Consider the following 245,934-nt stretch of genomic DNA (forward strand, 5'->3'; position numbering starts at 1 on the left):
GTTACCAGGTCATGCATGCCACTTGAGATCTAAACGATATTACTTCGAGTTCTCCCATCCCCACCCCCAGGCCATGACCCAGGCAAATCAAGAACCATGTCTAAGGTATTGGTCAATTTCTTAGGGTGGAAGAATAAAGAAGATATATATTCTCACAACCTCCTGTGCCACCCAGGTTCCTGGAGCTTTGGGCATGGTCTCCCTATTGACTTCCACCCTACTGACCAAGGCAAGAAACCTAGACCCTTCCCATCAAGAAAATAAGAGTAGAATTGACTGAAGGTCTTTGGTCGATGGACTCCCGGGGAAAGAGTCACCTCACACACAGTTCACAGACTTCCTCCAGCTCCCATCTCCTCGGCCCCTCTTCCTCTCTGCTCCTTACTCTTTCCCTCCAGGGTTCCTAAGGTTGCCCCAAGTACTCCCTCCACTCCCTGAAGCCTTTGGGACCCTTTTGTCTAAGTCTTTTTACCAACATAGTTAGTTCTTGCCCTGTGGATTCTTGTTAAGGAATAAAATTTTCTCCGCCTCATTATATGAGCAAGCTCCTTTCCCTCCCTGCGCCTCAGTCTCATGATATGTAAAATGGTCTAAAATCACTAGATCAGCCCTGTTCAATAGAAATATAATGAAAGTCATATATGTCATTTAAAATTTTCTAGTAGCGGCATCAAAAAAAGTAAACAGGTGAAATTAGTTCTTGTTTATCCTCTCGGGTAGCAGTGAGGAAGCTTTTAAAGTATGTTTAACAGCATCAGAGGCAAACTTGGTATGTAAGAAACTGCACAGATTTAAGTTGCACAGTCTAAGACCTTACATATGTGTATACTATGAAACCATCCTCAGAATAAAGGGAACTTGTGCCTCTTTGTAATTATATATGTTTAATAGTATACTTTATTTAAGTCAATTTATCAAAATAGTCCTTTTTACATGTATTCAATATGAAAATTATTAATGAGGTATTTAACATTTTTTGAAGACCAGGTTTTCAAATTCCAATGTGTCTTTTTCAAACTTTTTAAAAAGTGAAGTATGGTTGATTTCCAATGCTGTATTAGTTTCCTGTGTGCATCCCAATGATTCAGTTGTATATATACATACATGCATTCTTTCTCAGATTCTTTCCCATTTTAGGTTATTACAAGATATAGAGTAGTTTCCTGCGATACACAGTGAGTCCTTGTTGTTTATCTATTTTATGTATAATAGTGTGTATCTGCTAATCCCAAATTCCTAATTTATCCCTCCTCACCAAATTCCAGTGTGTTTTATACTAACGAGGTGTCTTCTTTCACACCAGTCACATATCGTGTGGCTGCTGGTGACTGTTTTGGACAACAGAGATCCATGGGATTTCTCAGCACCCTTCCCTTTCTCTCATTGAGGGGCTCTCTGTGTCTGTCTCTCTCCCAGGCATCGCCTGATGCATGCCCTCGTCTTTGGTCTTCAGACAGTACAGCATTCTGTCCCTAGATCCTTTACTTGGCCCTCTCTGAATGGGGTCCAGCTTGGTGGCTTATGCCTTGGGGGTGGTGAGCACGCTGCTTCCTGGGGTTCAATATGGCTTGAACCAAACTGTAGCCATGGTGTGTATGGTCTGGGTGCTTGCCACCTGGTGCAGCCCGCCATCTGGACTCATGGTCACCCCCACCCTGGTGGAGGCATTCAGGAAAGGGCCACTCACTGAAACCTCTCTTATGAAGTTCAATTCCAGAGAAGGTTCTGGTTGAAGCTACTTTCATCAACAACAGAGTTAAGGCAGATCAGCTGTGACGTGTGTGACTAATCATAGAAGAGCTAAGTGTGCAAACGAGTGAACTTTTATGATAAATAAGATTGGATTCAGAATCATTCTTATTTAAATAAAAGTAGAGTCAGAGTTCCCCACAGAGCAAGGTCACTTTCATCCCATCAGGGCTTCTTAAATGGTGGAGAAAGTGGATTATAGCTTCTGGGCTGGGAATCACGCATGACCCCCAGCGTGTCTTCCCACCCTAGAGCAACCATTGAGGATCATGAATAGGTGCAGCCATGATTACTACATATGTCTGTCTGTAGGTTGGTGGGGGGTTGGTTGTTGTCGCAACCCAAGTATGTCAACAGAAGCATACTGAGAGTGATTGTGTTCAGGTGCTTAGTCATGTCCAACTCTGTGACCCTATGGACAGTAGCCCACCAGGCTCCTCTGTCCATGAGATCCTCCAGGCAAGAATACTGGAGTGGGTTGCTATTTCTTCCTCCAGGGGATCTTCCCAATCCAGGGATCGAACCTACATCTCCTGAATCTCCTGCATTACAGGTGGATTCTTTACCACTGAGCCACCTGGGAAGCTTAGAGTGAGTTGCAATGTGTAAAAAAATTAAGGAGTCCTAGAACAGGGAAGTCAGGTGGGTTAGACTGTCCAGAGTGAGAGGCCTCCATTGGCCTGAGGCCTAGCGTTGTACACTGAGACACGGACATGAGGTGAAGACGTGAAGGCCAGCAGTGCCCAGCCAGAGCACACTAGGAGGGGCCCAGGGAAAGCATAAGAGGGCAAGCAATCTTCCAGACCCCGAAGCCCTCAGAAGCAGCCCTTCTTTTGGCAAAGCAGAGCAAATCCAGGGTCAGGCAGGCCCAGCTTTCCCTTAGGCCTATGGGGCGCCCTGAGGGTTGAGGGAACTACCTGCTCTCCTCAGGGACAGGGAGGGAGGCTGGGAGGGGGACCCGATAGCTCCCAACCTCTAGGACGGGCATTTGGAGCCAGAGGGAAGCGACATCTTTGCTTTTGCAGCTGCAGCGGCAGTGAAGAAAGCAGGAGGGCATCCTGAGGCGGGAAATGCCTATCAGTATCATCCCCAGCTGCTTCCGGCTTCCTCCTTCAAGGATTCCATGGCTCCTCTGTATCCCCGCCAGCCCCTGTCCCCTGCCCCGGGTTCTGGCCGGCAGCTGTGAGCTCCCCTCGAGACCCACGTCACGGGGCCACCGAGGGGCTGTTGGTTCCCCATTGTTCTTGAGGCTTCTCTGGCATTCCTTTGACTCAGGAGGGGAAATGCCTGAAGCTTCCCCTCCACCTCCTCAGAGATGCTTGGCCAAATAGTCACTACCAATGAGGATCCCTCAGAGGACACTGCAGGGAGGGTCTGGCCACACCACAAGTCCACCTGCTGGAGGCCAAGGACCAATCTGAGGCACTGACTTGCTCTCTGCTTCTTCGGCTGACCCTAAAGGCCCTTCTCTCCCTCCTGAGTGCAGTCACCCCAGTTACCACACACACACCTGCACCCCTTGTTCCCCATCCTACCCATTTCCACACAGTTCTGCACACACTGTTGTACACGCACCCCACCCAACCCATTCTCCCCAGAAAGCCGTCAGGGGTGGCAGGGCCAGAAGCTACTGCTGCTGTGGATGTGACTCGAGGCTATTTCAGAAGCCTTCCCTGACAATAGGTACAACTTCCTAGATGTAAGCTGCCCCCAACCCCACCTACTGTGTGCCAGGTTCATAGACACTGAGAATGCAGTGCAGAGCACCCCAGACCAAACCCCTGAGCTTTCCGCAGTTTATGTTCTAGTGAGAGGAGGTGGAGAACGATAAACAAACCAGTAAGATGGACAAGAAGGCGGTGACAGAGGACGAGATGATTGGATGGCATCACTGACTCAGTGGACATGAATTTGAGCAAACTCCAGGAGACAGTGAAGGACAGGGGAGCCTGGTGTGCTGCAGTCCATGGGGTCGCAGAGTCAGACACAACTTAGTGTCTGAAAAAAAAAAATGGATAATATGACACATGGTGCTAAGTGTTATTGGATAAAATAAAGGAAGAAAGAGGAATAGTGACAAGGAGAGGGTTTGCAGCTTTAAATACAGGGAGTAGGGAAGGTTGACCAAGAAGATGACATTTAAGCATATACTGAAGGAAAGGAGTAGACGGTGCTTATAGCCAGAAGAACATGATGGACATGGAAGTAGTACATGCAAAGTCCCTGTAGTAGGAATATGCTTGGAACAAGCAAAGACTAACAAAGAAGCCAGTATATTTGGAGTGGAGGACTGGAAGGAAGAGCAGCAGGAGGTGAGGCTGAAGATATAATGGAGGCCAGATCCTAAGGACCTTATTTGCCATTTTAATGAGGGAGATTAGGGCCACTGGAGGGTTCAGAACAGAGGCCCAACCTAATCTGATTTAGGTTGTAAAGGATTATTCCAGCTGCAGTGTAGAGAATAGAATGTAGGGGGAACAAGAGCAGAGACAGGGAGACCAGTTAAGAGCCTCTTCAAAATAATCCAGGTGAAAGGTGATGGTGTGCCCCAGAGGTAACGGTGGGTGAAACATGGCAGAATCTAGATGTATTCTGAAGGTAGAGTTGACAGGATTAGACAGGAGGCGCGTGATGTGAAAGAAAGAAAATAATCAAGGATGACTCAAAAGATTTCCACCTGATCCACTTTGGAGGTGTCATCTATTGCCATTTCCTGCACGGGGAGCAGGCTTGGGGGTTGGGGCAGAATCAGACAGGCGGTTGTGGCCATATTTGAGAAGCCTATAAGATGTCTAAATAGGGAGGACGTGTTGGCAGTAGGGTACATGAGTCTGAAACACATGAGAGGAACCTATATCTTCTCTGTGCACATTTTTAATGCTTTTATTATGCAGTGTGTATAAACAATTTCTATGATTGCTTTATGAGTTTAAATTTTATATAAATGATACCATGTTCCTGTTTGAGATTGATCATGTTGAAACATACCGTTCTTTCCAGTTAACCCTATAATATCGTTGTACCATTATGCCCCAATTTATGGACCCAGTCCCCTATTAATGGACTTAGGTTGTTTGAATTTCTAGATTTTCTTTGTTTCTCTGATTCCATGGAGTGTAATGCAATGCTTTCTGCTGCTGGGCACACAAAGTGATTAAGTGCTTCTGTTTACCTCCATCTGTGTGTCTGGGATCATTAATTCCAAGGTATTAGGAAATAAACCATATCTGTTGATTTCACTGTGCCCTGTTCTCTAAGCTGGGCCCAGCCAGATTTCTCCTTGATAACATTTGGTTAGCCGTGTTGTCCAAACTGCTGGAAAGTAACAGCAAGAATTTGAACTTCATAAGTTGCCCCCAAACTTCACAGCTTCAGACGACAGGCATTTTTTTCCAAACTTTTAAACTTCTTATTTTGCATTGGGTTATAGCTGATTAACAATGCTGTGATAGTTTCAGGTGAACAGTGAAGGGACTCAGCCATACATATCCATGTATCCATTCTCCCACAAACGCCCCTCACATCCAGGATGCCACATAACATTGAGCAGAGTTCCCTGTGCTAGACAGTAAGTCCTTGTTGGCTATCCATTTTGAACATAGCAGTGTGTACACGTCCATCTCAGTCTCCCTAACTATCCTTTCCCCTGGCAACCACAAATTCATTCTCTAAGTCTGTGAGTGTCTTTCTCTTTTGTAAGTCAGTTCATTTGTATCATTTCTTTTTAGATTCCGGTATAAGGGATATCATACAGTATTTCTCCTTCTCATGACAGGCATTTCTGTCTCATGGTTTGTGTGGGTCAGGAATGGGGTACACTGAGCTGGACTCCATCTCAGGTTCTCTCACAGGCAGTCGAGGTGATGGCCAGGTACAAGCACCTCAAGGTTCACCTGGAGGATGGTCACTTCCAGCTGTCTTATGAGGCTGTTGGAGGAGCCTTCAGGCACTCACTGGCTATTAAATTGAGAGCCTCTGTTTCTTTTTTTTTAAGTTTTATTTCTTAAAGTGAATGATAGGTACATGTATCACGTTCCGTATCCTTCTGTATTTTAAACATTGTGGACATGGAACAACAGACTGGTTCCAAATAGGAAAAGGAGTACGTCAAGGTTGTATATTGTCGCCCTGTTTATTTAACTTATATGCAGAGTACATCATGAGGAACGCTGGGCTGGAAGAAGCACAAGCTGGAATCAAGATTGCCGGGAGAAATATCAATAACCTCAGATATGCAGATGACACCACCCTTATGGCAGAAAGTGAAGAGGAACTCAAAGGCCTCTTGATGAAAGTGAAAGAGGAGAGTGAAAAGGTTGGCTTGAAGCTCAACATTCAGAAAACAAAGATCATGGCATCTGGTCCCATCTCTTCATGGGAAATAGATGGGGAAACAGTGGAAACAGTGTCAGACTTTATTTTTGGGGGCTCCAAAATCACTGCAGATGCTGATTGCAGCCATGAAATTAAAAGACGCTTACTCCTTGGAAGGAAAGTTATGACAACCTAGATAGCATATTATACACCAGAGACATTACTTTGCCAACAAAGGTCCGTCTAGTCAAGGCTATGGTTTTTCCGGTGGTCATGTATGGATGTGAGAGTTGGACTGTGAAGAAAGCTGATCGCCGAAGAATTGATGCTTTTGAACTGTGGTGCTGGAGAAGACTCTCGAGAGTCCCTTGGACTGCAAGGAGATCCAACCAGTCCATTCTAAAGGAGATCAATCCTGGGTGTTCATTGGAAGGACTGATGCTAAAGCTGAAACTGCAATACTTTGGCCACCTCATGCGACGAGTTGACTCACTGGAAAAGACTCTGATGCTAGGAGGGATTGGGGGTGGGAGGAGACGGGGCCGACAGAGAATGAGATGGCTGGATGGCATCACCGACTCTATGGACATGAGTTTGGGTGAACTCCGGGAGTTGGTGATAGACACGGAGGCCTGGCGTGCTGTGATTCATGGGGTCGCAAAGAGTCAGACACGACTGAGCGACTGAACTAAACTGAACTGAACTGAATGCAATTTTAATCTGAAGTACATTAAATTAAAATCAGTTCAGTTCAGTTCAGTCGCTCAGTCGTGTCCGACTCTCCGCGACCCCATGAATCACAGCACGCCAGGCCTCCCTGTCCATCACCAACTCCCGGAGTACACTCACACTCATGTCCACAGAGTCGGTGATGCCATCCAGCCATCTCATTCTCCGTCGTCCCTTCTCCTCCCGCCCCATTGCTAAAACATATAATACCTCCTATGCTAAATTTTATGAAAACTTTGTTTAAAAATGAATTGGAAAAAAATCCTAACACGGAACTTTAAAACTGAAAACTACTCAGAGATCCCCTAACTAGCTACTTCACAGAGCCAAAAATATAAAACCAGAGAGGTTAAGTAGTTGGCCTATTCATCACTATAGACTGGATCTACTAACTTACAGTCTTTTCATCACAGGAGTATGGGTTGAAAATAAACTGACAGCAAACATTATTTCTAACACATATTTGGAACAGAGAAAATTAATGTGCTATGGATCATAAAATACCTGCTTTGCTATGCTAAGCACTCCCTGTGCATAGTCTCAGTTGACCTTATAAGGTAGGTATCCTACTACCAGTATCCCCATTTTAAAGATCAGGAAACTGGTAAGCCTCTGTTTCTTGCCAGCTGTCAGCTTCCCTCACTATAGCACAGTTCATAACATGCTAGCTGGCTTCCATAGCACCGGCAAATGAGAGATGATGGGAGAGTGCAAGAAAGACAGGGGTTACAGTCCTACAATCTAACCTTGAACACAACAGCCCATCACCCTTCAGTTTAGCTCAGTCGCTCAGTCGTGTCCAACTCTGCAACCCCATGAACCACAGCACACCAGGCCTCCCTGTCCATCACCAACTCCCAGAGTCCACCCAAACCCATGTCCATTGAGTCAGTGATGCCATCCAACCATCTCATCTTGTCATCCCCTTCTCTTCCTGCCTTCAATCTTTCCCAGAATCAGGGTGTTTTCAAATGAGTCAGCTCTTTGCATCAGATGGCCAAGTATTGGAGTTTCAGCTTCAACATCGGTCCTTCCAATGAACACCCAGGACTGATCTCCTTTAGGATGGACTGGTTGGATCTCCTTGCAGTCCAAGGGACTTTCAAAAGTCTTCTCCAACACCACAGTTCAAAAGCATCAATTCTTCGGTGCTCAGCCCTCTTTATAGTCCAACTCTCACATCCATACATGACTACCGGAAAAACCATAGCCTTGACCAGACGGAACTTTGTTGACAAAGTAATGTCTCTGCTTTTTAATATGCTGTCTAGGTTGGTCATAACTTTCCTTCCAAGGAGTAAGCGTCTTTTAATTTCATGGCTGCAGTCACCATTTGCAGTGATTTTGGAGCCCAAAAGTAAAGTCAGCCACTGTTTTCACTGTTTCCCCATCTATTTGCCATGAAGTGATGGGACCAGATGCCATGATCTTAGTTTTCTGAATGTTGAGCTTTAAGCCAATTTTTCACTCTCCTCTTTCATCAAGAGGCTCTTTAGTTCTTCTTCACTTTCTGCCATAAGGGTGATGTCATCTGCATATCTGAGGTTATTGATATTTCTCCCAGCAATCTTGATTCCAGCTTGTGCTTCTTCCAGCCCAGTGTTCCTCATGATGTACTCTGCATATAAGTTAAATAAGCAGGGTGACAATATACAGCCTTGACGTACTCCTTTTCCTATTCAGAACCAGTCTGTTGTTCCATGTCCAGTTCTAACTGTTGCTTCCTGACCTGCCCTTGGCCGTATTCTATTTGTGAGAAGTGAGTCACTAGGTCCAGCCCGTACTCCAGGGAAGAAATAGACAAGGGTGGGAATCTCAGGAGGTGGGGATCACGGAGACCATCATAGAGGCTGCCTACCACAGAAACCAGAGGACTTAGGTGGAGAGGGGTCAATGAGACCAAGCTCCTGCAGAGACACACACTAAGAGGGATGAAGGGTGAGGTGGGGACAGGGGCAGAGCCTGAGAGCAGAGCTGGGGACGACTCTGAGTTGAGCCAGTGAAGGTATCCGGCAGAGACTCTTTTCTTCAGATTTGGCAGTGAGAGTGAAGTGCCTATCAGTGAAGGGACGGGAAGCTCCTAGCACATTTGAAGGTCAAGGGAAGGAGCCAGTGGAGAGGTGAACATTGCAGATGGTGGAAGGGGAAGGGGAAAGTGTGGAGCCAGATACCCCTAGGACAGGACAAAGGGAAACCTGTCAATTGCTGAGAGCATTTACATAGCGCGCTGTAGGTTACAGGTGCTTTTACATGTATGTTACTTATTTGATCCTCATACCAACCCAGAAACGTTAGCAGAGCAAGTTATAGCATCACCCCCTTTTTGCCTCTGAGGAAACAGGTGTAGAGAGGGCTGTCTGAACTGGGGCTAGAATTCAGGTATTCTACTTCCGACTGTTTCAAGTCCGTGTGGCTTCCTCACTGGGCCCCAGTGCTCTCAGGTGCTGCTCCACTGCTCAACAACCAGCCTTGGCTCCCTTGTGCCTGTGAAGTTGAGAAGCTTTTCTCACCCCGAGGGGACTGATGAAGGACAACAGTTTCACTTAAGGCAGGGTTGCAGATGGGAAAGAGTAAGAATTCCTCAACTGCCAAGGGGGCTGTAACTCAAATTGGGCAGCTTTGGGCTGGGAGAGCGGTGTGGGGAAGACCCTGAAGAGTGACCTGGTGACATATATGCCAGGTCCATGGGATTCTGATTAGACACCGTGAGGCAGTGTATGGGGCCAGTTGCCTGGTCAACGTCGGCCAACAAGGCCCCCGAGGCTGGCTCTCCCGGTGGAGGAGTGGTCCCCATGCACTCCTCTCTCAGCCACTCAGTGTGGCTGGCTCTCCTGACTTTGGCAACATTTGGAAACTCACTGGGGAGGTGTTGGCCTCCCTCTGGGAATGTCTGCCTCCAGCTCCAACCCCTCCCCGACCACGGCCTTAACCTTGCCCCAGAAGACCTGGTGCATCTTGGGACTGGGGGCTGTGTCTTGCCCAGCAGGCAGGGAAGCCAAGCCCTGCCCTTGGTGAGCTCCAGGATGCACATACAACACACACACAGCAACACAGACAACAACACACACAACTCACCCTGGTCCCAGGACAAGGAGCCAAGAACACCCGGCCGTCTGGAACCACCTCAGCTACAAGTGTCCTCAGAGCCTCATTTTTGAATAAGGAAAATAAGGCAAAGGAGAGGGAGCTACTGAGTGGCTGAGAGGGAGGGAGGCTGAATTGTCTGAGGGAGATGCGATGCTAAGGCGGGAGTACTGCTAAGGAGAGTGTGAAGGAGCTAATATAGGCAATGTCTGAGAAGGCCTGGGAGTGGCATACAGTAGGTGCTTAACAAATGCATCGTAAATAAATGAAAGAGATTCTTGTTGCAGGAGTGGGGGAAGGACCAGGCCACAGGGGTATTAAACTCAGTCCTGCTGGGTTCAGATCTGTGAGACTGGAATAGCCTGGCTGGGCTTTTCTTTTCATGGGACACAGCTCTGACAGGAAACTGGGGTGGGGACAATGGGGGGAGCGGAGTTAAAGGGAGGGAAGCCCCACCCTTAACTGGGGCACAGAGCTCCCTCCTTGCTTTCTCCTACAATTTTTATGGAGCATTTACTTAGTGCCAAGCAAACACGTGGGCACACACGTGCACACACACACACACAGCAGTGACACACACTATCAACACCTCCGTATTACAGATCAGGAAATTGGCCATGAGAAGTTCAGGACCTCGCCCATAGTCTCACAGCCGATAGTGGCCATCTGGTTTTAGTGCCTGCGCTCTTAACCCCTATACTACTGCCCTTCTGACTGTAGGGACAGCAGGGCCCTAAGGAGGCTGCCCCAGGGAGACCTGCAGTCACAGAGCTCCCAGTCTAGAGACAGAGAGCAGCTACCAGGAGTGACACCACCATGGGACCAGGGCCCACACAGGAGCAGTGAGAGGGCCACGGGCACCCCGAAGAAGGGCCAAACCTAGATCTAGTCCAAGCCTGGTCTAGCGTGCCAGAGAAGGTCTCCCTTGAGCACTTGACTCTTTCAGCTGAGATCTTGCTTGATTCTTGCCAAAGCCCAGTTTACAGAAAGGACAACTGAGGCCCAGAGAGGTCAGATGACTTGTCTGGGAACACAGAGTCAGTGAGTCACAGAGCTGGGACCCAGAGTCGAGTTTCAGACTCCCAGGCCCACCCCCACCCCGCAGTAGGAGCAAATGCAGACAAGCTCCAGTGAAGGAGGGAAGCTGTGCCATGAAGGAGGGTGTGAGGCAGCGATCCTTGGAAAGTCTCTGGCCGGAGCCTGCACACTCTGGCAGTTCCTGGGGGCAGACAAAGGGGGGCCACACCCACCAGGCCACCAGCTGGGAGCTAACTTCAGGTGCTTCTGCCCCAGACCTTCTGTGTAATGGACGCGGTGTTCACAATACCTTCCCCTGAGTTTCCATGGCAACTAGGAATCATCTCGCTCCCCAATCACAACTCACAAGATGTTTTGCCTGTTGTCGCCAGCAGCTGTGTCAGGTTGTGAAGAATAACAGATGCCTGCCCTTTGAGACTCGATTTGTTCTCCAGTCATCTCCGATGGGGCAGAGGTAGATGCGGTTTTAGTTGGGGGTAACAGGGTGGGGGAAGGTAGTAAGGGGTTTTTAATACTTCGAATGCATCCACCTGCCTCAGCTGAATGTCACTAGAGATAAACCATGATCAGCATTCATCCCACAATCCCCTGCTGGAGCTACTAAGGTAATGTCTCTGCTGAAGACATGCTCAAGATTCAATAGATCTAATCTTCAGTTACCCTCGAAGATTCCATTTTGTCACCTGCTAAATGAAGATAATTTATTTTCTTTTTGGCCGTGCCATGTGGCATGTCAGATCCTAGTTCCCTGACCAGTGATTGAACCCACATTGCCTGCATTTGAAAGTGTGGAGTCTTAACCACTGGACCACCAGGGAAGTCCTGGAAGAAAATTATACCTGTCTAAATAGATTATTATAAAGAAATAAGATGACATCTAGCACAGAAAGTATGTTTTAGTAAAATGTGTAGCACACAGCAGATGCTCAAAAATGTCAAATTTGGAAAGTCCATTCTAAACATTTTTGCCTGTCCCCACAGATCTTTATTAAAACCTCCACAAATAAGTAGAAAGACAGAAGCCCCAGGGGTCTTCGAGAATTCAAAGAGCCCAAGTTAGAGGTCAATCAGATGTGCATAACACACTGGCTTATTGACAGTGGGCCTACCAGCATGAGAGTCCTGGGTTTTAGTCCTGGCTTCCCTTGTAACTCAGCTGGTAAAGAATCCGCTTGCAATGCAGGAGACCTGTTTTCAATCCCTGGGTTGGGAAGATTCCCCTGGAGAAGGAAATGGCAACCCACTCCAGTATTTTGGCCTGGAGAATTCCATGGACTGTACTGTCCAAGGGGTCACAAAGAGTCGGATACGACTAAGCTACTTTCACAATGATTGGCTGTGGGGCCTTAGGCAAGTCACCCGCCCTCTTCGGTCCCCAGTTAGTCTTTCTATTTGGACTGGATTAAATTAAGCAGAGGTTTTTCAGACTATGTTCCACCGAAGATAAGTTTCCTCAGGGACACTGTGGTAGGGAGAAGGACAAGACTGAATGGGGAATCCCCGCCTCATCCAATTTTGATGGAATTCATATGTGCCACAGCTTTCAAAGTAGTTTGAAAACTCTGGCCTCATGCCTGCATTTGCTAGGCAGACATGGCATCTTGGCTGCTTCCTTAGCCCCAGAGGGTAGTGAGTCTAGTGGCCTGGCAGCAGACATACCAGGACATGTCCCCAACCCCAAAGGTATCCCAGACTTCATTTTCCCCCATGAAAAACCAGCCCGAGCCATCTTCCTGTCCTGGCACTTCCCCCTGACAGTCCCAATGGCCCAAGCCCTGGCTGCTTCAGCCAGACACCCCAGACCAGTATGGTGAGGGGCCTGGGCAGAGAGGGGGCCTCTGAGGGGGGACAAGGCCAGGCTGGCTGAGTCTTCCCCTGGGGGGAACAGCAGGAGCCAAGCCCCAGGACACTGGACCAGTGGCCTGCCTCCCAGGGTGTTCTTGCTAAGTGTGGTGGGTGGGGGCCTAATCTGCATTGGGGACAAAGCCTACCCGGTGCTTGAGTGTTGTTGCCATGGAGACTCAGAAAGGTGTTATTAGCATCTTTTCAACTCAGTGGCCCTGTGTGGTCTGGTCCCGTGCAATCTTAGCAGTAGCACACCATCACCCTGGCAACCCATTAGCCTAGTGTTGTTACCATGGAAACCCCAGCAAGGTCGATCAGCCCAGGAATTCCCTGGAGGAGATGTGCGCTGGGGGACCCGCCCATGGCAGTGCCCACTCCTCAAGCCTCCCAACTGACAGTGCCCCACTCCATGGGCACCAAAGGTAGTTCAGGATCTTTTTTGGATGAGCTCACAGTCAGTGTGACAGGAAAGAATTTGGCCCTGCAGAGTGGCAGATTTATATGCTTCGTTACCATGGAAATGGTGCTTTTTAAGGATCTCAAAGCACAATGCAAAACTAACTCTTCCAGGGGATTGAGGCTGGCAGGAAAGGAGGCTGTAAGCCTCATTCGTTTGTGCATTCACTCATTCATTGATTCAGCATTCACTGACTACCTATTAATACAGTGAAAGCTGTGTATGTCTTAGGTGCTTCCCTGGTGGCTCAGACAGTAAAGAAGCCACCTGCAATGCAGGAGACCCGGGTTTGATCCCTGGGTCGAGAAGATCCTCTGGAGAAGGGAATGGCAACCCACTCCCAGGTGGCACTAGTGGTAAAAAGCCTGCCTGCCAATCCAGGAGACATAAGAGATGCAGATTTGATCCCTGGATCAGGAAGATCCTCTGGAGGAGGGCATGGCAACGCACTCTGTTCTTTCAACCCACTAGTATTCTTTCCTAGAGAATCCCATAGACAGAGGAGCCTAGAGGGCTACAGTCCATAGGGTCACAAAGAGTCAGACACAACTAAAGCAACTTAGCATGCAAATGCATGTGTTGGCTTCTAACTGTAGAACAATCTTCTCACTCACTAACCCCAGTTGAAAGAGGACTAAAGAGATGGGGGTAACCATCCTACTTCCTGCTGCAGTCTCCATTTGAGGAGAAGGTATTGGCATGCCAAAGGGAATGGAATCACAGGGCCTCTGTGTGTCTAGGGATACAGGGAAAATTTTTGCCTTCTGTAGTCTCCTGTTTTAACTTACACCCTACTTGAGTCTTCAGGAAATTGGGATCTTTGTGTAGTCTGGATCACCAAAGGCTTGGCCAGACATGTGAGAAGATTCTAGCAGCCACAGTTGCATGAAGTAAGAATAGGCTATGCTGGTGAGTAGTGAGCTCTCTGTCGCTGGAGGTATGCATGCATAGACAAAACAGCTGCTCAGTGAAGACTATCTATAGGCCTTTGAGCACAATGATTAAGAGCACAGGTTCTGGGGGCCGACCGCCAGGCTTCAACTCTTGGCCCATTTGACTCGCTAGGTGACTTGGGGCCATTTTCCTAAGCTTATCAAGCTTTGGTTTCCTTGTCTATAAAATGAGAATGATGAGAGTTTCTACCTCAAGGGGCTGTTGTGGGGATTACATGAGTATAATATATGCAAAGCACTTAGAACAGTATATAATAAGTGTTCAATAAATAGTAGCTTCTATTATCTACTGATGGCTCAACTAAGGTCCCTGCAAACCCCAGGACTCTTAGTTACACCTTGGGGATAAAAAAGAGATTCTGGCAAGGCTAAGATTGCAAGCTCCCCTGTTGGGAATCTGCCTGAGGGAAGCTCTCACTCCTTACTTGCTTCTAGCAATGATTTCCGTCTCCAAGTGCTTTGGGAATCAGTGACTCCATTGAGCCTCAAGACAACTCAAGAGGTACAGTGATCATCAGCATGTTACAGACAAGAGGGGCCAAACTCGGAGAGGGGGGTGACACCGCTACCAAGGGGCAGAACAGGGATGGGAGCTTCCCTTCTATCACCTGCCTGGCAGTCCTCAGGGCCGCCATATGGGGAAGATGGCAGTTGGAAGGGGCATGTCATGGGGCAGGCAGAGGAGGAGCCCCGCCCGGGCAGTAGCTTGTGGAGAGCAGCTCCACACAGTTCGCATTTTTCCTAGGAGGAGCTGAGGCCCAGGGAGCAGAAGAGGGTGTTTCCTAGAAATGCTGTGGGTGTGGCTGGTGTGCACTACCCATGAGCAAAGGACAAGGCCAGGCCTGTCCATGTGTTCTTACTTGAACCTGAACTTGAATCATCCCGAGCATCCATCCCTTTGATCTCACTGAGAAAGCTGGGCCTTTGGGCAAGGTCCAAGGTAGTCATTAGACTCTGATCTGACATTTCTGTTCTCAACCTAATGGGGCAAGTATTTAACTGATGGCTGGTGGCCTGAGCAAGTAATTTTGTTTGCTGAGACTAGTAAGGTGGACTAATGTTTTCATGCCATTTGGAGATGTGAAGAAGAAGCTGCTGCTGCTGCTGTTAAGTCTCTTCAGTCGTGTCCGACTCTGTGTGACCCCATAGATGACAGCCCACCAGGCTCCCCCATCCCTGGGATTCTCCAGGCAAGAACACTGGAGTGGGTTGCCATTTCCTTCTCCAATGTGTGAAAGTGAAAAGTGAAAGTGAAGTCGCTCAGTCATGTCTGACTTGTAGCGACCCCACAGACTGCAGCCTACCAGGCTCCTCCATCCATGGGATTTTCTAGGCAAGAGTACTGGAGTGGCTTGCCATTGCCTTCTCCGGTGAAGAAGAAGGGGGCTGTTTAAATAGAAAAACCTGCTGTTAGGCTGGAGAATAAGAGTAATACCCATGGTCCCCTGAAGCTCCAGGTTAATATATATATATATATATATATATATATATATATATATATTACCTGGGAGTATAAGAAATGGAGAGGGGTGACCGATAATCTTTAATAACCAGCGTGGCATGGCCACTAACTGATCAGAATGTTCAGAAACACCCAGGAGGGCGGCACTAGAGCACACAGGGAAAGAGCAGCCCTGGACTGGGCCTTGCCAGGCAGTGGGATGCTCCTTTGGGCCTCTCCTGGGAGCACGTGCAGAAATCAGATTTGTTGTTGCCTCCAGAGGCTGTGAGATTACCACAGTAGCTGCGGGTGTGCAGGGGTGTGCCTGCTTGGGGAGAGCTGATGGAAATGCTCTTCGGGAAAGCCCGAGACCCAGACAGCCTAGGAAAAGTCTGGTATGGAGGCAAATAGGGCCCAGTATGGAGTCAGCCGAATGCTGTCTTTTGAAGCCACCAGCTGGAGAATTTTAGCCCGGCACCCTTGGGTGGCAATTTCTGTCCCCCTTTCAGGCACAAGCAGGAAGCATGCATGCATACAGTGCATGCTGTGGAGCAAATACACATACCTACCCAGACAGTGTTCACACACAGAGTCCACCTGTGCGCATGATCTGTAGATACCTTCTCAAGTCATGGGGCCTCCACACTCACACCCACAAAATCATTCACAGACTCAGAGTCCTGCAGCACAAGCAAACAAAACAGTCAGCTTTCAGTAACTCCAGTTGGTTGCCCTCCACATACACCTTGGTCTTTGCCCTTCCTCACACCTCCCGGTGAACCACAGAGTTGAGGTATCTCAGGAACTTTCCTTCAATGGCCAGTGAAAAGTCCCTGCCATTCCCAGGCTCAGCCAGCAGAGAGCAGCCTCTCACACCACACTGAATTTCACTGGAGGACTGAGGGGCTAGGAGGAGAAAGGGAGGCGGAGCGCAAGAAAAGTGGAACAACTGTGCCAAGTGTCCAGCCAGCCTGAGAACTGGCCCAGGCACAGCCAGCCACCCAGTCCTGTGGGTGTGGGGCCTCAGCCCCTCCTGCCCAGCTGATGAAATCAATAGAGCCTTGGGTAACCTAATGAGGAGATGATATTTTAGTTACCACAGCAGGGCCCTGCTGTCGCTCTGCCCAGCCGAGAGCTCAGAAGGGAATCATCTAGCACACACGACTTGAATGGAATCTCTCATTTTGTGAATCATAGCGCCTCTCAGGGCCCACTTTCTGGCTGTGAAATGGGTTTAAGGATAAATCACACACGTTCACTCCCTCCAAGCCGTGGGCTCCCTCTGCCAGGACTTCCTTTTTCTTGCTTTATCTCTATTCACCCTGACGTCTCCTGCCACGTACTTCTCCTCAAGGAAGCTTCTCAGACTCTCCTCCCCAACTGGACCCCGCCACTTTTCCGTGATAAACTTCCTCAAGTCCTGTGCTCGCCCACAGGGCCCTGACACCATCGTTGTCAGACCTGCTCTTGTGACTTTTGAATAACGCAGGTCCCCCTCACCAGGTTCTAAGGAATGTGGAACAGAGCAGGCACTCAAAAGCATTTGTTGGATGTTGAGAAATGAATTTCCACGGCCCTTTGCAGGAGACAAACTGGGCACCCTCTGAGGTAGGCATTGTTCACACCTGTGTCACCTCTGTAGTGTAGCAAACTTTTTCACTTCAGAAACTTCAGCCTCTCGACAAGCCTGTGAGGAAGCTAGGGATTATAATTTCCATTGTACAAGCAGTGAAACTGAGACCCAGAAAGGTGAAGTGTGACCCAGACTTAGTGCTTGGAGGAGCCAGGATTTTTAAACCTCCAGATCCCATGCTGATGCAGGTAGATGTAAGAGACATGGGTTTGATCCCTGGGTCAGAAAGAGTCCCTGGAGGAAGAAGTGACAACCCACTCCAGTATTCTTGCCTGGGAAATCCCATGGACAGAGGAGCCCAGTGGGCAACAATCCATAAGGTTGCACAGAGTCGGACATGACTGAAGTGACTTAGCACAGCACAGCATCCCGTGTGGAAAGGTGCTAGCATTAGATTTCCCTGTCAGTCATCACTTTGGGCATCATCACCTCCATTGGGGTAAAGGTCATGCTCAGTCTGACAAGAAATATGTATTTGGCAAGGACACAGGCTTTGGTGGAGGAACAAGCCTGGATTATCTGGGCATCGCCTGCCCGTGACCTTCAGGGCTGGAGGAGCATCTGGTCAGGCTTCATAGGGGAGGCAGCCTTAGCTGGCACTTGAAGGACTAGGAGAATTAGAGAAGGCAGAGAGCCGGGGAAGGGAAGGCTGGGGAGACTAGAGGTGCACCGAGAAATGGGGTTCGGGTGATGTAGGTCAGGTAGGTCTTTCCCAGCCTCTGCTTCCTGAAAGCTACAGGAGACGCTCACTCACACTACTGCTGGGACCACGGCAGCAGCCAGGTCCCACCCTTGCTAAAGGCAAGGCAAGGAAGCCTTCTCTGTGGCCACTCACCTACCATCCTGTACAGAGTAGGTGCTTTTTCTGTTGAGCTCATTGTCCAGGAGATTGATTCTTTTGAATCAGTCTTGGGTGGGGGCAGGCAGAACAGGTTTTTCTTGTGCTTTGGTTCTGAAAATGCTAGATTTGGTTGAGGCGAGTTGGAGCTACTTTTCCAACTTGCACAACGCATGGGACCCGAAACTTAACAGGCCATTCGGGAGCTGGGATGGGGGTAGAGAGGGCTATGGGCTGGGCTGCGGGGTAGCCCAGAGTTGCCTTGGGGTGGGGTAGGAGGGGAATCAGCTTGACACTCCTAGGGAAAGGAGCATCTGAGGTGATGGAGATAGAAGGGACCCAGAGGTGAGCCCTTCCTCCTGAGATGCCTCCTCCCCGCCTCCCCCATCCCTGTGTGCTCTCTTTCCTCCCTGCTTTGTTTTTCTTCTCTTATCATTCAGCTTCAGTTCAGTTCAGTTCAGTCGCTCAGTCATGTCCGACTCTCTGCGACCCCATGAATCACAGCACGCCAGGCCTCCCTGTCCATCACCAACTCCCGGAGTTCACTCAAACTCATGTCCACAGATGGTCAACACCGAAATCGGATTGATTATATTCTTTGCAGCCAAAGATGGAGAAGCTCTATACAGATAGCAAAAACAAGACCAGGAGCTGACTGTGGCTCAGATCATGAACTCCTTATTGCCAAATTCAGACTTAAATTGAAGAAAGTAGGGAAAACCACTAGACCATTCAGATATGACCTAAATCAAATCCCTTATGATTATACAGTGGAAGTGAGAAATAGATTTAAGGGACTAGATCTGATAGAGTGCCTGATGAACTCTGGATGGAGGTTCGTGACATTGTACAGGAGACAGGGACCAAGACCATCCCCATGGAAAAGAAATGCAAAAAAGCAAAATGGCTGTCTGAGGAGGCCTTACAAATAGCTGTGAAAAGAAGAGAAGCAAAAAGCAAGGAGAAAAGGAAAGATATAAGCATCTGAATGCAGAGTTCCAAAGAATAGCAAGGAGAGATAAGAAAGCCTTCCTCAGCGATCAATGCAAAGAAATGGAGGAAAACAACAGAAGAGGAAAAACAAGAGATCTCTTCAAGAAAATTAGAGATTCCAAGGGTACATTTCATGCAAAGATGGGCTTGATAAAGGACAGAAATTGTATGGACCTAACAGAAGCAGAAGATATTAAGAAGAGGTGGCAAGAATACACAGAAGAACTGTACAAAAGAGATCTTCATGACCAAGATAGTCACAATAACGTGATCACTGACCTAGAGCCAGACATCTTGGAATGTGAAGTCAAGTGGGCCTTAGAGAGCATCACTACGAACAAAGCTAATGGAGGTGATGGAATTCCAGTGGAGCTATTTCAAATCTTGAAAGATGATGCTGTGAAAGTGTTGCACTCAATATGCCAGCAAATTTGGAAAACTCAGCAGTGGCCACAGGACTGGAAAAGGTCAGTCTTCATTCCAATCCCAAAGAAAGGCAATGCCAAAGAATGCTCCAACTATTGCACAATTGCACTCATCTCACACGCTAGTAAAGTCATGCTCAAAATTCTCCAAGTCAGGCTTCAGCAATATGTGAACCGTGAACTCCCAGATGTTGAAGCAGGTTTTAGAAAAGGCAGAGGCACCAGAGATCAAATTGCCAACATCCGCTGGATCATGGAGAAAGCAAGAGAGTTCCAGAAAAACATCTATTTCTGCTTCATTGACTATGCCAAAGCCTTTGACTGTGTCGATCACAATAAACTGTGGAACATTCTGAAAGAGATGGGAATACCAGACCACCTGACCTGCCTCTTGAGAAACCTACATGCAGGTCAGGAAGCAACAGTCAGAACTTTACATGGAACAACAGACTGGTTCCAAATAGGAAAAGGAGTACGTCAAGGCTGTATATTGTCACCTTGCTTATTTAACTCATATGCAGAGTACATCATGAGGAACGCTGGGCTGGAAGAAGCACAAGCTGGAATCAAGATTGCTGGGAGAAATATCAATAACCTCAGATATGCAGATGACACCACCCTTATGGCAGAAAGTGAAGAGGAACTCAAAAGCCTCTTGATGAAAGTGAAAGAGGAGAGTGAAAAGGTTGGCTTGAAGCTCAACATTCAGAAAACAAAGATCATGGCATCTGGTCCCATCACTTCATGGGAAATAGATGGAAAAACAATGGAAACAGTGTCAGACTTTATTTTTGGGGGCTCCAAAATCACTGCGGATGCTGACTGCAGCCATGAAATTAAAAGACGCTTACTCCTTGAAAGGAAAATTATGACCAACCTAGATAGTATATTAAAAAGCAGAGACGTTACTTTGCCAACCAAGGTCCATCTAGTCAAGGCTATGGTTTTTCCCGTGGTCATGTATGGATGTGAGAGTTGGACTGTGAAGAAAGCTGATCGCCGAAGAATTGACGCTTTTGAACTGTGGTGTTGGAGAAGACTCTTCAGAGTCCCTTGGACTGCGAGGAGATCCAACTAGCCCATCCTAAAGGAGATCAGTCCTGAGTGTTCATTGGAAGGACTGATGCTGAGGCTGAAACTGCAATACTTTGGCCACCTCATGCGACGAGTTGACTCACTGGAAAAGACTCTGATGCTGGGAAAGGTTGGGGGCGGGAGGAGAAGGGGACGACAGAGAATGAGATGGCTTAGGAGTTCCCAAAAAGGTGAGAGGACTCTGCACACATGTGTGCTAAGTCACTTCAGTCATGTATGGACTGCAACCCACCAGGCTCCTCTGCCCATGGGATCTTCAGGCAAGAATACTGGAGTGTATTACTATGCCCTCCTCTGGGGGATCTTCCCAACCCAGGGATCGAACATGTGCTTCCTGTGTTTCCTGCATTGGCAGGCAGATTCTTTACCACTAGTACCACCTGGGGAGCCCCAAGAGGACTCTAGGCGATGAGAAAGTTTGGGAGTCTAGAAATAGGGGTAGGAAACCTTATGACAGTGCCAGGGTCACTGACTCTTGTCCCCACAGTTGCTGGGGAAGGAGCCAGAGACATCCCTGCCTAGATGGAAAGATGGCTTCTTCATCCAGGCCAGGCTAGTCTCCCAGATCCCACAGACACAAGTATTGCTGCTGCCGTCGGACTGAGGGAGCCAGAGTGAAGGCTTCCCCATCCTCAGAGAGTGACTGCTTGGCATTTCACTAGTGCCTTTGGCTTCCTTTAAAACAGTGTCACCTGGGCCCTCATTCCATTACATACCACAGAAGGTCCTCAGACGAACTTAGTCTCTTTGTGCCTCAGTTTCCTCAACTGTAAAATGGAGTTATGATGGGGACTAAATTAGCCAGGACAGGCGATGCACTCAGAACAGTGCTTGGCACCTGGGAAGCGCTGGCTCCCTACATGTCTGTTAGGATCAGCTTGGCATGTCCGTGTAAATGAGTCCCTTTCCTTTTCTGAGCCCAACTTTCTGTAAAAAGGAAGAGGCTCAGGAGACTGAATGGCCTCTCGAGGCTGCCAGCTTTGCCCTGCTAGGATTCTGTAAATCTGAGGGAGGGGGAGCTGCAATTCTTGTCCTGTGAAAATAGACGGGGGGTATCTGGGACCCCCAGAAGATGCAATGACTTGCCTAGGGTCACACAGCCAGTTACAGGCCAAGCTGGTATTAGGATCCCAAGTGCTGAGCCACTAGCTTCAGGCCACTGGGGTGCAACCTGCCAATTCTTTCACACTCAGGGAAGGTCAGAAAGCATTTGGCTTGCAAGATGGGAGAAGTATAACACGGAGGTTCCAGGGACTTCCCTGGTGGACCAGTGGTTAAGACTTTGCCTTCCAGTTCAAAGTGTGCAGGTTCGATCCCTGCTCAAGGAACTAGGATCCCACATGCCTTGTGGTCAAAAAACCAAAACATAAAACAGAAACAATATTGTAGCAAATTCAATAAAGACTTTTAAAAAATAAAATTAAATGAAGGTTCCAGTAGCCTCTGGGACCAAGGGAAGCTTAGACAGACCCACGGAACCCAGTCATGGACTTCCTCACTGGCCAGGAATCCTGTTTCCCACCATTTCTTCAGTTTCTTCTCCCAGAGCACTGATTCCCTCTGGAGAGTGGCCTGAAGCATCTTTGCTGTTTGCTGGGACCCCAACAAAGCCCTGTTCACAAGCAGGTGCTTCCTACCCACTCCCTCTTTCCAGGCAGCCAAGGCAGGTGAGGAGGCTGAGACCCAGAAAGAGCTGAGGGGAGACTTTGCCAACCTGCCCAGCCAGCCCTGAGCAAAAGCATATTCAGGACTGGAACTCAGGTTTCCAGGTCCCTGGCCTCTGGTAGAAAGGAACCTAGGGGCCAGGCAGTTTTTCTGGAGCAAGTGCCCAGCTCCAAAATTCCAGATAAGGTGCTGCCCAAAGTAACGCTGCCACAGGGGAGAGTGCTGAGGGCCATCAGTGCCCAGGTAGGCCCTGTGGATTGTCTGCGTGTGCGCATGTGAGTCAAATCGTTTCAGCCGTGTCTGACTCTTTGTGATCCTATGGACTGTAGCCCACCAGTCTCCTCTGCCCATGGGATTCTCCAGGCAAGAATACTAGAGTGGGTTGCCATTTCTTTCTCTAGGGGATCTTCCTGACCCAGGGATTGAACAGTGTCTCTTCTGTCTCCTGCATTGGTAGATTAGTTCTTTACCACTAGCGCCACTTGGGAATCCTGTGGGTTGTGTAGGCAGCTAACCTGAGCTGAGAAGCCAGCTTTGAGACTGAAGAGCCAACTTTGAGACTGCCCTGGCCAGTTAGTGGCTCTCTGAATCTGAACAAGTGACTTGACCTCCCTGAGCCTGTTATTCCGTCTATAAATTGGGGACAATGATGGCTGCCCAGTCCACTTCTCAAGGTTAGACTGAGGCTTAGTGAGGATAATATTACCTCCCACTAGGGAGCTCATACATGAGCCAGGCACAGTGCCCAACACTTGACCTGCATTGTGGCATTCCATCCTGGCCACAGCACTCAAAAGAAGCCAGAGGTTCCTGTCCTCAGAGGAAACGGGGCTCACTGTGACACCAGCTTTCAGGTCTCACAGAGAAGTGAGCAGTGGTGCTGGGAGTTGAGCCCTGATCTGACTTCAGACTTCCCCTTCCACAGACAGCCCTCTGTTAGTATATCTGTGGTCAGATAGCATGGCACAGGAGCCAGGTCATAACAAGTTGATTAACTGCTTTTAAATCTAGACCTTGCTGCAGAATGGGAGACCTCCCTTTGGGCCCCAGACAAGGGTTCAAGGGCTCTGGTGGAGGGCTTGCTGATGCTCCACGTGAGAAGGCTTCTATGGCCCACCATCTGTTTTTATAAATACAGTTTTGTAGCACAGCCACTGTGGTTCATTCACATTTTGTCCATGGCCACTTTTGCAGGGCAATGGCTGACTTGAAGACTGGGGACAGAGACCTCATGGCCTGCAAAGTCAATTTACAGGAAAAGTTCATTGATCCCTGATTTGAAACATTCAAGGAAATGTCCTAGATGCCCCTCTGGCCTTTGACCGAAGTCCAAGGCAGCAGTCAGGAGTGTCCTTCTCTGAGCACTGGCCAGTATGTAGGGAAAGTTGGTTTTTCAAAGGAATGCTGGAGAGACCTTCCATTTTGGGGGTTCCAGAAAAATGCTGGCTCAGTCAGCAGCCCCTTCTAGGATCAGAAAAGAAGGTAGTAAGTCTTCTCCACCATGCCCTTTGGCAGTCAGCTGAGAGAGATTCACTCTATTCAGAAATTTTAAGTTGAGAAATTTCAGTTGAATAAACTTCAGGCCTGAAAAATAGAATTCTATAAGCACCTCAGAATGACCAGCCCCAGTACCGAGTCAGCCAGGGCTTATGGGAGAATCTGAAATGTTACACTTCTAAGTGGCTATGGCTCATTTTATGCCACACCTGGGGGTCTGAGAAGCCTTGTGTAGCCTGAGTCTGTTTACCTCCCTAATCTCTGCCGGGACTGTCTGATTTCTAAGTGGATTTGAAGAACTGTTGTTTTTCAGGTTTATCTGCTGTCCTCCCCACTACGCCCTTCCATGTCTTGGTTCAGTAGTAATCAGTGAACAAAAAGTGAATTCCTTTTTCTTTTTTTCTTTTTCAAAAACAACCCCTACCCGGGGCGGATTCATGTCAATGTATGACAAAACCAACCAATATAATATTGTAAAATAATTAGCCTCCAATAAAAACAAAAATTAAAAAAAAAAAACCCTCTACTCTGATTCTATTGTATTTACTTGGTCAAGATATCTCCAAAGGGTGGCAACCCTTATGTCCCACTTTCTTTGGGTGTGATGTCTAATTATACTTACAGATGGCTTCTCAGGTAGATAAAAAGAACCTGTCTGCCAATGCAGGAGATGCAAGAGACACAGGTTCGATCCCTGGGTCGGGAAGATCCCAGGACATCCCAGGAGGAGGGCATAGCAACTCACTCCAGTATTCTTGCCTGGACAGTCCCATGGACAGAGGAGCCTGGCAGGTTACAGTCCATAGGGCTGCACAGACTGAAGTGACTTAGTACACATGCACTCCTATCTTTACAGAAAGCCACCAGCTTTACTTCTCTTAACCGTCTGGTCCAAGGAGATCAGACTTAGCTCCACCCACTAGCATCCAGGGACAACACATGCCTGGAGAACCCCGGTAGCTGCTCCCCTTCCTTGTCCCCACCTCCACTATCCACCATCCTCCTGCCAACCTTACCAAACGCAGCTGGGTCTTCTGGGGCCAGTGTTAGCTGGTCAGTCTCCATTAGCCTTTCTTTGACTCCACCAGTCCACACCACACCATCTATTTCAAGTGCACTTACTGGGGTTTAAGTACATTTTGTACTTAAGTCTTCTCTCTAATTAGGGGATCTTTCATAGCACTATAGAAAGAGTTTACATTCTAGAACTCAAAGTCCAGAATCTAGATTCACTTACTGGCTCTGAGCCTTTGGGCAAGTTCTCTTAGCCCGTTTTCTCATTTGTAAAACGGGGGATCTGTGTTGTCCAGTTGTTAGGATAACAAAAAGATTTGATATTTTTTCAAAGAGCTCTGTAAACTGTTAAAGGCCTACACACTTATGGGTCAGTATTAAGTTGTCCTGTCCTGCCACCGCCCACCCCCCCTTGGTTTCATGTGAAATTAGAGCTGTGGGGGTGATTAGGGAGGTAACAGACCAATCAGCATGAAGCCAGCCCACCCCAAACCTCCTTGCCTAAAACCAGTTCCTTTGACGACCAGTTTGCCTAAAAGTCAAAGTAGTAATTTTGAAAGAAGGCATTTTGCACCAATTTTCCTAAGAGGCACTTCCAACATAATGTCGTTTTTTAAAATCACTGTCACAATCTGCAACATTTTGTCAATGATAAGATTGCTGTGCATGCTGTTGGGTGGATTTTTCTATTTTACCTTTCATTGAGCAGCTTTACGACTTTTCAGCAAGTGTCTCAAGACCCTTTCTTCAAATTGCATATTTCTAGAACTGCTGCTGCCGCTGCTAAGTCACTTCAGTTGTGTCCGACTCTGTGCGACCCCATAGACGCCAGCCCGCCGGGCTCCCCCATCCCTGGGATTCTCCAGGCAAGAACACTGGAGTGGGTTGCCATCTCCTTCTCCAATGTGTGAAAGTGAAGTTGCTCAGTCGTGTCTGACTCGTAGCGACCCCATGGACTGCAGCCTACCAGGCTCCTCCGTCCATGGGATTTTCTAGGCAAGAGTACTGGAGTGGCTTGCCATTGCCTTCTCCATTTCTAGAACTAAATACCTGTCAAATCTGTAGAATTTCCCACAAAACTTGAAGGCCCTTTTGGATCAGTCCTGTCTCCTCTTCCCTGGGTTTTACTCTGGATTGTGTATGCCTGTGTGCACCTAATGAGCTGATTAACCAAATTAGCATGTACCCAACGTTCCTTTCTCTTCTCCAAGATATTGGCATTTTGACAACAAGCGTGAAGAAGTGAGACAGATGGAGCAGAATTGCATCGAACTCCTTGCATTTTATTTCTCGGGCTATCTTGTGCATCAAGCAACTCTACTTTGTGAGACATAAAATGATACATACAAAGTGATTATCAAATGTATTTATTGCAGGAAACAGAACATTTCTCAAGAAAGGCAAACTGGCTAAAAAGTCCCGGGAGTGTTCAAAAGTAGATAAAAATAGAAGAAGGCACGCACCAAGGATATAAAACAATTTTTAGTAGAAATCCCACATTTAATCAGAATGTTCTTAAATAAAATTTTTTTAAAGTCCTTTAAAGGACACTGCACACAACAATTAGGACACTCAAACAGATGGAAACACACTTAAAACTGGACTGCATGTTATGTGAACTGATCATTAAGCATAGCAATTCTTTTTGTGAGTTTTTGGCAAATTAGTTAGAAGCCATCAGACCTGGAACCAATATAGAAGGCAGGCACTTCCGTCCCTGTGCGTGAAGTTCATGGGCATGGGGGGGCGGACTGGGGATCTCAGGGGAGAGGTGTGCCCCTCCTGAACGTGACCTCCAAGAGTAAGGGCAAATTGTCAACTTTTCACTCTTTATTATAAAGACATATTTACACTGAACCATCTTTACAAACACAGTGAACACAACTAGGGAAAGGGGATGCTTTCTTAATGAAAAGGGCCTTAATAACTTTGTATAAATTAGTCTAAGAATCACACACAACCACTTTAAATAAGACAGCCCCTCAGCACCCGCACTGCTTATGTCCCCAGACTTTCCCAGCCATCCCTTTCCATCTCGTTCCCCACAGGGCTGGGCAACTGACGCGACAGGAGAAGCAGAGAGGAAGAGGAGAAAACGGCCCAGTCCCTGGTGGGGGCTTCCATGGCAGAAGAGGCTTTCTGGACACTGGTCAGCCCCCACTCCGGGCTGAGAGGCATTGGGGGGTCAGCAGGTGCCCAGCCTGGCTCCCCAGGGTGGGCCTTGAAGCAGCAGCAGCAGTAGCGTTAGCAGCAGCGGAGGGAAGGGGAAGGGTTTGGGTACAGGCGAAAGGGATTTGTTGTGGGACTCGGGGGGCCCTGACTCCCCCTGCTCCCACATATACATGGGTGGCCATCAGGCTCCTGTCTTCCCTTTTCTCCTTCCCAGGCCTCTCAGAAGAAAGCCTGCTGAGATCCACACTTCCTCCCATCTTTCCTTTCTCCCTCCCTCCCTTTCTTTCCTCCCTCCTTTCTGTCTCCCCCTTCCCCAAGGAAAGGCCACTGGGAGAGAAGGTCCTGTCAACATGAAGGGAAGGCTATTGAGTCCAGTTGGTTAAGGCCACCTCCTGGCTCCTGGGAGTCTCAGTGCCTGAGCTGCCGCTATGAAAATACCTGGGGTCTGTGAGTGTCACAGGAATGGGAGTGGCTGGCCAGTCACAGAACTTCCCAGGCCAGGTTGGGGAAGGGACCCAACGCTAGGGATGCTGGGACAGCTCCGTCCCACCATGGCGCAGCTCACAGCCAGCTCCCTCTCGCTTCCTAGGCACCCCGAGCCCCAACCCCGGGGGAAAGGCACTTCATGGCTTTGGAAAGCCTCATCAAGAAGGAAGAGGACGTCCTCGGTGGGAGCGGGAGACCTGAGCCTTCATTCTGGCTCTGGTGACACTGAGCAGGTCACCATCCCCCTCCAGGCCTCTGCTTTTTGCAGGAGTTTGCATAAGGAGGTGGAGCTAAGTGATCTCCAAGGTGCCTTTTGGCTCTGATAGTCTGTGATTCTTGGCAAAACCAAGTGTCCTGCTTGGCTTTAGTTTCTGGGAGGGTACAGAGCCACCGAAGGCCCATCTCCTCCCCTCCAAAGCTGGAGCTGGAACTAGCTGGGATAGGGGGAGAGGGATGGCCAGGCCGTGCAGCAAGGTGGTGAGAGAAGTGACCAAGTATCCATTACAGCTTTATGGAAAGCCCAAACGAACTTCTTGGCCAACCCAATACAGCATGGCCCCTCTCCTTCACCTCCTCCTTAACTGGGCCAAACTCGGGGAGGGGGAAGACACCACAGCAGCTATTCCTCTCTTTTCTGGTGCTTCACCTCCTCCCTGACCAGAGTGCCAAGGCCCCATTCCCATGCCCCCAAAGGCACCTTGTCTGCATGCCAACACCCCATCCCTCTCCCCTCTCATTAGAGTCTCTCATTGTCTCCCTGTGTCCCTCTGGCAGCCAGGGGAAGGCTGATGCCCTAGGTGAAGAAGGGAGGGTTCCACCCAGCCTGCAGGGCATACCTGAGGCAGGAAGGGCCAGAGAAGGGTTAGGCATTAGGGTATCAGACAGAAGAGGTAGGGCTTAGAGCAGGGGGAGGGCTGGCATTTCCAGCGCGAGGTCTCCCAAGTCAGGAATCGGGCTGAATGGATCCTTGATGGGAAGGCAGGTGGTGAAGGAGAGCCAGCCGGTGAGCAGCTAGAAGAGGGGCCAGGTGAGGCGAACGGCTGTGAGGGCTCCAGAGAAGCAGGCCGATCTATGGAGGAGTAGAGAGAAATCGCAGGGGGTGGGCGTGTGGTGGCCCCTTTGGTCCTAAAGAGACAAAAATGACCAGAGAGGAGTCACTGATGTGTCCTAGTTCAAAGGAACTGCCCGGGGCAGGACAGAAGACCACCTTCACCCTGCTCTGCGCAAGCTTGAACCTAAAGCCTCAGGCCCCTGAGCTGGTGCCCCTGTCCTGGAGACAGGGGCAAGGACAGCAGGTCACCACTAACCTCTCCTCCCATAGCTCTGGCGGCTCTCTTCCTGTCTTCTGCCTGCGGCTACCCCCAAAGCTCCCTGCCTCCTTCTCCGCCTCTGGTGAGGATCCACACCCACACACATACCCTGGGGCACCCTCCCCAGCTTATCAAAGTGCTCCCTCCCTGGGTCTTCCAGAACACTCCACCTGGGCCAGCCAGCCCAAGTCTAGGCAGCCGGTGGACGGGAGCCAGCCCCTGAATCCTGGGGGAGCGCCAAGCCCCTCTCCAGCCTCGGCCTCCTGTCTGTGAGCCCCAGGGTTCTGTGTGGGGCTGGGACTGCCTGGTGCAGGTCTCTGGCCGGCAATCAGCAGCAGGGCCACCCAGCTTCCAGACTGTTCCTCCCCTGCCCCTACTGTGCCACCCACTCACCAGAGGCTCAAGTACCTGCTTCAGAAAGGCATGGGGCCCTTGTGGGAGAGGCGTGGCCGCTGGCGCCGGAACTTCCTCCGGCCTCCCTGCCAGGGCCCTGGGCCGCTCCTCGGCCCCCTGGGCTGCACCAGGTAGCGGATGGTGCCTTCTTCCATCTCCTTCCCGTCAGAAGTCTGCAGCAGGGGTCCTGCAGGAAGAAGAAAGCCGGTCAAGCCAGTCATCCCCAAAGACTGATGCAGAGGGCTGGCACCCCAGGGGAGGGGCAGTTTCCTCATGAAGTGGTGCTCTCAGAGCTTGTCTTTCTTTTTCAATCCATGAAGCGATGAACTGTTCTGGGGCAAATGGAACCCATGACTCACATCTTGCAAATTAAACACCTGGCTTTATGTCCTTTTGAAAGTCTTATCATGTTTCTGATGGGCACAAATACATGTTCTGTGTTCAGAACGTCATCAAGAGGTGCAGTTTGGGGTATCAGGCCTGTTCTGAGGCTGGGGCATGGCAGACAGCATACCTTCCACTGCACCCTGGCAACTGATGCACTGAAAACATTTCAGACACACAGTATTTCAATGAAATTAAACCCCCCATCACATGGCCATCACCTAGATTCAACAGTGATCCAGATGGAGTTACATATGCTTTGGTTCTCCTGTTTCTTTCTTTGCGGAGGTATTCTAAAGCAAATCTGGAACATGATGTCATTGTACATCCTTTGATATGCAGGTGACCCACTTTTGAGTCCTAGAGCTCTCAGACCTCTCCCCTGGGCATCTCATGGGTGTATAGCCATCTTGGGGCTCACTTGCTCCCATGGCCTCCTAGTGGGTGACTGGGGGACTGCTGGGGGGGGCGGTCTCTGATTCTCTGTGTCGGGGGGGCAGGGCGGTCTCTGACTCTGCCTTATGCTGGATTCTATTCAGGCTGTGACCAGATTCAGAGGCCAATAAATATTGTACAAATGAATGAGTAAACAAATGAGTGAACGTCACCTGAAGCAACAAGTGCATCGGGAAGGGGGCTGGGCTGCTAGAGTTGCCCCCCACCACACCTCTTTTCATCCCCAGATCATACCCCCATCCTGTGTCTGATGCATATTCCTTCTATTCTGATCCCAGTTGGCTTCTTTTCTGCTCTAGGGGCTCCCCTCTACATCTGTGCACAGAGTAGAAACCTCCTGATGCCAGAGCAAGCCCTGCCAATAGAACTCAAGTGGTGCCGGGTGTTCCTGGGTGCAATGAGGGACAAGACCCATGGGCCACCTCTCATGGAGGCTGACGTCCAGCCAGGGCGGGCAAGCTGGCACGCCACAGACAAGCCAGCTACCAGAGGCCAGCAGAGCGGGGAGTGGTGACGGTGCTGGGCAACAGGCAGACTAGCAGAGTGTTGGGCAATGCCCAGGATGGGGCTGCTCCAGGCAAATACAGCTTCTGAGGCCAGCGATCGTGAATCCCAGTCTCCCTCTTCCCACACCAGCAGGTTCGCCTCCAGCTATATCCCTCTCTCTCGAGACCTGTTTCTATCCATCCAGGAGTCTCCACCACTAGCTCACAGTTTCCATATAACCGCCCCTTGGCTGCCAGTTCCCCCATTATACCCCTGGCGGCTCTTCCTTTCCTTCCTCCCTGCCTCCGGCATCCCCATGCTCCAGTTCCTTCCTTGGCTAGTTGGCTTTTGTGATTTCTCCTCCACTTGCACACAATTTCCAGGCATTTCTCCTCCTCTTAGGCCAGAAGCAGGCGAGGTCTATCCTTAGGGCCCTCCCTGCCCAGGCCCCTGGGGCCTGCTGCTCACCAGCTCTGGCCCAGAGACGCATGCGCACACTCTCTAGCCCTTCACCCTCCCTCCTGGAGAAGAGTCACAAGTCTCTGTTTACCAGCCACTCTTCATGCTTCTGGTTGGGGGTGGGTTAATGTGATCCCCTAAACCCAGCACCTAATGTAAATTCAAACACAAATTGTCTTTGCGCTTTGGGGCAGTAGGGGCCAGGAGGCCGCTCGCTCCTGTCATGGGACTACCTTCTGCAAAGGGGCTGGAATGTGTGTAGGGACAGGAGGGAAGCCCCTCCACTCAGCCCCCCACCCCAGCTGCTTCAGCTTCTGCCCTGTGTTTTGGAGCCCCCTCAAGGCTGCAAGAGGATAGGAATGATGCTAACGAAAAGTTAGTACCAGAGAAACTCTTGGGGCAAAAGGACTGTGCTGAGGGTGTGGCCAGGCACACAAAAACACCCTAAGGACCATAAAGGTCTCAATGAGGTCTTGATTCTTGCATCTGAAGGGTGACCAATGGCACAGGCTATGGTCCCAGGAACAGCAGGCATGAGAAGAGAGGCACAGTGCCCAGTTGGGAAGGGTATCATCTGCAAATGCTCAGACCCAGGGCTGTAAGTGGTGGTGGCAATCAGGGAGGGAGGCCTGGTGGGGGAGGCCCCTAAGAGGGAGGGAGGCCCAGAGCCAGGATGAGGAGCATGGCTGGTGGGCTCAGACTCTAGCCAGGGAGATGTCTAGACACTAGGGCTGCAGAGAAGAACTACCTAGGCTGACTGAGCTCTCAGCCGAACCCTGGAAAGCAGTCACCCAGAAGCCCCAGGCATCTTGCACCCCTGGGCGGGGGGCTCACTGTCCTCCTCACAGCCATAAGTTTGAAGTTCCCCTCCCACCCTGATCCCATCACCCACTTGTTTCCTACTTTTGATTCTGAGTCTGGTTCACCCTAAGATAAGCTGACACCTGAAACCCAGGCTTTGTCCTGTCTAAAGGGCCCAATCAGAGGCTTCTGATTCTCATCACTGCAGAGGTCCTGGCTACACAAAAGAATTCCCCTATAGAAACTGGGGCCATCCCCAGTGAACTTAAATATTTTCCTCTAACTCATCTGCTACTTAAAGGAAGCCTAGGGCAATTCAACCAACAGTCGCAAGCCTACAGGGACCGAAGTGCCAGCAGCATCTCCACTGTGAACCACAGTCAGGGGTAAACAGGGCTTGCTTTTCACACCACATGAACTCCAACTCTGCCAGCACACAATGAGGTGTGTGCCACTTTTCAGGAACATGTCATCCTCACTTAGAATGAAGTATCGCTTTTTTCTCTTCTTGCCACAGCCTGTCTTGCGATGGCTTTAAAAGCCCACACAAGTGGCACTGGCTGTGTCCCCTACACTGCTCTGGGGCCCTGCATGTGTCTCCAGGATGCGGTGTCCCTCCTCTGTCTGCCCAGCCCCATGCCCTGAGCCGTCTTCCCACGCCAGGCAAACCACTGAGGACACCTGCCCTGGCAGCCCTGCTCGTCTGCTTCACCTGCGTTAGTCCCTTATTGACTCGGATTACCTGGGGGCTTAGCTCTGAGGCATTGGGGATGGAGTGGAGATGCCCCCTCCCTGAGTCAGAGAGGTCAGAGTCTGTCCTCACGCTGTCGCTGTCACGGTGGCCAGGCCTCAGCTGGGGCTTGGGAGAGGCAGGAGGGGGCCGGAAAGAGAGAGAGGTGCTCAGACAAAGACCAAAGGCTGCTTGGCCCTGGCTCAGCAGTTTGCAGACTCAGAAGAGCAAAGTGTATCCCAGGTCAGGAGGCAGCAGAGGAGTCTGTGTGTATTAGTGGGGGTGCATTCCAAGTCAGGGCACAGTGTTGTGGAGGAAGCATGGATTTCAGGCCTGGAACTCTGACTGGGGACTCGGGCTGCGGACAGCATGTGAGTCTGCGCCAGGGGTGAGGTGCTTCAGAAAAGCTCTTTTTCTGACCCAGGACAGGAGGCATGAACAGCAGGACCTGTGTCCTTGGACCCTGGGCTGGTGGCCACCTGCATGGAGGTGGCCTCCTTGGCTCCAAGAGAGGCTGGGGGCGGTGGAGAGGCAGGGGGAGCCTGGGAAGTTTCCAGTGCTTGGCTTAAGCAAAACGTGAGGGCAACGAATTTACCCAAAGCAGGCTGTGGAGATAAGGCGACCTAATGGGAAAAGGTGAATTGAAGCAGGACACGGAAGGGTCTGAAACAGACAGCACCTTCCCTCCTGTTGAAACCGGCTCTGCCTTTCCCTCAGTGCTACCCCAACAGCTAGATACCTAAAGGGTCTGAGTGCTGGTCGGTCAGTGAAGGGTCTCCCTGGAAGCTCTGGGGGAGCCCCAAGCGTGCTGATCAGACAGGTCCAGCTTCCTCTGGGATGCCCTCTCTGCACCCACTCTCCCTGAAGGCGCCACCTGGGCCATTTGCCAGTGGTGGCGGCCCCTGGGAGTCTTGTCTTGACAAGTGCACTGGGCGGCAGGCTCCTGGAGGGCAGGTCCCTGCGGGGTCCTTCATTTGTACCTTTTGCTCACTTTCTGCCACTGCCCACCTGACAGGAGTTTGTCAGGAAAAAGCCTGCTCCCCTTCTTCTCAAGGAGGTGGTTGACCCAGGGCTCAGGCCCTGAAAAGAGAGACCACTGGATAGCTAGCTGAAGGCAGGTGGTGCCAGAGCCAACCAAGTCACCTTCCTGAGAAGCCAGGCAGGGCTCCCTGGGGCCAGAGCAGTGCCAAAGGCAAGAGCTGAGAAAGCAGGTGACCTACAAAGAGAGAGGTGGAGCCCCGCCAGGCCCCTCAGAGCCTCCAAGATTGCATTGTGTTCTGGAGGGCCTGGAACCAAGGAGGACCTGGAGCCTGCCTCTAGGAAAGGCGCTGCCTTGCTCTCTGCCTCCCTCAGCTCCCACCTCCCGGAAACTCCAACCCTGACACTGGCATTAGTCCACCTAGTCTTGGCTTTTCTATTCTGTGGTGCCAGTCAGGCAGCAGTGACAGCCAGATCACAGGACTGTGGCAGCTGGAGGTGGGAGCTGGCAGCCCCAGGAGACACTGACGCACAGGCAGCCTGCACAGGGAGGCTGGGCTGTGGGTGGGGACCGGGCTTGGGGACGACTGCCAGGTATGCCAGGTGGGGCTGTGGTGCAGGTGGGGGCCAGCTATCTGGAGGTATCTGCCGGGTCAGGCGCTCTTGCCTGGTTTGGTGCCTGGAGACAGGGGGACTGAAGCGAAGCACGACCATGCCTGGGGTGGAGGCGAGGCGGGAGGGAGCCAGGATCTCGAAGAACTGAGTCCCTGCGGTGGGACCGAGGCCTTGGGGAGAGCCTTCCCGTCTGGGAGCAGGAGAGCAGACCAAACAGGACTTGGGGGTAAGGGAGGAGACCAGCCCAGCCCGGCCCTGCCCGGCTGGGCCCAGGGGAGGCTGCCTCAGCTCACATGCAGGCTGCAAGGAGCAACAGCTGGGCTCCACACCGCCGCCCCCGCCGCGCGCTCCTGCCTATGCAACAAGTGTCACGTCTGCATCTTGGCACATCATCCCCAGTGGCCCGGGCTCCTGGACCGGCCGGCGGCCCCTAACTTTCCACGCGGGAGCCCTGCCCAACCGGCTCAGGTCAGTTCCCTCCAATGATCCACGAGGGGAGCGGGACGCACCTCCCCCCGATTCCCTGCAGCACGTGGGGTGCGGGACCCCGGGCGCACTCCTGCGGCCCTGAGCTGCTCAGACTGCGAGGGGCGACCGGGAGGGGCCAGGCTCCGGGCGGGTGAGGGCCCAGGCCGAGCCGAGACCCCCATTCCCCCGGAGGGAGCGGCGTCCGCGGCCGGCGGGCCCCTGTCCCCGGGCGCCCTGTCAGTGGGCGGCCCGGCGCGTGGCGGCTCCGGCACGGCTAGCGCGCGGCTCCCGGGAGGCGGAGAGGGAGCGAGCGTCTGGGCGGAGGGCGGGGAGCGCGGGGGCTGCGGCGCGGGCTGGCGGGAGGGCGCGCACTCACCTCCGCGCACCGCGCTCAGGCAGAGCCAGAGCAGCAGCAGCGCCTGCACGCAGAGCCGCAGATTCATGCTGCTCCGCCGGCCGCCGCCGCGCGGCCGGGGCCTGGGGCGGGGAGGCCGGGGGCCACGGGGGGCGCGAGCCGCGGCTCGGGCGGGCTGCAGGGCGCGGAGCTCGCGTGGCTCCGGGCCGCGAGACCGTGCGCCCCGAGCCGCGCCGCGGCTGCCCGGCCGCCGCCTCCTGTCTCCCGCCGCCTCCCTCTCCCACCGCCGGGCAGCGCCGCCCAGCTGGTCTCGGCGGCTCCGGGGGCGGCGGCGAGCCCGTTCCAAATGGCTGGCGGCTCGGCTGTGGCTCCAGCGGCCCGGGGCTCGGGCTGCCAGCGGGAATGCGCCCCGCTCACTCCAGGGGCTGCATTTTGTAGCCTGTGGCTTGGCCGCGAGCCCACTTGGTCATGTGGTCATCGGGAGGGCTGGAGGGGGGGGCCAGGAAGAGGGAGAGGCAGCGAGCCTCCCGCACCGCCCCCCTCCCGGCGCGCGCTCGGCAGCCCCAGCCCGGGCGCGAGAGGGAACCTCGAGGTGGCCCCACAACAAAGGCGGCGCGGCCGCTCCGACAGCCCACAAGCGGCTCCCCGGACAATGCCCGCCTGGCCGGGGGCCAGAGGGTTCTGGAGACCTGAAGGATTTCAAACACAGGAAGCGTTTGGGGCGGTGGAGGGGCACACTTAACCCTTTGTCGCCACGCTTCCTTAACAGCTGTCAAGGAACCAAGGCGCTGCCCCCAGTTGCCCCCTCTGCCCCTGACTCCCTGTACTACCTCTACTACATCCGCACGGCCACCCCGCAGCTGTAAGGACTCAGCCGAGACCCTCAGGCACTGGCCCGCCTCTCTCCTGTGTCTTCTGCTGCTGCTGCTGCTAAGTCACTTCAGTCGTGTCCGACTCTGTGCGACCCCATAGACGGAAGCCCACCAGGCTCCCCCGTCCCTGGGATTCTCCAGGCAAGAACACTGGAGTGGGCTGCCATTTCCTTCTCCAATATGTGAAAGTGAAAAGTGAAAGTGAAGTCTCTCAGTCGTGTCCGACCCTTAGCGACCCCACGGACTGCAGCCTACCAGGCTCCTCCATCCATGGGATTTTCTAGGCAATAGTACTGGAGTGGCTTGCCATTGCCTGTGTCTTCAGCTGGGTTTGAATTGTGCCCGGTGCCCCCATTTCTCCTCCTATCCCTCCAGGAGGCACCCTCTAACTGGAATGCCCCCACCCCATCCTTCCACTTGTCATTCAGAAGACTTGCCAGGATAAAGGATAATCCTGAAGAGGCTGCCCTGGTTCCTCCTCGTCCTTGGGACATGCGACAGCTCCTAAGAGAGGGCATCTGCTCTCTTGTTCCCCATTATCACAAGGGACCATTTACCAGTTCCAGACAGCCTCGGCTGGATTCATTTTGCATGTACTTGGGACTCCCCTCTGAAAGTGGCTCGCGAATTTGTTTGCCTTCCCAGTCTAGACTGTCCCTTCCTACAGCCTGGGAGCTCCCAAGACAAGGAACTGCCTTTCACCACCCTGGGAACTCCCTAAGATAGGACCTTGTCTTCTCATCCTTCTGCCTCTCTCCAAAGTCCCCAATATCGGGCTCTGCACATAGGTGGCACTCAACACATGTTAAAAGACTAAATTGAAAGGTGTTTCCACATTTCAGCAGGTCAAGCAGTTTGTTTGAAGGGCAAGTCCAGATTTACACAAAAAACACCTTCAACGGTGTGTGTGTATGTGTGATATTGAAGATGTAAGAGACCACCATAGATTTAACATATTTTTTGAAATGTTAAGAGAATCTAGTGTACGCCCAACGTTTTAGGAGTCTCCGTCCACGGTAATTGTCAACTCCGGAGTCTGGGTCTCTGCTTTGTTCACGGCTGAATCCCCAGGCTTAGAACAATGGCTGGGGCATGGTTGATGCTCCCTACATAATTTTGAATATATAAACGAACTTTTCAAAACGCTTTCTATTGCCTATATCAAGGTAGTGGGAAGGGGATAATATAGGGTTCTTGTTCATAGCCTATGGCCAGATTGGCCCCAGTCCAGTAGGAAAAAGGCAGAGGCAGGAGAGGTAGAGGTGTCTTCACCTCTTCATCCGTGAGGCCCAGGCGGTGAGCAGTGGGCATTAGCAACGTGAGATCATTCCCCTTGTGCTGCCCCCTGGAAAGAGTCTTCCCCCTCCAGGAGGAGAAACGGGACCTCTAGTTTTCACTCTCAACGCCTGCAGGGCCTTGCTGTTGTCACCTAAATTTACTGCATCTCGCGGGGATGATCATCTCCGTGCTAGCCCCTTCAGGGTTGTTAGGGGATTGAATGAGATAATGTACCTGAAGGCACCCGTGCAAATTGGAAATCAACCCTTGCGGGGTTCTTTTTAAGAACCGTGATCCTCTAACCGCTGATGGAACTAGCCCAGGCATTTGCGAATGAGCGCCCCCATAAGTCCGTGCATGGAAGCGTTCATATTTAACCTCCTTAACCAGGGCTATTTGCTAAGTGGTTAAGAGCTGCTCTCTCTAAAGCGATTGGTCCCAATGACATTTAAAATAAAATGAAAAATTCATTTCCCCGGTTGCACTGGCCACATGTCAATTGCTCAGTATCCACCTGTGGCTAGAGGCTACTGAATTGGACGGCACAGAATAGCACCTTTCAACTATTGCAGAAAGTTCTATTGGACAGTGTTGGGCTAAAGTAGCCCAATCATTCTTTCTTCTTCTTTCTTTCTTTATTTGGCTCTGCTGAGTGTTAATTGAGGTATGTGGGATCTACTTCCCTGCCCGGGATCGGACCTGGGCCCCCAGTGTTGGAAGCATGGAGTTCTAGCCACTGGACCACCAGGGAAGTCCCTCATTCTTTCTTCTATAATCCTTTTCCCCACCTTACTTTGTCTTCAAAATGCGCAAGGGAACAACATACAAAAGCAAAGCCAAATACAAATTTACAGCAAACAACTCTCAGTAAATAGAAGCTGCGCTGTGCAGCTTGTGGGATTTCAGTTCCCTTACTAGGGATTGATCTCAGACCATCAGCAGTGAAAGCTTGGAGTCCTAACCACTGGAGCACCAGGGAATTACTTCCTAAGGCATGCATTGAAAGGAAGATTTAAAGAACTGACCACGTGGGAGAATTATGTTTTAATCTAATTCTTCTCTCCACTTCACTGAACTGCATCCATTTTTCCAGTCCTGGATCCAAGATCACATCCTTTTCCTTTCTTAGTCCTCTAGATCTCATCTTTTTCCTTTCTCAGTCCACTCTTGCTGATGGTAACTTTACCTTCTTAACAGCTATGGCTATAACTCTCATTGGCAGTTATTTCGGCCTGCACTTTTGTATCTGCATGCCATGTTCTGTGGGCCTGTGGAGAGGGTCCACCGCCAAGATACCCATTCCAGCCCAAGGCCTGTGAGGTAAGGGGTGCAGCTTAGCTTAGTCACCCTGAAACCCCTGTGGGTTCCCATGTATCTCCGTAGCTTCTTCAAATAACTATTTTGCATGCTTGCCTCCACCCAGTAGACGTGAAGGTCTTCAGAATGATAGCAACTCACGCAGTGTGTGGCACAAAGTTGGCCCTTGGAGGCAACTCGTTGAAGAAATAACTGACTGTTGGTAGAACTATGCGCTGTCTTTTGTTTGGAAGAGGACACTATTGAGTTCATATTAGCAGAATAAATGTTTAAAAGTCTTTCTCCAAGGGTGGGGAGGAGGTGCAAGCTGCTGTCCCCACCTTCCTGCCCTGAGGCATCAGCATTCTTGCAACTGGGGCTCGGGCCTGTAAGGAGGGGCAAGAGTCAGTTTCCAATCAAGTTCAGGGGCAATTCTGAGGACCAGGGTAGAATCCAGTGTACTGTTGGAGACAGAGATGAGATAGCAGACCCCTGTGAAGCCAGCCTGTGACTCATTGCCTTCATGGGCACTGTGCACAAGCTGTTCCGTTCTGCTTGGTGCCCTCTGTATGCCTTCACTGCCAGCCTCTGCTGCTTGGCTGACTCCCTGTCCTCTGAGTTACAGTGAGCAGTGTGGTGTATCATAAAGAACTCAGTTTCTGGAATTTCAAATACCTGAATTCAAATCCTGATGCTCAGCCTCAACCCTTAGTTGTGTGACTTTGGGCAAGTTATTTAACCTCTCTGAGCCTAACTGTCTTCAGTTAGTAAATGGGGGTAATAATAGTACCTACCTTGTTATGTTGGGAGGTTAAACAAAATAATGCCTGTAAAGTACTTAGCACAGGCCCCAGCCACAGTAGTTGCTCAGTCAATGTTAGTTTTCTCCTTTTACTGATAAGATCCCCTCAACCACCCACCTGCCTTTAGGCTCTGGCCTCTGATCTCTTGGAACTGATCAGGAAAGAACAGCTCCATCTTTGCCCTATTCCATCCATACCTCTCTTCTTAGTAGCCATCAGAACTGTTCACTATCTTATTCCTCCAAAGCACCCATCTCTACTGGAGTTAATCTGATGAATACACCTGATCCAGGAAGTTAATGCTTGTAGGAATTTGAGGTTTGCCTCCCAGGTATGGTTTTATGACAGTAGTCCGATGAAGTATGTCCTATTCCCCAGAGTAGCATCAAGCTCCACCCTTTCAAGCAAGGAGATATTCTCGTGACTTTGGCACAAAAAAGACACTGCACTTCATTGCAGTGTGCGGGCTTCTCTCATTGCAGAGCGTGGCCTCTAGGCATGCAGGCTCGATAGTTGTGGCACATGGGCTTAGTTGCTTCATTTGACTGCTCTATACAGAGCTCCAGCTTCCCTCGTAGCTCAGTCGGTGAAGAATCTGCCTGCAGTGCAGGAGACCGGGTTTAATTCCTGGGTCGGGCAGATCCCCTGGAGAAGGAAATGGCAACCCACCCCAGTAATTTTTCCTGGAGACTCTCATGGATAGAGGAGCCTGGCAGGCTACAGTCCATGGGGCCATAACAGTCGGACTCGACTTAGTGACGGAACCACCACCACAGAAAGTTCCCCTTGCTTCAGAGTCACTCAAAAGGGACCCCCTCTGAGAACTCACAGCACAGCCTTCTTTTTTAAACAAGATTTTGTTGGGGTAGAGTTAATTTACAATATTATATTAGTTTCAGGTGTACAACATAGTGACTCAACATTTTCATAGACTATACTCCATATAAAGTGATAAAATACTGGCCCTATTCCCTGTGCTGTACAATATAACATATCCTTGTAGTCAGTTTATTATATGCTCAGTAGTTGGTGCCTCTTCATCCCCTACTCTCACCTTGCCGCTCCCCCCAATCTCCCCAATGGTAGCCACTAACTGTTCTCTGTGAGTCTGTTTCTGTTTTGTTATATTCACTAGTTTGTTTCATTTTTAGATTCCACGTATAAGTGATATCATACACCGTTTGTCTTTCTTTGTCTGACTTATTTCACTAAGTGTAAAACCCTCCAGCTCCATCCACATTGTTGCAAATGGCAAGATTTCACTCCTTTTATGGCTAAATAATATTCCACCGAATATATACCACAGCTTCTTTATCCATTCATCTGTTGATGGACACAGGTTACTTCCATCTTGGCATTTGGAAATAACACTGCTGTGAACAGTAGCGGGGTACATGTAATTCTTCAAAGTAGTGTTTTTGTAACAACCCAAGTTTCAACTCATAGGTTCATGCACTGAAACCTCAGAGTGCATTCCTGTTGTAGCCCATTCCTCTCTTCCTGTCCCTACAGAGGAGGAAGAGGAGGATGTAACTAAAATTTGTTGAGCATCTGCTGCATGCACTGTTCTAAATGCTTCATGTATGTTAACTCATTTAATCCTCATGCCCATGAAGTAGTCCTACTTCTTACCATTCCCATTTTACAGATGAGGCAACTGAAGCTAACAGAAGTTAAGAAAATTTCCCAGGTCTGCTTAACCTGGAAGACCACACACTTCCCTCACTGAACTTTGAGAAGCAAATTCTCACTTCTCTGAGCCTAATATATCACTTTATTTGCACTTCTTTTTTTAAAGATTAACTTATTTATGGCCGCATTGGGTGTTGGTGGCTGCGTATGGGCTTTCTCTAGCTGTGGTAAGCAGGGGCTGCTCTTCATTGCAGTGTGCAGGCTCTTCTCGTTGCAGAGAGCATGGGCTCTAGGCATGCAGGCTCAGTAGTTGTGGCACATGGGCTTGGTTGTTCCATGACATGTGGGATCTTCCCAGACCAGAGGTCAGCCCCGTGTCCCCTGCATTTGCAGGTGGATTCTTAACTCCTGAACCACCAAGAAGCCCTATTCGCACTTCTAACACTGCATTCCTACTGTCTTGAATCAAATTAGGAAGCAGTGAAGCATAGTGGTGAAGCTTCTAGGTTCTGAAATAACACCACTGTCCGAATAGGTAACTTAGAGCAGATTATTTAAGCTTTCTGAATTTTAGGTTCCTCATCTGAAAAAAAGGGAGGGCTTAGCTCCCTGGAAAATTGAAAGGATTAAACACAACAATACCTACGAAGTACTTGGTACACTGCTTGACTCTTCTAGTAAGGCAAGCATTATATAAATTTTATATATTCTCATAGGTATTTGTGTATATTAACAACCGTATGAGATAGTAAGGCAATGTCTTACTCATTTTTGTGTTCTTACCAGCAGTGCTAATGCCCAAAGCAAATACTCAATAAATATTCATTGAATGCAGGAAGGAACTGTATGTGTGTTAGTCACTCAGTCATGTCTGACTCTTTGCAACCCCATGGACTGTAGCCCATCAGGCTCCTCTGTCCATGGAATTCTCCAGGCAATACAGTCATGTTAATAATCAATCTGGGTTTATGATAAATATCAGGTATCCTTATTTGGGCAAAATCTTCACAACCTTGTCCAACAGGTTCTGAGATGGGTCAACAGCAAGAGTTAGCAGAAATCACACAAAGATGTGAACTTTTTTAACTACCCCCAGTTGGTAGTGGCTATTTTAACAGGAGTAATATAAAAAGTGGAGTGACAAGTGCACATCCGGAGAGTGATAAGCCTAGCCAGTACTCAGAGAAATCTCCCTAACAGAAAGAGTCCCAACCCCCTCATTATGCAGATAGAGAAACTGAGGTCCAGAAAGGAATAGTGACTTGCCCAAGGTTACACAGAAAGCGGGTGGCAAAGTCAGGATGGAGACCTAGATCTGATTAACTCCTGTCTCTTGCTTTTCCCTCGTTGCCTTCCCTGCATACAGCTGTCACTCACTCCCTGGCTGAGCAGTGCCCGGCTGACTGTGAAGCCACTCAGAACGGCTGTGGTTAGTCACAGACTCTCATTCACAGTCAGGCCTTCTGGAGCACATCATAATAATGAACCTTCCCAATATCACTCATCCAATTTGTTCCCTAAGACATAAGCTAAATTAATGATCAGAGAAGTTCAGTAGCAGCAACCTTGGTGAAAAGTCTTTAAGAAGAGCCTCAAAGCTTCTGCTGTCTCTGTAGCTACTTAACAGGAACTTGAAAAACAGCAGAAAAAGCCAGCTGCTGGTTGATGCCTCACTAACTAGCTCTTTGACAAATGATCTTTGCTTGGCTCAGCACCAGCAGAGAACATGAATTTTCACTGTCTCATTACTAAGTATTTGTCTTTCCAATTCTATTGGCTAGAATTGAGCTTTCTAACTCATCTATATGCCCCAGAGCAACCAACACAATGTTTGCCATACAGTAGAAACTTAATACATCTTCAGGGATTAACTTTCCCACTTTGAGTGTGAAACCATGATGTTAATTACATGGAAACTAGCCTGAAACGTACTCTATAAATCAAAAGATCCTAATGACCAACTGGGGGGAAAAACCCAGTTGTTGGGATCTTGGGACATTGCCAGGATTTCTTCTTCAGCTAGCTGTATGAGTCTCCCCTCGCCTTGGTATCCAATCCCTCCCAGTCTTTATCATCAACTGGATCCTAATCCTGGCAACAGATTAAGGTCTTGCCTCTCACACTTGCCCTTGCCCCAAGCATGCAGCTGCTGCTGCTGCTGCTGCTGAGTCACTTCAGTCGTGTCCGACTCTGTGTGACCCCTTAGACGGAAGCCCACCAGGCTCCCCCGCCCCTGGGATTCTCCAAGCAAGAACACTGGAGTGGGTTGCCATTTCCTTCTCCATGCAGCATCAAATACTAAACGTTACAAGTTATCGCTTTTGCAAAACTTAGAGAAGTGGCCATTTTGCAGCATAACCACCCTACCTCTATTCACATCCCTGGCTTTGATTCCATAACTCAGCCCCCTTGTGTGCTAAATCCTTTCACAGGGCATGTTTCTGCCACTTGCAAATGGGTTCCAAATGTCCCAGAAATGTTTATTCAATGTTTACATTTCTTCCAACTTCTTTGCAAACAACATGCATTCCCAGTTTCTCTTATATATTTAAGAGATCAGGAGTTCCCTCACAGATACACCTCACATGACACAACTGTGTTCCTGAAAGGTATTATGGCAATGGAGTTCAGATCACTGGCAATATATCAAATATCTTCAACAGACTGACTGCTCACTAGCGGGATCCAGTCCTAATAGGGAGCCTCCAAGAAGGTAAAGAACTGCTCTTCCACCCCCACCGCCACCGCAGAGTTGCCCCTTTTCCCTGCATCCTGCCCATTCCTTCTGATCCTTCAGCCTCGCCCAGAGCCACGCAGGTCACCGTTCCTCCCGTTGGTCTTTCAGAGCCGTTTCATTTCCTCTGCACATCCTCCATGACGTCTCCCAGGAGCCTTCATCCTTCCTCTCTTCTAGGGTCTATAAATACACTGGTCCCCGGGGGGGGGGGGCGGCCTATGAATTCCTTCCTCAGGCAGCAAGGCCCTGTGAACTAGGATGGCCACTCCCGAATGAGCAGGTTTATCTCCAAGGTCCAGTGGGCCATTGAACCTTTCTTCTTCTTGCTTTGCTGGCTAATCTTAACCAGGCTTACATAAGGTGGGGTATTATAGCACCTCAAATCTGGTACCCTTGTGTGCTGAGACAGAGCAAAGATGGATGGGGACCAGGTGTTAAGTCTATGACCAGTTTGGCTGTGCGCTTCGAGCTCTGAGATAATGAGGTTAAGCTAGTGAGATCATCTCGGTCAACTTTGCTTCACCCCAAATGCCAGTTTGTACACCTATGGGGATCAGAGGCGGCATCGTCACCGCACGGGTCTTAACCCAGACCACAGACTGAAAGCCTCTTAATGTCTCACTTCTTCGTCTTCCATACATTTCTGGAACACAGAAAGAGTGAGCCCAGTAATGTATTAACTTTAAAAAGGTAACATTTTTTGGGAAAAAGAAAAAGAAAGTAGCCATTTTACAGCAAAATCTCACATATTAGTTTCTGAAGGTGGCTGTAACATATTACCACAAACTGGGTGGCTTAAAATAGCAAAAATGTATTCTATTCCAGCTCTGGAGGCTAGAAGTCTGAAATCAAGAAGGTTCTAGGTGAGAATCCTTCCTTGCTTCTTTCAACTTGTGATGACTCCAGGCATCCCTTGGTTTGGGGCAACATCTTCACATGGCCTTCTCTCTGTCTGTGTGTCTTCCTTCTGCCTCTCTCTTTTCTAAAGTATTTATGTATTTGGCTGCTCCAGGTCTTAGTTGCAGCATGCAGGATCCTCAGTCTTCGTTTTGGCACATGGGAGTTTTAGCTGTGGCACGTGGGATCTAGTTCCCTGACCAGGGATGGAACCCAGGCCCCTTTCATTGGAAGCTCAGAGTCTTAGCCATTGGACCACCAGGGAAGTCCCTGCTGCTCTCTCATAAGGACACTTATCATTGGATTTAGTGCCCACCTGCATGATGCAGGCTGACCTCCTCTTGGAATCCGTAACTTAGTTACATCTGCAAAGACCTTTTTCCAAATAAGGTTACATTCACAGTTTTTAGGGGTTTCGATATGGACATATCTTTTCTGCACTCCCATTCAACCCACTGCACCCCACTACCTCAGCTCACATCCCCAGCATGCTGGAGTCATAAGAGTATGAACTTTCTGTCCATGTTGCCTCCAAGTATCTCTCAAATCTATATACTTCTCTACGTTTCTGTGCCCCATCCTCATTTAAGCCCCATCAGTCCTTGCACATCATTCTCCAAAGCAACCAGAATATTTAGGCTGGCCTGCTCAGCTTGCCAGTCTTCTGTGGTTCCCAGTGGCTCTGAGGGTTGAGACCCAACTCGGCCATGGCTTGCAAGGCACCAGCCACCTGTCTTGCCTCTCTCCCTCTTTCAATCTGCAGTGCCATGTCCTTTCCTCTTGGAGAACTCTCTACTCCACCCCATCTTCTCCTGGCTAACACCCATCATGCATCAGCTCAGCTCTAAGGTCAAATACCACTTCCTTAAGTGATGCTTGCCTTGGCCCCCAGACCAGCCGAGAAAGCATCATCTCTCTCATAGTGTGCAATTAGATTTGCATTGTATCAATAACTCTCCTCACCTACCTTCCCCGCCAACCCCAATCGATTGAGCTCCACGAGGGCCTGTGGCTGTCTGGTTTCATCACTGTCTTCAGAACCTAACCGGTGTCCAACACATAGTAGGTGTTCAGTCATTATTTGAATGAATATATGAATTAATTAATTCATCCAAACATCTGTGTTCTCATCGCTTATGTTCCTCTCCTAAAAACAAGAGAAATAATGCCTATCTCACAGGGTTGAATAATGAGAAAAATGAGATCATGGAGGGAAAGGGGCTTTATAAACCATGAGATGCCTTACTCATTTAAGGAATCATGATGATATTGACCAATGTCATCAGCCTTTTGGGAGCCAGGGAGGCGGCCTGCCCAGGGTCTGGGGCAGCAGGAGATTCAAGGGTGGAAGCGAGAAAGGACCCTTTAGAAGAAGAGTTTCTGAAGGAGCTCTGCTGGGTAGAATAAGATTACATGGACACTCCATTCCCCAGCTTCAGACTTGCAGCTCCTAACTTATCATCCTCTGGGATCAAAAGAAAATGCCAATCTCCTCAGGTGTAAAGATTGCCCTGAGTCACCCCAGGCATCGAGGGTTTTAATCGTCTTCCTTTAAAGCATCTACTCCAGGTGCGGGCTGAGGGGAGGGTGACAGCCTCCCAGGCTGGGTCCATCTCCGTTCGAGCTTTCCACAAGGTGATCCATCAACCTTGGCACTGGCTTCAGGAGCTGCCCAGCTGACAAATGACTTTGAAGCGTGCCTCTAGGCTTTTCATTCTTTCCCTTCCTTGCCTTCTTGGCTTTCACTGCCAACAGGCGGGGAGGAGATCACCTCCTTCCTCCTGCTCCTCTGGCACGTCCATCTAGAAGGCATCCCTGGAGGCCTGACATTCCAGTTCTTCAGTGTCTTGCATTTGATTTCCCCAGACCCTGTCAAGTCATAATCTCCTTTCCTGCAGGGAAGGGACACTTCCACCTCTTCCTCCATATCCTCTCAGCTCCCTGCATTTGGGTCAAGAGACCTAAAAAGGCAATTTCTCATTTCCACCTTGTCTTCCATTGTTTTTTCCCCTGGGATGTCTATGCATTCATGGTCCTGAGATGCCTCACTGGTCTGGAATGTCCATGACGAGCCGATCCTCTGAATCATAGACTTAAAGAAGTTGGAAAGAGCAGAGCTCATTAGGCTGTCGTTTCCCCAGTTTCCTCCTCTGACCTGGACGTTTTCCCACTGCCTGGAGGGTGCGCTTCCCTACTCCATCGTTCAACTGGGCTTTGGGGCTCTGTCTACACAATTCCAGAAAGTAAAGAACAAGGCCTGTTTCTGAATAATTCAAACAAAATCTTGTTTAATCTCAATGATTTGGGCATCCTATTACAAAGCACCATTTCGGTGCAAGGCTTTGGGATAATCCCCTCTAATAGCTATCACAGAATCAGAGCTGGAAAGGACTTGGCAGTTCATCTGTTCAAAAACCTGCTTCTGGGACTTCCCTGGTGGTCCCGTGGCTAAGACTCTGAGCTGCCGATGTAGGGGGCCTGGGTTTGATCCCTGGTCAGGGAACTAGATCCCACATGCTGCAACTATGAGTTCGCATGCCGCAACTAAAAAATCCCACAAGGAAGATCAAAGATCTCGCCTGCCACAACTAAGATCCAGCATGGTCAAATAAAAAAATAAACAAACTTGCTCCTTTAAAAATTTTTTATTATAGTTTTTCTTGAGAAATAATCAACAGCAACTTTCACATTTGCCTGCTGTGCAAAAACTGTACAATTTGCTAAGTTTTGACATATGTGTTATCTCCATGAAGCCATCACCACCATCGCTTTTCCATCACTCCCTAAAGTTTCCTTTTGCCCCGTTGTAATCCTTCACTTCATCCCCTCTGCAGTCCCCCATCCCCAGGCAACCACTGATCTTCTTTCTGTTATTGTATAGTTTGCATTTTCCAGAATTTTATATAAATGAAATAGCACAGTATGCATTTTTGGGGCTGATTTCTTTCCCTTGGCAGAATTATTTTGAGATTCCTTTATGTTGTATGTATTAATAGTGTCATATGCATCAGTAAGTTGTTTCTGCGTTTAGACTACTGTGATAAATGCGTCTATGAACACTCATGTACTAATTTTTGTATATATGTGTATCTTCAGCTCTCTTAGGTATGTGCCTATGAGCTTTTACCTTCATATGGTAACTATATGTAACCTTTTGAGGAACTCACAAACTATTTTCCAATGCAGCTGTCCCATTTTACAATCCCACCAGCAAGGCATGAGGTTCCTATTTTTACTCATCTTACCATCTTATTGTTCTACTTTTTTTAATTCAAGCCATCCTAGCAATGTAAACTGATATCTCACTGTGGTTTTGATTTTATTTTCCTAATGACCACTGATATCAAGCATCTTTTAATGTGCTTATTGGCCTTTTATACATCTTCCTTCGAAAAATATCTATTGAAATCTATCCCATTTAAAATACTGTGATAAGGAATTCCCTTGAGGTCCAGAGGGACTTTCACTGCCCAAGCCCAAGTTCAATACATGGTCAGGGAACTAAGATCCCCAAGCTGCATGGTCAAAAAATAATAAATTTTTTTAAATTAAAAAATTTAAATTGGCATATAATTCCCATAAAATTCACCGTTTTATAGTGTACAACTCAGTGGTTGTTAGTATATTCACTAACTTATGTAACCATCACCACTAATTACAGAACATTTCCATCACCCTAAAAAGAAATTCTGTATCTGTAAGCATTCAGTTCACCCCTGCCTCCAACCCCTAGCAACCACTAATCTATTGTACTTATATCTCTATGTATTTGCTTCTTCCATGTTGTTGTCGTTCACTTACTAAGTCATGTCCAACTCTTTGTGACCCCATGGACTGCAGCCACACAGGCTTCCCCGTCCTTCACTATCTCCCAGAATTTGCTCAAACTCATGTCCATGAGTTTGATGGTGATGCCATCCAACCATCTCATCCTCTGTCACTCCCTTCTATTCCTGCCTTCAATCTTTCCCAGCATCAGGGTCTTTTCCAATGAGTTGGTCCTTCACATCAGATGGTCAAAGTCTTGGAGCTTCAGCATCAGGACTTTCAATTAAGGGTTGATTTCCTAAAGGAATGACTGGTTTGATGTCCTTGCGGTACAAAGGACTCTCAAAAGTCTTCCTGGGTTGGGAGGATCTGCTAGAGAAGGGAAAAAGCTACCCACTCCAGTATTCTGGTCTGGAGAACTATAGAGTCCATGGGGTTGCAAAGAGTCAGACAGGACTGAGCAACTTTCATTGGGGCTTCCCTGGTAGCTCAGAGGGTAAAGCATGTGCCTGCAATGGGGGAGACCTGGGTTCGATCCCCAGGCCAGGAAGATCCCCTGGAGAAGAAAACGGTAACCCACTCCAGCACTCTTCCCTGGAAAATTCCACAGACGGAGGAGCCTAGTAAGCTACAAGTCCATGGGATCGCAAAGAGTTGCACAACTGAGCAGCGTCACTTCTCAGTCCAAAGTACTCTCAAAACTCTTCTCCAGCACCACAATTCAAAAGCATCAATTCTTTGGCATTCAGCCTTCCTTATGGTACAACTCTCATATCCATACATGACTACTGGAAAACCCATAGCTTTGACTAGACGGACCTTTGTAGGCAAAGTTATCTCTGCTTTTTTAATACGCTGGCAAGGTTTTTCATTGCTTTCCTTCCAAGGAGCAGTTGTCTTTTAATTTCATGGCTGCAGTCACAGTGACTTTGGAGCCCAAGAAAATAAAATCTGCCACTGCTTTCACTTTTTCCCCTTCTATTTGCCATGAAGTGATGGGACTGGATGCCATGATCTTAGTCTTTTGAATGTTGAGTTTTCAGCCAGGTTTTTCACTCTCCTCTTTCACTCATCCAGAAGCTCTTTAATTTCTCTTCACCTTCTGCCATTAGAGTGGTACTGATATTTCTGCCATCAATCTCAATTCCAGCTTGGGATTCATCCAACCTGGCATTTTGCATGATATACTCTGCATATAAGTTAAATAAGCAAGGTGACAATATACAGCCTTTACATACTTCTTTCCTAATTTTGAGCCAGTCTGTTGTTCCGTGTCTGGTTCTAATTGTTGCTTCTTAATCTGCATACAGGTTTCTCAGGAGACAGGTAAGGTGCCTCTTCCATACATTTCATATAAATGGAATCATATACGATGTGGCCTTTTAAGAATGGCTTCTTTCATTAAGCATCATATTTTCAAGGTTCATCCATGTGGTAGCTTGTTTCAGTACATCATTCCTTTTTATGACTGAACAATATTCCACTGTATGGACATGCCACTATTGTTTATCCTTTTATCAGTTAATGAATATTTGTAGTTGTTATCATTTTTGGACTACTATGAATAATGAGGTCTTCCCTCATAGGTCAGTTGGTAAAGAATCTGCCTGCAATGCAGGAGACCCGGGTTCGATTTCTGGGTCAGGAAGATCCCCTGGAGAAGGAAATGGCAACCCGCTCTAGTATTCTTGCCTGGAGAATCCCAAGGACAGAGGAGCCTGGCAGGCTACAGTCCATGGGGCTGCAAGAGTCGGACACGACTTGGCAACTTAACTAACTATGAATAATGATGGTATAAATGTTTGTGTACAAGTTTCTGTGTGAACATGTTTTCAGTTCTCCCGTGGCTGTATATACCTAGGAGTGGAATTGTTGGGTCATATAGGAACTCTATATAGGGCTTCCCTGGTGATTCAGATAGTAAAGAATCTGCCTGCACTGCAGGAAACTCAGGTTCGATCCCTGGGTTGGAAAGTTCCCCTGGAGGAGGAAATGACAACAGTTTCCAGTATTCTTGCCTGGAGAATTCCGTAGACAGAGGAGCCTGGTGGGCTACAGCCCATGGGGTTGCAAAGAATCAGACATGACTGAGCTACTAACCCTACTTCTACTATAGGAACTCTATGATTAAATTTGTGAGAAACTGGCAAAGCATTTTCCACAGCAGTTGCACCATTTTACATTCCCACCAGCAATGTATAAGGGTTCCAGTTTCTCCACAGTCTCCCCCAACATGTATTTTCCACTCTTGCTTTTATTATAACCATCCTAATGCATGTGAGATGGTATCTCACTGTGATTTTGATTTGCATGTCCCTAATGTATGCAGGTCAGGAAGCAACAGTTAGAACCGGTCATGGAACAACAGACTGGTTCCAAATAGGAAAAGGTGTACGTCAAGGTTGTATATTGTCACCTTGCTTATTTAACTTATATGCAGAGTACATCATGAGGAACGCTGGGCTGGAAGAAGCACAAGCTGGAATCAAGATTGCTGGGAGAAATATCAATAACCTCAGATATGCAGATGACACCACCCTTATGGCTGAAAGTGAAGAGGAACTCAAAAGCCTCTTGATGAAAGTGAAAGAGGAGAGTGAAAAGGTTGGCTTGAAGCTCAACATTCAGAAAACAAAGATCATGGCATCTGGTCCCATCACTTCATGGGAAATAGATGGAAAAACAATGGAAACAGTGTCAGACTTTGTTTTTTTGGGCTCCAAAATCACTGCAGATGCTGATTGCAGCCATGAAATTAAAAGACGCTTGCTCCTTGGCAGGAAAGTTATGACCAACCTTGATAGTATATTAAAAAGCAGAGACATTACTTTGCCGACCAAGGTCCGTCTAGTCAAGGCAATGGTTTTTCCCGTGGTCATGTATGGATGTGAGAGTTGGACTGTGAAGAAAGCTGATCGCCGAAGAATCGATGCTTTTGAACTGTGGTGTTGGAGAAGACTCTTGAGAGTCCCTTATACTGCAAGGAGATCCAACCAGTCCATTCTAAAGGAGATCAATCCTGGATGTTCATTGGAGGGACTGATGCTAAAGCTGAAACTCCAATACTTTGGCCACCTCATGCGACGAGTTGACTCACTGGAAAAGACTCTGATGCTGGGAAAGGTTGGGGGCGGGAGGAGAAGGGGACGACGGAGAATGAGATGGCTGGATGGCATCACCGACTCTGTGGACATGAGTTTGAGTGTACTCCGGGAGTTGGTGATGGACAGGGAGGCCTGGCGTGCTGTGATTCATGGGGTCGCGGAGAGTCGGACACGACTGAGCGACTGAACTGAACTGAACTGAACTGAATGACTAGATAGCATATTAAAAAGCAGAAACATTACTTTGCTAACAAAGGTCCATCTAGTCAAGGCTATGGTTTTTCCCGTGGTCATGTATGGATGTGAGAGTTGGACTGTGAAGAAAGCTGAGCACTGAAGAATTGATGCTTTTGAACTGTGGTGTTGGAGAAGACTCTTGAGAGTCCCTTGTACTGCAAGGAGATCCAACCAGTCCATTGTAAAGGAGATCAATCCTGGGTGTTCATTGGAAGGACTGATGCTGAGGCTGAAACTCCAATACTTTGGCCACGTCATGCGAAGAGCTGACTCATTGGAAAAGACTCTGATGCTGGGAAGGATTGAGGGCAGGAGGAGAAGGGGACAACAGAGAATGAGATGGCTGGATGGCATCACCAACTCGATGCACATGAGTTTGAGTGAACTCCAGGAGTTGGTGATGGACAGGGAGGCCTGGCGTGCTGCGATTCATGGGTTCGCAAAGAGTCAGACACGACTGAGCGACTGAACTGAATGAATAATGATGTTTCATGTGTAACCATTTAGACATTTCTTTGGAGAAGTGTCTGTTCAGATCTTTTGCCATTGTTTTTTCATGTATTTATTTATGTATTATTTTATTTGGCTGCATCGGGTCTCAGTTGTAGCATACAGGATCTTCGTTGCATCATGTGAGATCCTTTCATGGCCATGCACGGACTCTCCAGTTATGTCTCACAGGCTCCAGAGGTTGCTAGCTTCAGTACCTGTGACATTTGGGTTTAGTTGATCCTTGGCATGTGGGATCTTTGCTCTCACACCAGGGATCAAACCCAGGCCACCTGCACTGCATGGCAGATTCTCAACCACTGTACCATCAGTGAAGTCCCTTTTTCCCAGTCTTTACTTGAGTTTTATCTTTTCATTGTTGAGTTGTAAGAATTCTTTTATATTGTGGGATACTAGACCCTTACCAAATGTATGATTTGCAAATATTTTCTCCCACTGTGTGCACTTTTTCACTTTCTTCATAGTGTCCTTTGATGCACAAAAGTTTTTAATGTTGATTAAACCCAATGTGTCTATATTTTGTTTGGTTGCTTTTGCTTGTGGTGTCATATCTAAAAAACAATTGCCTAATCCAAGGGCATACGGATTTACAGCTATGTTTTCTTCTAAGAATTTTCCAGTTTCACCTCTCTTACATTTAGGCCTAGGATCTATTTTGAGTTAACTTTTATGTATGGTGCTAGGAAGGAGACCAGCTTCATTCTTTTGCATGTGGATTTCCATTTGTTCCAGCAACATTTGTTGAAAAGGCTATTTTTCCCCCATTGAATTGTAAACAGCATTGTTTGAAAACTTCAGTTTCTGGAACTTCCTTGGCAGTCCAGTGGTTCAGACTCCACCTTCCAATGGGTTCAATCCCTGGTCCCACATGCTGTGGGCCTGCAGCCAAGAATTAAAAAAAAAACAAACTTCAATTTCCAATTATTTTTGTTGCTAGTGTATAGAAATAAAAAGTGATCTTGTATTCTGAAACCTTGCTAACATCACTTCGTAGTTCTAGTGGCTTTCTTGTAGATCTCAGTAGATTTTCTACATAGATGATCATGTTTTCTGCAAATAAAATTTTATGTCTTCCTTTCTTATCTAGATGCTTTTTGTTTCAGTTTGTTAACTATTTGCATTGGCTAGAACTTACAGTAAAATGTTGAATAAGGGCAGACATCCTTGTCTTGCTCCTGATCTTAGAGGGAAAGAATTCGGTAGTTAACCATTAAATGTTATGTTAACTGTAGGTTTTTTATAATACCCTTCATCAAGCTGAGGAAGTTTCCTTCTATTTCTAGCTTGCTGAGAGTTTTCCTTAGGAATAGATGTTGGATTTTGTCAAATTCTTTTTCTGCATCTATTGAAATAATCATATAGTTAAGATTTTTTTTTTCATCAATATGGTGAATTACAACTGCTTGATTTTCAAATGGTAAACCAAATTTGCCTTGCTGGAAAAAACCACACTTGATGTGGCTAAATTCTTTTTATATATTTAGTTACATTGATTTGTTACAGTTTTACATCTGTATTTATGAGAGATATTGGTCTGTAGTTTTCTTGTTATGTCTTTTTCTGGTTTTGTTATCGTGGTAATGCTGATAATAAACACAAATAGAACTAATGGGGAACTATGTTTTCCTTTTCAACTTTCTGGAAGACTTTATATAGAATTGGTATTACTTCTTTAAATGTTTTATAGAATTCATTAGTGAAGCCATTTGGCCAAGAAGATGTCTTTGTAGCATGTGTTCAACTATAAATTCACTTTCCCTAATGGAGGGCTATTCACAGTACCCATTTCTTCTTAAGTGAGACCTGTCCATTTCATCTAAGTTGTTAAATTTATTGTTTATAATATTCCCTTAGTATCCTTTTAATATCTGTAGATTCAGTAATTATACCACCTCTGTCATTCCTCATATTGGCAATTTGTGTCTTCTTTCTTCTTTTTCTGATCAGTCTGGCTAGAGATTAACAATTTTACTGATCTTCTCAAAGTATCAGCTTTTGGTTTCATTTATCTTCTCTATTGTTTATTTCTTTTCTATTTCCTCAATTTCTATTCTGATCTTTATTATTTCGTCTACTTAATTTGGGTTTAATTTGTTCATCTTTCTCTAGATTTTTATTATGGAAGCTGAAAATCATTGATTTGAGACCTTTCTTCTTTTCTACTATAGACATTTAGTGGCATCTCACAAATTATGTTGTGTTTTCATTTTTATCCATTTCATAATAGTCTCTACATTTTTATTTCTTCTTTGCCTTGTGGATTATTTAGAAGTGTGTGATTTAGTTTCCAGATATTTGGGAAATTTCCAGAGATTTTTCTGTTATTGGTTTCTAATTTAAATTCATTGTAGTCAGAGGATATACTCTGTATGACTTAATTATTTTGAATTTTTGAGACTTGTGGCCCAGAATATTATCTATCTAGCTTGGTAAATGTACTATATGCTCTTGAAAAAAGTATGTATTCTGCTGTTGTTTGATGGAATGTTCTATAAGTGTCAATTAGATCAAGTTGGATGATGGTGTTATATTATCTTCTAGATCCTTGCCACTGATTTTCTGCCTACTTATTCTATCTATTAACGAAAGATGAGAGTTGAAATTTTCTACTGTAACTTTGAACTTTTCTGTTTCTACCTGTAGTTCTGTCGGCTTTTGCATCATGTATTTTGAAGTTCTGTTATGTGGTGCATAAATGCTTAGGACTGTCATGTCCTCTTAATGAACTGATCCACTTATCACTATGAAATGACCTTTCAGTTCAGTTCAGTCATTTAGTCATGTCCGACTCTTTGCGACCCCATGAATCACAGCACGCCAGGCCTCCCTGCCCATCACCAACTCCCAGAGTTCACTCAAACTCATGTCCGTCGAGTCGGTGATGCCATCCAGCCATCTCATTCTCTGTCGTCCCCGTCTCCTCCTACCCCTAATCAGAATCTTTTCCAGTGAGTCAACTCATCGCATGAGGTGGCCAAAGTATTGCAGTTTCAGCTTCAGCATCAGTCCTTCCAATGAACACCCAGGATTGATCTCCTTTAGAATGGACTGGTTGGATCTCCTTGCAGTCCAAGGGACTCTCAGGAGTCTTCTCCAGCACCACAGTTCAAAAGCATCAATTCTTCGGCGATCAGCTTTCTTTATAGTCCAACTCTCACATCCATACATGACCACGGGAAAAACCATAGCCTTGACTAGATGGACCTTTGTTGGCAAAGTAATGTCTCTGCTTTTCAATATACTATCAAGGTTGGTCATAACTTTCCTTGCAAGGAGTAAGCATCTTTTAATTTCATGGCTGCAATCAGCATCTGCAGTGATTTTGGAGCCCAAAAAAATAAAGTCTGACACTGTTTCCACTGTTTTTCCATCTATTTCGCATGAAGTGATGGGACCAGATGCCATGATCTTTGTTTTCTGAATGTTGAGCTTCAAGCCAACCTTTTCACTCTCCTCTTTCACTTTCATCAAGAGGCTTTTGAGTTCCTCTTCACTTTCTGCCATAAGGGTGGTGTCATCTGCATATCTGAGGTTATTGATATTTCTCCCAGCAATCTTGATTCCAGCTTGTGCTTCTTCCAGCCCAGCATTCCTCATGATGTACTCTGCATATAAGTTAAATAAGCAAGGTGACAATATACAGCCTTGACGCACTCCTTTTCCTATTTGGAACCAGTCTGTTGTTCCATGTACAGTTCTGACTGTTGCTTCCTGACCTGCATACAGGTTTCTCAAGAGGCAGGTCAGGTGGTCTGGTATTCCCATCTCTTTCAGAATTTTCCACAGTTTATTGTGATCCACACAGTCAAAGGCTTTGGCATAGTCAATGAAGCAGAAATAGATGTTTTTCTGGAACTCTCTTGCTTTCTCCATGATCCAGCAGATGTTGGCAATTTGATCTCTGGTGCCTCTGCCTTTTCTAAAACCTGCTTGAACATCGGGGAGTTCACGGTTCACATATTGCTGAAGCCTGGCTTGGAGAATTTTGAGCATGACTTTACTAGTGTGTGAGATGAGTTCGATTGTGCGGTAATTGGAACATTCTTTGGTATTGCCTTTCTTTGGGATTGGAATGAAGACTGACCTTTTCCAGTCCTGTGGCCACTGCTGAGTTTTCCAAATTTGCTGGCATATTGAGTGCAGCACTTTCACAGCATCATCTTTCAAGATTTGAAATAGCTCAACTGGAATTCCATCACCTCCACTAGCTTTGTTCATAGTGATGCTCTCTAAGGCCCACTTGACTTCACATTCCACGATGTCTGGCTCTAGGTCAGTGATCACGTTATCGTGACTATCTTGGTCGTGAAGATCTTTTTTGTACAGTTCTTCTGTGTATTCTTGCCACCTCTTCTTAATATCTTCTGCTTCTGTTAGGTCCATACCATTTCTGTCCTTTATCGAGCCCATCTTTGCATGAAATGTTCCCTTGGAATCTCTAATTTTCTAATTTACACATATGGTTACTATTAATATTTCTTTCTTCCTTTGCATAGATCCATATTTTCATCTACTATCATCTGCCTTCCATTTCTGGTAGTATGTGTCTGTTTGGTATTTCTTTCTTTTTTTTTTTGACCCTGCCAGGCAGCTTGCAGGATCTTAGTTCCCTGACCAGAGATCAAACTTGGCAGTGAATGGGTCAAGCCCTAACCACTGGACCACCAGGGAATTCCCTGGCCTTCCTTTTTGAAAGATATTTTTTCCTGATATAGAATCCCTCCTTAACAGGGGTTTTTGTCTTTGTTTGTAAAAAGATTTTGCTCCATAGTCTTCTCATTTCCATTGTTTATAATGAGAAGTCTTAGCTTTGTTTCCCTGTACATAAAATGCCCTTTTTCTCTGGCTGCTGTTAAGATGTTCTCTTTATCACTGATGTTGAGAAATTTGATTATGATCTGTCTTGGTGTCATTTTCTTCATATTTCTTGTACTTGGAGTTTGCTGAGTTCCTTGGATCTCTGAGTTTATAATCTTCATCAAATTTGGAACAATTTTAGCCATTATTTCTTCAAATATTTTTCTGTTCCCTCTTGTCTCTTTTCCTCCCTCAGTGACTCCAATTATATTTAGATTATGCCACTTGAATTTTTCTTCCAACTCACTGATGTTCTGTTCATTTTTTAAATTCTCTTTTCTGTGTGTATTTCATTTGGAATCCTTTCTATTGCTTTGTGTTCAAGTTCACGAACCTTTCTTTCTGCAGCCTCTAATCTGCCTTTAATTCCATCCAATGTATTTTTCACCTCACATGTTGTAGTTTTCACCTCTATAAGTTTGATTTGGGTATTTAAAAATACCTTCCATGGCTCTACTTAACTTTCTGAACATCTGGAATACAGTTACAATAACTGTTTTAGTATCTTTGTTTACCAGTATTAACTGTAAATCAGTTCTGATTTGACTTCAGTTAATGATTTACCACCTTCTTATTGGCCATAGTTTCCTGCTATGGCAATGCCAGGTAATTTTTTTTATTGGAGCCACACATCTACTTTGTTGGATTCTTTACTATGACTGTATTCCTACGATCAGTGGTTCCCAACCAGGGATGGCTTTGTTTCTCTGGTCTTGGCATCCAATAAGTAGGGCCAGGTATGATGGCAAATACCCTCCAATGTACAGGACAGCCCCTACAACAAAGAATTATCTAGCTCAAAATGTCTGTTGTCCTGAAGTTGAGAAACCTTGCTATATATACTCTTGAACTTTGTTCTGGGACTTAGCTACGTTTCTTGGAAATTGTTTGATCCCTCTTGGGTCTTGCTGTTAAGCTTTGTTAGATGAGACCAGAGCACTGCTCAGTGTAGAACTAATTATTCTCTTATACCAAGGCAAGACCTTTCTGTGTACTTTCGCCAATGCCTCAGTTTTAGCTGGATGGGAACCATCATTATTCCCAGCCCTGTGTGAATGCGAAGTTCCAGTCCCTCTAATCATTTGGCATAGTTCTCTCCCCAACATCAGATACTGTCCTCACACATGTTCATGAACCTACATAGTTTGTTCCATTCCTACTTCACTCACCGCATCTAGCCTACCTCCGCAGGATGTCCTGGAGATACCTCACAGTCACTATTTCTACTCTCACCCCCCACCTCAGACCTACTCTTCCTTCCGTATCTCAGTCCATGATGCCAGTCCCCTAAGTTTGAAATCCAGGAGTTGTTATCCCCTCCTGCCTCTTCACTCCACCATTCAGTCAGCCAATTTGGTCTCGCTAATAAACTGTGGAAAATTCTTCAAGAGATGGGAATACCAGACCACCTGACCTGCCTCTTGAGAAACCTGTATGCAGGTCAGGAAGCAACAGTCAGAACTGTACATGGAACAACAGACTGGTTCCAAATAGGAAAAGGAGTATGTCAAGGCATATATTGTCACCCTGCTTATTTAACTTATATGCAGAGTACATCATGAGGAACACTGGGCAGGAAGATGCACAAGCTGGAATCAAGATTGCTGGGAGAAATATCAATAACCTCAGATATGCAGATGACACCACCCTTATGGCAGAAAGTGAAGAGGAACTCAAAAGCCTCTTGATGAAAGTGAAAGAGGAGAATGAAAAGGTTGGCTTGAAGCTCAACATTCAGAAAACAAAGATCATGGCATCTGGTCCCATCACTTCATGGGAAAAAATGGGGAAACAGTGGAAACAGTGTCAGACTTTATTTTTTGGGGCTCCAAAATCACTGCGGATGCTGACTGCAGCCATGAAATTAAAAGATGCTTACTCCTTGGAAGGAAAGTTATGAACAACCTAGACAGCATATTAAAAAGCAGAGACATTACTTTGCCAACCAAGGTCCGTCTAGTCAAAGCTATGGTTTTCCCAGTGGTCATGTATGGATGTGAGAGTTGGACTGTGAAGAAAGCTGAGCACCGAAGAATTGATGCTTTTGAACTGTGCTGCTGGAGAAGACTCTTGAGAGTCCCTTGGACTGCAAGGAGATCCAACCAGTCCATTCTAGAGGAGATCAATCCTGGGTGTTCATTGGAAGGACTGATGCTAAAGCTGAAACTGCAATACTTTGGCCACCTCATGCGACGAGTTGACTCACTGGAAAAGACTCTGATGCTGGGAGGGATTGGGGGCAGGAGGAGAAGGGGACGACAGAGAATGAGATGGCTGGATGGCATCACCGACTCGATGGACATGAGTTTGAGTGAACTCCGGGAGTTGGTGATGGACAGGGAGGCCTGGCGTGCTGTGATTCATGGTTCGCAAAGAGTCGGACACGACTGAGCGACTGAACTGATTTGAATGTCTCCAGCATTCTGTCTTACTTTCCATCCCCACTGTCCCTACTTTAGCTTGGGCCATCATCATTTCTTGCTTGAACCCTTCACAAGAGAGTTCTGTGTTGCATCTCCAGCATCCCCTGCCACACCTCCTTATACACTCTCATCTCTACTACTAGAAAAATTTTCACTGCTCATCAAGCAGGCCACACCCTTTCACAACTCTATGCTTTTACACATGCCACTGTTTTTGCCTGAAATACAGTTCCTCTCTTCTTTGGCAAACTCCTTCTCATGCTTTAAGAGCCAGCTCAAAAGTCACCTCTTCTATCAAACCCTCCTTGATTTCTCGAGGCATCTATTCACTCCTGCCCCTCCATTCTCCTTTTGCTTTCTGTTCATACTTTGTTAACAATACTGCTGCATCTGGTTAAATGAGGTCATAAGGGTGGGCCCTAATCCCATAGTACTGTGGCCTGATAAGAAAAGGAAGAGAGAAATAGAGAGAAATATCCCCCTCCCCTCGGCCATGTGAGGACACAGTGTAAAAAGACTGCAAGCCAGGGAGAGTCTCACCAAGACCTCACCATGTGGGCACTTTGATCTCAGACTTCCAGTCTCCAGGACTGTGACAAATAAATTTCTGTTGTTAAGCCACCCAATCCACGGTGTGTTAATTATGGCAACCTGAGCCGACTACTACAATGCTTAATACCTAATGTTGTTGTTTAGTCACTAAGTCATGTCTGACTCTTTTGTAACCCCATGGACTGTGTCCTGTCAGGCTCCTGTCCATGGGAATTTCCCAGGCGAGACTACTAGAGGGGGCTGCCATTTCCTTCTTCAGGGGATCTTCCCAACCCAAAGATCGAACCCAAGTCTCCTGCAGCTCCTGCATTAGCAGGCAGATTCTTTACCACTGAGCCACCAGGGAAGCCCTAATACCTGATGAGTGCATTTTTTTAAAAAATGAATAAGGAAGGAAGGAGGAGGAAGGAAGAGAAGGAGGGATGGAATGAATGGGGAGAGATGATGAAGAAAGCTGGAGAGAACAAGAGAAGAGTAAGAAAAACTTACGGAAACAGGAGAAAGAAGGCAGGGAGTGGGAGTGAGCTGACAAGGGAGCCAATTTCTTAGTGGCGACCAGGCCCATGCCCAGGGAACCACCGCCAAGATGGAAGCAGGTGGGTACAAGCCTCAGGGCCAGTGCTGAGCATCCAGGCACAGGATTTTATAGATGTGTTTTCCCGCGAAAGGGGCCACGGTCAGCTTTTCTCAGAAGCTATGTGTTCTCCAGGGAAGGACCCAGTGCCTGCGGCTTTTAGGAGGCACCTTGGCTCTTTGGCTGAGCAACAACTGGGTGCCCTGGCTTTCCTCAGCTGCTGGAGAGACAAGGAGAGTGTTTACCCAACGGTCCCAGTGTCCTCAGAGGACTCAGCTCTCAGTTACATGGCAAACAGCTGGCTCTGGAGGGGCTGTATCCTGGGCGCTGCGACTCAGCGCCTCCAGTGATGTGAAAGCCTCCTCCACCGTGAGAATGCTTCCTACACTCTCACCCTCCTCGGGTGGGGTTTGGGTGGGCTCATTTACGAACTGGGACCCAACAGGTGGCTTAAAAAAAAAAAAACAACGCTGCTTCTAGCGGAACACTCCCCAAAACGAACACAGAGTTTTTGGTCACCCAGGGCTTGTGCAAATTGATTTCAGACCCAGCCACATGCTGCCGCAGCAGACAGCAGCCGTCTTTCCAGTAAGAAGACATTTCCTGGTCGGGCAACCTGACCGGCGGGCGGGCGGCGGCGCAGGCAGTGCCAGCCAGCCCGGGAAGCCACGTGCTCAGTCCGCCCCGGGGACAGAGCAGCCCGCCGGCGCCCTGGGGCCTGTAGCCAGCCTCGGCTCACGTCTTCCCTAACTGGCCAGGTCGGGGGGAACGTGGGCAGCGTGACGCCCAAAGCCGGGAGCCGGGCGACGAGGGGGTCTCGGCTCCACCTACTCGGCCCTGCCCAAGAATCGGGCCAAAACCAGGCAGACATTCGGAACCTGTCTGATCGCTTTGGGGACGGGCGGGGAGAGGGGTGGGATGCGGTGGGGGAGAGCTGCAGGGAGCTGCAGCTCTGAGAGCCATTCCCCGACAAGCATCTCTGCTCAGCAATGCGGGCAGGGGTTGCGAGGACCAGCCCCCGCAGTGGGTGCAGGGACGTGACGGGACCGCGAGGGTTGATGCTTTCTTCTATTGTTCCCACTTGTCAGAGAGGGTTCCTAGCAAACATACTCTGCTCGGCCCAGCTCTCCTGATGGAATCCAGAGCTCGGCTTTGCTGCCGCTATCCAGGACGGGATTTTTGGTCCATGTGAAGACCTTATTTACACTGGTACACTAGGGTGTCGACCCAGCAGTCTGGCCAAATGCCGAGGCAGCCGTGAAGTTGGGACTTGTGGAGGAGTTGGAGACTGGCTCCCAACCAAGCAGCCACACACTCCCCTGGAAACTGGGGGCACCTGGAAGTCCACACTCTGCTGCCCGGCTCCTTGGCCTTGCTTTTCAAACGTTATGGCTTGGACAGATCGCTTGGGGTCCTTGTTAAAGTGACGATTCTGATTTAGGTGGGTGGGGCCTGAGGCTCTGCATTCCTAGAAAACTCCCAGGTGATGCAGCTGCTGCCATAGGCCACACCTGGAGGGGCAAGGGGCAGAGCATTGCTCTTGACTGCAGCTGTGCTAGTTCAAATAACCTGGGGAACCCAATACACTTGAATTTGGTTGAGAGTCATCCTAAATGTTCTCACCATAAAAAAATAAAAATAAAGATACTATGTGAAGTGATGGATTTGTCAATTCCACTGTGTAATCATTTCATAATGTATACATAGATCAAATCATCATGAGGCACACCTTTAAGAAAACATCATATTGTACAACCAAAATATATTAATACACACTTTTAATTTGTTGATCATACCTCAGTAAAGCTAGGAGAAAAAAACTAATCAGGCCAGGTCCCACCCCCAGATGTTCTGATTTAAATAGTCTGTGGTGGGGCCAGCTTTTTTTTTTCTTTAAGCTTCTCTGGTGATGGTAATGGACAGCCAGGATTGAGAGCCAGTGGTGGAAGCAGCTGTGAGAAGGGACTTAGGCTGTAATCAAGGACATTGATTCCATACTGGGCCCAACCACAGGGGTTCAGTATATGACCTAGATTAAGAATTCAGTTGTGATCAAAGAATATAATTGGTTCATATGGTTTCATATACCTCATCTTACCTCTCATTCATTCAACCATCAAATATTTATTGAGCCATTATATTGTGGTTGCCACTGTGCTAGCTAATAAGAATTCAGCAGTGAGTGACAGATATGGAGCTGACAGTTTAGTAATCAAGTAACCACCAAAATAAAATGCAAACGTATGATTGGATGACTGCTAGGAAGAATCTGATTTAATGTGTACCTGGGGAGGGGGCTAGAAAATGACAGTTAATTACCCGTAATCTGAAAGATGAATTGTCACTCTCTAGGTGAAAGGGGTGGGCTGGAGAAAAATGTTCCAGTCCAAGAAACTAATAGCAGGGCAGTGTGGCTGGAACAGTCAAGATGGCCATGTGTGCCATCAAGAAACTGGAGCGGTAGGGAGGTACCTATGTAGAGCAGAGGTTCCCAGTTCTGGCTGAAAATTAAAATCCTCAGAGAACTTCAAAAAATATACCCAAGTTTGGCTTCCTGAAAATTCAGATTTCGTGGTCTGGGTTTGGACCTAGGCGTCAATATCCTTTTTTTTTTTTTGACCGTACTGCAGCATGTGGGACCTTACTTCCCTTAGTTCCCCTACCAGGGATTGAACCCATGGCACAGAGCCCAAACCACTGGACCACCAGGAATTCCCCTAGGTATCAAGGTCTTAAAGTCTCCACAGGTGGCTCTAATGTTGGGTTAAGGATGAGAATCTTATGATGAACATAGAGCCATAAGTCTTTGGACCTTTATCTTAAGAAGCATGAAAAGGCATTGATATGTTTAAGCAGGCAGGTAACATGATCAGATTTGCATTTCAAACACTCTGGTTGCACAGTGAACATATGAGAGGGAGCAGATGTGTGGAGAATTAATTCATTAGACCAGGTAAGAGATGATGATAACTGGGGCCAGGATGGTACTGGAAAGGATTGCATGAACTCAAGAGTTACTTAGGAGGTGAAATCAGCAGGACTCTAATCTATTGGTCATGGAAAATGGGGCAGGGGGTAACTGTCAAGGATAATTTCCAAGTTTCTGACTTAAACAATTGATATCAGTAGCATGGAGATAGGGGATCCCCTGGAGAAGGAAATGGCAACCCACTCCACTATTCCTGCCTGGAGAATCCCATGGACAGAGGAGCCTGGAGGGCTATAGTCTATGGAGTCGTACAGAGTCAGACATGACTGAGCACACACACGCAGCATGCAGAAGATGGGAAGAGGACCGCATTTGGAAGGAAGGTCATAGATTTGGTCCAAGCAGAGCAGCTATCAAGTGGGCAGTGGGATAGGCTGTATGAAGCTCAGAAGAGAGATCAGAGCTAGAGATATTCATTTGGGAGCCATTAGGAGAGGTATTTGAAGTTGGGGAGTGAATTGGTCAATTGGGGAAAGATCAGAGAATGGCAAGAATTAGGAGAGACCTTGAAGGATGTTTAATGGCTTGTTCTCCCAAGATCCATACTATAGGGTTGTACTAACCTTTCCCCTTCCCAATCCCTATCATCTCTCCCCACTCCCTCTCATTCACTAAAGACTTTTGGGAAAACATGATTTTCTTCTCTTCCAGGAGCACCCCCACTATACATGCCTTTCAACGCCTCAGTCTCTGCGTTCCTTAACTTCCTCACCTTTATCTCTTCTGCACTCCTCCTCAAGATACACTTACACAGTCACACTTAAGCCCTGACATTGCTCTCAACTGTGCCACTTTAATAAAAATCACTCTTCCAAGATGTGATATGTATATACGATGGAATATTACCCTGCCATAAAAAGAATGAAATAATGCCATTTGCAGCGATGTGAATGGACCTAGATATTATCATACTGTGTGAAGTCATACAGAGAATAACAAATATATGATATTGTTTATACGTGGAATGTAAAAGCAATGGTACAAATGAATCTATTTACAAAACGTAAACAGACTCACAGAAAAAAAAAAAACATAGATGTAGAAACAGACACAGGAAACAAACTTATGGTTCCCAAAAAGGAAAGAGGTGGGGGAAGGATAAATCAGGAGTTTAAGATTAGCACATATACATTTACCTGGTGGCTCAGATGGTAAAGAATCTGCCTGCAATGCAGGAGACCTGGGTTCAATCCCTGGGTAAGGAAGATCCCCTGGAGAAGGGAATGGCAACCCATTCCAGTATTCTTGCCTGGGAAATTCCATGGACAGAGGAGCCTGGAAGGCTACTGTCCATGGGGTTGCAAACAGTTGGACATGACTGAGCGACTAAGATTTTCATAAAAAAATATAGGTAACTAATAAGGACTTACCGTATAGCTCAGGGAACTCTACTCAATACTGTGTAATGACCTGTATGGGAAAAGATTCTAAAAAAAGAGGGGATATATGTATATGTATGACTGAGTCACCTTGCTGTACAGCAGAAACTAACACAATATTGTAAATCGACTATACTCCAATAATTTTTTTAAAAAAATAAATAAAATTCAAGTCTCAGCTCTCTGCTACCTCCACATCTTCCAGTTTGCTTGTTTATTACCAGAACTGTTCTTCCACCTCTTTGGGTGTCCAATCCATTGATGCTTCTATTTCCCCTACTTTATCAGCCCTCTGCTTTCTTCACTTCTTTATTATCCAGCCAGGAGTCTATGGTCTGTCACTTTATTACCATGGTGACTGAGCTTTCTCCAGAGATTAGTGTTGGGAACCAGATGCTGGGTACATGGGGTCAAGGCTGAGCTTTTTGGTGAGTATTCAGAGAGCAGGCTTCTGTGCTGCAGATTAAAACTCAGACCTGGGTGCTCTGCATACCAGGAATGGTGACCCAGGTAGAGGAGTTGCCATTTTGTTTTGAAAATGGACATGCTCTCCTTTCATTCTTGCCTGGACAGAAGGCCAGCACCTACTTCAAGCTGCTAAAATGCTTGAGGACAAAACCAATATGTTCCTCAGAGAAGCAGCTGAGGATCAGCTCAAGTGTTTGAGTAAGTATTCAGTGGGGTTCCAGAACATTGGGTCTTGAGGGCATGAGTGCGTGCTCAGTTGTGTCCAACTCTTTGCCACTCCATGGACTGCAGTTCACCCCCAAAGATTGGCACCAGGCTCCTCTTTCCATGAGATTCTCCAGGCAAGAATACTGGAGTGAGCGGGTTGCCATTTCCTTCTCCAGGGGCTCTTCCTGACCCAGGGATCGTACTTGCATCTCCTGCATTGACAGGCAGATTCTTTACCACTGAGCCACCTGGGAAGTCCCTTGAGGGCATGAAAATATGTAATTAGACCGTATGGTTGGAAGATATGCTGTTTGAGTAGCATGGCCTTGGACCAGCATTCTAGCCAGAGAGAACGGCAGAGGCGAAGGTAGGAAGGTAGGATGTGTGAAGCTCTCCCAGGGAACAGTGAGCAATCTAGTTTGGGTGGTACAGTGTGTCCAGGAAGGAGTTTGAGACCTAATGCCTGCCCTGATCAAACTCCCAGGAAGGAGCTTGAGACCCTAGGCCTACCAGTCATTTGACAAATCAGTTCACAGACAGAATGACATAATGACAGAAGCTGAGACAGTTGGGGAGGGGGTTTCCCCATCCAGGAATGAAAAGAGTCTGCCCCAATCCACTTAGCACATGTGAGTGTGTAGGTTCCCACTGGAAGAAGTCACCAGAGAACTGGGGCTGATTGCAACCACACTGCTCATGCTCTAACCCAGAACTCTTGGCATTTTTTGTGCCACAGACCCCTTAGCAGTCTGGTGAAGCCTGAGCCCTCCCCACTTTTCAGAATAATGTTTTTGAATACATAAAATAAAATACAGAGGATTATAATGGAAACCCATGAGACTGAAATACAGCCAACATATTTTTAAAATTTGTGATATATGTTCCTCATTTTCAGCAGATTAAATAACAAGATCCAGCAGTGAGCCTTACAATTATCATAATTTCACAGTAGTGATGAGCATATTGATATTTTAAGATTCACTCACTATGATATGAAAATATATGTGATTCCTGTTGGTGGCCGAGTCACAGGCCCTCTGAGATCATGGTGGGTTTTTGCCTGCATTCATGATTGAAGGAACTGCTAAAATGGAGTTGAGAGAGAACAGAAATAAAGATGCAGCTTTCCCCATGCAAGTTCATGAGCCCTCTGAATTCAAATGACAGACCCCTTCCAAGACCAGGGACCCAGGTAGAGGAGCCATGCAGCCTCCCTGGTGCTCCTCTGTGGGACTTGCCCTTTGTTTGAAGTCTCCTGTTTCCTTTTTGGGGGCAGGAATGAGGCTGGAGATCAGGTTTTTGGAAACTTCCTGTGGTCCTGCCCTCCCTCCTCTGCACTCTTAGAGCACGTGTCTTTGTATTTTCTCTTGTGGCAGGTAGAGAGGACATTCTACCTCAAGTAGAGTTCTTCTTTCAACTCATGCCAACTGAGTGCAGGGCTCTGTGCTAAGCCACGGACACAGAAAGGGGGACCACAAATAGTCATTTGTAATAATAACTGCCACTTACCACACATTTTTTATATGCTGGGCACTATGCCAGCCCTTCATTGATTCATTCAATCCAGACTTACTGGATGCTTACTCTATGCTGTGGAATAAGACAGCTAAACTCCCTGCTCTCATGAAGCTTACATTCTAACAGGGAGGACAAATGGTTCCATGAAGGAAAGAAGTGGTAGCTCAGCTGGTAAAGAATCTGCCTGCAGTGCAGGAGACCCTGGTTTGATTCCTGGGTTGGGAAGATCCCCTGCAGAAGGGATAGGCCACCCACTCCATTATTCTTGGGCTTCCCTTGTGGCTCAGCTGGTAAAGAATCCACACGCAATGCAGGAGACCTGGGTTCAATCCCTGGGTTGGGAAGATTCCCCACTCCAGTATTCTTGCCGGGAGAAATCTATGGACTGTATAGTCCATGGGGTCGCAAAGAGTCGTACACGACTGAGCGACTTTCACTTTCACTTCATGCCAGCCTGTGGGAAGTGAGAGAAGGCAGAGAGGGCACAGTGTCAAACAGGGTTACCCTGGGTGGTCTCACCGAGGAGGTGAACCTTTGAGACTAGACCTGGAGGAAGTGAGGGCTGAGTCTCTGCAGGTATTTGGAGGAAGAGCTTTCTGGGCAGAGAGAACATCAAGCTGAAGCCCCTGCAGCTGGGAAGTGGAGGAGGCCAGCAGGGCTGGAGGAGAGGCGTAAGAGGAAGTAGTAGAAGATGAGGGCAAAGGGGAAGTGGAGCGGGGGTGGGGGGTGTTAGGTGGCACAGGCACGTGGAGGCCATTGCAGTGACCTTGGCTTTTACCCAGAGCACACTGGGACGCCATTGGAGGGTTCGAGCAGAGTCCCCCACACCCCCCAACAACAATATTAGGTGAAAATATCATTATTCCCGTTGTCAATTGGGGGAGCTTTGGCTCAGAGAAGCTCAGTGCCTTTGGCTAGTGGCTGGCAGAGTGGAAACTTAGAAGCCTCAGGCCTCCCTGCCCCCTAGCCCGGGCTCACAGAAGGTTCTTTAGTCCCTTCTGCTGCTTCCTGGATGCTGTTCCTCTGTCATTTACCAGGGATTTTCCACTGGTCTGTGTGCCCCCCCTTGCTCTACCCCCCAACTTCTGCCACCATACTTAATGAGCACCTGCTATGTGCCGCATATACTTTCAGATGCTCAGGGCCAACCTTGCTCTCATGGAGCTTTTATTCTAGTGGGTGAGGGAGATAGGCAAGGAGAAAAAATTTTTTTAAAAAAGAAAATATTCTTTAGTAATAAGAACCATGCAGAGAGAAGAGAGTGACTACTTTTTAGAAACTGGGTGGGGAAGGCCTCTCTGAAGAGGTGATGTTTAAATTGAGAACAGGGACTTCCCTGGTGGTCCAGTGGCTAAGGCTCTCAATGCAGGGGCTACGGGTTTAATCCCTGGTCAGTGAACTAACATCCCACATGCCTCATGGTGTGGCCAAAAATAATGATAACAATAATAATAATTTGAGATCTGATGGGAGAACAGTCTAGGCAGAGAGGGGTATGTGAGCAAAGGCAAAGGTAGGAAGGAGCTCAGCTTGTTAGAGGAGGGAGAGGACAGGGAACCAGGGTGGCAACAGAGGGCTCAGTTCAGGCGGTGCCATGTAGGTCAGAGCATGTGGCAATTTGCAGGGGAATGAAATGATGTGATTGATGTATTTAGGTTCATGCTGACTTCCCTCTGGATATGGATTGGTGAGGGGAGAAGGGAGGGAGAAACATGAAAAGATTTAGGATATGTTTGAGATCAAGTCAACCAGACACTAGATTAAATGTCAGGGGTCAAGGAAAGAAGGCATTCAAAGTTGACTTCTTGGACTTCCCTAGCAGTGTATAGTGGTTAAGACTCTAAGCTTCCAATGCAGGGGTCATGGGTTTGATCCCTGGTCAGGGAACTAAGATCCTACGTGCCATGCAGCATAACCAAAAAAGGAGGAAAAAAATGATAGCGTCTCAATTTTCAAGCCCTGGATTGAGCGACTGCCTGGATGATGATGCCATTTGCAGAACTAAGGAAGGCTTTGCACAAGCGACTTTGGAGGAAGGGTCAAGAGTCCTGTTTTGAATACATTAGTCTCAGAGTGATGTCACATGGCCACTTGGATTCATAAGGCCACAGTTCTAGAGAGCAGTCTAAGCTAGAGAGGTAGAGTCAGACATACAGAACTGTTGCCCCTGTGTATGCCCACAGTGCCTGGCATATGTCAGACAGTCTATGAAAGGCTGATTGGTTGAATAAATGAATGAATAAAAAGCTGCAGAGTCAGACTTTGGTTCAAATTTAAATCCTGGTTCTGCTACATCCTAACTTGACCTTGAACAAGTTATCAAACCTTCCGGATCCTCAGTTTCCACACCTTGTAGAATGGAGACAGAAACAATATCTGTTCTACAGGGTTGTGAAGATTATAAAAATCAGTCCTGTAAAGTGCACAATCCTTGGTGCATAGTAAGCCCTTAGTACATTATGGCTGTTATAATGTTCAAAGCATGAGGAAGGTCCCAAGAGGGCTGACCTTGAAGGGACACTTCACAGGGCAGCCCCAAAAGGTGGGACCATGTAGCCAGCCTGTCACATGACAGGCAGCAAGACCTGGTTCGTTTCTGGAGCCAAACTCTGAGTTCATAATCCTGACTGAGGCACTTATAGCTTACTTAACCTCTGTGTGCCTCAGGGTGTTTTAGAAGTATTATTATTTAATCTCTAAAATAGAGATAATAATAGCCCTATCTCATATGACTGTTGTGAAGGATTAAATGAGATGATCCATGGAAAAGGCTGAGAACAGAGTCTGGTTAAGACCCTGTTCTAAGGGCTCAATAAGTGTTAGGAGCTATTATCACAGCGCTTTAGGAAGGAGGGAGGGAGCTTCGAATAGGCTCCAGCTGTGTCCTTGACCTCCCTCCAGAGAAGACAGTGCTCAGCCACCCACTCAGCCACCCACCCCGCAGCTGCCGGCAGTACAGCTCAGTTCTCCCAACACCCTTCCTCCGACCCCTCCCCAGCAGCCCTCTTCCAGTTTGTGCAACTCCCCAAATAGCTTGCGAGCCTTCGGCAGCGCGCTGGTGTGGAAAGGGCCGGCTCCTCACCACAGGGTGGCGAACACACGGGCCACCCCCTTTCACTCTGGGGGAGGTGTTAGCCACAGGCTACAGGCAAAGGGAGTCCAGGTCCCCATGCTGCCTGGAGCTGTCTAGGAGCAGAGAGAAATAACCAACTGAGAGAGTCCCAGCAGCCCCCGGGCTTCTTTTCCATTCCAATGCTCCCTTTGTTGCTAAGAAGCAAAACTTCCCCATCCCCACTGGCACCAGCCTGCCCATTGTTCTCCTAAGAGACCATCCCAAGCCAAGAGCCAGGGCTACCTCCGCCTTTCAGAAGTGGCAGCCTGGAGAGGCTGTTGCAGTGGGGGTGTCATATAATCCGACTCCCCACAGCTCAAGACTCTAGAACAGGGCCCAAGGGCAAGTGTTGTTGGACAGACCCCAAACGGGCCCCCCAAAAGTCACTGAAAACATTTGGCCTGGTTCTTCCCCTGCACTGGACTACCAGTGGTGACGACTGCTCAGGGCCCTGACATCCGAGCAATAGGCACAAGGCTAGAGTCTAATCTCAGCTCCATTTGAGCAAAATGAGCCTTGCAGGTTTCTCCCAGAGGTGGGAAAACATAAAATATCCCACCTGGAAGAGACAGAGAGACTTCATGAACAGATGGCCCTTCAGGCAGATGGAGATGGATGGGTCTGAGGGGGAAAGGTGTGGGGTGCTCCTTTCCCCAAATGAGAGGGGGCCTCTTTGGTACTCTTGCAGATTCTGACTCTGAATCTGGTCATGAGACCGTCTTTGATTTCCCTCCTCCTCTGGTTGGTTATCTGCTTGGGAGTTTCTCGTCGCCTCAATGCTCACCTTCCTCTCACCTGAGAAAGAAGAACGTCTTCATCCACACGTTCTTGTCTCTAGAACCCTCTCTCAGCATGTTTTCAGTGACTCTCCATTGTTAAAGGATCAACTTCCAACATCTCTGAGGCTTGTCACCACAAAGAAATTTTTAGAACTAGAAAAAATTTTGTCTTTCTCAGATCCTCTGGAGAAGGGAATGGCAATCCACTCCAATATCCTTTCCTGGAGAATCCCATGGACAGAGAAGCCTGGCGGGCTACAGTCCATGGGGTTGCAAAGAGTCGGACATGACTGAGTGACTAACACACACACAGCTTATAAGTATTGACCTGGCTCTGCCTTCTGGAGTCACCCAGAACTTGACTCTGGGTAAGAGCTAGCCCACTGCACACCAGAAGTCAGCTCCCCTGTGCCCTCTGCATAGAGAGGCAGTATGGGGCAGGGACTAAGATCACAGGATCTGCAATATCAGCCTGGAATCTGACTCTGGACTCTGCCACTTCCCAACTGTGTGACCTTATGCAGGTCACCTCTGAGCTTCTGTATCCTGTCCATAAAAAGGGACTAATAGGGGACTTTCCTGTTGATCCAGTGGTTAAGACTCCTTGTTTCCAATGCCTGACTGGGGAACTAAGGTCCCATATGCTGTGTGGTTCCCTCAACAAAAAAATTTAATGGGGGAAGGGTGTAATAATAGTACCAACTTCACGGGAGGAGTCATGGGGAATAAATGAGGTGATGTATGTAAATCAGAATGTGTGGTCGGCTAAATAATGGCCTCCTGAAGACATCTACATCTTCATCCCCAGAACCAATGAATGCGCTATGTTATATGGCAAGAAGGAATTATAGTTGCTAATCAGCTGACTTTAAAACAAGGAGATTAGGAAATTATCTCAGGTTATGTGGATGGGTCCATTATAATGAGGGTCTTTAGATGTGAAAAAGGGAGGCAGATTCCCAACTGATAGGACGTGAAAAAGTCTCAATTGGCCATTGCTGGCTGGGAAGACAGAAAGGCATCTTGAGCCAGGGAATGTGACCAGCCTGTCGAAGCCTGAAGTTGGAGAAAATGCGTTCTCCTTGAAACCTCCAGAAGAACACAGCCCTGCTGACACCTTGATTTAAGCCCAGTGAGACCCATTTCAGACTTCTGACCTCCAGAACTGTAAGAGGAGACATTTGTGTTATTTTAAGCCACTAAGTTTGTGATGATTTGTTACAGCAGGGATAGGAGACTAGCCCAGGCTGACTCCAGCCCTTCCCTGACTGCTCTCCACTCTTGCCTCTCTCCAGTCCATTCCTCACAACATGGCCAAAACAGTGTTTCCAAGACCCTCATCTAACCAAGCCACATCCCTCAATACAACTCTTCTCTCTGTTCTTCAAATGTGCCCCAGGGCCTGTGAACCTGCTGTGTTTTGTTTCAAAGGTACCATGTTCCCCTGGGTAACACTTAGTCAGCCTTCATAAACTGGCTCAAAGGTGAACCTGAACCCCCAGTCTGTGTCCGGTTCCCTGGGTTAGTGCTCTCGGAGCACCCCGCACTTCTCTGTAGCCTGTATACATTTCTAAATAAATACATGTATTCATCAGCTTCCAGGTTTCTTGGCCAGCAGGCTGTAAGTGTCCCCTGGGGCCAAGACAGTGCTCGTCTCACTCACCTAGCCCAGTTTCTCACATAGGGAGTATTCAATAAATGGCAGTTCTTATCACTGTTTTGTTTTTGAATCTTCACAATTCTAGTTGCCCAAACACTGTAGTTTGCAGTCCTTTTTAAAAGTGGTGCCCCTGCCTTGACCTGGTCCTCCAGGGGTGGCAAGTGCAACACAGAGCAGAAGCAGAAGATGCTGCCCCCACCCGTTGTGGGTGGGCATCCCACTTCCATTGATGCAGCTGAGGGCTATGGTCCCTCTCCACTAACTGCATCACCCTCTCAGCTCCAGCTGAGCTTGAGGTCACATAATCCACCCACACTCCTGCTCTAGTTTTTGTTTCCATCAGAACATCTGTCAAGCTAGCTCTCCCTATCCTATTTCTGTATGGTTGTTCTTTGTCACCTAAGTGTTGAGCTTTCCTCTCATCTTGGTGGGGTTTCATCATCTAGTATTGGGGCCCTTGTTCCAACCTGCCTAAATCTTTCTGGGTCCTGGTTCAGCCATCACTCCCAACCTCATGTCATTTGCACCCCTGAGTCATATGTCCCTGTGGCTGCCTCCAAGCCCTGGGCGACCACATGGAGCAGGCCAGGTCTAAGAACCTGGCCCTGGAAATGCTCCTGGACTCCCCCTGGGCCTGGCACCCACCACAGCACATTGACTCAGCAACATAAATTGGGCCTCGGTCAAGTCCTGACTTTACCACTTCTGTGGCTGTGAAATTGGAAAGAATAGTCTATTAGTTTCCTGGGGCTGCTGTAATGTAGTACCACAAATGTGGTGGCTTCATACAACAGAAACTTCTTCTCTCACAGCTCTCAAGGCTAGAACTCCAAACTCAAGTTGTCCTCTGGGCCAAAGATTCTAGTGCATATCCTTCCTTGCCTCTTCCAGATCCCGGTGGCTCCTGGTGTTCCTTGGCTTATGGCAGCATAACCGTAACTACAGTCTCTGCAATGTGCCTTTCTTCTGTGTGTGTCTCTGTGCATCCTTTCTTCTTCTCATATGGACACTAGTCATCAAATTGAGGGTCCACCCCACTCTAGTATGAGCTCATCTTAACTAATTACATCTGCAAATACCCCAAGTTCAAAGAAGATCACGTTCTTAATTTTTATTAATTTATTGTTATTTTTTGGCTGTGCCAGGTCTTTGCTTCACAAGTTTTTCTCTAGTTCCAGTGAGCAGAGGCTACTTTCTAGTTGTGGTGTGCAGGCTTCTCACTGGTGGTCTCTCTTGTTGCAGAGTGTGGGCTCTAGAGCACAGGCTCAGCAGTTATGGTCCATGGGCTTAGTTGCTCCAGGGCATGTGGAATTTTCCTGGACCAGGGAACGAACCTGTGTCTCCTACATTGGCAGGCCACTGAGCCATCAGGGAGGCCCCACTGAGCCATCAGGGAGGCCCCAAATAAGATCACATTCTAAAGTTCTGGTGAACATGAATTTGGGGGGATTCTACATACTACAAATGGTGACGCTTTGTCACAGGATCTTCACGTGAATGGAGAAAGATGCAGTACACGGCTTCTCCAACTGTAAGGGGCACGCGAACTACCTAAGGATCGCGTTCAAAATGCAGGTTCAGATTCAGCCAGCCTGGGGTGGGTCTGCATTTCTCTCGAGCTCCCAGGTGATGCCCTGGCTGCTTCTCTGCACTTTGGATAACAAGGATGGAGGTGAAAGAAAGTGCTTGGAAAACAAATGTCCAGTAGGCTGAATCTATTTCTTTTGTAATGAGCTTTCCTCATGCTCCTGTCTCCCCACCCCCCTGGCTCACTCAAGAATTGCAGAAGACAGAAAAAGAGTTTTAGTTTGGATTCCCCCTCAAAGCAGACCCAGAGACAAGGAGTGGGGCTGAGGGAGTTGACTGGGGAGGTGGTCACAGGAAGTACATATTTGGAAACAGAGAACTTAAGAAAGGGAGAGAAGCCACGAAAGGGGGCATGAAATAGCCAGTGGCCTTAGGTACAACCAGCTGGGGACTGACTGAGAGAGGGTGGGGACCTTCCTGAGAAGTGCTCCACTGGATAGCTGGGGTGGGAGGAGGGTAGAGCATTTTCCCACCGATTCCCATCCCCCATCAGTTGGTGCTGGCCCTGGGGTCGGGGAGGGGGGCGTGCCCTGGGTCGGTCTGGGCAAGCACCAGGGTGCTGGAGAAAGCCCTCCCTCCATCAGAGAAGCTGCAGGCACTGCAAATGGGAAGGCAGGCTCACTGGAAGCAGCCTTCTGGTACCGCTGCAGGCGACCTCAGCAAGCCTGGGATGGGGGAGGGCCTCATGGACTCCAGAAGTTTTCCAGGTTTGAATGTCATCTGTGTCTCCACCATTCTATTTTAAGTGCATTAGCTCCGAAAGCAAGCTCTCGCTAATACCTATGTTTATACGGTTGCATCCAGTGCCAGTGGACACCCTGCCCATAGAGGTGTCACAGAAGAATCTGGCCCTTACTGCTCCCCCTACCCCCACCTTGCCTCAGAATGGGTAAAATCATTTCCCCTGTGGGTGCATGCTGGGGAGAACTGCCCTTTGGGTAATGCGTTTATGCTTCAGGATCACCTTAGGAGGGAGCTACTTACCTCTCTCACAGTCCCTACCTTTGCCCAGTTCAGGTGCTCCACGCCCTTGACGTTCAGCATCATGTTTCACCCGGGCCACAACCCTACAAGGCAGTTGCTTTGATTGTCCCCATTTTATAGCCAAGGAAACTAAGGACCAGAAAAGCTAGCTCACATGCCTGACATCACTAAGTAAGAGGCAGAAGTGGTTCCAAGGACAGCCTATCTGATTCCCTGTACTCTATGGGTAGAGTCCTTTGGAGAAATTAGGCTATAGGCCCCGGTGACATTTACATCCAAATCTAAACACACTTCGATAACCATCTATTGGGGAAGAACAGTAAGGCCCACTTTCATTTGTATTCAGCTTCTAGTCATAATATCACACAGTGGGTCCGTTAGGGTGTTTGTCACTTTGAAAAAAAAGTTACTGCAAGTAAAATACAAGTATTCCTTTTGACAAAATTAATTCCTGTATATTGGAATTCATGGGGATGGACAGATTTAGTAGGATGGATGGATTTTTATTAGATAACTGGTAAATGAATAGACTCAAACCCTAATAAGCCAAAGATGCCATGGAAAAGTGAAATAAATTCAATGTTATTAGCTTAAAAAATTTCACCATCAGATTTCCTCAACTAGTGATTTTTTCCCAGCACATCCAATGGCAGACTCAGCTCCCACATACATTTCAAGAACACAGCCACAAAATAAGAGAGGTCTACATTTCTGCTATGTTGGAGGCAATTTTCCCTCCCTGTCTTGACTTCAAACTTCTGAAAGGAGGGGACAGTGGAGGTTCTTCACTAAGGTGATTTCCCTGTACATGAACAGGGCCACAGGTGTGTACATGGAAAGGTCTGGAACTCTTAAGTTTGGGTTAGCCAGCCCTTGAAAGATGAGTCCACAAGGCTCTTGGGGAAGGAGGCAGGAGAGTGTGGTATAGGAAGTGTGTAGCTCATAGTAGAGAACACAGAAGAGGTCCAATTTCTACCTTGAAGTTGCTGGCAGTCTAGTTGAAGAGAAAGGTGGAACACACTAGAAATAGCTCATGTGCAAGACAAGAGCTGAGGAGTCATGTGAGGGTAAGGGGCTCTTCCTGAGAGCACAGAAGGGGCTGCAGAAGGAAGAGATGGATGCGGACTGAGAGGAAGCTAGATGGAATGAAAAGGGCACTGAGGTGAGAGTCAGGAGAGCTGGGTTCTAGAGTCCCACTTCAACCCTCTATGTCACCCTATGCATCTACTCCCTCACAGACCCATCCTTGACCAGCTTTCAGTCTAGTGGGGATTACAGGCTCAGGAGTTCTACAGATGCATGTGGTACCCCCGGTCATGGAGATGGATTCATTCACCCAGTGTCTTCTGAGCACCAGCCAAATGCCAGGAACTGGGAGGCCAAAGTCAAGAGCTGTGCCGAAATAACTGCAGGTCCCCAAGCCCACCCAGCTGCTCTTGTTTGTGCACCTTTGCTCGTATTGTTCATGCATCCCCCAGCATCTCCCTCCGCATTTATCCCCCAGCATCACCCTCCTCATTTTGTCCATCTGGAAAAAGGATGGACGCTTCAGCCCCCTGGCCAGGAATCAACTCCTTCGTGAAGATTCCTATTTTACCAGTCCAGGCTGCTATAACAGCATACCAGAGGCTAGGTGAATTCAACAATTTTTTCCCTCACAGTCCTGGAGGCCAGAAGTTCGAGGTCACAGTGCCATCATGGTCTAGTTCTTTGTGAAGGTCCTGTCCCTGATTTTCAGTTGGCTGTCTTTTCATTATATCCTCACACAACAGAACAGAGAGAGAAACAAGAAACAAGCTCCCTTCTTCTGTCTCCTATGAGGACACTAATCACGTTCATGTGGGCTCCACCCTCATGACTTAATCACCTCCCAAAGATCCCACCTCCTCATAACATCACACTGGGGATTAGAGTTTCAACATATGAATTTCAGGGAGACACAAACATGCAGTCCATAGCACCCATCATGTTGCACATATCATGCCCCCCACCCCTGGAATTTGGTGACACAACAGCCTGGCACCACAGATGAACCAAAGGTGATGCTGATCAGCCTTTGGTTGAGTGGCCCTTGGACTCTGCTATCTGTCTGCCTTATACTCAGCCCCTGCTGCAGGCAGAGGTAGGAGGCAGAGAGAAATAGTAATAGAAAAATCATAAACAGAATAGAAGCCATAGTCTACAAACTTACAGAGGCTGCAAAATAAATTTACTGTCCCAGAATACAGGGACCTTTTTATTAGGGGAGAATCCAGGCTAACGAGGGTAACAGTGTGGACCCAGCCTTCCAGCAGCCAGGGTACTTGCCACTGTTTTCCAGCCACAAGCTTTACCCTGTGGGGCCTTGTAAATGGGCCCAGAGGGTCCTGGGGAGGGATCATGGCCCCTCAGTGCCCACCCAGCCATTTCCACCGCTGGAGCAGAGAGGGCTGGGCACACAGGGCAACAAGGTCACGAGGGTCCCATCCCACTTTTCTGTGCCATCTTGGAAATGAGGCAGATGTGGCCCTTTCCAACCAGAGGAGCCATCAACACCACAGGTAAGCCATCTGTACTCCTTGAGGGTCCAGTTTGGGTCAGTTCAGGCGGGAGAAGGAGGGGCAGAGAAGAAAGCTCCCATGCAGGTCTGGCAGCAAACCCCTCCCCCAGTGAGATATCATGACACTGCAACCACAGGGCCTTGCCAGTGCAAGGGTAGGGAGCAGGGTCCAGACCAGTTTCCCTCTGCACACCATCTTCCCAATGCAGGAGGGTGTGGGTCTACATTAAAGCCTGTGTAATGATGGCAGGGAGATGAGGGAGGAGGCAGACACCTGGGGCCAAACTTCTAAGGCAGCATCTCTACAGGCACTCTGGTTTGTTTATTAGTATGACTTTCTACACCCACTGTCACCCGGGGTTCAGGTCCCCAAAGTCAGCCTGTGGGCTCAGCCTCAGCCTATGGTTAGTAGCCCAGTGCCGCTCAGCTCAGCATGCCTGGTGTGCCTGAACCCACATGCTTGGCTTTATTAACACCAAACTCTGACCAACCGGAGTGACCCACTCCAGGCTCACTCTCCAGGAACACCTTCATTAAAAACTTTGTAAGATGCCAATAAACAAGATACTAATGAAATCCACAGAGAAGCTAACGACTAGACTGCTCAGAATCAGCCAAGACTGAGATTGAGTCCCTAGAGGAGGTTAGAAATATGGTTAGGAAATAACCAAGTGAAATTCAGCCTGGACAGGGGTCAGTTAACCTCACGCACAAGCTGCCAGATCCTCCTACAGTTATCAGGAGGCAGGAAGATTGCAGAGAATAGCAGGGCTAAGAGAGGCAGAGGAGCAGGATAGGGCAGGGGCTTGGAGGCTGGTCCCACCCCAGTCATTTTGGGGTGAGTCTGTAGAGATATCACATACCCCGGGGAGCAAGCTCCTGCTCACGTGGACCTGCTGGAATTCCCAGGAGGCCCAGGAGGACCAAAGGGCTCCAAGGGAGTAGAGCTGTAGGGGCACTGGACAGAAGGGTGTTATGAATGAGTCAGGCTTGGGACAGTTCTGCGTCAGAAGTATCACCTGTCCCGTGGACACTCACAGCAAGCCTAGACCCCAAGAGAAACTTGAGTGAGCAGATGGCAGTAGTAAAGTCTCTTGAGTCAGACAGAGCAGGGTCCCACTTCTAGCCCCGTTCTGAACTTGTAGACTAGTTATCTAGCGTTCTTCAGCCTCAGTTTCCTCATCTGTAAAATGGGATGATATCAGGCTTTCCTTGTAGAGTGTCTTGCGGACAAGATAATGTTTGTGAAGGAATAAGCACAATTCTCATCCCATGGTGTCAGCCAAGAGGAAGAGGAGGAGGAAACCAAAGACTGTCTGCCAGAGCGCTTACCAAGGTTCCCTTTGTAGGTCTTTCCCTCAGAACCTGCCCGCTCCTGGCGAATCCATTCCCTCCTCCAAGCATTGCTCTCTGCCAAGCCTCAGTTCCTGAAAGAACTGCCACTGCCACATTCACAGCCAATCATGGCTGAATCTTTGTTGTTGTTGTTGTTCAGTTCCTCAGTCATGTCTGATTCTTTGCGACCCCATGACTTGGTTGAATCTTGCTCCACCTGTAACTCTTGCATTAATGGAGACTGCCATATCTTTATTTCCAGCTAAAAATTGGAACTTTGCGCTTTTCCTCAAAGATTTATACAGGAACCGTGGGTGATTTGGCCCAGTGGGGTGGGGAGGAGGGGGAAAGACTGGATTCCATCCCAGTGGGGACTACTTCTTTTATTCTAGCCCTAGCCATGGACTAAGCCCTAATCCAACCATAACCCTAACCTCAACCTAAACCCCAACCCTAGTCTGCCTGCTGAGATGGAGTGTGAAAGGTTCAGGTCCATACCACTCCCAACATAGGAAGAAGAGCCTTAGGACATCTCAGGGAAGTGGCATTTGTTCATTAATTCCTTCTCATTCAGTTATGAGCCCTTGGTGAATCTGAAGTTGCACAGAATAATCTCCCAGCAAATGACAGGGCATTGGAACCTGCCCTCTGGGCACTTACAGTCTCAGACTGGCAGTGACAACTTGGAGTCCAAAGGCAATGTGCGAATGACTAAGGTGTTCTCTCTTGATGGATCAAAGCTGAAGGACTTGAAGGGATGTGCTGTCATGTTGAGTACTCTTGCCTGGAAAATCCCATGGACAGAGGAGCCTGGTAGGCTGCAGTCCGTGGGGTCGCTAAGGGTCAGACAGGACTGAGCGACTTCACTTTCACTTTTCACTTTCATGCATTGAAGAAGGAAATGGCAACCCACTCCAGTGTTCTTGCCTGGAGAATCCCAGGGACGGGGAAGCCTGGTGGGCTTCCGTCTATGGGGTCGCACAGAGTCGGACACGACTGAAGTGACTTAGCAGCAGCAGCAGCAGCAGCTGTCATGTTGAGGATGCACCTCTGGGGGGTGGCAGGGGCAGAGATTGTATTGCTGTCCTCTCGTGGGTCCAAGAAGCCTTTCTCTTTCCTCAATACACTTGACTTCTGCCAACCTCCAGCAAGAGAGCCAAAGACAGACCTACGGATGAGACCCATTGCCTGGGAATTTGGCCCAGCCACCAGCAGAGAGACAGGCCTCCATCTGGGCTCTTCTTTACTATGAGCGGTTCCAGCATGAGACTAGGAAGCATCCTATCGGATTTTCCAGGCCAGTCCCACTTTCCCACATCCAAGCCATGTGTCCAGAGTTCTGGGTCAGAACATGTGTTCCCCTTAAATAAGAAGCCTAGAAAGGAAATGTGCGGCAGCTGGCTTCAGCCAGCTCTTGTCACCTCAGTCATTCCAATGTCCCCCTCCACACCAAAGTCTCCGCCAACCAGCTGTGGTCAGCTATGTTCTTGCTCAGAGCTTTGTTTTAAATCAGTCCTTATGTCTAGCTGCTTCAGAGTAAATCCAGGCTCACCATCTGCTTCCTGCAAGGTTGTGTTTCCCCAGAAGACTGTGAGTTCTCATGGGCTGGGCCTACACTTTCCTCCTTCGTGTGCCCCTGGGAGAAGGGCTCTGGCACCCAACGGACACTCTTTGTTGAGTGCCAGCTTTGAGCTAGGATATTGCAGGGAAAACACGAAGTTCCTGCTCTCATGAACATGACATTCTAGTGGAGGGTAAAGGGGATCCCTGGAGGGAAAACCAGGAGAAGACACTTGTTCCACCCACAGGTTCTGGGCACCCACTGTGTCCCAGGCACTAGACCAGATCCTGGGGGCCTACCACCAAAGCAGACTGGTGCTTGGGCCAGGAGAAACCACCAGCTGGGCCAGCGTCATGGACATCCTTCCAGAGGAAATATTTTCTCTCAGGATCCTGGTTGGATCTTCCATTGGCTCTGGTCAGCTGCCCACTGCCCACTGGGCCATCCCTTTACCCTTTTCCCACCACAAGCAACACAGGTGGGCCAAGAGCACTCAGAGAGCTGTTCATCTGTACTTCCCCGAGGAACCGGTCATGGCTTCCTTGAAGGCCTAGGGAAGAAGGATTGGGTTTCCAGATCCACCTGAGAGCAGAGGGTGCAGGCCAAAGACAGAAGTAGCAGCAGCATTCCTTTGGGAGCTGTTGTTAACGTCTCTGCACTGACCACCCGGCTGGTGGGTGAACCACAGGGCCAGCCCCTTCCCACCGGCCCCTGCTCCCAGCCTTCTCCAAGTGGCTCTCCACCCAGGCAGGGATCGGGGACCTGGGCCCTGCTGTGGAGCTTGAGGAGGCCCAGGCAGATCAACTGGCCCTGAGTCTGGCTAGAAGGGAAGAAACGTTTGCCTTGGGAACAAACCAGTGAAGACTGGTCCCAGGCAAGGTGGCAGAGCGGAGAAGCCCAGGAGTCTGCAGGGAGGGTGAGGTGGGCATGGAGATGTGCTGCTCAGAGTTCCCCTCAAGAAAACCTGCTGCTGTGGGAAGCAGAGGTCACCAACAGCCCCAGGGGCTCCACTTTGGGATCCACGGTGGTGTTTATATCAAGGCCAAATTCCCCCCAGGCTGCTCACAGCCAGTGACTAAGTCCAGTGAGGATGCCAATCACAGCCCATCCCTGGGACGAGACTCCTTCAATAAGCAAGCCTTGCTCAGGTACTTCCTGGTGATCTAAACTTTCTCAGAACCAGGCTGTGATGTGAGCAGTCTCACATCGTGCCTCCTTCCTTCCTCCTCTCCTTTCTCAGGGATCAGTCCTGCACTTGGATGGGAAGATGCTCCCTGCCTACTCTACTTCTTCCCCTGCTTCCTTCACAGGGGTCTCCCCCAAGACAGTGCTCGCACATTTAATCTTATCTTGATATCTGCTTCTCCCCCACTTCTGGCACTGGGAACCACGCCAGCGCCAGACTGCGTGGCGCTGTCAATCTTTGACTGACAGAAGTCAAAGATTCAGTGGGTCAAGATGAGTAGCCTCGTAGATACACATGCCCCTTGCAGACCAGAAGGTCCATTACCCACTGGAGAGAGAGCATTGTTTTCCCAGGTCTGGGGGAGGGGATGAGTATGGGCTCACTGCTGATGGTCTGGAAGGGCCCCTAACTATTTATTTATTTAAATTAATTTATTTATTTTAATTGGAGGCTAATTACTTTACAATATTGTAGTGGTTTTTGCCATACATTGACGTGAATCAGCCATGGGTGCACATGTGTTCCCCATCCTGAACCCCCCCTCCCATATCCCTCCCCATCCCTCAGGGTCATCCCAGTACACTGGCCTTGAGCACCCTGTCTCATGCATTGAACCTGGACTGGCGATCTATTTCACATATAGTAATATACATGTTTCAATGCCAACTATTTATTTTAATTCAAAAAAAGAAACCCAGGGACTTCCCTGGCAGTCCAGTGGTTAAGACTCTATGCTTCCAATGCAGGGGGCACAGGTTCAATCCCTGGCTGGAGAACTAAGATCCCACATGACCCACTGCTGCTGCCGCTGCTGTTAAGTCACTTCACAGCAGGGCCTAAAGAAAAAGAAAAGAAATCCAGCTGTACCTTGCTCTACCCAAAAGCCAGGCCCTTGAGAAGTTGAGTGCAAATGAAACCAGGGGGAACCAGGTCCTATTGTACGTGCCCCAGGAGGCTCCCCAGTTCAAAAGAACGCTGCAGTTCATCACAAGTCAGTCAGCAGGCCACGTATCTGAGTTGATTGCAAAGTTGATGACAAAGCTGATGAAGAAGGGTCCTTTCAGCGTGGCCCTGGCGTGTTTCCAAGCTAGGTGGACTGTGGAGAAATCAAGCAAACAGCAACTGCTGGCAGGTCCCGGGCCTGGGGGCCCCCCAGCCCATTGAGGAGACAGACAAGAGCCAATGGAAGGACAATAGGCCAACAGAGAATGAATTCAAGTCAGAGTTGGGTGGTGACACCATGGCTAGTTCCTTGGTTCCAGGAGGCATGAGTGAGGTTAGAGGAGAAGAGTCAGGGAGGCCGCTGAGGGTGGGCGCACAGGATTGGGCTCACCATCCCTTCCAGCACCACACAAAGTGGTGGCCTTTCTGCTGCTCCCTGTCCCAGTTGCTCCGGAGTCTCCTACTCTGCTCCCTAGGCTTGGCCACATGGCGGGCTGCCTGGGGAGGTGCTGGCATGGTTCCCAGGGCCAGAAGTGGGGGAGAAGATATGTGAGCGGGTTGGAGTGTGGCCAGCCCGCAGGGCCCAGCTGCAGGGCACAAGGCCAAGTTGACAATGCTGGCCTGTGGAGACGGAGTGGCAACTGCTGCCTGTCGCCTCCAAAATACCAGTTGAGGTTTTCTCCTACTTTGGGGTTTAGAAACTATTTCTGTTTCTATTATGCATTTCTTTGCCCTAGTTTTCCATTTCTTTGTCCTACTGTTCGTGGTAGTGCCTGGAGGTGAGACAGGCAGGGCCAGACAGAAACCAAAGGAACACTGAAGTGAGCAGAATGTGCCTTGGGACCTGATGACTTCTCTCCTAGCACCTCTACTCCCATCCCTGGGCCCTGAGCCCCCAGGCAGTACCCCACAGAGCTTTTTCTCCAGGGACAGGATGAGCAGGGCTCCCACTTGATCCCATTTCCTCCCCATAACAACTTCCCTGAGCTGTGGCCCATTCTCTCAGCATCCAGCTCTCCAGTAGAAATGAAGACATTCACTCTGTCTAGGTCTGACTTCTCTGGTCACTGGACACCCTCTACCTGGACAATTTCACCCGTTCCCGTGGCCTCACTTAACATGTCATGTATATGCCATAAACCCCATATTGATTTTTTTCAGCCACCAGCTCTCCTCTGAATCCCAGGTTGACATGTCTAACTGCCTCCTCTGGTAGTGCAGCTCACCAGCGACTCAAATTCCACATGTCCACAGCTGAACTCACTACAGACAATATACGCCTTTAAAAAAAGAAAAACAAAGCTGCTTCTTTCTCAGTCTCAGTAAATGGCACTAACATAAGTGGGGGTCATCTTGAACCCTTTATTTCACCTGTCATGTACATCCAATCTATCAGCAAGTCTCGCCAGTCCCACCTCCTAAAGAGCTCTCACATGTCTTCACACCTCTCCAGTTCCCCTGCCACTCTTCCCATTCAGACCACCATCAGCTCCTTCACAGACAGCTTAAATAATCTCCTATTCTGTCTTTCTGTCTAGGTATTTACCTCTTGTCCATTCAAGAGACTCTCATATGGCCACCAGGTTTTCCTTCAAAACAAATATGATCATATCCCTGCTTAAAAATCTCTACTGTGACTTCTGATGCCAACCATATTGGAGCAAATCGTATCAAACTTTTTCTACTGCTGTAAAAAAAAAAACAACACCTAGAAAACTGAACTATATGAAACAGCTGTTTTTAGATATTGGACAACAAGCAATATCTTTCCCTGAGAGAAGGAAAACAAATGAGTCTGTGACAGCCCTTGGTTTCTGTCTGGAGGCACTTTCTGGACCATGCGGTGAGAAGGAAAAACCCTCGAAGAGCACAGTGGTCTCTGTGAGTGAAAGAGAAAGACATTAGAGTTGGGGAGACTGAGGAATCTGGAATTTGCAGGGCAGAGGACTGGAAAGGAGGGAGCAACATAGAGAGAGTTCTAGATATCTGCATAGGGACTTGATTGGATTGCTTGACAGTAAACTATTCACACATAGGATGAATGCCACAAAGTCAAGCAAAGAACTACCACAAAGCTGAAAGCTGACATTCCCAGAGCTCTCACAGGTTTGAAAGACATTCAATTTCCCACCAGCCAGCATAAAGAAACCTTTTGAAAATCCAGGGTATTCAGTACAAACCCCAAGAAACATCATACCTTAGCAATAAGGATAAGCTAGCCCAGGCTCGATTCCTGGGTCAGGAAGATCCCCTGCAGAAAGGATAGGCTACCCACTCCAGTATTCTTGGGCTTCCCTAGTGGCTCAGACAATAAAGAATCTGCCTGCAATGCGGGAGACCTGGGTTCAATCCCTGGGTCGGGAAGATCCCCTGGAGCAGGGCATGGCAACCCACTCCAGTATTTTTGCCTAGAGGATCTCCATGGACATAGGAGTCTGGTGGGCTACAGTCCATGGGTTTGCAAAAGAGTCAGACACAACTGAATGACTAAGCACAGCACACATAGCCCAGGAATAAATGCTATTCTAGATCTGCTCTGATGAAACCAAAAGAGAAGCCTGGAAAAGTTCAGGCTGATGTGCAAGTAACTTAACTGACTTCCAGAACAGAGTTAAAGGAAGACTGAAATCCAGATACTCAAACATCCACAGTATTTAAGATCCAATAAAAAAAATTACTAGACATGTAAGGAAGCAGGAAAATGTGCTGCTTTCAAAGCCAGGGCAAAAATCAGTCAATAGAGACAGAGCCAGAAATGACAGAGGACTTTTATTAATAAAACGCCTAATATAAATATATTCGAAGATTAAATTATATATTTAATGTGCTTATTACTTATTTATTTTTTAATTGATGAATAGTATAGTATTTTGGTATAGTGGTAGTATTTTAATATAATATATTAAAATATACAGCCTCATGAATTAATATAGAGACACGTACTGAAGTAGGTAAGTACAAAAAGACATACTTGAGATTCGTTAAAAAGCACTATTAAAACATGTATATTATCATATGTGAAATAGATCGCCAGTCCAGGTTCAATGCATGAGACAGGGTGCTCAGGGCTGGAGCACTGGGATGACCCTGAGGGATGGGATGGGGAGGGTCAGGATAGGGAACACATGTAAACCCATGTCTGATTCATGTGAATGTATGGCAAAACCACCACAATATTGCAAAGTAATTAGCATCCAGTTAAAATAAATAAATAAATACTATAGAAATAAAGAAAAAAGAGATAGCAATGTGATATACCTATATCTATCACATTTTCTTTATCCATTTATCTGTCACTCATCCATCAACAGATAATTAGATTATTTCCGTATCTTGGATATTGTGAATGATGCCACAATGAACATGGGGCTGCAGATATTTTCTTGAGATTCTGATTTCATTTCTTTTGGATATATACTCAGAAGTAGGATTATTAGATCATATGGTAGTTCTATTTTTTAACTTTAAATTATATATTTAAACTTTTAAATTATATATTTTAAAATATTTTTAAATGAATAGCTGAAAATACAATATTTGAAATAAAAAATTCACTGCTGCTGCTGCTGCTGCTAAGTCACTTCAGTCGTGTCCGACTCTGTGTGACCCCATAGACGGAAGCCCACCAGGCTCCCCCGTCCCTGGGATTCTCCAGGCAAGAACACTGGAGTGGGTTGCCATTTCCTTCTCCAATGTGTGAAAGTGAAAAGTGAAAGTGAAGTCGCTCAGTCGTGTCCGACCCTTAGCGGATTAGACAGTGCAGGAGAAAATATCAGTGAAGTGAAAGAAATAGCAATAGAAACTATATCCAAAATAAATCACAGAGAGGAAAAAAAGGCTGATTAAAAGTTAACAGAATGAATGGGTAACAAAGTGTGGTATATTCACACAAAGGCTTATTCAGTTCAGTTCAGTCACTCAGTCGTGTCTGACTCTTTGCGACCCCACGAACCGCAGCACTCCAGGCCTCCCTGTCTGTCTATAAAAAGTCACGAAGTATTGATATATACTACCATATGGAAAAAAATTGAAAACATTATGCAGAGTGAAAGAAAGCAGCCACAAAAGACCACAATTTATATTATTGCATTTATTTGACATTTCCAGAATAGGCAACACTGTACAGATAGAAAGTAGATTAGTGATTGCTTGGGGATGGGGGACAGCCAGCATATGGAATTTCATTGGAGATGATGAAAATATTCTAAAATTGACCATGGTAATAGCTGCATATATCTATTTATAACTAAAAGCCATTGCATTCTATACTTTAAATGTGTGAATTGTGTAGTATATTAATTATGTCTCAATAAAACTTTTTTTTATGTTAACAGAGCCTCAGTGACCTATGTTTCAATACCACAGATACTAACATATGTGTAATTATTGTTCCAGGAGGAGCTGCAGGCAAAAAGAAATATTGGAATACATAATGACTGAAATTTTGGCACATCTTATGAAAACAATAAACTACAAATTCAAGAAGCTCAACAAACCTTAGGAAAGGTAAAAATGAAGAAAATCATACCAAGGCACGTCATAGAAAATTGCTGAAAACCACAGCTAAAGAGAAAATGCTAACAGCCCTAGAAAAAAGACATATTTATATACAGAGACACCAAGCTAAAGATTACCATGATTTCTCAACCAAAATGTTCCAAGCCAGAAGACAATGGGTGACATCTTTAAAACATTCAAAGGTCTATATACTACAAGAAGTGTTAAAGGAAATTATTCAGATTAAAAGATAATGATACCTGATGGAAAAGTCAGACTTACGAAAAGCAATGATGAGCACTATATACGGTAAACGTGGACAAATATGAAAAGACTCGTTTTCAACCTTTAAATATTTTTTTCTTTAAAAGATAATTGACTACTAATTGCCACTGAATTGTTCTCTTTAAAATAGTTCATTTTATGTTCTGTGAATTTCACCTGGATGAATTATTCCAAAGATCTAAATGACTGTTTAAAGCAATAGCAATGTATTTGGAGGTTTATAATATACGTAGAAGCAAAATGTATTACGACAATACCACAAAGGATAGCAGAAATCAAAGCATGCTGTGTTAAGGTTCTTACTTGTCCATGAAGTCATATAACAGAATTTGAAGACAGATTATGATAAGTTAAAAATGCTTATTTGATTTGATTTGATTTTTTAGTTTAAATACAGTTGTATGATATTATATAAGTTACAGGTATACAGTTTAGTGAGTCACAAATTTTAAAGGTTACACTCCATTTATAGTTATTATAAAATACTGGCTGTATTCTCTGTGTTGTACAACATATCCTTGTAGCTTATTCTATACCTAAGAGTTCATTCCTCTTACTGCCCGACCTCTATCTTGCCCCTTCCCCTTCCCTCTCCCCACTGGTTTGTTCTGTCTGTGAGTTTGCTTCTTTTTTTTATTAAATTCACTAGTTTGCTGTATTTTTTAGATACCACATATAAGTGACAGCGTACTTATATGGTATTTGTCTTTCTCTGATGTATTTTACTTACCATAAGGCCCTTCAAGTCCATTCATATAGCTGCAAATGGCAAAATTTTGGTTTCTTAATGGCTGAGTAATATACCATTTTATATACACACTACATCTTATCCACTCATCTAATGGACACTTAGGTTACTTCCATTTCTTGGCAATTGTAAATAATGTTGCTATGAATATTGGGGTTCAGGTGTCTTTTTGAATTAATGTTTTTGTTTTTTTCAGATAAAAATGTTTGCTTTAAGCCCTGGAGAAACTCCAAAAAACACTGATTACAGCTAAGCAGCCAATGGTGGAGATAAAATAGAAGATAAAAGATTTTGATTATTCCTAGATGCTTGTCCCTCCAGGAGGTGAAGCTGATTTCCCCTCCCTTTGGGTGTAGGCTGGATTTAGTGACTTGCATATAATTTAAATTTTTTGAAAAGGGAAAAACAGTAGCTTTATAGTTTAGAAATCTGACAAATAGCCACCTTAACCAAGTAATGAAGGTTAACATCACTAGTAAGTCACATTAATGTCATGTATCCCCTGATATAACAGGATGACGGAGCACATCCCCTCAGTGGTATTCTTGCCCCAAATCCATAACCACAGACTAATCAAGAGAAAACACCAGACAAACCCAAACTGAGGAACAGGCTTCCCAAGTGGCGCTAGTGGTAAAGAAACCATCTGCCAATGCAGGAGACAGAAGAGACCCAGGTTCGATTCCCAGGTTCGGAAGGTCCCCTGGATAAGGGCATGGCAACGCACTCCAGTATTCTTTCCTGGAGAATCCCATGGACAGAGAAGCCTGGCAGGTTATAATCCAGAGGGTCTCAAAGACTCAGACTTGATTGAAGTGACTTAACACTATAGAATACATGACCAGTACTCTTAAAAACTGTTCAGGTCATGAAAAACCAGAAAAATCTGAAAAACTGCCACACCCAGGGGGAACCTAAGGAGACATGATGAATAGCTGAAATGTGGGATCCTGGATGGGGTTCTGGAATAGAAAAGGGAAAATCCAAAGGAAATCTGTAGTTTAGTTAATCATATTGTACCAATGTGAATTTCTTAGTTTTTGATAAATACACTAGCATGTTTATGTAAGATGTGAACAGTAACGAAGGTTAGATAAAAAGTATTTGAGAACACTTTGTACTATCTTTGCAACTCTTCCATAAATCTGTAATTATTTCAAAATAAAATTTTTTCAAAAGATAATCTAAAACAAGGCAGAGTAAAAGGTAAAAGCTGATGAAGTATAGATGAGAAGAATAGGAAACAAATAGAGAAATGGGTGACCTAAACCCAGCCATAACAACAGCTACCTTAAATGTAAATATGCTGTAAGCAGTACTATTAAAGGAGATCATCCTGTTGTTCAGTAACTCAGTCATGTCCGACTCTTTGTGACCCCATGGACTGCAGCATGCCAGGCTTCCCTGTCCTTCACCAACTCCTGGGGCTTGCTCAGACTCCTGTCCATTGAGTCGGTGATGCCATCCAACCATCTCATCCTCTGTCGTCCCCTTCTCCTCCTGTCTTCAATCTTTCCCAGCCTCGGGGTCTTTTCAAATGAGTCAGCTCTTCACATCAGGTGGCCAAAGTATTGGACATCATCCTAATGTATTAAAAATAAAATTAACCTCAATTTTTTTGCTGTCTATACGAAATATATTTCAAGTATGAAGACGCAGCTTAAAACTAAAATGATGGATAAAGATATACCAATGGTGGCTATAATAACTTCAAAGTAAGCTTCAAGACACAGAATATTACCAAGAGTAAATGATAATGATGATATAAGGGTAAAATGATAATGATAAAAGGATTGCCTCATCAGAATAATATAACATTCTTAAACATTTAAGTACCTAGTAACAAACTTCAAAATCAGTTCAGTTCAGTCGCTCAGTCGTGTCCGACTCTCTGCAACCCCATGAATCACAGCACGCCAGGCCTCCCTGTCCATCACCAACTCCCGGAGTTCACTCAAACTCATGTCCACAGAGTCAGTGATGCCATCCAGCCATCTCATTCTCTGTAATCCCCTTCTCCTCCGGCCCCCAACCTTTCCCAGCATCAGAGTCCTTTCCAGTGAGTCAACTCGTCGCATGAGGTGGCCAAAGTATTGCAGTTTCAGCTTTAGCATCAGTCAAATACATGAAGCTAAAACTGCAGATCTGAAACAAGAAGTATTTAAAGTTATAATTATAGTTGGAGAATTCAACAGTTCTCTCTCAGTAACTGATAAAAGTAAACAGGAAATCCATGATGATGTAAAAGATTTGAACAACACTATCAATCAACTTGACCTAATTGACATGAATAAAACACTGCACCCAACATCTGCAGAATACACATTCTTCTCTGAACACAGTGGAACATTCTCTAGGATAGACCACATGCTGGGCCATGAAATGAGTTTCAATAAATTTTAAAGGATTGAAATAAAAAAGAATATGTTCTCTGACCTCAACATAATTAAATTAGAAATCAATAACAAAAAGATGTCAGAAAATCCTTAACTGTTTGGAAATTAGATGACTCACTTGTAAATAATCCATGGGTCAAAGTATAAATCAAAAGGGAACTGGAAAGTAATCTTAAATGAAAGAAAATGAAAACAAAATATAAAATTTGTGAGACACCCCTAAAACAGTAGTTAGGAGGTTGTTTCAATAACCTCAGCTTCAAATTTAGAAAGCTAGAAAAAAGAAGAGAAAATTAAGCCCAAAGTAAGTAGAAGGAAGGAAATAATAAAAGTAAGTGCAAAAATCAATGAAATAGCACATCCCCTCCAAAAAAAAAAAAAAAGAAAGAAAGAAAGAAATTCAATGAAACCAAAAGCTGGTGCTTTGAAAAGATCAGTACTACTGATAAATTCCTAGATTGGTAGTACTAGTTATGAGTTGTACGTCAGGGCTTCCCTGGTGGCTCAGACAATGAAGAATCCACCTGTAATGCAGGAGACTCAAATTCGATCTCTGGGTTATGAAGATCCCCTGGAGAAGGAAATGGCTACCCATTCCAATATTCTGGCCTGGAGAATTCCATGGACAGAGGTGCCTGGTGGGCTACAGTCCATGGGATCACAAAGAGTTGGACATGACTGAGCAACTAACACACACACGCGCGCGCACACACACACACACACACACACATTCATTTGTCAAAACTCATTGAATTGCATACTTTTAATAGGCAAATTTTATTGTCTGCAAATTATACCTAAAGAACGGATACTTCATGCCAGATGACATACAAATGACCAATAAACACATGAAAAGATTCTCAACATCATTAGTTAGTCAGTGAAATGCAAATTAAAGCCACCATAAGATACCATACACATCCGTTGCTGCTGCTGCTGCTAAGTCACTTCAGTCGTGTCCGACTCTGTGTGACCCCACTGACAGCAGCCCACCAGGCTCCCCCGTCCCTGGGATTCTCCAGGCAAGAACACTGGAGTGGGTTGCCATTTCCTTCTCCAATGTGTGAAAGTGAAGTCGCTCAGTCGTGTCCGACCCTTAGCGACCCCACGGACTGCAGCCTACCAGGCTCCTCCATCCATGGGATTTTCTAGGCAGGAGTACTGGAGTGGCTTGCCATTGCCTTCTCCAACACATCCGTTAGAATGGCTGAAAATTAAAAAAAAAAAAAATTACAATACCAAGTGGAAGCAATGGGAACTCTCTTACATATAGTAAGTATAAAATGGTACAACCATTGTGGAAGTCAGTTCAATAGTTTCTCATAAAATTAAAGATAAGCCAATGCTTTGGCCCAGTAATTCCATTCTTAGGTATTTGTCCAAGATAAATTAAAACATATGCCCACAGAAAGCCTTGTTCAAAGTAGCTTTACTAAAAAAATAAAATAAAAATTGAAACAGGCTAGATGACCAGTAATGGGTGAATAGATAAATGAATTGTGATATATCTATACAATGGACCGATAGTATATTGATGCAATGGTATATCAATATACGTTACAAATTGTATTGATATGCAACCTATATAATGGTATATTAATACAATGGATAGTCAGCAATAAAAAGGAACAAACTACTGATATATGCTACAACATGGAAAACTGCAAAAGTACTATGCTAACTGAAAGAAACTTGACACAAAAGGCTAGATTGTATTATTTGAAATTCTAAAATAGGAAAAACTAACCTAAAGTGATAGACAGTAGGACAGTGGTAGTCAGGGATAGAGAGTGGGTGTGAGATTGATTGCAAAGGTCTTCAAGAAAACTTTTTACCACGAGGAAAATGTTGTCAATCCTGATTGCAGTGGTGGTTTTACCGTGACCGCTCCCTGGGTGCTCAGAACCTGGGAAAATACACTTTGCATGGCCCCTGTCTATAGGGACTATCCAAATCATCCAAAACCTGTGTGTCAGCTGGTTGCCCCATTTCATGCATTGTGTCAAAGAAACAATGCAGTGGTTGGTGGATCAATCTCCTTGCCATGCTGCCCTCCGGAAACCGGGTCCCAAGAATGTGAGTGCCATAGATGATCCCACAGGTGAGAATCCTGAAGTTCCTTGGGCTATCTGGGGGGCCTAAGCAGGAGGGGTAAGGGTCGAGAGGTTCAAAGTGTGCCTTGAAGGGGAGAAACTGGTCTCCCACCAACCTGCAAACCTGTTCTGTACTCTGGTCAGCCCCACCCAGATGACATTGCTGACCCCTGACCAGGCACGAAAGGGGACCTTGGGAAATTGTAATGAAGGTGTTGCAAAGCATAGTCCCCCACCCTTGAGATGCAGGGTGTGGAGCAGGGGCCCCATTTGCCCAAGTCTAAGATGGTACTGGTTACGTGGGTATAATATCTATTTGTCAAAACTCATTGAACTGTACACTTACAATAGGTGCCTTCCATTATATATAAATCATGCTTCAATAAAGTTGAAAATTATTACAAACAATTAAAAAACCCTTCTATGTCAGATTCCCAGGACCTACTCTAGACAGAATCAGATTGTTATCTGTTTGCACACTCTGGGAAACCCTTATCTGTTGGTTCTCAATTGCCCCCAGGATCACATTCAAGCCCTTTAGGTGGGTCTGCCACACACTTTCTAACTCAGCGCTAACCTACCCCTTCAGCCTCAGCTCCTGAAACTCCCTTTCCCACCCCATACTCCAGACACACTGAACTTCAATCACTCCCTCTTGTAAACCTGTTTCTCTACATGTCAGGTTTCCTCTGCTTGAAATGTCCTTCTAGTGCTTCACTTTCTCCATCCAAGGAATTCCTATCTTTTAAGGTCCAGCTGGCATGGCACTTGCTTTTGTGTAGCTTCTTGGATCCCCAGAGTTGGCTGATCCCTTCTCAGTACTCTCACGAGTCGTGGGACACACTTTTCATGACGATGACACTTGTCAGCCGTGGACTGTCAGTACCTGTGCTGGGGTTTTCTCCAATACCAAACTGCAAATTCTTACAGGGCAGGGACCATAGCTTCTTCCACCTAGCACAGTGTCTGGCACATAACAGGCTCTTGATCCTGTTGCTGAATGAATGAATGAGTCAATGGCTCTATTCCTCTTTTGTGACTCTTAATTGGGAACCATCATTGGAGAGTGGCTTCACCACAAGAGTGACCTATAATAATCAAGAAATTTTAAGAGCTGACCCAGACCAGAGAGGAGGAGTATTTGGCCAAGGTTCCATTTTAACCCCTCAGATTATGTCACTGATATATTTTGGTTTATCCAAGACCTGCATTTGTGAGATGGCCAGACCTGGGCCTCAGTGTGTGGCCAGTATTAGGTGTCAGATACCCACTGTCTTCATCATCATCACCACTACCCTTTAGTGGGCACTTATTAGTCAGTGGACACTTTAGTACCCACTTATCCCAGTGGGCACTGGGATAAACAATTTTCTATCTTGCCTTTATTTCATCTGCACAATAACACTGGAAGAAAGGGGCTATTGGGTTGAGCCAATATGACACTGGCACTTTTCAACCTTTCTTAACCTACAAAATAGCATTTTCATATGGTTCAACCTAATATTACCATCCCTTTGAGGGAGCTAAGGAAACCAGAGTTCAAAGAGGTGGAGTCCCTCGCGGAAGTTGATCACCTAGTGAGGGACTGAGCCCAGATGCGAATGTCTGTGCCTCTGACTTCAGAGCCTGGGCTATTGCCCTCACTCTGTCCAGCTTCATCAGCTGTGAAATTCCTGCTATAAGCCAGTCCACAGAGGCCAAGAGGTCGGCCAGGGGAGGGCCTGGCTAGGGTTTCAAGCACTGTTCTGCAGGAGGGATGAGCTGGCTGGGTCTATGAATGTTAGCCTTTTAGTGGTCATGTTTCCAATTTCTCTTCATTCTCTCCCTCCTCCAGAATCTACCCCCCACACATACACACACATCCAGAAGGGAAGAGCCAAGCAGCTGACTCACACACCACACTGCCACGGCCTTGACTTTGTTCACGTACGCTCAGCGACTTGAGACTCCTGCCCCACCTCAGTGTTGTCCTCAATTGGCACCTTGAGGAGCCGCTGCGTTCTCCCTTGCACTATGGAGATGGCTGCACTGATGGCCCTGGAGAAAGCTATAGAAGTTTGCAGAAGCTCAAATCCTAAGTCAGAAGTGATGCCTGGCACCTGAAAGGGCACAGGCAGAAGTGTATGAGTCGTGCCAGCTGAGTCTTTGGGTCTGGGGAGGAGCCAGCAGCAAGTAGCACAGGCCCCAACCTCAGCAGCATCTCCCCTGCCCCAGGAGCTGCCTGTTGGGACCACAGGCCTGGTGATGTTGGGGGCTGGAAGGGAGAGCCATGGTGCAGAATCCAGTGACCTCCCAGGAGGAGCTCCCAGTGACCCCAGTTCATAGCATGATAGCAGTGATGGAGCAGGGCTGGGACTGGGGTGGGCAAGGAATGGAGGCAGGGAAATGCAGACTTGGACAGGGTCTCAGGCATCAGGTGGGCCTGAGAGGGTGGGCTAGGGGATAGAAGGAGAGGTTGGAAGCTCAGGCAGACACCCCCCCCCTCGGTGATGTTCCATCTTGAGTGTTGGCGTGGGGGCAGGAGAGTCAGACTGGCCACGAGGGAGTCTGGGGCTACAAAGCCTGGGTCACAGGACAAAAGATGAACCGGAAGGGCTTCCTGCAAGAACTCCTGAAGCCCCTGGCCTATCCTGGCATAACTAGGAAGAGAAGCAGACAGACCCCAGGATCTCACTAACAGATGGCTCAAAGGCTAGTCTTCCTCTTTCCTCTCTCATGAGGAGGTTGCCTGAGATGCCACAAAGCACCCTGGGCTGAGGATCAGGAGGCCTGGCTGCTAGTCCGTCCTGCCTCCCGGAGCCCTCCCTTTCTGGACTTCTGTGTTCCCATCTGTACAGGTGATGAGGCAGGACAGGTGAAGTGGAGTCATTGCTTTCAAACTTTTCAGTCTGAAGTAATTTCTTTAAACAAAACCCGACACAACAGCTCAACATACAAAGCAGATGAAAATTGGGCTACTTCTCTCCTCCCCAGAGTTGCCCCCAGAACCTCCACGCAGGGGAGATTCCCTTTTAAAGACCCTTGGGTTAGAGTACTGGTCTCTAGACTTGAATATGTATCAGCATCCCCTAGGGGGTTTGCAAAATAGAGCTTTTTGGGACCCCCGCCTGAGTTTCTGATTCAGTACGAATGGAATGGGGCCAAGAATTTGCCTTTCTAACAAGTTTTCAGATGATGCTGATGTTACTGGTCCAAGGACCACACGTTGAGAACCACTGGGTTATATGACATCCTTGCGCCTTTCTGTGATTCATGCTCAATCAGTGTTTACACTAATTCAACTCAGATGTTTTAAGATATTCAAGAATGCGGGAGCACCTGGCCTTGTGAGCATGGCATCTCTAAGTGCTCTGCCTATGGGTCTCTTTCAGAGAAGGCAATGGCAAGCCACTCCAGTACTCTTGCCTAGAAAATCCCATGGATGGAGAAGCCTGGTAGGCTGCAGTCCGTGGGGTCGCTAAGGGTCAGACACGACTGAGCGACTTCACTTTCACTTTCCACTTTCACACATTGGAGAAGGAAATGGCAACCCACTCCAGTGTTCTTGCCTGGAGAATCCCAGGGACGGGGGAGCCTGGTGGGCTGCCATCTATGGGGTCACACAGAGTCGGACACGACTGAACTGACTTAGCAGTACCATGGGTCTCTTTAGGTTTAAAGCCAGGCTAATGACTGGTCCAGGGATTGACAAAAGCATAAGCCTCTTCTTTAATGAGTTTACAGTCTGATATGGCCCCTCCACTCCCCGGGAAATAACTCCCCTGCTAATTCTAGCAAAGGAGGTTATTCCATGTTAAGCATTATCCTTTCCAGACATCCCCTTTTTTCCAGGTAAACTCCATGGAGAAGGGGTGACCATTTGGTCTCTGACCCCCTCAGTATTTCTCAGATACTTTCCCTGGGTATAATGAGTATCACCTCTGTCCTCTGTGAGTTTTCCCAGGGCAAGGACCTCACCTGTATCATTCTTCCCAGCATCTCCCATGGCTCCTGGCCCAGTGCCTGGCACAGAGTGGAGATTTGTTACAAGCTTGCTGAATAAAATAAAGAAAGCATGAGAGCCCCAACTGGACTCAGCCCACACAGGCCACCAGCCCCCCTCCCAGGCCTGGCTCACAGCCTCCAACCCCAGCCTCTGCTCCCTTGGGGACTGTGGAAGGGCTTGTGTGGAGGGGTGGTTTCCCCATTCACCTGGGATCGCTGCCGTTTTACAAACTGCTTCCAAGAATGTCGGGGGCCTCCCATTCCCTACATCCTCCTTTTCAGCCTCACCACTTTCTTAAATAAATTGGCACTGACCCTGGTGACAGACTTGATCATTTCCCTTTGCTCCATGATTGTGTGAAGTGACTGCCAAAGACTGTTCCTGAAGACTCAGCACATTCCATGGGAGGCAGTGGGGAGCCCATCTGCTCCGCCCCCCACCCGAGCGCTTCCTCTCCTTTATTGTGCTATTTTGGCTTCAATGTCCCATTTGGACCAGAGCATCTTCCAGCCAGTGGGGAAGGGGAAAGGGTGGGGAGGAGTGCCTGCTTTCCTTCTTCTCTTACTTGTCTCCCTGGTTTCTTGGGAAATAAATCAACAATACTCATACTATGTGCCAGGCACTGCTCTAAGCTCTCTACACGTGTTTAGGTAGTTAATCCTACAGCAGCCCAGATGGGAAAACTGATACCCAGAGAGGTGAAGTCACTTGCCCCAGGCCACACAGTCTGCGCAAGATGGAGGACTGGCCCCAGGCGGGTCTGGCTCTGGAAGCTGAGTTACTCATCCCTATGGGCTCTACCGCCTTGCAGGCCTTGGATTCTTGAGGCTGTGGATCTGGACCCAGTGGTACCTGAGGCCATGGCCTCTCTCCATCATCACTATCTATCAGCAAAACCTAAGGTCAATTGCATTAAAAATTAAATTCTTAACAAACTTATGGTTACCTGGAGGTAAGAGGGGTGGGAGAGATAAATTGGAAGATTGGGATTGACATATTCACACTCAGTTCAGTTCAGTTCAGTCGCTCAGTTGTGTCCGATTCTTTGTGACCCCATGGACTGCAGCACGCCAGGCCTCCCTGCCCATCACCAACTCCCAGAGTTCACTCATACTCATGTCCATTGAGTCGGTGATGCCATCCAACTATCTCATCCTCTGTTGTCCCCTTCTCCTCCTGCCTTCAGTCATTCCTACCATCAGGGTCTTTTCAAATGAGTCAGCTCTTCACATCAGGTGGCCAAAGTATTGGAGTTTCAGCTTCAACATCAGTCCTTCCAATGAATATTCAGGACTGATTTTCTTTAGGATGGACTGGTTGGATCTCCTTGCAGTCCAAGGGACTTTCAAGAGTCTTCTCCAACACCACAGTTCAAAAGCATCAATTCTTCAGCACTCAGCTTTCTTTATAGTCCAACTCTCACATCCATACATGACTACTGGAAAAACCATAGCCTTGACTAGATGGACCTTTGTTGGCAAAGTAATGTCTCTGCTTTTTAATATGCTGTCTAGGTTGGTCATAACTTTCCTTCCAAGGAGCAAGTGTCTTTTAATTTCATGGCTGCAATCACCATCTGCAGCGATTTTGGAGCCCAAAAAATAAAGTCAGCCTCTGTTTCCACTGTTTCCCCATCTATTTGCCATGTTAAATAGTGATTCCCTGGTGGCATAGTGGTAAAAAATCCACCTGCCTATGCAGAAGACTTGAGGTCAATCCCTGGGTCAGGAAGATACCCTGGAGAAGGAAATGGCAACCCACTACAATATTCTTGCCTGGGAAATCCCATGGACAGAGGAGCCTGGTGGGCTACAGGAGTCAGAAACGACCTAGTGACTAAACAACAATATGTAAAATAGATAACTAATAAGGATCTACTGTATAGCACAGGGTTGTTGTTATTGTTGTTTAGTCGCTAAGTTGTATCCAATTCTTTGTGACTCCATGGACTATAGCCCGCCAGGCTCCTCTGTCCATGGGGATTTCCCATACAAGAATACTGGAGTGGGTTGCCATTCCCTTTTCCAGGGATAGAACCTGGGTCTCCTGCATTGCAGATGGATCCTTTACCACTGAGCTACAGGAAACTCTACTCAATACTGTGTAATGGCCTATATGGGAAAAGAATGTAAAACAAGTGAATATATGTATTTGTGTAACAGATTCACTTTGCTGTACACCTGAAACAAACACAACATTGTAAATCGACTCTACTTCAACAAAAATTAACTTTAAAAAATTCTTTGCATAGCAAAGGGAGTTCCCCATCCCTTGCCAATGATCCACTCATTTAATGTTTGAACTCCCAGATTGACGTCAACAGGAGAATGTGGATTCTAGGGTGAGTTGCAAGAGGCTGATGTAATTACGCAAAAACAGCTGTGGGGAATCAAGGACTCACTGTGCGCCCTTCTCTTTTGGTACTGCCTGGTTTATATCTCACAGGAACACCAAAGTGGGTTGCAGGGGGGAACTAGGGCTCAAAGAGCCCCCAGCCAACCACAGCCCTAACCCCTGTGCAATTCATTGCCACTCAAGGTGCTAACTAGCTAGGTGGTCCTCACCAGGATGTCAGGCATTGATTCATTCAATCCTGTATTGATTTGTTCAATCCTCACAACAACCCCAGGGAGTGGGTTCTATGATTACCCCTACATCCCTATCTCACAGGCGAAGCAGCTGAGGTATGGAGAGGTCAAGAAACTTTCTCAAAGTCACAAGCCAGGAAGCAGCAGATCTGGGATTTGAACCCAGATGAGTGACTGGGACTGTTGGCCCACCGATGTATGCTCTTCCCCACGACACTGTACTGCCTCTTGGTGTAGAGGCCATCTCAGGGCCCCTGAGGGGCCATGCTACCATAAACCCGGCCCATTCTTTCTTCTCCAGGTTTCCCTGCCAGTCCAGGTGGACTTGATCTTCCCAGTAACCACACCTGGAGGCTCTGGAGTCAGTCGGTTCAAATGTCAGCTCTAACTCACCAGCTGTGTGATCTCGGTTTCTTTCTGTGCCTTAATTTCCTGATCTGTAAAGTGGGGATAATAAAGGATAATAAAGCCACCTCCTAGGGTGGCTCTGAGCATTTAGATCAAGGAGGGTAGTTTCCCCCACTACCACCACCTCCTCTTCTCTAGGCCAGCCCCAGCATCCTGCCAGGGAAACAGTGCTTCACGCCCTTGAACTTATCAGTCTCACCCTCCGTGTCTGTCTCTTCCTGTCCCCAAAGAAAGGCAGCCTTCAGTTACAGATTCCCTAGGCTTTTCAAAACTTGGTGATTACAATTCCTCCCAGGAGATCAGAGAAACCCATTTCCCTAGCATTCTGAGCAGGAATTCTATTGTCATTCGGTAAGTCAAACATGGCCAAGGTGGCCCAGCCCATCTCCCTTCCTCCCCACCCTGACTATAGGCAGAGAAAAGACAGCTTCACTGAAACAAGCTCCAGCAGCTCCCCATGGCCAGAGCCTCCCAGGGAGGAATTCACAGCAAAGGCACCCATTTCAAATATTTATTTGGAATCTGAGAAGGCCTTGCCAACACCAATGATTGTGGAAGTGACCCTCTCCTTGCCTTTTTCACAAAAAGTGCTTAAGTACTGGGCAGGGAATAAGAGTTATCCAGCATCTTTTCCCACCTTCCTGAATGTCTTTGTCCTGTAATTCTAGTCTCCTCTAGCTGTCTAGTGTCTTTTATGTTAAGCTCAGTGGGGTAGAGCATCAGGCTGCGTATGAGCAAGCAGTCAGACCCCTTTGCTTAGTTCTTCATCCACAGGATTGAGCCCTAACCCTGGCCACTGACTGTCCCTAGTCACATTCACAGGCTAAGTATACTGTCACAGATTGAGGGAACTCAAACCTAGAGAGGTAAGACAACTTGGTCAGTATCACAGAGAACCAATCCTCCATCCCAGCCACATACTGACCATGAATTTCAGACACATTTTATATGGATGTGGGGACTTCCCTGGTGGTCCAGGTGCTAAGGCTCTGAGCTCCCAATGCAGGGGGCCTGGGTTTAGTCCCTGGTCCAGGAACTAGCACCTACACATGCCACAACTATGAGCTTGCATGCCACAACTAAAGATCCATCGTGGAATTTTCCTGGTGGTTCAGTGGTTAAGATTCCATGTTTCCACTGCAGGGGACACAGGTTCGAGCCCTGGTCTGGGAAGACCCTACAGGCTGTGGGGCAGCTAAACCTGAGAGCCCTAAAGCCTGTGCTCCACAACAAGAGAAGCCACCACAGTGAGAAATCTGCACCGCAACTAGAGAGTAGCCCCCGCTCTCCACAACTAGAGAAAAGCCCGCACAGCAGCAAATACCCAGCACAACTGTAAAAAAATAAATTAAAAGATTAAAATAATAAAAATAAGATCCAGTGTACTATGACTAAGACCTGGCACACTCAAATATATAAATATTGTTTTAAAAACAAGTATATGGGAGAAGGAAATGGCAACCCACTCCAGTAGTCTTGCCTGGGAAATACCATGGACAGAGGAGCCTCAGGGTCGCAAAGAGTCGGACACGACTGAAGGAGGAGCAGACGCTCGCCAGAGGCCCCAGAACTTTTGATGGCGGAGCCAGGACTGTGGCTGAGGACTTCCAGCTCCCAGGCCTCTCTCACCAGATAGGAGTGTGGAAAACTAGAATCTAAAATATGCCCAAGGGCTTACCTGGAGGTTCAGTGGTAAACAATCGCCCCCCGCCAAAGCAGGGGATGCGAGTTCCATCCCGGGTCTGGGAAGACCCCATGTGGCAGAGCAGCTCAGCCCATGCATTACAGCCACTGGGCCAGTGCTCTAGAACCCGGGAGCCACAACTACTGAGGTCTGTGGGCACCAGAGTCCGTGCTCTGGAACAACAGGAGCCACTGTGGTGAGAAAGAAGCCAACGCACCACCACTAGAAAGTAGCCCCTGCTCGCTGCAACTAGAGAAAAGCCCACACAGCCTGAAGCCCTAACCCTGCACAACCATAAATAAATAAAATCATTTAAAAAAAATAAGTCTATGGATGTATCAGTTGAAAGGGATCCCTGTTACTAACATTGCAACTCAAGGACAGATGAGTGGCCAGCACATCTTTGTCTCTGAGGGGGACCCTGTCTTCCCACAGTGCTGGGGCTGTTAAAAAGTGTTCTTGCCTAGTGAGAGCGATTTCTATGATGAAAGAAATCAATAAATTGCTATTGAATGCAGTCCAACTTCACTTACTCAAACTAATTGGAGGTAGCCCTTCAAATTAGTGAATCATTTGTATTGTAGGTTACTTGTAAAGAAACAAAGCTTTACTGCTTTGAATAATTCACAATCACTCCAAGTAGGCTAACAAATTGTAACCTAATCAAGCTCTTAGGAGACTTGTCTGAATGAAAAGATTCCCCAGCATCAATCATTTGTACACACATGATGCTGCCAAAGGAATAACAAAGTCTGTTGCCTTGAAGTATGGAAACTCAGTGCATGGAGCCCATTTATTCAGATAACTCTTGCTGCTGAGAGTGAGCAAAGTAAGGCCAGCTAAGGCCCAAGCCACCCGCATTTGGTACTCATGGAGTGTCTTCTTATGAGGTTTTACTGTAAAAGTAAACAATCATAGACTGACCTTAGGAGTAGCAGGTGCAATCTATCCACTGATGGAATAAAAGATAGTTTTGGAATACTGTCACTTCCTTTCATTTTTATTCCTGAGAAGACATTAAGGGGGAAAAAATTTACCAACACAAGTCAAGTACCTCAGCGCTTTGTCAAAACCCGGAACAAACATTAAGAGGAAAAAATCTGAAGGTCGAGGAAGGGAAATAAACAAGAAGAGTAAGTAAAGCATGAATCATCCACCACCACCTGATGGTTTCTTAAAAATAAAACCAGGGAAGGAAGTAGAGTCCGTGCCACAGCTTAGCATTTTGCTAGAGGACCTGGCACCGACTCTGCGCCCTTTATCTCACAGAAGGAACTGACCTTTGGCTTTTGACTTGTATTGCCTTTTCCTCAAGGCTGCAGAGAGCCCAGAGTGAGATGATGCTCACCCACAGTACTGGTACCCATCTTTCCCCTGGATGCTGGGAGTGGAGACAGAAGAAATGCATCCTATTTGCATCAAATTGAATTACTTATACCTTCTTTCCCAAAGATTTCAGGTGGCTTGCAGCAATAAAATAACAATAAAATAGAAACAGAGAGTCAGGAGCAGTGGAAATATCAATAGAACTTTTTAAAAGCCAAGTGTAAAATACCCTCAAAGCCATCTTGTGTGGAACCACAGGGAGTTAAAAAGAACAGAGTTGAGATTCAATCTGGCTCGGTCCAATAAACCATCTTCTGAAAGAGCACAGGCTCCCCAGATGGACCAATCTTTAAGTGCAATCTTGGGCTAGATCACTAACCTCTCTGAGCGTCAGTTTCCTTATCTGAATGATGGGTCTAATAAATATTATGTTTCATAGAGAATTCAGTGAGATGATGCCTGCAAACCACTGAGCCCCACTGTCTGGCAGAGAACACATGCTCAATAAATGGTAGCTGTGAGAATCCACATGAAGACAGCTTCACATTAGGCAGTGCAAAGCATTTGCCCATGATGGCTCTTGTCTGATTATCACACCAGCCAGGACTTGGACCCAGGATCACAGAGAAGGGAAGCAGAAAAGGGCGGGATGTTTTAGAGCAAGCATCCTGCAGGCTGTGGTACCTCTGAAGGATGGATGGGATTGTCAGAGATGGAAGTGCAGTATGGCCGCGGAATGAGGCAGCAGTGTATAGCAACAGTAAGAAGACCCTCCCTAGAACAGAGGAACAGGTAGGAAATAAGAGAGGGGAGGGGAGATAGGGCAGGATGGGCTGGCGGAATTGCTTGACTCTGGCCAGATGGTGAAGGAATTTGGATCCCATTTGACAGGAAGTGGGGAGTCATTGAAAGATTTTGAGCAGGTTGAGCAGGGAAGGATGTGACATGTTGAAAGGGATGTTTTCAAAGGTGGAGTCCGTCTGCTGCTGTCTGCTCTGTGCAGGCTGGGGTGGGGGTTGGGAGGAGGCAGAGATGGCAGGCCAGCTGCAGGGACCCAAGGAAGAGACAGATGGCAAGAGCTCAAGCAGAGGCGGTGGGGATGGAGAAGGCGGGCGATGCCCAGTCCCAGTGAGAGGGGCACGTATTGTGCATCTAGACTTAAAATTCCATGAAGGCAGGGAGAGTGTTCATTTTGCTCATCATGGTATCCCCAGAATCTAGCATAGTACTTGGCACACAGTAGGTGATCAGCAAGTATTGAATGAATGAATGAACGTGTTTCTGCATGCCTCCATGCAGACAGAAACTGAATAAGCATAAGAATGGCTGCTCGGCGACAACAAGCAATAGTACAAGGAAAACAAAACAGATGATCATCCTCCCAAAATCTCATTGCTTTCACTAACTTTCTTGCACTGTTCCTGGACCTATGCTGACAGTCTGATATTGGAAGGTGTCCCAGGGAAGCCAGAGCAGGCTGAGAAAGATGCCACTTGAAGCAGAACACTTATTGACATTAATGTTCTGTAGGAAGCATACCAAATACACATTCCCCAGACAGTTCACATGATACAGGAACATCACAGAGAAGGTAAATTATGGATGAGAGGAGATTTTTTCAATGGGGGTATTTACCTTACAAAAGAATTAACTGGAAATCCACTTAAAGCAGCAAACTGCCTTGTTATTATACTTAAGACCAGGATTTGACTTACTAAAATAGGATTTCCATCCAAGACAATGTAGAATAGTGATGAAAAGCCCTGATTTGGGAGTCTGTAAACCTAACCCTTGGTCTAGGCAAGTAGCAGAATGAGGTGGTTAATAGAACAGCCCTCGGATCAGGCTGCCTGGGTTTATGTCCTGGCTGCACCTAGGGCAAATGACTTAGCCTTTCTGAGCTTCAGTTTCCCATGATAAGAAAGCATCTGACTCGGCCTCATAAGGTTACTGTGAGGGTTAAGTAAGGCCATGTGTATACGGTGTGCGGCAGTGCCTGTAGGGTTTCTGTAGCGAGGACTGGCTTTGACATTGAATCTTAGCCATGTGACAGGCAAGTCAGTTCCTCTCTCGAGGTTTGGGTTTCCCTTCTCATGAGCCTGAGGTTTCTTTCATCCCTACTTTAGGAATGTGGTCCCTACCTATACTACAAATTCATCACCGAACACACACAGGGTGTCTCCACCCTCTAGGGTCCCCAGTTGATAATTGTGCCCTTAGAAGGACCAGTGAGACTCCAAGAAAAGTGAGAAGGCCCAAATGGACACGAGACTAGGATAGATGCATTTCTTTAATATACTTTGAGAACATCCCAACTTACTCAAGTTCCACCCCTAAATTCAAGCATTTTTGGCCCCTTGAAAGCTGCCCTACTTCTTGAATCATCTTCATTCCAGAGCCTAAGGGAGAATGATCCTGAGAGGATGTCTCTTCTGTGTACAGCTTCCCCAGCCCAGTTTGAAAGTAGGATCCCGAGTACTCTTTTAGGTTTCTCTTCCCCACCCCAACTCCAACCCAGGGAACTGTGATAGAATCAACCTCTGCTGCCCTCTGCTGTCTAGCCCCAGGCATACAGGATCCACTTGGGCAGGTTCAGTCTCTCCAGCCCCTAGCTGCCACGCTGAGCTCAGGAGCACAATGCTAATGTCTTCTGCAATATTTGCCCTCAACCCTAATCAATACGAATGCGCACTTAGTCTTTCCTATTCAGACCCGACAATGTTGCCAAGCCACAGCTGCCATGGTCCATGAGTTTGGAGCTTCTGTCTTCAGCAAAGAAAGCGAGGTGGTCGAGTCAGCCATGTTCCCATCTATGCCTCCTTCTTGAAGGTTCCACAGTCATTTATTGATCCTGAGCCTTTGCTGTGTGCAAGGCACTGTGCTAAATGTTGCATATGCATTATCTTAATGAATCCTGGCCACAACCTTGTAAACAGGTAAAATTATGATCTCCTCACATGCCGTAACTAAAGATCCCACATGCTGCAACCAAGATCAAAGCTCCTACGTGCCGCAACTAAGACCCGACACAATCAAATAAATAAATAATTTTTAAAAGTTATTGTTATCTCCATTTTACAGAAGAAACTGAGACTCAGAGAAGTGAATGTCATGCCTAAGGTCACAGAGCCAAGAAATGGCAGAGATGGAGCAATTGCCACCAATCCTAACTCTCTTCCCCTCACACTGGCCTCCACACCATGGTTGGTGGGTGAGAACACAGACTTTGGAAGTGCTGTAGCAGCTCACCTTCTTGGCAGAAGGAAACAGCTCCAAGCTCATGGACCACAACAGCTGGGGCTTGGATATGTCAGTTCTGATTATAGAAGATTGTATGTGTGTCTGTGCTGATTAGCGGAGACTGCAGATGCTTCAGAAGACAACCACAAAGATCTTCAAAGGTATTAGGAGGTGGAACTGACAAAATATGGTACCTGACTGACTGTGAGGGCAGGGGGGAGGGAAGGGTCTGAAGTGGTTGTCAATGTTCAGGCTGTGGCAACTGGGTGGCTAGGGATGCCAGTCACAGAGTTGGGAACTTGGAGATGCTGGATGAAAAACCTGTTGGGGTACAGGAGAAATGAAGAGATCCATTTTGGAAATGGCGAGCGTGAGAGATCCAAGTGGAAATGGTCTGGGGGCAATTGGTTTTATGAGTCTTGAGCTCAGAAAAGAGGTGTGGACTGGCATCCCCTTGGTAGATTAGTGAGATTGTCCAGGGAGAGTGAGATACAAGAGAAAAGAAGATGGCTGAGGGCAAGGCATCAAAATTTAAGGTGGAGAATATAAAGGAGTGGAGGTAAAGGACTAAGAAGGAACCATGGAAAGCTAGGAAAAATTGTCAAGGACATCAAAGAAAGGGAACATTTAAAGGAAGGGACATTTCTACTAGATCAGCTACCACAGAGAGGTCAGCACCCTTAAAATGGTCTTTTAAATTTTGTCATTAGAAGGCTATTCTGGTTATCTATTGCTATGTTGTTGTTTTTTTTTTTTTTAAAGAAAGTCACTCTAAAACTTTACGGCTTAAAACAGCAAAAACCACTGTATTGTCTATCCTATTCGCTTTTGTAGTTTGCATGCATTGGGAATTTGGGGCACTGAGCAGTCGGGCTCAGCGTCTCTCGCACAATCGCAGTTCAAGAGTAACTGGAGCTAGAACACTGGGTAACAGAGGCGGTGGAGCAGCTGAGGCCTAGCCGGTCAGCTGCTCTCTTTCTCCATGTGGTCTCAGGGCCCCTCCAAACCACGTGTCTGCATGGGCTAACTTGAGCTTTCTCACAGTCTGGAGGTCTCAGGCTACAGGTGGGCTGCTGACATGGCAGCTTAAGGCTTCCAAAGTGAGGCTTCTGTATTTGTATATGCCAGAAACAAACAATCCAAGAAGAACTTAAGAAAATAATTTCAATTATAATAGCATGCAAAAACATAAAATATATATCAGTAAATATAGCCAATGGAGTGAAAGACATGTGTACTGAAAAGTACAAAACATTGCTTACAAGAATTAAGAAACACCTAAGTAAATGGAAAAATATTCTGTGTTCCCGTATTAGAAGATTTAATACTGTTAAGATGGCAATACTGCCCAAAGTGATCAACACAATTCCTGTCAAAATTCCAGTGGCCTTTTCATAAATAGAGACACATAGAGAACAAACATATGAACACCAAGAGGGAAAGAGAAGGGTGGGATGAACTGGGAGGTTGGGAGTGACATATATACACTTGCTGTTGTTGCTCTGTCACCCAGTTGTGTCTGACTCTTTGTGATCTACTACGTATAAAACCTACCGTACAGCACAGGAACTCTACTCAAAGCTCTGTGGTGACCTAAACAGGAAGGAAATCACAAAAAAAGGGGATATATATATATATGTATAGCTGATTCACTTTGCTATACAGAAGAAACTTACACAACATTGTAAAGCAGCTATACTCCAATAAAATTTAATTTTAAAAAATTCTAATGGCCTATTTTGCAGAACTGGGAAAGCTGAGCATCGAATTCATGTAGAATCAAAAGGGGCCTTGAGAGCTAAAACAAACTTGAGAAAGAATAAAGTTGAAGTACTCACATTTTCCATTTTCTAAACTTACTAGAAAGCTAGAGTAACTAAAGCAGTGTAATACTGGCATAAATACACACATATAAGCCAGTAAAATAAAATTAAGAGTCCAGAAATAAACACATATCTATAACCAATACATTTTCAATAAGGATACCAAGGCTATTACATAAAAATTAACTTGAATCAATGACGTAAATATAAAAGAAATAATTATAAAACCCTTAGAACAAAACAGAGGTAAATCTTCATGACCTCCCAGATTTGACAATTGATTTTTAGCTGTGACACCAAAAGCACAAGAAACAAAAGAAAAGCTAGATTAACTGAATTTCATCACAATGTAAAACTTTTGTTCATCAAAGGGTATATCAAGAAAGTGAAAAGCTAACCTACAGAATGGGAGAAGATATTTGCAAACCACGAATCTGATAAGGGTTTAAGTGTCCAGAATATTTAAAAACTCTTACAATTCAACAAACCAATTTTCAAATGAGTAAGATACTTGAATAGGCATTTCTACAAGAAGATATACAAATAGACAAAAGGCATTTGAAGAGATGCTCAGCATTATCAGTCATTAGAATCAGAATCAAGAGCTACCATTTCACACTCCCGTTAGCATGTCTCTAATTTTAAAAATGGAAAACAACAAGTGCTGACAAGGCTGTGGAAAAACTGAAACCCTCATACATTGCTAGTAGGAAGGTAAAATGGTGTGAAAAATACTTTGGTGATTCCTTGAAAAGTTAAACATAATTACCATATGACACAGTAATTTGAATCACTCCTAGGCATAGGCACAGAAGAATTAAAAACAGGTGTTAAACAAAAACTTGTACATGAATGTTCCTGGCAGAACTCTTCACAATGGCCAAAAGGTGGAAATAACCCAAATTTGGATTGGATCTATGGATGAATGGATGAGCAAATTGTGATATATCTATACAATGAAATATTCAGTTCAGTTCAGTTCAGTTCAGTCGCTCAGTCGTGTCCGACTCTCCGTGACCCCATGAATCACAGCACGCCAGGCCTCCCTGTCCATCACCAACTCCTGGAGTTCACTCAAACTCATGTCCACAGAGTCGATGATGCCATCCAGCCATCTCATTCTCTGTCGTCCCCTTCTCCTCCCACCCCCAAACTTTCCCAGCATCAGAGTCTTTTCCAGTGAGTCAACTCGTCGCATGAGGTGGCCAAAGTATTGCAGTTTCAGCTTTAGCATCAGTCCTTCCAGTGAACACCCAGGATTGATCTCCTTTACAATGGACTGGTTGGATCTCCTTGCAGTCCAAGGGACTCTCTAGAGTCTTCTCCAGCACCACAGTTCAAAAGCATCGATTCTTCGGCGATCAGCTTTCTTCACAGTCCAACTCTCACATCCATACATGACCACGGGAAAAACCATAGCCTTGACTAGACGGACCTTTGTTGGCAAAGTAATGTCTCTGCTTTTTAATATACTATCAAGGTTGGTCATAACTTTCCTTCCAAGGAGTAAGCGTCTTTTAATTTCATGGCTGCAATCAGCATCTGCAGTGATTTTGGAGCCCAAAAAAATAACAATGAAATATTCCGTTCCGTTCCATCGCTCAGTCGTGTCCGACTCTTTGTGACCCCGTGGACTGTAGCCTACCAGGCTTCTCTGTCCATGGGATTCTCCAGGCAAGAATACTGGAGTGGGTTACCGTTAATGAAATATTCAGTTCAGTTCAGTTCAGTCGCTCAGTCGTGTCCGACTCTCCGCGACCCCATGAATCACAGCACGCCAGGCCTCCCTGTCCATCACCAACTCCCGGAGTTCACTCAAACTCATGTCCATCGAGTCGGTGATGCCATTAAATATTACTCCACCATAAAAAGAATGAAGTACTGATACAAGGCTATTGATCCAACTTGCATGAACCTGGAAGACATTATGCTAAGTGGACGAAGCCAGACACAAAAGATCACATAATGTATGATTCCATTTATTTGAAATTTCCAGAATAGGTAAATCTACAGAGAGAGAAAGTAGATTAGTGGTTGGCAAGCAAGGGAAGATGAGAGGGAGGAACGGGGTGTAACTAGAGTGTGGGGTTTCATCTTGGAGTGGTGGAAATGTTTTGAACTAGATAAAGGTGGTGGTTGCACAACGCTGTAAATGTACTAAATGTCACTGAATTGCTCACTTTAAAATGATTAATTATATATTATATGAATTTCACCTCCATTAAAAAAATGTTCCAGCAAACTGGGAAGGAGCCATGTAGCCTTTTCTGACCTCTCCTCAGAAGCCACATGGTGTCACTTTCATCACATGCTATTGGCCAAAATTGTCACAAAAACCTGTCTAGCTTCAAAGGGAGTAGACACAGTCCCCCAGTCTCTGTGGGGGAACACCCAAATCTCCAAAGTTCATGGCCAACTCTAACAAGAGCTGCTGGAGTGGAGTGATAGGGGCCAAAACTGGACCACAGTGGAGGAGGATCAGGATGGAAAACATAACCAAAGGGCATAAAACACCTGAATCAATAAAAAGACATGAATGTTCCAGAATAAAAAGAAGTCATCTTAGAAAGATAGACACTTCCCCCAGATTAACCCATACATTTAAGGCAATCTCAACTTGAATCATGACATAGATTTTTAAGGGACTTGAGGAGCTGATCTTGAGATCATGTAGAGCAGAAAATATGTAATTATGACAAAAGTATTTGAAAAGGGCTGGGAAGGGGAAGGCTTGCACTACCAGCTCTCAAAACGCAACACAGATTCTACTAATTAAAAGAGTGTGAGACTTCCCTGGTGGTCCAGTGGTTAAGAATCTGCCTGCCAAGGCAGGAGACATGGGTTCCATCTCTGGTCTGGGAAAATGCCACATGTCAACCGGCAACTAAGCCCATGTGCCACAACTACTGAGTCCTTGAACTCTAGAGCATGTGCTCTGTCACAAGAGAAGTCACCCCAATGGGAAGCTCGTGCAGAACAGAGTAGCCCCTGCTAGCCACAACTAGAGAAATCTCACATGCAGCAACAAAGACCCGATGCAGCCAAAAATAAATTTTAAAAAAATTTTTTTAAGAGTATGATGGCACAGTAAAAAACAGATCAATGGAAGAAAACAGAGACTCTAGTACAGTCCCAGGTGTGTATGAGAATACAATACACACTAAAAAGGCATTGCACATTAGTGAGGAAAGCTATACTAGTCAATGGGCTTCCCTGGCAGCTCAGACGGTAAAGAATCTGCCTGCCATTCGGGAGACCCAGGTTCGATCCCTGGGTCAGGAAGATCCTAGAGGAGGGCATGGCAACCCACTCCAGTATTCTTGCCTGGAGAATCCCATGGACAGAGGAACCCACGGCTATAGTCCGTGGGGTCACAAAGAGTCAGACATGACTGACCTGACTGAGCACTCACACACATATATAGTCAATAAATGGTGTTGTGACAATTAGTTCTCAAATTGGGGGGAGGGGAAAGCCACAGTACTATTGGATTTGTACCTCTTACCATATCCAAACATAAATTCCAGACGAAATAATGAACTATAAGCACACATGCACTCATAAAAAATAATCTAAAACTCTGAAGAAAATATGAGATAACATTTCCTTTTCAAGTAAGTCACAAATTCTAGAAATTATAAAATAATCTCTTGATAGATTTTTTTGACTACATAAAAAATTTAAGTCTTTTAAAACAAAAACAGACAAAGCTAAAAGGAAGAAAATATTTGTGGTTTATAAATATTTGTCATATGTCAAACAGATAATGGAAAAATATGTAAAGTATATAAAGATCTCTTTTTTAGCCATGCCATGCAGCATGTGAGATCTTATTTCCCTCACCAGACACTGAACCCATGCCCCCTGCAGTGGAAGCTTGGAGTCTTAACCACTGAACCACCAGGTAAGCCCCAAAGATTTTTTTTTTTAATCAATAAGAAAAAGACAAACCACCCAATAGGAAAATGAGCCAAGGCTTTCCTTGGTACTCAGAATGAAAAAAGTAAAGGGCAAATAAAAGCATATAAAACAAATAAAAATATAATTAACCTTTGGAAATGGCAACCCACTCCAGTGTTCTTGCCTGGAGAATCCCAGGGACGGGGGAGCCTGGTGGGCCTCCGTCTATGGGGTCACACAGAGTCGGGCACGACTGAAGTGACTTAGCAGCAGCAGCAGCAGCAATCAGGTAAGCGTAAATAAAAGAATGTGAGGCCAATTATCACCCATCAAACTGACAAAATTTTAAAACATTGATGAGGGACTTCCCTGGCGGTGTAACTGTAAGGGTTAATTTTGAATTCACATTGGATCTGCTTCTGTGACTGGAAGTAACCCTTATTTTGCCACTTTTGTTATTGTAGGCATACATAATGACCTGCCTCAGGGAGATAACCTAAATCCACCCACCTGTGAAGAGCTGTGACATTCTTGAATTCTTTGTGTGGCAAATGACACTGCAGTTTACTGGCATGGCTCAGAAATTCACATTTGGGGAGGCCTGAATCGCAGATAGATGTGGCATCTTTGTTGATATGATAGGAGATACTCCATTTCACACCACCCGTGAAATGGCTGTTAGGAAGTGAAAGTAACACATCCTCCTGCCTGAGGCTTCCCATTCTAGGAGATTTTATTTGAAGGATATCTCCTAGAGGATTGAATGGTCTTTTTACTTTGTTTCCTCACCTCCCCCCATCTCTGATTCATAGAAGAACTTGGCATCCAAGCCCCAACAAGATGGTTCTTTTGAGACGCTGGCTTTCCAAATAAAGTTGTATTCCTTGCCTCAACCCCTGGTCTCTCAGATTTATTGGCCTATCTTGCAGTGAGCAGAGAGCTTGGACTCTGGTAACAGCAGCCCAATGGTTAAGACTTCACTTTCCAATGCGGGGGTGTGGGTTTGATCCCTGGTTGGGAAGCTAAGATCCTGCATGACTTGGTGCCAAAATATAAAACAAAATATAAAATAGAAATACAAACAAAATATAAAACAGAAGCAATATTGTAACAAATTCAAAAAAGTCTTTAAAATGGTTCATATCAAAATAAAAAATAAAACATTGGTGAGATCCAGTGTTGATGAGATTGTAGAAACAGTTCTTTTCATACCCTGTTGGTAGGAGTGTGAACTGGTACAGCTGTTCTTGGAAGGCAATTCGGCAGAATCTGTTAAAGTGAAAAATGTACAATTTTCTACTTCTAGATATGGGAACAAGAAAGGGAGCTAAGGCAGGACAAGTAAAAGGATTTCCAGGAAGCATCGAGGGACCTGCTGAGGTTGGACACCATGCATTTGGAGTGGTTCCAACCAATAGAGTTGTGATATTTTCTCCTGTGGAGAAGACACATGGTTCCAAAGCCCTGGGGTTCACTCAATCATTAAACAAATATTTGAGTGCCTACTAAGTGCTAGGCAGTGTTCTGGGCTCTGGGATACAGCAGTGAACAAAATAAGCAGGGTCCCTGCTTATTTGTCTCGTGGAGCTTGCATACTAGTAAGAGAGATGGACAAAAATAAGCAGATACAAAATATAATGTCAGGTAAAGGCTCTGAAGATAAAGCAGAATAAGGGGATACAGAATGACAGAGGCACTGTTTAGATAATGAAATTAGGGAAAGCCTCTCTGCAGAGGTGACATGTGAACAGAAGTCTGAATGAAGTAGAGTGAGCCATGTTGATATTTGAAAAAAGAGCACGCCTATTAGTGGACCAGTGTATGCGAAGGCCCTGCAATCGAAGCACACTTTGCTTGAGCATGCAGATTGGCAGGATGGATGCGGTGGAAGGAGGAAGGGACAGGAGAGTTAAATGTGCTGGTAAAAAGGCTGGAGTGATGGGTTACATCATTTGAACCCAAGCGGAGAAGAGAGACCAGGGGATGCTAATAAATGGAGAGACAGAGCATAGGGTAGGTTGACAGGAAGTTTTGGTGAAGTTGAAAAGCAGGTGTAATAGAAGTGAGAGAGGGAGGACTATTGCCAGAAGGTTAAGAGGATGTGGTCAGAAAATGCGAGGTGAGAGTTCATATCAGGGGATGGTGATCCCAAGAAATGATGAGGCCAGAGAATGCTGCTTTGGATGGGATGGGGATGAAGAGGAATGGAGGAGAAAGGGCTCTGAACTTGAAAAACTAGACCATGAAGTGGATCATGGACAGGAACCTTGATGTCACCCAAAGTAAAGGCAGACATGTGGGGGAAAGGCAGCCAGGAGCTGGTTGCCATGGTTATCTCCACAGCTGGGGAGGTGCTGGGAAGCAGGCGGCAGGAACCATGACAGTGGCAGCAAGAGGACCGATGGGAGGTTAGACCTAGCCAGGGGGTCAAGGAAAGCTTCCCGGATGAAGGAACATGAGACGAGACTTGAAGGAGAAGAAATTCACAGGGCAAGCGAGGCAGGAAGGGCACTGAAGGCAGAGCAAAGGTCCTGTGGTAGAGAGAGCACTGTAAGAGGCACTGCTGGAAGGGCAGTGTGACTGGAGAGGACAGAGGCAAAGGACAGACAAGGAAAGGGCTCAGGCTGTGCCCAAGGACCACGAAAAGGATCCTGAGGTGGAATTGACAAGAACCTTGGTGAGGCTTGGTGAGTTCAATTCACCAGGCTTGTTTTGAGCCCACTCTTTGCTGGGCTCTGTCTTGGATGACTTGGTGCATACAGTGGTTTATAAAAGCAAGTTCTTGCCCTCAGGGATGGTGACCTAGGAAAAGAGTCAAGAAAGCAAAGGGTCAATGCAAGCTTTTAATATAGAAGCTCAAATGGAATGCTTTGGGAGCCTCCACAGTGGAGGGATGAATTTGAGATAGGGGTCAGGACGCTGGACAAAGTGACCTTTGAACTAGACTCTGATGGTTGGAGAGAATGTGGGAAAAAAGAGATGGGTGATGGGATATATCAGGGAGGAAGGCCTTGACTGCTCAGCTGGAGAGATTGACTTCTATCCTGAGGACAGTGGGAGCCATAGAGGAATTTCAGATGGGGGTGACAGTAAGGTCTAATGGAGGGAGCAGGTGCTTTGAAGCCCTCAAATCCAGATTTGAGTCTCAGTTCTACCACTGATCAGCTTGGACCTGGGCCACACCACTATTTTTCTCCAGCCTCCCTCCTCTTCTGCAAGTGAGGACCACCCTGTCTCGCAAGATAGTGGACTAACATGATGGAAGAGTGGAAAGGGGCTTGGGAAGCAGCAGACATGGGCTCCACCCACATGGCAAGGGGGGCTGGTCTCTCGCCTCAGAGGTCACATCAGCAGTTAGATCCGAAGTCCCCTCCTACCTGCAGAACCACAGGACCACAGGTCCCCTTTCAGGCTTCATCCTCAATATCTTGGGACATCCCCAGCATGCTGTTTCAAAATGCTCCAAGTGTGCACCCTTGGGTCTCTGACTTTCCAGCTGCCACAGGCTGCTCCAGGCCATGGTGCCACCTGCCTATACTCTCTCAGACTGTTGTTTATGTCAGCACCACCAATCTGCCCCTGACCCCCATGACCACTGCCTGTAGTGCTGTTTCCACGCCTCTCTTGCCAATGCTCACCCCACTGGTACTGCACGAGGCTGTCAGGATGCTCTCTGCAGCTCTGGCCTGCTGGCTGTCCCTTTGCTTTTGGGCCATCCTTGGATTCCACTCTTCTACAGAGTCCCACAGCAGGACTGCTTGCCACTCTGGTGCTAGACCTCCTGGCATGCTAGTAACTTTACATGCATTTTTCTCAGTCACACACATGAGATGGGCTGTGGTAGTGATCGGGACAGTGACTCAGGACATCTATTTTCACCCAGTGGGAGAAGATGCAATTTACAAAGGTACATTCTGATGAAGTCAGGCCATCCTGGGTGCCCAGATCAGGCAGATCCAGGTCAAAAGGCAGAGTGGCAAGCCTAAGGTGGGATCAGGGTGCCAAAAAAGAGATATGGACAGGAAGGACCCTGAAGAACACCTTCTCCCATTTCAGAATTTGGCCTTTCAGCTGGACTTGGAGGACTTGGCTGCCTCCGCTGTCACGGCCAGACTCCAGTGAGCAATGGATCATCCAAACAACACTGATACAAAGACTCTTGGCCATTCACCCTCTCCACCCTGAATCACTCCTTTCCATATCAGACCTATTGCCAATGTGGGTTCAAGTCCCCAACTGATGAGTAAAGACATTGCTTTTGAGATAAGGGAGGAGCTGAGGGTGAAGGGAGATGAGGTCATCTTTACCACCAGGGCCAAGACAGGGACCGTGGGGACAAAATCAGAAGGCTGAGTCCTGTGTACAGCCTAGGGACCATCCCAGGGCAGAGTCCAGAAGATGGGGGAGGGATGTCTGTTCAGGTTATTTTTTCCAGCTGATCTTGGCTAAAACATTAACTGCCATTTCAGCAGTACTAGATGCCAGGGGCAGAAAGCACCAGGTACAGATGAGAATGGTTTGAGTTCTAGTTATGCATTTGATTTAACAAACACTTAGACAGCATTTACTACTTGTGGCAACACACATTCTGAGAGCTTCACAATCATGAATGCATTTTGTCCTCATCATATCCCTAGGAAGATACTACAATTATTACCCACTTCACAGGTGATGAAACCGTGGGCTCAGAGAAGTGGCATCATTTGCCCAAGACCATGAGGCTAGTGGTAAAGCCTTCCCTGGTGGCTCAGCGGTAAAGAATCCACTTGCAATGCAAGAAACACGGGTTTGATCCCTGGGTTGGGAAGATCACCTAGAGAAGGAAATGGCAACCCACTGCAGTATTCTTGCCTGGGAAATTCCAAGGACAGAGGAGCCTGGTGGGCTACAGTCCTCAGGGTCAAAAGAGTCAGACACAACTTAGTGACTAAACCACTATGAGGCTAGTGGGTGACAGAGCTGGAATGGAAGCCTTGGCAGTCTGGCTCCTAGGCCATTGGTCCAGGCAGGGCTGCTTGTCCCAGAGGACTGTCTTCAGGGCCCCTCGCCTGCGTGACCCGTGAAGTTTAACTGCTTGCAGGTGAGGATGGCACATACAGTGCACAGCAGAGGGAAAGGCCTTTGAGGGGCATTTCCCCAGTCCTCTGGCCTTGGGCAGAACCTCAGCTCCAGTCCTGGTCTGTCCTCTGAGGCCCTGGGCTCAGCCTCTACTTTCATTCCTGGAGGTGGAGTTTCCTGAACCCCCTCACTCATTTAGACTCCCTTCCTTCAACGAGTCCCAAACTCCTCTTTCTGGGTGTTCCCTCTTCAATGTCATCTGATCCCTCCGAACAGGACTTCATTCCCTCAGGTACAAATGGCACTAGCAGCTGAATGGACTCCACCACCCCGGTCATCCCAAGAGAAGGGAATCTTCCCCTTGGCCAGTGGCTGCTGCCACTTTTGCGGAAGGGGCTTTCCTGAGGTGATTCAACCCTCGGTTCAGGAAAGTCGGTCTCCGGCCGTAACTAACTTTCCTGAGGGTGCTGTGGCACTTGCCGGCACTGGGGAGAGAGGACGCTGGCTTTTTCTGAGTCAGGCCAGCTCAGAAGAGACAGAAGGATAAACATCTATCTCCATCTCGAAGCAAAAGTGGGGCCGTAGCCAGAGCCCGGGTGGGGGAGCTAATGGGAAACAGCTTGCGGGAGGGAGGGGGACAGAATTCGGGAATGGCCGAGGCTGGCTGCTGAAGAGGGGGCTGGGAGAAGCAGGCTGATTGAGACCAGCTGCTGCTCCTCTGTCTTAGATCTTTGGACTCTGCCCGGGGCGGGCTCATACCCTATTCTGGATGACTGGGAGCCAGCAGAGGCTGCCTGGGGCAATTGAGTCTTCTCCACCCAGCCAGACTCCTGGAATCCTCAGAAACGAAAGACCAGAGGAAGACTCTCCATCCACCAGCTGGACGCCTCCTCCCCATTGCCAGCCCCCACCCTCTGGCTGCTGCTGCCCCGGAAAGGCCTGGAGGAAGAGGCCAAGGAAACAGCCTTGTCCACTCTCCCTTGACCCTACATCCACCCAGCACCGGCATCTGAAGACCCGATGGCCCTGGCTCACTGGGGTGGCCACCCCTGGCTTGTCCTCCTCTGTGGTATGTGCATCCTGCCCTCCCCTCTCTGGGCTCAGAAAGGGTTGGCATGAAGGCTGGGCCCAGGTTGTCTCTCTTTTCTTGATTCCTCTCTCTGTCTTGAGCAGGAGGAACCCCAGGACAGTCCTGGGGACCCTCAAGACCCATCTCAAGTCTGGTTTGGCCCCTTTCCATTCCCACCTGTTAAAGAAAACATGATTCTGGCACTTGTTAAAAGACTAAGGAAGATTTTATTCAAAAGTATTGCAATAAGACTATTGGACTTACAGTCCAACTATTGGACTTCCCTGGTGGTTCAGACAGTAAAGCGTCTGCCTACAATGCGGAAGACCTGGGTTCAATCCCTGGGTCGGGAAGATCTCCTGGAGAAAGAAATGGCAACCCACTCCAGTATTCTTGCCTGGAAAATCCCATGGACAGAGGAGGCTGGTAGGCTACAGTCCATGGGGTTGCAAAGAGTAAGACACAACTGAGCAACTTCACTTTTACTTTATTGCAATAAGCTAACAGTTAGTCACTCAGTCATGTCCAGCTCTTTGCGACCCTAGCAAGAATACTGGAGTGGGTAGCTGTTTCCTTCTCCAGGGGGTCTTCTCAACCCAGAGGTCGAACCTGGGTGTCCTGCATTGCAGGCAGATTCTTTACTGTCTGAGCCACCAGTTCAGTTCAGTTCAGTCGCTCAGTCGTGTCCGACTCTCCGCGACCCCATGAATCACAGCACGCCAGGCCTCCCTGTCCATCACCAACTCCCGGAGTTCACTCAAACTCATGTCCACAGAGTCAGTGATGCCATCCAGCCATCTCATTCTCTGTCGTCCCCTTCTCCTCCCGCCCCCCAACCTTTCCCAGCATCAGAGTCTTTTCCAGTGAGTCAACTCGTTGCATGAGGTGGCCAAAGTATTGCAGTTTCAGCTTTAGCATCAGTCCTTCCAATGAACACCCAGGATCGATCTCCCTTAGAATGGACTGGTTGGATCTCCTTGCAGTCCAAGGGACTCTCAAGAGTCTTCTCCAACACCACAGTTCAAAAGCATCCATTCTTCGCCTCTCAGCTTTCTTTATAGTCCAACTCTCACATCCATACATGGCCATGGGAAAAACCATAGCCTTGACTAGACGGACCTTTGTTGGCAAAGTAATGTCTCTGCTTTGTAATATACTATCAAGGTTGGTCATAACTTTCCTTCCAAGGAGTAAGCATCTTTTAATTTCATGGCTGCAATCAGCATCTGCAGTGATTTTGGAGCCCAAAAAAATAAAGTCTGACACTGTTTCCACTGTTTTTCCATCTATTTCCCATGAAGAGATGGGACCAGTTGCCATGATCTTTGTTTTCTGAATGTTGAGCTTCAAGCCAACCTTTTCACTCTCCTCTTTCACTTTCATCAAGAGGCTTTTGAGTTCCTCTTCACTTTCTGCCATAAGGGTGGTGTCATCTGCATATCTGAGGTTATTGATATTTCTCCCAGCAATCTTGATTCCAGCTTGTGCTTCTTCCAGCCCAGCATTCCTCATGATGTACTCTGCATATAAGTTAAATAAGCAGGGTGACAATATACAGCCTTGACGCACTCCTTTTCCTATTTGGAACCAGTCTGTTGTTCCATGTACAGTTCTGACTGTTGCTTCCTGACCTGCATACAGGTTTCTCAAGAGGCAGGTCACCAGGGAGGCCCTAAATTGTTAACCGCTCAGTCCTGTCTGACTTTTTGCGAACCCATGGACTATAGCCCGCCAGGCTCCTCTGTCCGTGGAATTCTCCCAGCGAGAATACTGCAGTGGGTTGCCATTTTCTTCTCCAGGAGACCTCCCTGACCCAGGGATAAAACCCAAGTCTCCTGAATTGCAGGCAGATTCTTTACCCACTGAGCTAGCAAGGAAACCGTCTACTGACTGCAATAGGGGCACTGCAATAGGGGAGAAAGGGCTCGACTCTGAAAACAGTAAAGATGGATGAGAACTTCTTGAGCAGAGTGAGGGGGTCAGTGAATGTAAAACTACCAAGAGGAGACATCAAGGGTGAAGCGATTTTTACCAAATTGACTTCATAGGATTCTTGCTGAAGGCGGGGTGATCAGATATCAAGGGTGGGAGATGAGGAATTTGATCAGACTTCAAGGCTGATAAGATACAAAAGGTGAGTGATTTCTCTCTAAAGTGACTTACCAGGATTCTTGCTAAGGCTGTGCATGCAGGGTCAGTAAGGACAGGATGGAGGTGGAACTCCAGGCCTAATGCAGAAGAGGGCTCGGAGGAGCCTAACTACAATTTGGTCTTTGTCACCATTATGGTGTCCTGTTTGTTCTCTTTGTTCACAGCCAAGTGCCCAGCTCAACATCCTCCACACCCACTCCATGCTGACCTTAGGGAGGCCTCCTTCCCTTTGCTCTGTGGCAGCAGGTCCCTGCTCATTCATTCAGTACCCAGCTCCTGACACCTCCCCAGTGCCAGGCCCTGTGCCAGGGACCACAGGCTGAAGGGTTGGCCCTTGTGAGCCACAGCCCAGGCCTCAGAGAACAGTAATTGGGGTGTCCGGAGGGACACGGGTTGGCTGTGTCTTGCTTCTTATGTAGGTGTTTTAGCCCCACCATTTTGCCAGATCTGTTCCTGAGGAAACAAGTATTCACTCTCTGAAATCAACAGGGTGGGTCTCATCTCCTCCTTGAGTTTATGTGACTGAGAGAGACAGCCAGGCATGGCATTGACTGTGTTAGAACCCAACTGTACTTCTATACTCAGAAAGGATTCCCCCAAAACATGGGGGGCTGGACGGAAGGCCTATCAGAGACCACTGGACTTTCAGGGTGTGAAGGCCCAGAGCCTACAGGAGCTAGCCCAGGACCTGGCACATAGCAGGCACTTAGGAAATGTTTGCTCCATGAATACTGTCTTGGGACACATCAAATTTGTGGCAGAGCCTCAAGTAAGTAGATAAGGAAGTGTTAGTCGCTCAGTCATGCTCGACTCTTTGCAACCTGTGGACTACAGCCCACCAGGCTCCTCTGTCCATGAAATTTTCCAGGCAAGGATACTGGAGTGGGTTGCTATTTCCTTCTCCAGGGGATCTTTCCAACCCAGGGATCAAACCCGGGTCTCTTGCACTGCAGGCAGATTGTTTACTAACTAAGCTATAAGGGAAGGCCATGGTAGAGCCTCAAATGGAAACTAAGTCCGCATACATTCTGTCCCTTCTGGGACACCAGCCTTCCATGGTTGGCTCTTTTGTACTCAGATGGCCCAGGTTCAAATCCCTGCTCTGCCACAGACTCACTGTGGCAAAACTTGGGTGAGTAACTAAACGTAACTGGGCTTCGATTTCCTCCTCTGTAGAAAGCAGACAGTAATACCCAACTCACAAGTTGTTGCAAGTATCAGATGATATATAGAGTTGGCCAAAAAGTTCATTCAGGTTTCCCTGTTATGGCAGGTGGGGCTGTAATCTAATACAATATAGACAAGTAGCAGAGTTCAGTGTCTAGCACACAGTAGGAGCTCTTTAAATGCTAACCCATCTTACCCCACCAGGGGACGATGTCAGCCTGGGATTGCTTGTCTTCTGTGGCCTGGAATGAGCCGCAGTGATTTGGAGTGTAAGAAATGGTATAAGTGGACCTTGAATTTAAGTAAACCCAATATATATATAATTAGATTTATAGAAGGGTAAAACGAAGGTGGGGTGATTATTTAGCGAGATCCTCTAGAGCATTTAAGGGAAAATCTGATTACAAAAATTTAATTTACACACAACTTTTCCAGTCCGATAGACCCTGAAAAGACCCAATTAGATTAGAAGGGAAAAATTGATTTAATGAGCACTAAAACCCATCCAAAAGTGGCAATCACTTGTCGATGAAACAGGTTTCTTGATTGTGGCCCAGGGTGCCATGCAATTCAGCCTGATTTCGTATGAAATGTGATTATTTTTATCCTCAAGTAGAGTTGGACAGCATCTCAGGGCTACAAAGGGTGGCGGCTCTGCCAGGGTTTGGAGGGGAGTTGGGGGAACATGTCCCCGTGCTGTCTAGGACCTATCTGGTCTCCGAGTGACCCTGGATTTTTCTCCGGTTTCTAGCTTGTGCCTGGGGCCACCCAAAGTCACTGGACCAGAGAGAAGACGTGAGAAACTGTTCCGTCAGCCCTCCGGTGAGGCCCTCCCTTCGGCCCGCCCCGCCGCTCCCACCTTCCTGCCCATCCCCCACGGGCCCCACTGCCGGCCTCGCCCTCTGCCAGCCTTCCTCCCGATTTCCGGACTCGGGGCCACGGTTTCTGATTAACCTCCCCGGGGCGGGCGGCACATTCTCAGGTGTCTGACATCCGCCCCCATCCCGCCCTCTCAGCCATTCCAATGGCAGGTCATCGCCTTCCCTCCAGGCCCGGGCCTGGGCCGCCCCTGGGAGAGGGAGGCGGCGGGGGGGCGGCGGAGTGGCGCTAAGGAGGCGGGAGGCCCCTCGCTAGCCTTTGGCTGAGGCCAGGCAGAGGCCAGGAGGAGGACGGGAGGAAGGAAAACAACAAACGGGGAGGAGGGCGGGAGACCGAGGGCTAAAAGAGCCAGCGGAAGGTCAAGAAAGGGAGGCCTCGAGTGTGAAGACTGGGGAGAAGGCCCAGCACATCGGAGCTGAACGGTGGTCAGCTCCTACCTGGTGACCAGGGCGGTTCTTTCCACAGCTAGATGAGAGTGCGAAAGAGCTGCCCGGGCAGGAGCAGCCTAGACGGGAGGTCGCGTGGGCCCGCCGGCGGGTCACTGCAGTCTCAAGACACACGGGACACATGTGCGTGCCGTGCCCACTGTATGTGACCCCTGGGGTAGGAGGCCGGTGGGCACTTTTATATCACAACCAACACGGATGTGTCCTTGAGTAGAAGGCAAACCCAAACAAAAAAACCCACACTTTTTATTTTTAAGATCAAATAACCTTTAACTAGCTAGGGCTGCCAGGTGAAATACAGGACAGCCCAATTACCTCTGATTCGCAGATAGTGAATCGTGTTTTTAATATAAATATACCCAAATAGTACATGGGACTTCCTTATGCTAAAATATGATTCATTGTTGACCTGAAATTCAAATGTGACTGGGTGACTATCCTTGATGTTTATTTGCTAAACCGGTATCCAAAAAGGGACCATCCCCTGGCCTGGCCCAGTGCCAGGGCTCAGACCCTACAGTTCTTACCCGCCCCTCCCCACCTCAGGTCTCATTACTGTCACAGAAAGTCCCTCTCCAAACTCGTAAACACCTCCATCTACACTTGACCCAGGCACCTTAATCTAGAATAATCCATAACATCTGCTGCTGCCCCATCTCTGTCCAGGCTGGCCCAGCCTATGCACCCCCAACCCCTACCTAAAAGGAGCCTGGAGGCCCCTGCATCCATCATTTTCTCAAAGCAATCTGTGTGTGTGTGTGTGTCTTGGTGTCTTCCTGTCACCTGTCAGTACCTTCCAGTTACTGCGGTCAATACCACAGCGCAGCTCACAGCCCTCCGCCAGCAGATGTACACCCAGAATCTCTCTGCCTACATCGTCCCCGACACGGATGCTCACATGGTGAGGGATGGCTCCTCCCCTCAACCCCCACCCTCTCTACTACCCAGGCCACAAACAGAACTGTTGAGACTCAGAAGATGGAAGACAGAGAAAGGGTTTGACAGGCAAAGGAAAGGAAGTGGGGAACCTGGACACTGGTGTTTTAGGGCAACTGAAAGAATGTATTCCTTTACATAGGACAGAAGACATTGCCCAATTTCCTTAACCTCAGGCCATGAAATTGTAAACAACTTCAGAACAATTTTGATCAGTTCCCAGATGGTGGATCCAGAATGAATGTTTAGGATACTCCTGCCCTAGGAGGTTAGAATATAGGCTGGAAATTGAATTAGAGGAACCCTGAGCTGCCTTCTGGCTCAACCCTTCCCATCAGCTGATGGATGGAGCACTGAAATGATCGCATGTCCAAGAGTATGAGGTACAGGCTGGAAGAGGGGGAGTAGTCAGGGAAGATGCTGGTCTGAACCAGAGTTGCCCACCCATCCCACTCTTGCCCACCCTGGCTCAGCCTCCACCCCATTCACCCTGCCAGCACCAACCCAGTTGGAAGAGAAGGCATTTTTAGGGTCAATACCATTACTTGAATTAGTTTCCCCACCTGCTGAAGAGGGCTGAGAAGCTTGGGTAAGGTCTGAACTTCTCAGAGCCTCAGTTTTCTCTGCTGCAAAATGGAAATATGAGATCTGTCTCCAAGAATTATGGGGACCAAAATATAATAATGTGTAAAGCTCTCTGCAGAAGTTATTTATGATATACCCATTCTACTGTGCTAGACTGGGGAGGGGGACAGCTGGAGGGGAGAACCCAGTAGAACAAAAAGGCATGATCCCAACTGTAGAGAATTTGCATCCTGGCTGGGGAGACAAAACTTCTTGGCAAAACAATCCAGTGCAGGGTTTCGATGCCAAGAAATACAGTTGTTCAAAGGAAGGGAAGATCCTGAGAGCTGGGGGAGTTCCAGAGGGCTTCCTGGAAGAGGTGTCCAGTGTGCTCAGGCTTGTAAGACTGATTGATTCTGACTAGACAGAAAAAACTGGATGTGGTTGGGGGCCTTCCAGGTGGGGTGTGACTCCATGAAGGAGACTAATGACAGTGTTGTTGATTTCCTAGAGCGAGTACATTGGTGAATATGACCAGAGGCGTGCGTGGATTACAGGCTTTACAGGGTCTGCAGGTAACAGCTATTGCCTGCCCCCATTGCTTCTGTTGAGAGACCAAGAGTGGTCAGAGAGGCCAAGAGTGGTCAGAGAGGCCCTAGTGTGACTAATTAGCAGCCAGGACCCCAGGACTTAGTGTTCAGAGGCCCCTGCTATTCTCTCTGTCTCCCCTCCATCACTCCTAAAGGGGTCACCAGGGCACATCTTAAAGCCAACCAGCCACACTTCTGCATGAGGCAAATGGCCCTCCTGACTTCTTTCCTGTGCTCACAGCCTCGGCCACAGCCAGGCCCAGCCTCACACTCCCTGGGCTCCATTTCTGGGTCTGTTGCTACCTCTATATCTAGCCACTGACTTCTTTCACCCGATGGCTCATTTGGGGACAAAGTTTTACTTTGCTGGTCCCTTTATGGACAGCATCACCTCACATGGTCCAATGAGGCACATACCTTTCTGGGGTACCGGTTTCAGAATGGGCCTCTCACCCTGATCCTGGCTCCTTGAATGAAACCTAAGCTTCCCTTGCTGATGCTTAAACATCCCTCCCCTGGGCTTCTAGCTGCCTGGCTTGCCTATCACTGGCCCTTCTTCTCTTTGCCAAAGTCACCAGGTTTGGCTTCTCTGCCTGTCCTCAGCAAAGCCCCTGGATTAGTGTCCACATCAGCCTTCCCCCCCAACACTCTCTTTAACATCTCCTGGCTCACTTCCTTCCAAGGGAGGAGAGAAACTCTTTCCAGAGGCCCCTGTGACACTGTCAGAGCCTGCACCGCATCGCACATGTGCTAACTAAAGCCATGCTCTGCACTGTCACCCTCCCTCCAAAAGTCTCTGTTCTTCCCCAGGAGTCGCGGTGGTGACTATGGGGAAAGCCTCTCTCTGGACCGACAGCCGCTACTGGACCCAGGCTGAGCGGCAGATGGACTGCAACTGGGAGCTTCATAAGGAAGGTAAGAGACTCCGCTGGGGAAGGTACTGGTGAGGGGGTGCCTGCAAGGCCATGCTGGGCTGCTTTGAGGACCTCGGGAAATCTGGAGCCATCCCTTACCTTTGAGACGGATATCATGGAGGACAGACCTGACAGGACTGTCACAGACAGAAGGCTGGCTGGAGGGCTGTGGTAACCTCAATGTCCCTTCTTGTCTTTCTCTCAGTTGGCACCACTCCCGTCGTCACCTGGCTCCTCACCGAGATTCCTGTTGGAGCACGTGTGGGCGTTGACCCCTTCCTCTTCTCCATCAGTATGTTCTTCCCTCAGTTCCTGTGTGTGTCCACACCAGCGAGGGAGACTCGGGCCCTCGGGATGTAAAGAGACACCTCCTGGCAGAAGGAGGTGCAGGGGGACTCTAAAAATAGTGTTTGAACTTGTGGTTGCAGAGTATTTTGCAACAAGGCTGTATTCCAGGATTGTGTAATGAAAATACATTTAAAAGAATAAGTAGAGTTTTTTAAAAGGCAGGAGTGCAGAGAAACAAACTAGAAGATTCAGGGAGTTGTTAAGACCTAATCAATGAGTAGGCTAAGATGGTCTTCAACCTAGAACCATCCTCTGTACCCTGGAACTCTACTGATCAGGGCACTAGAATCACTCGAGAGCCCTCTTCTGGAAGGCAGCTTGGAAGGGTTGGAGGAGTTGGAAGGGTTTCTGAGTAAAGAAGCACAGTCCCTGGGACTTCTCTGGTCATTCAGTGGTTAAGACTCTGCACTTCCACTGCAAGGAGCATGGGTTCAATCCCTGGTCTGGGAACTAAGATCCTGAGTGCTGTGTGGCATGGCCAAAAAATAAATAAAAAGAAGAAGCAGCACAGTCCCCTGTTCTCCCCTCTAGGAACATGGCTCCTTGAGCCCTGGTGCCCCCACCACTGGCCAGCCTGCCCCTCAACGGTGGCGTCCTCATGAATATGTACTGGAAGGCTCCCACTTCAGACCTGGCTTCTCTGCCAGCCTTTCCAGTGGCCTGAACCTCACCATTCCTTTGGGCTGTGGCATGCAGACAGGACCAAAAAGAGGGCCCCGCAGCCATCGACACTTAAAAAGATAAGCTTAGCCAGCTGACTGTGGACAGCATTGGGGTGGGCTCAGGGAAACTGAGCTTTGAAAAGTGAAGGAAGAAGGTGAGAGGGCAGAGCTCAGAAGGTTCAGACTGCTTGGACAGGCTCTGGCAGCCAGGCTGCAGGAGTGGAATGAGAGACAGAGGGGACAAGAGCAAACTTTGCCCTAGTCACAATTTTTCCTGAAGTCTGAACTCCTTCCTGTCTCTGTAGACTCCTGGGAGAGTTATGACGTGGCCCTTCAAGGCTCTGACAGAGAGCTGGTGTCCATCCCCGTCAACCTTGTGGACCTGGTGTGGGGGTCAGAGAGGCCTCCAGTGCCAAGTGAGCCCATTTATGCCCTGCAGGAGGCATTCACAGGTAATTTCCTACGCTGGTCCTCTTTCCCAGCTTGAAGCAGCACCGACCCGCAGTGCTGCTCCTTTGGCTGAAAAATTCATCCTGAGAGGTTCCAAAGCAATGGTTTCATGTGTACCTTTAATGCAAGTTTCTAGGCCCCCTTTCCTCAGAGAATCTGAATCAGAGGGTCCTCAGACCATACTTAGAAAATGCTGGAATAAAGAGTGTTACAATTTAAAGCATGAGGGAACAGGAAGGGAGGAAACAAGGGAATCAGAGAATGATGAAAAAATCCCTACCCCTTTGTAGAGAGAAAAAACATGAGTTGCTTCTCTGGTACTGAAGATTGCTTTGTATTGAATCATTCAGACCTTGACTTCTGGCCCTCCTGTTATGAAGAATTCAGATGTAAGATGGCTGGAGTCAGATGGGCTGGTGTAGACAAAGGAAGCATAAACTAAACTCAAGGTCAATCTGTGGCACAGATTAAGATGCAAGTTTTGGCCAAACCACAAAGGAAAGTTAACTGACCCCCTAAAGTTCTAACATCAAAAATCTTGACCCCACTGACACCATCTAAATATGTCATAAGAGAACAGTATGCTCTATGATTCTTGTAAGTAGTAACTAAGCTCCTGACCGGACCCAGGCTGATTATGAATCAGTGTCTTGACCACCACCACTCCCTACCTTCCTAGGAATTCTGATACAGGCCCTTGACTTGTATTCTTGGGAACATTGGGCAATCCAAGAGGCCCATTTCCATACACAGGTCCACGCACACTTCTTGTTTGGAAACGAATCTGGAAAACAGGAGAGAAATTTCAAAATAGTGGGTCTGATGCAATAAGTCACAATTGGGTCCAATTTTCTTTATCCATTCCGATGTAACTTGCAGAATCTTTCTGCTGTTTGACACAGTTTTTAAAGAAACTTGCTATCCAAGACAGTTCCATCATAAATAAAACTCATCCCATTCAGATAAGGAAGGCTGCAGTTCCATCAGGAAGAGGAGGGGATGAAGAGGGAAAACCTTCCAGGGGCTGGGAGAGAATTCACATGGGTTTTATCACTTCCCACAAGTGAAAGGAAACTGAGCCATTGCAGGCTTCCAGTCTTCGAGGAAAGGTCACACGGAGCCAGAATTGGGCCTGGAAGCCCAAGAACAGAGTCTTTCTAAGCTTATAAGAGAGACTTTCTCTCCAGTCACTCACAGGTTTTAAAGGGGATGAAGTAAAGAACATGAAAAGTAGTTACTCAAAGATACCTCTGTGTATCGAGCCATTGAAGTTGGCTTTCATTTGTCATCTCGAAAATGTATCACATCCGTGAACCTTGAAAACATCATTCTAAGTGAAAGAAGCCAGCGAAGGCCCCATGTTGTATGATTCCATCTGTGTAAAATATCCAGCATAGGCAAGTCCATGGAGACAGAAAGCAGATCAGTGGTTGCTGGAACTCGGGGGGAGAAACGAATGAGGGGGGCAGATGGAAGGCAGGGTTTCCTTTTGGGATGATGAGAATGTTCTGGAATTAGTGGTGGTGGTTGCACAATCTCATGAATGTTCTTAAAGGCACTGAGTTGTGCACTTTAAAATGGTTAAAATGATACATTTCATGGTATGTGTATTTTACCTCAGTAAAATAGAATCAACCTTAAAAAACAGTATTACACCCAAAGCTTTGGTTCTTGTTGAATAGTTTTCCCTGTTTGCATAAAGATTTTTAAAATTGAATTATGTTATTTATGCTAATCTCCAAGCCCAGCTAGAACCCTTCATGCTTATGATCTTCCGCCAGCAAATTCCTGGCCCTGTGGAGGGGCAGACTCTTTAGAGGGATTGCAGGGAGCAAGAAAAAAAGATGAAAATCAAAGTCCTAGAACCAGTATACAAGCATCTCCAAAAGGACAGCATATACAAGCATCTCCAAAAGGACAGCTCTGTGACAGAGTTTAAGGACAAGGTGGAGACTAACAAAGTTAGCAAGGTCATCCAGTGTCTGTACCAGTGAGAGTGCAAGCCATGCAGTCAAACAGACCTGGGGTCAAGTCTCAGTTCCACCCCTTGCCAGCTATGAAAACCATAGATAAATCACTTTACCTCTCTAAAGCCTCAATTTCCTTATCTGTAAAATGGGCCAAGTAAGGATTAAAGCAATGTACACAGTGTTTAGCTCAGACCCAAGTGGCTTTAGTAAGAGCTTCCGTTACTGCAGAGAAGAGGATTAAACATGGCCAAGCCCTATCTGTTTGCCCTTCACCTCAGGCTGCTCTGCTGATCTCTCTTCTGCATGCCTATTTATTACTCAGAAAGTTATACCAGACTTTCTATACAGCAAGACACCATTCTACATACATTACAAATCTTAGTTAATTCGACCCTCACAACAACTCTATTGAGGTAGACACTATTATTATAATCCATCTCCATTTTACAGATGTGTAAAATAGGGCACAGAGCAGTTAAGTAATTTTCCCAAGGTCACCCAGCAAGTAATCACAGAGCTGGAATTTGAACCCAAACAGTCTGGATCAAGAGCCGCATGTCCTTACTGACTACACAAGTAAGAGTCTGGTTAAATAAAGGGTTCTATTGCTTTTTAAAGGAATGGGAAACTATTGGCCTAAGGGAGCCCTCTCAGGAACAGAATAGCAGAGAGAAGGTAGGTCACTCATGCTTTCCTTGGGCTCTTTCATTTCTAGGGAACACCTGGCAGGAGAAAGTAGCTGGCATCCGCAGCCAGATGCAAAAGCATCGTGAGGCCCCAACTGCCGTCCTTCTGTCCGCACTGGATGAGACAGCCTGTGAGTATAGATCTGTGGGTGCAGGGAGGGCCTGGCTCGCCCTGGGACCCCTAAGCTTCCTGGGCCCTGCAGCAGTGGTCATGTACCTGTGGGTTCTGAGAGCTCCTTGGCCTTAGCCTGCAGGAACTGAGGTGAGGGCAGTAGCTCATGCTTACCCAGTAAGGAAACCAGGCAGCCCCGTGTGATCTGGGGTCAGCCCTTGGGCCATTGGAGGACCAGGCGACCAAAACAGTAGAGGTTTCTATCTCATGAAGGGGAGGAGGCCCAGCAAATACCTCTTACCGCCTGGCCATGAGTCCAGGGCGCTCACACGCCCAGCTTTAGCACTGCATGCTGCCCTACTCTGCCCCAGCATGACTCAGCGCTTCTCACCCGACCTCAACTCTGGGCTGGAATCCCACTGACACCCTGCACAGACTACTGGCTGGGTATCTGCTTTTCCTGGGAGAAAGTCCCTAGAGCTCATTAGTGCTTCAACAACCCGCCCCGCTCCAGAAAGACTGAGAAGCATTCAGGGGTAGAGGATGCGGGTAGGCATGCTGCTGGGGATCTTTGGGGGCCAAAGCAAGCAAGAGGGCAAAAGGAGCCACTTGTAATTGCCTCAGACAGGTCAGCTTCAAGTAGGCCCCATCCATTCTCTTCCCCAGGGCTCTTCAACCTGCGTGGCAGTGACATCCCTTATAATCCCTTCTTCTATTCCTACACGCTGCTCACCAACTCCTCCATCAGGTAGGACTTGTCCTTGGCTTGCTGTCATTGACTTCCTCCAACCCCTCACAGCCCCGACCTGCAGCCTTCCCAGAAGTGGGATGCCTGCCCCCGCAGGACCCTCTAGGAAGCCTCTGATCACCTTTTTCTGACCCCCTTGACCTCCGTTCCCACATACTCCAAATCAGGTCTGCACAGTTGCCTGGTGCAGGCCACCTCTGACCTCCAGGAACACAGAGCCTCTGGTCTTTTGCATTGCCCTTAGAGACTTCTGGACCCTCCCGGTCTTCCCTATCCACCCAGGTTATTTGCAAACAAGAGTCGCTTTAGCTCTGAGACCTTGCAGTACCTGAACTCTGGCTGCACGGGTCCCTTGTGTGTGCAAGTTGAAGACTACAGCCAAGTCCGCGACAGTGTCCAGGCTTACACCTCAGGAGACGTGAAGGTCTGGATCGGGACCAGCTATACCTCATTTGGGCTCTATGAAGTGATACCCAAGGTGGGTTTGCCAGGTCCCGGCTCATGCCAGGTACCATCCCCCCACCCACACCAAGAGCCCCAATAAGTCTCAATCTAACGGAAGACGGGACAGCCCCTTGGCCATTCTGGCAGTTGGTCAGTCAGCAGTGGTGCAGTGAGTCCCCTTCTAGGCCTCCCTGGAAAGAGACAGGAGAAGCAGCAGCAGGACATTGTCCACAGACAGCCCAGACACTGTCACAGAGGCTGGGGGAGCAGAGGCTCTGAAGTCACCAAACGAGAGGCGGAGAACCGACTGTGCCAGGACCTTGGATGAGTAACTTCGTCAGTCCAGGCCTCTGCTTCCTCACCTGTAAAGTGGCACTAAGAGTCACAACCTCAAAAGAATTGCTCTGAGGAGCTTAGAAGGAGACAGTGCATATAAAGCTCAGTGCCTGCAGCAGGGCAGGCTCTCAGTAAGTGGCAGCTGTTATGATATGAGATGTGCAGGAAATAGACTGTCCAAACAGCCCACAGCTGGCAAGGGCCAGGTTCACATCCATCCCAGAGCACTGTGGGGATCCAGGACCAGGGAGGGAGGAGGAGGCAAGGCAGGGAGGGAAAGAGGGAAGATTAGGCTGGACAGAGAAGACTAGGAAAGCCCTGCATAGTCAGAAAGCACACACAGGAAGGGCACTGCCACTCCAGGAAACGGCAACTCTCATCTCAGCCAAGATTTCCTGCCAATCCTTTTCTAACCCCACCATGCCCTAGACAGGGCTCCCAGACCATCTCCTCTCTGTTCTTCACAGGAGAAGCTCCTAGAAGACACCTACTCCCCAGTGATGGTAACCAAGGCAGTGAAAAACAGCAAGGAGCAAACCCTCCTCAGGGCCAGTCACGTAAGTCGGAGGGCAGGCAGACACGCAGGCCTCTGGGGAGCTCCCAGTCTGATGGGTTAGAAAGGAGACCATGCAGGAGGAGCCTCAAGAAGGCCCTTAGTGAAACACAGAAGTGGACACCAAACTCCTGGACACCCTCTTATGCTCCACCCCCTCACTCACAGCTTGGTTCAGTGGTTTAGAACCTGAGCCCCGAAGCTACAGTGTCTGAGTTCAAATCCTAGTTCCTCTAGCCACCTCCTAGCTGTATGACCTTAGGTAAGTCACTTCACCTCTCTGGGCCTCAGTTATCTCCTCTGTAAAATGAGGATCATAGCTGTAACCTGCAACAGAGGATTGTTATGATAATTAAAGATATATCTACATTATATTGCCGGAGAAGGCAATGGCACCCCACTCCACTACTCTTGCCTGGAAACTCCCATGGACGGAGGAGCCTGGTAGGCTGCAGTCCATGGGGTTGCTAAGAGTCGGACACGACTGAGCGACTTCACTTTCACTTTTCACTTTCATGCATTGGAGAAGGAAATGGCAACCCACTCCAGTGTTCTTGCCTGGAGAATCCCAGGGACAGGGGAGCCTGGTGGGCTTCCGTCTATGGGGTCACACAGAGTCAGACATGACTGAAGTGACTTAGCAGCAGCTACATTATATAGTATAGATAATAAATAATATGTTCAAATATATTAATTGTAATACATAATATAAATATATACAATATGCGTGTGCTTAATCACTCAGTTGTGTCTGACACTTTGTGAACCCTTGAACTGTAGCCCACCAGGCAAGAATACTGGAGTAGGTTGTCATTTCCTCCTCCAGGGGATCTTCCCAACCCAGGGACTGAACCTGCATCTCTTGTGTCTGCTGCATTGGCAGGCAGGTTCCTTACCACTGCACCACCTCAGAAGCCCTAAATATATACAGTATACATATATGCATTTATATACATCTATGTATATGTGCAAAATATACCTATAAATATATAATTATTATGTAAATATATGATACTTAAATAATAATTATAGAGTTCTATGTGTATAAATACAGTTGCTACTGCTGCTGCTAAGTTGCGTCAGTCGTGTCCGACTCTGTGCAACCCCATAGACAGTAGCCCAACAGGCTCTGCCACCCCTGGGATTCTCCAGGCAAGAGTACTGGAGTGGGTTGCCATTGCCTTCTCTGATAAATACAGTTATGTACTTATATATATTAAATATATATATAGCTTTTAGTACCGCCACCTGGCACGCTCCAAGTCTTAAATGTGTTAGCTATTATAATTTCTTCACCCTGGGGAGAAGATGGCTTGCCCCTTTGGATATTCCTGTTAAAATTGGGATATGCTGCCTCATTTTTAAAAACTTTTCTTGTGGAAAATGTTAAGCATGTACAAAATTAGAGGAAATAATTTAGTGATCCCCGTCACTATCATCCAGCTTTGATAATCATCAACTCAAAGCCAATCTAATTTCCTCTACAACCCCACAGTCATTACCTCCACTCCCCATCCTCTGCTGCTGGATTATTTTAAAGCAAATGCCACCTATCACATTGTTTCTTCTAGCAACATTTCAGTATCTCTGACAAGACAAGAACTCTTTTCAAAACATGACCATACTCTGATCATGTATATAGACGTGAATAAGAATCCCTTAATAGTATCACATAGCCAGTTAAACCCTCACGTTTTTAAAGCTCAGCTCCCAGAGCAGTCACCCTATCTCCTGCATCCTGGAGCCCCAGCTGAGACCGTTCCTCGGTCTGCCTTTCTGCTTGCCCTGCTCCAGGTCCGGGATGCTGTGGCTGTGATCCGCTACTTGGTCTGGCTGGAGAAGAATGTGCCCCAAGGCACCGTGGATGAGTTCTCGGGGGCAGAACAACTGGAGAAGTTCAGAGGGTGAATAACCACAGCCATCCTTTTCAGCTGACTGTCTAAGTGTGGGAGTGGAGGCAGGGAGGGGAGCCTGGTCTCCTTACTTACTGGGGAAGGAAGACCCTCCTTGTATTTGAGGGCTCTCTGGAATGAGGAGTGACAGGTTCTTGAGTGGTCAGGAAGCTGGACAGGGGTATTGGATGATATTCCCCAACTCTGCTGAGAGCTGGACACATAGAAGGGCCACAACCCAACAGCGCCCCCTAGTGTCTGCTTCAGGCACAGGCCTCTCTGAGGGGAGGCCAGCTCAGGCCAGTAGGACTTTGGACCACTTGAGAATATCAGGCTGAGGAGGGAGGTTCCCTGAGGGCATACTTAGCCCAAAACGCTGCTCCTGGGCTGGGGGAGTTTTCAGATACAGGGAGCTAGGTTTCTTCACTCTTGCTTTACTAGGAGCTCACTTTGGGACACAAAGCCTTGGTTTCCCCATCTGTAAAGTGGAGGTGGAGGAGGAATAATCGGTGTCTGCAGTCTCTCCTTCTCTGACCTAGAGTGGTCTATAAGTGACAGGTCAGGGCTTGGGAAAGGACAGGAGGCAGGACTGGGAAAGCCAAATGCAGCCTGGCCGAGGTGGAGGCAAACATGACTTTTCACTTGCCTTTGCTAGCTCTCCTGGGCGCAGCCTAGTCCCTGAGCCCATTCATTGACCATTCCTGCCTTGTCCTTTCCAGAGAGGAAGAGTTCTTCTCTGGATCCAGTTTTGAAACTATCTCTGCAAGTGGCCTGAATGCCGCCCTGGCCCACTACAGGTACTTCAGGAGGAAGAATTTTCTGGGGCCCTGTGGAGGACTTGAGTCCACATTTAAGCTTTGAGGTCTTTAGCACTGTGGGAGCTGGGGGTGGGGAATAGAGCCCAGTCAGGTGTTGGGAGTCTCCTTTGAATTAAAAGACTTGAGTAATTTCACTGCCCAGGAGGCTGGGACTTAATGAGCACTTAGGGCAGAAAGATCTGGAAGGCAGATGGTGGGACTGCTGCTGGATGTTTTTCCTTTGCTTCCTGTAAGTTATTTAATTCTTAAAGCTCACAAGCACATGGGCAAGAAGGGCCCATTCACTCTCCTTGAACCAACCAAGGTGGGCCCCAGATATAGGCTGGGCAGATGTTTGGCTCCATAGAAAACAAACACCTGCAGCCAGCCTGGTGAAATTGGGGAAGGGGAGTGGTCAAGCTCACCAGATGCCTAAGGCTGGCAAGGGCAAAACTGGGAGAGGGCAGAGACCCTCCAGTGGTTGGCCTAGCTTATCCCAGACTTCCTTCTCCTGGTGGCCCCAAGCCTTCAGCTGCCTTGGCCCAGCCCCCTCTCCCTTCTAGAGAGGAGCAGGGTAGGAACTCCTCAGCTCTACCAACTGCTGCTCTCCAGCTGCACCCTTGAGTTCCCTCCCTTCCTGTGCCCTGGCTTCTTGGGGCCCTCTGCTCCCAGAGGCAGAAGGAAGTTAAAGAAAGCCCTAGACTGAGCATGTGGGTCCAGGCCCAGTTCCCTCATGGCTTTCCCGAGGGGCCTTCTGATGTAAAAGATGGCTGGACTGTGTGCTCTCTAAGGCCTTCTCATCTCCAACATTCAGGGCTCTTTCCTTTCTCCCTTCCCGGGAACCAGGACCTGGCCTTGGGATACACAGATATGTGCTGAGGACATTAGCAGCAGAAGCTCATTAGTCTTCCAGGGCCCTTTGGGAGATGATGGCGTCCCCAAAGGAGTTAGCTGAAAAGCTGGCCCACAGGGAGGAAGGGGTTCCTCTGCTTTCACTCAGAACCCCTCCCTACCTGGCTCGGTGTTAGGCTGCTCCTTTCTCAGCATCTCTCCCCTTCCCAGCCCCACCAAAGAGCTGCACCGCAAGCTGTCCTCAGACGAGATGTACCTGGTGGACTCTGGGGGACAATACTGGTATGTACTCCACCTTGCTCCCGCCCTGGCCCAGCTGTGTCAGCTCAGACAAGAGCCGTCCAAAGGTTTCCCTTCCTGGGCGTGGATCCTGGATGAGAAAGGAGAGGCCTGGATTGAACTGCCTAAGTAGCCTGCCCATTTTCACACGTGGGAATCCCTGCCCTGTGGGCAACCGACAGAGGCCAAAAGTGGGGCTGCCCACAGATGCCACCCTGTAAGAATCAGGAAAAGACTCCCCTTGTGCAAGTGAAAGATTTTTTTAAGCCCGAACATTATTACACAGTTCGGACTGCCCTGCTTGACTGTGCAAACAGTATGCCCGTATTCTCACCCAAATACCCTGGACACAACCTGCATGCCATGACAGCACAGTGCATACCCCCACCCCGCTCCCCACTCACTGCATGCTTGGTGAGGTGACCGCATCGTGTGGAGTGGGGGCAGGATCAGACCTTCAGGAGAAGTAGGCAGGGGAGTGATGCCGCATCCAAGGACAAACAGCAGCACAGCTGGGACTAGGCACTCCCATCAGCATGGGATATGTTTGTGAGCAGACGTGTGTGTGTTCTGAGCATGCGCACATCCATAGATAGGGTTATGTGGGAGGGCACTGTCCCTGCTCCACGACTCCACAATCTGTGTGTCCACTTGTGTGCTCTCATTGAAATTAGTATATACCCATTTGGTGAATGGCATTTTTTAAGATGTGTTACTTTTGTACAGTGCACAACCTGAACACCTAGACATGATAGCCATGCATGCTAAGTCGCTTCAGTCATGTCTGACTCTTTGCGACCACATGGACTGTAGCCCACCAGGTTCCTCTGTTCGTGGGATTCTGCAGGCAAGAATACTGGTGTGGGCTGCCATATCCTCCTCCAGAGGATATTCCTGACCCAGGGATCGAACTCGTATCTCTTATGTCTCCTGCATTGACAGATGGGTTCTTTAACACTAGCACCACCTGGGAAGTCCTGTTTCGGAATACTGGAGTGGGTTGCCATGCCCTCCTCCAGGGGATCTTCCCAACTCAGGAATCGAACCCAGGTCTCCTACATGGCAGGCAGATTCTTTTCCAGCTGAGCTACCAAGGAAGCCCACAATAGCCATGAGAATAGGCTAAGCCCATTCCTTCCAAATGTATGACCAATCATTCACACGGGAGCTGAGTTGAAATGGGCTGGAAGATTTTCCCTTCTCATCTAAGAAGCAGTTGGACTCTGGGAAACTTGGGGGAAAGGAAGGGATGTGCTGAACTGATGCAGGAGCCAGGAATCGTTTCCCATCCTCTATCCTGTGGTGAATGTGCTTCACTGGGAGCCAGCCTGGCAGGCATTCAGCCTAGCAGCCTTTGCAGTCACCAGTATGGCGCAGTGCAGACTTGAGATGGCTGATGTGCAAAGGGGAAGTGAATTCTCGGTGTGTTGCTGGACTGGGGCGTGCTCAAGCAGGGTGAGGCCAGGGAAACGGTCACCTCACTTCCTCTTCTCTCCTTCTGAAGAAGTCAACCACATCCTGTGACCTGCTCCCAAGCTGGACTCCCAAAGGCCCTGGGACCAGTCCCCACTTCCCCAGGGGCAAGGGGTGGCCACAGGGGCCATTCTGGGGTAAGGACTGCAGGTGGTGGTTGGCAGTCAGACTGTTTGCCTTCTGGCAGCTTCGGTTCACTGAGCAAATCCCTGGGGCAGATTCATGCTTACCATGGAGAGAACTGTATAAAGCCACTGCTTGAGCCAGGCCTGGCCTCCAAGAGGCCAGCGAGGGAGAGGGCCTCATGGCCTTAGTTGCCTTGCCTGTGAAATGGGGATAATGAGGTTTGTTCTGCATCCCTCATTCTGTAAATAGTAAATAAGTGTATGAATGTGTGAGAGTGTTATGATCTCTCAGTTTCCCCATCTGTAAGAGTGGGACAATCCCTTCCTGCCTCACAGGAAGCCTGGAGGGAGCCTTTCTTTTAGAGCCAGACTGGCCCAAGGAAACTTTTGGTCAAAATGGGTGGGATGTATGTGGGGACTCAGGATTCCTGACAACTTTGCAGAGCTCCTTCAGGAGCACATGCTGAGGATGGGAACTGCATCATGGCTGCCATCTTCTTCCCTTGGCCTCCTTCCCCACCCCCATCCCGGTCCTGCCACTCAAACCCCAGTGGTGAACACTCCAGAAGAACGTGGCCACGATCCCTACCCCAAAGTGTTCACCCGAGCTGGACCTGATGATTGTCCTTCTCCACAGGGATGGGACAACAGACGTCACCAGGACAGTCCACTGGGGTACCCCCTCAGCTTTCCAAAAGGTAGGCATCAGACCAGATGGACACCCAAGGGACACCCAAGAAACCACTCCTACAAGAGCCGTTTGATTATACAGAGGCTGAAACTGAAGCCCAGGGAGGTTAAGTAGTTCACCATAGGTCACACAGCAAATTAGCACCAGGAAACCCAGTGCCCCGGACTACTTCCCCAGAGATACTTCAGGCCCCCAGCAGGGCCTCAGCCCAAGCTTATCATCATCCCATTTCAGAAACTCAATGAACAAATATTTATTTAGTGCAGTCTGTGAGCTGAGCCCTGTGCTGAGCAGAAAGGAGGAAGACAGGCATTCCATTCCAGGGGGAAAAACTGGCACCAGCACAGTGTCAGAGGTGGAAAGGGACTGGCGAAAGGGACTTCACTGTTCAGGAAGCGATGAGGGCTGGTCCGCTGGGGGTAGGTGTGGGGACACGGTCTGTGCACCTCTGGGACCACATTCGTGCATTCAGCAAGTGGACTGTGGCTCAGACATTGTACCCGAAACAGAGAGACAGAGAAAACAAACACTGGTCAGGCCTCCAGCAGCTCAGTTTACTGGGTAGATCCACTGCCCCAGGCTGTCATGCTCAAGATGATCTGTGTGTGTGTGTATGTGTCTGGTGAAGGGGACTCACCACATCGCCACAGGGAGTGACTGGGAGAAGACATCTCCCTCTCTCTTTCCACAAGGTAACAGCCCCAACAGAGCAAGGCTGACCTGCCCATTATCAGGCCTCAACTTAACCATAAGGCCGTAAGAAAACTCAAGGGCGATCATGATAAGGGCAGTGAGGGGCATTGACCTTTATTTGACCCATTTACTTTGTCAAGAGCACCCTACATGCACAAGTCTACCCGCTTCTCCCAACATCCTTCTGAACTGGTACTATGATCATCCCATTACAGACCACGAAACTGAGACACGAAGAAGCTCAAAACACTTGATCAAGGTCAAGTTTGTGAGTGGCCATGTTAGGATTCTAGCCCAGGGAGTTTGCCTTCTAAACCCTTACTGTCGCAGCCTCAGCTCACCACCCACCTAGACCAGCCAAAGGGAACTGTGGACCAAGCCCCAGCTTTGGGCAGGTGCCCCTCAGCCTCCTCTGGCCGTCTTCCAGAACCCGTGTGCCCACCACAAGCATGCATGGGTTCCCCTGTATCCCCCCACCCCGGCCTGGGCCCACATATGAGTTTCTAGCCGCTCGGGCTTCGTGCACATTTTGTCACCTTCTCTCCATCAGGAGGCATACACCCGCGTGTTAATAGGAAATATCGACCTGTCCAGACTTGTCTTCCCAGCTGCTACCTCAGGTGGGTTTTGGAAACCAGGCTGGACCCAGAGCCTCAGGCCCTGATTCCACTGCAGCCAGACTCTGGGAGGCCAGTGGGGCAGGGGTTATGTCATCTCCCCCTCCACTGTATAGATCCAATCCAGCCCAGAGAGAGAAACCACTTGCCCAGGATCACACAGAGGGTTAGTGGGAGAGCCAGGCCTTGAGCCCAGAGGCAGGGCGGTCAGTGTGCTACAGCAGTCATGGGAGGGTTCTGGGAGGAAGCGGGTGTCTTGACACATGGGGAGCTCCAGGTATTGGGCACCATGTAGAACAGACTGGAGACAGGGCATGCCTGCCTGCCTCTCGGGCCCCTCTCCTCATGCACCATCCTGGTGGTTAGTCTGGGGGAAGTTAACCAGAGGGGCGAAGCCAATACTATGGCATCCAGCCAACTGACTGGAGGTTATCTCTCTTCCAGGGCGAATGGTGGAGGCCTTTGCCCGCAAAGCCTTGTGGGATGTTGGGCTCAATTATGGTCACGGGACAGGCCACGGCATTGGCAACTTCCTATGTGTGCACGAGTGTAGGTATCTCTTTGGCACTCCCCTGCAGTCCCCCCTCTTATAAGAGAGGTGGAGTATTTCACAGGTATGGAAAGGACTGGGACCCACAGAGGGGCAATGGCCCAGGCCAGGGGGCCCAGCTGGCGGGAAGTTGGTGCTCCACAGGGAAAGTGAGAAATGCTGGCAGTTGGCCACTCCAACTGGCACTCAGGATGGCTCCAGAAAGAAGAGAGGCAGGTCAAGATGCAGTGGCTGACTGGCCTAGACCCCAGAGAAATAAAAGCCAGAGCCAACTCGCTCCATACCAGTCACTGGTAGACGAGGATGTGGTGGATGCATGCTGCTGGGGGTACCCAGTTACCGGCTTTTCCCCAGAACCTGCTAGATGCCATGCTGGTGAGTGCAGGAGAGCTGACACTGGCCTTGCCTCTCCCTCTCTCCCTTTCCAGGGCCAGTGGGATTCCAGTCCGGCAACATTGCCATGGCTAAGGGCATGTTCACTTCCATTGGTATGGTTCTCGGGCTCCTCCACGACTTCATTCTAGCAAATGCCAGCCTTCAGGAAGCACAACCCCACACAGGCCTGCCCAGACTCCACTGCTGTACTCCCTCACCCACCTCCCCTATCCCAAATAGGCTGTCCCACCGTAACACCAAGCCCCTTCTAACATCTAACAAGTGGTAGGACTGCCACTCCTCATTCAGTACAGGAAACCTGGGCTTGGGTCTTCCTCCTACTTAATGTCACCAGCATCTCTTCTGTCTCCCAGAACCTGGTTACTATCTGGATGGAGAATTTGGGATCCGCCTGGAAGATGTGGCCCTTGTGGTAGAAGCAAAGACCAAGGTAAAGACAAGCTGGAGGGGTGGACAGCGTGGCAGGGACTTTGGGCTGCATCAGGGGTGAGGAAGGTCAAAGGAGAACTCAACGTATGGGCATGAATTTCTTTAGAGTCTTCCTTAGCACCAGAATAATTCCATAAATCAGTTTCCCAAACCTGTTTGCATATTAGAATATTTGAATCATGTGGAGTTTTTTTTCAAGCCAATGCCCAGGTCTCACTCTGAGCCAAATGAATCATAGCCCTGCCCTAAATCATTGGTTCTCCATGCACATAATAAGCACCGGGGGAGCTTGTTAGGTGTAAAGATTCTGTATAATAACAACCAAGAAGATAAAATACCTAGATATAAACTTTAAAAGACTTACGTGCAGAAAATCTCTACTGAGGGACATAAAAAAAGATTTAAGTAAACGGTGCTCTCTGGAAATAAGCCTCAATATTATGAAGATGTCATTTCCCCCTAAATTAATCTATAAATTCAAGACAACTGCAATTTCAATGTTAACTGGATGCTTTTGTAACTTCACAAAATGATGGTAAAGTTTATTTGTAAAGATAAACATACAACGATAGCTCAGTAGCTAGGATAATTCTGGAAAAGAACAATAAGGGAAGCTAGCTCTTACAGATACTAGCCCACACTACAAAGCTGCCATCACCAAAACAGTAAGACACTAGAGATGGGAAAGACGGACGGAACAGTGGGACAGAATAGTTAGTCCAGAAACAGACCCTCTAATTTCTATAAGCAAGATGGGAATTTAGTTTACTATAAAGCTGTTGCCTCAAAACAGTCAAGAAGAGAGATTGTTTGATCACTGGGCAGGGGAGACAAATGGCTAATCATTTGGTTGGGGGAATTAAACTGAAGAACCTCCTTGTTACACTAAAAAAAATTGCAAATGGATCAAGGTTTAAAGGTGAAACCATAAAAGATCTAGAAGAAAACCTATATGAATTCATTTATAATACCAGGGCAGAAAGGGGCCTCTGACTCAGTTAAACAAAGAACATCTATATGGGAACAATGCCAAAATGAAGTCAAAAGATGTACGACAAGTATAGCACTCATATCTGAAAAGGGGAGATGTCCTTCTTTTACCACAAGCTTCTTCTTTTTTTTTAGTTTATTTAATTGGAAGCTAATTACTTTACATTATTGTATTGGTTTTGCCATACATTGACATGAATCTGCCCCGGGTGTACATGTGTTCCCCATCTTGAACCCCGCTCCCACCTCCCTCCCCATCCCATCCCTCTGGTTCATCCCAGTACACCAGCCACAAGGTTTTAAAAATGAGTAAGACTGGGCTTCCCTGGTGGCTCAGCTGGTAAAGAATCCACCTGCAATGCGGGAGACCTGGGTTCGATCCCTGGGTTGGGAAAATCCCCTGGAAAAGGGAAAAGCTACCCACTCCAGTATTGTGTCCTGGAGAATTCCATGGACTGTATAGTCCATGGGGTTGCAAAGAGTCAGACACGACTGAGCAACTTAAAAAAAAAATTAGTAAGACCAAAACAGTGAAGACAGAAAAAAATGGTTAAAAGACATAAAAAGGCAATTAACTAAAATCAACACAAATGGTCCATAAATTCGAAAAGATGCTCAACTTTATTGTTAAAAAGATAGAAATCAAAGTGACAATGGAATACCACCTGACTGACAAAAGCAAAAGACTTTGATGATACCCAGTGCTTGTGAGTTTGTGGGGAAAAGGACACTCTCATATGTTGCTTGCCGCTGCTAAATTGCTTCAGTTGTGTCCGACTCTGTACAACCCCATAGACAGCAGCCCACCAGGCTCCCCCGTCCCTGGGATTCTCCAGGCAAGAACACTGGAGTGGGTTGCCATTTCCTTCTCCAATGCATGAAAGTGAAAAGTGAAAGTGAAGTCGCTCAGCCGTGTCCAACTCTTCGCGACTCCATGGACTGTAGCCTACCAGGCTCCTCCGTCCATGGGATTTTCCAGGCAAGAGTACTGGAGTGGGGTGCCATCACCTTCTCCACATATGTTGCTTGGGTAGGTACAAATACCTACAACCTTTCAGGAAGGCAGTTTGATAATATCTATCAAAATTTATACTAAAAATGCCTGTAGTTTTTGTCTCAGCCTTCGCACTGCCAGATGTGTACCTTCTGGGTATAGTCCCAAAATGTCACTTTTGTATAAAGATTTTTATATGATGATGTTGATTGTAGCATTCACAGTAATAGTTTAAAAAATGGGAACAGCCCAAATATTCATCATTGGTTAAATAAATTATCATCCACATACTATGGGCCCTTAAAAAGAAGGAGGTAGACGTTCCTATGCTAATATGGAGCACTCTTCTAAGTTTACCATGGTGGGGGAGGACTGAGTCAGGGAAGGTGCAGGAAAGTGTATAGTAGGATCCATTATGCTTGAATTTTTTTAGAATATACGTGTATATATATTATATATGCCAAAAACGTTTTCAGGAAAGAAACCGGGCAAGGAGGAATCTTTCCATTTTTATTATTTTTTTGTAGTTTGAATTTTCTAAGCACATATATGCAAGAGCTCTCTGGGAGATGGGAATTATGGGCTATTTCTTCTTCTTTATGCTTGTCGCCATAGATACATCAATTGATAGAAACAGAGATATGGATAGACAGAGAGATGTAGAGATGGAAATTAGATCTCTACATCTGAGAAACATAGGCCTAAATCTAAACTTCAGGAATCATGAGGGAAGCACCAAAGGCAGGTGGCTAAGTGGTGGATGCAGGGGTGGCCAAGGGCACTGTGGGGGCTCAGGCCTGACGAGGCCAGTTCCCCATGCCCCGGGCTTCTGGGTGGAGTGCTCTCTCTCTCCATCTAGCCTTGCTCACTTCCTGCTTTCCTCCTTGACCTGTGGGTCCCCAGTACCCTGGGACCTACCTGACCTTTGAAGTGGTGTCCTTGGTGCCCTATGACCGGAACCTCATTGATGTCAGCCTGCTGTCCCCTGAGCAGGTGAGCGGGCACCCCTCGACGCTGTCTGTCTCCAGCCCTCGAGCCACTGACTGCCTTCTCCCTGGCCCTGGCCCTCTCTCGCCTCTGCTCCCCCCACCCTAAGGCCCTCTGCCCCTCCCCTCACTTTGGGAGGGTCCGCACGAGTGGCACCTATAGGCTCACACTGGGGCGGCCCTCCCCTGCCCACCTGAGGTTGGCTGGGGACCTGGGCCGAAGTGGCACCCAGTGGCTCCAAGCTCCCACACCTCGGCCTGGGAGGCCCTCACCCATCCTGTGTCTTGCAGCTTCAGTACCTGAACCGCTACTACCAAATCATCCGTGAGAAGGTGGGCCCGGAGCTGCAGCGGCGCCAGCTTCAGGAGGAGTTCTCCTGGCTGCAGCGGCACACAGAGCCCCTGACGGCCAGAGCGGCGCCCACCACCTCCTTGGCCCCTCTGGTGACAGTCTCTGCTCTCGCTATCCTAGGCTGGAGTGTCTAGTGTCTGAGACTCCCATCCTGACCCTCTCACTCAACTCCCCTCACCCCACAACACCCATGCCCCAAGAGCCCCTGCCGACCCATTGCCTGGAAACCACCGCCCTCAGCCTCCTTCTCCAGAACCAAGCCCTAGGGGTGTGCGGCTCCTCCGTCACTGTCAGCACCTCCCCCCACCCCCTCTCCGCCCTATACTCCCACCCTCAGGCTGGGACATTTCATCCTCAGCTCCCAACCCCTAGCCCCTGGATACAAGAGCCAGGTGGTCCCCTTTCCTCCTGTGAGTCCAGCAGACCAGCCACTGACTTGGCAGAGCCTGTTACCCACCTCCTCCCCCACTTCAAAAGATCAATACAAGACAGCACCCTACATCCCAAGAGCTCCAAGGCCCTGCGAGAGCCCCACTCTGTCACACCTGCTAGATACAGCCTGACCTACACTGGCTCCTGACTTGTCGGTATTCCCGCACCCTTGAGGCCGCCACTGGCTCCTGCCCTGGCCCTGACCCTACAGTGGCCTCCTGGCTGCGGTCCACAGGCTGAAGGAACAATTGCTGCCTCCAGACTGCTGCGCCCCTGGAGGGAGAGGAAGGGATGGCGGCTGAGTCCTTTGTCTGTATTACTGCCGCTCCAAGGTCAGACAGACCAGCCCCCCCACCCACCCATGTGTAAGCCCATCACTCCTAAACCGTGGATGGGCTCCATGCCTACTGACAGCATAGGGAGTTAAGCCATAGGAATCTGCCCAGGGGGTAGGAGGGGGCTCTGGAATATGGCCCTCCTCGAAGTTGGGAACAACCTGAGCAACTCTACCCAATCACTACCCCAGACTTCCCAGCACATGGGTCACCCAGTGAGCTTTCAAAAGCACAGCCACCGAGACCATGCTGAAAAATCCTCCAGCATCCTTGGATGATCATTAACCTGTGTGGGTGAAATCTGGTCTCCCCATTTTACAGATAGGAGAACTGAGCTCCAGATGGGGTAAGACCTGCCAGAGGACACACTGTGTTTGGTGGGAACATGGTGGGGACAGGATGGGTCAGCAGTCCAGATCTTTTGCTCCTTGATACTGTGCAGAATGCCATAGCCTACCTGCCAGCCCTTTCCAGGTTTGCCGAACCAGCGGCTGGGGCAGAGGGGAGGTTAGTGAAGGACTGTCCCTGGCCAGCTGAACCGTTAGCCACCTGGGCTCACATCCTGCTAAAAGCTTGAAACAGCCTGGCAATGAAGCCTGCCTCTGGGTTTTGCATTGTCTGCTGTGCAGCCGGGGACTGCTGTTACCTGTGGCTTTTGTGGTGGGGGAGGAAGGGGAGGAGGTGAGGTGGGGGCGGGGATGTGAGGCTCCCAGAAGCTCGGTTGGGGAGCACATGTGCTTGAGAAGGTGCAAGTGAGCATGCGTGCATGTACGTGGATTCGCATGCATGCCACGCCCAGCCAACCACCTCCTGTGGTAAAAGTTGTAGCTTTGTGGACAGGACCAGGGGAGCCCCAATGCTGGGGGACTTGTCAAAGGTGGTCCTGGAAAGTTGGGGCCAGCACCAAGGGAGCACAATCAGGGGAGGAGAAAAGGAGAACTCTGGGGCAGAGTGCTGAGCAAGGGCACCCGGCTGAGGAGTCCCCCGGGCGGAACCACCAAGCCTAGCTTGACAAGTGTGAGGGTGACCTGTGACAGTTATCACCACCAATGCTTGCACCCAAAGGCCCCAGCTCTGAGCCATCCTCACTGAGAGCCTGTAGCACCCCATGGTGGGCCCCTGTTTGCTGAGTCATTTGCTCCCTCACAAGCTCACCCCACAAAGACAGGGAGCCATAATAAAATGAGTCGCCACCATCACCACCATGGTCATCAAACCTACCATCCCGAGTGTTCACCCACGTACCAGGCACTGTGTTTTACATTTTTTCAATTTTATTGTGCTAAGAACATTAAACGCAAGATCTACTCTCTTAAATTTTTAAGTGTACCATACATTATCACATTTTCCCAGTTCATCCCCACAACCTCTGAGAAGGTACTTATATTGTTTCCATTTTACAAATGAGAGAATGGAAGCTAGGTTCATAGAGATTACCCAAGTTATCAAGGTCACTTGTCAAGGAAATGAAAAGAGCAGGATTTAAACCAAGCAAAGGACACCAGGACCCATTCCCTTAAAAAGGGAAAAAAGTTCTGGTTCTCACTGTTTGACAGATGAGAAAGGTTCAACCAGGATCACATGGCTGGTGAGTTGGGACTTAGCTCACGTTCTTCATACCATCCTGCTTCCCCAGGGCCTGCCCTCCCTGGCCTTTACGTTTGACCCCTGACACTTGTTCCTGGGGTTCCTGGGCAGCAGGGGGCCCGAGTGCCTGGCCAAGACCCCCTCTCAAGGCTTTTACCCTAGGCCAGCTCACACCCCTTTCCTCCTTTTCACACAAGACCCCGGGCTTTGCCTCATCTCCTCCCCACAACTTAACTGCCTGTTCCAATCCACCATTTTGGGGTTGAGAACCCCGGCCCCAGAATCCTGGCTGCAGAGGGGGCCACAGCCCCTCACCACTTCCCTTCCTGGGCCTCAGATGCCTGGCCCGCAGAGCATTCTGCTTCAAGGGCTTCTCTCTGGATCAGGGAGGGAGATGTTCAGGGCACACAGCAGAGCTAACACAGGGCACTTGAGATATCATTAGGAACCAAAGATAAATAAATGTCCCCTTGGGCTCTGGTCCTTGGTTTTTATACTGGAGAATGCTGCTGCTAAGTTGCTGCTAAGTCACTTCAGTCGTGTCCGACTCTGTGCAACCCCATAGATGGCAGCCCACCAGGCTCCCCCGTCCCTGGGATTCTCCAGGCAAGAACACTGGAGTGGGTTGCCATTTCCTTCTCCAATGTGTGAAAGTGAAAGTGAAGTCGCTCAGTCTAGTCCGACTAGTAGTGACCCCATGGACTATAGCCCACCAGGCTCCTCTGTCCATGGGATTTTCTAGGCAAGAGTACTGGAGTGGCTTGCCATGGCCTTCTCCAATACTGGAGAATCAGTCAGTTCAGCTCAGTCGCTCAGTTGTGTCCGACTCTCCACGACCCCATGAATCACAGCACACCAGGCCTCCCTGTCCATCACCAACTCCCGGAGTTCACTCAAACTCATGTCCACAGAGTCGGTGATGCCATCCAGCCATCTCATTCTCTGTAATCCCCTTCTCCTCCGGCCCCCAACCTTTCCCAGCATCAGAGTCTTTTCCAGTGAGTCAACTCATCGCATGAGGTGGCCAAAGTATTGCAGTTTCAGCTTTAGCATCATAGAGCTTACCGAACCCCTCCTCACCTGCCAATCGCCACTGTGGAGCGGGCCATGTGGACAACTCCCTTTTCCTAGGAATTAGGATTCTAGAGTTCTTGTACCAGCTATGTGGCATTGCTCAAGTCACCACACCTCTCTGGTCTTCAGTTATCCCTTCTGTAGACTCCCTGGCCCACCTTACTCATGAGGTTATGATGAGCGGCCCATGAGAACCGGATGTGACAGCGCCCTGTAAGCCAGGAAGCCTCACAGATGAAAACGCTATCATCTGCCCACTTTTGGAGGGAGGTAAGGAAAAGGTTGGGGCTCAAATTTTACATATAAATTGTCAAAACCAGATAGGCTTTTGAACAAGTCTCTGTGTTTTCCTAGCTATGTTACCTGGAGCCCAGGGCTCCTCAGAAATGCCACAGGGCAAAGCAGAGTGCCAATTCACCTGAAACCGATGCTATGTTGTCAATCAACTATACTTCAATTAAAAAAGCAGCCAAAGGGGGTTCCCATACAGTTGTACTGGAAGCAATTGCAGGGCCACATTCTGACTGATTGACCTGTGCAGTTGCCTGAGGCCTTGTGTTTAGAAAGGCCCCACACTTGATGTGATATTCTGATGTCATCATCTTGAAATCTTTAAGATTTTTTTTTAACAAGGGTATGGTTGGATGGCATCACCAACTCAGTGGCCATGACTTCGAGCAAACTCTGGGAAGAGAATGAAGGACAGTGAAGCCTGGCATGCTGCAGTCCATGAGGTCACAAAGAGTCAGACTCAACTTAGCAACTGAATAACCCAGCCTTTCACTTTGCACGAGGCCCCACAAATGCCATAGCCAGTCCTGACTAATAGCTCCAGGACCAAATAAACAAAAAGCAGGTTTGACCCTTTCAGTACCCAGATGGGGAAACTGCAACAGCAGCCCAGAAAAAAGAAGGGACTTGCCTTCAGGGTAGGAGCTCAGATGAAGCCCCCAGTACTCCTGACTCAGCTCTGAGCTAGCTCCCCTCTGACTCCCAGGGTGGGCCTCAGTTACTCCCCTACTGGTGCTAATGAGCAAACTGAGGCACACGGAGACCTCTTTGAGGTCACACAGCTGTGATGACTGTGGTGATGATGGGATTGACCTCCATTTCTGACCCTTTATATCCTTTCTGGAATACAAAAGAACGTGGGTAAGATGACATATCTGCATACGTAAACAGAGACTCTAAACGGTTCATTTTCAAACTTATGACTTAGTCCTCTCTCACTTGCCTGCCAGCCGCTCCAGCTGTTCATGGGCTAGAACCACAGAAGGGGCGGGGCTAGCCACCCTTCACCCAGCTAAACCACGTCAGCCGTGAACGTTACCAACTCACTGGGTACTTCCTCAATCAGTGATCGGACCCTCTTCGTGCCAAAAAATAGAAATAGGAAAGATTCAATAACAACCGTTTCCTCTCTGTCCATCTTGTCCCTTAAGGTTCTCTCAGCGGGGAGTGGGAGGCACCCCGCAGCCCCGCCCCGCCCAGCCAACCCTTGCCCGTCGGCAGCCCAACTCTTCACTTCCTAGTTTCTTTGTGAAACAGGAACTGAGCAAGCAGTTCAAATGAGGTAGGCTGGTGGTTGAGAAAGTCCCAGTGGTCCATGTTAAGACCCTGAAGCTGAAAAGCTGATTTCCCTCCCAGTGGTCTTGAGTAGTCCTAGGACTTCTTGCTTGTCACACCTCCTGTGTTCTAGAATTGCTTCAGCTGAAGGACCCTGCCCTTGACAAGGTGGAGACACGCAGGATATGGGCCACCAGGTCACGAAGCGGAGATTTTAGCTGGAGTCCAGATAAGATGTAGGAGCAGGTGCCAAGGCTGGAGGAGAAACTCTGGGTGGAACCTGGAGGGAACTGAGGTGGAGCCACCCAGCAGGGACCAAGCTTTCCAAGCACTGGACACTGGGCCAAGAGCATTTTCTCTATACGTGTCATTTGAATAACGCTGGTTATACTTACACACACACAGAGGTGTACACACACACAGAGGTGTACACACACACGCCACACTCCTCCCCTCCACCCCACACACATGGCCCACATTATCATTGTCATTCTCTTCATTAAAGCTCATGGCCCAAAGTCACTTGCCCAAGGTCATAGAGCCCAGCCTCTTCCTCTGATGGTAATTGCCACAGCTGCCTGCAGGTGTTTTTTTGTTTTTAAACCCAGGCCTTATCGTGAGTTCAGAGATTCAGAGATGACTGTCTGTCCCTCCCATCAGCCCCTGCTGCCAGGGGCTCCCTGGCCTCCCCAGAGCTGCAAGCTCCCCATGGGCTGTCTGTATGTGCGGGGACAGTGGCCTCCTGCCCAGGCTCCTGGCTCTCTTCTGCCCTCCTCTCACTTGTACTTCTGCTCTCCTTGCCCCTGACCCCACCTAAGATGACCACCATGGAGTGTGACAACGGCTCTGGCTACCAAGATGGACTTTACCTTGGAAATGCCCAGGTATTTCCAAGGGACTGCGTGGTCTCTGCTTGAATGTTTCTAGAGATAGGAAGATCACTATTTAGCAGGGCTGAGCTAGTAGCATCTGAATATCAAAAAATGTCTTCCATGAAATGAACCCAAATCTTCCATTTATCTCTTCCCATCATTCCTGGCCACCTAAAATACTGCCCTTTTGTCTATACAACAGCTGTTTGAAGTTGGCTTGCTTCCCCATCCCAACCCTCTAAGCCAGGTATTACAGATGTGAATACTCCCTAGGTTGACAAGGATGCCCTGTAGATCGCCTGCATTTAATCAACCCTAACTTTCCAGCTATTGTGTATGTGATGCCCCTCCCAGATGCCCTCCGCATCCTGTGGTACCCCAACCAGGATAGGGTGGCAATTCTCTCACCTTCTTGTTCAGAATCTCTATATCAGAGGCACTTGAACCTAGTGGTTAATAGCACGGGCCTTGAACCCAGCCCAAGCCTGTGTTTAAGTTAGCTCCGTTACTTCCTAGCTGTGTTGGGTTACACAGTTTGCTGAATCCCTCTGAGTCTTGGCTTCCTCCCTGGAATTGAGGATAACAGCAGTGGCTGCTTTATAGGGTTGTTGTAGAGCCCACCGCCTGTCACATAGTGTTCTTATTTTCAACTGGGTGCGTGTGGGTGTCAGGGAGAGGTGAGAATCAGAATCATTTGGGAAGTTTTCCAAATTTAGATATCGCTTATCTAAACTCTTACTCTCTCACAGCAGGATTGTACCCATTTGCAGAGTGACGGATGCGTTCATACATGTCTGGGTCACATCAGCCACAAATATTCCACCCATGATCATCTAGCAAATTAGAATCTCTTGGGATGAGGTGCAAGTGGGGAGCTGCTCTATGTGAATGCAGTCTACAATGACCTTTGTGTCTATGGAAACCCAGGCTCTGCCCTCTGAAGGTTCAGACAGACCTCACTATTTGTGGAACACTCCCCCTACCCCCACAACACACACACACACCACAATACTCCTGCCGCACCTATTATACTATACATATCTTTGCCATAATAACCCCAATTTAAACTGCTTCCCCTGGTTGGGGATGGCGGGGCCTGTGGTGGCATTAAATGTTTCTGAAGTGCCTCCTGTCGTGCTTGACAAAGAACAGTGCTGGGCAGATGTGAGCTTGCCGCCCCTACCTAGAATGAAAGCTCCCAGGTGCAAGGGACCCTGACAGCTCTTATCTTGCATCTCCTCAGAATGCCTGGCACAAGGCTCTGGGCAGAGAGCTCTATCCTGGGTCCCGTTTGCCAACCCATTATCAAGTTGGAGGTGGCCTTGTTCCCTGAACTACTGACCTGGATCGCTTTTTTCACTGAGGGTTCTGTGTACCTGGAACAGAAACTATAAAATACAAATGTGTTGCCCGTAAGGCAACACCTATTAAAAACGTGTTTAGGGCCCATTAGCCAGCTGGGGCCTGACCTAACGGGACCGGGGCCAGGGCCGTCTGCTGGGACTAACGTTCGAGAAGGCAAGTGAGGAGGAGGGAGCCCAGGACCCCCTGAGTGAACACGGCCGGACCAGAAGAGAGAGATCTGAAAAGAAGCCCGAGGGGAAGGGCTGAAAACCCCCGCTCCCTTCTGTCCCGGGGCGGTCGCCCCGCTGTACCTCTCTCGAGGTCCCTCCACCTCCTCCCCCACTCCTCCACCTTCTCCCGGCCTCGGCGAGGCGGTCGCGGCGCTGCGCCGAGCTGAGGGGGCTGCCTTTGAAGACTGCGGTTAGTGTGTGAGCTCGGCTCGCGGCTGGGGCTGAGCAAACAGGAAGCCGGCACATCCTGCGTGGCGCGGGCCGGGAAGGCTGGGCCAGCGGCTCCTCCCCGGCTGCTCCGCTCCGGCCGCCCGAGCCCCGGGTGCCCCAAGTCCCGCGGCCGCGCGGCCCGCGCCTGGCGCCCCCGATCACCGTCCCCCGTCCCCCGTCCACCGCCCCCGATCACCCCCCCCCCGCCGGGTCCCCCGCACCACGCAGCGTGGCTCGGGCCTGGGAGGGGCTTTGGGGCTGGAAAGCGCAGGACCCGGGGAAGGTGCAAGCTGGGGGCGCTGGTCTTTTTGCGAGTCTACCGGGCAGGCTGAGTAGGACGGAGCCAAAGAAGTATGCTTCCAGCTTGGGGGGAAAGGACCTAGGCTTTCCTGAGCTCACTCCCACCGATGGAGGGCATAGGGCAGGCTGGAGAGTAGGGGGAGGAAGTCAACAGAACATCTTGGGAACAACCTCGGATTTCACAAGTGTCCTGTAATGGAAAGCCTTAAAAGGTGCACATCTTTTCCCCCAAGGATTCCCCTTTTGGAAATGTATCCTAAGGAAAAAATAAATAAATCGTAGCTGTCAATATTTCCTTTAAGGATGTACGATGAAGAGTCAAAGTATCAAGCCAACGTAAATTCATCTGTAGAGGCCTGGTGAAATAACCGTGGGGCATTATGCCTGGGCTTCTCGGCGGCCATTACAAATCACCTCTAGCAGAACGTGCATAGCGCCAGAAAATCTTGATACTGTGGTCACCTTGACAAGCAGATACCAATGCATTGTGTGAAGTGGGACTCGAACTTTTGAAAATTTAAAAACAACTTTAGGTATAATTGAACTACAATAAGTTGCACTTTTGGAAAGTATACGGTTTGTTGAGTTTTTACATTTGTATACAATGATAAACCATCTCCACAACCAAGAGTGTGAACTATCCATTACTCCCCAAAGCATCCTTGGGTCCCTCCTGATCTCTCCCTTCCCCAACCCCCCAAACCACTAATCTGCTTTCTATGCAAATTGTACTGCAGAGCGAGAGAGAACAGAAAGGGATATTTGAACCTTCTTCTTTTTATTTATCCTTCTTTTCTAAATTGTATATGATACATATGAATTGCTTTTGTGATAAGATTGTCTCATTAACGTTATTAAAATGTCTGCCACCAAAGACCCACAAAGTGAACATTCTAAACTTAGCACACAGACATTCGAGAAATGCCTGCTGAAAGGGACGTTTGCTGGTGGTGTGGACTGACTTGCAATTGCTTTTTTTTTTTCGTGATGATGACTGTGGTGGTGATAAATATTAGTGGTGATGGCCAAGGGATGTTGACTCTGGGTGTGACTGCTCTGGTGAGGATGGCTGGAGGTGTGCTGGTGGTGGTGGGGATGACAGCTGCAGGGTGATGATGATGGAGGGTACATGGCTCTAGGAGTTACGGTTGTAGGGGTGAGGGCATCACTGGACATGACTGGCTCTAGTGATAGTGTCTGGAAGGGTGGTAGCTAAGAGGATGATAGCTGCATGGGTGACAGTGGCAGTCAGGAGACAGATACAGACAGATGACCCAGGTGTGTTGACGGCAGGGATGAGAGCCCAAAGGGGCTGGCTGCAGGAAAGTGGTCATGGTGGTAGAGGTGATGGTCGTATGGGGAAGAGTGTCGTGGGGATGACTGGTTGTGATGTCTGTAAGGGTAACAGCTGAAAGGATAACAGTTGTGACAATCACAGAGGCAGTGATGATGACTGTAGGGGTGATGGCTGTGGTTGTTCTAGCAATAATGGCTGTAGATGTGCTGACGGCAGTGGGGATGACTTCAGGGCTGATCTGCAAGGTGATGGCTGTAGATAGGAGTGATGATTCTAGGGTGATGGTAGAGGTAGTGATCGCAGTGGTAGTGATCACAGTGATGATCTTGGTGATACAAGGTGGCTGGGAGCATTGGCCCAACACCAGCAGAGAGATGGCCCCACTTCCAGTATCTGGATTCTGGTCAGTGAGATAAAAGGCTTGAGTAGGCTGTATAACATCAGGTTGATTGGCTGAAGGACTGGCAAGGATTGCCATGAGATGGCAGGGTAGGGACTTTTCTCTGCTTGTTCAACCCAAAAGCTGTCTGCATCAGAATCTCTGGAGACTGAAGCTGGGACTTCCTTCCTCCCCAGGGGCCGGCAGGGGCTGCGATTGCTGTAAGAGTAGGTCACGTGATGGGGCTTCCTGTATGCCGCTGCCGCCGGGTGTCCATGGCCCGCACCCCCAAGCTGCCAGTGCAGCAGTCAGAGTGGCAGCCACAGGCTCAGTCCATGCCGTGCCCCCTGGACGGTACTGGCGAGGCTGAGCAAGAGGCCTCCGTGTCTCGACACCTAGGAGAGCAGGCACAGAGTATCACCAGGATAGAGGACCATGTTGCGCCGTAAGCCCTCCAATGCCAGCGAGAAGGAGCCTACTCAGAAGAAAAAGGTGAGGAGCATCTTTGGGAACTTGTTGCTTCCTTCCCTCTGCTCTCTCAGCCCATCCTCTCCAGAACTCACAAAAGTGGGAAGAGCCAAAGACTTTCTGTTGAGTCTGTAGGTGAGGGCCATTCTCCCAGGGGCATGGGACTAGTAACAGAAGTCCAGGGAGACTTCCCAAATTGTAGAGAAACAGAGTTATAGAATACACTCTCAGAAGTCTTGAGTTGCAGGATTCAGCCCTACCAGGGTAAGAGACTTAAAACTGGGGACTAGAATCCTAGACTAGAATTTAAGAATTACAGAATACAATTCTCAAGTTGAACCTAAAACTGTATTTAGTCTCTCCCCTACAGCAGTCCCTCGCGAGCCTGCCTCTCAGGAGCCATCTCACTCACAGGGCTCTGCTGGGCTGCCCGGCCAGGAGCCATGATGCTCCCAGAGCCCCCGCCCTTTGGCCCTAGCCTGAGCTTTGTCGTAGCTCTCGGGGGCCCACAGGAGAGGGGGCCACCTGAAGATGCAACCCAGATTTCCAGATTCAGGGAAAGGGCCTCCAAACCCGCAGTGGGTTGCAGGGAGCGTGCAGGTTCTTCCCAGCCGGGGAGAAATTATTTGTGAAGAATGAGAAATGAAGCTGCTGAGATGAGGCGTGGGAGTGAGGGCTGAGGGGGGAAAATTCTGTGGGCGGGGAGCAGGCGTATTTTAAAGGCCAGGAAGAAAAGCAACTGTTCATCTTCCTGGAGTTTTGAGGCCAACCTAGAAGATTCCTTGAAGGCTCTGCCACATTTAGGTTTCTCTAGTTGAATTTGAGGATTTCTAGACTTCAATCTTGAACTCAATTGTCAGATTCTCCCCAACTATCAGCAGGTACATCCCACACACCCAGCAGGATCCTAGGACCATCCCAACTAGGCCTGAAGCAGGTCAGAGAGGCCAGGCATAGCCACAGGCCAAGGTCCGGGGCCTCCAGGCCCCCACGGTGCCCTGGAGCCTCGCCCAGGTGCTTTGTGGGGGAGCCCCTTCATCAAAGGAGCGGCTCCCAGGCAGAGACCAAACCAGCTGAGAAGCCGAGCCTCAGGGCACTGGGGTGTATATCCTGCTCCCCCCAAGCCCTGGGGTGGCTGCCACTTCCGGCTGTATTCTCCCCCACCCCAGCTGCTCCGCTGAGGCTGCAGTGGAGGTGGGCGGGTGGGAAAGAGATTCACAACTCTTCACACAGGCTCTGTCACCCCTGTCCAAGCCCCACACGGCGCCAGGCCTGGCAGACTAGTCTGGCAGACTTGCCATTGGCTGGCTCTCCTCAGCGAGTGGGTCCACTTCCCCTTGCTCTTCGGCTGAAGGGGGTGGGAGACCGCCCAAGACATTGCTGGGCCTCAAACCACAGGGGAGCTGAGTGGAGAAAAGATTCTGAGAAAGAGCTGACATTCCACACGAGCAGCCTGTGCTGCCTCAGGTGGAGGGGCCTGGAGGCTCACAGGAGCCACAAGTCCCATTTTCTCTCCCCACTTCCATCATCCAGATTCTGGGTTTGGTGGGTTTCTGGGATTCCCCACAGGCCTCTCCCAGGAGAGTCCAGGCTGTCACAGCCCTCTGAGGGCCATGTCCTCTAGGACAACATCGGCCTGGAAAACCCTGTCTCAGCCCATCAGAGCCTGGGCCAGCCCCCAGAGCCACTCTCCCAGCCGCATCCCCTGGAAGCACTCTTAGACAAGCCAGCTTTCCAGAAGGCGGACACAGCAGCTTCCCCTGGCCAGGAGGCAGCGGCACAGCTCCAGCTCTGTGACTTAGGCATGTCCCTGCCCCTCAGAGGCCAAGGCGACGTGGTGGAGGGAATAGTACAAAGGCTAGTGTGCAGTAAGTGGAGGATGTGCTGGGGACCTTGATAAAGGGGGATAGGTCCTGACTTCCCACCTCAGGAGGTATGGGTCACCTGCAACAGTATATGCAAGTGCGCTGTGCACACGAAGGGGTGCACACTGAAGCCATGGGTGGGGGCAGAGAGCCCACTGCCAAAAACAAGCCTCGGCCCCAGCCCTGAGGTGGAGAAAACAAGACCTCGTAGCTCACCAGATGCCAGGCGCGATGCTGTGCACTCATCTCTTAGCTCGTTGGCCCTTCACAACAGCCTTGTGAGGTGGGGGCCAGTGTTGATTTTACTTTACGGCCAAGGCACAGAGAGGTGAAGTGATTTACTCAAGGACACACAGCTAGGAAGCTGCCAAGCAGGGAGTGAAGCCAAGATCTGTCAGTGTCCAGAGTCTTAACTCCTTCTCCCTCTACTCTCATCTCCCTACCGACCTCAAAAGCACTGGAGAAGTCTGATGAGCATAAAAGACTCAACTTATCAGCAGAACGGCTCTGCAGGGCAGGCCCAGATGGCTATGGACTGAGTGACCTTCCAAGGAGCCCCGAGCAGAGTCAGGAACAAGCCTTCCAGGGTGGTGGGGTCAGGATGTGTGTGTCATGAAGGACTGAGGAGATGCCCAGGTTGAGGGGGGAGGGAGGTTGGGGGAGGTAATAACCCTTGGCTGCCTTTTGGAGACTCTTGCCTCCATCAAAGCATTTCTTTGCACTCTCTCTGATCTGTTGGAGTATAGGCAGTGGACAGGAGTTTGTCCTCCCCTAAGGATAGTCCTACCCCATCGCAGACCTACTTTTCACTACATCCCAGACCTGCCGCCAGGGAAAATGGAGAGGAATCAAGGCTCCCATCTGAGGGGTCACTGTCCACTTCTTCCAGTCTCTCCCTGCCCCTCTCTTCTGCAATCTTGGCACATTACTTTTGCTGGCTCCCTTCCTACACACACCTTGGTGTGCCACCACCCACCCCCACCACTAGTATACACTTCATATTTCCCATGGCTCCTCATTGCCCACAGGCTAACACCATGCCTGGCAAGGGCCTTCCGTGGCCTTTTCTGCTCCACCATTCACCCCACACACTGGCGTACCCACCATTCCATCATCACTCTTGATCAAACCCTTCCCAGCTCCACCTGGAGCAATCCTGGATCCCCAGGACAGCCCAACTCAAACGTGCCTCCTCCTCCACGAAGCCCTCCAGAGCCCTTCTCCCTCCATGCTCCCACCTGCTCTCCTGGTAACTTCTTCCAAATCCCACCTGCAGTCGCCATTACCCTTAATCCACTTCTGTATGAGGGGGCGATTTCGTGAGCTCTGAGCACAGTAACAAGCAGAAGCTTCCAGAGTCGCAGACATGGGTTTGACGCTGGCCTCCACCTACTGTGTCACTCCATCTAGGATGCTTCATTTCTCCCAGTCTCTGTGTCCCCAGCTGGAAAAAGTGGGTGTAAGACAGGGCTGCAGGGAGGCTGAAGTGAGTGGACACACACACAGTGCTTGGCAAGGCACCGGGCACAGGGGAGGCACTCGACCACTCGTTACTGGATTCCCTCACATGCACAGGCCAGTGTCCACAGCCCAGAGGGTGCTCAGTATGCGACCAGTGCGCTGAAGGAGCAGAAAGCATAACAGCAGAGACACCTGGGCTGGGGTTGGGGGGACGCTGGAAAGCCGCGCTTGCTTAGAAAGCAGGGAAGAAGATTCCAGGCCCAGCAGGGTGAGGCTCTGAGGGGGCGATGGGGGAAGCTTCCTGCAGTGGGGCAGCGCCTTTAAAACTAGATTTGAAAATCCTTTTTATTGAAGTATGATAGCCATATAAAGAAGCGTGTACATCACAAACGTAACACTCGACGGATTTCTATAAAGTGAACATCCTCATGTAGGCTGCCCCTGGATCGCACAGAACACTTCCAACACTCCAGAAGTTTCCCTCATGCCCTTGCCAGTCACTGCATGCCCCCTTTCCCCCAAAGGTAACCAACTACTCTCCTGACTTCCAACTGTATGGATTAGTTTTGAACTTTCTGTACAGGGAACCCTATAGTATACCCTGGTGGCAGGTCCCTTCTGCCCAACAGTGTAGCTGCGAGCGTCACCGTATTGCTGGGGAGAGTTGCACGAAGTTCATTGCTGTGTGCTATCCCCTCGTGTGACTCTGCCACAGTTCACAGGTCCTCTCTACAGCTGATGAGCGTTTGAGTTTTTTCCAGTTAAACTGGGTTCTGAAGGATGGGAAAAGCTATGGTTGATTGTAGGGAAGGCAAGGAGTAGGAGCCGTGAGGGGCTGCCATGTCCTGTGCTCACCCCTCTCTGCCTCACAGCAACCCGGTAAGATGGGTGCCGTGCTCCTCATTTCACCCATGAGGAAACAGAAGCCCAGAGAAGCTGAGAAATTCACCCAGCTTTACACAGCTGCTCCATGGCAGAAGCAAGATGTGAACTCTTGCCAACTGACGTCAAATAAAGAGACTGAGGTTTGGGGAAGATAAAGAAACTTACTGAAGGTCACACTCAGCAACGTGTGATGCCCAAACAGTAGTTCTTTCCGAGAGGCCCACATACTCCCCTTAGACGTGAAAATGGGGCTTACAGTGTACGGTACCACCTCCTGCCCAGGACCCAAAAGGGAGGCCAGACAGAAAATCCAAAAGGGCTCAAGGATTTCCACTCATACCTGGGTAGGGGATCACTTCAGACTCACTGAAAAGCATTCAGGATATTTGGGGTGCTCCTGAGTTTAGAGGTGGGCAGGGCAAAAGACCCTTATCCTTAGTCCCCTGAAGAATTTTTCTAGTCCTTTCTGTGTACCCTTGCCAGGGTTGAGGAGCAGCCGGCCAGGCCCACGTTCCAGCGTGGTCCCCATGGGGCTTTTAGATTGTTTTCTCCCATTTCAAGCTAAAGCTGGGACAGAGGTCCCAGGAGCCAAAAGTCGCCCTCCCAGCCACCCCCAAACCCCGACGACGGCAGATTAATGACAGGAAAAGGAAAGAACTGCAATTAGAGGGCAGCCTGGTGGTCAGTTTACTCTTCCTCAACAAAACCCACTTTTGGCCCCATGCCTTCCTTGCTGCGGGCTTTCCAGGCTCACTAGTCCCTGGGGCTTCAGGGGCGACTCTCAGCCTCCTGGTCTTCAGACCAGACTCAGGCTTGGTGAAGGGAAAGCCACAATAGACCTGATCGGCCTAAATGTAGGCGCCCGGCCTACCCTCCTTGGGCCCAGGCCAGCCTGGTGCCCACCCTCTCTCTGTTCCCTCTTTTCCAGCCAATAAGAGGAGGAAGTTATCCAGGCAGCTGCATCCTAGCTATACAAGGAGGTGGGGGGAATGAATGGAAGGTGGAGGAGGGAAGGAGAGAATGAGGGAGATAAAGAGGAAAAAATAGTGGGTAGGGAAAACCAGGGAAGGAGGATGGAGGAGATGCATGGGAATAGGAGCGGTCACCCCACCGCCATGCCTTGTACCACTCAGTCCCCTTTCCCAGCTCCCCAGCATCACATGGAAGGGGCTTTCTCCCTAAGGGTGCAGGCGCCTCACGCAGGAGGCCTTCATGGTGGGGGTATCTGCTTGACCTGACCGCTGACCTGGTTTCTGGTCCGCTAGCTTGCTGTGACCTCTCGGAAGGTGTGGCCGCTGCCCCTGAGTACTGACTTGCTCTTGGTCAAGACCAAGGGAACTGAAGTGTTCCACTGTCGTCCCTGGGAGTGGGACCGATTGTGTGTATGGTGGGTGTGTGATACTGCCCCTGCCCTGGGGGATTGTCACTGGACCCCCGTTTCGTAGGAAAGAGGATGTGAAACTTTCAACTTTGTGCAGGTTTGGGGCTTCGGTTCCTCAAGCCCTTATCTCTGGTGTCTGCAGCCGGCCCCACTCTATCTGTCTGGCCGTCTGTGAACCCTGGTTCCTGTGTGCACCTCTAATCTTGACTGTTCTTGATTCAGGTTCAGCCTCCCCTTCTTGTGTCTCAAGTCGGCTCTCCTTACCTGGCCCCACTTTCTCCTGCTATCTCACCATGTGCATGCATGTGCAGTTAAGAAAGCTCATTTCCTGAAAACAGGCTTATCAGCCTGTCGACTGAAAAAAATGCATAACCTAAAAGTTGAGAATGATGGTTTATTGAGTGGACTTTCTGAGGACTTGAGGGGGTGGGGGATGGAAGAAGTCTCTCAGATGGCTCCGAGGGACTGCTCCCAAGAGGTAAGGGAAGAGCCAGAATACAAAGGAGTTTTGTAACAAAGACCAGGTAGTCAGAATATCAAAAGATTACTGTTAGTTAAAGGAAACTAGACAACCCAAGTAAATAAATTTAGCACTTCTCTGTGTTATGGGAAGATGTAAGAGTCTGCGCTTATTGAAATCATTCCTTTGCTATGCAAAGATAAGGGCTAGTATTGTGTTCTTTCCCATCCTGTGTCCCCTCAGGGAGCATCATCAGTGGTGGCTGAAGTGGCTAAAGGCCTGGCAGCCGGCAGCCCGTCTCCATCCTGGTGCCGTCAGGCTCGCCATGGGGTGGCCGATGGTTGGGTGACCACGGCATCCTCTGTTTGCAGATACAGTGGAGATGGGCAACAGTTTTCATTCACAGCACAAACAATAGGTTGAGCCATGGACAGAGGAGCCTGGTGGACTACAGTCCATAGGGGTCCCTTGGGGGTCACAATGAATCAGACAGGACTTAGTGACTAAACAACAACAAAGCTGAACACTGGCAAGTGTGTAGAGTAGCCAGCTCATTAGCAGAGTAGATTAAAAGCAGAGATGAAGACAGAAAGTGGCAGCGTTCTTTTATAATGTTAGAACCAATCATTGGTGTCCCAAACATTTTCTCATTCAGTCTGTACCATGGCTTTCCAGAACGCATAATGCCAAGTCTTACTGGCCCTTGGATGGGACACCGATGTGTCACGACCCTCTCTCTTCTTGGGACATCGATGTGTCAGGCTGAAGGCCCCAGTGTGTTTCCCACGATCAGTCGCAGGAAACCACGCCTGGGGAAGAGAGACCATGGAGGCCGGGCTGCGGGGTTTTGGAGGGTTTGCTCTACTATATGAATAGAGGTGATGCTGTAGTACATGAGGAGGTAGGTCTCTGGTAGCAGACACGCGTTTCCTCAGACGCATTTAGTCTTTTACTACAGGGTTCTGGGGACCAAAATTAGGGTACTGGTGGAACAGTGGGCTCAGCCTGTGGCCTGACCGGGTTGAGGCTCCTGAGGTGAGGAGCCTGTTTCAGGGGCCCGCTCGCTGCTGAAGAGCAGGATGAGGACTTGCAGCCTCACCTCCTCAGCTCTGGGCCCAGCCCTGGGTTACATGCGCTGTGTTGGGAGCAAGAACAGCTCTGTGCTCCTTACTGACCACAATTGTAATGCAACACAATTTAACTCCTGGCAACACCTCTGCTTCTCCCAGCTCTCCCTTCAGCGATCCAGCAGCTTCAAAGATTTTGCCAAATCCAAACCCAGCTCCCCTGTGGTGAGCGAAAAGGAATTTAATCTGGATGATAATGTGAGTTTCAGAGCCTCCTTTGGGGATCTGGCTTCGGGCCCTGGGTTGGGTAGTGGAGGGGATGGAGGGAGGAAGGGGAAAGAGGATTTTAGGATTGTGGCAGCAAAGCCTTTTTAAATACAATGGGCCTACCTCGCACCCACCAAAATTCTGGGCCCTAAAGCTTCACCTGCATTCTTTTCGTTTGCAAATTGCCAATTTAAATATGAATGAATAGGGCCAAGAATAGGTCTGGGCCTAAAATGAGGATGGGGACTTCTGCTTCCCACCCCTCCAGGGTCTACCTGGACCCCAAGGCCTCCTTCTGCTCCCAAGTCCTGGACCCAGACATAGCCACCTGGGTTCCTGAATCTCCACATTTCTTGTCACAGATTCCAGAAGATGAGTCAGGTATGCCAACCCCAGAGGATGCCGAGAAAAGCGGCAAGAAACTGGGGAAGAAGTGGAGGGCGGTGATTTCCCGAACCATGAACAGGAAGACAGGCAAGAAGATGGTGAAGGCCCTGTCAGAGGAGATGGTGAGGCCTGGGACCCAGGGACGCCGCGTGTCGGGGAAGGGGGCCACAAGGAAAAGCAGCGGTCTAGTAGGGGGTGAGCATGGCCGTCAGGAGAGCCACTGTCTGGGCACACTGCCTGGCCCTATGCAAGCAGGAAGGTCACCGTGGGAAGGGAGCTCCCCCAGCCAAACACGTGGCAGGAAGACACGGTCCTGAGGGAGCAGGAGTGGGGTCTGAGGAGGGATGAAATTCTAGGAAACGAAGCTTCCTCGGGAGACAGGCCTGAGGAGATGAGATAGCGAGGGGCGGAGGGGCATATTCATCCACCACGAAGTTTTACTTGAAATGAGCTACTGGGATTGGGAAGGCTTGATTCAAAGAAGCCTGAAGAAAGAAAATCGAGAAGGCTGGCCTTGGGGTAGAATACACACATATATACACACATAGCTGAGTCCCTTCACTGTCCACCTAAAACGATCACAACATTGTTAATTGGCTATATTCCAATACAAAATAAAAAGTTTTTTTATTTTTATTTTTTATTTTTTATTTTTTTTCTTTTTTCCATTCTGAACCCTCCTCCCACCTCCCTCCCCATCCCATCCCTCAGGGTTTTTTTAAAAAAAGGCTGGCCTTGGCCCAGGGAGGGAGGGCAAGACAGACAGCTGTGGGGCAGGCACCTCCAAGTAGCTGAAGTCACACCGGGCATCTGGTTTGCTCCTGGCTCTCGGAGGAGGCGCCCTGGCAGCAGTGCGCTGGAGTTGGCTCCCGCTAGCAGACTCCTGCCAGCTCAAGAGAGCAGTTGCTCAAATTTTCAGTAATTTCATGAGCCAGGTGTGAGATACAAACATTGTTGAAAATTAATTTATACCAACTTAGAATTAAATCAATTATTTTAAGAAGAAAAAGAGTAAAGTCAGTTTTCAAAATTCACTTCCTAACTCTTGTCCTACCTTTCACTGTGCTCTGTGCCCTTGTCCCAGTGGCTGAGGGGGTGCAAATAGCCAATGCTGCCGTTCATGCTGGCTTCCCTGGTGGCACGGTGGTAAAGCTTCTGCCTGCCAGTGCAGGAGCCATAGGAGATGCGGGTTTGATCCCTGGGTCAGGAAGAACCCCTGGAGAAGGGCATGGCAACCCACTCCAGTATTCTTGCCTGGGCTATCCCATGGACAGAGGAGCCTGGTAGGTTACAGTCCATGGGGTCACAAAGAGTTTCACACAATGAGAATGCATGCACACTGCTCATTTAGGGCTCACCACCAGGTGGTAGATCTGTTGGCCACTGTGGGAAGTATTTACAACACAGAAGCTGGCAACCCCTACAACTCAGGGCTTTTATTCCCACTCAGTCAACTAGTGAAAGAGTTACAGCTGCATTTGAGGGCTGGGGAGGCCCAGCAGCTGTGGAGTCAGGCTGACCAGGCTGTGAGTTCCTACGTGGCCTTGGGAACAATCCTCCATGACTTCTCCCTGTCAGCTTGAGAGGATCAAGCCCCTGTCCTCGAGTGAGGATGAACTGAAATCCTCTGTGTTGCACATAGGAACATAGTTAAAAGTAGTGAGTCTCCTCAGCACTGTGACCTGCCTGGGTATGCGCTACTAACACCTCTGAGTTCAGACTCCAGCACTGAGACTTTTTCTGTGTGTACATGGGCACTTCAGGCTGACACACCACATGCACATGGCACCAAGGGAGCCTTATTCCATGGGCAGGGCAAGCACTCTCAGTCCCACTTCACATAAGAAGAAACTAGGGCCCAGAGGGTGCTCTGCATCCTTGCAAGAGGCACGACTGGGGTGGCAGCCAGGCCCCAGCTCTCCCGGGAGCCCCGGCTCACTTCCTCTGAAGCTGGGGCGGCCCCATGGTCACCTCAACCGAGGCTACTCAGGGCTTCCTGCCTCTCCTCCCCTCCAGGGAGATACTCTGGAGGAGGGCTCAGCTTCCCCGACGTCTCCAGACTACAGCCTGGACAGCCCCGGCCCTGAGAAGATGGCGCTGGCTTTTTCTGAGCAGGAGGAGCGGGAGCTGCCAACTCTCAGCCGCCAGGCGTCCACAGGTGAGTGTGGGAGGTGGGGGCGCATTTGCTGACCCTGGCAGAAAGGACAGGGTGAACACCATACAGGCGACTGTCTGGGAGGGGGTGGAAAAGAAACGAATCTTTCCTGTTAATCTGCTGGGACCTTTCCCAGTCTCCTGAAATTAAACCTTCTTAACAATCTCATGGGGCGGTAATATTATTATCCCCACTTTGTTGATGTGACAACTGAGGCTCAGGCAAGTTAAGTGACTTGCCCAAGGTGACCCAGTCTTGAATTTAGTTCTGCCCTCCAGGAGCCTCCACTGGCTGGAAGAACCTCATTGCCCTCTTGGTCTAGGCCTCCCCCTCCTTCCAAGGGGATCTAGAGGCTATGGGCCACTGGGCCTCTGACATCCCAGGCTGGGGGTCAGGGTATTGGCTCTCCTGCTATGAAGACTCCACCTCCTGGACACCAGCCCTTGGTTTGCTGGGCCCGGGGTTCCACTTGGCATCTTCTAGATGTCCCAGGGGCTGAACAAGAGCTTCCAGCAGCCCTGCCTGGATGAGGTTCTGCAGGCTGTGGGCTGCAGACCTACAGAGGCACTGCCTTTCTCACCCTTATGATTAGTTCCAAGTTCTCTGATGTTTCTCTTGCTCCAAAGACACCTCCTTACCCCCCACTAAAAGTCACTTCCGCCCTTCATCCATCCCTTCTCAGAAAGAATCTGAGTTTCCATGTGATGTTGTAGCTAGACACCGAGTCTTATTAAGTAGACAAAGAAAAATATTGATGCACGGTATGGCTTCTTGGTGGAAGGTGACTTCCAGGAGTCCTGGAGTGGGAGTCTGGAAGCCTGGAGTCTAACAGACCCAGGGCTGCCAATTAGAAGGTGAGATGCCTTGGGCAGTTCACTTAGCCTGTCTGGTCTCAGTTTTCGTCATCTGCTCATTGGGGTGTTGGCCCAGTTGGTTTCTAGAGACCCTCCCAATTTGCCTAGTCTTTGATCTTCTTATGGTCAACTTTTCATGCCTGGGGCCCCTGAAGCTATGCTCGTCAGGGTGGCGGAGAGGTTGGTTCAGAATCACTTCTGCAGTGTGAGACTTCTTGGAGCTCAGTTTTCTTCCCTTGGCATTTCTAACCAAACCCCCTGGAAGGTACCAGCTGGGCAATGCCCCAGCTGTCCTGGGAACAAAGATGACCTTCCTCCCTGCCCCATTTCCTGCAGGCAGTGAACTCTGCAGCCCCAGCCCAGGTTCTGGAAACCTTGGGGAGGAATCGACTGCACCACAGTACATGGGCCCTTTCTGTGGCCGCGCACGAGTCCACACCGACTTCACCCCCAGCCCCTATGACCGTGACTCACTGAAACTGCAGGTAAGGTTAGCATTCAGGCCTCTGCTGAGCCTGGCAGGCTGTACCCATACAGGAGGCTGCACTGAGCCAGGGTAAGGTGGTGTCCGCAAGAGGCCAAGGGGCCTCCTCGTCCTCCGTCTGTTCTACTCTCCTCTCCTTCCACAGAAAGGAGACGTGATCCAGATCATTGAAAAGCCACCCGTGGGCACATGGCTGGGCCTGCTCAATGGCAGGCTGGGCTCTTTCAAGTTCATCTACGTGGATGTGCTGCCCGAAGAGGCTGTGGGGCCTGCCCGCCCCAACCGCCGACAGAGCAAGGGCAAAAGGCCCAAGCCCAAGACTCTGCATGAGCTGCTGGAGCGCATCGGCCTTGAGGTTTGAGTGGGGGGCCTGCGCGCATGTCTAGGAGCAAAGGATGGGGGCCAGGGCAAGTCAGTTCTGGGCAGAGAGATGGGTCCTCAGTGGGGGTGGCTGGTAAGTGGCCTGCTTCTGCCCACAGGAGCACACGTCCACCCTGCTGCTCAATGGCTACCAGACACTGGAGGACTTCAAAGAGCTGCGGGAAACACACCTCAATGAGCTGAACATCATGGACCCGCAACATCGGGCCAAGCTGCTCACGGCCGCTGAGCTGCTGCTGGACTACGACAGTGAGTGGGCTTAGGAGTGGTGGGTGGGGAGGCCTGCCCCAGTCCTGCCCTGGTGCCCCTCTGCAGTGGGCAGGTGCTTTCTACACTTGAATTCCCATCTCTGGGCAGAGCTTGTGAGGAGGAGGGGTTTTAGGAACAGTCGAGTTTTCTCGACCTCTACAACATCCTGTGAGATCAAAGGGAGAGACTTGGGGCTAGAGGAGGCGAGGCACAGACTCCAGGCCTCAGCATCGGGTAATGATGGGGCCAGGATGCAAGAGCAGGCTTCCTGGCTACTAGCTCAGTGCTGAAGACATTTGCACTCCTGGACAGGAGAGCTGGCCTGGACAGTACTCAGGGCAGGGGGAGGGTGGTGGTGGGCCCCCAGAGGGAGAGACAGCCTCCAGTGGGCTTCCCAGGGTCCCTCCACCTACAAGGGGCCCCTGGGATTTCTGAAGCCCCCTCGCCGCTAAAGCCTGAGCCCCCCAAATTCCTCTTCCTCCCTGGCCTCTGGCAGCTGGCAGCGAGGAGGCGGAAGAGGGCACAGAGAGTGGCCAGGAGCCAGCGGTGAGCACAGTGGCAGAGCCCAAGGTGGACATCCCACGCGACTCTGGCTGCTTCGAGGGCTCCGAGAGCGGGCGTGATGAGGCAGAGCTGGCGGGCACCGAGGAGCAACTGCATGGCCTCTCCCTGTCTGGGGCCCCTTGAGGCCAGAGCGGGGATGGACCCGGCCTCCCATGGTGGCCCTAGGCCGGAGGACTGGCACTGATCCCGGCCCTGCTCCCCCAGGGGCCCCTAGGGCAGCAGAGGCTGGCCAGGCCTTACAGATGCAACTGGAGTGCATGACAGGCCACACAAGCCCGGCCGCCTCCCTCCACCAGCTACTGACAGCACAGCTCTTCCAGCTGCGGCCAAGGCAAGGGGGTGGGACCCAAGAGGGGCCACCAAGGCCTCCAAACCTTCCTTACCTCCACACCATCTTCCTTTGTCATGATGATCCTGTAAAGGGGGCCAAGTCAGTGGTTCAGATCCAATCTCAACACCCTGGGAAAGGGGACCATATGCAAAGGACTCTAACTGATCACAGATGAATCCAGATTCTCAAAGGTTTGAAGAAAGCCACATGTATCTTTCCTACTTTCCTTCACCTTAATTTTCTTACAGGTTTAGCCACTAAATCATTGTGCCACTTCAACTGAGTGCTTTCTTCAGTCTTGGTCTAGGATGGGTCAGGATAAGAATGTATAGTTTCTGAGGGCCTTGCTAACTCTTGACATTCTGTGATGGTTAAATGTCTGTTGTCCTGTTACTATGGCCCAGGACACCAGTGGGTTTACTGAGGGGGCTGGAGGGGCTTTGGGCTCCCAAATGAAATGGCTCCTGCTCATCCATTCCATACCTTCCCATATAACTCCAGCCAAGCTGCAACTTCCCCAGCTTAAGTCAATGCCCACACCTCAATAAGCCAGCCCCTGAAATGACACTTCCCCAAGGCTGAGCCAGACCTGGCTTCCAAGGACAGACTGGCCCCTCAGAGGTCCAGGCCCAGACTTGGCCTCTCACGTGGGTCCTTACAAGCAAAACAAGGGCAAAGCTTAACATTGTGGAGTCTGCTACTCCACCTTTACTCTGCTAAAGGTTTTGATGGACCTTGAGCTCCAGAAGGGAGAGTGTCTGTTGGTAGGGGACCTCCCTTGAGCCCAGTACCAAGCTTGTGCCCAGAATTCCCAGAGTAACTCTTTCCCAGGGCCCAGCTGGCCTGAGGGCAAACAGTGCCCACCATGTCTTGGACTGCCTGCTTTGCAGACACATTTAGACCCAGAACCAGAAACTCTGGTAGAAGCCATCTTGGGGGGACGGTTTCAGTGTAAATATGAGGGAGGTGGGGGGGTGTTTCCAAGGTGGCTCAGTGGTAAAGAAATCTGCCTACCAATGCAGGAGACGTGGGTTTGGTCCCTGGGTTGGGAAGATACACCGGAGAAGGAAATGGCAACCCACTCCAGTAATCTTGCCTGGAAAAGTCCATGGACAGAGGAGCCTGGCGGGCTGCAGTCTATGGGGTTACATGACTGAGCATGTGTGCATGACGGTGGAGGGAGATGGGTTGGTAGCAATAAACTGGTAGAACTAAATTACTGTCTCCTGTCTTTCCTATGGAGGAGGCGGGGAGGTAAGGGGCAGGGTGTGGGGGGGATGGAACAGATCAGACTTCTCCAAAGCTGGACTCAAGAGAATTTCCTTTACTGTCAGGACCATCTGTCCCTTCCCCAAAGATGCTCGTGCCCTTGATCCTGCTGATGGCTAACCAACCCTCCTTAGAGCCAAGGCTTCTGTGGCCACCAGCCTTGCTCGGGTCTGAGGGTAGGGGGCAATAGCTCTCTCCTTCCTAGAACTATTAATTCCCCACCCCCATGACTGAGGAGCCTGTCCTGGGGGCTGTTCAGGGTCCAAGAGGGGGAGACTTGCAGTCAGCATGGCCTTTTCTCCAAGGTCACCTCTTTTCGGGTCCCACCATGTACCCACTGAAGCTCCGCTGTCTCCTGGGAGGTGGACTGGAGACTAGGACCCTTGGCTTTGTTTCTCCAACATTAACTGCTTTAGGGACGGCAAATGGAATGTGAGTTCCTACCAGAGTGAGGAGCTTCCATGCTTTGTTCCCAGCCACAATCATCCAACTACTGTGAGTGGCTGGGCAGCCCAAATGGCCTCACCACCCGAGGGGTACTGAATAGTTGCTGTCATTTTGAAAGCATGAACGCGGGCTTTGCATGCATCCTCATGCTGTCCCTTCCCTCTGAGGGGATATTTTCCATCATCTTCCCAATTACAGAGGAAACAGGTTGAGTGGGAAACTCAACAAGCTTTCAAAGCCTCGCCAGCCCTCCAGAGGGCAGTCTATCCCTCTTTGATGTGCCTCTGACATCCTTTGACCCAGCCATTCCCTTCCTAGGATTCCATCTGTACAAAGAGCCACATGAGTGCACACAGATATATGGACAAAGATATTCACACCAGCTTCGTGTAAAAAATTGGAAACAATGCAAATGGGGAATTAGTTAGATATATTATGGTTCATTCATACAACATTATTAAACACAATGTTGTAGAAAAATATTTAATGACACAGGAAAAATCTTTGTGATTTTTTATTGTTTAAATGTTAAAATTATACAAATAACGTACAAACGTTCTTATAAAAGAAGTCTGCAATATCATGGGGGGAAGTGAGTAATAAACCTTATTTATAGAGTGATTCCATTTTTATTTATGAAAAGGAAATATACACAAGAATAAAGACCAGAAAAATCTGCACCAAATGGTTAACCAGTAGTGATCTTGTGAGGAGGGTGGGTGGGATTAGGGGAGTGAGCAAGAGAAGTATTCACCTAATACATTCTTGTCTTAATTGAATTTCAAAACAATGATTTTTGTATCTATAAAAAAGGACCAATGTTTTAATTTTTTAAAACAATGGAACTAACAGGCCTAAGCCTCCAATTTAGGGTAGCAGCAAAGTCGTTGTCCTGCTGCCTTTCTATGCAGGCTTTGGAAAGATGGGGAGTGGGGGTGAATAAGACCCAAAGTACTTAAAATCCACATACACCAAGGGGAGCCTATCAGAGGAGAGTCTTACAGTTTTCAAACCCTCTATTAACTCCCAGCTGGGGAAAGGAAAACTTCAGAAAAAGAGGAATGACTGAGAATATGTTTTGAAATCTTGCCCCGCCCTGGAGTGGGGGATGGGAAGGTGTCTCACAGCTACTGGGCTTCAGTTTGGTCTGTAAGCCGAATATAGGCTGAAAGTAGGTAGTTGTGCAAGGGCTCCAATGATCATCAGATTTAGGGAGCAGGCCATGAAGAAGGGCAATGAGGAAATGTAGACTACAGGCCAGGGCCTGTGGGGGAGAAAGGCAGTGCCTCTGTAGGTGTGCAGCCCACAGCCTGCAGCCCCTTGTCCAGGCAGGGCTGCTGGAAGCTCCTGTCCAGCCCCAGGGACATCTAGAAGATGTCAAGTGGAGCCCCGGGCCCAGCAAACCAAGGGCTGGTGTCCAGGAGCTGGAGTCTTCACAGTTGGAGAGCAGATACCCCCAGAAACCAGGATGTCAAAGGCCAAGGAAACCGCAGCCTCTAGCTCCCTTTGGAAGGTGGGGGAGGCCTAGGCCAAGAGGGCAATGAGGTTCTTCCAGCCAGTGGAGGCTCCTCTAGGGCAAAAAGGAGAGTACTAGTAATTAACAGCACTGGCCAACCTGACTTCAAGTCTTGGGTCTCTTATTCATTAGCTGGATCATCCTGGACAAATCGTTAAACCTCCTTGAATCTTACTTTCCACATCAGTACAGTGGGGATAATAGTACTAGCCCCCATGATGGGGCTATTACGTAGACTGAATGAAGTAGTGTATGCAAAATACTTGGCATAGCGTTGAGCACAAAATTCATGCACAATGAATGATATCATGTCACCATCCTGTGACCTCCATTTCACTCCCTTTAAGGCCCATCTCTCCTTGGACCCCTAGTTAGTGCAGTGACCTAGAGCAAAGGCTTTGGAGTAACTAAAGTGTCTTCAAATCCTGGCTCCACCACTTACTAGTTAGTTATACAATTTGAGGTAATTACATACACATACATTTCTTTTCTATAAAATAATGATCTATATTGTGATAAATACATCAAGTGAACACTTTATATACCTTATACTTACACAATGCTATGTTAATTAAATCTCAATTTTAAAATAATTTAAAATAAATAAAAATTAAATTTAACGAAAAAGAATAATCAGCTAATAATACCTACCTCTTGGGGTTGGCAGAGAAAGAAATGAGATAGTGTATAAAGTTCCTGGCACATAGTGACAATAAATCGTGGATTTTTACCTTTTTTGTAACCTTCAAGGAACTGAGCTGAAGAATGGGCACAAAGGCCATGCTGACATGTGCTTGTCTGCAGGCTAACTGCTGTAGCTCAGAGACAAGCTATCTTGAAGCTTCCAGAGGGTGCTAGCATTCAGGATAGGGGGTTCCAGCTCTGTTGTGTGGAGAGGCTGGTGATGGGAGAAAGCCCACCTGGGAAGCCCAGGACAGCCCTTGCTGTGCCCAGCCCATAGGGAGATGACCAGCCCTGGGTATCAGCCTTATTTTAGGCAACTCCCTTGGACATCCAAGTGCTGCCAGAGAGAAGTGGATAAAAGCCAGATTCAAAAAGAAAGAGCATCAAGTCCAGTCAGCTCCTCCTTAGTTCAGGATTAGAGGCTAAAGCAGTTAGGGGAAGCAGTCGGGGGTATCAGCACCTTCCTCCTAAACCATCTCCCCTGTCACTCACCACCTCTCTTTCCCAAGGTAGGTCCTGATCAGCTACCCCCCACCCCCACAACAGCTCTTGCCTCCATAAATTCCCTCTTCTGTCCCTGCCCAGACCCTAAAGCAAGGTGGTCTGAAACTGACCCCAGCTGCTATTTCTGACTCTCACTCATAGAAATCCTGCCCAGAAGGGTTTTTCATGGAAGTGGAGGCCTCAGTGGAGCCATGGGAGACAACAGGCATTAAAACCAAGCTAACAGAGGTCTGTAAAGGGAAAAATGGGCCCTGATCACGGTAGTCTCAGTGAGGTTCACCACCTTCCCCCCAGCCTTCCAGGCAGGAAATTCAGGATGAGGTATGAGGTTTCCCAGCTGGGGAAAAGAAGTGGCTCTCCCACCCCGCCTTCACAATAAAGGCTACCCTCACTTCTCACACAGCGTCAGCCACATTCTATGTTGCTTGGCCAACAAACAACACAATCAAGTGGGAAGGAACTGCCTCCCCTGTAGACCCAGCCGACACTCCTCCTCCAGGAAGGCCCTAAATAAACGCAATTCTATAGCACTTGATATGTAGACTTCACCTTTTCCTATAACTTCACAGTTACCAATATAGCATTTGTATACCACTGCCTCTGGGACCTGCCAGGGATAGCGTCAGAAAGGGCCCAGGGTAATGGCCCTCACAAAGGGACAGGCGATTTGACTGTGGGAACCCGGCGAGGCAACTTCCTGACTTTCTGTGCTAAAGAAACCCCACCATCAGTTCAACCTAAGTGCAGGTGTCTGAAGAGAGATTTAAGAGATTTAAGTTTAAAACAAAAATCCAACAACTACCCCCAGACCAGCTCGACTATATATAATCAGCCTGCCTAAAATGGAAAGATCACTGGTAAAATTCATCCAAAATGGCAAGAAAAAAAAATCCTAAAATCATCGCTGCTTCTCAACTCTCAAGGGAATGGGGTCAACAATGCAATTTCGCCTTAAGTTACCCCTAGAATGTGGTCAGTTTTCAACAAGTATTTATTGAATGTTAAATAAAGGAAAGGCTCATTTCATTTCAGTGACACTTGGGATTATTCAAACCGCTTTCTCTGTCTACACCTGCTCGACTGGGGGTAGAGGGTTATGCTGGAAAACTCTCTGGACTGGGACTGAGGACATCTGGATTGTGGTCTTGGCTTTACCAGTAACTGTCCATGTGACTTTAGATAAGTCAAGGTACTTTCTGCTGAGAGAGAGGGCGCACAAAAGTGAGCACAAGCAATATGAACTACATTATTGATTAGTGTTTTCCTTTCAGGAATGTCATGGACAGAGGCCAGGTTTTATGGCAACCATGTCTCTAATTGGGGCACAAACTACCACCCACACAGGCAAGTTGGAATGGTCAGATAGCTGAAGACGGGCAGTGGCTGGCAGAAAAGGTAGTGGTATGGTGGCTTGAAGAAAGTGAAGAGACATGGGAATGTTAGGGTGGTAAATCTACGCTATACTCCAGAGTTGTAATGACACTTCTAACTCAAGGCTCCCTTATTTCCTGGCCTGTGGTGGAGGATGAGCTCCAAGCTTCCATTTATTAATGACGACCCAGTCCAATACTCTTGCATGGAGAATCAAATGGGCAGAGGAACCTGGTGGGCTACAGTTTAAAGAGTCACAAAAAAGCCAGACACGACTTAGTGACTAAACAAGAAAAACCCCTAATGCCAGAAGAAAGATAAACAAAGGACTTAGCCAATTCACAGAATAAAAATGGCAAGAAACATAAGGGAGAGGGGAGGTGCAGAAAATGTTTTACCTCATTATTAACGGAAGAAATAGGAATTAGGAAATGAAGGCATGGAGATACCAGTTAATAACTAGCTATCAGATGATCAAATGTTTAAGGTGTATTGAAGGAGGCTCTCTGATACAGAGGTGGTAGGACAAACTGGGTCAGCCTTTCTGTAAAGTAATTTGGCCATATTTATCAAGAGCCATTGGAGGAGGAAATGGCAACTCACTCCAGTATTCTTGCCTGGAAAATCCCATGGACAGAGAAGCCTGGCGGGCTACAGTCCATGGGGTCACAAAGAATTGGACACAACTAAAGTAACTTAGCATAGCACACATTAAGAGCTATTAAACTCAGTAATTCCACCTTTAGGAATTTATCCTAAAGAAATAATCACAGACATGTCCATGTATAAGGAAGCTCATCATAGTGATATTTATAATAAGGAAAAACTGGAGATGCCTAAAAAATGTCTGCCAATAGGGGAAAGATTATATATATATATATATATATATTATGGAGTCATTAAGAAATATTTTCAAATAATTTATAATGGTATGAAAAATACTAAGTAAAAAAAGCTGGATTACAAAACTATATTGATAGTTGAATTCCAGTTATGTTCAAAACTATGTGTATATACATATATATATATATATGCACAAGAAAAAAGACCAGAAAGAAATAAACCAAAACATTAACAGTGATTAATATATTTGGTGATAAGGTCATGAGTGATTTTTTTCCATCCTCTTACATTCCTGAACTTTCAAAATTTCAACATGTGTTATTTTTAAAATTTGAAGCACATTAAAGGTATAAGGGATGAGGGGCATTGTTGATTTTCGAAGTCTTCCAAATATTGAGAGTTAGAAAGGGACCTTTGAGATGATCTAGTCCAGAGGTTCTCAACCCTCCCTTGGTATATATAATATTTTATAATATACCCTTGGCCTGAAATGCATTTCATAGTTAATATAAACTGCTTATACACATAATTTCCAAAAGAGCAATATAGTACATTAACTATAGCATAAAGAAGAAACAAAAGGAAAATCATTTTGAATCAGATAACTATACTTCAGATGCAAATGCCTGCACAAGACTATACTAAAAGATCTAATAGTTCAATGCTTCCACTGTGCATGCAGGTTCACGGCAAATGCAAGTGCTACAAAGGAAGACTAAATACTGGAGACTCAAAAAACCATGAACGGCACTCCTGTTGATGACCTGATTTTCAAAAGTCACAACTCTTGGTAAATTTCTGAGTAAAATAAAGGACCATCTTTACTCAATTTACACAATTGCTGCATTACTGGAAATTCAGTGTATAATATTAAAACTGTAAAAATATGTTTTGTGTTTATTTGTATAACGATTAGGCCCAGATAGTTGTACTACATTTTTCTACCTATACTGATGTCCTATAGGGCATCTGATGGTTTACAGAAGATTTCTAGTTCCCATTTCCCTTTCATATTTATCCAAAACATGAAATCTACAATGACTCCCTTTTTAGGGAGTAGGCCTTGCATCCTTTAAAACTAATGATACTTGAAGTTGTAGCCTTTGAAACTATTTCTAAGGCATATTGCCAAAGAACAGCAAGCAATTCTTAGAATGTGTTCTCAAAAGTGACACAAATGCTTTTTGAATCATTGGAAGCACTGGTCTTCTTTAGTAACACCAAGGCATGAACGAAAAATATTTTTTAAAAAAAGAAAACGAAACATTTACTGTGATCCCTTGGTGATTTTCCCTAGCCCAGCCCCAAGCCTCAGAGATATAAAGTGAACTGAGCTGGAAGAAAAGGACTAACAGGGACAGGCCTTGGGGAGAGGGAGGGGAGCTAGGTTGCTAGGTTACCGCTTGAACCAATCCAAGTGGTCCCAGAGGGGCACCAGACACAGTACAGGTCCCTCTCTCTGCCCCACTAGGCTGAGGGCCCTCTAAAAGGGAGGGGATCAAAAGGTGGTGGAGGGGTCTGGTCATTCACACTAGGCACAAGTAAAGAAATGAGGCAGAAGCACAAAGAAACAGACATTCCTCTATTTCTACAACTATTCAAGTCTCCTTCATTAATTGGCTTCCCCCTGGAAAGAAGGATTTCTTTATTAAGAAACACCAGACAGTGAAAATCCCACCATACACACACAACACACAACACACACACACACACACACATTTGTAGGCTCACACAAAAGTGCTGAGATTTACATATCAAATTGCATTTAAGTTAGAAAACAGATTTAAAAACAAAATAATTATTTTTCCCTCAACAAGGTAACGAGATTCATTCAGGAGGAAAAAGGGACTTATGGGTAAAGGCAGGAAGGTCAGGACAGGAAGAATGGAGTTCGCTGCTATAGATTTAGAGCCCACTGCTGCCACTGGTGAAAAAAGCAAAGGGGGAGATGGCGTTCTCATCTAGGGCAAAAGGGGCCCCAGGGCCAAAGGGACATGAAAAATAAAAAGGCCCCAAAGAGTCAAATTCCACCAGCCCCCAGAGGTTTTGGATTCATGCCAACCATCCTGGCCTGGGGAAGTGGGGAACGTAGGAAACTTAAGGAATGGGGAGGAAGGGGAGAGGTGGAAAGAATGTCAGCCATTGAAAAGAGTAAACAATTTAAAGCCTATTCCCCTGGGAAGGACCAATTCATCAATCTCCACTCCAATCAGAACTCGGACTAGGAACAGTCCCAGCTGGTGCATGGTATGAATGGACAGGTCTTCAGGCCAAGGTCTTAAATATAGAAGATTTACAAAGGAAAAGAACAAGGGCAGGGAGTAGGGAAAACCAGAAGCTTTAAAAAAATCATTTCACACTAGTGATAAGGGGTTTCCATTTTGACCCTTCACCTCAGGAAAAGACAGCTTCTCTAATGGACCCAAGGGTCAACAGAAGGGTGGCTGAGGTAAAATGAAGGAGAGGGGACACGGGCTGAGACAAGACGGGTGGAGAACAGACTAAAAACAGTTTCATCTGAGTGGCAAGTTAACCGAAAAAAATCGAGTTATCTTTCCAACTTTCCAGGCTTGGCCTTATTTTGAACTGACCAAAATCTAACTACAAGGACAAAACCAAGAGAGCCAGAAAAAGAATGGGAAAGCAGAGGCAGATAGGACAGGAATCAGAGTCGGTCACAGTCCCAGTCTCTCTGTCTCTCCAAGGACTGCTAACCTCAAATCCTGCTACAAGGAAAATAGGAAGACAGAGAAAAATCTGGGAGCAGCCAAGTTTCATTACTTTTGATTAATTGGGGACAGTGAAACAGGAATTGGTAAGGAATTTTGATTAGAGATCATTTAAAAAGAAATATATACCATCACTCATAAAAGATCACTAACAAAATATTTCCGGGGGCAGGGGACTGATGAGCCTGCTTTAATAACCAAGACTCATCTTCAATTAAAACCATCCATCCGCATAAAAATAATATCCTAATAAGGAATTTGTTCTCTTACTTTAATATAACCCTTGACCCTCCCTAGCTTTCTAACACTGTCCATGGCCTTGAAAGGCTTTTTTTCATAGTTCAGAATAAGGTAAAATAGATCAGTGGAGAGTTTGGGAGCAATCTCTCCAACCCAAGGGTCCCCTGGAAAAACGAAGTGTGGATAGTAGTAACAAACGACCCCTGCAACCCCCACCCCCACCCCCACCCCGCGACACAAAGATACTTACACCCCACAGTGGTTCCCGAAGTGAAAGGGGAAGGAGGAGACAGGCAGTTTGCATTAGACACAGTTTAATCACCTTCAAATAGATTAAAAGATCTGGTTTACACTCCCCCCTCCCCAGAAGTCATCCAGACAGGACCCTGGCTTAGAAAGAGAAAAACACAGGTGCTCTAGGAAATATAGCCACATATAATACATAAATTTTCTTCCCTGAAATAGAGCAGGTCCTGAGCAGAGCTGACTGGGGGCCACAACCCACCCCCAGGGTGAAGCGACTCCGGGACTCTGCCGGTGGAAGTGCTGGAAGAGTGGGGCCTGGAGGAAGCCCCTGGTGTGGTTACCAAGCCCAAGATGGGCCAAGGCCTTGGAGTGGGTTACCCGGGAGGGCAGCAGTGCGGGGCTTTCCCTCCTCACTCAGCCGAGGCCTAATGGAAGTACTTGTTATCCTCTTTTTTCTATTATTTTTTTTTTCTGTTTTGAGGGGATAAAGGGGGAGAGGAGAGGAGAGGAGAGCCTCTCTGTGCCTTGGTTTCCCCATTTGTGCATACAGGGCCTCTATAGGCCTCACACAGGGAGTCTGAGGGGGTAGTGTTTAAGTGAGCACTCAGGCTTCCTCTGAGGAAAAGGAACCACCAAAGTGCAGACTTTTATTACTGCTGTTCCTGCTCCCAACGGGAACAAGAGTCAAAAGGAAAACAAATTAAAAGGGGCTAGTGAGAGAGGAGGAGAGATGAGACAGAGAGTGCGAGGGGCCATGCCGTTGGCATCTCGTAAGTTCTTATTGAGAATGGCACAGATAGTAAAAAGTTTCTGGGTAGTCTACAAGAAATGTAAATTGTTATCTATACTGCAACTACTTACATATATCTCACGGGTAAACAGTGGGGCTTAGGTGTTAAGAGAGGGGACAGGGGACAAAGGAGAAGCTACACGAATAAATACAACAACTGGAAGCTACCTGCCCCGTTCCTGAAAGGGTTTGCTGGGAATGTTGGCACTTTGGAGCCGTGAGAATCCTCCAACCCTACTCTCCATCCTCCTCCATTCTGAAGGCCTCGAGAATCCAGGTAGAATGCCCTGGCCAGCAGTCTCTGTGACTGCCTCTGGACTCGTGACATGCAGCAACTTGAGGGGATTTGAGCCAGTCTCAAGGACCTTTACCCCAGGATTGGGCCAGTGACCCCAGGCAAGAGAGCTGGGATCTGGAGGGAAGAGAGGGGAGTCCAAAGAGACTCCGTGGCTGAGGCCATGGAAAACCAGCGCCAGGGCCCAAGGGACCCATTTGTCCAGTTACCAGAGGTGACTGACATCTTCTGCGACTGCTTAGAGTCCAGAAATTTAAAAAGCTTGCAGCAAGAAAATGCCAGTTTACAACAGGGTGAATAAAGACCAAAGAAAAACAGTGAGAGGAACAGCTTACTCTCTCTCTGTCTCAGGTTTACCTTCTCCCCTTAAATCTCTCACAGCCCTAATCAAACACAACGAAAGTCTCTTCCACACATAGGCTACTTCTCAGCTTCCATCACCTCCTGTGGGGGCTCTGGGGGCTCTGGGGGTGGCATATCTTCAGGAGTGCTGGTGTCCTCTGGCATCTCATTGCTTAGATGGTCTATTGGAGCCTGAGAAGGAAAAGATATCAAAGTCAATACAAAGATCTCCCTCAGAATCCAAATGGAGATAATCCATAGACACTGAACTCATCCTCTGAACCCATTAACCACACTCATGGCTCCCACCAGCCCGAAACTCAGAACCAAAACAAGACTATTGTCTTCTCAACAGAAGGCAATTAAAGTTTGAGTTATACTCTTAACTGCCTGTTGTGGACAGATGTTTCCATTATTATTCATGATAATAATAAACAGGATCACAAATAATTACACAGATCACCTTCCCTCTTTCACAAAAGAATATTATAACATACACGTCTCACAAGGTCTGACACAGTGGCTTTCAATCTTCTTTGGGCCCTAATGCATGGCTCATTAGAACAGTGATTCTAAACCAAAGAGGGTAGGGTGGCTAAATCTTCAGATGGTATATCTGCTTTGAAAATATCTCCTGAATGATACAGTCTGGGAAGTCTCCAAAATAATTTCATTTATATTATGTGAAAGTGAAAGTCTCTCAGTCATGTCCAACTCTTCGTGACTCCATGGACTGTAGCCTGCCAAGCTCCTCTGTCCATGGAATTCTCCAGGAAAGAATACTGGAGTGGGTAGCCATTACCTTCTCCAGAGGATCTTCCGAACCCAGGGATCAAACCCAGGTCTCCCGCACGGCAGGCAGATTCTCTACTATCTGAGCCACCAGGGAAGCCCATTTATATTATAATAACATCAAAAAGAATAAAATACTTATGAATAAGGGTAACAAAAGAAATATAAAACTTATACTCTGAAAACTACAAAACATTGTTGAAAGAAATTTTAAAAGACCTACATAAATGAGATTACAGCCCATATTATTGGCTCAGAAGACTTAGTGATGTTCAGTTCAGTTCAGTTCAGTTCAGTCGCTCAGTCGTGTCCAACTCTCCGCGACCCCATGAATCACAGCACGCCAGGCCTCCCTGTCCATCAATGTTAGGATGATAATATTCTCCAAATTAATCTACAGATTCAATACAATCCCCATCAAAATTTCAGTTGGTACATCTGTAGAAATTGATTAAGTTGATTCTAGGAGTCATATGGAAACTAGAAGGACCACAACTAAAACAATTAAATAAAGAATAAATTTGGAGGACTCACACTTCATAATTTCAAAACTTACTACAATGCTACAGTAACCCAGATAGTGTGATACTGGCATAGGAATAAACTTCTTGATCAGGGGAATATGACTGAAAGTCCAGAAACAGATTCTCACATTTATGACCAACTGATTTTTGACAAGGGTACCACAACAATTCAACAGAGTAAGGATAATCTTCAATAAACTGTGCCAAGACAACTGGATATCCACATGCAAAATAAAGAATTTGAACCCTCTACCTCATACAATATACAAAATTTAACTCAAAATGGATCAGAGACCTAAATATAAAAGCTAAAACTCTTAGAAGAAAATAGAGTATAAATCTTCATGACCTTGGATTAGGCAATGGTTTCTTAGATCTGACAATGAAAGCGCAAGCAAAAACAACAACCAAAATAGATAAACTAGACTACACAAAACTGAAATCTTTTGAGCTTGAAAGGACACCATCAAGAACGTGAAAAGACAATATACAAAATTGGAGAATCTTTGCAAATCAGATCTCTGATAAGGGACTTACATACAGAATAAAGAACTCTTACAACTCAACAATTAAAAAAAAAAACCCAAACAATCCAATTTAAAAATGGACAAGGGATCTGAATAGACACTTCTCCAAAGAAGAAGATACACAACTGGCCGATAAACTCATGAAAAGATGCTCAATATCATTATGCATCTGGGACACACAAGGATGGCTAGAATCAAAATGGTGGATGATAATAACAAGTGTTGCCCAATATATGGCGAAACTGGAACCCTCATATGCAACTGGTGGGGGTGAAAAAATGGTATAGCCACTTTGGAAAACAGTACAGCCGTTCCTCAAAAGGTTAAACATAAAATTATTATATGACCCAGTAATTTCAATTTCATGTATATAGCCAAGAGAAGTGAAAACATATGTCCATGTAAAAACTTGCATACATATGTTCATTTCAGCATTATTCATAATAACCAAAAGGTGGAAACAATCTAAATGTCTATCAACTGATGAACGTATAAATAAAATGTGGTCTATCCATATAATGGAATATTATCCAACCATATAAGGGAAAAAAGTACTGCCACAAGCTACAACATGGATGAACCTTGAAAATACAATCCTAAATGAAAGAAGCCAGTCACAAAAGGCCACATATAATAGGACTGCACTTACATGAAATGTACTGGAGAAACAAGTCTACAGTAAAAGAAAACAGATTAACAGTTGCCTGGGGATGGGGCTGGGAGAAGCAATGGCACCCCACTCCAGTACTCTTGCCTGGAAAATCCCATGGACGGAGGAGCCTGGTGGGCTGCAGTCTATGGGGTCGCTAAGAGTTGGACACAACTGAGCGACTTCACTTTCAATTTTTACTTTCATGCATTGGAGACGGAAATGGCAACCCACTCCAGTGTTCTTGCCTGGAGAATCCCAGGGACAGAGGAGCCTGGTGGGCTGCCATCTATGGGGTTGCACAGAGTCGGACACGACTGAAGCAACTTAGCAGCAGCAGCAGCAGCAGCAGGGATGGGGCTGAGGGAACTGAGGGGAAACGGACAATGACTGCTAATGGGTTTTTTTGGGGGGGCGGGGCAGGACAATGAAAATGTTTTAAAATTGATTGTTGTGATGATAGCACAATTCTGTGGATATATTACAAACCAGTGAATCCTACATTTTTAACTGAGATTTTTATGGTATCTGAATCATATCTCAATAGAGCTATTATTTAAAAAGAAAGTTCAACTAATAACTTCTTAGGAACATAATTTGAACATTCTGAAAGAGATGGGAATCCCAGACCACCTGACCTGCCTCTTGAGAAACCTGTATGCAGGTCAGGAAGCAACAGTTAGAACTGGACATGGAACAACAGACTGGTTCCAAATAGGAAAAGGTGTACGTCAAGGTTGTATATTGTCACCTTGCTTGTTTAACTTATATGCAGAGTACATCATGAGGAACGCTGGGCTGGAAGAAGCACAAGCTGGAATCAAGATTGCTGGGAGAAATATCAATAACCTCAGATATGCAGATGACACTACCCTTATGGCAGAAAGTGAAGAGGAACTCAAAAGCCTCTTGATGAAAGTGAAAGAGGAGAGTGAAAAGGTTGGCTTGAAGCTCAACATTCAGAAAACAAAGATCATGGCATCTGGTCCCATCACTTTATGGCAAATAGATGGGGAGACAGTGGAAACAGTGTCAGACTTTATTTTTTTGGGCTCCAAAATCACTGCAGATGCTGATTGCAGCCATGAAATTAAAAGACGCTTGCTCCTTGGAGGGAAAGTTATGACCAACCTAGATAGCATATTAAAAAGCAGAGACATTACTTTGCCAACCAAGGTCCGTCTAGTCAAGGCAATGGTTTTTCCCGTGGTCATGTATGGATGTGAGAGTTGGACTGTGAAGAAGGCTGATCGCCGAAGAATCGATGCTTTTGAACTGTGGTGTTGGAGAAGACTCTTGAGAGTCCCTTATACTGCAAGGAGATCCAACCAGTCCATTCTAAGGGAGATCAATCCTGGATGTTCATTGGAGGGACTGATGCTAAAGCTGAAACTGCAATACTTTGGCCACCTCATGCAACAAGTTGACTCACTGGAAAAGACTCTGATGCTGGGAAAGGTTGGGGGCGGGAGGAGAAGGGGACGACCGAGAATGAGATAGCTGGATGGCATCACCGACTCTGTGGACATGAGTTTGAGTGTACTCCGGGAGTTGGTGATGGACAGGGAGGCCTGGCGTGCTGTGATTCATGGGGTCGCGGAGAGTCGGACACAACTGAGCGACTGAACTGAACTGAACTGAGCAATATAGCTGGGGGAGTTTCCATAACACCTGCATATTCCAGAGAAGAAGCCCCCTTCTATCAAGGTAACCACACCACTAACTCCAACCCACTCCCCTGACCACTACCATTGCTTCTACAGCATTTTATTCTTCCCTCATCAAGACACTTGTCACTGTACCAACTAACAGCCTGTTTTATTGTCTCTCATCCCCACTACACAATGAGGTCCGTAAGAGCAGGGATATCGCGTGCCTTGTTCATTGGTGTATCCTTAGCACATTGGCTGGCACAAAATGTTGGAGAAATGACTAGATCTTAATCTATGTCAAGGGCACAAAGATCTTACAAAAATGTCAGCACAGAAGCAGACAAAGGGAAGCTGGGGTGATTGGACACAAAATTGCCTAATTATATCGCTAAGGTGTAAATTTAGCCTATACCCTCTATCACCGAATCAGTCTTAAAGTCTAAAAGCTTTAAAAAAGTCAGGAACACTTACTGGGCCCTGAGGCAAAAGGCTGGTACTCGCCTCTTGAGTACTGGGGGGTCGACTTCCGCTTTCCTCCAGTGGCAAAATACCCCTTCGATCCAGCACACTGAAGGAGATGGCAGAGTTAACAAAACACTTTGCATCCACCTGTCCATCCACCCACATCTGCTTTCTGCGTGTGCTGGAAAACACAAACCTGCCCTTTGGCAGTCTAGCCTGATCCAAGCACACACCTCCTGCCTTCCATTCACTTTTTCCTTCCACAAATCATGGAATACCACATTAACAAAGGAATAAACAGATGAAATAAGAATGAAAGGTCATCCCTTCAAAACAACCAGCCTGTGGTCTATGGTCCATGTAGATATGACACCCAGGGACAATCCCTGGGAAGCCCTCTTTTGATACCAAGAGGCCATGTTCAGAAGAATGCATCAGACCAGGTGACAGGATTGGGTCTAACTGCTTGTCCCAAGAGTTCCAGAACCTTCCAGTCCTTTGAGTACCTGGGGGGCAAGGGGCCACACAGCACCTCACAGCAGTTCTTCACAATGTTGCCATGGCTATAGGGATTCTGGACACGATTCTTCCCTGTCCATGAGCCTTTGATCTGCAAGATAAAAGCCAAGGCTTACATTAAACATTATGCTGAAGAAATACATAGAACATGGGAAGATGGAAAAGTTCTAGAGATGGATGGTGGCAATGGTTGCACAACAATGTCAATGTACTAATGCCACTGAGCTGTACACTTAAAAGTGGTTTAAGATGGTGCATTTTATGCTACATGTCTTTTACCACAATAGAAAAAAAGAAATATATGCATAGCCATGGAAAAATATTCACGACAGATTTGAAAGTGCAGATACCTGAGCGTTATATATAATTTCCATTTAAAAATACATAATATTCATGCCAATGTATGGCAAAACCACCACAATATTGTAAAGTAATTAGCCTCCAATTAAAATAAATATATTTTTTTAAAAAAGAAAAAAAGAAACCCAGACTGAAAAAAAAAAACAATATACTCACATAAACAAACATGGGAACAAGTCTAGACAAGTCTAGAAGACTATAGATCATACCATAACAATGGTGAGGCCTAGGAGGTAAAATTACAGGGACTTATTTGCTACTTTTTGTTTATCTGTAGTTTCTGATTTTTCTACAATAAATATGGATTGATCAGTAACTTTTTAAAAGCAAGGATGTAATTCAATGCAACTGTCCTTCTCCATTCCAAACCCAGTTAGTTAACTTTTAAGGACATACGAACATCTGAAGACCTTGCACCCACCCAACCATTCAATCTCTTCTTCCTCATTCCCTATGGGCATTCAGCTCCAAACAAAGCAGTCTGCTTGTTCTTCTACACACCTAGTTTAACCATCTTCCACACCTGGCTTCTGCCTGCCTCAACCTCCCAGGCCCTGGAGACAGTTCTCTAGCAGGTAATTAGAGAATAGGCTTCTGGTAGAAGAATAAGTGGTGAGGAGAGGAAAAGCTGACTTACATCTTCATTGGTTGTCTGGTTGAGAGCCACAAGGAAAGTGTGGAATCCAGTCAGTCCCACGACGGACCAGAGCGTGAAGAAGCAAATGAGTACTTCCAGAACAGTGAGATATTGCTAAGGAATGTTGAAGAAGCCACACCAGGGGACTTAATGCCTCGGCCCATGCTCATGGCACCAATCACACCATCTTTACCCCTTGGAACATACATCACAAATATATATCCATTTATAACAATGGATGAATTCTAAACTCACTGGCTCTATCCCTCATGAAAAGTAACAGACTCCTGTTTATACAACACAAGGAGCTCTCTAACAGATTTAGTGTATTTAGACGTCTGTCCATTTATCCATCGTTGGCTCTTTGAAAAGGACATTTAGGAGAGGTCCAAAGCAAAACAACAATGGTCATCTCTGCCATCAGAAAACAAACTCTATAAACAAAAAAATTGGTGGGAAAAAAACCAGAATGTGATTTCTAGAAATCCCATTTGAATCTCCTTCTCAGAAATGTAACTGCCGTACAAAATAAGCCTTAGCTGTAACAGGAAGGTGGGACTTCTAGTGACACAAGAGTCTATTGAGAGCAAAGTACAGCCCACTAGAGAAGGCAGGGCTGAGTCTGGGATCAGAAGGACTTGGGAGGGAAGCAGTGGAGACAAGGGTGAAAAAAGACCGCCCTTTAAGCCCCAGCCATTTTCCATTCTGGTTGCTGCCACTAAGACTACATTTTTCAGTTTTAGACATTGGCACTCTGACGTCTGAAAAATGAGATGGTGGAGAACTGCAGACTGAAAGCACGCTGAAAAGTAGTTTAAGAGGGCTGCACAGGAACGTACTGCCAGGGGAGGATATGTTCCAGGAGTTTCTTTCAATGTCTCCAGGAAGCCAATTTTCAAGGATTCTGTAAAATTGGGAGGAGGAGTAGAAAGAAAGATTAGTAACTTCAGTAAAAATTACCCACATACTCTAGTGCCTATTCACTTTCTTCCCTCCCTATCCTTGTTACAAGCTGGCAAGAGATAAGCCCTCATTCAGGTAAGGGACTCACCTGCAATCTGGTGCTCTCTTGACTAAAGGGTTCACCTTTCCAACGCAGGACCCAACACTGGACTAGAGAGTCAGCCACAAGCCCAGCACCTTGCTCCCTTCCTTTCTCCCTAACCTCCAGCTATGGGCATGGAGGGGGGAAATGCATTCATAGGTGAAAGAAACCAGGAATATCCAAGAAAAATCCTCTCTCTTCACCAATCTATATCTCTCCACTGTTCAAAGCTCAGAATTCATCTCTTCCCAGGGAGCTACCCTGAGGAAGACCACTCCTTTAATTCTGCAGCCTGTCTGTTCTTGGGTTGTTGGATATGTGGGGATGTGTACATGTGAAGACGTGCACAAGTGTGTGTTTTCTATCTTCCAAAGCAGACCATGAGCCACTAAAAGACATTTCTCTGGTATAACCCCTTCTACCACCTGACATCAAGCAGGTCTTATGAGGCAGAAGAGAGGACACAGACACCAAAAATACATCCCCAACCTTTGGGATCACCTGGGAGATGCCAGGTACTCTAGGGACAAACCAGTAATTATGGTCCCTATCCCCAGCAGAGGGCCACTGAGACGGCCAACGTGCTCAGTAAATCCTGAGGTTTGGAGCTCTGCTCAGGAGCAGACAGTAGTGCTCACTTCTAACTGGTCCTAAGGTGCCTTTGCAATGCGGAAGTCCCCACAGGATATGGAACCACTCCCCTAAGCTGTCCTCAAGTCTTCTCCCCCCAGCCACCCTTCCACCAACAGACACTGCCCTGTATACTCACTGAGGGCCACATAGACGATGTTGAAGGCGAAGACATAGATCGTGAGGAGGGAGAGAGACAGGATGAAGAGGTAGAAGTAGCGGTAGTTCCTCTTTCCAACACAATTCCCCACCCAGGGGCAGTGATGGTCGAAGCGCTCTGCGGGAGAAAGAGAGAGTCCGGCACCAAAGCCTCCAAGACGAAGCACAACCCCACCATCCACTTCATGCCTAATTCCCAGACCCCTAGGATCCTTGTGTACTGCAACTGTAAAAAATACTGGTTTTTATTTTTCACAATGTTTTCACAGCCATCTCCTTTGATCCCCACAATCACCCTGGAAGTTGGGTAAAAGAAGATATTCTTTTCTCCACTTTGCAGATAAGGAAACTGGGATACTGAGGGGTTAAGTGATCTGTCTCACTGTTAGTTAACAGCACAGAGCTTGTTTTTCCGAAGAAAAGTCTTAGTACGTGATCACATCTACTAAGTGCAGGAAGAATAAATCAGTATAAATAGCTAAGGAAATTTTGAAAAATGAGTAGTGTGGTTTTTCTTAAACTCCAGTTAGTAAAAAATTATACACCTTAAACGGTGTGGCATAGCTTAATGGAATGGAAATTGCCCAGAAGTAGAATATATAAAAATCTTCTGTCTGGGAAAGGCACTGCTACAAAACCAGTGGTGAAAGGCAGTATCATTCCATAACAATTGGTTACTTGACTGAAAATAAGGTTCAATCTTTTTCCCTCACACTATTTAAAAAAAGGAATTCCAGATGAATTAAAGAGTTAAATGTAAAAACAAAGTGAAACTTTAAAATAACAAAAAATGCTAGGTGAACATTTGTCTCCTGAATGGAGAAGGGTTTTCTAAGCATAAAAGTAATGGAAAAAAACACAGATGACAAAGAAATGATTTGACTTCATATACTTTAAAAAATATTTCCTATATGTTAAAAATACTATCAGGAAAATTAAAGAGGAAGAAAACCCAACAGGAATATATTTGAATTCTGTAACTTAGTGTATTAAAAGTCCTTACAAATCAATAATTAAATACAAATATTCCTTCAAGAAAATAGTCAAAAAGAAAAACAGTTAATAATACCACATAAACATATATTTAGTCTTATGATTCATTAATAAGCCAGTGTAATGCTAATACAACAATAAGGAAGTTTTTGCCTATCAAAATAAGGATATATAAAGTAATATTCAATGCCAGTGAGAACAGGGTAAAATGTATAATACACTGTTTGTGGAACTACAAATTGAGAGAACCTTTCTGGAAAGCAATTTGGGCATATGTATCAAGAGCCTTAATAATGGTCACATCCTTTGACAGAATAAATCCATTTTCAGTAATTTCTCATAAGGAAATAGAGAAGAGCACAGAAATTTAGGGTCAATACTTTTTCATTAAATTTTTATTGTGGTAAATTAATATAAAACATACAATTTGCCATTTTAACCAATTTAAAGTGTAAAATTCACTGGCATTAATTACATTCACAGTGTTGTTCAACCATCACAAATACTTATTTCCAAAAACTTTCATCACCCCTAAACAGAAACTCTGTACTCATTAAGTAGTAACTTTCCATTTTCCCCTTCTCCCAGCCCCTGGTAACCTCTAATCTTCTATCTCTATGAATTTGCTTATTCTAGATATTTCACTTAAGTGGAATCATACAATATATGGCCTTTTGCATCTGACTTCTCTCACTCAACATGTTTTCAAGACTCATCCATGTTGTAGCATGTATCAGCACTTCATTCCTCCTTATGACTGAAAAATATTCCATTGTAAGGCTATACCACATTTTTGCTTATCTGTTCATTTGTTGAGGGACACTTGGATTGCCTCCATCTTTTGGCTATTGTGAACACTGATGTACAAATATGTTTGAGTTTCTGTTTTTCAATTCTTTTTGCTATTGCTATGAACAGAATTGTGTCATCCCCCCCCTAAAATTCATATGTTGAAGCCCTAAGCCCCAATGTGACTATATTTGGAGATATGGCCTCTAAGGAGATAACTAAAGTTAAATGAGATCATAAGGGTGGGGCCCTAATCCAATACAACTGGTAGCTTTATAAGTAAAGGAAGCACCACCAGAAGTATGTGAGCACCGAGAAAAGGCCAGGTGAAGACACAGCCAGAAGGTGGCCACCTGCAATCCTCACCAGAAATCCACCCAGTTGGCGCTGTGATTTTGGACCACTAACACCCAGCACTATGACAGAATAAATTTCTGTTATTTAAGTTACTCAGTCTGTGGTGTTCTGTTATGGCAGCCCAAGCACACTAATACAGGTATATATCCAGGAGTAGAATTGCTGAGCCATATAATTTTAACTTTTTGAAGAACTGCCAAAGTATTCTTCACAGTGGCAGCACCATTTTACATTCCCACAAGAAAAGCATGAAGGTTCCAATTTTACCACATCCCTAAACTTAATAATTTTGATTAATGTGTTATAATAATAAATGAAATAGGATTGTGAATAATATATACTGATAGCAGATTGCCTAAATAAACTAGAATATAGCCATATGATGGATTACGCAGTCATTAAAATAACATATTCTGGGACTTCCCTGGTGGTCCAGTGGTTAAGACACCGCCTTCCAATGCAGGGATGTGGGTTCAGTCCCTAGTCGGGGAACTAAGATCCCACAGGCCATGCAGTGAGGCCAAAATAATAACAATAATATATTCAAAAAAATATTTATTAAAGATGTAGAAAAATGCTCAGGATATAACATTAAGTGACAAAGGCAGGACTAAAAACTCTATCATGCATGATCCAATTTTACAAACAAGAGAAAGACTAGAAGGAAATACAACAAAATGGAGAGTGAGTTTGGGATTAAGTTTTATTTACACCTGTACTTTCCATCTTTTCTATAATGAATGTGTATTATTTTAATGAATCAAAAAACCACACAAAGAATAACATACATTATTTTTAAAGCACAATGAGCTGTGTACCAGTCAAAAAAATAAGTTTTAAGAATGGTGCATCTCCTAGTTAAAGGGCTGCCATATCTTTTCAGAAAAAAGGAATGAAAAAAGATAGCCTTACTTTAAACAAACCTGCCATATAAAAAACATTGGAAAATATATATTTATACAGATATATTTTTATTATATTAAAATCACACTTTTTTCTAATACTACAACTAGTACATGCTCATTATAGAAAACTTGAAAATAATTTTTTTCTAATGAAGGAAACAAAATCCCTTACAACCCCACAACCTATAGATAATAGACAATAAGCATTCTGGAGTACTTCCATGCATAATTCTTTATACATACTTATATCTTTTTCAATGGGTAACTAAGATCACACTATAAATGTAGCCTATCTTCTATTTTATTTTATTCCGCTCTCTAGGATGAGCTTTTCCCAGAGACAGAAGTCTACTGTATGAATGTCCCACAATTTATTTGACCGTCTATCCACTGGTGAACAATAAGGTTCTTTCCAATTTTTCATTATTATAATAATCTGGAAGCAAATATGTCCATACCTAAATCTTTTACCACATCCCTAATTACTTTCTTGGGATAGATCCCTAGAAAGCAAGTTAGTGGCATCAAAGAGTATACATGTTCTAAGGCATGAATCTTACTAAGTTGCCTTCCAAAAAGTTTGTTCCAGTTTATACCGTCACCAGTGTAGGATGAAGCATTATCAAGTTTTCCTTGCTGAATTTCTAGATTTAAAAAGATCTTGTTTTAATTTTTTTTCTTTGATGTTGAGCAGAGATGAACATTTTTTTCATGTTAACTAAGTAATTGCATTTCCTGTTTTATCTATTGTCCATATTTCTACTGAAATATTAGGGATTCTTCTTAAAAAAATCAACTTGCATGAGTTCTTTATGTTTAAGAATATTAATTAGGAGAGGAAATTCTGAAAACCATCACATCAGACTTTCTTGAAATATCAAGTTTCCTGGTTCACTTAAAATGTTTCAATTTATAAAAATCCTATCTACATATAGCTTTTACCATTTAAAGTAAGATACATTTTCCCACCCTTAAACTAAAAAGAATTGGCTAATAAGAGGAAAGCAATGTACTCAGGCATACTCTATGGCATATACAAAGAATGCTGGAAGAATGCCTATTGATAATATAAGGAACTGCACACAACTGCCTTTCAACAGAAGTATTTACTGTCTGTTTTTTATCTTTCCCAGGGCTCAGCATACACTTGGCAGTGATTACAACTAAGTCACATATATATGCAAATAAAAGCACAGACCCCTGTATTATGCACACATACACCGGCCACACTTGAAGCAGAAGCAGAGAAAGAACAAATGAGGATTTTGGAATTAGACCCTTTCCAGCTTCATATGAAACTACACAAAGGTGCTTCACCTATTTTCTCATCTGTAAAATGGGGATAATATCTATCTTATGGTGTTTTTATAAGTCTTAAATGAGAGAAAGGGAAAGCACTTAGCACAGTGCCTAATATATATGAGAAATTCAGTAAGTGCTAGCAACTTTTTTCTTCTTGGGAACACCACTTCTTATTTAGCCCTTCCTTCATCGATGCTGCCCTCCAGTGGACTAGGATTCTCATCCCCCTTTGTAAGATGGGTTCCACTTGAAACACATTCAGCAGAGGAAAATTCAGATTTGAAAAAACAGGTAAAGTTTATCTCTTCATTTACAAGAGGTGTTTTTTTTTTAATTTTTAGACTAGAGGATATTTAAATTATGATCTGATCTACAGAAGTACAGTTGATTTACAGCTGTTCAGAGGCTTGTTTCCTATCTAAAGTTTCTTAACTAAATCTAGCTCATTTTCTATCTAAATCTATCTTCCTATCCTCACTGATTTTTCCTGAGAAAAATCACTCTGATCCTCTTCAACTCAGCCTTTCCCCCAGGCAAAGCCCCTTTGGTTTTACTCACCCACACAGTTGTCACAGATGCTGCAATGAGAGGCCCGGGGAGGCCGGAAGATCTTGCACGTATAACAGTATTTCAGTTTCACAATTTGGTTGTTTATCTGGAAATTCTTGATACGAGGGGGTGGTCGCTGGCCTTGGGGCACTGCACCATTGGTAGCTTCTGTAGATCAGTAAAGACAGTTAATACCACCTCTCCAAGAGCAATGAGAATAATCAAAGGTTCCCTAGGCCCACTGTCATCTCCAGACTAGACTCTCAACATCACAAGAATATCTTCCCAAAACTCCACTGAGTGCCATGTAATTATTTTGTTTACATGTAAAAAAGTGTTTCTTCAAGCTTTTTGGCTGATAACAAAGAAAAACATTCATATAAGAAGAAACAAAAATGGCTAAAAAATATATGAAATGAAAACATCCAACTTTACCTATAACCAAAGAAAAAAAAATGAACACAAAGTTACCATTTCCACTTTCTATATTAACAAATATTAGAAAGAAAAATACTCAGTGTTGGAAAGGATGGGGAAGAGGTACCAGTAAGCAATATGGCAGTGAATACCAAAATTTTAAATGTGTATACTTTTGAACCAGCAATTCAACTTCTAGGAACTTACCAAATCACGAAGAGATGTACAAAAAATGTTAATGCAGGATATTTGTCACAGAAGTCCCTTTTGATAGTGAAAGACTGAAAATTACCTCAATATCATAGTAGGAGACTGGTTAAGTAAATTATGATACACAAATGGGGTGAAATATTGTGTAGCCATTTTAAATGATGCATGCATTTTAAATGACACAGGAAGATGTCCACGACATACTGAAAAATGAAAACGCATGCTAAAAAGAAATAGGTATAAAGGAGTTTATCTTGCAAAAGTAAATATATGCATGAAAAAACTGGCAATATTTAGAATCCGAAAAACAATTACTTAAAAATAAGTGATACATGCTTATTACAAAAAAATTTGAAAAAACAGAAAATACGAATAGGAGATAAGAAAAATCACTGACACTCTCTCAACTCAGGGATATTTATGCATTTGGTGTACTTTTCCTCTGTTCAACAGATAAACAAACATTCATAATTTTTTAAATTTGAGATTATAGATACAACTTTATACCTTGTATTTTTCACTTAACATTATACAATGGGCATTTTTCCACAGTTGTTGTTTTTTTCTGAAAACATCATTATCTATATTATATCATATGCATGTACTGCAATTATTTTAACCAATCCATGTTATTGGGCATTTAAGTTGTCTCTGGAATTTTGCTATTTAAATGATGTTGTATGCAAAAACTTAAAACATTAAAGACAAAGCTTGTTCCCTTTGATCTCCACCCTAATCACAATCTCCTCTTCTTCCTCAAGAATATGTTTATGTGTTAAAATTTATTGCTAAATCATAAAGAAAAACAGGAAAATATGTTGAAGTCTGAGCAGTAATATATTAAGTTGCTGTCATTAAAATAGCTAGGAAAAAGAAAAAAATGATGCATTAAAAATCCTTCTACGATTATTTGTGTACATCCCAGATTATTTCCTTTAGCTAATCCTGAGAGAAGTGAAATGACTGAGTCAAAGGTTAAGAACCCTTAAAGCCCATGTCACTTATTGCCAAACTGCCTCCCAGACAGATTGTATCAATTTAATGCCCACCCATCTGTAGCATGTGAGAGTGCCTGTCTTACTGCACCCTTGCTGTGCAGGATAATTCTAAAAACAGATTTTTTTCAATTTACTTTGATTTTTAAAATATCTGCCATATGGAACTTTTTTTCCTTTTTTTGCAGAGTGGGGTGGATGCTGTGAAATCAAACAATAACAGTGTGACATAAGTCTTAAAAGAATGGGGAGAGCTATTCATTAGAGGATGATATAAGTACTAGCAAGTCACCTTAACATTCTTCTGCATGTGCTTTGCATGAAGGCACCTGGGAGACAGAGTTCATGGCTCACCCCTGCCATGAGGTGGACTACTATGCAAGGGAACCACATGTCTTCTTCTCTCCCCTACCCAGCCCCCACCCACAGCATACCTAGTACAGGGCCAAATGTAAGTTGACAAAAACTTGTTAACATAAACATATGTATGAACTCAAGAATACACTCTACTATCGAGAGAAACATGCTAAATGCAGAGGTAACAACCTGACAGCTCAAGACTGGGCCCTGGGCCCAGCAATCTGGCAAAACAGAGCTAACCTTGCTAACCGTCTGCTGTGAGAGGCAAGATCATGTCAAAGCACTGCCTTGACCTTCAGTTTCTCCATATGTGAATGGAAAGAGGATGATAAAAGAATAACCCAGAGAGACCAAAGATCACACTCACAACTGTCCCTTCCTATCTTGCTGCTAACTAGCCCAGGTCTTCCCAACTCCAGCTGTGCCAACAAACCCCGCCTCTGTTTCCTTCCCACAACTCCCACCCTCACTGCATCCCTAAGTAGTCTGAGCTCAGATGTGCACAAACCTGTGTCCCCTTAGCACACCTAAAACAGGCTGAAATTTTTCGAGAAGAAATCCACTAAGAAGCAAGATAAATACAGTTAAATAAACAAAAGAAATACAAAAGCCGGAAGCTTTCAGAGCAAGAATATCAAATCAAAACATTGTACATCTTAAACTTATACAATGTCACATGTCAATTATATCTCAATAAAACTGGGGGGGAAAAGAAACCAACTAGAACTGGGAGAAAACATTTCCTTGACAACAGTATGCATATAAACATTAGGAATAGACTCAAGATGAGAAGTACAGAAATCATATTAAAAACGATAAAAATTGTATCGAAGGGTACAAAATTCAGTCTGAAAACACAGAAAAATATACTATGCTCTTGGAGAGGCATATAATATTTATACAAATATAAATTCTCTCAAAAATAAGATATGCAATATCTTATAAATGCAATATAATACCTATTAGAACTCTAACATGTTTATCTTTTTAATTAAATAAAATAATATTATTATTAATAAAATCCCAACAAACAAGCAACAATAACAACAAAGCACCTGAAGGAACTAAAGGCTAACCATGGATCGGTGCTCCATCGGCACAGCTTTTAGTCTTAGAAGTCCTGGGTCCCTTTCTTCCACTCTATGTGCCTTGGATGCTGACTCTAGCTACTTGAGTATCAGACTTGAGAACAACTTAGGCAGGCACCGACTGCTATTGGATCTGGTGGGCTCCCAGTTTCTCTGAGTACTGGCATCAGAGCCTTCTTTTGCAGTGTGAGCTCCTAGGATATCCCCTCCTCGAGTTCTGGAATGTTCTGCTTCAATTCATGAAGGCACCCTTGCTGGCTCCTGGTTAGTACAGCACTTCATCTCTGTCCCAAAGAGCCCTACCCTGAGCTGCAGACTGCACTGTGATGAGCTTGTAACTACTTCCTTTACTATTCCTAGAATTCTGAATGGTTCCTGGCACCATAAATGTCCCCTTTCATTCTGTGTTTCCCTAAAGCAGGAATTCTTAGTTAGAAACCCATGCGAGCGCTTCAAAAGATCTATGAAGTCCTGAAATTATATCCAGGGACTTCCCTGGTGGTCCAGTGGTTAAGACTCTGAGCTCCCAATGCAGGGGGCCCAGATTCAATTCCTTGTCAGGGAACTAGATCCCACATGCCGAAAACTAAAAAGATCTTGCACGCCCCAACAAAAATCCCATATGCCACAACTAAGACCCAGCACAGCCAAATAAATGAATAAAAATAAATATTAAAAAATTGTATGCGTGTGATGCATATAAGAATATTTTTATGAAGAGGTTTATAGTTTTCATTCAAAAAAAATCAAATGAATTGATGATCCTCCAAAAGTTTTTATTTTCTTAATTAAAAAAAAATCCTCTTGGAAACAGTATAGCAGGACCTTGGTAAGAAATCCTTCCTGAAATGCAACCCAAAAGAGGGAAGAATGAAGTTCACATTCTTTACTGAGTGGTAACAATCTCAGATTCAGGATCTCTGGGGGAAAAGGCTGGAAGTGAGTATTAATCTGCAACTATAATTATGATTCCACTCCCTTACCAATCAAAGCCACTCATTGTACAGCATCTTGCCAGCTGGTCAGAAAACCCACCTATCTCCATTTCTATGAAAGCTGCTTCATCTGGTAGGGCCCGAGGGATCACTCCAGGATCACTGAAGCTGGTCCTCAGCAGGGTAGCCATGGAGAAAAGGAATAGCATGGCAGCGAACACAGGGATGGCAGGAGACAGCTGAACAGCCAGGTAGCGGCATCTGAAGAAAGCAGACAATGGAACACTTAGTTATTCCTACCTAATACTGACCTCGAATTACTACCAGTGTGTCAGTCTGGTCTCCACAACAAAAATCACAGTACTTTAAGGGCAGGGACATATTTTTTCACTTTTCTCAAATCTCCTAACATATGGTTCTGCACATACTAGGAGCTCAACAAATACATCGCTGATTGATGCTACATATAATATACAGGAGATAGTCTAAGGGACCTCCAATACCCCCAAGCCCAGTCCCTCCCATCAGCTGGGAGCCACATTTCCTATGCGCTTCAGCAAAGGCTCATACCTGTTAAGGTCCAGAACATAACTGAGCTTGCATTGTAAGCACCACAGGTTGCTCTCACTCTGGGAATGTCTAGAGCTTTTTGTACTCACTCATCTGACATTGGGCCTGAGCCCAAGGAGGGGGAAGAAAAGATAAGGACCAGCTATGAAGCAGAGTCCCAGTGTCAAACAGATGGTATGTCCAGTGTGTACAAAGGCCACTGAAAAGCTTCAGAGACGCTGCCTGACTCTGCAACATCCACTCACTCCTCTTCCTTCCTCAATTAGCTCAGCCAGTAGGTGACCAGTGACCATAAGCAAGTGAATAAGAAAACTGTATCTCTTTAGCACCCCTTCTCAATATCATATTTCTTCTCCTCTTTCCCCTTAACTCACCTGGAAGGCCATTCCTCTCCCTCTCTGGATATCCCAGCTCTACTGGCCTTTCAGATCCAAAGCCATCAATGCCATCATTGTCACCACTATAGCCACAATTTATTGAGCACACACCATATGCACTTGGCTCTTCAGATGCACTGTAGCATCCACTTCTCATACTACATCTGTGATAGCTGAAGAATCTGGGATTTAGTGAGGTCTTGCCTCTTCCAAAGGCCTATCCTAAACTGCACTGTTTTTCACTATGTTGACTTCATCTCCCCCAGTTAAATTTCCGAAGAGCAAGAACCTTGCCTTTTAGGAGTGGGAACCCCTGGGTTTGAATTCTGGCTCTACCAGCTCCTAGTTGGGGTAACTGAGTTAACTTCTGTCTCCTTACCTATGAAATGAAGATGATAATAGTAGTATTTCATAGGGTGGTTGTGTGGCTCAAATGCATGAATATAAATAAAATGCTTAGAACTGCCCTTGACACATAGTAAATGCTAAGTAATTGTCAGCTATTAGCATTATCACCATGGATCTCTATCTCCCTGAGCTTAATACAAGTATGGGAACAAAGAAGCTACCAACAAATACTTGTCCAGTTGAACTGAATATCAAACCAAATAAATGGGAATATGTGATGAGAGTTATCACTGACCTATTTTTATTCTCCTTCTCCTGATGCATATTTCCTCCTTCAACACAGAAGTCTTGTCTTGGAAGCTGACTATAAGTAGATGAACAAGGACCAGAGGGAGAGTGAAGAGAGTAAGCTAAGGAAAAAAGCTTACCTCATCAGCATGGGGATTAAGCATGCCGCTGTCCACTCGGAGTAGACCTTTAACCCCAGGCTGTACCTTCGCCGCATGTTTGGAACAATCCCCATGAGATCCTTCTCCTGCCTCCCTGCCACACACTCAACTGCGGATGAGAACTGGCGGATGGGAAACAACTGTACTGCTCGGCTGAGTAATTTGCCATGAAGGTGAACATATAGAGTGAATTTGCAAATGATTTCTGTGGTTTTTTGTTTGCTTCCCTGCTGCTCATTTGTTTTTTAACAAAATCCTTGCTCTCAGCTAGCTTTTGTATGATTTTCTTCCTTCTCCTAAAATCCAAGGGTAGGGTCTGGCTAACTGAGATCAGGGTAATGAAGGTCCTTGTATAGCACAAGCTTGTGGATTACCCTCTTTTCCACTGCTCCCCTTCACTGGTACAGATAATCAAGAAGTGAATTCAGAAAAGTCACCTGCACTCATCAGGGACCCAAAAGGACACAGGAGAAACACAAGGCTCCATCTCTGAGACAAGCCAAGTGGAATTACCACACTGGCAGAAAATAGCCATCTTCCTCATAACTGCCCATCCCTAAAATCACTTTTGAAAACAAAGAAGTGACATCTCCAGAATTCAGACTGCACTGGGTGTATCATTGCCAATGAAAAGCCTTAGAAAAATCAGAGCCATCTGACTGGCCACCAAAGGGAGTTTAAACTGTTTTATTCGAGGGAAAAGACACAGAGAGAGTAGAACACAAACACACACATTAATGATGTCCCCACGCCCTGAAGGACCGAGCTTAACTAAAGTCTCATTTCAACACCTGCTTGTTGACTGGACAAAGGACAACTTAGATTTGAATTATGCTTCGCCATCAAGGATAAAGGTCTCTGTAATCTCCACACAGAATATCTTCTGCACCTGCTAAAACAATCCACTGTGTGTCAACAAGTACACAACAGGCCCATTGTATTGTTCTTCGGAGACAAGGCTACTGGCAGCCAGTTGTCACTAGTGAGTGGGTGTGGCTGGGAAGGCAGATGTAGGACCAGCAGGCCTTTCTACCCAGAATAAGAGGAAATAAGAAAGCCAGAGGCTAAGACCACTGCAAACTACAATCCATCTGTCTGCCTTTAATACCCACCTGGGCGAGCCCCATAATTGCAGCAAGCTAGATTCATGGGGTCGCAAGGAGTCGGACACAACTGAGCGACTGAACTGAACTGAACTGAGTGATCTCTCTTAAATAGGAATAAGCTATGCAAAGATTTGGTGGTAATTCCCAGTATCAACCTCAAAAGTCAGGAGTATCCTCAAACATCACTAATTTGTCCTAGAGAAAGACTGGATCTATCATCCACAAATAAAAACTGTCTTTGAAACCCTGTGGTACTTTCTATCTACATTGATATGAATAATGATATCCATACACTTCTTGAAACAGAACTCTCCTTTGTCTTCAGAATACCAGGCAGTTAGAAGTGACTTTTCTCCCTTGTGAATTTTATAAATGCAACCATGTCCCCTCCAAATCTCCATTTCTGCCACCTGCAGAGACATCATCACTTGAAGCCATCTTCTTTCAACCTCTTGATTGGCTTCAGGCTTCCACAGCTGGACTACATGACAAGACTCCCACATGTTTCATGGGCCACATGATGGTACTGATCAGCAGTAACCAGCAGTGCCAGGCTGGGCTGGTGTGCCATATCCCATCCCCCATCTCTAGCACACCAGAGTTCATTGGAAGGACAATCATAATGACATAGACTTCAATTCACACAAAAAACTTCAAAAGAGATTCTTGAGTGGAAGTGGTAAGAAACCAGACAGATTCCACGACAGGGCTGCCTCACAGACTAGCAGTGTGCACTAGTGTTCTGTACTCTGATTCTGTCTCCCTAATAGCTTTCTTGCTATTTTTTTTGCTGTTGTTCTTTTATCAGCACAATCAGCCAACAAGTATTTATGGGTCTAACAAATGAAGAACAAGAGAAATGGAACTTAATTTTGTTGGGGAAATATAACTAACATATGAAACAGCTAAATAAGATAAGACCAATAATCAAGTGTACGGATGGTGAGTCAGACTCTAAGGACTGTAAGTGGTCAGAGAAGAGCTCTCTTGGGAATCTGGGGGCTGCTTGAAAGTGCTCCCATAGCAGTCATTAAGGGTGGCTTTAAGGAAGCTTGGCACAGCAGGAAGGACCAAGGATTAGAGTTCCACAATGGCCCTTGAGCCCACATAACAGAAATAAGCCTTTGCTGTAAGTCCTCCCTGACAGGGGCAGCCATCTGTCCTTATACATACATCCCATCTCTAGAGCACAGTAAACATGTAGAACCATCCATAGGACCAGTTCAACATTCTTGCTGATGACATTCAGAGTTTGCATGAGGGACAAAGTTTCCTTGGACACTAAAAGTGTAATTTAATATCAGCTTCAAGATTTACTGCTATGTGAAGGTCAGAGTTTTGAAAACGCATAACCCTGTTTTGCTCCAGCAGCAATGGGAAAATTAAGCAAACAAAGACATTTTCAATTCTGAGGCAATGAGCCATCCTCTCACTGAGGAAGGCCAAAATCTCTATAGAGGCAAACCTGTTACATAGTTGCCAAATTTCAGTTGTAACAATAAATTTCACATTTCAATTGTAGCAAATATAACCAATTTCAAAAATAACAAGTAACAAATTTCAACTACAATACCTTCCTGATCAAGAACTTAGAACAGTTCCCTGCTACCTATTATATTAAGGCCCCACCTCCTCAGGCCAGTATTCTGAGGCCCTCCTTTAACTGACCTTATCTAATCATCATCATAGGTTCTTTCTTGCCTCTTCTTTGTTCCATTCCAGACACATCTTCCTCATTACCCTGAATTCATTAGCCTCTTGCACATAAAGTGTCTTTTTTGTTGTTAAACACAATACCAGCTCTGGCATCTCTGAGGAGGAAGATTTAAGACTCCTTTCCCTCAATAAACATCTCAACTGTTGTCGGCATGCTAGGGACACCCCTGTCCTTTGTGCTCACTTTTCCCAAAGTAGACAATCACTATACTCAACTAAGACATTCTCAAAAGATGGGAGATATGTTCAGTGGAGACTGACGGTGTGAACCTCATCACCGCAAAACGTAGTAAAGGCTGAAAATACACAGATGAATTCTGAATGACAGAAGCGTAAAGAATTGTTAAAGGGAAACACGTTGTTCAGGAGACATAGCCCAATCCTTCTCCAGGGGACATGCTTTATCAGGAAGTTGAGTTTAGCTAAGTTCTGTAACAGACTGATATCAAAGAGACAACTATGCCTTTCTAAAACTGTCTTTGGTTGGCAGAGTCACAGAAGAGGGCTGGCTAGATAAGCACAAGACTGAACCTCCACAGGGCAATTCTTCAGAGAATACTCTCTTGATTAGAGATCATGATAAAGTCATTTTTTCCTCTTCCTAATCTCACCTAAGGAATTCAGGAACCTGGACTTTGTCACTATAGACAGGGATATTCCTCCATGTCAGAGTTTGGCCTTGGTCTACCTAGCCCTGTGACTCCTCAAACCCGGTAACTTTGTTACCAGACTGCCTCTTCCCTTCTTCTGACCATGGGGACACGGTGCCCCTTTCACCACCATCACCCACAGAGTAACATGGTAAGGAGTACATACTGCCTCATTTTTCTTGGAGCTGTCCTTATCTTGGAAGCAGGAACTAGGAGCAGCAACAGGGATGATGATCCCTTGTAACTCAAAAGCTTACTCTCTAAGTTCACACTTAAAGGAAGGGGTTCCTTGTTCCTACAAGGCTACCAGAATGCCATGCTAGAATACAATCAGTTTTCCACAAATATGCCTTCGTTTTCTAGTGAGTGAAATTGCTCAGTCATGTTCGACTCTTTACGACCCCATGGACTGTAGGCTACCAGGGTCCTCTTGTCCATGGGGATTTTCCAGGCAAGAATACTGGAGCGGGGTGCCATTTCCTTCTCCAGAGGATCTTCCCAACCCAGGGATCGAACCTGGGTCTCCAACATTGCAGGCAGATGCTTTACCATCTGAGCCACTAGGAGCTTGAGTTAAGGAGGCCAAGGTAACCGAGAATCCACTAAGGCAACACAAACACTAGCTAGCAAGACCGCAGAATATACCAGTCCAGCATCTGGCACTATGCACAGCTTTAGTAATCTGCATGTGTTCAGGATTCTGTACTCAAAAGGTAACAATGAGATGGAAGGTGACGTCGCATAAAGGCACTGGCTAGCTGATTGACCTTGATGACATCTATTTCTGTAGACCTGGTTTTGTCACCTGCCAAAGGATGGGGATGGTCTCCAAGGCCCCTTTCAGATCTATCATTCTACGATTCTGTGAGTCAAGACTGCTACATTTTAAGTGCATCCAGAATGTATCAATTCAGCTACATTTATTGATCACATACTCTACGTAAGGCCTAGTAGAAGGCACTGTGGGGGCCACACACACACACAGGGGATAGTCCCTGACCCTGAAAGAACTCAAATTGTAATATCCACAGAATTAAAAAATATAAAAAACTCATGTAATTATGTGTTAAATGACTGGTATGTACAATTAGTCCTATGAATGCAGACATTACTAGAAAAATTTCATGAAGAAAGACTCAAGAAGGGACTTGAAAAAGAGGTAGAGTCTGAATAGGCTAGAAGTGGGACAATTACTAAGCAGTGCTACAAAGCTTTTTTCAGTTCATCCAATTCAATGACTCCTCTGTACATCAGAAGCACCCAGGAGGGTCAGTCCAACAGGGTTTGATAATGCCTTGATACGATATCCGCTAGATACGGCACAGTGAGGCATAAGCACTGATCACAGCAGTAAACGCCTTCCTACTTCAGGGGTCAAGAGTCACACAATCATTCATGCTAGAAGAGACCTTGACCCCAGTAGTGATCTGGCCACACAGTTAACAGAGAAAGCTAGGAAGCCACTTTCATAACACAGTGCACTTGGTCTTTTCCCCAAGCTTTATCAGAAAGTTGAATTTGACTAAATACCACAATAGCCTTTCAGTAGTTGGACAGTTCACAGGTTGTCAGTGTCAGTCTGCTACAGTGTCCTGACATTCCTAGCCAAGCTGTTGGCTATGTGTTCATCACACAAGCTGGACAGAGTTTGGGCAGAAACGACGGAGAATTGTTCATGTGCTTAAAGCTCACATTTCCTAAATACTTCACCTCATGCAACGAGTTGACTCACTGGAAAAAACTCTGATGCTGGGAAAGGTTGTGGGGGAAGGAGAAGGGGACGACAGAGAATGAGATGGCTGGATGGCATCACCGACTCTGCGGACATGAGTTTGAGTGAACTCCAGGAGTTGGTGATGGACAGGGAGGCCTGGCGTGCTGTGATTCGTGGGGTCGCGGAGAGTCAGACATGACTGAGCGACTGAACTGAACTGAACTGAACTGAAGAATACATTAGGAAATTCCTCTCTCTTTTTTTTAACTAGAATACTCTTGTTTAAAGTATAGCTGATTTACAATTTGTGTTAATATCTGCTGTACAGCAAAGTGATTCAGTTATATATACATTCTTTTCCATTATGATTAATTCCAGGGTATTGAATACAGTTCTCTGTACCATACAGTAGGACCTTGTTGTTTATCCATTCTATATATAATAGCTTACATCTGCTAACCCCAACCTCCTACTCCATTCCTTCCCCAACCCCATCCCCCATAGCAACCACAACTCTTTTCTCTATGTCCCTGAGTCTGTTTCTGTTTTGTAGATAGGTTCATTTGTGTCACATTTCAGAGTCCACATATATAGGTGATATCATATGGTATTTGTCTCTCTTTCTGACTTACTTCACTTAGTATGAATCTCTACTTGCAAGAAAATTCTTTTTTTAAAGCACTATACAATGTATACTCTGCTTCTAAATTCAAATACACTTACTGTAGATACAATAGATACAATTACATTTGAAATACAGCTATCTACTGGTAATCTTCTATCCTCTCCTTTTCTATGTGTGTATTAGAATCTTCCAGACAGACACAAGAGTTATATAGAATTTCAGACTCTCAGAGCTGCAAGAGGCTTAGTGATAATCTAGCCCTATTTCCCATCCTGGGCAGGAATAATTCACTCTGTGACAGCAGCTCTGAGACATGGAGCTTCTTTGGAAACGCTTCTAACAACACAGAGCTAATGAGCACCTGTATGGGCCACCTTTTCTCATTTTATGTAGTTAACCTACTGTCTGTCCACTAAAAAATCACAGGTCCCTCCTTTGAGAAATCTAAACATGTAAAAGCAAAGTCCAAAAATAAAAATAAAAAGATGTCCACTGACACTACTAACACTGCATGTTTTTCATCAAGGGGCGCCCACACGCCTGACCAGATTTCTCAAGCCATCTGGCCGACCCAGGGCTGTGCCACAGGGGGTTATAAATCACCTCTCACTCATTCCTGCACACCTGCTGCAAGCAGGACCTTGTCACTAAACTGCAGGTCCAGATGTGCCTCAAGATCTGAACTTTCTTCCTCAAGGCCAAAATGCAGCAGCCGGAGAATGTACAGTCTATGCTCCTATACAATTTAAACATGAAAAGAGACCATCCTTTGTCACGGCTGGTTCAGACACCCTCAACGCCTGAAGGCAGGGGACTAAACCAGGTGATTTCCTGAGGTCTCCGTAAGTTCGCATACTAGCAAAGGAGCCCATACTCTGCCCCCAAACCCTATCCTCCACCATGTGGTGGAGAGTAAATTATAGACCCCAAAGAAAAAGGTCGACCAGAAAGAGACTTCATTCCTCAGAGGCAGGCTGGTGTCCTCTGTGCAGCCTGTCAGTGGCTGGGTCCAAGGCAGCCGCCACCTAGAGTGCCCATGTGTCTGCATTTGACAGACAGACGCATGCGCATGCACACATATATGCACACATGCACACATGCTCACAGACACAGACTCCACCATTCTGAGTAAGAAGGGTTCACTGCCAGGGCCCTCTCCTCTTCGGTCAGATGCAAACTTCCCCATACCACTTCTCAGCTAACACTTTTACTTCCTTCTCCCTTCCCCCTTTCCTACTCCCTCCCCCAGCCCTACCCTCAAAACTCTTTACTCTACCACACACAGCTGGAACCCAAGGCAGTTTACAAACAACCTCACCCTTCATATCTGAGGGCAAAGCGCAAGAAATAACTTGGGGGAAAAAAGTCATCTCACCAGAAAACCCAACCTGCCTCTGTTAAACAGTAACTTGGTTAATTATAAGCTTCATCCCACAGGCAGTTTTCTTCAGAGGCCTTCAGGGCCGAACAGAACACATCCAAATCATACTCTGTCTGGCTCCCAGATACAAAAAGGGCTAAATGCCAGTAGCTCCAAATTTCAAGTTCCCTTGGCCAGTCAAACCAGAGGGTTCCTGGGCCCAGAATTACCAGCTCAGTCAGGGCCTGGAAACAAATCTCATCTCTGTTTTGAATGGTTTCAACCACAAAAATTTAACCCTGAGTTGGGGAGGAGAAAGAGGCAAAAAAAAGCTAGTGATTTAGCAGAAGAAGGAGTGAGAATGACGAATACAGAGTTCAGCTCTGCACTTCCATAAACAAGCAAGGAAAGAACAACGCTAACTTGGAGACAAGAGTGAGGAGTGGGGAGATATTTTTTTAAACGTTATGCTTATGCCTGCCCACCTGCACATGCTCACTTGTACCACACAAAGTACACACACACACACACTCAGCCATGAAACTCTGACTGGAAAGCAGCTAAGAAGCCATGATCAACCTGTCTGATTTTGCCAAATATTTTACAACTTGGTAGCAGCAGCAGCAAAAAAAGTGCCTTTGACAAAAAGGTCCTCTGACCTTACTTTCCTGGCCATTATAAACTACATCCCCCTCCTTCCCCTGCTGTTACTCAAGCCATTTGCACTTATCCCAAAGTCTGGCAAACCAGCCCCCAAAAATCACTCTCAATGCACTGGGAAAGCCTGAAGCCCTTACAGAAGAAAGACAAAAATGAGCCCCCAAAGATCAGAGCTCATTTTAATTATCCACAAAGGCAAGCCCAGAAGCCCCCTCCTCCATCCCATGGCCACGCCCCCTGAGGGGAGTTCCATTTCCAGGTCACTGGAGTGCATGAACTGTAGCAGGTTCATATTAGGTGTGGCTCACGGTCTACAAACACATCTCTTGGCTCCTTCAAGGCCTTCCTCATAATAATCCCAAACCAATTAACATTGCTCTCATCCCTGGAGTGTACCACATTCTCAGCATACCCAGGAGTCATGTCACAGTAGCCAACTGGTCACCTCCCTAAAGCAGTGACCGACACAGATTTCAAACTGCCTCTAGTACTAGCTGTTACCTCACAGAAAAAATAACCCCAAGGCTGGTATCGGGCACACACACAATAGAGAGTTATGTTGAGTGATTTTGACTGAAAGAAAGAGCAACTCACAATTAATAAGCACATATGTGCCACACACGCAGCTAGACTGTGGCACAGCTGAGGCTGGAACCAATCTGCAGGTTCCCAATTCAGTTGGCTTTTCAATTTAACAGCTAGCTGAGAGCTGAGTCCTAAGGAAATAGGACCCAGAATAACAGAATAGGTGAATATCATGGGGTGGAGTTATGACCACAGGGAGTGCTCTAGGCTCGGGAGGGGTGGAGAAGAGGCAATCTGTCACCAACCACCTAAGGAGACGACTGAAAAGGGGAGGTGAGTAATGATGATGAATTCTTTTATTCCCTAAGTGTTCCAGGGGCGGCCCCAAATCAGTGATATAAAATTGGTTATCAAACGTCTTGGTCTTTTATGGAGGCACATACAAAGCAATGAATTCAGTTGACATGATCTACAGACACTGCTCAAGAGGACAGTGACAACCATCCCAAGGACTAGCCACAAACTCTCCAGAAAGAAGGTTCTTCCCCTGGACCCAAAGTAACAATAATCAGGCAACAGTACTCAATGGAAACTCACTCGAAGGCGAAGAAGAGTGTACACGTCCCCAGGATGAGGAAGAGGGTCAAATAGAAGATGCCCTTTTGCCGGGCCATCATGACGCGGCCATCACAGCAGAAGGTGTTCCTGCCTGGGAGTTTCTCCCATTTCCGTGTCACCTTCTTTCTCACCACCATCACAGACATGATTGGAATTCCTGGTCCAAAATGGGTTTACGATTATAAGAGGGAAGAAACAGAAGCTGAGCCCAGCTTTGAAATCACGTTGTGTGCTATTGCTGCCACTGGGTCAAACATCATCAGAAGTCCAATTTCTAGTCCTAAGGAAAAACACAAAAAGAAAAAGAAATTGAAGCAGGAACAAGAAAATGCAGTTCAATCTTCCTTTCCCAGAGGCAGAAAGATGAGCACTACCTCAAGGGTTGAGAGTGAAGAAATGGAAGAGTTTATTTCCAATCTGTTTTCGTCCCCTAAAAGAAGAAAAGGTTAAAGGTTCTCAAAAAGAGAAAGAGGCTAGTATATCTTAAATACATCCCTTTACTTCCAGTATAATACTGATGATTTGATTATCACAGAACTAGGAACTAGAAGAGGTTTTATAGGTGACAGCCCCAATTACTTTGTTTTGGAAATAAGTAAACTGAAGACCAAAGTGGGGAAATCACTTCTCTGGGTCACAAAGCCATGAAGCTAAGCCAAGAAAACAGGTCTGCTGACTTTCAGTCCAGGGCGCTCTCCACTATACCATACTGTTGTATAATCATCATGAAGAAGACTCTAAAAATAATAGTGGAATTTTTATCCTTAAGGGCCATTCCCTCCCCTCCTCCACTTCTTCACCTTCTTTCTTCAATTAGCCACTGGAATCTGAATCACACCAGGGAACAAGTCATCCTTTGGGAGAGCTAGGAGGTTTTGGACACTGTACACAAACCCAGGTTGTATTTACTCAAAACAGATTTCCCCTAATCAAACCCTCCTAACTTCCTGAGTCTGGAAAATGAACCAACTTTGCCGGTCTAGCCTTACATTTGTGGGAATCTTAATGAAACCACATCACAGACCTGTAGGTGAAAGGCTGACTTAAGCCAGAGAGATTCTGATATGGCTGGGAGAAGGAGGGGCCCGATAGGGGGTGAGGGGTGGCAGCAGTTAAGAAAAGTCATAAAGGTGCTTTCTGGGACATTTCAGAAGTACCATCTCCACTGAGCATCCTGAATCCCCAGGCCCAGCCTATCTCACCGCTGTCACCCTTCTCCTCTCAGGTGTGGTGCTGTGGCCTCTATTTACCGATACCACATGCCTCATGCTGGCAAGAAAGAGGCGGAAACCTGCAGCTAGACTGACTGATGAGAAATAACCCACTGGGATGGAGAGGGCAACGGTCCAAAGAGAGACTAGGAGCTGAGCAGGAAAGGAGAAGCTGGAAGGCTTGGGAAAGGGGAGGGGGCATCGGAGGTGCAGAGAATACTTCCTTTGTGTAAAACTAACCTGGATAACAATCTTCTCCTGATAAACCGCCCCAGCGGGAGGAGAGACCAGGAAGGAGAGCTGGGCCTGGGAGAACAAAGATCAAAATCCGTCGAGAACCAGCGACCGGCCCGAGGCCCGAATCCCGGACGGGCGGCGGGCGCGGCCTCGAGAGGCCCGCCCAGCCTCAGCCACGCCGCCGACCACCGCCCCGGGCAGGAGGGGACGCGCGCCACCTCCGCACGCTCGTACACACTCACACACGGCGCCACGTGTAGTCACCCCGGCCAGGGGCTCGGCAATTGCCGAGCCGAGAAGGGCAGAGCAGGCTCCGCGCGTCCCGGTGCAGCCGAGTGAGCTGCAACCCACCACGCGGCCGAGCCCCGGAGACCCCCACCCCCACCCACCCCCTTGTTACCTGAACCCCGGAGACCGAACTCGGCCGGGAACTGAAGCCAGGAAGTGCACTGTCCCAGGGGATCGCGTCGGCCGCCAGAGGTGGCAGCGGCTTCTCCCCAGCCCGGAGGCTGCCTCCTCCTGACAAGGGGCCCCAATGGTCGGGGCCCTAAACCAGCTGTGGCAACCGCCCACCGCTGGCCAAATGGAACGCTCCTCACGTCACCAGGTCGTTCCAGTAGTTGCTAGCCCTCTATTGGCTGATCCGCCTCGGCGCCTCCGCCCCTGCCACCCCTGCCCCGAACTACCATTGGCTGCGCGGAACGCCACTCGACAATGCCTCCGCCCCATTCCCCCACCCATCTCCCGGCTTCGTGCCCACCTGCCAAACCTTTGCCAGCCTCCCTCTGGGGTCTGAGCACCGATGTGTGAAGTGTCGCTTTCTATTAATACAGTTCCGCAGGGACTGGGATGAAGCGTAGTGTCAATGGGACTAGGAGGAACGGGGGACCTGCCTCCCCGCCAACACGTACCATGAGACGCTGAAGGAACCCTGGCTCACAGATCCCGGTGCTAACCGCAAACTGGATCTTCCTTGGGCCTCTCCAGCCTTACTTACATGAAATCAATCACGACTTGGGATTTTACTCTGTACCCGCGTAAAAATAAGTCCTCTGCCTCCCAAGTCCTATTCATGAGGTAGTGATCCCACCTCTGTCCCAGTCACCCTGGCCTGCATCTCTGGCTTTAGGAACAAAACAAACCGATGTAAAAAGGAACTTGAAAGGGATAACTGTCCCCAAGAAGATGGAATCATTTTGCAGTATTGTAAACAAAAAAATTGACGCTGTAACTCTACTGACAGGACATAAATTCTTTCAGGTAGGTGATGAAGTAAAGATTGCTTCAAAAGCTTGTAAATGACTATTAAATTTGAAGAGTCTGTGATAATGAGGTGCTGACTGGGGCTCAGAGAGGAGCAGCAGAAACTCTACCCACCAACCACATTGATTCTATCTTTCTGCCACCTCTCTGACAGGGCAGTTATTACCACAATAAGCCACTGCTACTGATCTGAGTGAGTCGCATCCTTTAGCATAAGATTGGAGTGAGGAAAACAGTTGAGAACCATGGCATCAATATTCTACAACAGACTTTAAAAGATACTGGATCTGTTTCTGCTAGTGTGGCTCTTGGCTTCCAAATATAAGGGGGAATATGAGAGAGGGTGGAAGGTGGTCTTTCCTTACCTGTCACACGGTCGGAGAGAGTGCCCAGACTGTCAGCTATTTTCCTAAGCTTGAATAAAGTTTCTCTGGGGTGAAGGTATTTGCAGTGAATACAAAAGAGACTGCCAAAGCTCTTCCCAAGGCAGTTTTTTGTGTGTTAGTTGAAGGACCACGTGCCTGGTCAAGAACTATTTCTCAATTTATGGGATTTGGGCCCCACGTAATATGAAGCAAAATTCTACCTAATAATAGTTACATTTGACACATTCATGGTACCCTTCAATCAAAAATTTTAAAGGATTAAAAAATCACTAGGTAATTCTCTTATGAGAGATGTGTTATAATTCATTTGTATGAGAAAGTTCATCTTTATAAAGCTTTTATTGTTCCCCAGCACTCATGCTGATTATAATTATCGGTGTAGTTTTTATGAACCGTATGATCAGTATCATCGCCTCTAGTTCTCCCCTTTAAATCCTGGAGGCTGCTGGTATTGCATTCACTTGGTATGGAAAGAAGAGGAACAGCCCATCAGGCCCCTGGGTTCCCAAGCCTGTGTATACCAGAGGCCCTTAGGAGTCTCACAGTCACCCCAGCTGTCATCCTCCCAATTGGGGAGTGGACAGAAATAAACCTCCACAGCACCCAAACGTCTCAGGTGTAGGTGAAGCCCTGGGAGTCCTGGAATGAGTCACAGCAGCACATTCCTGAGCTCTGCCCCTCCCTGCTCTGGGTCACATTCCCTTTGGGATTATTAAGTGACTGTGTAGGTCAGGCTTGCTTTATTACAATCTGTTATCATTTGTACTCACCTCTGAAAGAAAAATAAGGAAAATGGATATGGACAAACCCTCCATACCAATTCCTTCTATGTCCTTACATCGTTTCAAGATCTTAATACACATCCCTAACTACACTGTGACTATAAATGAAGATTGTTTTCTCTTTTCCACAAACCTCTAGACTTTATGCACCCAAAGGGGTGTTGGCTCCTTTGAAGGGGAGTTGCAGTCACGTGGTGAGCACTCGAAACAGCATGGAATAAAGGTGTAGGCCTCCATTGTGTGGTCACACACATTCTGGTGTGCTTTTTTAAAAATACCTGTCTCCATATTAACAGTTCCTGCATGTGTTCGTGGTATGGAGGTGTCAATGGCCTCAGATCCTGAGTGCTGCCATGGAGTTGCAACTTGCCTCTTAGTGTTGCTCCAGACATCTCTCCTGTAAACACCCAGAGACCCCTTCAGTACTGTATCCAAAACAGATCCCCAAACTTAGTCCCCATCCTGCATTTAAGCTCTTGTTGGCCCCATTTTTGTTTTTTGCCTGTTTACTTTAGCCTCAACCCTTTCAGGCTGCCTTGCCCTCCTACCCACACAAGTATCCCTTCCCAGCTCACCCACCTGGCTGCTCTCTTCTCCTTACTTTCTGGCTATAAATAAACATATATTTGTAGAATGAATTGATGAACAAAGGAAAGAACCACGGGCATCCTGTCCACAGGGACCAACTTAGTGTTCTTAAGCAATAGTTATTTCCCTGGGGGCTGGGCTGCTTTCCCTGACACAGAAGAGGCAAGATGGTATGCATGGTAGAAAGTGCCAAAGCTTTATAGCCAGACGGACTTAGGTTCAAATCCTGACTCCGCTACTCAGAAGATCGTGTAAATTATGTCAAGTAATTTCTCGTTTCTGAGTCAATTTCCTCAGCTGTAAAACAGAGTTAATGCCTACTTCACAGAGTTATAAAGGGAATGGGAGATGATGTGTGCTAAATGTTTGGCATATAGGAGAAACACAATCAATGATGTATGTTCTAATGATATCTGGAGGTAACTACTGTTTCCCACCTCCCTCCTCTATCTGCACTGATGACTGGGGATAGAACTGTAAGAAGAAACAGGCCTGTTCTTCAGTTTGTCGAACCCTTGTCATCCATGTGCTGTGTGTTTATAGAACCTCTAAATCTGTCCCTTGAAATTAATCCTTATCTGACTGGCCCCTTGGCTTCCCAATCCCCGGGGAACCTTACTTCTGCTTGGGAAAAGCTTGGGCTATAATCTTGGTCTAGTAGAGTGGCTGTTCTGTAGCACCATCATCTCCAGTGAATCCTCAATATTGCCTGAATATTATGTGTTTCAATAAGTAAGAGACCACTGGTATCTCTGTCATTACACACCTTCTGTGTTCACATCACTGTGTTGGGATTGTTGGCTCCTGTCAGAGACTGAGAAGCACCTTTAGGATGCCACTGTGTGAAAACCAAACATTTTCCAAATAGGTAATATTTGTATAACAAATACAATACAAAAAGTCCAGTAAAAACTTCCTGGGTGCCAGGAAGATCCTATCACAATGCAACTAAACTGCTCAAACACAGTCTCTGCTCCTGCCTCTGATGCCTGTCTGCTCTTGCCGGTTTTGAATTTTATTTCATCTCTAGACTGTGGATCTTTGACTCCACCCATAATGATTTTAGATGCTGTGCCGAAGCCCTCAACACTAATCCTAAGACTTCTTGTTGTTTAGTTGCTCACTCGTGTCCCACTCTTTGTGACCCCATGGACTGTAGCCCACCAGACTCCTCTGCCTGGGGGATTTCCCAGGCAAGAATACTGGGGTGGGTAGCTAGCTATTCCCTTCTCTAGGGGATCTTCCCAACCCAGGGATCAAATCCACATCTCCTGGATTGGCAGGCTGATTCTTTTTTTTCTCTTTCCGATAGTAACATGTTTATTGTATCATCCATTCAAGGATATAAGATACAAACACAAAACACTTCTTAATTTAAGGAGAATATGAAAACATCAGGCAATTCCTGTAGTACAAATACAACCTTCACCTACAGTAAAAATTAAGCCATTCAGTCATTTTGGTCATTATCCCTGTCTTTCTTCCCACTTTGAAGCTTGGGCCCACCCGCTGGTTTTGCCATGATGATCTGATCCACTCTGAGAAGAATGATGGCAGCGTTAGTAGCCAGTTTTATAGCCCAGTATTTTCCCAGGTAAGTATCTAGAACACCAACTTCCAACATGTCCTTTACAGCAGGAACTTCAGCCTCAATATCTAATCCAACATTTTTATTTCTTTCTTGATGTACTGCATAGAACTTAGAGATTACTTCATTGGCCTTAACTCTGGAGTTTTCTGCCAGTTCCTGGGGAATAGCTTCAAATGCCTCCGCAAACTTCTTTTATTTTTTTTTATTGGAGGCTAAATATTTTACAATATTATATTGGTTGGTTTTGCCATACATTGACATGAATCCGCCCCGGGTGTACATGAGTTCCCCCTCCCACCTCCCTCCTCTGGGTCATCCCCGCATACCAGCCCCAAGCATCCTGTAACATGCATCAACCCTGAACTGGCGATTCGTTTCACATATGATAATATACATGTTTCAGTGCCATTCTCCCAAACCATCCCACCCTCACCCTCTCCCACAGAGTCCCAAAGACTGTTCTATACATCTGTGTCTCTTTTGCTGTCTCGTATACAGGGTTATCATTTGCATCTTTCTAAATTCCATATATATGCATTAGTATATTGTATTGGTGTTTTTCTTTCTGGCTTACTTCACTCTGTATAATAGGCTCTAGTTTCATCCACCTCATTAGAACTGGTTCAAATGCATTCTTTTTAATGGCTGAGTAATACTCCATTGTGTATATGTACCAAAGCTTTCTTATCCATTCGTCTGCAGATGGACATCTAGGTTGCTTCCATGTCCTGGCTATTATAAACAGTGCTGCGATGAACATTGGCGTACATGTGTCTCTTTCAGTTCTGGTTTCCTCAGTGTGTATGCCCAGGAGTGGGATTGCTGGATCATATGGCAGTTCTATTTCCAGTTTTTTGAGGAATCTCCACACTGTTCTCCATAGTGGCTGTACTAGTTTGCATTCCCACCAACAGTGTAAGAGGGTTCCCTTCTCTCCACACCCTCTCCAGCATTTATTGCTTGTAGACTTTTGGATAGCAGCCATTCTGACTGGTGTGAAATGGTGTCTCATTGTGGTTTTGATTTGCATTTCTCTGATTATGAGGGATGTTGAGCATTTTTTCATGTGTTTGTTAACCATCTTTATGTCTTCTTTGGAGAAATGTCTGTTTAGTTCTTTGGCCCATTTTTTGATTGGGTCACTTATTTTTCTGGAATTGAGCTGCAGGAGCTGCTTGTATAATTTGGAGATTAATCCTTTATCAGTTGCTTCATTTGCTATTATTTTCTCCCATTCTGAAGGCTGTCTTTTCACCTTGCTTATAGTTTCCTTTGCTGTGCAGAAGCTTTTGATTTTAATTAGGTCCCATTTGTTTATTTTTGCTTTTATTTCCAATATTCTGGGAGGTGGGTCTTGGAGGATCCTGCTGTGATTTATGTCAGAGAGTGTTTTGCCTATGCTCTCCTCTAGGAGTTTTATAGTTTCTGGTCTTACATTTAGCTCTCTAATCCATTTTGAGTTTATTTTGGTGTATGGTGTTAGGAAGTGTTCTAGTTTCATTCTTTTACAAGTGGCTGACCAGTTTTCCCAGCACCACTTGTTAAAGAGACTGTCTTTTCTCCATTTTATATTCTTGCCTCCTTTGTGGAAGATAAGGTGTCCACAGGTGCGTGGGTTTATCTCTGGGCTTTCTATTTTGTTCCATTGATCTATATTTCTGTCTTTATGCCAGTACCATACTGTCTTGATGACTGTGGCTTTGAGGTAGAGCCTGAAATCCGGCAGGTTAATTCCCCCAGTTCCATTTTTCTTCCTCAAGATTGCTTTGGCTATTCGAGGTTTTTTATATTTCCATACAAATTGTGAGATTATTTGCTCTAGTTCTGTGAAAAATATTGTTGGTAGCTTGATAGGGATTGCATTGAATGTGTAAATTACTTTGGGTAGTATACTCATTTTCACAATATTTATTCTTCCAATCCACGAACACGGTATATTTCTCCATCTATTAGTGTCCTCTTTGATTACTTTCACTAGTGTTTTATAGTTTTCTATGTACAAGTCTTTTGTTTCCTTAGGTAGATATATTCCTAATTATTTAATTCTTTTCGTTGCAACAGTGAATGGAATAGTTTCCTTAATTTCTATTTCTATTTTCTCATTATTAGTGTATAGGAAGGCAAGTTATTTCTGTGTGTTGATTTTATATCCTGCAACTTTACTGTATTCATTGATTAGCTCTAGTAGTTTTCTGGTAGAGTTTTTAGGGTTTTCTGTGTAGAGGATCATATCATCAGCGAACAGTGAAAGTTTTACTTCTTCTTTTCCAATTTGTATTCCTTTTATGTCTTTTTCTGCTCTGATTGCTGTAGCCAAAACTTCCAGAACTATGTTGACTAGTAGTGGTGAGAGTGGGCACCCTTGTCTTATTCCTGACTTTAGGGGAAATGCTTTCAGTTTTTCACCATTGAGGATAATGTTTGCTGTGGGTTTGTCATATATTGCTTTTATTATGTTGAGTTATGTCCCTTCTAGTCCCACTTTCTGGAGGGTTTTTATCATAAATGGATGTTGAATTTTGTCAGAGGCTTTCTCTGCATCTATTGAGATAATCATATGATTTTTATTTTTCAGTTTGTTAATGTGGTGTATTACGTTGATTGATTTGCGGATATTGAAGAATCCTTGCATTCCTGGGGTAAAGCCCACTTGGTCATGGTGTATGATCTTCTTAATGTGTTGTTGGATTCTGATTGCTAGAATTTTGTTAAGGATTTTTGCATCTATGTTCATCAGTGATATTGGCCTGTAGTTTTCTTTTTTTGTGGGATCTTTACCAGGTTTTGGGATTAGTGTGATGGTGGCCTCATCTCCACAAACTTCTTAATGGCATACCGTTCAAGCCCGGGACATGTCTCTCCATATGATGTGATCTGTTTGGCTAATTCAATTTCTGTTGCTCCACCTCCAGGTACAAGACGTTTATCCCTTGTGAGAACTTTGAAAGTATTAGCACCATCATCTATCCACCCTCTCTATATCGTCCATCAGGTTGTCTGCAGAGCCTCGAAGCACTATGGTAGAAATGGCACCATCTTCCTTTTCATGCTTAAACACAACCACTTGCGTATCTCCCACCTATGACAGGTCAACACTGTCACAATGCCCCATTTCTTCAAGGACAGGAGGATTCAACCTGGGAAGAGTTGTAGCACCAACTGTTTTGCATAATCATCTGAGATCCCATTTTGAGTTCAGCTTCACCAGCATGCTATTGTATTTGTCTGCATAGTGAAGAGCCGTGTCTGCCACTCTGCCACCTGTTACTGTGACATTTGCACCAGTATCAGCAGTAGCTTTGACTTGCGCATCCAGGAGATTTTCTTCTCCCTTACTAAAGTTCATCAATTCTTCAGCACTCTTTATCAACACCATTCCCTTAGTTTCTGTTATCATGCCATCAAAAGAACAAGAGTACACTGCTATTTTTTCATCTTTGACAACAGTTACATTGCCTTCAGCTTCCTTCTTAAAAACCATGCCATGAAATACTGAAGAGGAATGCACACCAGAGCCCAGAATCTTACAAACTCTGATGTCATCAACACTGAAATGGCCAGAATCAGGAAAAATGCATACACATGTGGCAGGCTGATTCTTTCCTGCTGAGCCCCCTTTCACTAAACAGGAGTCATAATCACATCAATGGAGACCATTTATTAAGGACCTCCTCTGAAGGTTGGGGGCGGGAGGAGAAGGGGACGACAGAGAATGAGATGGCTGGATGGCATCACCGACTCTGTGGACATGAGTTTGAGTGAACTCCGGGAGTTGGTGATGGACAGGGAGGCCTGGCATGCTGTGATTCATGGGGTCGCAGAGAGTCAGACACGACTGAGCGACTGAACTGAACTGAGCCAAGGATTGTGCTAGGTGGTCACAGTTTAGGTCCCTAGATTATGGTCTAAACTTGATGTCTAAGTGAGAGCATCTGATACAAACCCAGCACAGCCCTAGCCTCCCGCTCTGCTCAGCCCTCTCATTCCATGAGCTGACCTCAAGGGACTGTGTCAGCCCAAAACTATAAACTGGTTTATGGTCAATCATTAAATTGTGGCAAGCACCCACAGTTTGCTCAGCCTATACCAGGCACTATGGGAAATATCAAAGAACTAAACGACATGATCCCAGGCTCTAAAGAACTTCAAGTACGCTAAGGGAGAACAGAGTAACTCTTGTGAAGTCATTAAAGATAAACATGAAACAGGGCAGAGTCCAATTTTCAACCATGCACCACAGAGTTTCCAACCTTTTAAGGAGAGCTTGCCTCAGAAGGGTGTACCCTCTCAAATACTGTTGATAGAAGAGTAAATTGGAAAAATCTTTCAGTAGGGCTGTTCAGTAGTATCTTTTAATATTTTCATATTGTATAACCATTGACCCAACAATCCTACTTCTACTAAGAAATGCTAGCACATGTGTTCAAAGATATATGTACAAAGACATTCACTATAACATTGCTTGTCAATGAAATAGTTAGCAGCAACCAAAAGTTCATTAACTGTATACACAGGAAAGAGAAGACTGTCACCTTTCTGTAGGTGTATATATTTCAATAAAGATTTTTACATTAAAAAATTAAGCATCTGCTGACAAGCAAGTATGCCCAATATATATTAAGTTTAAAAACCAAGTATCTACACTTTTCTAAAATACAAACTTTGTAAAATAAAAAACTCATTTTGTATGTGTATGACTTTATATATCATATGTATAGTTTTTAAAGTCTGGAAGGATATTTACTGAACAGTGGTTATCTCTGGTTAGTGAGAGTGGTGAACAAACTTTTAAGTTTTACTTTATACAGGTCTTTCATGTCTGAATTAGTTACAAAAAATGTTATTAATTTTAGAACTTTAAAAGAAAGATTTATATTATAAGGTTGTATACTTCTCATTCAATATGGCAGAAAGATCATATGCATTTCTATCCACTCTCTCCTAAGACACTATTAGAATTATAATAAAGGGACTGAAAAGGCATAAGCTCATAACAAAGAAGAGAAGAAGGACTCAGATGACACTGTATTTTACAAATGTTTGGAAGACAGAAATTGGAGGAAAGGACATTGACTGAACACACGCTGATTTGGAACCAACGAGTCCAGAAAAACACCATCAGTTCAGTTCAGTTCAGTCGCTCAGTTGTGTCCGACTCTTTGTGACCCCATGAATCACAGCACGCCAGGCCTCCCTGTCCATCACCAACTCCCGGAGTTCACTCAACTCATGTCCATCGAGCTGGTGATGCCATCCAGCCATCTCATTCTCTGTCGTCCCCGTCTCCTCCCACCCCCAATCCCTCCTAGCATCAGACTCTTTTCCATTGAGTCAACTCGTCGCATGAGGTGGCCAAAGTATTGGAGTTTCAGCCTTAGCATCAGTCCTTCCAATGAACACCCAGGATTGATCTCCTTTAGAATGGACTGGTTGGATTTCCTTGAGTCCAAGGGACTCTCAAGAGTCTTCTCCAGCACCACAGTTCAAAAGCATCAGAAAAAGAGGCATCCAGGGAAAAGGGAAGTTGGAAAAAGAGATAATATGGTTAAGAGCTAGGAAAACTTAGGATACAATAAAAGCATAGAAGGCAAGAAATAATCCAAAAAGAAGCAATGAAGAAATCTAAGAAAAACAAAATCTGTACAAGAAGTCATGGATCGAATGTGAAGAATCAGAATTAACACAGAAAGTGGGCTTCTAGATGAATAGAACTTATTCTAAGCACTAGACAAAATGAGAAAGCTGGAGAACAGAGATATGGTAAAGACAGCACATGTTTAGTCAACTCACAGCACAAAAAAATAAAATGGGGGCAATCAAAAATTCAACAAAAATACAAAACTGTTTAAAAATGTCATTTTCCAATAATGATGACCTACTAGAACATGGAGTGATATAGAATAATTGATGGAAGTTGTAACATGAAAATATAATCAAGGCCCATTTCTTAGCTTTACACTGAAAAGTATACAATTGTAATAATACAAACACTATCTTTATTGCTTTTCAACCTTTGGAATCCAATAGACAATCACAGGAAACAATTATAATTACAAAGTGTAAGATAAATGTTAGTAAATAATTTAAAAGCATAACATACAGAAATTGGAAAGTAGACACATTTAGGGGAGGTGGAAGGATGCATACAAGCACTAATATTCTAATTTTAGAAAGTATAGAATCAAGAGATACTATCTATAGATGATGGAACAAGAAATATTTATGTGTCTTATATAAAGACACAAAGATAACCAAAAAAGATATGTGAACAGAAAAGATACACACTAAAATGTTTTCAGTTGAGAGGGGAACTAAATAAAGGAACTAAAAGGAGTGATGTATTAGGAGAAAAGAGAGAAGTGGTTGCTGCAGTTTAAGTGAGTTGTGTGTGTGCTTAGTCACTCAGTTGTGTACGACTCTTTGCAACCCCATGGACTGCAGCCCGCCAAGCTCCTCTGTTCATGGGATTCTCCAGGCAGGAATACTGGAGTGGGTTGCCATGTCCTCCTCCAGGGGATCTTCCCAACCCAGGGATCGAACCGAGGTCTCCTGAATTGCAGGCAGATTCTTTACCATCTGAGCCACCAGGGAAGCCCATAAGTGAGCTAAATTCCCATTTATTAGGCCAGGAAGTCACTAGATAGATGATATCTAGAGCTGGTAAATCAAAGAAAGGCATATCATTTAGAGAAAATGGATTATACCCCCCTTACTGATCTCTCTGCTTCCACCCTTGTCCCCTTTTAGTCTATTATTAACATGGGAGCTAAAGAAGTTCTTTTAAAAGTTAACTCAGACCTTGCCAGCCGCAGCTTGTCCAATGGCTTCCCATCTGTGAAATAACAGAAAATTTTTTATTGGTCTCTGTCTCCCAGTTCCTGGCAAAGACTTCCTAAAACTCCTGTAAATTCCTAAGTGGTAAGAGCACTAGGAACATCTTTTGTTTTAATATTTGGCTTTTGACCCCAGTTCCTGACACAGAGCTCTTGAAACCCTTGTCATTTCCTGGGTGATAGGAATGTCTTTTGCTCTAATGAGGCAACTCTATGGGGCTCCTGGAGGAAGACTGGTCACCAGAAAAACCACACCATGATTAGAAACTTGGGATTTTTGGCGTCACCTCCCATTCTCTTGAGAAAGGAGAAGGGCTAAAAATGGAGTTAGTAATCAATCATGCCTACGTGATCTGTATCCTTTATCACATATTTGTATAATAAACTGGTAAACATAAGGAACATGAGTTGTAACTGCTAGAACAGTCCTGTGAGCCACTCTAGCAAATTAATTGAACACAAGGAGAGGGTCATAGGAACCTCAGATTTACAGCCCATCATACAGAAGGAGAGGTGACAACCTGGACTTGCCATCTGAATTTGGCAGGGGAGGGCAGCAGCTTTGCGGGACTGAGCCCTTAACCTGTGGGATCTGATGCTCTGTCCAGGTAGAAAATGTGGTCTTGAGTTCAAGGGTAGGACTCCCAGCCAACAGCACAGAGCATTGCTCACTGTAGGGAAACCCACATGCACAAAACTGGTGTCAAAAATGTTGTGAGTGTGGCAGTCATGTGACAAATAAAGGAGAAACACGGGGAGGGAAAAGGTTTTTCTAACTCACCATCTCACTTGGAACAGAGGCCAGTCATTACACAGACTTGCCAGACCTCGCCCAGCCGTCTGTCTCTGCGCTCCCCAAGCCCTGCACCTCTTGTTACACTCCCTTGCTGGTGCTGTGTCAGCCCTCTGCCATTCCTTGAGCAAACGGGACATGTCCTCCTGCAGGACCCTTTTTTACCAGCTCTTCTGTCTGCTCTTTCTCTAGATATTGCATTTGTTGTTTGTTCAGTCCCTCAGTTGTGTCTGACTCTTTGCGACCCCATGGCCTGTAGCCCGCCAGGCTCCTCTTGTCCATGGGATTTCCCAGGCAAGAATACTGGAGTGGGTATTCTTCAGATACTTGCATGGCCTAATCTATTACTTCCTTCAGGTCCTTACTCAAATGTCCCCTTCTCAGAGAGATTTTCCCTGCCTACACTATTTTAAATTGCAGACTACCTCAAAGAGCTCACTAGTTCCTTTTCCTGCTTTATTTTTCTCCACAATTACTGTCGTTTAACATACTGTATATCTTAATTATCTTGTTTATTGTTGCTCTCTGCCACCAAAATGTAAAGTCAATAAGAGCAGGGATTTTTGTGTTTTGTTCACTGCTCTATCCCAGATGCTGAGAACAGTGACTGGCACACAGAAGGTGCTTGGTATGGACTCAATTGCATGCTCCCAAAATTTACATGTTGGACTCCCAAACTCCACTATTTCAGAATGTAACCATATTTAAGGACTGAAATTCTGAAGCTCCAATACTTTGGCCACCTGATGCGAAGTGCTGACTCATTGGAAAAGACCCTGGTGCTGAGAAAGATTGAAGGCAGGAGGAGGGGGAGACAGAGGATGAGATGGTTGGATGGCATCACTGACTCGATGGACATGAGTTTGAGCAAGCTCTGGGAGTTGGTAATGGACAGGGAAGCCTGGCGTGCTGCAGTCCATGGGGTCACAAAGAGTCAGACATGGCTTAGTGACTGAACAACAACAGTATTTGGAAATAAGGTCTTGAAAGATGTGATCACATTTAAACAAGGCTGTTGGAAGAGTCCTAATCCAAGACGACTGGTATCCTTATAAGAAGAGGAAGAATCACCAGGGGTGCACATGCACAGAGGAACAATCACGTGAAGAGGCAGCAAGGGGGTGGCCATTTTTAAGCCAAGGAGAGAGGCCTGGAACGTATCTTTCCCAAATGGCCCTCAGAGGAAACCAAGCCTTCCGGAACCTTGATCTTGGACCTCCAGGCTCCAGAACTGTGAGAGAACAAATTTCTGCTGATTAAGCCTCCCAGTCTGTGGTATGTTGTTATACCAGCACTATTGCAATGTTCAATAAATATGTGGTTTGAGTGAATGAATAAACAGGTCAATGGATACAACAGGAGCATTAGAAAAACTCAGACCAGAAAGAGTTAAAGCGGTAACTCTCAGGGGACAGGACCACAGGTGGGGAGGAGTGTGGCAGGAGATAGTTGCATTTTATTATAAGGAAGTCCTTTGGCACTACTTCATTTTTGTCCACATGAATGGATCACTTTGATAAACATTTATAAATGGTAATTTTTAAAAGGGGGTTTTTACAGAACAACAAAAAATGATGTTAAGTTCTTGAGGCTTTATATTATAGAGTCCCCACTGGTGATGATTTTGTCCCAGGGGACATTTGTCAATGTCAAGACAGTTTTGGTTGTCAAAAGTGGGGGTGGGGTGCTACTGACATCAAGTGGGCCAAGGCCTGGGACACTGCCAAACATCTTGCGATACAGGGGACAGTGCCTCCTAACGGGATTATCCAACCCAGTGTGCCGAGAGCGCTGACGATGAGAAACTGTTTTACATAAATGTGTGGGGGATAGATCCATAGCAAGTTATTAAGGAAAGTAATGGCTGCTGAGGAAATAGAATTAACCTCTACAATGTTCATAGAAATAACCAGTAGAAGAACGCACTGGGGAGAAACTACCATACTATTCTACAATCTATTCTTTGATGCCTCTGTGATGGAAAAATTCTGGATTGAATGATGGCAGTGCTAGGAACATGGAGGGCATAGTAAGTATAGAGGGACTGACTGACCTCTGCCCACAGATCCTTATATAAAACTTCACCACAAACGCAAATGGCCATTCATCCCATATTTCCTCACTCTCACTGCAGTGCCTAATCCAGCCAGTTCGATCCATCTTCTCGGCTCTTCACAAATCACCATTAAACATTTCCTTCTTTCTTTTATCCCAAACTCCAATCTCTAGATTTCCCCCAGACCACAACTCATGCTGGAATGCCTTTTCTGCACCTTCGAGGCGAGTTTCTCCCTTCTGTCATTTACACAGCACCTCTCTGATGACACCTTCTCCATCTTCTTAGAAAAGAGTGAACAATCTCTGATTGAGTCCACACTGCATAAAAACAGAAGCCGCATGACAGCTAGCAAAAGCATCTACTTGTTCACATACATAACTAAGTAAATATTTAATGTATGGATCTGTTAGCTGTTTCTGTTGCTGTGTATTTCTGATAAATGCATCTGTGTTAGTGTTATGTCCAGTTAGAAGTGGTTTGGACAAATGTGATCTGCTTCGGGGATATGGTTTCCAGGAGGAATGTGAGAAGGAGCATGGACAGTCACTGTTTCATGCTACTACTTAAAGCATCACTTTCCACCTCAAAGCACAGCATTTTCATGCTGCCAGGTGCTGACTGCCAGCTAGAGAAGGGGAAAGATCTGTTCCACCATCAATGCACTGTGGAAGATCTATAAAAGGAAACACAGGAGACTAGTAACAGTGCTTGCCTTCAGGGGTAGAAACCGGAGAACTTGTATAAGAATGGGAGAGAATTTTCAGTACACACTGTCTTACTGCTTTGGAATTTTGCTCCATGTACATATATTACCTATACAGAAATTTTAATTAATTTTTACATCGATATACTGTACAAAACTACAGTACTTGGATTTCAAGCCAAACCTCTACCCAGCCACAAATGGATATAAAATTATCCCATCTCTTATATTCAGAACTGAAGTATTATGTATATATTCAGACAACCTGTTAAAGTGAATACCACACTGAGAAAAAAGCTAAAAAGAAATTAATGTCTGCAAAGATATGTTCTCTGTTGATATGATTTTTCTTTAAATTGCCCTGAAATAGGCAGAAGAAAATTGTCTGTAATAAACTATAATGTTCATCTACCTCACTAAAGCATTAATTTTAAGGATATTTAGAGGTCTGAAAAAGCACAGTGACAAAATTTTAATTACACTTTAATGATATGTAACTGATTGGCCAGGAGCTTTTAGCACTCTGTGTTGGTTATAGATGACAAGAGAAGGCCATTCTATCCAGGAATAAATAGTCTCTGCCTTGTTTTAATTAGGATATAATAATGATAGAGACCAAATCCCTTGGGATGAGAGAATGCTTTATTGAGAACTTCATTTCCTGAAAATTTCCACATTACCCAGGGACTGCAAAACCAAATGTCACAAGTTAAAAACGAAACAAAATAGAAACGTCCCTTGTCCAAACTGAGCCTCTAGTATGAAGATATACTCCTTTTTTAATCTGACTTCTAAGATCCTTCTGGACTTAAGAATGTCTACCAGATCTCTGGCCATCCAAAGTAAATAGCCTTTACTATTCTGATGTATCTTCCCTTGGAAACTCCAGGAAATTGACTTTCATTCCCACTGAGGAACCTCTTCCCCACTGGCAGCTCCTATCACATCTTGCTTCTAACCCCTGAAATCTTTTGCATAGAAGGTAAACTGAAGACTAATTTTCAAAAGGTGATATGAGTGTGTTAAAAAAAAAAAAAGAATACTGGAATGTGCTTCTTAACTCCTCCTCTAAATGGGGAAGGAATCAGGCCAAGCTGAATCAGCTAAACCAGGCTATCTAACTACCTGGAGCGATTCAGTCTACCTCTGCCCTTCTACACTCTGTGTTTCTGTTCTGGGTTGAATAATATCCCATTAGTTATTATATTTATCTCTAGAAATTAGTTCTCTGCTATTCTAAAATTTAAAAAAGCTATCTCTTCAATCTTACAAAGTCTGTTCCTACATGATAACAGTTTAATTGGTTGTACTTGTCACTCTGGTATATTTGTCTGCTCGGTCTGCCGTAACAAAATACATGGACTGGGTTGTTTAAACACAGAAATTTATTTTCTTACAATTCTAGGGGCTAGAAGTCCCAGATCAAGGTGCCAGCTTGATTAGGTTCCTGGTGAGAGCTCTCTTCCTGACTTGCAGACAGTTGTCTTCTTGCTGTGTGCTTATGTGGTCTTTTCCTCTCTGGCATGCAGAAAGAGAAAGAGAGGGAGGTGCAGGGGTAGGGAGAGATCTGGTCTTTCTTCCTCTTTTTATAAGGATGCTAGTCCTATTAGACTAGAGCCCCACCCTTATGACCTCACTTAACCTTTATTACCTCCTTAGAGGCCCTGTCTCCAAATATAGTCACAGTGAAGGTTAGAACTTCAATATGTGAACTGAGGGACTTCTCTGGTGGTTTGGTGGTTAAAATTTTGTCTGCCAGTGCAGGGCATATGGGTTCAATCCCTGGTCTGGTAAGATTCCACGTGCCATGAGGCAACTAAACCCACATGCTACAACTGCTGAGCCTGTGCTGTAAAGCCTGGGAGCTGAAAAGAGAGGCCACGGCAATGAGAAGCCCAAACACTGCAACCAGAGAGTAGCTCCCACTCAACACAACTAGAGAAAGTCTGTGCAAGAAAGAAGACCCAGCGCAGCCAAAAATAAATAAATAATTAATTGTTTAAAATATCTGAATGGAGTTGGAGGGACACAATTCAGATCTTAAGAACTGGTTTAACACTAAAACAGACTGCTTCATATTTTAGGAAATTATCAGTTTATTGGAGATATTATAGGGAACGTGTATCTACCTTGTTTAGTCGCTCAGTTGTGGCCAACTCTTTGAGACCCCATGAACTGCAACACACCAGGCTTCCCTGTCCTTCACCATCTCCTGGAGCTTGCTCAAACTCATGTCCATTGAGTCAGTGATACCATCCAACCATCTCATCCTCTGTTGTCCCCTTCTCCTCCTGCCTTCAATCTTTCTCAGCACCAGGATCTTTTCCAATGAGTTGGCTCTTCACATCAGGTGGCCAAAGTATTAGAGCTTCAGCTTCAGCATCAGTTCTTCCAATGAATATTCAGGGTTGAATATTCAATGTATCTACCCACATATATACACACATTGAGAACATTACAACTGGCCAAGAGGCAAAGTGAACAAATTGTTTTGGAATTGGTCAAGATGGTGCATAGAATGCATTTGGAAAAGGAAGAATAAGGATGTTAGGGAAGAATGGGAAAAGTCAACTGGTAGAATAAGAAAGGAGGAGGGGCAGCAAATATACTGGCAATCTTTAACCAGGAGAGTGTTGAGTTGCTAGCAAAGCCTTGCATCAAAGCAAACAAATTCCACAGGATTGAATAAACTGCTTTGAGTACACACTCCTCCCAATATTCACAGGGGCAAAGCTCTGTCTGGCAGGCTGGACTATGAACATCGGCCTAACCTGTCTCATCCTGATTGCAGGCTCAAGGAAGAACAGCAACTATGTCCTTTTAACTCACTTTCTACAGCATTATTGGGCAAAAATGGCATTTAAATGCTTTCAGTGGTGATGATTATAGAGAAAAATGGAATATAAATGGCTACTGACATGTTTCATTGTAACAACTTTTATAACCCCATTATTAAGGAGATGAATATCTTCATATTCCTAAATAAGAGGTAATCACATGTCTAAAGGCTCTTCACCCTTCACTTATTTTGTTAAAATGTTATTCTCATTTATTTTCCATCTTTTCCCCCGGTTGTACATTAGTTACCATGGAAACATTGGGATGCTATAGTTGAGCATATCAATATTCCCAAGTTCTGTTAGAGTATGAAGCCAATTTACATCAAGGTTATTGGGAGAGGGAGTTATTGCTGAGGGTTATAAATGAATGCAAGACAGAATGAAATGTGTGGCACTATCAGACAAACATGGTCCTCACTTAGCATCACAGAAGGGGTAAGGCTCATCTCCTTGGCCACTCTGTGTACAGAAATCCAGCATAGTTATCAATGAGGTTGCCTAGGTCCATCGGTGTTGCTATAACAAATTATCATAAACTGCGCGACTTTTAAACAACAAACACTTATTTCTGACAGTTCTGGAGGTTGGGAAATCCAAGACAGGGAGGCAGTATATCCAGTGTCTGGTGGGAACCTGCTTCCTAGACAGTTAACATCTTTTCACTGCATTCTCACATGGTGGAAGGGGCAAGAGAGCTTTCTGGAGTGTCTTTCATAAGGGTACTAATACTTTTGTTTGTTTGTTTGTGCCACATGGCTTTCAGAATCTTAGTTCCGCAACCAGGGGTGGAACAGGGATCGAACCCCAGCCACAGCAGTGAAAGCAGTCCTAGCCAGTGGACTGCCAAGGAATTCTCTAGGGCACTAATCTTATTCATGATGGCACACACCCAATGACTTAAGCACTCCCAAAGGTCCCATCTCCTAATATCATCACCTTGGGGGTTAGGTTCCAACATATGCATTTGTGGGGGACACAAACATTCAGTCTATAGCAGAGGTCTACAAAGCAAAGATATTTATCTTTAACAGTAGCATGGGTTCTTTTTTTTGTTTGCATTAAATATCATGTATTTATAAACATTTGCACTTTAATCCAAGAGTTCTTACACAAGTCATTTTAAATTTCCAAGTGGTCAGAGTTTTTTTTTTGCTATAGTTTTACAGTTAATTCTCTTTTTAACTTTATTGTGGTAAGGAACTTTGACCACGTGTAAGTGTGTGTGTGTGTGTGTACTTAACTATACATTCTCAACCACAATGCACCACATACGACTAAAACTGAGTTTATCATTTTTCTGGAACTAGATATTCCTCCATTTTTCTTACCTCAGTTGTAATGCCACATGCATCCAATCACTCAAGACAAGAAATCTACAAATTGCCTTTGCCTTCCCTCCTCCATTATTCACTAAATTAAATCAATCACCAAGCCCTGCAAATCTTATCTCCTAAAGATTCTTCACATTTGTCCCCTCCTCTATATTTCTTCTTTGACATTACCTATTACATAATGCAATAAAAGATGAAGATTAAGTTCACTTCCAGCACTCCCACTCCCCATCCATCTCTGCAATATAATTTTCACATTATTATTATTTCCTCTAATGATTATCTTTTTAACTTTAAATAATATGCTTAAACATATATTTCTTATTTGACTGAACCAGAGGTATTTCCCTCCCTGCCTGCACTTTGCAAGATAAAGACATTAGTCTCCCATAGTTCCCTCTACTTCTTTTCACTCTTATCTCTCAATCTACGTCCATTCTCTTACACATCTATTTTCACACATGTCCAAGCCATCATCTTATCAAGCCTCCTACCTAGTTTCCTTATTTCCATTCTTGTCCCCCTTAACAATAGCCAGAGTGATCTATTAAGAGTTTAATGCAATTTCTGCTTCTGTCAGTGGTGAAACAACTTGTTTCAGGCTAACCATCTCACTGAGAACAACTACAAAAGCTGATCAACACATTAAAAAACATTTTTTGGTCATTTCGAAGGGCCAGCAAGGCAGCAAGGAATTGAGAGTGCAAGATTCTGGAGAATCTACATAGAGAGAAATGAGCCAGACATCTGGCTGCATTTTTGCTTTTAGGGCATTTGCCAGACTGAAAGCTGTTAACTGAGAAGCTAATAACCCAAGCAGAAAACAGTGCAGAAAATAGTGGTTGGGAGTCTGAGAAGCCGACCAAAGACTTCAGAGACATCATGGACCAGAGAGGGGTAAAAGAGGGGAGTGGAGAGAGGAGGGCTAAGGCTGGAGTTGAGTGCCCATGAAGGAGGAGGAACCCTGATAAACACCACAGAATTTCAGCTGATTCCCCCAAATAGCCATTACCTAGGGGTAAAAGGGAATGGGAAACCAATCAACCCTCATAAAGCCTGAACGACAGTCTCAATCTCTAATCTAATTAAGATGATCCATCCCTACCTTGAGTGCTTGCCAGAGCAAAAAAATAAATCCCTTGTTTACAACATCAAGAGTGAAGCCTGGTGTAAACTATGGACTGAGAATAAGCAGCTCGAAACGTGTTTTTGTCCCTAAAAGTAAAGAATTGCTCAAAGAAAGATGGGGAAACTTCTGTGTAGGACACAGAAGTTCTGTAAAAGGGCTCCCACTGGCTAAATTTGAAAATTACAGTAAATAATGATAGTATGAGATCAAAACCCACTGAATAAAGTAAGAAATTGTGAGTCCATATTGATCTGAATGAATGAATAAATAGTTTGATTAGGAACTGGGGCTAAATAGATGTGTATAGCCCAGAAGATACCACCTTAACGTAATGAAAGATCAAAGCATCACTTCAGTGATATTCCTGCCAAAAAATTATAAACTAATATGATCATGAGGAAATATGAGATAAACCCAGGTTGTGGGACATTTTATAAAATAACCGGTACATTTACAAAATAATAATCCTCAAATGTCAAGGTCATGAAAGTCAAGGAAAGAGAGGAACTGTTGCAGGTTGAAGAACACTAAATAGACATGACCAAAAAATGCAATACTTTGTTGTGAATTGTATTCTTTGGCTACAAAGGATATTATTGGCAAAATCAGCAACTTGAACAGGATTTGAATACTGGATATTAATGATGTATCAATGTTAATTTTCTGATTTATTGTTATATTTAGTTTTGTAAGAGAATGGTCTTTGCTTTCTTTGAAATACACATGGAAATATTTTGAAATCGTGTCAGTGACTTACACATAAAAGGTTCAGGGAAAGAAGTTTTTGTAGTGTACTTGAAACTTTTCTGTAGGTTTGAGATTGTTTCAATTTTTTTTTTAAATGTCTGGGTTTTTTTAAAAAACCCAGTGAATTAAAATTTATGACATTAACTGCTCATGACAATAACTCAACTTAAAAGGGAATGAAGTGACTTAAAATGTTGAAAGGTGCTTACACTAAGCAGTGGTAAAAGTACTAATTGCAGGTAGGCTTTAGTCAAGAATGCATGTTGTAATTTTTTAGGTTAACAACTAAAAGAGTAATAAAAGTGTTGCTAGGAGAGTGGCCAAGATGACAGAGTAGGAAAACCCCAAGTTCACCTCCTCCCACACAAAATGACAACTATTCACAGAGCAAATATTGATGAGAAAGACCTGAAGACTCACAGAAAAGATCTTCTAAAACTAAAGCTATAAAGAAGAAACCACAATGAGATGGGTAGGAGGGGCAGAGATGCAGCATAGAGGATAATAAGAATTGCAGAGGTTCTCCTTAAGGAGTGAAGGGTCTAAGCCCCACATCGGGCTCCGCAGTCCAAGGGTCCTACACTGAGAAGGCAATCCCCAGAACATCTTGCTTTGAAGAAAAGCAGAGTTTAATTTCAGTAGAGCCAGAGGGCTGTGGGAAGTAGAGATTCTCTTCATTCATAAAGGGCACAGACAAAATTTCATCGGTTCCAGGACCCAGGGCAGAAGTAATTTGAAAGAAACCTGCGTGGGACCTACCTGCTGAACTTGGAACACCTCCTGAAAAGGCAGAGGGCAGCTGCAGCTCACCCTGGGGACACAGACACTGATGGCAGCTATTTAGGGGAGCTCATTCTATCATAAGGACTCTAGTGCAGGCAAGACCCATTTGGGGATCCTGCCTCCAGCTGGTTACCAGCCTGTCAGCACCCAGTACTAGGACAACTCAGGCCAAGCAACTAGCTTGGCAGGGACATAGCCACACCCACCAGCAGGCCTGCTGGCTTAAGACCTCCTGAGCCCACAGCTGTCATAGGACAGGGTCCCATCCACCAGAGGATCCAGACACAGCCCTGCACACCAGTGCACTGGCCTAAGCCCTGACACATCCAGGGCCCTGCAACCAGAGAACTTGTGATCCAGTTCAGCCTACCACTGGGCCAGCACTAGCCTTGGGACCAGCCTCACCCACTAGTGGGCAGGCACCAGCTCCAGGACCTCCTGGGCCTAGCCCCACCCACCAGCAGGTCAAACAACTCTGGGTCCACTAGGACCCTGCAGCCAGAAACCCTGGGACCAACTCTATCCTCCAGTGAGCTAACACTAGTCCTAGAACACCGGCTTCAGTCTCGTCCACCAGTGTACTGATGCCAGCTCCAGGGCACCTGGGCCTTGCAGCCAGAGACCCCAGGACCAGCTTTGCCCACCAGTAGGCCAACACTCAACCTAAGACCTGATCTCACCCACCAGTGGTCAGGCATCAGCCTCAAGACCACCACAACCATTCAGCCTGCCATGTCAGGAACTAGCCCAACCACAGAAGGCCTGAGCACCAGCTCTGGGACAACTTGGGCCCCTCAAACAGTTGCTCGGGAATCTGGTCCCACACACAAGTGGGCTGACACTAGATCCAGGACACTTGGGGCCCTGCAGAAAGCCACCTCATGACCTGATGCCACCCACCCAAGGCTAGCAAGCCTTTGCACCAGGCACAGCAGTAACTAACCAGAGTGGGGGCAGACACATCTACCAGACCATGCATAATAGTATAGCTCAGCACAACAGAAGGACCCATCCAGCCCATATAAGAGGCATTCCTAGAGCATATAGCTCTGGTGAACAGAGAGGATTGTGCTGTTAGAACACACAGGATGCCTTCTACAAAAGGTCACTTATCCAGGGTCTGGAAACATAACCAACCTACCAAATACACAGAAATAAAAACAGCAACTTAGGCAAAATGAGGCAACAGGGGAATATTTTCCAAATGAAAGAACAAGATAAAACCCCAGAAGAAGAACTAAGTGGTGGAATAAGCAATCTACCCAATAAAGAGTTCAAGGCAATTATTGTAAAGATGTTCAAAAATTCAGGAAAAGATTGGATGAACAGAATGAGAAGCTAGAAATTTTGACAACGTGTTATAAAATATAAGGAAGAGCCAAACAGAGATGAAGAATACAATAACTGAAATAAAATATACACTCGGAGGAGGAATCCATGGTAGATTAGATGATACAGAGGTACGGATCACTAAGCCGGAAGACAGAGTAGTGGAAATCATGGATGCTGAACAGAAAAAAGAATAAAGAATAAAAAGAAATGAGGGCAGTTTAAGAGACTTCTGGGACAACATCAAGCACACTAATATTTGCATTATAAGGGTCCCAAAAGGAGAAGAGAGAGAAAGGGGCAGAAAGCATATTTGAAGGCATAATAAACTAAAAATTCCCTTAACTTGGAAAAGAAAAGAGACATCCCAATACAGGATGTATAGAGAGTCCCAAACAGGATCAAACCCAAGAGGACTATAGTATAATTACAGTATAATTAAAATGGCAAAAAGTTAAAGATAGGGAATATTAAAAGCAGCAAGGAAAAAGCACAAATTATATACAAGGGAACTCTCACAAGGCTATCAACTGACTTTTCAGTAGAAACTCTGCAGGCAAGAAGGGAGTGGCATAATATATTTAAAGTGATGGAGGGGAAAAGCCTACAACCAAGAATACCCTACCTGGCAAGGCTTTCATTCAGACTTGCTGGAGAGATCAAAAATTTGTCAGAGAAGCAAATGCTAAGAGTTCAGTATCATCAAACCAGTTTTATAAGAAAAGTTAAAGGGACTTCTCTACAGGAAAAAGAAAAGACCACACTAGAAACATGAAAATTATGAACAAAAAAATTTCATTGGTAAAGGCAAATATATAGTTAAAGGTAGAAAATCAACCATGTATAAAGGTATAAGGAAGGTATTAGACAAAGGTAATAAAATCATCTATATCCACAGCAAATAATTAAGAAATACACAAAACAACAGACATGTAAAATATGACATTAAAAATGTTAAATGGTACAGGAGGAGGGAGTAAAAATGCAGGAATTAAAATGCATTTGAACTTAAGAAATCAGTAATTTAAAATTTTCATATACATATATATGTGTGACACCAAAACCAAAGTATCACAAAAACGGAAAATTGCAAGCCAATATAACTGATGAACATAGATGCAGATATTCTGAAATTTATTCTAGGAGTGCAAGGATGGTTCAATATCCATAAATCAATTAATGTAATACACCATATTAACAAATTGAAGGAAAAAATCATATGATCATCTTGATATAGAAAAAGCTTTCAACAAAATTATACATCAATTTATGATCAAAAAAATAAAAATAAAAAATAAATAACTCTCTTGGGCTTCCCTGGTGGCTCAGTGGTAAAGAATCCACCTGCCAATGCAGAAGACACAGGTTTGATCCCTGATCTGGGATGATCCCACATGCCTTGAGCAACTAATGCTGTGTCCCACAACTATTGATGCTGTGCTCTAGAGCTCGGGAGCTACAACTACTGAGCCCACGTGCTGCAACTACCGAAGCCTGAGTACCCTACAGGCCCTGCTCCACAATAAGAGAAACTACTGCACTGAGAAATTTGCACACTTCAGCTAGAGAGTAGGCCCTGCTGTCCAGAACAAGAGAAAAGCTTGTGCAGCAACAAAGACCCAGCACAGAAAAATATAAAATATAATCAGTTAAAAAAAACTCTCAACAAAGAAGGTATAGAGGGAACATACCTCAGCATAATAAAGGCTATATATGACCAACCCACAGCTAACATTATACTCAACAGTGAAAAGCTGAAAGCATTTCCTCTAAGATGAGGAACAAGACAAGGATGTCCATTCTCATCACTTTTATTCAACATAATATGGGAAGGCCTAGCCATAGCAAACAAGAGAAAGAAATAAAAGGAGTCTAAATTGGGAAAGAAGAACTAAAACTGTCACTGTCTTCAGATGGCATTATACTATACATAGAAATCCTAAAGATGCCACCAATAAACTACTAGAATTCATGATGAACTTAGTAAAGTTGCAAGATACAAAATTAATGTACAGAAATCTGAGCCATTTCTATACACTAACAACAAACAATCAGAGAGAGAAATTAAGAAAACAATTCCATTTACAATTGCATCAAAAAGAATAAGATACCTGCGATAAATCTACCTAAAGAGGTAAAAGAACTGTACTTGGAAAAGTATAAGGTATTGATGAAAGAAATTGAAGAGGACTCAAATGAATGGAAAGATGTACTGTGCTCATAGATTAGAAGAATTAATATTGTCAAAATGATCATATTACCCAAGGCAACCTACAGATTCAATATAATCCCTATCAAATACCAATGACATTTTTCACAGAAGCAGAACAAATAATTCTAAAATTTTTATGGAAACAAAAATTACCCTGGATAGACAAAACAACTTTAAGAAAGAATAACAAAACTGGAGGTATGATGGTCCCTGATTTCAAACTATACAACAGTTACAGTCATCAAAACAGTATGATACTAGTACAAAACAGACACAAATATCAATGGAATAGAATACAGTGCCCAGAAATGAACCCACACTTATATGGGCAATTAATCTACAATATTGGAGGCAAGAATATACAATAGGGAAAAAGCAATCTCTTCAGGAACTGGTATTGGGAAAACTGGACAGTTATGTGCTAAAGAATCAAACTGGACTACTTTCTCACACCATATGAAAAAATAAATTCAAAACAGTTTAAGACTTAAATGTAAGACCTGAAACCAAAAAACTTCTTAAAAAAAAAGCAGTAAGCTCTTTGACATCAGTCTTAGTAATTTTTCTTTTTTTGCATGTATTTCCTCAGGCAAGGGAAGCAAAAGCAAAAATAAACAAATGGGACTACATCAGACTAAAAGGTTTTTGTATAGTGAAGGAAACTATCAAGCAGCAAAGGCTACCTACTGAATGGGAGAAGATATTTTCAAACAATATATCAGATAAGGGGATAATATCCAAAACATACAAAGAATTAATGTAACTCAACATCAAAAAAACAAACAACCTGATTGAAAAATAGGTAGAGGATCTGAGTAAACATTTTTCAAGAGAAGACATACAGATGGCCAGGAAGCACACGAAAAGACACTCAATATCACCAGTCACCATGCATGCATGGGTGCTCAGTCACTTCAGTCATGTCCAACTCTTTGCGACCCCGTGGCCTATAGCCCCCCCAGGCTCCTCTATCCGTGGGATTTCCAAGGCAAGAATACTGGAATGGGTTGCCATTTCCTTCTCCAGGGAAGTTTCCTGACCCAGGGATTGAACCTGTGTCTCCTGCATTGGCAGGTGGATTCTTTACCACTGAGCCACCTGCGAAGTCCTCACTAATCATTGGGGAAATGCTAATCAAAATCACAAAGAAATTACACCTCACACCTGTCAGAATGGCTTTTATCAAAAAAGACAACAAATAACACATGTTGCCAAGGTCATGGAGAAAAGGGAACCCTTTTGCACTGTTGATGGGAATGTAAATTGGTGAAGTCATTATAGAAAATAGTATGGAGATTCCTCAAAAAATTAAAAGTAGAACTACCATACAATCCAGTAACTCCACTTCTGGGTATTTATCTGATGAAAACAAAAACATTAATTAGGAAAGATCTACACACCCTTATGTTTATTGTGGCATTATTTAAAATAGCCAAGACACAGAAGCAACCTAATTGTGCATTGATAGATGAATGGATACAGAAGATGTGGGGTATATACACACATACACACACACAATGGAGTGTTACTCAGCCAAGAAAATAATTAAATCTTGCCATTTACAACAATATGGATGGGCCTAGAGGGTATTATGGGCTTCCTTGCTGGTAAAGAACCTGCCTGTCAATGCAAGAGTCACAGGTTCATTCCCGGTGTCAGCAAGATCCCCTGGAGATGGAAATGGCAACCCATTTCAGTATTCTTGCCTGGGAAATCCCATGGACAGAGGATCCTGGTGGGCTACAATCCATTGGGTTGCAAAAGAGTCGTACACAATGTAGCAACTAAACAACAACAAGAGAGTATTATGCTAAGGGAAATGTCAGACAAAGACAGACAAATATTGTATAATTTCACTTATCTGTCAAATATTAAAAAACAAAATACAAAACAAACATACCAAAACAGAAACAGTAATAGATACAGAGGAAAAACAAGTTGTTACCAGAGGGGAAAGGGATGGGAGGAGAAAAGAAATAGGTGATGGAAATTAAGAGGTACAAACTTCCATCTGCAAAATAAATGTTATGGTATGACATGTACAGTGTGAGGAATACAGTCAATAACTCTAATATTTTTGTATGGTGACATATCATATCAAAAACTAGACTTATCTTGGTGATCATTTTGAAATGTACCAAAATAGCGAATCACAGATCATGACATTTGGTCCCATCACTTCATGGGAAATAGATGGGGAAACAGTGGAAGCAGTGTCAGACTTTATATTTTGGAGCTCCAAAATCACTGCAGATGCTGACTGCAGCCAGGAAATTAAAAGACACTTACTCCTTGGAAGGAAAGTCATGACCAACCTAGACAGCATATTAAAAAGGAGAGACATTACTTTGCCAACCAAGGTCTGTCTAGTCAAGGCTATGGTTTTTCCCATGGTCACGTATGGATGTGAGAGTTGGACTGTGAAGAAAGCTGATCGCCGAAGAATTGATGCTTTTGAATTGTGGTGCTGGAGAAGACTCTTGAGAGTCCCTTGGACTGCAAGGAGATCCAACCAGTCCATTCTAGAGGAGATCAATCCTGGGTGTTCATTGGAAGGACTGATGCTAAAACTGAAACTCCAATACTTTGGCCACCTCATGCGACGAGTTGACTCACCGGAAAAGACTGATGCTGGGAGGGATTGGGGGTGGGAGGAGAAGGGGATGACAGAGAATGAGATGGCTGGATGGCATCACCGGCTTGATGGACATGAGTTTGAGTGAACTCCAGGAGTTGGTGATGGACAGGGAGGCCTGGCATGCTGTGATTCATGGGGTCACAAAGAGTCGGACACAACTGAGCGACTGAACTGAACTGAACTGAAAAGGGCCTAGGTGATAGATTTAGTACTTGTTGTCATTGTTGTTGTTTAGTTATTCAGTCATGTCCGACTTTTTGGGAACCCATGGACTGCCATGCTCCTCTGTCCGTGGGATTTCCCAGGCAAGAATAGTGGAGTGGATTTCCATGTCCTCCTCCAGTGGATCTTCCTGAACCAGGGATCAAGCCTGTGTCTCCATGGGGTCACAAAAGAGTTGCAAAAGAGTCGGACACAACTTAGTGACTAAACAACAACAACAGCAATCTAACTAACAGAAAGTAAAAAGAATGAAGAAAATTGAAGAACCTCAAAGACCACTGAGACACCATCGAACACACCACTCATGCATAATGGAAGTTCCAGAAGAGGAGTGGAATAAAAAGGAACATAAAAAGTATTTGAAGAAACATTGGATGAAAACTTCTCAGATTTCAAAGATTACACATCCAAGAAGCTCAATGAATTCCGAGTAGCACAAACTCAAAGATATTTACATCTAGAGAGGTCATAGAAAAACTGAAAGCCAAAGCCTAAGAGAGAAGCCCAAAAACAGCGAGAAGAAAATTATATGCCTTATATAAAGAAACCACAATAAAATTAACAGCTGATTTCTAATCAGAAACAGTGGAGACAAGAAAGCAGTCTTATGACATATTCAAAGTGCTGAGGGAAAGAAATTCAACCTAGGATTCTAAGAATCAGTTCACCATAGCAACAGCTGATGACAACATTTTGTCCTCCCCAACTTCCGAGTGTCCCTTTAAGTCTTCTGCTGTAAGCTGTGCTGAAGGGAATGGTGTGGGAGAGCTCTTGAGCAGACACTATGGGGGACGGAGGAGGTGACAACTTCGAAGGTATGAGTACTGACTACCTTAAACTGGAGTTATTGGAAGAAATCCATATGAAAGACTTAGCACAAATCTCAATACTTGAAATAAGCCAAAAGATAGTGGAACTGGAAGACCAAGTCAATTGTAACCATGAAGACAGTGAATGGAAAACCCGTTATGAGGCACAACTTGAACTGAATGATCAACTAGAAAAGCAAATTGCAAGTCTCAGAGAGAAAATCGAAAAAATTCGTGGTAATCCTTCAGACAGACTATCTTCTATTCGTGCCTATGAGCAGATGTCAGTGGAATCATTAAGTACATTACTTAAACAGCTAGAAGAAGAAAAAAGGACCCTTGAAAGTCAAGTGAGAGAGTATGCACTTAGACTGGAACGAGAAACAAAGGCTTACCATAAGGTGAAGGATGAACATCATATGTACCTAGCTAAAATGTCTCAGCTCTCTGGCTCACACCACTCTTCTAAAACACAACCAGTGGATCTGCATAGAATGAAAGAGAATCCAGTGAAAACAGGAAGATATAATCCTGCTAATCAGAAGATGGTAAATGCCAAGAGAGGACCAGCAAAAAAGATTACAAGATCAAATCATCTTCCCAAACTCAATCCATGATTCCAGAACTGGATGGATTTCTCTATTTCTTCCCTTTTTTCATTTGTAATATTCAAACTGTGAAGTTACTATTCAACACATTTTTCAGAGAATGAGATAGATGAGAAAGAACTATTAAACCTCTTTAAGCTCCTCTTCCAGTAATGTGTTCTTTTGTCTACCTAAAAGAAATTTTCTTAGTAATTTAGTCTAGTTACAAAAATTATTTTAGAAAGTAATTTAAGTGACCCTAAAATATGTAGTAGCAGTGTTTATGATTCATAAAATATCCTAGAAAACCTGAATGCTGTTATCTTACACTTTATTTTAATAATATATCCCTTATCTACTCTGATACTAATATTGTTATTATATCTGGTTTCTAGATGGCTGTTAGCTTAAAAATGTGAGTTCATCAAAACTGTGTGCTATTTTAGGCTATATCATGCTCATTTTTTTAAACCCAAGGTTTAAGTAAAGCTACAAACCAAATGCATTTTAATCTTTGACTTGAAGCATCATGGTATTATAGAAATAGTCTCCAATCAGGAGTCAGCTTGGCTATAGTCCCCTTCTGCTGTAAATTTATGAGAACTTGGGAAAGTCTCTTCACCTCATCTTTATTTTCTTTGTGACCCCATGAACTGTAGCCCACCAGGCTCTTCTGTCCATGGAATTCTCCAGGCAAGAATAGAGTGGGTTGCCATTTCCTTCTCCAGGTGATCTTCCCTACCCAGGGATCTAACCCAGGTCTCCTGCATTGCAGGCAGACTCTACCAACTGAGCCACCAGGGAATCCATAGTCCCCTTTTGCTGTGAAATTATGAGAACTTGAGAAAGTCTCTTCACCTCATCTTTATTTTCCACACCTGTAAAATAAATGAGGCAAACTGTGCAACTTCAAAGGCTTCTTACCATTCTAGAAAACCAATATTTATCAGCTTATTCAACTACTGCAAGGACTTGCCATTTAGTATATGGTGGGTGATATATGTCATTTTGGGATGCTTATTAATTCATAGTGATGGCCTAGATTTTTGGAGCAAATTTTGCAAGTGTCCACAATATTCAAGAAGTGGAGACTGAATAAAGATAGGAAAAAAGGTTCTTTTAAAGGCATTTAGAAAATATATTGAATTCTCTTATTCATGTTTAGACTATTTTTGCAACTGTCACATAGGTCTGCAATATAAATATAATTTATTCTCCCAACTTAATAATAAACGAAACTGTTAGCCTTTAAATTTTCAGAAGTCATTCAATGGTAATTATAGTTTCTAGCTTATGTTGTTCTCAGCTGATATCCTAAAACTTAAATTCTTTCTATTCAGAATTACCAGTATTGAATACCAAATACATTTCTATAACTATCTCTATAGACGTTCACTTTCTTTTTTTAAGGAAGAATGCATAAATTCATACAGCCAAATAATTCTTTTATATGACGTTAAAATGCAATGCAGTGAAATATAAAGCAACTTCCTATAAACTATTCCACATTGGAGTTTTTTTAAATATTTCCCCACTCTTAAGCTAACTACAAATATTATATATTGACAGCAAGGAGATCCAACCAGTCCATCCTAGAGGAAATCAGTCCTGAATATTCATTGGAAGGACTGATGCTGAAGCTGAAACTCCTGTACTTTGGCCATGTGATGCAAAGAACTGACTGATTGGAAAAGACCCCGATTCTGGGAAAGATTGAAGGCTGGAGAAGGGGATGACAGAGGATGAGATGGTTGATGGCATCACTGGCTCAATGGACATGGGTTTGAGTAAACTCTGGGAGTTTGTGATGGACAGAGAGGCCTAGCATGCTGCAGTCCATGGGGATATGACTGAGCAGCTGAACTGAAACTGAACTGAACTGATGGGTTAGTCACTCAGTCGTGCCCAACTCTTTGTGACCCCATGGACCATGGCCTGTTAGGCTCCTCTGTCCATGGGATTTCCCAGGCAAGAATACTGGAGTGGGTTGCAATTTCCTTCTCCAGGGGATCTTTCTGACCCAGGGATTGAACCAGGGTCTCCTGCATTGCAGACAGATTCTTTACCATCTGAGCCACCTGGGAAGCCCACTATGATCTATATTATTAAACAAATACTAGATTTTTATGTTTTATATTATCTTTCATATCATTAGCAGCAAATTAATACTCTGAATATTAGTAATAAGTATAACTATTACAGATCATCACTGAAGAATTACCAAGCTTGTTTCTATTAATATTATACAGAGGGAGGTAGGCCATTGTAGGGATTAGATTGAGGAACATTTAAAATTATCTCAATCATTGTGATGGTTGTATTAGTTGAACATTTTATCATGGGGACTCTATCACATTTAAGTGTTAGCTCTGCAAGAGCTATATTGAAACACTTTCAAATGTGACAAATTATCTTTTTTTTTTTAAAGTCTTTGTCTTAACCAGAGTGTCTCTGTCTTAACCAGAGTGATGAGATGTTGGTGGGATAATATAAAGAACTGAAATGGGAGACTCTCTCAGATCTGTCTTCTGATATCAGAAGTTAGAAGTTTTGCCACTTCTAAGCTTTTACTTTGAGTAGATCACTTTTCATTGACTCAGTTTCATCATTTATAGAATCTGGAGGGAATATTTACTCTAGCTACTGCCTTGTAATTGCTGTCTGGTCAAGGGTATTTAGTAAATGATTATTTATTTACTTCTTTGTAATTTCTTTACCACTTTAAAAAAAGTGAGTTAGCTTTTACTAAATTTAGAGATATAAAAACAACACCCATGACAAAAGATGAAACTAAAATGTTTGCAAGAATTCAAGATTGAGAAAAACTCTTGTTTTAAGGTTTCTAGCAGCCAGTACAAAGAAGAAACAAGTTACACAGCTCTCTCTCTTTTCTGTAGAGGGAATATATAAGCAAATGAAAAGTTTGATCTAGTTCTAATTTCTGAAGATAATTTTCCACGTGAGGTTTTATAAGAAAATGCAGTTATTTACTTCAATAATCATAGCAGGGGCTTATATAGGGGAATGGGATTAAGAGATACAAACTACTATGCATAAAATAGATAGGCAACAAGGATATACTGTACAGTACTGGGAATTAAAGCCATTATTTTGTAATAAGTACAAAAGGGAGTTTAATTTATGAAAATATTGAATCATGGTGTTCTACACCTGAAACTAATATAAAGTAGTCAGTTCAGTTCAGTTCTGTTCAGTTCAGTTGCTCAGTCGTGTCCGACTCTCCGTGACCCCATGAATCACAGCACGCCAGGCCTCCCTGTCCATCACCAACTCCCAGAGTTCACTCAAACTCATGTCCATAGAGTCGGTGATGCCATCCAGCCATCTCATTCTCTTTCGTCCCCTTCTCCTCTCGCCCCCAATCCTTCCCAGCATCAGAGTCTTTTCCAGTAAGTCAACTATATTTCAATTAAAAATAGCAATAATAATCAGAACAAAAATTAAAATTTGGGGTCCCTTTTGGCTTAACCCTGAAATGTGCATTAATATCAGTATTTAAGCTCAGAATTCATTAAGCAAAAAATCAGTAAAACAATATTTAATATATTTCAAAATCTAAAATATCTAAATGTACCACAGAATATCAAGAACTACCATTTATAAAACAAATATTGCTATAATCAAAAATATAGGTAATAATTGTCTTGGTGAGGATATGGAGAAATGGGAGCCCTTATACATTGCTGGTGGAGATGGAAAATGATATGGCCACTTTGGAAAAGAGTCTGGCAGTTCTTCAAAAGGTTAAACATAGAGTTAACACATGACCAGGCAATTTTACTCCTATATATACAGCCAAGAGAAAAAGTTATGACCACATAAAATCTTGTCCACAAATGTTTATAGCAGTATTATTTATAATAGCCAAAAACTGGAAACATCTCAAATGTCTACTAATTAATGATTGGATAAACAAAATGTAGTATAGTCAAACAATGGAATATCATTCAACAGTAGAAAGAAATGAAGCACTAGTATATGCTATGACATGGACAAACCTTGAAAGCAATATCTTAAGTGAAAGAAGCCAGTCACAAAATACCACACATTGCATAATTCTATTTATATAAAATGTCCAGAAGAGGCAAATCCATAAAGACAGAAAGGAGATGAGCTGTTGCCTAGGGCTGGTAGAATCATTGAGAGGATGAAGAGTGACTGCAAAGGGTACAGGGTTTCTTTCTTGAATGATGAAAATTTCTAAAATTGATTGTGGTAATGACTGCATAACTCTGTGAATATACTGCTAAAAACCATTGAACTGTACAATTTAAATGTGTTAATCATATGTAATATGATTGATGTCTCAATAATTCTGTTATTTAAAAAATAATTCTATATGAAGAAAAATAACCCTTAAAAATCAAAAAGCCCCACAAACAAAGACAGTCTCAGAGGGAAAAAAAAGCCTAAGAAAACAAATTGCTATCAGACTTGCTCGATCAGGCTGAAGAGGAATTATAACTGGAGTCCCCACAAAGAAATAGAGCAACAAATGCCAACTCACTCCAGGATTCTTGTCTGGAGAATCCCATGGACAGAGGAGCCTGACGGGCCATGGTCCATGGGGTTGCAGAGAGTTGGACACGACTGAAGTGATTAAGCATAAACAATATTAATTAGGGTTTCCCTTGTGGCTCAGCTGGTAAAGAATCCACCTGCAAAGCGGGAGACCTGGGTTCTATCCCTGGGTTGGGAAGATCCCCTGGAGAAGGGAAAGGCTACCCACTCCAGTACTCTGGCCATGGGGTCTCAAAGAGTCAGACACAACTGATCAACTTTCACTTCAATGTTAATTCAGTTCAGTTCACTTCAGTTCAGTTGCTCAGTCGTGTCCGACTCTCCGCGACCCCATGAATCACAGAACGCCAGGCCTCCCTGTCCATCACCAACTCCCGGAGCTCACTCAAACTCATGTCCACAGAGTCAGTGATGCCATCCAGCCATCTCATTCTCGGTCGTCCCCTTCTTCTCCCGCCCCCAACCTTTCCCAGCATCAGAATCTTTTCCAGTGAGTCAACTTGTTGCATGAGGTGGCCAAAGTATTGCAGTTTCAGCTTTAGCATCAGTCCTTCCAATGAATACCCAGGATTGATCTCCTTTACAATGGACTGGTTGGATCTCCTTGCAGTCCAAGGGACTCTAAAGAGTATTCTCCAGCACTACAGTTCAAAAGCATCAATTCTTCGGCGATTAGCTTTCTTCACAGACCAACTCTCCCATCCATACATGACCATGGGAAAATCCATAGCCTTGACTAGATGGACCTTGGTTGGCAAAGTAATGTCTCTGCTTTGTAATATACTGTCAAGGTCGGTCATAACTTTCCTTCCAAGGAGTAAGCATCTTTTAATTTCATGGCTGCAATCAGCATCTGCAGTGATTTTGGAGCCCAAAAAAATAAAGTCTGACACTGTTTCCACTGTTTTACCATCTATTTCCCATGAAGTGATGGGACCAGATGCCATGATCTTTGTTTTCTGAATGTTGAGCTTCAAGCCAACCTTTTCACTCTCCTCTTTCACTTTCATCAAGAGGCTTTTGAGTTCCTCTTCACTTTGAAAACAAAATACAAATATATTTTTCTTTCCTTCTCAAAACTGATTTAAAAGATATCTGCATGAAACAATATTATTAAAACATTGTTCAGGAATTAGTGGCCAGAGAGAGCCAGGGGCCCGAGTTTAGCTGTGGGGGGTGACAGTGGCCAGGTTAGAACCTAAAAAAATAGTGTTGAGAATATATAAGATATAGTGTATATGACAATAATAGCACAAAGGACGGCAGAGGAAAGGGAGCAATGTTAGAGCAAAGTTTCAATACACTACGAGAAATAAATTAGCATCAATGTGAAGTACATTGTTTTAAGATATCTACTGCAATCCTCAGTAAAAGTCACTCAGTCGTGTCCGACTCTTTGAGACCCCATGGACTACACAGTCCATGGAATTCTCCAGGCCAGAATACTGCAGCGGGTAGCCTTTCCCTTCTCCAGGGGATCTTCTCAACCCAGGGATTGAACCAAGGTCTCCCACATTACAGGAAGATTCTTTACCAGCTGAGCCACAGGGGAAGCCCAGAATAACCACTGAAAAATAATTCAAAAAGTAGAGTAAACAATGGAAACTAAAATGGCACACTGGAAAATATCTGTTTAATGAAAAAAAAAGGCAATAAAGGAGAAATAGAGGGCAAAAATACATGACATAGAGAAAATAGCAGCTATAAATAATTATATTATAATCAGTAATTATATTACATGTAAATGAAACAAGCATTACAAAAAAAATAGAATATCAAAACTTCTTTGGCAGTCCATTGGTTAAGACTCCACAGTTACACTGCAGGGTTCATAGGTTCCATCCCTGGTCAGGGATCTAAGATCCCACATGTGGTTCAGCCAAAAATAAATAAATAAATAAATAATCAGACTAAATTAAAAAACAGCATCCACCTGCATGCTGTCTAGAAGAGACACACTTTAGATTTGTGACACAAATAAGCTGAAAGGATAAAAAATGATTTCCAATGCAATCAGCAACCATAGGAGAGCTGGAGTGGCCATATCAATGCATTAGGTTTCTATTGCTATGTAACAAAGGATCACAAATTTAGCACCTTAAAACAATACCCATTTATTAGCCCATAGTTCAGTAGGTCATGAGACCAGACAAGTCCTCTGCTTAAGTCTCAAGAAGCCAAAATTAAGGTGTGGATAGGCTGTCTTCTTATATGGAAGTTCTACAAAAGAATCTGCTTCCAACAAAAAAGGGCATCAACTTCCACAGTTCAAAGAATTTGCTTCCAAGTTTAAGTTCTTGGCAACAATTCAACAGCTGTTCCTTGTAGCTGTGAAACTGAGGTTCCCATTTCCTTGATACATGGACTCAAGTACCTTCAAGCAAACAACAGAATATCAAATCCTTCTTGTGCTTTGAATTTCTAATCACCTCTTCTAGCACCAGCCAGAGAAAACTCTGTATTTAAAGGGCTGACCTGATTGGGTCAGGCCCACTGGATAATCTTTGTATAGTAAGGTTAACTGATGTGGGACTTTAATCATATCTGGAAAATTAATCACTTTGTGTTAATCACATGGTATTTGGTTGAATAAGAAGGAAACAGGAATCTTGTGGAGTCATCTTTAGAATTCTGCCTACCACAACTAATATCAGATAAAACAGACTTTAACACATACACAAAAGTGTTACTAGAGGAAAAAAGACATCTTGAAGTGGAAAGGGGTCAATTCACCAGGAAGACATAACAATTGTAAATACACACCTAACAAAGGGGCCCCAAAATAAATGATAGAAAAACTGACAGAATTGAAGGGAAAGTGGTCTCCAATATCTTACTCTCAACAATAGATCAAAGAACTAGAGGAGAAGATCAGCAAGGATAAAGAAGACCTGAACTTGACCTAAATTATTTCTATAGGACATTCCATCCAACAGCAGCAGAATACAAAATTTTTTCAGTGTTCATGGAACATTTTATATCACTCATGTTTATGGTTTCTGCTAGGCCATAAAACAAGCTACAATAAATTTAAAAGGATTGAAATCATATAATGTATATATCTGACCACAATGGTATTAAATTAGAGATCAGCAACAGAGAGCAATTTAGAAAATCCAGAAAGATTTGCAAATTAAACAATATATTACCAATAACCCATAGGTAAAAGAAATCACAAGGGGGGTTGAAAAGAAATTTCAACTGGATAAAAACTAAAACACATATTAAAATGTATGGGACTGACCTAAAGCCAAGCTTGAAGGGAAACTTATTGCTTGAATTGACTATGTAAGAGAAGAAAGATTGCAAATAAATAAGTTTTCACCTTAAGAATCTAGAAAAAGTAGAGCAAACTAAACATGAGGCAAGCATAGATAGGAATAATAGGGGCTTCACTGGTGTTCAAGAGGTTGAGTCTGCCTTGTAATGCAGGGGGTACTGGTTCAATCCCTGATCCGGGGAGATCCCACATGCCACAGGGCAATGGGGCTGAGCCATGCTCTAGAGCCCACAAACCGCAACTGCTGAGCTCATGTGTGGCAAGAACTGAAGTCAGGCACCCTGGAGCCTCTGCTCCACAGCAAGAGAGACCACTGCAGTGAGAAGCCCATGCACTACAACTGGAGAGGATTCATACACTGTAACAAAGACCCAGCACAGCCAAAAAATAATAAGAATAAATGAATATGCTTCTTAAAAGATAAAAATAATAAAATTCCAGCAGAAACCAATAAAATAGAAAATGGGAAAACAGTAGAGAGAAATTAATGAAAACAAAAATTAGTTCTTCGAGACCAACAGAGTTGATACACCTTTAGCTAGATAGACAACGAAGACAAAAAGACTTAAATTCCTAAAATCAAGAAGGAAGAAGTGGACACCACAACTGACTCTACAGCAATAAACAGTTTATAAGATGGACATCCCTGGTGGTACAGTGGATAGGAGTCTGCCTGCCAATGCAGGGGACACAGGTTCGATACCTGGTCTAGGAAGATTCCACATGCCACAGAGCATCTGGGCCTCTGCACCACAACTATTGAGTTCACGTGCTGTAAGTGCTGAAGCCCGTTTCCTCTCAATGAAGAGTAGCCTCCTACTCACCACCAGTAAAGAAAGACCACACATAGCAACAAAGAACCAGTGCAACCAAAAATAGATAACTAAGTAAATAAATATTTTTAAGTTTATAAGAGAATATTATTTAACTACTTTATACCAGCAAATTAGATACCTTAGATGAAATGGACAAATTCCTGGAAAGACATAATTTACCAAAACTGACTCAAGAAAAAATAGAAAATCTGAAAGATTGTAATAGGTAAAGGAATTAAATTTGTAATTTAAATTCTTTCCACACAAGAAACTCAAGAACCAGATGAGTCCACTAATGAATTCTATCAAACATTTAAATGATAAATAATAACCATATTCTAGAAAGTACAAAAGGAAAGAACACTTCCCAACTCCCTCTACAAAGCCAATATTAGGTCACAGTTGGTGATGGACAGGGAGGCCTGGCATGCTGTGATTCATGGGGTCGCAAAGAGTCAGACACGACTGAGCGACTGAACTGAACTGAACTGAAAGCCAGACAAAGATAGCATAAGAAAAGAAAACTATACATCAATATCCCTCAATATCAATATCAATATCTTAAGGGATGGGCTTCCCAGGTGGTGCAGTAGTAAAGAAGTCTCCTGCCAATGCAGGAAGATGCAAAAGACCTGGGTTCAATCCCTAGATGGGGAAGATCCCCTGGA

The 245,934-nt window shown here is 46.2% G+C and overlaps 5 protein-coding genes, 1 long non-coding RNA gene and 1 pseudogene across 8 annotated transcripts; 3 read left to right on the forward strand and 4 right to left on the reverse strand.

Moving 5' to 3' along the window:
• Positions 1–25,943: 25,943 nt before the first annotated feature.
• Positions 25,944–35,279, reverse strand: APLN (apelin). The gene is made up of 3 exons (XM_055438674.2): positions 34,885–35,279; positions 29,147–29,318; positions 25,944–28,553 (listed from the first exon to the last, which is right to left on the reverse strand). Exons 1-2 carry the CDS (start codon positions 34,949–34,951, stop codon positions 29,152–29,154), a joined length of 234 nt encoding a protein of 77 aa, XP_055294649.1. The 5' UTR covers positions 34,952–35,279; the 3' UTR covers positions 25,944–28,553; positions 29,147–29,151.
• An 89,989-nt stretch (positions 35,280–125,268) lies between these two features.
• On the forward strand, positions 125,269–146,727 carry XPNPEP2 (X-prolyl aminopeptidase 2). The gene is made up of 17 exons (XM_055438673.2): positions 125,269–125,397; positions 125,602–125,688; positions 126,712–126,858; positions 129,542–129,643; positions 130,291–130,372; positions 130,655–130,850; positions 131,620–131,709; positions 133,500–133,609; positions 134,317–134,394; positions 135,457–135,528; positions 137,761–137,821; positions 139,058–139,127; positions 139,569–139,673; positions 140,103–140,162; positions 140,424–140,500; positions 143,387–143,476; positions 143,761–146,727. Exons 1-17 carry the CDS (start codon positions 125,310–125,312, stop codon positions 143,953–143,955), a joined length of 1,710 nt encoding a protein of 569 aa, XP_055294648.2. The 5' UTR covers positions 125,269–125,309; the 3' UTR covers positions 143,956–146,727.
• On the reverse strand, positions 127,148–147,429 carry LOC148773440 (uncharacterized). The gene is made up of 3 exons (XR_016036821.1): positions 147,256–147,429; positions 127,528–127,640; positions 127,148–127,225 (listed from the first exon to the last, which is right to left on the reverse strand). It is a non-coding gene; the product is annotated as an uncharacterized LOC148773440 (long non-coding RNA).
• Positions 147,430–153,709: 6,280 nt separating this feature from the next.
• Positions 153,710–166,985, forward strand: SASH3 (SAM and SH3 domain containing 3). The gene is made up of 8 exons (XM_055393695.2): positions 153,710–153,939; positions 161,197–161,292; positions 161,664–161,810; positions 163,705–163,846; positions 165,034–165,182; positions 165,327–165,536; positions 165,661–165,811; positions 166,308–166,985. Exons 1-8 carry the CDS (start codon positions 153,883–153,885, stop codon positions 166,496–166,498), a joined length of 1,143 nt encoding a protein of 380 aa, XP_055249670.2. The 5' UTR covers positions 153,710–153,882; the 3' UTR covers positions 166,499–166,985.
• A 1,955-nt stretch (positions 166,986–168,940) lies between these two features.
• On the reverse strand, positions 168,941–207,604 carry ZDHHC9 (zDHHC palmitoyltransferase 9). Of its 3 annotated transcripts, XM_055438700.2 has the most exons (12): positions 207,405–207,604; positions 207,008–207,073; positions 205,536–205,836; positions 194,939–195,099; positions 190,843–191,001; positions 185,919–186,056; positions 184,960–185,008; positions 184,105–184,207; positions 183,095–183,198; positions 182,598–182,694; positions 178,082–178,174; positions 168,941–169,992 (listed from the first exon to the last, which is right to left on the reverse strand). In XM_055438700.2, the coding sequence occupies exons 3-12, from the start codon at positions 205,700–205,702 to the stop codon at positions 169,894–169,896; spliced, it is 1,170 nt and encodes a 389-aa protein (XP_055294675.2). In that variant the 5' UTR covers positions 205,703–205,836; positions 207,008–207,073; positions 207,405–207,604; the 3' UTR covers positions 168,941–169,893. The 3 variants fall into 3 exon arrangements, with proteins under 3 accessions (XP_055294675.2, XP_055294676.2, XP_055294677.1); XM_055438701.2 differs by lacking the exon at positions 207,008–207,073; XM_055438702.2 differs by lacking the exon at positions 168,941–169,992 and having other exon boundaries at positions 176,581–178,174.
• Positions 207,605–211,473: 3,869 nt separating this feature from the next.
• LOC129564021 (T-complex protein 1 subunit theta-like) lies at positions 211,474–229,083 on the reverse strand (annotated as a pseudogene).
• Positions 229,084–236,017: 6,934 nt separating this feature from the next.
• LOC129535257 (coiled-coil domain-containing protein 169) lies at positions 236,018–236,659 on the forward strand. Its single transcript, XM_055393944.1, has one exon. It carries the CDS (start codon positions 236,018–236,020, stop codon positions 236,657–236,659), a length of 642 nt encoding a protein of 213 aa, XP_055249919.1.
• The last annotated feature ends 9,275 nt before the right edge of the window (positions 236,660–245,934 follow it).

The sequence above is a fragment of the Moschus berezovskii genome, chromosome X (assembly GCF_049115385.1).
Source record: "Moschus berezovskii isolate FMDL1 chromosome X, NW_MosBer_1.0, whole genome shotgun sequence".
Lineage (NCBI taxonomy): Eukaryota > Metazoa > Chordata > Mammalia > Artiodactyla > Moschidae > Moschus > Moschus berezovskii.

Coding starts and splice junctions, on each gene's coding strand:
- APLN (XM_055438674.2), bottom strand. CDS start 34,951: ATGAATCTGCGGCTCTGCGTGCAGGCGCTGCTGCTGCTCTGGCTCTGC. Junction 29,319..34,884: donor CCTGAGCGCGGTGCGCGGAG/GTGAGTGCGCGC, acceptor TTCTTCCTGCAG/GACCCCTGCTGCAGACTTCT.
- XPNPEP2 (XM_055438673.2), top strand. CDS start 125,310: ATGGGGAAAGCCTCTCTCTGGACCGACAGCCGCTACTGGACCCAGGCT. Junction 125,398..125,601: donor CTGGGAGCTTCATAAGGAAG/GTAAGAGACTCC, acceptor TCTTTCTCTCAG/TTGGCACCACTCCCGTCGTC. Junction 130,373..130,654: donor CTCACCAACTCCTCCATCAG/GTAGGACTTGTC, acceptor CTATCCACCCAG/GTTATTTGCAAACAAGAGTC.
- SASH3 (XM_055393695.2), top strand. CDS start 153,883: ATGTTGCGCCGTAAGCCCTCCAATGCCAGCGAGAAGGAGCCTACTCAG. Junction 161,811..163,704: donor AGGCCCTGTCAGAGGAGATG/GTGAGGCCTGGG, acceptor CCTCCCCTCCAG/GGAGATACTCTGGAGGAGGG. Junction 165,537..165,660: donor TGGAGCGCATCGGCCTTGAG/GTTTGAGTGGGG, acceptor TTCTGCCCACAG/GAGCACACGTCCACCCTGCT.
- ZDHHC9 (XM_055438701.2), bottom strand. CDS start 205,702: ATGTCTGTGATGGTGGTGAGAAAGAAGGTGACACGGAAATGGGAGAAA. Junction 184,208..184,959: donor TTGAAAGAAACTCCTGGAAC/ATATCCTCCCCT, acceptor GCAATATCTCAC/TGTTCTGGAAGTACTCATTT. Junction 169,993..178,081: donor CCCCAGAGCCCCCACAGGAG/GTGATGGAAGCT, acceptor TTTTTGCCCTAG/AGGAGCCTCCACTGGCTGGA.
- LOC129535257 (XM_055393944.1), top strand. CDS start 236,018: ATGGGGGACGGAGGAGGTGACAACTTCGAAGGTATGAGTACTGACTAC.